We start from the raw sequence: 288358 nt of genomic DNA, 5'->3' as shown, positions 1-288358 counted from the left end.
GTTTGGAGCTTCATTAGAGAGCCATTAAAGAGGAAGTGATAGAATGAGGCTGTACTTAGATTTTCCTAGGAAGCAGTGGAGGGTGGGCTGCTGGAGGCAAGGCGGCCACTCGGGTTGCTGTTAAGTGATTGTAGGGCAAAATGATATGGGGCTGATCAAGTTGGTGGCGGTGAGAAGATTCAAGGATATGAAGGTAGGTAGAATTATCAGATAATGGAAGCTGATTAGGAAGGATGGAAGAGGGACAGGGAGAGGGAGGTGGGAGGTCCTGGAATAACTGTCAGGTTTCTGGCTTCAGCAACAAGGTGGATACAGGTGCCATTTCCTTAGGAAGAAATAAGGGGTGTGGACATGGGGTTGAAGAGCCTTTCTCAACTGGGGTTGCACTAGAGAAGTAAGCCCTAATGCCATAAAGCCTCCATTGTCTGGAACAATTAACACTTCTCCCCTGCACTTAGAATGGTATTAGTAGTTATGTCCTAGGGAGAATTGAGGAAAATAGGCACTTGTGTCATTCTCTGCATTGTGTGGTTCAGGCAAAGAACCCCAGTGGAGAAAGGTTACATGTAGGTCTACCTATGCTAAGGCCATGGGAGGGGGTGAAACTGCCTTGAGAAAATGTATACAATTGAACCTATAAATGAGAGAATCAAGAGATGAGGAGCCTGAGAAAGAGAATCTAGAGACGCAATGGGAAAACCAGGAGTCAGGGACTACCGTACATTCTCATGGAAGCCAAGGAGATCCTTTTTAAAAAGAGAATGGGTTAATGCTGTTTCCCTGTGGTTATTGTGCTCCTGGGGATGCTAGAGGTGATTATTGGAGCAACCCTTTTTAATTTTAGTAGTTACATATTAAATCTATCTATTGCAAGTAATACAGCAACTGTACAGTAATATAAACAATCACAGCTAACAGTTATTTGTGGACAGTTACTCTTTGCCAGCCATTGTTCTACATGCTTTATATGTATTGACGTCTTACCTAATCCTCACACACAGCCCTACAAGGTACACACTGTTATCGCCCATTCAATGATGAAGAAATCGAGGTACAGAGAGATCAAATAATTGCCCAAGGTCATAGAACTAGTAAGAGGCAGAGCTGGAATTTGAACCCAAGTGGTTTGTTTCAAGGAATCCTGCTTTTTTTTTTAAGTATTTATTTTTTGCTCTAACAAATTTAAGTTAAAAAAAGAATAAATTTAAAGAATAGGAGAAGTAGACTCAAATTTCATAAAAATTGTGGAGGAGGCATAGGAATGACTGACAGTTGGGAAAGAATGCCCTGGCTGGAGAGTTCCACTGAGAAATAATGAGAGCAGAGACATACTGATAGTGGGGTATCCATAATCTACACATGCCTGAGAAGGTAGGGCAAAAGGAAACATCTGGATCATACTCTTCCCTGCCTAGGGGAAGGCTAAACTGCATCCTTTCAAATCCGGGCCCCTATCATAGGGACAGACAACAACAGCAAATACTGTACTAATTATGAACCAGCAAAACGTATTTGTTATTGGGGGGGAGGGGGTTGGATTCTTTACCCATGTCCTTAAAGATTCACTGGGTTCTTTAAATTTGACCAAACTCTTCAACCTTATTACCATCCTTAATTGTATTAGAAAAGTGCTAAATTACCCTCCATGATTGCATTTTGAACATTTCAACAGCTGAGCACATTGTAAATACTCCAGCAGGAATTTTTATTTCTCATCCTCATTTCTTTGGGATCCCGTGAGAAATACGAGAATCTTGTTTATTGCTGAAATATATCTTGTTTAGTGTCTTTCATGACCGTCCCTGGTGTGTTCCCAGCAAAACTGGTCATAAAAATGCTCCAAAGTAAAGGAAGAAATAAAACAGGGAAACTGAAAGAAAGAAAAGGAAAAGGAAATTTATTGGGGAGGAAGATGGGTGCGCCTTCTGGGGCTCCAGGTCTTAATCCGGGCGAGGGCAAGAAAACGGAGATGGAATAGGTTGAAACCACCCGAAAAGTACTGGTCATGAGAGACCCCCTCAAGCACTTGGAAATGATGGCTGGACACCTCGGTGAGAGTGGGCGAGCACCAGGCATTTACCCTACAGCATCCCTGGCTGGTGATCGCCTGGAGGGCCTCTCTTTCGAGGTGCTACAACTTCTCGTGGAAAATATTTGTCCTCAAGGCCTACAAGGCTGTGTGCGAGCCCAGGCCCTCAGACCTCCTGGCTCAGAGCTCCAGTCTTCACAGTGCTTTGGGCAGTACTGGGTCACAGCTCAACCTGTACGTTGTAAATCCACCCCAAAGATTTCCACAGATCTACTTTCGGAATTAAAGGGAGAGAACAAAGTGTTTCCATCTGGTAGGTACAAACGAAGTCATGTTAACAGTAAGAATTCAGATTTCACTAGTTCTTGCCATGACTGCTACAACCCAGCATTGTCACCTGAGAATCTACCTTTGGTTTGATCTGGGGGGGTCTCATCTGTGTTTGTCAGGGTCAATAACCTCAGGTCCTCCCTTTCAGCTTGAAGATTCTGTGATCTATGAGACTGGTGAGGAGGGTTATGGAATCTTTACTATGGGAGCGTGTGTGTGTGTGTGTGTGTGTGTGTGTGTGTATTTTTAAATTCTGCCTCAGAAAATTTCAAACATATGCAAAAGAACAGAGCCTAGTATAACAAACTCCCACGTACCCATTGAATTGCTTTAACAGTTATCTACTCAATACCAATTTGTATCTACATCTACAGCTGCACTACTCTACCCCACTGGATTATTTTGAAGCAAATTCCTAAATATTTAGAGTACATCTTAGAAAGACATGTTCTAAAAACATGTCTTAAAAAATCTAGTGCAAGAGTTTTTAAATCTGGCTGTATGTATATAAGATGTTTCATACATATATGCATTTTCCTGAAAAATTGGTCCGTAGCTTTCATCAACTTTTTAACTGGTTCGGGAGTCTAAAAGTTCTAAAAATTATTGCTCTAAGTAGAACAATGAGAAGAGAGGAGTCAATTTGCCTGAAGGTCAATAATTGTCAATAAAATTGTCACCACCATTATCATTCGGAAGTATTTCTCAGAAATTTCTTCGGAATGTTTTAGCTGTTGTAAATATACAGCAGTACACGACTACATTAAAAGCTCTTAGGATTAATCTACTCTGCAAAAGCGGAAAAGAATAATTTAGAGAGCAGGAAAACACGAATTAGAGTCATGTACACAATGGTCCATATACAATCAGTAAGCGAGTTTTCCAAATGGGCTCTCAGCTTGCCCAGTGAATATATCCAAGTCAGAAACCTGGAGGGAGAGTCAGTCAGAACTATTTCACCAAGAGCATTAGCTCAGAAACATTAAGAATACGGGGCACGGCTGGTGTTGCTCACTGGTTAGCATCGATCCATGCACCAAGAGGCCAGTGGTTCGATTTCCCCATCAGGGCACATGCCGGAGTTGCGGGACCGATTCCCAGCAGGGGGGCGTGCAGGAGGCAGCCAACCGATGTTGAAGCATGGATGTTTCCATCTCCCTCCCTTCCCCTCCCTCTAAAAATCAATTTAAAAACACATTAAAAAGAAGAATTACGGGTATAAAACTGCTCAAGATGTCCTAACAGTTTGCAAATTACAAAGGAAAACACTGCTTCTAGGAATGTGATACTAAAATAATAAACACTCAGAAACCATACATACTGCTGATTAAGTTAAAATAACTAGGTCATTTTAATAAAACAGACATAAAATATACATTAACATTTTTTTTATTTTCAAAAATCTGAGTTAAACAGTCAAGCTGCAATGTACATAAACCGAACCAAACAATAACAACAACGTAAAAAACCCAGAACCTTGCAAATTGTTAATGGACTCAACTAGACTATCAACTACTAGAAGCTGGATTAGAGGAACAAGAAAATCCCTTCCAACTCTGACACTGTGACAGGAAACAGATGCTACACGTGCTCCCCGCTCGTGTGCTCCCAGGTCCACATGCGTGTGTGTGCATATGCGGCCTCACTGGGAGAAGAAAAAAAAAGTTGAAAATGGTACAATAAAATCATTCAAGTGACTGACCATTTCCTGTATCATTGAAAATGATGTTCCAGTGTGAAGAAATTCGGGTACCCTCCTCTACATTAAACACACACACACACACACACACACACACACACACACACACACACCACAAAACATATCCAGAACAGTGCAAACGGTAGGACAGTTTTGTTGCTATCATGTGGGATATACAGCCACATGGGAAATATTAAATACAAGCAGTGTGTTTTTTCTCTGTAGCTAAAACAAACAGACTTCTGTCAGTCACAGCCAGGGGGGGGACCTTGGGGAAGGTTCCACTTGGACTCTGTCCAGAAGAGATTCTCTCCATCCGGAGGAGTCTGCTGCACCACACAAACGCAGAGCCGCCGCTAACTCCTCTATGGCTAGCCGGAGAGCACACAGGCTGGTGGTGTTGAAAATTTTAATTTAGGGTTTAAATTGGCAAGTCCACTTGGGGCACAGATAAAACCTTTATTCTGACAGGAAGGATCTGAGCATTAAGGCCAATAATAATAAGACAGAGTGGACATTTCTCTATGTTTTCGAGCCCTTCCAGTGCACGCCCATGAAAAACAAAACAAAACAACCCAGCTTCGGTTCTAACACTAACATTGTGGACCCCGGAAGTAACTAATTGGGTATGTCGTTGTTAGTTTTTGCTGAATTTAAACACAGTTCCATAAATTTTCAAGTGCAGTAGAATTATTGCAGGGGATCACTTTGTGAATATGTAAATGTCCAGCCACTATGCTGTACACCTGAAACTAATATAAAATAATATTGAATACCAACTGTAAATTGAAAAAAAAAATTAAAAACAAAAAAAAAACACCAAAAAGATCATTCAAGTACAGCTATGGAGAGCACCTTGCTCCCCCAGGCCAGCTTCCTGCTGTTGAAACTAAGCTTTTCTTGCATTTGTATTCTAAAACAAGTATGGTTTTGCCGAAGTCTGAGCTCTTTTGAAAGCAGATATATAGTCTGCAATTTTCTAATTTTGCACTTGTCAGCTGAGTTTCAGAAGAGTGGAGAAGCACGTGGGGTGGCCGTGGCCTCAGTCAGCTCCAGTCCAGGCCATCAGACCCCAAAGCAAACGTGGGGACACCTTGCGTTTTCTCGGAAGGGACCCTCCCAGGATGGAGGGTTTTAAATAGCAGTGGGGAAAACTGAGCAATTTAAATTCTATTTGTAAAAGATGCGTCTGAATTTGCTATTGATACCAGAGTGATCATACATGGCCTCAGTAATAAAAATGAAGAAACACCAGGCTGATATATTGCTATTTTTAGGTACCTTTCCTTGTATTAGTTTAGCCTATTCATGTGAGGACCTGGGCACTTTTAGATATGTGGCTTCTAGCCACATTATCTATTCAACAGCATACATAGCCTTCTTTTAGCCGGTAATGATCTGATGTGTAATGCCCCAGGGTCCCTTGAAATGATGATATATATGTGTATATATATATATATATATATATATATATATATATATATATATAATCAAGCTTTGTAGGTTTCAGTATAATTTACCTTTAAAGAATAGTATTATATTGATGGTTTATATCCTGAATGCTTGTCATAACTAAAAATATTTTCTGTATCTTAACATATAAAATGTGTATCAAATTCCAAAGTCACAACTTTCCCCTTCAAAGTCCCCTATTATTTCCAGGCATTTGGTGCTATAGAGTAGAAGTCTGAAGCCAAAATGCTCTTTTGTTTTCTGATAGGCAACTTGTTACTTTCTGACTGGACGAGTGCAAGCGTTTTCATTCCCCATCCTTGGTAGTTTAAAATTATTGCCATGAGGTGCTTGCGTAGTGGTCTCGTTCACTTTGTTTTTGGGGGGTTTTTTTTTGGCCTGGAATGCAGTTAGTCCTTTCAACCACACACACAACTTTTCATTCTGTTCAGGAAAGATTTTATTTTTATGGTTGATGTTATTTCTTCTCAATATGGTCTTTCCCCCAGGAAAAGCAAGTATTAGTAATGTCAGCTAATGTTCTGTCTTCTCAATCCGGTTCCTTTCCCCAGGATTTTCGTCTTTCATTGCTTTGGAAGAACATTAGAAAGAAAATCTCGAGTTTGTCCTTCATAGTATTGAGTTTCGTGTGTTTTCTTTAAGCACCAGTATTATTTTCTGCTTCCAATGTAGATTTTAATGTTTTTAGCTTCCTTACAATCCTTTCTAATCAATTTTCTTTTTCATGTTATTTTATTGCCTTTTTCTCTGAACCCACTCCCATTTCAAGAGAACTATTGCTGCACTGAAGCCATTCTTCTGTTCTTTCAATTATGATAAAAAAGAAATCTAACATGTTCGTTTCTTGCAGCAGACCACTTTCATTTTCAAATGTTCTGAAAGCTGTTCATTTCCCTTGTTTCACATTTTTAAAAATATGCATTTTGCCTTTTTTCTCTATATTCATCTTTAAATGTGCTCCTTTCTTCCCAGACCCAGTGTTTCTTGGTTACACTATCTGTCCACTTGAGAGTTTGTCAAACCCTGTTTTCTAATAGAGAGACTGATGGTAAGGTCATGTGCAGATTTCCAGGTCCGTTGACTAGGAACATCCTTTTTCAAGTGGCATCCTTTTTCTTCTGATTACCAGGCTTTCTGCCTCTTTGATCCAACAGCATACATGAAGAAATCACAATATTTGCATGTTCTGCTACCTATCGTTTCTGCTCTCACCTACAGGGTGTTTATCTGAGAATGCACTACACCTCTAACAGGTCCTCACTGCCTTCTGCTCATATTTCAGCTCTAAGATGTGGAGTCTTGGACTGAATGAAGAGGAGGTGGGGTGGGGAGGATAGAGAACCTTTTTGATTGTGCTTCCAGATTCCAGAATTGAGATTTGGCCTCCCTCTGGGTCTTGACGAGTGATTTTCTGGGAAGGCAGAAGCTCACTGGGGGCTCTAATAGCCTGATGTCCTTCTGACAGATGCAGTTCCTTTCATCAACTTTTAAAAAATCCAAATCTTGGCGGTTCTCTCTATGGAGCATATCTGTACCCCTACTCCCAGGCGCCTTTCTCCTAATAAGGGCCCCTCCTTTTGCCTCTGTAACTTGTTTCCTGAGCCCACTTCTACAGCTCACTTCTACCTCTGTGACTTTCTAAATAAACTTTCTCTTATAGCTTGAATTGTAAAAAATCCAAATCTTCCCAGCTATGGTATAAAGGAAGAGAGTTCTGGATTGATTTTCTAGTTCTCATTCTACCACTTACTGTCTTGCTGACCTTGGATGGGCCCTTAAATACCTCTGGGCTTTCATTTCTTTCCTGGTAAAATGAGGGAATTTGACTACACAATCTCAGAGTTACCTATATTCTACATGTCCTGATAAAGGTAAAAATAAAAACCAAATGACTAAATATGTATTTTGCTATGAGGGTGCCTTAATCTCAAAGATTATAAAAATCCTCTGACACCAATATTAAAAAGAAGAAACTTGAGCATATAATTGTGACATAGGTTAGGAAGACCTTTATACCTAAGCAGTGATACAAGGGTCAAAACAGGCGGTTTGTAAATTATGTGACTTTTCTTAGAGTAAGTTGGCATAACCACCTGCACTTCTATGTAGATAAAGGGTAAAGAAGTATCTATTGGATAAAGACAAGGTTCTCAGTAGGTAGGAAATGTTATTCTCCTTCATAATGCTTTCCAGGAACTACTGAATTGTACCATGTGACCAATTGATTAGTAAGACAGTACATATAAGGTGTGACATGGTATGGCTTAATATTTCTCAAACAAATACAAATTGTGTTTAGTTTTTTAAAAGCTCTGTGATACATGGACTTCTGTGGGCCTGAAGAAGGTGTTTTGTCCCGTGGATTGAGCACTGGATTTGGGGTCAGAAGACCTGGGTTCAAACTTAAGTTCTCCAGCTTATTAACCTATGACGCTTTGGGAAATTTACTTAACTTCTCTGAGCCTTGGTTTCTCAATAAGTAAAATGGGGATCATTAGACCTACCTTGCATAGCAGATGTGAGAATTAAATGAGAATGTGAGGCAGCTGTAAGAGAGCATCGTGTGGGTCAAATCTGAACCTTCTAGAAACTCTTTTGAACAAATGGCAATATTAACTGTAGTTAAATACAAAGGAATCCAATCAGTTCTACTAATCTTAAAATACTTAGGAGCCCATTCTCTTCTCAGTGGGGGAAAGGGACCCACCTAGTTGCTATTAATAGTAATGGAAGCACTAATACGATGACCCATAATCCAGTGACCCTTTTTTTGGTTCTAATCAATATATCCTGAAATTCTTAACTCCCATATGAGCTGCATTTGATAAATAATAAAGCACTTTAATTGAGTATAAAAATCTGATTCTGATCAACAGCTAAACATGTGGAACTTCTCTGGATTTCTTGGACAGTAAGAACTAGAAGTTCTCAAAATCATCATAACAGGCAAACTTTGCCAGAAGGATGGGTAGCCTCCCTCAAAGGAATTGTGGGAAATCCTGTGATGTCAGAATATATAAATGCAGAGTATATAATCTCCAGAGATAAATTAGCTTATCATCCCAAAACCTCCTCTCCCCTAAGAAAGGGAGCTTGGCCTCAGGTCACCACCAACTTCTCCCTCTGCTCATGTTTTTGCTAAGGTGGTTATTCGATACGGGAAAATACAACAAAGATTTTTACCTAAGATCACGGCCTACACAGGTGAATGTTTCTCTTTTAATATAGAGCATTAGAAATCCACCCCGAAAGCAAAAGCATTTAAAGGCATATATGAATTTGAAACTTTTTTGTGTGTTTTGCTACTCCTCCCCCAAGGATAATTTTCCATTGATCTTTCTCAGACAGAGTGGGAGAGAAAGGGAAAGACAGAGAGAAACATCAACGTGAGAGAAACACATCGATCGGTTGCCTCCTGACCAGGGCCTGGGCTGGGGAGGTATGTGCCCTTGACCAGAATCGAACCCGGGACCCTTCAGTCCACAGGCTGATATTCTATCCACTGAACCAAACTGGCTAGGGCTGCCTTTGAAACTTTTAATGTATTCTTCTGTTTAGGGCTGTATGTTAACAGCTGCTAAATATGAATGGGCCTCAACTTAGACTAAATGGCAGCTCGTATGAAGAAAATGAGGTAGCCCTAACCGGTCTGGCTCAGTAGATAGAGCGTCAGCCTGCGGACTCAAGGGTCCCGGGTTTGATTCCGGTCAAGGGCATGTACCTTGGTTGCAGGCACGTCCCCAGTAGGGAGTGTGCAGGAGGCAGCTGATCGATTTTTCTGGCTCTCTATCCCTCTCCCTTCCTCTCTGTGAAAAAGCAATAAAATATATATTTTTTAAAAAAGAAAATGAGGTGATTCTTCTTGGAGGTCTTCATTTTTGCATTTATTGATGCCTAAAGTTAACTGGTTACCAGCTCGAAACTGTTTAGCAATCCAGATTTCAATAAAAGCACGGTGATGCATGTTGGATATGCATAATAAACATTGTTTACTTTATTTAAGTAGTAGCATGTGGTCAGTGTTAGCCTAAACCGAAAAATAATCAACAGTCTGCTGCCTAAAGATCGCAAAATAATTTTAGACATTGTGAAACATGAAAATTCAAGAAAACTGTTATTCCTAAAGAAAGCATTCCAGTCTAGTGAGAAGCACTCACTTAGAGATTCACTCTATGGCCTTGAGGAATTAGGAGTCTTGCTTCCTAGTTTTGCCCCTTCCTACTGATACGGTTTTGCAGGACTGCAGAAGGGGAACATTATTCACTTTGGGGATGATCCACTCCAATGAGCCGAGAGGGAGACCAGCACTCGCCAAGGGAGTAGTGAAGGGGCTTCCAGTCTAGTCATCTTCCTACTACAAGAGGCTCCCACTCCTCTGAGGGGATTATTTTGTCCAGATCCTCCCTAAGAACACGCGGAGGGAGTGGAATGGTGCATGATGCTTTTAATACGGCTGAATCAAATCAAAATCAAGGTAACAATGTCCCACATTTCTTCAAACACCATTTAATCAGTCAGGGAGAGGAACACAGCCTATGCATAATCCAAGCCAGGCGGGAAAATGCCACATGACCAAGGAGATTACTTCTTTCACAACTTTGGTTAACTTTGCAAACACACTAAACGTGGAAAATCTGTCTTATAAAAAGCCTCTTAACATTTCTCCATTCTTCGCTTACTTTTGCTCATTATCTGAGGTATCAGGGCGTGGCTGTGTTGGAGGTAGAACTGATGGGCATAAATGTGACCAGACTATAAGGCCTGGTTGCTTCTTCAAGTTCAACGGTTTGAAGGAGAGAATCTCCACAACAGAAGAAATAAGCGGCGCAATGCAGATCAGTTGAATGATAATAATAGTTATTACTATTACCAAAAGCTGTAACTAAAATAGCTAATATTTATTGCATGCTTACCATGTGCCTAGTGCTGTGCTAAACGCTTTCTATTTCATTGAATCATACCCTTCAAGCTGACGCCCTATTATCTCTGGCAGAATAAACGTCCCAGGGGAGACCTGATGGATTCTGGGAGGAGGTGCCGAGTAAGCAGGGCTCACTTTGGAGCAGATGCAGAGGTGCTGAGGGCGAGAGCTCACCCAAGGGACTCCATCGGTCTCTTGTAACACCCACAGCACCACCATCCCTGACGCAGAGCCAGAGGCAACTGGTATCTAGGTGAACTTGCAAATTCCTGACATTCATTCCCACTTTTGAGCAACAACAAACATACAAACAAAAACAACTAAAGACAAGGAGGGTGGGGGGACACTCTTAACTTCCCCCACTTCCTTCCCTTGGGATTCCCCTTGTTCCGGCTCAGGGGTAGAGCAGAAAATCACGGCGTCCCCGGTGGGTATGGTGTAGAGCGGGCTGGAAAGAGAACCACTGCCTTAGAACGAGCCACCCTGCCCCCTTCAGGGCCTCCGAGGACGGGCCCAGTCATGTAGATGGATAGGTGCTTTACCATTTTAGGAGGTTTACCAAGTGTGTGTGTGCATACACACAGTCACATCCCCACACAGTTACAAAGTAGACAAAGGACCCGGTACAATGGGTGGCACAGAACAGCACTTGATAAATGTGTTTTCTTTCTCACTCCTACTCCCCAAGGAGGCACATCATAACATAAACGGCATTCAAGATGCTCAGACACTTCTTTCATTCCATCAGCTATCACTGACGATTCCACCTCCTGATTGTTTTTTTTAAATTATAATCACTCACTTCAGAACTCGGGGATTTACACGACATCAAATGGGTAATAAGTAACAAATTTGAGGCAGAGATGGTTATTCAGCTGATGAAAAGCCACTGTCAACAGAAAGATTTCAACCTCTGGGTCAGTTATTGCTACTTCTGGGAATGTCAAATCTGACGAGATCCCAGGGATTCTAATGGCAATTTCTTCTTGAATCTATTTAAAATACAAATGGAGGTTTTACTTAATTAGGCTGCAGGCTCTGACCAATAATTCACACGGGTTCTATTTCTGTTTAAGTGCAGAACTGACAAGAAAAAAAAAAAATGACCATCTGCTTTCCACAAACAAAATATCCTTTGGGTGCTTAGCAAGCGAAAGGAAACTGTACCTAATGCTTTGTGTCTCTTTTTCATCAAAACCCTAAAATCACTATAGGAAACCATACTAGAACAGTATGCACTACCACGTCATAACACTGAGTTTTAAATGTTACCTGCTATTCAGATACAGATGGAGACATACCAAAATGAAACTATATTCAGGAGAGAGCAACTAGTTTTCACAACATCACAAATGTGCAGGAACTGAAGAGGGAACAACGTTAACCGTTAAGGCAGCATTGGTTGAGTCTTCTCTGGGAACGGAAGCATGACATATTTCAGAGACCAGTGAATGCTTTTTAAAAACAATTAATTAAAATAAATAATAAAATAATATTTTGAAAAAGAAATAGGGCTGGTTTTAGGACTCCTGCTATTCCAACTTATACTGGAATTTTAATTTTGAATTAGAAAGCAGACACAAGGAATACAATGCTACAAAGCTGTAGCAGTCTTACATCAGATACAAAATAAAGACCCCAGGAAATTATTATTATTAATTAGCACTCTTTGGGCTCCTTTTCTACTTCTCACTCGGAGTAGCTGTTAGAAAATTCTGCTGATGTTTCCATCACAAGGGGTCAGGTTGGATTTTACCTGAGTGAAATGGTTTTAAACTAAAAACCTATCCTCATGCTTGGATTTTTACAACTCGGTCCTCACTGCTGGGTTTGCTTACCTGGTCGGCTGCCTATAGCACTATGTCCCCAACACTGGTGCCAACCTAAAATGATGATACCTACTGTGGCTGAAAAAGTCATACGTTGACCAAAATATATCAAAGCGCAACACATTTCCCAATCTGTTCCCTTTGCAGCTCGTTCGGTTGGGTTTTCCTGGCTCAGCCTCAACATTACCTTTAGTTCTTGTACAGATCCAGTGCTATGTGCTGACAGAACAGCGGTGTGACACAAAGAACAGATTAAAGGGGGGGGGGGAACAACAACTCTAAAAAATATTCACGTGAAAAGAGGTTTCACGTGGTGCTGAGAAATAGGACATAGGCACTTCTGCTTCAGGAGGTTTTCACATTTTGATCACAGATTGCTTTTCCAAGCCACTTCTTTTACTACTGGCATAATAATATGGTACACACTGTCTAGTTTACTGGAAACCTTGCTCCCACAAGCAGCTTCTGGCGCATTCATCTTTTTCCACCAAACTGTCTTCGCCGGTGCAGAGGGAAGCGCCTCCCAGTGCTGAGAGCAAGGCCGAGTGCGTCTCCACCACCTTCCACCAAGCAAGGCTGCTTAATCTGCAGAGCTCGGTTATCCATCAACACAATATAAAGAGGAGTGTCAAGTGCAATTTTTCTTCTGGAAATAGTGAATGTCTGCCTCTCTTTCTGGTTCTTTTTGTGAGTGTAATTCAACAAAGCGTACGCAGTCTTCACAACATTCTAAAGCTACGAGGCTACTGGGACTTTTTTGGGGAAAAATCACTGAAGTTTTCTTCTTCTTCTTCTTCTTCTTCTTCTTCTTCTTCTTCTTTTTTTTAGAAAATCTGTGCTAAAAAGGCACTAGAAAAAATGAACGTCCTTGCTCCTGTGTATGTAGCAATTACACATTGTATTAGATTCCATAATGTAACAAAGGTGACACACATTTGGATGAAACATCCTAAGTATTCAGAATCATCTACTTTCAGTTAAAAAAAAAATCCAAAGTCAAAGAAACAGCAGGTCACACTGACAGAGGCCAGTCCAGCCATGAGGTCACGGTCATCCCCGGCTGCCTCATGGCCGTGGCCCGGACCCAGGGCAGGCTCACTGGCAGCAGCTGTGGGAGCCAAGCCTCCTGGAGACCTGAGTAAATGAGACGAAGGTGAAGTTCTCACAGTTTTCCAGCTTGACCTTCTTGGCTAAGTTTGGGACAATTCCCCGAAGAGACCGAAGTCCCATCCTCTGCTCCTCATACCACACGCTGCCCATGTCGACAGCCTCCTTCCTGGCGGTAAGGTAGAAAGGGGACTTGGCCTCCATCTGGGTGGGAGGCCGGTGGATGTACATGTACTTGTAGAGCAGGCAGTAAGGACACTGTTTGTGCCCCCTGGAATGCTCGTGGTAGATCTTCCCGTGACATATTCGAGTGGAAGCACTCCGACTCTCCCGCTTGACACTATCCGTCCGGGCAAAATAGGGCTGGTTTTGTGGATCTTTGAGCAGCTCGATGTCGCCGTACATCAGATCTGCATGCTCCTGCAGTGTCCGCATATTCAGGTATTGGCTGTTGTACTTGACCACAGTGGACAGGAGAGTGATAGGGCTGTCATCCCCTAGGCACCCCGCCTGCCACATCTCCTCCTCGTCCGAGAGGGAGAAGTAGATGATATTGCGAGAACGGGCCCCTGACATCCCTGCCTTACTCAGGACCCACAGCTTCTCCTTGAGTTTCTTGGTGGAAGAACTGAAGGTGCTGCTGGTGATGGAAAAGCCCACACCTGCATTCTTCAGGATGCGGTCCAGGCCCCGGCGGATGGCATGGAGCGAGGTGGCCAGGAAGTCCGAGCCGTCACTCTTCTTAACGGTGACGTAAAAGTTCTCAAGCAGCTCGTTCAACTTCACTGCAGGGATCTCAAATGAGACAAACACGGAGGTTACACATTTGAGGACACCCAAAGAGCCAGACCCCTCCTTCCTGCTCCTACTCCTCACTGGGGGCGGTACTGCAGACAAGACCTCTAAAGAGTTGATGCATGACATAGTGGAAAGAACAGTGAACTTCAAGCTGAAAGATCTAGGTTCCATACTTGGCTCCACTTTACCTCTTTAAACTTCAGTGTTCCAAGCTGTATAATGGGACATGATGATCAACACCTTCTCAAAGAATTACTACAATGCTTAAAGCAGTGGACTCGAAAGGGTTTATAAACAGTAATGAACACACACACATGATATCGTTACTATTGGCCTTTATAACTTTCACTATTCCTCTCTGGAAAGCCCTTTCTTCTCTTTTCTAGCAAATCCTTTCCTTCCCTCCCCTTCAATAAAACTCAACCATCCAGGGTGGGTGGGTGGGAAGAGATCAACCAAAGACCCGGTATGCGTATATGCATAACCCATGGACACAGACAATAGAGGGATGGAGGCCTGGAGTGGGGGCAGACTACAGGGGTCAATGGTAGAAAAAGGGACACATGTAATACTTTCAACAATAAAGATTTAAAACCCCCACAAACTTCTTGTTAATAGAAGCACTGGAGATTTAATAATTCATTTTTACAATAAAAGAAACATGTTAATATTGTTTTTTTAAAAAATGCAACCATCCTCTCTAAAGAATTGCTGAACTAAACTTGTCAAACTCTGAATCATTCCAACATTAATTTCCTTGATATCTGCACATAATATTTGGTACTGCTGGCCCTAAACATGGTGCTGTAGGGAGAGATGACTCATATGACCAGTTAATAATCCTTGAATTGTCACTTGAATTTATCAGGATAAGTTTGCAAGTGTCTCTGGATCAATGATCCACAGGGTTTCGATATCAATATTTGTTCCACAGATAAGAAAAATGTATTTGGTTTACATCTGATGACTTCAGGTATTCGCAAGAGATCAACTCTCATTATCAGTAGAAAAGGAAAAAACCCAAGGGAAGGTTTCTGATTGGCCCACTCTTGATCCAAACAACTGACCACAAAATGGGCCACTGTACTAACATGATGTCTTCTGCAATAACCATGGGAATTATAGGAGAGAAATGGCTCCTACATAAGAAGTTTGAGCAGAAAATCTTATTTATTACCTTCTCACTTAACAAAACAAATTCTGATCGCTTCCTGTTGCCCTTAGGATAAATTCCAAACTGTTTACCTTGTCTGCAAGTCTTCACAATCTGGCTCCACTCTGTGGTAGATTATCTGTAAAAATAGCCACAATAACTCGCCCCCTCCCTATTCCTATACCCCTTGGCAACATGACTTTGCTGTTCCTCCCATCAAGAGGTAGAATCTATTTTCCCGCCCTTGGAACCTGGGCTGGCTGTGACTTATTCTGATCAATAAAATGTAACATGTGACGATGTGTGAATTTTAAGCCTAGGCCTCGAGAGATTCTGCTTTCATCTGCTTTTGTCCTACAGGTTCTTACAAGTTCTGCTTTCATCATCTTAGTATGATGCTGCCTTGTGAGAAAGCCCTGTTAGACCATGAGAACATGTGAAGTGGAGATAAGCTGTCTGTCTTCTAATATCAGATGACTGCACCCACATGTGTACCCCAACTGAACCCAGTAGAAGAACCACCCAGCTGAGCACAACCTGTAGAATCATGAGCAAGTAAAATGAGTGTTGTGATCTAACACTAAGTTTTGGGGTGGTTTGTTATGCGGCGATAGATAGTTGGTACACACGGTATCTCTCCAGCCTCCTCATCTGTTCTCTTTGTGTTCTATTTCTAGCCTCCCTAAACTTTGCATCATTGATAGAAACCACAACACCCTTTCCTGCATCTATTTCTTTGCACATGCCATCTCCTCTACCTAGAATGCATTTTCTACTAATGTTCTCTATTTGGGAAAATTTCAATGCATTATTTCAGATCTAGCTCAAAATTCTGCTGTCTAGATAAAGGCTTCTCCAGCTTCCCCAGGCAAAGTTACTCTCTCACCTGGGATTCCACAGCAGTTAAATTTTATTATGGCTCTCTCCATATTGCACAAACTTTTATCTATTTATATGTCTATGTCTCAAAGTGGACTGAAAGTCCACTGCATCTTATACATGACTGGGTCTTCATTACATACTGGAAGGCCTGAACTATATCACTGATGCCCAATGGACATGGGTTAAATCAATGAATTAATCTTGGAGTCAGGAGAACCAAGGTGACTTATCAAATGCAGAACATTTTTCTGACTTACACAGAATACCACAAGTTTCTTTCTTTTTTTTTTAACTCTTTATTGATTACATATGTGTCCTTATCCCCCATTGCCCCACCCCCCGCTCATGCCCTCACCCCTTAGTGTCTGTGTCCATTGGTTATGCTTATATGCATGCATACAAGTCCTTTGAATACCACAAGTTTCAAAGTAAAATCACAGCAAAAGCAATTCTTGAAGAAATGTCAAATCACAAAATTTATATTATTGGCACACAAGAAACCATTCATCCTGGCCTGTGTTGGTTTCCTCCTTAGTTTTCTTGGACTGAGTTTTGGTTGGGGATTATTCTGCCAGATTACCAAGGTCTTCAATTTGTTATAAAGACATTGCAAGAACCACTGTGAACAAATTTACTATCTCAAAAAATTCACCCTGGATTATAAATTTGGCTCCCTTGATGTAAAAATGAAAAACAAAAAGAGCTCAGTCACGGGGCTGATGACTTCAGATGGTAAAGAACAAAAGAAGAAGAAAAAAACCCCCACAAAAACCTGACATGTTAGGCAAATTCCAAAATTCTGGAACTACACAGCAAACCTTGAAACTTGACAGAGTTATAAGACAAGTAAAAAGCAAGAGTTACTTTTAGGAGAATGCCTCAAACTTCCCTTTGTGATAATCTTGTCTAGGGGGATGAAGTGGAGAAATGCCTATGAACTACATCACTCCAATGGTAAACAAAATGACTTTACCAAATTTTACTTAATTCAGAAAGATAGGTACTGAGCTTCAAAGTGCTCTATTTTCTGAGTGAGTTTAAGGAATATAGAAATCAATGACATAGTAACCTTGAGGGAGATGGATCAATGAGGACTGGGTCACACCTGTATTAAAAAAATACTAAATTAAATACTCAGAGTAGATCAAAGAATGATCATAGAATGAGAATGACAGTGTATACTCAACTTATACAGATGATATTTTGAAGTCTCATTAGATTCCTTGCTTTCTTTCTTAAACAAATTTGAGGCTCACCAGCTGCCAAATCATGACTAAGAGGTGTTACCTACTTTGTCTTCTGCCAGTTACATCCATCTTTAAAGACACATCTAGACTAAAAATATCTTGCATTGAGACCAAGAAAGTGAGATTAAAGAATATGGGCCAGGATGCCTCAGTTCTTTCTTTTAAATAATTATTGGATAAATTCTCTAAGATATTGACCTCTTTCTTAAGCATTTATTGTTAAAAATATTTCAGTGACCCGTGTGAGTAGATTACAGAGGACTGAAATACATCTTCTTCTTCACCCATATTCTAGATAACACAGGGGAAATGAAGAAATACTAGTACCTAAAGAAGTGGTGGTAGGTGCACTCTACTGAGCATTTTCATCACCTGGGATGCATATGTTATCTAAGCCATGGAGGGTATGGAGAAATGAAACTCTTTCCATGGACTCCTGCATGGAAATAGAAAGTGTCCCAGAAATAGACAGCTGTCTTCATAGCACTTCACTGACCTCTGGTCTAGAAAAGGTTAAGGTAAGTGAGGATGAAGAACCAAAAATGGGGGTCTCGGAGAACAGGTGAATTTAAAGGTGAAAGTTACATTTTATTTATTTTTTAAATTGTCATAATACACATATATATGTATTATGTGTATGTTTTCAATCTTAAACATTTACAAGTGTAAAATTCAGTGGCATTAAGTACACTGACAATGTTGTATAACCGTCACCACTATTCATTTCCAGACCTTTTTTTTTTTATCATTACAAATAGAAACTGTACTTATTAAACAATAATCCCACTTTTCCTCCTCCCTCCAGCCCCTGGTAATCTCCATTCTACTTTCTGTCTCTATGAACTTACCTATTCCAGGTGCCTTACATAAATGGAATCATATATATCTGTCCTTTTGTATCTGGCTTATTTCACTTAGCATAATGTTTTCAAGGTTCATCCACATTGTAGCATGTCTCAGTACTTCATTTTTTTTTTATTGCTAAATAAAATTCCATTGTATGGATATGCCACATTTTGTTTATTCATTCATCTGACTTTTGGGTTGTTTCTACATTTTGGCTATTGTAAATAATGCTATAATGAATATTTATGTACAAGTTTTTGTATAATCTATGTTTTCCATATTTTGGGTATTTGCCTAGGAGTGGAATTGCTGGGTGACAGAGTAACTATATATTTAACTTTTGGGGAACTTCAAGACTGTTTCCAAAGAGGCTGCATTATTTTACATTCCCACCAGAAGTGTGTAAGGATTCAGTTTCTTACATCCTCATCAACACATGTTAGCTTCTGTTGCACCTTTTTAAAATTCCAGTCCTTCCTTCCTACTGGATGTGAAGTGGAATCTCATGTACTTTTGATTTGCATTTATCTCCCTGATGCCTAATGAAGCTGAGCACCTTTTCATGTGCTTCCTGGCTGTTTGCTTATCTTCTTTATAAAAACTGTTCAATGCCCTTGTCTGCTAGCTCTAAAATCCATGTCTGTATTTTGGTTGTTTCAGGCAGGAGGATAAATCTGGCTCTCCAAATGGCCAGAGTGGAAGATAGAACTGATTTCTCTCCTGGGCATGGGGTCACATGTTCCCACTTCTTCCTATGGGTGGTAATATTTGATTGGATGCTAGAAATGGTTGAATTCTGGGTTTGTCATACTTTTCAATGGTTGTTGGGACTTCTAGTATCCTCATGTCCTTGGCCTCCCTGGACCCTGATCCCTGTATCCCCTCAACTCAACAAGATTTACTCCCAGGCTCTGCTTGGGTTCCCCTCCCTTCATTGCAGCTCAGAAACTGCCTCCAGGCAGAAAGCCTGAGACCTGGTAGCACTCATCTCATTTGTTACCTTTCTTTTAGGGATCAAGTCCTGTGTTACCTGTCACGTCTGAAAAGGGTTGTTTCATACACTGGGCCCAGTTTCCTAATTGTTACAGCAGGAGGATAAATCTAGATCTTTTCATTCCCTTCTGACCGCAGTGGAAATTTCAATTTATTTTCAAATCTGCTCATTTTGATTAGTTTGTTATTGCTTGTACATTTTTATACAGTATTTAATTTTGATCCACAGTTGGGAATCCACACATGCAGATTTCAACTCTGCAGGGGTCGGCACCCATAACCCCAATGTTGTTCAAGGGTCAACTGTAACTCTCTTCATTTCTATAAACATTTCATCCATTCTTAGCCTTTAATCTATTATCTAAAATCCTGGATGTCTAAATCTGTTGTTTGTTTTCCTTGAGTGGCTTGTGATTTTTTTTTTTTTTAAAATAAGCACATATTTAGTTGGTTTTAATCTGCAAAAAACCTGAGCATCTACTTTGAAGGAACATTTCCCTTCAAAGATTATTACCATATAACTCTGTGAGGAGCCAGGGTATGCTACTCACCTAGAACTTCTCAAGCCCCTTTCAGGGTCCTCTCTTCAATCAAGGATTCTTCAGTTCACCTACCTGTCTCTTCTCTTCCTTAATAATGTTGTCAACATATGCCCTCAGGTAGAGCCCTGCCTTTCAGATGTGCTTACTGCTCACTGCTCCACTCTCAGCTGTCCTTTTTGTTGGCCTTGTGATGGTGCCCTATTTCTCTGCAGGTACAGCACGAAGGCCCCCTGCTGTGTCTAGTGCGCCGCGCTGTCAGAAGCAGAAACCTGGGTTTCCTATTCATCTCTTGTTGGTGCCCTACATCAGCGGCCGCCAACCTTTTGGACCTCACGGACCACCAGTGGTCTGCAGACCACCGGTTGGCGACCGCTGCCCTACATCACCCAAACTTGGGGATGTCACCTGCCCTTGAACTTCAATTATAACCTCTATTTGCAAGACCTTTAAATCTATCCTTCTAGATTTAACATTTCCTCCATGTTGGAAATCCCAGATTCCCAACTGCTTATTGGACATGTCCATCTGGACATCTGTCTGATGTACACTCAATAGATCCAAATAAAAATACAACATCTTTGTCTTCTGTCTCTACCTGTCCAAGGATTTTTCCTTCCATTCACTAACCGCAAACATTTCAAGTTGGAAGAGGTTTTCAGAACTCATTTTACGATTGGGGAAAAGAAAATGAGGACCAAAGATATTAACTACATTTTTGTTCATCATTTCTAATTAATTTCTCTAAAATAGCGCTTTCGTCATGTTTCTTCCCACTCAAAAACCTTCAATGGTTTCCCTTTTGCCTAAACCTTGACACTTAAAGCTCTTATGGTGAGAGCATTCTCCCTATTACAAAAGTCCCTTCCCCACTGCCCCTGTAATAATCCTTCAAATAAAATCTCTCCTTTCAAACAAAAGCAAAACAAAACTTCAGTGATTTTCCAATAGTCACAAGATTGTAGCTAGGGTTATCAAAATCTAGTTTTATAGACCAGCATTTCCATGTATGAAGCCTCCAAATCTTACTCAGAAGATATCTGTCTTTATCCAATTCTATTGAAATTCTACGTCTCTACCATTAATACAGCTTAACTATCAATGCTTTTGCTAGTGTCACCATGTTGAAATTAATTTCTCTAACTGATTTGGGGGGGCATTTCTGATCTATAAATTCATAGAACACTTACTAAATTCTGCTTTGTACTGTAGACATGTTTCTTCCTATTTTATGTTCTTTCAAAGTTTCTCCAGGCAGAAAGCAACTGTTCTGTGCTCCCCACCATGCTCAGCACAGTGCCTGGCACGTGGAAGCTCAGTGAAGTTGACTGAAAGAAGTAAATTCAAGAGTTCCTTACCTTGGTGATGTCCGTGTGATCTTTGAGCCCATTGGTCATGCACCAGTAGCGCCACACATTCAGGGCATACCGCGTGGCTTTGGTAGTGTTTGGGCTTACTGCACTGGTACACAGATCATTCAAGTCATCATTAATATTAAATACAGGAAATTTGTTGAGCTTAGTAGAATACGCTAGAAACAGAAAAAATGGAAGGTATTAAAATAATGTGCCATTCCCTTCTTTAGAAAATTATCTCTTGGGATCATGCTAAATAACAGAAAACTCCTAAGAGATAACACTTTCAAAATATGAAATTTCTATCAAGTATACATATATTAGGATAAGTATAATAGAGAACAATATTTCTAGCATGAAATCAATGCAATAACCTTGCATTTAATCCCAACAATTTTGCTATACACACTAACTGATGCACGAATGCAGGCATTCCACTAAAAAAAAAGGGGGGGGGGGAGAATGAATGCAGAGAAACAAGAATGTTCTATCTAAAAATTTCACTGGAAAAACAACAGCACTTCTATTAATCACAACAGCAAAAAGAAGACAAGTTCCTCTCTCCTTACCCTCAGCATATGAAGAACTGTCATTTCCCTGTGATATATAGTCTCAAATGTCTTATGTGCCATCCTGGGCAGCCTTGAATTAAATGGTGTCAGCATATTTCTTTAATTCTTCTCACAAATTAATAACGAGAGAGATATCTGAACCCTGACTCCACAACTCATCAGCTAGCTTAGAATCAGAATTCAAGGGCAAGGGAGAGAAATATTAGGAGAAGGTAGAGGGATATACTGGGAAAGCTCACATGGTTTCAGAAAAAGGGAGCAGATCTTAAATTGCAATCGCCAGATTACTTCAGATGAAAACTGGTTTTCTTCCATGTATCCACCTAAGTATTGGTTGCCAAAGAGATAAGACCACAACCATTAGTGGGCCCTTCCTCATACTCTGTGATCTACTAAAACCAGGATTAAACTGTTCAAATCGTGACCTTCGGCTAAAAACAAACAAACAAACAAACGAACAAGGTAGGCCACCTCACAGTAAAAACAATGCCAGCTAGTACTTTCTATCTAATGGTTCTCTTTCTCTAGAATGTTTCTATATTCAAACAAGGAACTAAAGGCTCAGAAATAGCAAAACGAAGTTAATTCAGTTAGCAAGGTGATCTGCAAACTGGCTTACTTTGCTTAACCTGCCTCAACGTTCACGGCTCCCACTGAGGCATCTGCCTCCACCCAGGACACTCACACCACACCTTCCCCACACTTAGCCTGCGACGTCTCCCATGGTCTTTGTACCAGTCAAAAGTGGTCTTTTTTTCATTTCCAATTCAAGCTCACTTCTACGTAATCCTTCCCCACACTACTGAACTTCCTTATTCTCTCCTTCAGTATGTCTTACATTTGCTCTATTCCAATGCTAGAAAAGCTATCAGTAGCAACCAAGTCAGGTAGGTATATTTCTCTCATCATCCGCATAAACCGAGATAACTTGTTTTTCTGGGACTCACTTGATATTAATGAAAGGATTCTAGTATAAAATATATTATTGTAATATCTAGCACTAACTCAATGTTTACTAGATGCCAAGAGTTATGTAAATTATCTGTAGGCTCTAAGCAACCCTAATGCTATACCTATGTTACAAATAAGGAAACGAAACCTCATACACTTAATAGCTTCATACATCACTCGTACAATATTTACTGAGATACACTCTCTGGGCCAGGCCCTGTGCTGTCCCAAGTCATGGAGTTAGCAAGTGAGAGTCGGGGTTTGGACCTGGGTCCCGCTGACTCCATGCTCTGGAATCAGATACTCCAGGGATGAAGTTCTCAGTGAAGAATGCAATCTAAATATTAGCCGCGTATAAAAAGTATATGCTGCCCCCTCCAACCCCCCCCCCCGCCCCCAATTTATTCAGATAACCTTCAGCAAGGAAAACAAAGTCTGATTTATTTGGACAAACACTATGTAGATTTTTTTTTAAACAACAAAAAATGCCATTCTCTGCAACACAGCCCAGTCCCCATCACTACAGCACAAGTATAGAAGAGACACTGCAAGATAAGATAATAAATTGAATTATTATGTAACGTGATGACGTGATCTTAAATAATCTCATTTTAATCACAGGATAGACTGCACACTGAAAATGGAAACCTCTGTTCCTATGAAGTTTTGCCAATTGGCCCATAATATTCTGTATTGGGAAAGGATGCCATTCAACATAGTATATTGTGTTTAGTTACGTCCTGTTTCTCGGTCTTTCATTGGTTTTCCTCACCTGCTTGTGCTCTGACACCTGGTGTGACCTGCCTCTCACATGCACGCAGATGTCCTTATCCACTCAACATATGGCACCCTGCACGGGGCCATGCTCCAAACATGGACACCTTTCTCCACTCACAGCCTGAGTGGGAAGCCCTTATACATGGAAGCCTGGTCACACTTCTTGAAATGACGCCTCACACACGGCCATGCCCAGGCGTGGAAGCCCTACTCGCTTCAGTAAGGCTCTTACTTCTCACATAGGGTTTCTCCCCAGTTCTCCCACTGCTGTATGGATGCCCTCCTCACCCTGCTCAGGCTATCACCCTACATACCTGGCTACCTCTCCGTGGGATGCTTTTCTCTCCCAATTCGAGCTGCTACCACTTGCCAGATTGCCCCCCCTCTGAAATACAGTTCTTGCTTTCTGCACCTGGTCAGCTTCCTGCCCCCTCACTGTGCCATTCTCCTATGCAGATGCCTTTTCAGGCTTCATGCCTCACAGTGGTTCTCAACCTTCCTCATGCCGCGACCCTTTAATACAGTTCCTCATGTTGTGGTGACCCCCAGCCATAAAATTATTTTCGTTGCTACTTCATAACTATAATTTTGCTACTGTTATCAATCATAATGTAAATATCTGCTATGCAGGATGTATTTTCAGGGGTCGCGACCCAGAGGTTGAGAACCACTGCAGCCATCATAGCTCCTTCAGTGCACACATACGCCAGGACAAATGTCTATTTTGCTCTCCCCACCAAGAGCTTTGAAACTGAATATTTCATGAAAAAAGAGGGGAAGAAGTCTATATAATACACTAAGAAAACTTTCTAAAAATCCTAAAAATATATATAAAAACCTAATAAATGAAGAGTTATACCATGTCCCTGGGTGGGATGGCTTAATATTATAATGTTTACTTTTCTCAAGTAATCTTCTATGCAATGTAACTATAATTAAAATCCTCTTTTTTGTTGCTACTTGTCAGGTTGATTCTAAAGTTTATCTAGAAGTGTAAATGCATAAGAAAATGGAGGCAATTTTGAAAATAATAACTGGGACACCGGGTGGACTCTTCAGTAGGTGCTTTGAGATAATAAGCTATTAAGTTAGATCAATGGGGGGAAAAGGAGACATATATTATACTTTACACAATAAAGAATTTAAATTTAAAAAAACAACCTCAATAAATGTTTGTTAAATGAATAAAATAATAAAAAAAATAATGCCGGGAGCCGGTCCATCCTTGCTGTTTCAAGGGACCTGGCGTATATAGCATACTGTTCTTGATATGTTTGCTCCCCTTAGCGCTGTGTGTTTTAACCAAGGTCACCTCTCCGAGAAAGGTTGTTTCCCCAGGTAGGGATTTTTCCCTGAAGTTAGGGAGGGGATGAAACCTCTTAACTAAGTGCCAGGCGGGTAATTAATCACTTTAACTACGAACAATCATGCTTAAGCTACATAATCTTTACTCCCTGGAATGGAGATAAGAAACGCCCTAACCTTTGTAATAGAGATTGATAGGATTGAATCAACTGGTATAAATACAGATGTAATAAGACAGCAAGACACAGATGTAAGGAGACAGAGAGAGAGAGAGAGACAGAACCGAGGCACAGAACCTACACAGAACGTTCTCTAGAGACAGAAGAACTTCGCTGGGGAGAACATGGCAAAAGATCCTGGACTGAACCTGACTACAGAAATTGGCAAGAGAACCTGACTAGAACCTGGTGACTGAACCTGGCTGGAGAACATGGACACAGAACCTGGCTGGAGAACCTAGCGAGGGAACATGGCTACAGAACCTGGCTGGAGATCCTGGCTAGGCTGCTGATCAACTGAACGCTGTCTCCGAATCATTCCTTCTTCGCCGACTCCGTCCACACCTTTGGGGACCCCTGGACCTGCTGGGGTTGGACCCCAGCAAAATAAATGCAAGTCTAATCTAAGGTCAACAAAAAGGAGGCAAGAGCATACAATGGAGTCAAGACAGTCTCTTCAAGAAATGGTGCTGGGAAAATTAGTCAGATACACGCAAAAAAATAAAACTAGACCACCAACTTACACACACACACACACACACAAACCACAACTCAAAATGGATAAAGGACTTAAATGTAAGACGAAAACCCTTAAAAATCTTAGAAGACTCCATAGGCAGCAAAATATCAAACATATGTCAGCAATATTTTTACTGATACAGCTCCTGGGCATTGGAGACTAAGGAGAAAATAAACAAATGGGACTACATCAAAATAAAAAGCTTCTGCACAGCAAAAGAAACCATCAACAAAACAAGAAAGCCCACTGCATGAGAGAACATATTGGCTAATAATATTTCAGATAAGAGTTTAATCTCCAAAATTTACAGAGAACTCATACAATTTAACAAAAGGAAGATAAATGACCCAATCAAAAAATGGGCAGAGGACCTAAATAGACACTTTTTGAAAGAGGATATAGCAAAGACCAAGAGACATATCAAAACACACTCAAAGTCACTAATCAAAATGCAAATCAAAACAACAATGAGGTACCATCTCACACCTATCAGAATGGCTATTATCAACAAATAAACAAACAAATGCTGGCGAGGATGTGGAGAAACAGGAACCCTCCTGCACTGCTGGTGGGAATGCAGACTGGCGCAGCCACTATGGAAGACAGTATGGAGATTCCTCAAAAAGTTGAAAATGGAACTCCCATTCAATCCAGTAATCCCACTTCTGGGACTAAATCCTAAGAAACCAGAAACTCCAATCAGAAAGGATACATGCACCCCTATGTTCATAGCAGCACAATTTATAATAGCTAAGATTTGGAAACAACCTAAGTGCCCATCAGCAGATGAGTGGATTAAAAACCAGTGGTACATCTACACAATGGAATACTACGCTGCTATAAAAAAGAAGGAACTTTTGACATTTGCGACAGCATGGATGGACCTGGAGAGCATTATGCTAAGAGAAATAAGCCAGTCGGAGAAAGATAAATATCACATGATCACACTCATATGTGGGATATAATGATCAACACAATTTAATGAACAAAAATAGATCCAGAGACTAAAAAACACTGATCAGAGTGTCCAACCTCAGAGAGAAGGTAGAGGGGTGGGGGGAGGAGGTAAGAGATCAACCAAAGGACTTGTATGCATGCATATTGGCATAACCAATGGACACGGACACTGGGGTGGTGGGGGCTTGTTCTGGGAGGTGGGAGGGTTGGGGGGTCAATTGGGGAAAAAAGAGACATATGTAATACTTTAAATAATAAAAAAGAAAATGAAAATAATAACCGGGAGGCCTTGCCCTGAAAGATCTAAATATGTACTATAACACTGCAATAATTTAAAGTGTAAATTCTGGTTAAAAAAATAAATCAATGCTACATAAGAGAGTCCAGAAAAGATGTGTAAATAGGCAAATTGAGTATATAATAAAGGCTCCAACTGAAATTGCTGGGGAAAGGGTGGACTCTTCAGTAGGTGCTTTGAGATAATAAGCTATTAAGTTAGAAAAAACAAAAGCAAATTTAGATTCCTATTTCATACCACAAGTAACACATTTCCAAATAGATAATTTTTTTAAAAAGCTGTTTCCATAAGGAAGATAATTTTCATGATTTTGGGAGTAAGAAAAGCCTTTCTCAGTATGACACACGCCAGAGATATAAAAAACAGAATAATAAATCAGATGACATAAAAATCCAAAAGTTCTGCCTTGAATACATCTCAAAAGATAATAACCAGACTCAGAGATAATACTTATAACACATAAAGTGACAAAGTACATATCAATTGAAAAAAAGATAACTCAAGAAAATGGGCCTAGGATATGAGAAGCAACTATTCACAGAAGAAATACAAATAACAAAAAGCATTAGTAATAATCAGATATTATAATCAAAATAAGATGCATTTATCAGACTGGAAAAACCACAAAAGGTCCATTTCTTTTTTTTTTTTTTTAATATATTTTATTGAGTTTTTACAGAGAGGAAAGGAGAGAGATAGAGAGTTAGAAACATCGATGAGAGAGAAACATCGACCAGCTGCCTCCTGTACACTCCCCACTGGGGATGTGCCCGCAACCAAGGTACATGCCCTTGACCGGAATCGAACCTGGGACCTTTCAGTCCGCAGGCCGACGCTCTATCCACTGAGCCAAACCGGTTTCGGCAGGTCCATTTCTTTTTTAAAAAATATATTTTATTGATTTTTTACAGAGAGGAAGGGAGAGGGACAGAGAGTTAGAAACATCGATGAGAGAGAAACATCGACCAGCTGCCTCCTGCACACTCCCCACTGGGTATGTGCCCGCAACCAAGGTACATGCCCTTGACCAGAATCGAACCTGGGACCCTTGAGTCCGCAGGCCGACACTCTATCCACTGAGACAAACCTGTCAGGACAAAAGGCCCATTTCTTAATGTTGACTAGGATATGGGGGAACTTGCACTAGTATAGAAAAAAATTTGGAAGGATACACATCACATTGGTTAGTATACCTCTGTGAGACTTATAAGTTTTACAATATGAATATATATATTACTTTTTACAAGTTATAAAAATCACTAGGACTTTGGAAATACGTAGGAAAAATAAAATGTTCTTTTTAATGAAATAGATAAAATGTTCTTTTTAATAAAAGAGGAATTCCTCTTTTAGAAATTTATCCTAAAGGCATAATCAGAAATATGTATAAAAAGATATGCTCCCTGGTGTTCTTTAGGCATATTTATAAAAGTGAAAACTGGAAGCAAATTCAATTCAAAAAAAGCATTATAAAATAGATTTTGGTACTACTATGCAATGGAAAACTATGTAGCTATATAATAATCACATTTTCAAAGGCTAAAGATCTTTTACAATGGTACAAAACAGTAAACATAGTTTGACTACAATTTTAATCCTCACCCGAGGATATGTTTTTCATTGATTCTAGAGAGAGGGGCAGGGAGAGGGAGAGAGAAACATCGATGTGAGAGAAACATTGATCAGTTGCCTCCCGCACGGACCCCAACCGGGGATAGAACCCACAACCTGGATATGTGCCCTCTCAGTGAATAGAACCAGCAACCCTTCGGTGCGTGGGACGACACTATAATCAATTGAGCCACACCGGCCACGGCAACCACAATTTTTGAAAGTATAATTGACCCTTGAACAACATGGGTTTGAACTGGGTGGATCCACAAATAAATGGATTATTTTCAAGAAATACATATAGTGTGGTAAATGTACTTTCTTTTCTTTATGATTTCCTAAGTAACAGCTTCTTTTCTGTAGCTTACTTTCTTGTAAGAACACAGCATATAATACATGTTACATACAAAATATATGTTAATTGACTGTTTATATTATCAGTAGATTAACAGTAGGCCAGAAGTAGTTAAATTTTGAGGGGAATCAAAAGCTATACGCAGATTTTCAACTGCATGGAGGGTCAGCACTCCTAACCGCTTCATTGTTCAAAGGTCAAGAGGCATTCATGCTTTAAAAATGCTGAAATAAAACACCAGAGTGTTAAAAGTTGTTATTTTTTTTTTTAATATTTTTTATTGATTAAGATATTACATATGTGTACCCTCTACACCCCCCCCCACCCCCCCGCTCATCCCCTCACCTCCCCGTTGTCCGTGTCCATTGGTTAGGCCTATATGCTTGCATATAAGTCCTTTGGTTGATCTTTCCCCCTTGCCCCCACCCTCCCCTACCTTCCCTCCAAGGCCCGACAGTCCAACCAAAGCCTCTCCGTCTCTGGATCAGTCCTTGTTCATCAGTTTATGTTGTTCATTATATTCCACAAATAAGTGAGATCTTGTGGTATTTATCCGCTCTCCAGTTCCATCCATGCTGTGGCAAATGGTAAGAGTTCCTTTTTCTTCTTCCTCTTCTTAAAGAATACCTTTCAGCATTTCATATAATGCTGGTTTGGTGGTGATGAACTCCTTTAGCTTTTTCTTATCCGTGAAGCTCTTTATCTGACCTTCCATTCTGAATGATAGCTTTGCTGGATAAAGTAATCTTGGTTGCAGGTTCTTGCTATTCATCTCTTTGAATATTTCTTGCCACTCTCTTCTGGCCTGCATGGTTTCTGTTGAGAAATCAGCTGACAGTCGGATGGGTACTCCCTTGTAGGTAACTGACTGTCTTTCTCTTGCTGCTTTTAAGATTCTCTCTTTATCTTTTGCTCTTGGCATTTTAATTATGATGTGTCTTGGTGCGGTCCTCTTTGGATTCCTTTTGTTTGGGGTTCTCTGCGCTTCCTGGACTTGTAAGTCCATTTCTTTCACCAGGTGGGGGAAGTTTTCTGTCATTATTTCTTCGAAAAGGTTTTCAATATCTTGCCCTCTCTCTCCTTCTGGTACCCCTATAATTCTGATGTTGGTACGCTTGAAGTTGTCCCAGAGGTTCCTTACACTATCTTCGTATTTTTTGAATCTCTTTTCTTTTTTGGTTGGGTATTTTTTGTTTCTTTGCATTTCAAATCTTTGACTTGATTCTTGGGATCCTCTTGTCTGCTGTTAGATCTCTGTAAATTATTCTTTATTTCGGTCAGTGTATGCTTAATTTCTAGTTGGTCCTTTTTCATGACCTCCATGGTCTCACTATACTCCTTGAGGGATTTATTAAATTTATCGGCGGTTTCCATAAAATTCTTGAAAAATCTTATAAACGTGGCCTTGAACTCTATATCCAGTCGTCTGGCCTCCTCCGTTTCTGCCAATTGTGACCTGTTTCTTTGTCTCCGCATTTTGGCTGCTTCCCTGTGTTGATAGAGTGGCCTGCGCGCCAGGTGTCCTGTAGGGCCCAGTGGCTCAGCCTCCCCAGTTACCCGGGGTGGACACTCTTGGTGCACTCTTGGTGCCTTGGTTGTTGTAGGGTCACTGGGAGGAATTGACCTCCAGTCCAATTGGCTGTGGGAAGCAGCTGTGTCTGAAGTGGGAGAATGGTCCCCCTCTGACCACTGGGTACAGTGGCTCCTGGATCTAAGGAGGTGCTAATTCAGCCCCTGCCTGAGGCCTCACAGCCGGGGCCACGAAGAGGCTCAGCTGTGAAGCAATGCAAGCCGCTGCGCCTTGGGCCTTCTCTTGGAAGTTCCCGGTCTGCTTGGCTGGGCAATAGTTAGGTACATTCACATGCAAAAGCCTCTGCCACAGCCTGGGTGGGGCGGGGTCTCAGGGAGTCAAAAGGGGCGGAGAAAGAAGCTATGGCTGATTCTCCGCGCCCGGAGTCGCGCATCTCAGTGTCCCGGTAACGGCTACAAGCACCTCTGAGGGAAATCCGCCCTCAAGTTCGCCCGCTGCCGCCTGACAGAGCAGCCTCTCCCCGTATGAGACCTGGGTCCCCAGAGACTTCCCGGAACCAGAGTTCAGAGCAGTCGGGAGCTTGTGATTCAAAAAGACAGCCGCGTCCTCAGGTGCCACCCCCTTTCCGCGTGCGCGAGCCGCCGCCGTACCTCTGCACTGAGCCTCCGCAGCTCCTCTGGCTCTCAGCGTGCTTTTCTTTTCTTCTAGTTGTAGAAATTACACTCAGCCAGCCTTCCTGTTGTTCAGGACGATGTTTGCTCCGTCCTTTGGGATAATTTTCAATTGTTGTGTGGGGCGACTATTTCCCGGTGTTTATCTATGCCGCCATCTTGGTTTCTTGCCTAAAAGTTGTTATTTATGGGTAGTAAGATTCCTGTGACTTTAATTTACTATTTTATTATATTTATTATTTGCTGAATTATTCATATGAACTTATTGCCTTAACATTTTAAAAACATTATAAATTTTAATTAAAGATACTTAAAAAACCCCACAATAGTTTGGTCTTATTATATGCCACCAAATTCAATGAGATAACCAACATTTTCAGGTTATATATTTTAACCAACATTACGTATGCTCCACATATTAGCCATTTTAGTCACTTGAAATCTTAGAAAAGATTATTCTGAATAAATAAATTTAAAATAAATAAAACTTCAAAATAGAAAACATTTCCTGACTTGTACGTTAAATATTACTGAACTTGAATTCTAATATTCTTCCCCTATCAGGGAAATAAAATTTGTCACATTTTAAATGTATTACTTGTTTCTTAAAGTACTAGGAAAACATTAAAAATTAAATTACAACTATTTATAAGTATTTTTTTATTGTCTAAAGTTTTACATATGTCTCCTTTTTCCCCAATTGACTCCCTCCCTCCCACCCAGCCATTCCCACCCCAGGCAAGCCTCCACTGCCCCAGTGTCTGTGTCCATTGGTTACGCATGCATGTAAGTCCTTTGGTTGCTCTCCAACCTCCCTTCCTGCCATTTGTCTCTGGATCTATTCTTGTTCATCAAATTATGTTGATCATTATATCCCACATATGAGTGAGATCATGTGATATTTTCTCTGACTGGCTTATTTCGCTTAGCATAATGCTCTCCAGGTCCATCCATGCTGTTGCAAATGGCAAAAGTTCCTTCTTTTTTTATAGCAGTGTAGTATTCCATTGTGTAGATGTACCACAGTTTTCTAATCCACTCATCTGCTGATGGGCACTTAGGTTGTTTCCAAATCTTAGCTGTTGTAAATTGTGCTGCTATGAACATAGGGGTACATATATCCTTTCTGATTGGTGTTTCTGGTTTCTTGGGATACAGTCCTAGAAGTGGGATTACTGGGTCAAATGGGAGTTCCATTTTTAATTTGAGAAAACTCCATACTGTTCTCCACAGTGGCTGCACCAGTCTGCATTCCCATCAGCAGTTCATGACGGTTCCTTTTTCTCCACATCCTTGCCAGCACTTGTTGTTTGTTGATGATAGCCATTCTGACAGGTGTGAGATGGTATCTAATTGTTGTTTTGATTTGCATCTCTCAGATTAGTGACTTTGAGCATGTTTTCATGTCTCTAGGCCTTCTGTATGTCCTCTTTCAAAAAGTATCTATTTAGGTCCTCTGCCCATTTTTTGATTGGATCATTTATCTTCCTTTTGTTAAGTTGTATGAGTTCTCTGTAAATTTTGGAGATTAAACCTTTATCTGAAATATCATTGGCCAATATGTTCTCCTATGCAGTGGGCTTGTTTTGTTGATGGTTTCTTTTGCTGTGCAGAAGTTATTTTGAAGTAGTCCCATTTGTTTATTTACTCCTTAGTTTCCATTGTCCTAGGAGCTTTGTCAGTAAAGATATTGCTATGACAAGTCTATTTTGCTGCCTATGGAGTCTTGTAGGATTTTTATGGTTTCTCGTCTTACATTTAAGTCTTTTAGCCATTTTGAGTGTTTTTGTGTATAGTGTAAGTTGGTGATCTATAAAGTAATTTTAATATCATTAAAAATACTATCACACATAAGAATAGTCATTTCTATTTGTAATATTCAGCTTTCTGAGTAAAGACTTTGGTGGATTATTCATATATATGAAAGAACTACACTTGCATTTCTGTGAGAACATAGTATTTTCTGGTCTTTTAATATTCTTTCCTCAATTAAATAATTTTAGTGACACAATCAAGAAGTCTGAAGTTAACAGTTATGATCATTTTGAATAACCATTCCTATTCTGTTCAAAGAACATTGTCAAATGCGCTAAATGCAACAAACAGCATATACAGAATTCTATCCGACCAAAGATTTTTCCTAAAGATGAGGAAGTCTGGAAGCTGACATCTACTTAGCTTGGTGTAACTCTGCACAGTTGGCTGACAAAGATCCACAGATAGAAAGAGAGAGTGAGTTTGAGTAGAACCTTTTGCTCCAAAACAGGATTTGGGGGACTGGGGTTCCGGGAAGCATATGGTTAATTCAGTTGCAGATGCCTTCCTGAAGTGTCTTCCCTAACCCATGGGCTGTTTCCAAGCACTCGCATATGGAAACGCTTCTCCTTCCACAATTCTCCCTCCTCAGTGGTTAGAAACACTTGACATGGAATGCTTGGCTTAGTGTGCATGGACTATCTGAGCTAATGCATAGTGACCAGGACAATTTTGTTTTTCATAATATGGTTTAAGTTGTTTTTAAACGGTTATAGCTACAAAAGTCAGCCAGCATTGCAAAAAAAAACATTAAATAAAGACTAGTCATACCCAAATACAGACAAAATACTATGATTAAAAACATGCTCTCGTTATAGAGACATTAGCTGATTTTATTGGATTGTTTTTCTTATTTCCATAAGTTTAGGCTGTACCGACAAATACTGAAAACAACAGAATATTACGCTATTACATTAGAGGCAAACATTATACACACAATGGAATAAGCCACTGGGACATAAAACTAGAATTTTATTTAGCACGCAAGTACACAGACAAATATGAAGCAAAAACAGTGAGCTGATAAAGATGAAAACATCTTAGTGTAAAAGATCAGTGAGCAGCAAAATAAAAATGAAACCAAGAGTATACACTTATTAACAAAAAAGTTTTATCATATTACAAATGCCAACTGGCAGAATATTAACCATAAGTATCACAGTCACACATTTTAACATATTAACAGAAATTTCTCTCCATTTCAATTCACCTTTCTCCTCTTTCACAAATTGTAACTGTAGCTGCTTAAGAAGATAATTTTTAAATATTAGAGTGAGTAGGCACACATGTGCTTTCTTTTCATGTAATATGTTAAAAGCCAACTGGCCAGAAAATATATAAAAAATGATAATCTATCTAATAGGGCAGAAAGTAAATGCATCTTCTAAGAATAGATCTATTGTTCATAAAAAATTCCAAGTATTAATTGTGTGGTTGTATTTCTAAACAGATGCCTGGTATTAAATTATACTAAACTGATGTCTACCTTTATTCCAATTAACTTTTAAGGGGTAGAGTGAAAGGAATCTTAAAATCATTCTTGTAATTTGTAAGAAAGATGGAAGACCTTATTTAAGTTGAATACAGCATTCATTCTACTAAACCACCAAAGTTCATCATTTCAACAGATAAATGAGTCATATACAGTGATTCTGTTGAATCCAAAATGCTTCCAGTCATTCTCTCACCAGGTGTCAGCCTACAAGGTTAGAGTTACATTTTCAGATGATAAATGAAAGAGGGACAAGATATTGCTCACCATGGGGCAAATCTATGTCCAACATTAGCAGTAAAAAAAGTTTAATCATGTGGAAACATAGCGCCATAAATTAGAAACTTAATAAATATGTATGTATTATTTGATTTAAAATTTGCCCTAGGCATAAGGGCCTCAGGACAGACATACAAAATGTACAGAAGACCCAAAGGGGGTAAATAAATCCAAGAGCAGGATTCAAATAAATGTGCCCACTGCTATCTACCGTTAATTGTCAGGATATATCATGCCATAATCTTTGGTGTCCAAAATATAAAAGGAAATCTAAGAACAAAGGTCTTGCCTAAAAATCCCCAATGCAGAAATCAAGGAACTTCTTTCGGGCAGAATCTAGAATTTAGAATATGCAGGATTGAATTTTCTTTTATTGCTTTTACTACCTCCCTTGAAGGGCAAATGTTTAAAGCATATTCTGGAGAAAAGGCTCACTATTAAAATCTACCTTTCTTTTCCTTTAAGCAAATAATTCATTGTTAAATTCTCAGAATTTAAATCAGCAATTTCAGCGGCAATGTTTCCAAATACAGCATTGGCTGTCACCAAGTATCTGACAATCATACAAAAAGCCTCTGTACATTCAGGGGATTACCCCTTTAGTAAAGGAATCTTGTAATAAAAAGGCATTGAGCAAACAGAATGACACGCTGCACTGACAGGAATTTTGGTAAGCTGGTGTGAAAAGGGTCTTAAGGAACTAGCCTTCTTTCCTTACTAACATTTTACGACAGTTTCCCTTCCATTTTAAGAGTATAAATATATGAAAAAGTATAATGATATTTCCTTGACTTTCAATAAGTAGTACAGTAGAAATAAACCATTTGCAATATTTTTCTTTTTACTGTCAGTTTGTATGGAATCGCTGATAGAAAATGGAACTATTAGGAACCAACCAACAACAAGTGGGCACGAATGTGAGGCAATAAATATGTCAAAAAGTCCATGCAAATGCTGATTATAAAAGTTAATATTTGGGAACTCTGAGGTTTCCATGGTCACTTATAAATAAAACTGAAAAAACAAATATTCTCATTAAATGCAATTTAAACAATAAGCTATGATACCCAACAAAAATAATGTACACACCTTAGAGTCCTCAGTTATTATATTGTTCAACCAAAAAAATCCAGATCAAGAGAAACTGTCATCCTAATGATTGTCAATAGAATACTGTCAATCTACTGGATTTCTCTGTAAGGGACTCAAGTATCAGAAAGAAAAAGAAAAGATTTAAGTTGGGGGTGGGGGAGTACTGAAAAAGTTCAGAATTCTCGCTTTCTCTTTTTGCAAACATTCCCCTTTCAAAGAGTCGGGAACACTGTGGAAGAAAAGCTGACCTGGAATTACACACACAAAACATTCTGAAGTTGGCACCACTTGACAACTACAATATATCCTTCTGTAGAGGCCACTAAGTGCTGGCTCAAAATATTAAACAGTTAAGTACGTACGTTCACAAGTCACACACACAATGTCGACTGGCACAGCCTGTTAGCACAGTTTTCCAGATTAACTACAATAAGTGATAGCAGCAATGGTTAACAATTCCACATAAACACCACAAACACACATGTGAAAGAGCACCCTACTACAACATGCAAAATCTCAACAAAGACGGCACTGAATATTACACAATGCATAGAAATTGTAACGGTTTTTTGGCAAGATTTTTTTTTGTAACAAATATTTTATAAAACAAAAATTATTTTGTTATAAACGCTATTTAAAAAGTTGTAATATAATGGATTATAGTTATAAAAGTTCAGTTTGATAAAGTTACTCTGAGTGGATTAATACTAAAATGGACCTACCTACTACTTCATCCAGTATAAATAATCATTATAAATTAATCCTAGTGGAAGTATACTAAGGTATTTGATTTATAAAATATAAGAATTACAGAAAGTAAACAGGCATAAAAATCATTTAAATACAGTATGCACAATTACTGTTCAGATTCTATATTGCTGATGTCTTCTTAATTCTACTAACCACAAATAAATAAATTATGCCAAACATTTTCAGAGCTCTTTGAAATGAATATATAATGATAAAAAATGCTCTCTAATTCCAGTGTAATACAAAGAACATTAGAAGTCTAGCAAAATTCAACATTGCATTCAAAAGACAAAAATTTCATTGTACTTTTTTTTAATATCCCCAAATTTCATCTTTTTTCTTCAACTATGATTTAGTAAATATTAGTAAAAATTTGTAAAATGTTTTTTTAAATTTATGCTTGAATTTCCTTTTTGAAGAGTAAGCAGGTTAATATGAGAATTTACAAATACTTTGTATTTTCTACATCTTCCTGCTGTAAAGTTTCTTTCACAATTCCCATTCCCCCTCTTCCTACCTCTAAATAAATTCTAGTTATGTTGATTAGAAACATTCTAATTATGTTGATAGAAATTTGATCATTTTGATTGAAGATATGTCCCAAACTTTCAAGATGATTTTTTAAACTTTTCATAGACTAAAAAAGGATATAGTAGACTGCCTTCCAAATCAGTAATATCAATGCTATATAGTTGGATATTCAAATGAATACCAAGTTTTTTAAAAAGTTACTTTTTAGTTTATAATTGTTATAGATTATAATCATTATAGAAGTCTTGTTACTAAAAATTATCATGTTTCCCCTCCATAAATGAAAGCTAATTATAAATGGGGTAGGCTAAGAGATGTTCGTTAAAAATACCAAGGCAAGTGATTACATTTAGAGATTATCACATCAAATTTCAAAAGAAGTGGCTAAAATCAAGATATAATACTACACAATGAAAAGCGAAAGTACACATGCAAAAAAAAAAAAAAAGCCTATTTGAAAACTGGCAGTTTGAAGGTACTTCTAATATAAATTTGTAGTTTTGAAAACAAGGATGTCCTTTCTTAACTCAGCGAAAATGTAGGGTTGTTTTTCTTCCCTAAACTCTATTTATGAACTGGAAGTCAGGATGCTTGGGTTCCCTTGGGTTCCAGTTGTGGCTCTGATTCTAACCAGGTGTGTGCACCTGGCATTCTGCTAATGTCTCTAGGGCTGTCTCCTTCTTCTGTAAAAGAAGAGGACTGGATTAATTTAGATGTTTCTAATACTCTGGCCTAATTAATTTTCTGATCAACTTACTACTCTGACTAATCAATACTCTTGAGTGTAATTCAACTAGATCATGGTTTACATAAAAACTCAATTTAAATGTATTAAAATGCAACCTTTTAAAAAATAATCAGGTCTTTTCCTCAGCTTTGGCAGACCCAATTGGTCAGTTAACAAGTAGGATGGACCATAAGAAATTTTTATTATCTTTCTTTTCTCGTTTAGAAAAGTGAAATCAGAGTTGTTGGCAGTTTACCAATATCATCCCCTTTTCTGTTTTTATATCGTTAGAAATACACCAACAGGATGACATAAGCAGTGTATTTCTTCATCCCAGTTATATTCTCTGGCAAGGATCTCTTAAAATCATACTAAGTTTCATCACTTTACAAAAGCTACACATTCGTATCATCTCAGTCAGATCCCAGTGGGGAGAAGCAATGTTTGAATACCATGAATTAAGGAAAAAAACACACAACCGAAGATGTCCTCGCAAGTGGTGTGTTTCTTAATAAGTAACTATCTGTATCACACCATATGGTGAATGTGCACAGATACGTCTTGCATATTTAAAAATGCATTAAAATAATTAAGAACTGGTTAATTCTTTAGTATTCGTAACAATTTTTTTCATGATTGAAAACTTTAAAAATATTTTACTGCAATAAATTATCATGCACTCCCCATGATATTTCCCCTAGGCCTGGAAAATTATTTCCTTTATTACATGATAGGGAGTTTTTATTTATAGATGATAAGTAGTATAGCTTTTATTTTGGCTAGAAAAATAAAGAAAACCAGTCAGAAAAAGGCTGATTAAAATTAATTAACATATATTGTCTCTAGTATATTAAACTGTGGAGATAGTCAACCTAGAAAAAAATATGAATGGTTTCACAATCTCTAATTCTGAGAAACAAGATAGTATTCCCCCCCCCAAGCTTTGTTTTATAAACAATCATGATTGATTAAAAAACAATAAGAACAACAAAACATTTTACTGAGTATTTTTAATTTTCTGTCACCAAATTTATAGGCGAGACCAAACTCCCTGGCAGACTGGCAACCAATGTTCAATATCTTGAGGATGGCAATATCACTTTTGGGCTTAAGAGAGGTGCTCTTTATGTGTAGGTCAGCCGTGGGCAAACTATGGCCCGTTTGAAATGAATAAAACTAAAAAAAAAAAGGACCATACCCTTTTATGTAATGATGTTTACTTTGAATTTATATTAGTTCACACAAACACTCCATCCATGCTTTTGTTCCGGCCCTCCGGTCCAGTTTAAGAACCCATTGTGGCCCTCGAGTCAAAAAGTTTGCCCACCCCTGGTCTAGAACCTCCCCACTCCTCGTCTGAATTATAAGGAACTCTCTTGAAGTTGGATTTCTGGTTTATTTGAGAAAAAAACAAATAGTCACTTTTAAAGATGTAGTTACTTGTGCACGTACACACCCATCTCCATGACAAAGTTAAGTGTTCTATAGAGAGCGGCACCAATTTTTGCTCTCTACTTATGGCCAGGGCAAACAAACTCTGTTGAATGTCCAACCTCACACAAACTCCCGTGATGGGGCCTAAACCATGTGCTACAAACATGCCACGTGATGGCACTGTTCTCAACCATTCGGAGTTGAGTGAATATTGATGACTTTATCATACAGAAATTTCATTTATAATTTATCGCTTCAGAGGGTCTACAGAAGCACAGCAAATCACTGTGCGAACAAGCGGCTACAGCAGAAAAGGATTTTGTTTCAGATCCTGATGGTCTTAAGTATTCACTGTTAACATGAGCAAACAGCTTGACTTCTCTCATTTCCTCATTGGAGACATGATACCTAGCCTCACAGGACCATCGTGAAAATTAAGCGGACCAACTTACATTTTAAGAACTCAATCAATGGTAGTCATTGACAACAATCTACAATACTTCCCTATACATGTGTGCAACTATGTGAACACATGGATGTGCACCTATGTAAACGGCTTGGCCTTATTATTGATTTTAAAACAGGCTCTACGGAAGATTCTCCAAAAAATACTCAAAGCAACATTATGTCTTTTATAGCAAATCAACATATTCAATGGCTAAATAACGTTGAGTACAAAGTTTGGGAAGCTATGCAAAACAGTACTGGCATAGAGTTTGTATTTTTAAATTTTTGTTGGCTCTCAAAAATGAAATGACACTTATTACAGTATCTTTTATGAATTCTTTGAGAGCAGGGACTACTTATACATCTTCGTACCTGTGTGTCTAGATATTAGGTGCTCAAATTTTTGTTGGTAGGACTGTAAATTTTCATCTCAGTGAGGTCATTTGATTTAATGGCATTTGAAATCTCAGCTTCAGGACATAGACAAATAAATGCTAACAATGATCTAACTGAAACACCAGAGAACCAATCTATGCTAGAAATTTTGCATATTATTCCTTTGTAGATCAGGAAGTGATTTAACATAGGGAAAGGTGAATTAACATAGGGAAAGTTTAAATTGGAAAAAAACAATATAACAAATAGTTTAAATAGCTGAAGTGTATTTATGAATCACATTCAGACCGGCCATAATAACCAAGAATCTTAAGGATAAGCTCTGTTGGATAAACATCCTGAATACTGTTAACCTCTTCAAATGTTATGGCTTCTAAAAAAAATTGCTACAGCCCTGACCGATGTGGCTCAGTTGGTTGGAGCACCATCCCGTGCATCATAAGGTCTTGGGTTCGATTCCCAGTCGGGGAACATACCCAGGTTGCAGATTCAATCCCCTATCGGGGCATGTACAGAAGGGAACAGATCAATGTTTCTTTCTCAAATCAATGTCCCTCCCTCGCTGAGACTTATAATTTAAAAAAACAACAACAAAACTGCTACCATCTATTGTTTTTAATAGCCCGTCACTCACATGAATATAGAAAATTGAATTATGCAGCTATGTCATCCAAACTGACAGGTGGGCTTGGTATATTTGTTAGAATCACGTGAGGAGGACTGGAAAATTTCTTACATGACATTACACTGACCTTAAAATGTATACGTTGCAAACAAAGTTTTAGTGTTTTTATATGAACCATGGGATCACCTGCAAAGGCAGCATGCTCTAGTGTAGTGAATACCTGCTGGACAGTTGCACTTTTGCTAAAGCACATAAATGATTTTGGCTGAAATGTCACAGTATGGATATAATTTTTTTTTTAAGTAACAGTAACAATAAAAACGGCACCTGGCAGTGCTATGTCCTCAGTATTATTTACACGAAAGAATAAAATGTAGAGGTAGTTGCAGATAATTTTTCACAATTTAACTCAGATTATGATGTGGATTTATGACTCGTATTCAGACCAGCCCTATAACCAAGATACTAATTCGGCTCTATGTCTACTAAGCCATTCTTCTGAAAACAGTCTTCTAAATCTGCCACAATGTTCCTATTTGGTTTCAGTTATCAAAGCAAAAATAAATTTAAAAAAACAAACTGACATTCTCCATTTAACTGTGTTCTTCTAAATGCAAACACAATAGGATTAAACAGGAGAGAGGTTTTAATATTAATACCTCAATCAACACAAACAGAAATTTGAAAATTCCTAGTTCTGTTTTCTCAGTGCATACTGACCACCCCTTCTTCTCATGACAAACTTACTTTGCTGCTGTCTAAAACAGATCAAGAATTTTTTAAAAAATATGTCAATGCAAAAATAAGATGTGCAATCACATTTTAACTGTTCTTTACAGAAAGCATTTCCTTAAATATGAGAAGCACCCTATGTAAAAATATCCATATTTTTTAAAAAGCTATTTTACAGTAGGCTGTCCTGTTGTATTTGTGGACCAGTTATAAAGTAACTGTTTTTGTAAGGGGAACTGGGAGAAGGAGACTCACGGTTCAAAATGAACAGAAGAGGGACTAGGGGACGGAGCATGCCACCGGGAAAGGTAATTCAGCACCCCTGGAGGCTGGGAAGACACTGTCCCCACATCTGACTCAAATCACTGGAAACTATGAGTTGGAACTAAGAAAGGTAAATAGAAAAACTCTGGCGTCAGATGGCAGACAGTACCATTTCCTTAGCTATAATCTAACTGATTTGTCTTGATTGTAACATAAAATGAAGCTAACTCACCTACCTTTCAAAGTTGTTGCAAGGATTAAGATAATAAACATACAAATAAATATGTATATGTTGAAAGGTCTGAGGGAATATTTACCAAAAATGTTAAGTGATTATTTTTGGCTAGCAGACATACAGATATATATAAAATGCATATCTGTATTTCCTAACTTTCATACAATGAGTAACTATTTCTTGTGTAACTGATGCACACAAGTCACTCAGCACAGTGCTGGCACACATATTGGATTAAAATTGGTACCTATCAGCATTATTAATACAAAAAATAAAGCAAGGTATCATCTGCCCTTCCTTCTTGCTTTTGGATGCCTTTCTACAGAGGAAAAGAAGTTGATTCTACCACACAAAGTCCATGACAGACTTCCCACTCCTGAGTCCATGGAAAGGTCACAGTTTAGAGGAATGGATGGGTCTTTATGTGCTTGTGACTTAGTGCTGGAAAGAGCTGCCCAGCCATGGGAAAGCTCAGCAAAGCAAATCAAAACAAAATTTGTCCTGGTCATATAATAAATTAATGCATAAAATACCACCTATCTTCCCAGCTAACTGAATTTAGGAGGTTGCCTCAAAGAACAAACATTCCCAGATCCAACAAAGCAATTAAGATTTGGATTTTTTTTTGTTATTAATTATATAGGATAGAAACCTAGTTCAACTTTATTGTCTGAATGGATTTTATTTTTGAAGTACCTAAACTAATTATTCACCATAGGCTTCAAGACTTGAAAATAAAGATCTTGGAAAAACTACCACAAAGAGCTGTTTAACCAAAATTATTATTATTATAATTGCAGGATATTGCAGATAAATACATTTGTATTTACTGTAGAAGAAATTTTGCACATTTTCAAGAATGCTTTGAATTCAGCTAAATCTGCTACCTAAAATGAGTGTCGATATTCCTTTGATCTCAGCTACAGAGTCCAATAATCCCGTAGGGAAAAGATAGTGAAGTTAATGCTTATAAATAAATAATTCAAGAGGGATTTGAGCTTTGAAGAGAATGAGTTTTTTTGTTGTCTTAACTAGTGCTTCTAGATCTTTAGTAAGACTTTCCTACTCTCTACCTTCTCTTTATGCTTGATATAAAATATAATGCTTGGGAACATTTTCAAAGCTTCGGTAGTTTTAAATTGCTTCTAAATCTGATCATCAAATTTCATTTACACTGATTTCCTAGGGAACAAAAGAATTCTATCCAGGTTTAAGCATAATAGTAAAAATGAGCCATGTAACGTCTTTTTTGCTGCAATATGGGACTTTGCATATTATTTTAAAGTTATATATGTTCCAAAAAGAATGGCACCTTTATTCTCTCCTTCTACTCCCCTTGCCCCCTCAAAGGAAAAAAATGTTAGCTAAGCTTCTAAGTTTTCATACATTGCAAAAAACGAGGCACAGAAACTAAAATTCTAATTAAGCAAAAAAAAAAAAAAATATATATATATATATATATAATTTAATGTTGAGTTTATTATCAACACTTTCATATTCTGGATCTGACTGAATGTAATTTTGTGTAAGCAGTAAAGTTAGTGTTATCTCCCCCTGATTAATAAAGAATATTAAAAATTAAATAAAGTCATTTATTAAGAAGACTAACAATGAGCCGTGAGGTGAGGAGGAAAAGCAGTAGTTGAGGACACAAGCGTCTAAGGATGACTGTTTCCTTTTTGACAGTTTTTTTGAGAAACGTAATCCCTTCTCTACTTTGTGTTGCCTGAGAGCCACTATGGTTTTATAAAATTCTGTAACAGTAATTACATGTAATCACCCACAGGGACATTTGTTTGAAGCCTATAAATACTAAGTTCATAATACTAAACTATCTCCCTTGCTTATTTGTAAAAAGAAAAATATATTATATATTTTTATAAAGTTAACACTGAGGGCAGAGGAAAAGGAATGAGAAGCAGTGTAGAGTCACAGTTTCTCCGAACACAGTAACCACACCGGGGTCTGGCTCAAGCCAGCTGGTCAAGCAGTGTCTGAGGAAGAGTCGTAGGAGGCAGAGACGATGAAATTGCTGCTGTTGGAGTGGCCGGCCACTGACTGGGCAGCCTGCTGGCTCAGATTGTTACAGATCAGCACCAGCTGGTTGCTCTGGGCCTCGGACAAGGTGCTGCAGCTCTGATACACACTGAAGTTGGTTTTCCTGCCGGGAATGTTGCCCTTCTCACACATGGTCTTCACCATCTTGGCCAGCTTGTTCTTGCCGAGCGCCTGGCAGTTGTACCAATGCAGAGCCGCCAAGTTCACGACTGGCTTGATGGACAAATAGAAAGGGGCATCCTCGTAGCGCATGGCTGGAGGCCGCCGCTGGGCATACTCCTTGTAGTCCTGGATGGGGCACGTCTGTGGGGCGTGCTGGGTGGCATACACACGGGAGTCCGTCCCCCCTCTCTTGGTTTTGGCATTCAGGTCGCCGGTGTCTTGACCCATCCACTCTAAGTATTCCAGCCCCGTTTCTGTGACCCGGAGCCGGATATCACCCCACTTCAAGGTAGATCCATGGAAGCCTGTGCAATGCCCAAAAGCCTTTGTGTTGTTGAGCCAGACGAGGTTGAGCAGGCCTTCGGGGTTATAGCGGCTTAGCAGTCCCCTTTTCCGCAGAATGAGCTCATCGGCAAAGGTGAGCTTCATGGACTTGTGTGGCTTATTTCCCTTTCCTTTGCAGCGGAGTTCAATCTGCTTCTGCTTCAGGGCCTCCTGGGAACGCTTGAATTCCTTATCCCTGGTGATACTGTAGCCATACCTGTGCTCTTTTAGGTACCGTTCGAGTCCACACTGGTAATTGGCCAAGCTGTTGGGTTCATATTCGGACCCATCCTTCTGCCTGGCATCTACAAAGAAAGAGGCAAGGTAGGCATCCAGCTCCTTGCAAGGGATGACATAGATCTCTCTTGTTTCCGAAGGGTACTTGGAGATGAGGAACTCGCGGAAATTGCGGAGCGCAGTCTGCGTGCTCCGGATGGTTTTCTCATTCTGCTCTCTGCTGAGCTCAGCTGCTCTTTCATCCTGGTCTGCAACAAATTGGGGAGGGGAGGGATAGAGAGGGTGTTGATGAGTTCAGACAATGCACTTTCTACTCTGAAATAAAGTTTCCTTTTATAATGAAAAGGGAAAGAAGGGATCAATTTTACAGAGGTCACTGGTAAATGTGACTTATATACCTGTTGCATTGTAATAGCCAACTGTTATATTCACAAGTGATGTACCAGACAAAAGTATGGCCCTTTGCAATCAAAATGAGCATCTTGTATCATTAGCACATAGTTTAGTGCGTGAAGGTTTGTGGAAAGAGTGAGATCAGAGGCTGCCTTTGTTTTAGGAAACATGTGAGACATTTAGGAGAACTTGAATTGGTAAGGCTGCTCAGCGAAAGGAAGTCTTTGTAATAACCACATACAACAGTAAAAATAAATTTTCTAATAAATAAAATTTTATTCATAAAACACACTCCTTTTAGTGTTACTGTACACATTTATAAATGATAATGTTATTTTAAAATGACAGTCCTAAGGTATAATTGCCAAAATCCTCATAACTTTATAAAATGAATTAAAATTCACTAAACTAGCAAATTAGACTTTTTATAGGCACATTTTTGAGATCATATTTCCAAAATTCAAATATACAAAGTATATTTTATGCTTCATTGGACTAAACTTTCAGTTATGCTAATTCCATTTGAAATTGTTTCTATATCAACAGTAAAGATGTGTATAAAAACGTGTCTCTTTCCATCAAAAAGATGGAAGCCACAGGTTACATGTAACCTTTATCATGCTGGCTTCCTTTACTGTTTACATGTAAAGCCAAAGGGGCCAGCACATCTGTTTATTTTGGCTACCTTGTTCAAATATCTATCACAGCGGTCTTCAAACTTCAAATAAAGACTTTCTTTCTAAGAAATAAACATTCACAGAAAACTTTGGGGAATAAAAGATCCAGTTCCTCAACTTTCCCATGGAATCTTTTCTAAAACGTATCTGTCTGAAATGAAGGCTGAGTTTGCACATGTTGCTATCTCAAATCTACCATGGTACATACACTGGGGTGTAAAAGACTTTGGGAGGCCAAACACAATTTATAAATCGGTGATTAAATTCGTAATGTTGCTTGTCCTCTGTCTTATCCATATCCTAAATAGGTGAAATATACCATGAGAAACAGGGTAATTGGGCCTAAATTGTGTTCTGAATTCAGGACTTTTGAAAGGGGCTATTTATAGGCCAGTGAGGTTGACTCTTTTAATCCTATGAAATACTGATCCTATTTGTGGTCAATCTCATCTTCATTTTATATAATATTCAATATTTTCTACCTCCTTTTTACAAAAATACTCGAATTAAAACTAACATTGAAAACCTTAGGGTGTCCATTTAAGAATGAGTGAGTAGTATTCAGTTTCTCAAAGTTCTTTTCAAGGGTATGCAAATAAAATAAAATATTTTTAAAAAATATATATTTTATTGATTTTTTAGAGAGGAAGGGAGAGGGACAGAGAGTTAGAAACATCGATGAGAGAGAAACATCGATCAGCTGCCTCCTGCACACCCACTACTGGGGATGTGCCCGGAACCACGGTACATGCCCTTGACTGAAATCGAACCTGGGACCCTTCAGTCCGCAGGCCAATGCACTATCCACTGAGCCAAACCGGTTAGGGCCGAATAAAAGAATTTAAGTCTGTTGAACTAAAGCATCATTAGTTGGTATCCTCTAAGTAGAAGGGGTGAGTGACCTTGGTTCTTTGAATGAGTGATCACTTATTTCTTGCTGTACCATCCACAAGAACCTTAATATTTATTAAATCTTACTCCAGGCTTTTCAAAAGGAGAAGCCATCCATAAAATCTAGTACAGGTATCCCCCCTTTTTGAAAGTCTGCATGATGCCACTTCACTTTTGCGAAAGACCTAGCACCTGTTTTTTGCTAATGAAATCTGAAGAGGATTTTCAGTTGGAAAAGTAGCATTCAGTGTTGGTTTTGCAATGAGCTGTTACAGAAGCAGCACAAACTCTGAACAGCTAGCGTAATCCCACCAAGCTTCTTCCCGGGGAACTATACTCAGCATCTCAGCATCCAGCTGCCACAGCACTGAACTGTGTCTGAGCACCTGCGCTATGTATCTCGATTGATTTTGTGCATCCTTTAGCAAGATGTGTCCTAAGGTATAAGAAAGGCCAAGAGAGCTTGTCGGGCTGAAATGATGAGCATGAAACTGGGCACAAATTAAGATCTTCAATCATGGTGAATGAAATAAGGTCATATAAGTCAATGGTAAGTGTTTATTCACTCTACGCCATTTCGGGTTAAGACAATTTTTATTGGAATGCTCTATGGGAGAAACATGCACAGGGAAATGGGTCTGAAAAAACCCAAGGGTCTGTGACTCGAAGGGGGGCCTCAGGAGGAGCCCCAACACTGGCTCAGGAACTCTTATGGAGACCCTGGGTAAGGTTTTTACAGACCAACTTCCTGTACTTATTTACATAGTCTTCATGGCCCATTAATCTAATTATTATCTCCCTTGTTAGGAGATGGGATGGGAAAACATAATTAGAGCAGTATCTTGTCTTCTCACTTAATTTGAGATTTAGGTTACATTTTTTTTTTTTTTAGATTTATGTTAGATTTAAATTCAGATCCATTTGCTTCTATTGCTATAGCACGCAACAGAAAATAAACTCAGCTATCACATTCCTTTTATGATTTTATGAAAGTAATACATCTGAAGCAATAAAACACATTTCTCGATATTTAACTTATTTATTATTTTCATTTAAGAGTATTTGGTATTCTCACTAGCTAGAGAAAACAAATGATATTCAAATTCTCCTTATAAATCACTAAATGATAAATCCATCAGCTTACTAAATAAAAATATATTTTAAATTTGGAAAGTAAAAGAAAAGGTAAAAAGAAATCTGGTGAGTAGATTTACATTTATGAAGCTGCAGCTGGAATGAATATTTAATCCACATGTGTGGGTACCCACGGTGCCCCCTAGCATTTCAAGAAGACCTGTGGGGTGTAGTCAAAGGTAAGTCCCTGATGGTTCTGTAGATTCCATCATAACTAGACGAGATGACTATTACACATAAAACTAATTTTAAAAAGACCATACATGGCTGTGTAATTAGGAATAGAGTTTGTGGCTCTAGTCTAGATCCTATAGGAATTCAGAAAGAAAAAAGAGAGAAGTCAAATAGAGCTTGAGCAAGGTATTAAAGGATGGGTACCGTTTGGCTAATTAGGATAGGAAGGTAGGGCATTCCAGGAAGAAACTGCATGAGCAAAGGGAAAGAGATGAGAAGGAATCTGGCTTATGCTTATGAGGACTGTAAAACCTCTATCCTGGTTTGGGGATGGGAGAAGGGTTGGAGCGGGGAATAAAGCTAGACCAGTAGGATGACCACATGGAGAGTTGTACATAGTCATTATAAATGTAGCACCAAAGAGAGGAGACTGGATATTTTAAGTGCAAAGAACCTCTAAATGCCATGAAAAAGCTGATTTTGGGGAGAAAAAAAATCAATACCCCAATTCTCTACCTCGAGATTCTTTATTCCCCTTATTTTGTTATTTTCTTCCACATACCTACCGCCATCTGACATACTTTACATGTTTACTTGATAACCTGCTTAGCATATGTCTCTCCCGAGTGGGCTGTGAGCTCCGTAGGAGCCAGGACTACACAGCTTTATTCAAGGTCTGGAAAAGCACTCGAGAATGTAGCATTCGTTAAAAATGTGTCGACTGAATTAACACAGAAGCTGACAAGAAAGTTACTGGGATAACTCTGTGTGTGTAATTACACAATTCACTTTAGACCGTTTAGAAAGGATTAAACAACAATCAGTGGCATAAAATTAAACTTTGGGACTCACAAGCATGATCTCAGTCACTTTGTTAAGGCTCTTCAGAGAGTTGCCTTGGTCAGGGCAGGTGATGTGGACACCTGTAATAATGGTACAGAATGGCTTATGAGGCCCCTGGAAGCTTTTCGCTGGGCTAATTCTCCAGGAAATAAAGACTTATCAGTCATCGCACAAATTGCTCCAAGACAGTATCTTTATCTCACTCTTAGGATGAGGAAAAAAATAATAATACTTTAATAAAAGTCCATACTAGAATTAATATATCCATAAAATCAAGTGTAGCTCCCTCCCCTCCAATCCTGACCTCCACTTTAAAAAGAGACTATACTGCCTGGCTGGTGTGGCTCAGTGGTTGAGCACTGACCCATGAACAAGGAGGTCAGGGTTTGATTCTTGGTCGGGGCACATGCTGGACAGTGGGCGCCATCCTCAGTAGGGGGCCTGCAGGAGGCAGCCGATCAACGATTCTCATCATCATTGATGTGTCTCTCTATCCTTCTCCCTTCCTCTCTCTGAAATCAATAATAATATTTTTTAAACTATTCAAACAATAAATAAATAAAAAGAGATTATACTGACATTATGGTGTCACCTATTAGGTACTTAACTTCTTCCATACATATATTCATTTGAAAGATGTTTTCTTATGACTCTTTCTAGGTTCAAAGAAAATAATCTTGGTATTAAAACAAAACAAAACACAACAACCCTGGTTGGTCATCTCAGGAAATAGGCCAACTTCAATTTTATTTGTCTGGGGTTACAAAAATCGTATTTGCCAACATTCTTATTTCATTTTTTAGATCAGCAATAGTTCCTAACCTCTACCATTTATTAAAAAAAATAATGAGCTAGATTTACTTTAAAAGTGAAAAACCAATTTATATATAAACCTTATAACGACCATAAAATACATTTAAAAATCAGTGTCTTCTTTCTCCTTTAAACACACAACTCCTTGCACATTCTTATGTTTTCTCCTAAACTTTAAAACACAGGCCAGCTTTCTAGGATTGTTAAGGTCGCTAATTGAAGCCAGGCTTGCATGCTACTATAGCTATCTGACCAGCAAATTATTTTTATGCTCGATTAATCTTTTCCAACAGTGGGCATAAAATACATTTCCTACATAAACATTCAGGAGCATGAAAATTCAGAACAACAGTACCAGTTAGTGCAGTATGATTCTTGATAGTGCTTTTCACTGAAGCAGAAATCACTTAAACAAACATTAGTCATCTGCTCATTTCTCCTGGTTGTATGTTATGTGACTCTACAGCACCTGGAAAATTTTCTCCTTAATAGAAATTTAGCAATCAAATACAGCACAAAAATTACCAGTAATATTAAACAAATAAAGAATAGGTGAACAACCACCACCACCACCTTTCTCTGCCCTGGCTGGTGTGGCTCAGTTGGTTGGGCTTCATCGTAGGCACCAAAAGGTTGCCAGTTGGATTCCTAGTCAGGGCACATGCCTGGATTGTGGGTTCAATCCCCGTGTAGGGGACATGCAGGAGGCAGCCAACTGATGTTTCCCAAGCTTGCTCTCTTTAAAAAAAATCAATTAAAAATAAACCCTTCTCCTCCCCATGCATATTCAGTTATCTCTATTTATGAACTGAATCAGGTCAAGGAGCTGTGTTAGAAGGTGGAGTAAGATACTGCATGGGTAAAGGAGACTAGATACCAGACCTTGCAGATCCTCACAAGGAATTAATTTATGGCCTAGGCAGTGATGGCGAACCTATGACACACAAACTCATTTTTTTGGTTGATTTTTCTTTGTTAAATGGCATTTAAATATATAAAATAAATATCAAAAATATAAGTCTTTGTTTTACTATTGGTTGCAAATATCAAAAAATGTCTATATGTGATACGGCACCAGAGTTAAGTTAGGGTTTTTCAAAATGCTGGCACGCCGAGCTCAAAAGGTTCGCCGTCACTGGCCTACAGGGTGCAGAAAGGAATGTTTTTTTTTTGTTTTTGTTTTTTTCTTCCAGTTGATTTCAGAGAGAGAAGAGTCTGCATTTTAAAAAAACACACAACTGATTTCGGCCTAGCTGCCCTAGCCGGTTTGGCTCAGTGGATAGAGCGTCGGCCTGAGGACCGAAGGGTCCCGGGTTCGATTCCAGTCAAGGGCACGTACCTCGGTTACAGGCTCCTCTCTGGCCCGGGCCCTGGTCTGGGCTCATGCAGGAGGCAACCAATTAACGTATTTCTCTCACATCAGTATTACTCTCTGTCTTTCCCTCTTTCTAAAAATCAGTGGAAAAATATCCTCGGGTGAGGATTAAAAAGAAAAGAAAAAAACTGATTTCAGAGAGGAGAGAGTCAGACCGATACATCCATCAGCTGCCTCCCTCCCGCACATGCCCAGATGGGGGATAGAATCCGAAACCTAGGTATGTGCCCTGACAAGGAATCGAACCCACCACCTTTTTTCGTGTATGGGACACAACAATGCTCCTACCAACCGAACCACACCTGCCAGGGCAGGAGTTTGCATTTTTAACAAGTTCTCAGAGGATTCTAATGTAGGTGTGGTCCAATAGTGTCGCACCTCCCCCTCCCCCTAGAATGCCTGGAAAATGACTCCTTCAAAGGAGCCTCAGCCCCAGCGTCTGTTACAGCACTTGCCATCCCGAGGGAACAGCAGATTTTCTGATCTGAAAAAAATGTTTCCCCTGGCAGGACCGTTGTTTCATAAATAAATAAATAAATAGTAAGTGCTTAAGTGATTTCTGCTTCAGTGACAAATACTATAAAAAATCATACTGGACTAAGTGGTATTATTATTTGACAAAATAACGAATGACTTAAACAATTACTTCCCTCGGAGACCCACTGGATTCGTACATTTGTTTTTGCAACTTTTCTGAAATTACTAAATTCAACACTGTTTCCCTAGTTGCCAAAAACAGTTTTTCAAATCTAATCTTACTTCGTCCCTTTCAGGGCATTTGACATAGGTAGTATAGCAAATGGTTAATGGCTCTAGCTTTGCCAGGAAGAATGCAGTTCAAATCCCAGCTCTGCTGCTTAGCCAGCTATGTGAATCTGTATGAGTTTTTTAACTTATGCCTGTTTCTTCAACTGTAAAATGGGTATATGAAGTAATAATTGTACTCATAAGCACTGTATGAGTATGGCATAAGGAAAGCAAATCACTTAGCTCAGCATTGGGCACAAAAAGCATCTAGTTCAACTCTTTAAACATCCCACTGCTTAGAAATATGTTCCAGCTAGGCCGGTGTGGCTCAGTGGTTGAGCAATGGCCCATGAACCAGGAGGTCATGGTTCAATTCCTAGTCAGGGCATATGCCCGGGTTGTGGGCTTGATCTCCAGTGTAGGGCATGCAGGAGGCAGCCGATCAATGATTCTCTCTCATCATTGATGTTTCTCTCTCTCCCTCTCTGAAATAAATTTAAATATATGTAAAGAAATGTGTTTCAACCCAGGAAACCAAAGTCTTTCCACTTCAACTGAGTTCCTCCTCTATTGATGCTTTAATGTGTAGCAAATATATACTAAGTCTTCCAATCTATAGAAGTCATCAATGTTAGGCATATCCTGCCACAGACATATATAAACAGCTGGAATTAATATCTGTATCTAAAACAACTGTCAGGAGACCTTCCATTCCACATGACCTAGAATCCTGTGATTGGACAAGCTTACTGTGTCACTATAAGAAGAGACATGATGTGACTATATGAATGCAGTACGGGACTAAATAAGGGCAAAATCATGCAATTCCCTCCTCTAAGAATGCTGTGTTTTTTAAATTAAGTTAAGAAAAGGAGGGTTTCTCCCCAATTGCACCCTCTCCTCAAAAAAGAGCTGAAGCATCTCAGGTGGGGCTTAATGAGCCTTGTGGTCAATTCTGCTAGCCAGGGACAGCTGTAGCCTAGCCTACATTTGCACAGTGGTTTTCGACCTTGGCTGCACATTAGAATCACCTGGGAATCTTTTTAAAATCCTGATTTCTGGGCCCCATCCTCCAGAAATTCGGTTTCTTTGTTACTAACGTTGTGGCCCCACCCCATAACAAAGAAACAGAATTTCCGGAGGATGAGGCCCAGAAATCAGGATTTTAAAAAGATGCCCAGGTGATTCTAATGTGCAGCCAAGGTTGAGAACCACTGGAAAAGGAAAGAATTCAAACGGGCTTCACACATAAAGGAGATGCTTCATTCAGTGACAACTAAAAAGACACAAAAAGGCAAAAAGGAGGCCAGATGACAGGAGTGAATAAAAGCTAGATGAAGCTCCTTAAATCTCAAACTTAATTTCAAGTCATAGAAAAGAAATTAAGCATTCCAAAGGCAAAAAGAATAGAACAAGAGAGTAAATATTGTACTCCATTAATCACAATAAGAAGCACTTTCATCTTGGCCAAAATGTATTTTAAATCAACTTTTGAATGTGGCTGCATTTTCAGGCTTAGCGGCATGAAACCCACATGACTGTAATTAATGTAATAAATCATGCTGTGGAATTTTCTACACAATCTGACAGTACTCATTGACACACTGCTTATTCAAGACTGTAGAGAGGTTTCTCCCTCACTTTATTATACAGCCAGAGACACTGAATCAAAAGTACCTTCTAGTATGTCTGAAATATCTGCTGCTGATATAATACATAAAATACATAGAGAACTGCTGCCATCAGACTTTGATATACAAAAACCTCACATACAATTTCCAAAAAGAAACTTGGTTTTTAATTCTCGCTTTTCTGCTTAGGGCAGTTGTTTAAGATACATGGATTCATTACAGATGTGACATTTACATTTTCCAGTTTCAGTCATGAGGCCATAGAATTACACACATGGCTCACTTTTCAAGTTAATTCTATGATGATTCCATTACTATATAGCACAGGATGCTGTTAAACAGGCATTATTTCTTCGGCCTATATGTGTTCTTTCACTGTTTTCCAACATCTAGACCCTTTCAGCAAAATTTTATTGAATAGTAAATCATTTTCAAAAGTAAAAATTAATTTTAAAGAAGTAAAAATTAGCCCTTGTACAGTTCAGGAATTCAGCAATAACCACATTTCACCTCAGTGAGTTTACATATCTTTAACTATGCTTTGCATAAATATCTTCTAATTTAGAAATGTCTGAAGTTTTAATAAACAGATGGTTGAAGGGTAACTATTCACAAGAGGAATATATATATTTCCCCTGATAAATAATTGTATTCATTTTATCATAAAGTACATGTTTATTATAAAAATTTTCCCCAAATAAGGGTATAAAGAAGAAAGCAAAACTGCCTAAAAATCCATCATCCGTAGATAGCCTTTGGCTACATTTTGCTGTATAAATGATTTAAAATTTTATTTTAAAATATGACTCTTTAATCACCACAAGTCTAGTCTATTCCATCTTAACTATACACTTCAGTTTGGGGAATTTTTTTTCTTCTTCAAATTTGCTTTGTCTTATGTCCAAGAGGAAAATTATTGGTAACACAGTAATGCCTGGCTAAGTTACTATTTCTGACATATTCCTTTTGATCATCTAAAATTATAGATTTTAAGACTTGAATAAGAACTTGGCATTGGATTTACTATCTATTGGCGACACAGAAGTTCCTTTCTTAGCTACTGACAATTCCCTATGTCCACTCTTGCTCCCATTCAAACTGTTCTCCACACAGCAGCCTGAGTTTTCCCAAACGAAGCAGAGGAAATGAGTTATCCTTTTCTTTCTACGAAGATTCCTATTTGCATAGTTGTTTCAACATTCAACAGAAATATATTCAGCACATCAGCTTGGTAGACACTGTTTTAGGCACATCTGTACAAGTCTCCGCAACTGTTAAACACTTTCATTCTCTCCTTGGGGAGACAATTAGTCAATAAAAGCAGGTGGAGACTGGGACTAGAAAAGGAAGAATAAAAACTGTAAGTTTTGGCAATGACGTTTTTGGAGAAATAAAGAAAGTTGAGGGACTTTTAAGCGCTAGGCGGGAGGACGCTGAAACGTGTAAGACAGCGTCACCACAGCAAGTGAGCCAATTGGTTAAGGCTTGAACCTGGAAACCAGACTGCCTGGGTCAGAGTCGCAGCTCTCCCACGCTCTCACTGTGTGACCTCCAGCAAGGTCAACCATCTGAGCTATAGTTCTGTACCTGTAAAATGGAGCTAATTATAGCCCTAACTTCACAGAGTTGTGGGAACTCAGTTCCATAAGTAATTAAGTGAAATAATAAGCACTCTGCAAATATTGACTATTTTACTGCTGTTTGGCATGAAGCAATCGAAGAGCGCCAGCAGCATAGGACCTGGCCTGCTGAAGAGGAGTTTGGAAGTGAAATGATCATCAGCCTTTGTTAGCAGTTCATCAGTATGTCAGTCAGAACTGGGCATCTGAGAAGCACTTCTCATGAGTCTGCCAAAATTCTACGGCTTCTATGACAGAACAAACTCAAGCACAGTACATGAACTTAAGAGATGAAATGCTCTACCACAACAGCAATAGCTATAACAAACTTTCAGTAAGAAACCATTTCGTCCCTTAAATTCAATTCGATGTACACAACTGCACATCTTAATTAGCGAGGATCAAAATGTGAAGGCATCTTTTACTGAAAATGCATAGTATGGTAAAAAAAACACAAAGGAATTCTTAATCAACTTGAAACAAAAGATGTATGGCACATAAAGCAAAGAAAAGCAGATAACATAAAAATGGAAATGCACAAAACTCTAATAAATTACCTCCTTCTTTTCTCAGTTAGGCTATTAATATTCATTAAATTCCACCCACGAAGAAGTAGCCTAATGGATAGAAGGATGTTGACTTCAGTGGGTAATAAACCATATTTTTTAAAAGTTCACACTAAAATAAAAACTAAGGTATCTTTCTATATAGATTAGCTTTGTATTCCTCATTTATAAGTATAGGCAAAACAGGAAAATAAGGCTCTTTCCTTAATAATAAGATGGCTGCTTTCCATTATACAGAATAATAATTTAGCAGCAGTAATTATAACTGGACAAAGGTGCAGAAGAAACCAACACCAGGTTTCTGCCCTGTGTTCTTAAATGTGAACCAACAATTAGACTAGGCATCAGGGGAAAACTGGCAACTTTAAAGAGAAGGATAAAGATAAAGGAACAGGAAAACCAAGGAAAAGACAGTTCAAGGACAAAAGATATATATTTTTTTAATTCTCAAAGATTTGAGGGATTATTTAATGCATATAATCCTTTTAAAGCAGCGGTTTTCAACCTTCCTAATGCCTTGACCCTTTAATACAGTTCCTCATGTTGTGCTGACCCCCAATTTCATTGTTACAAATTGATCAAAGCATAGTGATTAATCACAAAAACAATATGTAATTATGTATGTGTTTTCCGACGGTCTTAGGTGACCCCTGTGAAAGGGTCGTTCGACCCCCCAAAGGGGTCGCGACCCACAGGTTGAGAACCGCTGTTTTAAAGGAACAAGTAGTAAAGGAAAACTTTTTTAAAAATCACATTATAGGCAAATAATTTTTAGCAATTTAAAGATTCAAAGTTTTTAAAAAAAAATTTTTTTTTTATTACTTTTTAGAGAGAGAGGAAGGGAGAAGGAGAAAGAGAAACATCGATGTGAGAGCAGAGCATTGATCGGTTGCCTCCTGCAGGCCCCAGACTGGGGATAAAGTTTCAAAGTTTTCTTTCCACATATCCATTCTTGGGAAATTGTCAGATGGACTCCAGCAAAATGAGGAATAAACAGAGGAATACATAAAGTCTTGGGAACAGTGGATACAACCCAGAGGAAACCTTAGGGTGGAGAGTTACCAAACTGAAGCAGGAAGACTTAAGACTCCAAATGGTAATTTGGGGAGGACCACTCTGATATTCTGTCAAGAAATGCCACCAAAAATTTTTGGAAAACATACACAAAAACACTAAAAACAGAACAGTAGCATGTTTCATTGATTGTAAGGTGTACTTCTTCACATTTTAACATCTCTGAAATTTGCCTCAAAATCCTTGGGGATTATAGTTTAATTGGTCAGTTTGCTTTTTTTTTTTCTTCGTGGAACATAAAATAATAGTACGTCTTACAATCGATGACATTTCAGATGCAATGAAATACAGTAACAGTAATAATAATGCCGGGACATACTTATTGGGGACTCTGCACCAGAAACTGCTGTAAAGCCCTTTACATGGATTAAGTCATTTATCCCCAGAGGCTGTGAAATTCATCAGGATGGAAAGAAATTCCATCTTAGAACACTAAAAGCTACGAACAATATTTATACTGTCTAAATAATATACATGATGTTTTCAGCTTTTAACGTTCAGAGTCAACCTAAGGATAAAGTAAGAAAAGACAGTTATAGCCACAAAACAGAATGAAAATAATGATGATTGTGTGAAGACAAGATGGTAAGAAAAAGGGAGGGAAGAACAGTAGAAGGATAGGAACCCTGATATCTTCACCCTGGGGTTGAGAAAGCATATTTATTTCCCCTTTCGTTATTTTCAAATTTTCTGTTTCTAGTAGTTGCTTGTATGTTTTAATAGCATAAAAATCAAATATTGGAAGGGTAATAAAAATGAGTTAAATCTTCATAATTTGTAACAAGGACTGTAGTTATTTCTGAAATTGATAAATCAAGAAAAAAATCAAGAAACAGAATTTGTTTCAATTCTTCCACAATTTACTTAGAATTGTGGGAGAATTGACTAGAAAGGCTCAAAAGAGGTTTCCTCTGAAGAGTGGGATTATGAGATGATGAGACTGAGGTGAGACTATTATTGTTCAGCAATATTATTTTATTGATTGCCACATACATGTATTACCTTGATAAAAATAAAGAAAATTGAAAAAAGGCAGTAAATATTATTGTTGTCTAAAAAAAAGCTACCCTATAGTTGTAAGGCAGCACTGAAGAATCAGGCTGATGTGTGTATAACTCAAGTCCATAAACCAACTAAGGTACATCAATAACTAAATCAGGTTTGTAAATCTGATCACTGTTCTCACCTAAAATAAAGCTTGAAATCATCTCGTGGCCACAGAAGCATCATTTATCACTTTTGCCATGTTACATAAATACTTCTTCTGGGTCTAACACACTCTTGGGAACACATGCCATTTGTTACAGAAATGAGATGTGGACTGCAAGAGGTTATTGCTGGGCCCGAAATACAGCAGATCACCTGTATTCTGCCCATCTCTGCCGAGACCCAAGATGGTCAGGCAGCTCCGTCTGTGAAAAGAGAAACAGGGATGTGGGACATGGAAGCTAAGACCTCAGTGCTTTGACACCAACCTATCTGCCCTGAGTCATACATTATTTCATCTTTTCAGACCACAGGGAATGAAGACCAAGGCTAGAAAATCAAAGTCAATGCCTCTTCAATTCTGAACGGCTTCCTGACTTCCTAGCAGTCTCAGTCAAACCCAATTTCACTGAAGGAAAATTACATTCTGAGGTTCATAGCTATTTGTTAGTCTGCTGTATTTAGGTACATTTTTCATATTTGGAAATCTCAATTGTATTTAGGTGAATTTCTAAACGTATAAATAACAGAGCTTTTACTTCATTTGTGTAATAGAAAAATGCCTTTATTTTAAAGAAATAAACAGTTAATCAGGAAGACTTTCTTGTGAAATATTAAAACAAGTGACACTAAGAAAGGATGTGCAAGCAAGCATTGGAAGAAAAGCTGAAAAAACTGATAATTTCTCAGAAAAGTATGCAATTGTACAACAGAGAGCAATTAGCTTGATTTTCTATTTTGCCCTTAAGAAAACTAGCAAACACCTTATTTTTAATTCTTAAAGATAGGTCACTAGTTGTTTGCAAAAACAAGCAATATTATAATTTTAATATAACGAGGCTCCTGTTATTTTTAGCTGAGTAGAAAGTTGTTTCAAATAAATTATGATGTAGAATGGGTTGCCTGTAGCCTCTGCATATTTAATTTTCAGCTAAGAAAGACTTGCCTTTCATTTATCATACTGGCTTAATTATTTATTTAACCACTTTCAGTCATTTATCACCCTTGAAACAGCCTTAATAAATGTATTATCTAAAGGCAACCAATTTAGTCTTACAGTCGTTCACAGTTGAATAGCATCTTGGTTCCGTTTTTTTGATGATGTTGTTTTAATCAGGGATGTTTTGAAAGGGTAAGTGTTAGGATCTCTCTATCCCATTAGAGTAGGCAGTATGAAAACAGGAACTATGTTTATGCCCTTACATTGCTTTACTCCGATAGCCAACTTGAGCTTGGCAATTTCCAGTCTTCCAATCGATATTTGTTGAATGACTGAATGGTCATGACATGCTTCAGCACTCTTAACACTGTTTTGTCCTACACACAGAGAACTGTGACTTCATTGTAGATATCTGTGTCCTGAAGACCTTTCAGTATTGCCTACAACAGTGCTGTGCTTTTTGACAGGGACTACAAGGTGGCAACAGAGATCCCACGAGGCCAAATACGCAGAGGTCATCCAGGTCTGTACTCTCTAACTTCTGAATCAACCTGTCTCCTCCTCTTCAGTGCCTCTATTGTTGCCTCAGTTGAGCACTTACTGCCACCTCCCATTTATTTGTTTGTTTGTTTGTTTATTTATTTAATTTTTTGTTCATCCTCATTCGAGGATATTTTTCCAATGATTTTTGGGGAGAGTGGGAGAGGGAAAGACGGAGAGAAACACTGATGTGAGAGAAACACATGGATTGGTTGCCTCCTGCACAAGCCCTGACCAGGGCCCAGGCCGGGGAGGAGCCTGCAACCAAGGTATGTGCCCTTGACGGGAATCAAACCTGGAACCCTTTGGTCCACTGGCCAATGCTCTATCCACTGAGCCAAACCAGCTAGGGCATCTCCCATCTAGATTACAGTCATACCCTATTAAATGGCTCTTGTGTCCCAGTCTCTACTTTCCCACTGCTCTCCGTGTGATGACCTAAGATAACGAACTGTGTCTGTCCCTTAGCTCCCTCTGGGGCATTTGTGACATCACACACATAGCCTTTGTGAAAGGCTGTGCGTGTGATGTCACCAATGCCCCCAGCCTGACTTTCCAGCCACTCTCCTAACTCCTTTGAAATCTACTCAAAGCCTCGCTTCCCTAAGTAGTCTGCACATGTTCATGCCAATGTCTTTGCTCAAGTTTTCCATCTATCTGAAATACCATTCCCTGTGTCCCGTAACACTGAGTCAACTGCTCCTCAGAGAGAGAAATCTAGCTATACAGAATTAAAATGGCTATAAACAAGTACCTCTTAATAATAACCCTAAATGTAAATGGATTAAATGCTCTAATCAAAAGGTGTAGGGGAGCTAAATGGATACAAAAACATGACCCAACTATATGCTGTCTCCAAGAGATTGACCTCAAAACAAAAGACACACACAGGATGAAAGTGAAGGGGTGGAAAAAAATTTTCTAAGCAAATGGAAAAGAAAAAAAAAAGCTGGAGTAGCAATACTCATATCAGACAAAATAGACTTTAAAAGCATCATGCTAAGCAAAATAAGCAAGTTGGAGAAAGATAAATATCATATGATCTCACTAATTTGTGGAATATAATGAACAACATAAACTGATGAAGAAAAATAGAGCAGAGGGGGGCAAATATTCTAGAATATAATAGAAGTAATCCTGTTATTTGCAGATTTTTAATATTTCCTACAACATTTGTGCTATCATACTATGTTAGTACAGTTTTGGTAATATTATTATACTTAAAATCCTTTTATTCTTGAAATATTCATGTTTATTGCAGGTAATATTATTATATGTAAGATCACTTTTCTTGAATAATTGGTATCTATTGCATATAACATTATCATACTTAAAATCGTTTTTCTTGAGATATTAACATTTATTGCATGTAACATTACTATATTTAAAATCATTTTTCTTGAAATATTAAGGTTCATTGCATGTAACATTATATTTAAAATCGTTTTTCTTGAAATAAAAAAACAAAAAAAGAAATAAAAGTAATCACATTTTAAAATACACAGAAAAGCATACAGAACAATATTAAAGCATGCTTACTATAGATCTGAAAGCTTTTTAAAAATTAATTTAATCCCATGCCAACCCTGTAACATAGATACATTGTTTTCTTCATTTAAACATGAGGAAGCTAAGCTACAGGAGGTTCAGTAACTTGCCAAAGTTACCCACAAAACGAGTAGCAGAGCTGGGATTTGAATCCAGACAATCGTGTGTCCGGATTTCCATAATCAAGCCCTGTGCTTACATTGCCTCTTGTATAACACGAACTCATATTCCTGTCATTCAGATTTAACACATTACTATTTTGTCATATTTATTTTACATGTTTTTAAAAGAAAATGTTATAGCCCAGCCAGTGTGGCTCAGTGGTTGAGCATCAACCTATGAACTAAGAGGTCCCTGGTTTGATTCCTGGTCAGAGCACATGCCCAGGATGCAGGCTCTATCCCAGTATGGGGTGTGCAGGAGGTGGCCAATCAATGTCTCTCTCTCATCAATATTTCTATCTTTCTACATCCTCTCCCTTCTTCTCTAAAAAAAAAAATAATAAATCAAAAAAATTTTTTAAAAGAAAATGTTACAGATACAGTTCAAGTTTCCTATGCACCCATTCTTATACCACCTCCTCCCAAGGGTAATCATTATCACGTATCTGGGGTATTACTTTTCACTCTGTTTCCTAATTAATTATGTGTTGTGTGTGTGTGTGTGTGCGTGTGTGTGTGTGTGTTAACACACAGCAATATCTAATAATTTTTTTAAAAAAGATAGGATGTTTTAAATATTATCCTGCAGCTTTGTTTTCAAGATTTATCTACATTAATAAATGCAGATCTGGCTAATGCATATATTCCATTGAAAACAATATCACAATATCTACTGGTAGAGGTTGAGTAGATATCACAAAGTTGCAAGGTACACAATAGTACATTTTTCTTTTTGAGTACATCTCTAGAAATTGAATTCCTAGGTTGTATGATATGCACATCTTTAACTTCATTAGAAATTGTTAATTGCTCTCCAAAGTGACTGTACCAATTTATAAGCCCACCAGCATGTCCTTATTTTCCCATACTTTCAACACTTAGGATAGTTAAAATTAATAAGTTTTGCCTTTCTGTCAGTTCTTCACTGTTGTTTTAATTTGCATCCCCCTGATTACAATTGAGGTTGAGCATTTTTCATATATTAACTATATAGGTTTCCTCTTATTAGAAATGCTTCTTCATTTCCCTACTGGATTATTTGACCTTTTTCTTGCTTATTTGCAGCAGTTCTTTATATATTCTGTATTAGAATATTTTTGGTTATGCACACTGAAATAATCTCACAGACTGTTGCTTGTCTTTTAGTTTGTTTATGATACCCCTGTTTCAGCTGAGATTTTTATTTTAAGACTGCTAGCATTTTCAATTTTTTCCTTTATGGTTTGTGCTTTTTGTGTCATGTTTTAAAAAACTCATCCTGACGCCAAAGCCATTTTGCAAGATTTCCATCAAACAGTTTTAGGTTTTATATATCCACATTTAGATCTTCTGATGAGATCTATTTCATGTCTCACGTGAGGTAAGGGTCTAATTTGATCTTGTTCCACATGGGTGACCAACTGTCCAAAACCATTCACTGACTGGTCCACCCCTTTCCCTGATTTGTGATGACATCTCTTTCACACAAAGTTCCCATATATGCGTAGGTGTGTTTCTGGGTTATCAGTCTGTCCCGTTCCTATTAGTCTAGCTTTGTGTCAGACCATCCCACTTAAATGGCTACAGTTTTATATAAGGTGTGTATAAGTTATCTATTATATGTTATATAAGTTATAATGGGTTTTCAATTTTGGTAAAACTACCTTTGTAAAAACCTAAGTACTTTGAAAATACATGACAATACAATAAATTCTTTTTCTTTTTAAAAAAAATTTTTAGTCAATTCTTTTTCAATAGAATGACTGCATTTAGCCACATATTCCCTTTCCATATCTCTCCCCCAGAGTAGAAAACAGGCTGAAAACTGCTAATTTTAAAGCTATTTTCTAAGAACTGCATTGCAGGAAGGAAGGAAGAAAGTGCTCAGAAGTCAGGGGCTGGAGATGATCACCCAGCTCCTTACATGCATCATGGTTACCAGCTTTCTACTATATCTGGTAAAACCTAACATAACTCCCACCACCACTCTAAGAATTGCCCTTCTATGTATTGAGGAGGAAGGGATTTGCGATACTTCGGGGCTCAAGTAAGAGGGTCACAAATGACCGGTGATCTTCAAGTAGAGAAATAATGAGACCTTGTGATACTCAACAGAGGGGTGGGAGGAAGCCTGGGAAGGCTATGGAAAGGCGTGCGGATCTGAAAAGGTTCGCAGTGTTCAGCAACATATTAGGGATCCAAAACCTCATCAAGGTGTTCACTGACTGTCGCTTCCCATGGACATGCAGTCCCATATCTCAATGGGGAGAAGGACTGATTTCTTCACTGCCATGCAGGTGCGTGAGGGAATGAAACAAGGTTATTGCTTTTAGGTCCCAGAAATCCTAGGATCCGGTACATAACTTTCCCCAGGATATGTTCTCGTCGTCAATTATTTATCGTCACAATGGCCACATATGTACTCTGTGGAAGACACTGGATTGAAGAGGAGAGTACTGTGTAGTTACATTAAGGCTTCCGGTTCCATTAAAGCCTCGTTGGTATTAACATAGACATGAATAAATCAGGTAAGCATCTAGTCCATTCACTCCCTTCTAAGAGGCCTAATGAAATAAAGCTCACTGCCCTTCACCAGACCTTACCAAACTTCCCACATTTACCACCTCTCCCGCTGGCAATGCAAGGAAATAATGCGAGGAGAAAATGAAGTGGGAGGTAAAGAAAAAGGAGGAAAAGAAATGAAATATATGAGGCAATACAAAATATCGATGTCCAGATTCCTAATTTCCTCCTTATTTGGGCTCCCTCCCGGTGATTTTGCTGTCCAATCCCTCTTGGCAATATAATATCATTCCACAAGGGATGGAATGAAAAAATGGTAAAGAAATAAAATAGATCAGCTCAGGAAATAGTAGTATCATGGGAATTGACATGAAAAAAAGGTATACCTAAGGGAAAACTAATAATTCAAAATTGACCTTTAATAAATATTCAAGATGGGATTTCTCCTATTTCCCATTATGCCCTTGGAGCCCTGTTCTTAACGCAAAGGCACTAAGTACCTCCTCCTCTCATTCTAGGTTCAGAGAATACGTTACAAGGAACGGTCCTCTCAAAGGACACATTTCAGTAGAAACTCCCACTGGGAAAGGAGGGATGGTTTATGTGAGAAGAAGTTCTCTCCTCCATCCCATGGGTCGCCTGCACGATGTGTACAGCAAGATAACACCCGATAAGGGGCATCATGGTACCAGTGATTACTTTCCAAGGGGATGGCATATGTTTTAGATGACTACAAACCTGGTGGCAAAAGGAAAATTATTTTCTTTTTCATGCAACTCTTAGGAGAGGTTAATATCGTTCCTAGGTTTCCAGGTGGTATTCCTCCAGATGCTTTGTTTAAGACAATGGAAGCCCCGTCTAGCTAGCTTTAGGCAGAAAAATAATTTAATGAAGGCCATACAAAGCATTTCCTGGACCACCACTAAATCAGGCTTGGAGGTGTCTACGAATCAAGCCCTGACCACACCACAGAGGTGCCTTGGTGGAGACGACCTAGCCACCAACACTCCAGCATGGGCCTCACACACTGGAACTGTTGCTGGAATGCTGCTCCCACTGCCTCTACAAAGTGACTGTATTTGCCAAAACAGCCTCTTCCAGGTCCTTCTGCTTAGTCTGATGTGCCTAAGGCCACAGGACAGCCCTCACTGAAATATGAGCTTGGAAAGCAAGTTCCTGCCCCGCCCCCGCCCCCCAAATTGGGAAGTGCAAATGCATAAAGGTGGGAATTCTCACACACAGGACGTGTTCAAATTTACGGGGTACCCACATGAAATAACAATGTGCCCCGGAGTGTGGACCCTGCATTCCCCGGAGCACTGCTTCTCAACTCATGATGCAATAGAGATTTAAATTTATGACGGATGTCCCCGATTAAAAACCTCCAAAATGAACAGAATCTAAGCTAATGGGAGATAGCCAATAATTCTTCTAATGATGTACGTCTTCTTTACTCATTACAATTTGCTAATATTTGGGTTGAGCAGCATGATAGAACTGATGTGAAAAATTAATGTTTATCCACAACCTGGTTAAAATATTGTAACTTTGTGAGTTTAGTTCCGGACAAAAATAAGAATGGTTTTCCAATAGGGGAAATGAATTTGAATGGCATCTGAGAAACTAAACAAAGTGGGACAATTTATCTTTGTTTCTGACGGACTCAAATTATTTATTTAAAAAGTATTATTCAAAGATACACAGTATTTCTACAGTGACTTAATAAAGACTCAAGCATATACAACATCCACTTTAAAAGCAACTGATTCTGCTCTCCGAAAAGATCCCTCTTGCTGTTTGCAGTAACATTCCCACCCTCAGGAAATCACTAATCTGCTTTCTGTCTCTATAGATTTACCTTTTCTGAACACTGCATTTAGATGGAATCATATGATATGTGGCTTTTTTAAGTCTGGCTTCTTTCACCCAATATAATGTTTTCAGGATTCCACCACATTGTAGCATGTATTCACACTTCATTCCTTTATATTGCTGAATAGTAGTCCATGGTATAGATATATGCTTTTGTTCATCAATTCATCAGCTGACAGATATTTGGATTGTTTCCAGTTTTTTACTATTATGAACACTGCTGCTGAGAAAATAAACATGCAAGTCTTTGTGAACACACACACACACACACACAAAATAAAAGTACCTGATTCTGCTTTCAGCTAGTTCTTTTAGAACCTCTCCTCCTTGCTTAGTCCCAAGTAATGTTTTACATATTAACCTTGTAAGGTCCATCTGTACATATTTATTCACATATATTTGGATGCGCTGGATTCTAATTTTTTTAAAAAACCTATGTTTAGAATGAAGACTACTTACAAATAAATATATAAAAACAAATAAATAAAACATTTATAATACAACCATTTACTCTAAATATACAAAAACAATTAAGTAAAACTTTTATAGCACCAAGAACAATTTGGGCTCTGTGGAACAAGATAAATTATAAGTTAACTTTCTATCTCTTTTCCAATAGAAAAATGCCAGATATTTATCTGTCCCATTGATGTTTCCAATCCAAACAGTATTTCTCTAAAGCTAATAACATCTTAGCAATATAATATCCTTCCACAGAACAATGGATCAAAATATCAGGATCGTTCCTTAGGAAATTCCCATCACGTTCTTCATACCGTTTTTTCTTGAAGGTTCAATTCCAAGCTAAACTAATCTTTCCTGTGAGAGTAGAGCCAAACCATAGTTTATGATTATATATGTTATGTGCTATCCTTGGCCCTGTTTGCCTTTTATAGCTCTCATAAGATTACATTTTCTTAGTTGTTGTTTTTTTTTCTGACAATTTCATTGTTTGGGGACACTGACCCACTTTGTAAAAGACAATTCTACTCTCCAATATAAATAGAGAACTCGGAAAATTCTGTCAGGCTGTCTCCTATTTTACAAAGGAGGAGGAGGAGGAAGAGGAGGAGGAGGAGGAGGAGGAGGAGGAGGAGGAGGAGGAGGAGGAGGAGGAGGAAATAAGGTGGTGGTGGTGAGAAATAAATAAATCAGACTCACAACTATCTAAGTGAAAAAGTACTACTTATATCCTATATCTATCAAGAGTCAGATTTCCTACTACTAAGACTTTCTCAACCTATTAAGATAACATTGTGTCTAATGATATGAAGATCAGCAAAAAACCATATTGTTATTACATGAATGAAGTAAAACAAACAAACAAAAAGAAGGGAGGGACGGAGGAAGCGACAACTCATGGAATTGGGAGAAAATATTTACAAATCATCTATCTGATGAGGGACTTATAATCAGAATGTATAAGCAGCTCTTACAACTCACCAATAAAAAGACAATCTAATTAGAAAATGGGCAAAGAATCTGAATTTCTCAAAAGAAGATATACAAATGGCCAATAACCACATGAAAAAAAGTTTAGCAGCACTAGTCATTAGGGCAGTGCAAAGCAACACAGCAATGAGAAACTACTTAACACACCAAACAGAACAACTATAATATTTTTTAAATAGAACATAACCAGTATTAGGGAACATGTGGAGAAACAGGAACCTTTTAGATTGCTGGTGAGACTGTAAAATGTTGTAGTCACTTTGGGAAACACTTTGGCAGATCCTCAGAAACACAGAGTCACCATATAACCCAGCAATTCCACTTCTAGGTAGTTGCCCACATGAGATGAAAATATATGTCCACACAAAATCTTGTACACAAATGTTATTAACAGCATTATTCACAATAGCCAAAAAATGTAAACAACCTAAATGTCCATCAACTGATAAAGAAAAAAAATATGGTATCCATACAATAAAATACTATTTGGCAATAAAAAGAAAATAAATGCTGACGTATGCTACAACACAGATTAATCTTTTAAAAAATTATGCTAAGTGCACATAAGCATAACCAATGGACACAGACACCAGGGGGGTGAGGGCATGAGCGGGGGGGGGGGGGGGGGCGGAAGGGGCAGGCAATGGGGGGATAAGGACACATATGTAATACCTTAATCAATAAAGAAAAAAAGGGGAAAAATATGCTACGTGCAAGAAGGCCATCTCAAGAGATTACATAATATGACTCCATTTATATGAAATGTGCAAAATAGGCAAATCCATAGAGACAGAAAAGCTGGTGGTTGACAGTAGCTTGGAGGAAAGAAACATTGTCTGCTAGTGGGTACGGGATTAGTTAGTGGTGATGGGTGCACAAGTCTGTGAATATACCAAAAACCACTAAATTATATACTTTAAAAGAGTGAATTTTATAGTGAATTTTATATGTAAATTATAGTTCAATTATAGTTCAAGAAAGCTATTATTTTAAAATGAAAGAAAAATACATGGAAAAGCATAATTTTGAATCAAGATACAAATATTTTCAATGGTATATTTTATTATACCATGATTGTGTTAAAAAAAATCAAACATCAAAGGTTCCCTTTGGGGATCTTAAGGTTGACACTAACATTGGGAAAGCAACTTAATTCTAGGAAGTTATAGGATAAAGGCACAGGTACCTCAGGCTGCTAGGAAGCTTTTCACAAAATACATGACTTTCTTGAGAGGGACTAAAATAAAACCAAAATGTGGCACAAATTTCTGCTCTCTATCCTTTGCATGTCTGTCCATCCTTCTCCGTGTTTCTAATTCTGGTCTATTAGATTTGAATCATGAACCTCAAAGCATGACATCCAAACCCCCTTTATATAATAATAACCCAGATTAAGTAAGTACTGAATGTTAAAATTACAGAAATGAGATGTTCGAATTACAGATAATTATTTCCCTCTCCTCTCAATCCATTCCTGTTAGACCCCACGTACTGCAGAAATGCAAGCTATCTGATTTTTTTAGATTTTGAGAAGAGAGCAAATACTTGAGAAATGCTTGTTGTTGTTGTTGTTTTGTTTCTTTAAAAAAAACAACTTGTTTTAAACTGCCACATCAACTAAAATAAATAGAAATGCCCAGTTGGTTCAGACAAATAAATAATAATGGTAAAGCATTAGGTCTATTGTCATTATATGCCTAACCCAACATCATTTTGGCTTCAAACAGCAACCAAATACCTTGGTACTAATAGGACAGCTTACATTAAAAATATATATATAACTACATAAAAATTCAACTTAAGATCAGATACAAACCTTAAGTCTAGCCACGAGTTTTCAACAGCACAATCCTACAGCTCTCCTCTCAGTCCTGAGGTACATCAACTGGGTGGATGGCCTTAATTCAGACTTTCCTTTATAGCATCACCTATGTATAACACATTTCACTATTGCTATCTTTCTGAGACTATTAAAGGCCTGAATTCTACCTAACGGGGCCTCTGCTTTAGAAGTGCTGACGGCGCAGAATTCTCTGATGTGCGTGGATGAGGGACGCACTGTCGCCTCACATGCCATACCTGGTATGCACTGGGCCATGGCCTCGGTGGTTATGGCTGGAGCGACTGGGGGCTGCTGCTGACTGGAGCTCACTTCTGGCTCTGTGTTCACGGAAGGAGAAAGGGCTACCTCGCCGGAGGAGCCCTGGCTGGGCAGATGGGGCAGGAACTCTTCGGAAGCCACTTGCTCATCCTGTCCAGGCAGCTGCAGGGCAGACAAGGGGATGCTGATCTGTTTGTTAGGATGGGATGTGCTCACAGGCATCTGCATGGCCACCTGCTGGTTGGTGCCGTGGGTACCGGAGGGTCCTCTGCTTGGTGAAGCCAGAGATGCCCTGCTGGTCTTCTGGACGACTGGTCTGGACATCACAGAGGGGGATGCAGACACACAATGTGGCTCTAGTTCTGTGCTGATGGCAGAAGAGACATGGGGAATTAGCTTAGCAGACCCTACACAAGAGGGGCCAGCGTGAGTCTGAGGCTTGGGTTTTGCCATCTGTGTCAACGACAGGGCTGGTCCATCCACTCCTCCGGTCAGCTCTGCATTTGCCACAATGTAATAATCTTCGGGAATCTCTTGCTTGATCTTCTTGATGATGACATCACTGCTGCATTCATCAACCATCTGAGCCTGGGAGCTTGAATGGAGGGAAGACGGGAGCATTCCAGGCCTTTTTCGAGCAATGCTTTGAGGCCGTTGGGTTTGGGGTTCAAAGTCACTATCCTCATCTGTAACAGACGACTCGCACACCATGTCAAACAGGGTGTTTTCATCTTCATATTCTTCGACAGCGTCATCCAGTTCAGAGGGCTCACTGCAGTAAGAGAAGTCACAAGAGTCTCTGGTCCGATTACAGTCTAGTTTCGCTTTCACTGGTCTCCCTGGGTACCTTTCAACGGGGCTAGTTTGTGTCTCAGAGGGCACTCCAATTATGCTGGGACTATCCGAGTTAAAGCTTCTGTTATCCTGGAAACAGACCCTCTCTTGGGAGCCAGCTCTGCAAGTAGCGGTCAGTGGCCAGTGATAAGCATGGCCAGCACTGCAGCCCCACATTGCTGTCAGGTTCCCGTGAGAACCTTCCGAGAGCAAGTGTTTCAGGTTAGGGATGAGGCTGCAAATAGTCCCATGGCTGTGGGCCCAGCTGACCAATTTGGACAGATTCTCAGAAGAGGTATGAAGGCAATCCTCCATGTTACAGGATCAGCAGTGTCTTTCCTAAAGGGAAATAATCAAAACGAGAAGCCATTATTACCCAAGATATTCCCATATGTCAATTACTTCAATTGCCTTGAACTATGGTCATCGTGTAGCACAAAAAAGAAATGCACTTCAAAACGGTGTCTAGTTGACCCTGGCTGATGTGGCTCAGTTGGCTGGAGCATCGTTCTGTACACCAAAAGGTGTTGGGTCCAATTCCCAGTCAGGGCACATGCACAGGTTTCAGGTTCAATCTCCAGTTGGGGCGCATACAGGAGGCAACGCATAGATCTTTCTTTTCTTTTCTCTTTCTCTCTTTCTTTTTTCTTTCTTTCTTTCTTTCTTTCTTTCTTTCTTTCTTTCTTTCTTTCTTTTCTTTCCTTCCTTCCTTCCTTCCTTCCATCCTTCCCTCTCTCTCTCTCTCCCTCTCTCTCCCTCCCCCCCTCCCTTTCTCTCTCTAAAATCAATTTAAAAAGAAAAAAACTATTATCTAGTTAATATCACTGCATAGGGACAGTAAAATGGTGATGATCCACAACCCCTAGAGTACCTATCTAGGTGCTGGAGAAGGAAGGAAGGAAGGAAGGAAGGAAGGAAGGAAGGAAGGAAGGAAGGGAGGGAGGGAGGGAGGGAGGGAGCGAGGGAGGGAGGGAGGGAGGAGGGAAGGAGGGAAGGAGGGAGGGAGGGAGGGAGGCTTTCCGTATTTTTAAATTAGTAACCCCCAAATCACCCATGCTGATAGCTTCTTGGCAATCATCTCTGTATTATATTTGAACATTAAGCACTACTGTTTCATGAAGACGTGTGTGTGTGTGTGTGTGTGTGTGTGTGTGTCATCAATTTCTGATTTCTAAACCTCTCATGCTAAAAGTGATTGCCTCTTATAATGACCTGCCTGACACCAGCCTGGTTCCCATGGGCTGGCGATCTATTTTTACACTTGCATGTACATTAAGCCTGTAACACTGAGGATGGATTACTTTGAACACGGTGAAAGCAGGCTAGGCATTAGAAACAAGGGAACTATAAAGGCTTAAGCCCAAAGATCCTTAATCCTCTGTCAGGGTGCCAAACTTTTTGAAAGTTCAAAGTATGACAACTTAAAGAAGCACGTTCCAGGGGTTTAATGAGAAAGATTCACTCACTTGAGGACCTGAGTGGTGAGCTAAATTCTCTAACAGATTACTGAGCAAACACGCTCTGCTCACACAAATAAAGTACAAAAGTCCTCATTACCCAGATGCTCATTAACTACGACCCTATAATCATGAAATTGTGAAGGGAAATAAAAGCTGTCATATTAAAAAATATTCACCAATGAGCTGACCAGTCTCCACTCAAACTCTCGATCCCTCCCCCTCCCCCCCCAGATACAAGTGTTTATTCCTGGGAACCTGTTTATGTAACTCTCTCATTCTGATTTTTGGACGCTGGAAACACCTGAGCACATAAAAGCAGGATGAATGTAAATTGAAACTAAAAGTGCTTCCAAAAATGCAGGATTTAAAGAAATTGCTTAAAAATGCTAGAGAACTACGTTAATCATGTGTAAAAGCCATTTTAACAAATTAATGTCTGACAGACTTAGACTAGTAAGCAAATGTGAAGGATTCTCAAAGATGAATGAGGCTTCAATAAATACTTGTGGCCCGGCCAATGTGGCTCAGTGGTTGAGTGCCAACCTATGAACCAGGAGGTCACGGTTCAATTCCAGGTCAGAGCATATGCCTGGGTTGTGGGCTTGATCCCCAGTGTGGGGTGTGCAGGAGGCAGCCAATCAATGATTCTTATCATTGATGTTCCCCCCCCCTCCTGCTTCCTCTCTGAAATCAAAAAAATATATATTTTAAAAATAATAAATATTTGTGGACTGACTGAATTAGTAGAATCAGGATATACAGAGTAATGAGGAAAAACAATGTTGAGTAAAGCAAGAAAGTTGGGAAGTTCTGAGTGTACAGAGAACAGCAAACACTTTCATTTGCTTGAAAATAGAGGTTAAGGAAAGTAGCCAGATACGAGTTATGAAAAACAGGTTGGAAGAGCATGGAAGGTTACAAAGGTCAAGCTAAAGAACTGAACTGGGAAGGAGAAATCAGGGGAAGGAAACAGATGATGTTTGTTACAGTCCCATCCACAACCACCATTCATGAGGTTGTATATTATCAAGCAGGAAATTACATATTAGCCGGGCAAAAATGAGGCAGCACATCCTTTGATGTTTCTTTGGTCAACTGCTGTCCTGCCTAACTGTCCTCTGCATATTGAAAGCCAGTGTGCAGGGGGAAAAAGCCAGTGTGCAGTGTCTGGAAATGTGTAAGTTGCAGAGCTTGCCATGCACATAAAGAAATTAATCATTTCCATAAACCATGACTCTCTACACTGGTGGAATATGTGTCCAAATTTAAATATGCTAAACTGGGACTCACCAGCTATGAGCTACAAGGCCCTTCACCAATATTCATTTATGTATTTATGTATTCATTCATTCATTCAACACCAATAACTGAACGTCAGTCCTCACTGAATATCATTAATAGGTTCTGCAAGTTTAAGCAAAATGATGTATAATGAAACAAATTTTACTTTAGGCTAATTGATAGAAATAAGAGTTAAGTTCCTACAGCATCTCATTGTCATAATGAAACAGTATTCAGTACAACCTGCTCTATTCTGTTCCAAGCACTGCACTCAGTGCCAGAGATACAGCATTAAATAAGACAGATGTGATCCCCATTCCCACCGAGTTTAAAGTCCAGCTGGAAATGCCTACAATTAAACAAGCAATTGTAAAATCGTGTGGCATGACTGACAAAGTAATTGGGGCTTCAGGTTCTTGATCTATAAAATAAAGGGGTTGGATGGTGGTCTCTGAGGATTCTCTAAGATCTAACATTTACTCAAGTCTAATAGTATAGAAAAAATTTAAAACTTTACAGGTTGCTAGACATTTTCCTCCACTTTATAGTAAAGAAGGCCACAGATAAGGAACCAAGAAATAAATGTAGTATACTATGGAAATGTGGGAAGGAGGATTTTAGTGCACAAAAATTGGGTACACAGAGGAAAATAAAACATCTTTATTAAGACAATAGAGGCACAGATAAGGATTCACATCTACCACCTTTAACTAGTTAATAGGCAAAATAGCAACACAAACATTGGGAAAGAAATCTACATTCCAATGACTTGATATATCAGCTGGAATCTCTTACAAATATTATGATAATCATCCATTGTGAGAATAAGCAAGTCATCTTTTCTGTCAAAGAACAGGTTAGACAGTCGCCATTTGGGGCTGTGTGACCTGGCAGCCGCCATGATGGCCACATGGCTTGCAGCTCCCCTGGGGGCCGCCATCTTGAAACAGCAAAGGCCAGCCCCTCCCTTTGAGTTAGCCAATCGGGAAAGACTGTGCGCCTGAGCTCCAATCAAGAGCAAAGGACGGGTCACATGCGTCAGGGATTATAAAGCCCAGCAGCCCACCTACTAGGTGTACGTGCGCTTCCGACCATGTGTGCGCGCCCTTCTATGCAGAAGTAAAGATGTTTGCCTTGCTCCCTGGCTCCCGAGTATGTTTTATATTCTACCAAAATCCCTGACTTGGGTGGCTCACCTTATTTCTAACAATCCATAATAAGGTACTTTCATGATAGACATTTCATACACTTATTCATTAAAAAAGATTAAGTATCTTCTATGTACAATAAATTGTACTGGGTGCTGTAGCATAGTAACTATAAGTCAGAAATGGGTACTGATTTTGAGACGTTCACAGTTTAGTGGTAAAATTAACAAAGGAGTGAAGCATTTTACAGAATTCTTTGTGCAAACATAAGAAAATTAGTATCACATGCAAAACATCATATAACCAAGGTGTTCACAAGATATGACCCACTCAGTGCCTATTTACATTTAATAATTGTTTACTCAGACTTGTATGTGTCGATGGCTCTTTCTTTTTAAAATTTTTACTGATTTATTGGGGTGACATTAGTTAATAAAGTTATATAGGTTTCGGGTGAACAATTCCATAATTCATTACCCGAACATCGTATTGTGTGGTCACCACCCAAAGCCAAGTGTCCTTCATTTACCATTCACCTCCCCTTTTCCCTCTTCTATGTTCTCCCACCCCTTTTCCCTCTGGTAATCACCATACTATTGTTTGTCTATGAGTTGTTGTTGTTTTGCTTAGTCCCTTCACTTTTTTTACACAACCTTCTAACACCTCTCCCCTCTAACAGCTGTCAGTCTGTATCTATGAGTCTGTTTCTATTTTGTTTGCTAGCTTATTTTGTGCATTAGATTCTGTATATAAGTGAAATCACATGGTATTTGTCTCTCTCTGACTGGCTTATTTCACTTAGCATGATACTTTCCAGGTCCATTTATGCTTTTTTTACAGCCAAGTAGAATTCTATTGTGTAAATGTACCACCGCTTTTTTATCCACTCATCTACTGATAGAAAAAAAGACCCAGATCCCTCCAAGGCCTGGAAAGCCTATTCTGAACGGACCCCATTCCAACTTTTCCCTTCTGTATCTAAACTAAAAGCTATTAATAAATATTACACAGCAGTCTTTTAGTTGTATTCATATATAGTTATTTTGTATTTTACTGCTAAAACTTCCTTTTTAATCAGTATATTTGTCTTAAAGCAGAGCAGATGTGCTGTCTAATACCCACTAGGTAGGTAATATACTACAACTGATAATCCTTTCATCAAGTAAGTCTTTGAAGAAATGAGTGTGTGTGTCCACAAAAAGCACAAAAATATAAATAGAAGTCTTATTCCTAATAGCCCCAAACTGGAACCAACCCAAAATCAGAAGAATGGATTAAACATTTGCTGTATAGTCATACCATGGCCAGCAATAAAAAAGAATATACTACTGATACATACGACAATGAATAAACTTCAGAAATATTATGCTCAGTGAAAGAAGCCAGGCACATCAGAATATTTTTTTGTATATTCCATGTATATGAATTTAAAGTCCAGGCAAAACAATCTATAGTGATACTAGTCAGAATAGTGGTTATTCATAGAGGGTTAAGGAGCACAAGGGTGATGAAACTGATTTACATTTTACTTGGTGTTCATATGGTGTATACATAGGTAAGAATTTATCAATCTATATACTTTATAGATGTGTGCATTTTACTGCATGTAAATTATATATTTAAAAAAAACACACACAACACTCAAGGTAGAGAGGCAGTAAAGTGGAGTCTGGTTTCCAGATGTAGGTGGTCCAACCCCAGAAATCACTCTTTTACTACACTATACAGTCTCAAGAATGAAAACCCAAGGGAGATGAACAGGAACTTGAACTAACAATGTCTGGCTGAATCCACTGCCTGACATACTAGTCTGATTTACTTGAGTATTTCGCTCCTTGGATGTCATGCAGTGTCATCATGTCTAACAGGTACTATCATTTCCTTAGTGTCATTAATCGATCCTCTCTGGGTATTCAGAAAGCCCAGCAGTTTCAATATCCTCTCTTTCTTGTCTTGGTTTTCCCAGAATAGATGCTGTAATAACGGTTCATCTCATGTTGAGAGAGTGGACTTCAAATTAATTTGCCAAAATTTATTCACTAGGAGACAATTTGTAAATAGATCAATTCACTGATTATACCAAATTTATACTTTTTCATGTATTGAAGATTTCAATAAAATTTTAGTATTTGCTTCATAGCAGCATTTCAAGAACTATTTAATTTGTAAAAAGCAAAGATTTGTAGTTTAAATTTTCTTATGAATATATTCGTCATGAATATATTCAATAAATGTGAATATATTCTTTATGATGATTATATTCATGAATATATCCTCCTTATGAATATATTCATGAATATATTCTTCTCTGCCCTACAGGGAAAACATTTTAATGCAGTTTTAAATTAATGAATATCAATATATTCATGAACATTTTCATAAGTTTATATTCATATTCATGAGCCAAGTTCTTCACATTGGGTCATTTTTGAACCTGGTTTAAAATTTAATGAATATCAATATATTCATTAAGACTATATTCATATTTTCAACAGCAGATATTCATATTCATGCCCTGTACTATTGATCATATTTTGAACTCAATTTACATGCAGGAAATTCTGAGCTCAATTTAAAACGTAATGAATATCAATAGATTCATTAAGAATATGTTCATAAGAATACAATCATATTCATTGTGTATATTCAAGAATATATGCACAAGGCAACTAACCCATCCAATAATTTGAATCTCTGACAAAATGACCATTCCTTAAAATAGTGTTAAGAAGAATGTATTTGCTTTCACAGGGGAATTGGCATACTTTCTTCTAGGTGGGCTTTTATCTACAAGCTCACATGAGCCCCAGGGTTTACCCAGTGAGACTCATTTGGGCATGCACCAGTGCTGTCCCAGTATTTCAGATCTCACAGGCTCCGTTAACATCTCTCTGTTCTTATTTTACTCTTAACACAAAGATGTGGAACATATACAGAACTAACAGGTTTTTTTGCCCGAATTTAAGGACTTCTAGCAATCCCATCAGCTGATTATTACTCTACCTTTAGGTATCATTTTGGTTCTACATTTTAGATTTGTTTTTCATCTAACTTTTTTTTTCATTTAATTATCTGATTTGACTGTTCTGTTGTTACTTAACTACTAGAGGCAGGGGGATTCCCTCAGCCCAGCCTGCGCCCTCTCGCAGTCCGGGACCCCTTGCTCCTTACTGCCCGCCTGCCTGCTGCTCCTTAGCACTGCCTCGGAGGCAGGAGAGGCTCCTGCCAACGTTGCTGCACTCGCCCAGATTCTGGCTGAGCGGTGCTCCTCCTGAGGGAGCACACTGACCACCAGGGGGCAGCTCCTGCGTTGAGCGTCTGCCCCCTGGTGGTCAGTGTGCATCATAGTGACCAGTCGTTCCACTGTTTGGTCGATTTGCATATTACTCTTGCATATTCCTCATATAGGATTTTAATGTTAGAAGGAAACACCCTTAATGCAATAAATACTTATAAAAATCATAAAATCTTAAAACTGGAACAAAAGATTGCCATTAAAAAGGATGCCTACTAATCATGAGCATTCAAAACGGTTCTAGTAAACGTGCTGTCCTATGCAATAAGGCAAGATGACAGACAAAAATATTAGAAAGGAGTCACAAAACCAGCATTATTTCCCGATGACAGGCCTATCTACCTAGAAAAAAGAGTAATATTTTAAAAATGTAATAAACATAACATGAAAATTCCAAATAGCTTAGAAACTTAATTTAAACAAAAACCAAAAGTAGAATATTTTCAGAAATTTGAATTAAGGCATTTTTCTCATTAAGAGTGATTTTAAAATTTAATATGTAGCCCTGCCAATGTGGCTCAGTAGTTGAGCATCGACCTATGAACCAGGAGGTCACAGTTCCATTCCAGGTCAGGGCACATGGTCAGGTTGTGAGCTTGATCACCAGTGGGGAGAGTACAGGAGGCAGCCCCTCGATGATTCTCATCATGGAAGTTTCTATCTCTCTCTCCCTCTCCTTTCTTCTCTGAAATCATAAAAATGTATTTTTTTAAAAATAATAAAAATTTAATATGTAAGTATTACAATAATGCAATCACAGAAAACATTCTGATGGACTTTTCCTACTTTTTTATTAGTATCAAACACAGATAAAAGTTTCAGGGGTGGGGGACATCTGGCCCAAGATAAGACCCATGAAATCATTTGGTCTGGCCCTGCCAAGGCATTAGGGGCGAGTTAATTAGATGTTTGACCAAAAGTAACAGCTTAATTTTTAAGTTGATAATTTTGAATGGCTCACAAATGATGTTATAAATATCTAAATGGTCTTTGACAGGAAAAAGGTTCCCCACCCCTGAACTAGTAAAATGATCACCTATATAACTTCCACAGTTAATTATTGTTAATAAAATAAAACATTATAACATAAATTTTAAATATTTTTGTTTTTTCCTAATACCTTATCGTTGTAAAATATTCAGATAATACAGTAAAAGCTACAACATGGATGGACCTTGAAAATATTATTCTAAGAGAAATAATCAAGTGGTAAAGGACCACACATTCCATTTATGTAAAATGGGTAGAACAAGCAAATCTATAGAGACAGAATGTATATTAGTGGTTGCTAACAACTGGGAGTGACGTTAGGGGAAAATTAGAAGTAAATGCTAATAAATACCAGGTTTCTTTTTAGGGTGATGAAAATGTTCTCAAATTGATTATGGTGGTCAGGTTGCAAAGCTCTGTAAATATGCTGAAACCACTAAATTGTATAGTTTTAGTGTATTTTTGGTATGTGAAATACACTTCAAGTTGACATTAAAAACAGTTGGCTTTAAAGGAGTTCTAAGGTAATTTTGAATAAGGAAATCAAGATGCAGAAAAATGTACATACTATCCCATATTTTTGTAAAACAATGACAAAACTGCACACATAAGTATATATGTGCATGTAATTAATGAGCAGGGAATAAATACGGAAGGACACATTCTTGATTATCAACATGGGTTACCAAGTTGATAGGGGGTGCTAATATGGGGAGAGGGTGACTAGAGGGGGAGGAAGTGGTAGCAATGTAAGATGGGGACTGTTTAGACAAACTGCACTTACAAAGAAACCCAAGATTGTCATGTCTGCAACTTATTTCCAGATGGTTCAGTAAGAAAGTGTGTATGTGTAGACATGCATAATTTCATATATGCATATATGTATATATACACACATATAGATTGATAAATATAATCAAATGTTAATAGTTCAATTATATAATACAGTTATTTCTCCATTTTGAAACAGTGTTATGAACAGACAGCCAAGTTTTCTTACAATGATTTTTAAGGGCTATTTTGAGGGCCAATATTAAGAAAAGAGGCCTTACAGTTTTGCACAGTTCTTTTTCTATAAATAATATATTTTTATTGATTTTAGAGAGGAAGGAAGAGGGAGGGAAAGATAGAAACATCCATGATGAGAGAGAATCATTGATCGGCTGCCTCCTGCAAGTCCCCCACTGGGGTTCGAGCCCACAACCCGGGCATGTACCCTTGACCGGAATCGAATCTGGGACCATTCAGTTCGCAGGCCGAGGCACTATCCACTGAGCCAAACTGGCTAGGGCTGCACAGTTCTTAATTATCATTTTAGTGTGCTGATGAATCCCATTATGAAGAATTCATGGGCAGCCTACTGAAAGCTACACTAACTTACTTATCAAGGCACACAGTGGCACACAGCAGACTGAAGGAACTGATCCCACTAACACCATGAAATGAGACTACTAGAATGGAGGCCCAGTTTTGTGTTTGTGTGTGTTTGTGTGTGTGTGTGTGTGTGTGTTTCAATCTTTATTGTTCAAAGTATTATATATGTGCCCCTTTCCCCGCCATTGACCCCTTCTATCCCTACCCCACCTCCCACCCCAGGCCTCCACCACCCTATTGTATGTATCCATGGGTTATGCATATATGCATACAAGTTCTTTGATTGATCACTTCCCACCCCCCACCTATGCTTCTATGTCTCTGGATCTATTTTGTTCATTAGTTTATTTTGTTCATTACATTCCACACATGAGTGAGATCATGTGATACTTGTCTTTCTCTGACTTCGCTTAGCATAATACTTGGAGGAGCCCTAGTTTTTGATGTTGCTTTCCTGATTCCAGAGCTGGGCTACCGAACACTGTGGTAATCCTGCCACTGTTTTATACACACATCAGAACCTTCTAAAAACAGACTAACCCTCAGGAGGCAACCAGGGGAATGACCACTCCCATCCCTATTCCTCTGCATATATTTCCCAACGACAGAAAGAACAGGAGGCTGGGCACTGGCCATTAGGGACAGGGCCATATTACAAACAAGGTCATTTTCCTCTGGCTTAAGAACAAAAAGTCCCTTTGAATGTATTTCTAAATGTTAAGTTAGAAAGAAAAGCATAGTTTTTACTTTTTTAAAAAAGGGCTTTACCAAAAGAAAATCAATTTAAATGCACCTGCCTTTAATTATGGTACCTTTGCAAATTTTGTGAAGACTGGAACATATAATCTATAAAATCTATAAACTATCATCTATAATCTATAAAATCTATAAACTATAATCTTCTGTCTAAGCCCCATCCTGAGGATATCCAGAGACAGTAGCTAAAGCTACTCTGCCACTTCCAAGCCTCAATTCACACCTACACCTCACCGCTAAAAAAAAAAAAATTCAAAGCAGCCAGATAATGCTAGGTATTTTTAATCCAAGGAGGCTCCCCAAGGCATCTATTTAGGCCATCAGTCTCCTATGAGAGGAACTGAGGCTGTCCCACAAAATGTGGTCTGTTAGCAGCCCTGGCAAAGGCCAGGCTTTGCTCTGCAGCCTTCAGGGCCCTTGGTCTCCAACTCTGCTCCACAGAGCAGACATTAATGAAGTTACGGTTTCAACACATAACACTGAGTGTTAACCTTTGCACTTTCATCCATTTGTGCATATAAATGAAGTAAAAATCCATCTGATGAAGATTTTTTAGAATGAAAGAATGTATTAAAATTTTTATAAACTGTAAAGTGTTAATGTTATAAAAACATTATAACGTCTCACCAAATCACCGGTAGAGAAAAACAATCTGAGTTATGAAATAGTTTTTTAAAAGCTTTTTAATTCTCAGTATCTAGAATGGAATAAATAAGCACTCAATAGAAATCCTTGCAGAATGATTTTTTTCCTAAGTTAAAAAAAAGTTCCCTCATTTCCTCATTAAACAAGTAATGCATACCAATTTTTTTTTTTAATTGGAAAATTACAGAAAAGCTATGTCACACTAAGTAACAGATATTCACTGTTAACATTTTGGTCTTTCCCTTCTGGTCTTTTATTTGTACTTGGAATCAGTTAGTTCCCTTTTACTTTTCTTTTTTTGTTAATCCTCACCCAAGGATATTTTTTCCATTGATTAGTTGCCTCCCGACCAGGTATATGCCCTTGACTGGGAATCAAACCAGAGACCCTTCAGTGCACAGGCTGACCCTCTAACCACTGGGCAACACCAGCCAGGGCCAGTTGTAATCAAAGTATTACTATTTACATCCTGTTATCTTGACCATTCCCCATGTTGTACAATTACTTGCTATATGTTATTCCATCAGCTCTAAAAGAATAAGCTGAACATATAATATATATTGGAATTACTAACAGTTTCACAACAGTCTCTGAAATATTTAAAGATAAACATATGAAGAATTCCAGGCTTCTAAAAGCTAAACTTAATTTCTGGTAAACATACTGCTAATTATAACCAAAACCAAATATTATGGAGTCCTTTTTTTAGAATAAGCAATCTTACCACTCAGCATATATAATCACTGAAATACTTCCAGCATAATGGTATCTGTTCAGCTACTGGCAACCATAAATGTCCCTGAAAGCCAGAGAAATGTAAAACGTCTCTAATATGAATTGCAAAGTGAAATCTATATCTGAACAAATTGAAGTATAAAAACTGGCCATAAACACAATATTTATCCTGAGAAAAGTCATACTCATATACATTTTCCCTATGAGAAGTAGCAATATAAATCATCACAAAAATAAAACTAATCAATACTGAAAATATTTTAATCTACTTAATAGCCTGAGTTCATATAAACACACATCAAATTATTTTCAAAATCACTGACAGGAAATTCTTAAATTTCCAAAAAAGACATTTGAGCACTCCTACAGAACCAGGAATTAAGGAAATGCTCAAAAGCAAACTGATGGCGTATGCCAAAGGAACCAAGGAGCCAACTCATAGAGCTCCCAATGGCCAAGGCCAGAACAATTTGAGCAACAAAATAAATAGAATAGTACTGGATTTTAAACTAAAGTATAAAATAAATATCCAAAATCCAGCTGGTGTGGCCCATTGGTTGAGCAGCAATTGATGAACCAGGAGGTCACAGTAGGATTCTTGGTAAGGGCACATGCCCAGTGGGGCGTGCAGGAGGCAGCTGACCAATGATTCTCTCTCATCACTGATGTTTCTATCTCTCCCTCTCCCGTCCCCTCTCTGAAATCAACAAAAACATACTTTAAAAAATAAATATAATATCCATAAATCCATATTGATATCCATATTGAAATAAACGACTGACTAAATAAAAGTATAAGTGTCCAACAGGTAGGGTAGATACATAAACCTGAAGGTCAATCAGAGGAGAAGCTTTAGATTAAAAAGATACGCTAAATAACCAGAGATGTGGCAAATGCTGGAAAAGAATTCTAATAATATGCTATGACAGAGAATTATAGGGGAGACCTAATGAAGGTGGTCAGGGAAGGCCTTTCTGGACAGGTGATTGTTAAGCCAAGAACTGAGAGATTTGAAGGAGCGAGTCATGGAAGGAGCTGGAGGGGGGAGGGCGGAGAGAAATTGCAGGCAAAGAGAACACTAAGTGTAAAGGTGCTGAAGCAGAAAAGTGTCTTAATGCCTCGACAATACCATTTATACAAAAGTTGAGATGAAAAGGTTGGTAGGTAAACGTCAGTGCCTGAGTGAGATGATCGCAAACACCTCCCAGGCTTACAGAAGCACTGACCTCAACCTGTTTAGCACCTCCCAGAGATATACCAAGGGGATTCCATCCTTTAAACTTTGCAGAACAACGTAGACATATATGGACTCCAAGGCCCCTGATAATCAATGATTCGGATGGCACTGGGAGAATTCACAGATGGGGACACATCAGAACAAAAAACTTAAAAGCTTTCCAACTTCTCCCACTCCCAAGGTCCCTAATAACACCCATGAATCCCTTTGTCCTATTCCTTCTCTTCTGTGCTCACCCAGATTCAGTAAGTTGAGGGTCTATTTGTTTGTATTTTAGTTATGCAAGTGTAATAAGATTGCAAAACAAAGCAATAATAATGAAGGACACGATGTGGCTTGTCTCAGAAGAGGAGGTAAAACTGTGGAATCCTATGAGGACTCGAAAATTACATAAAAAAGAAATATGTAATAAATTCCCCTTCATATAATAGGTACTCGGCAAAATTACTTTTACATATGAGTAATTGCAGCAATAAACACAAATAAAGCAGGAGTAATGGCATCATTAACAACAGCCAAATATTTCAGGCAATGAACAGACCACTGGTGGTGCCCAGAATAGGTCTACTTCAACATTACTGGGAACATACCATTATGAATAAATGAAAACCACAGGAAATGCTCATTTTCTCAAGATTTGTATGCTTATAAGGAGGTCAACTGCTGTGGATTCCAGGAGAGAATGTATTTCTAGCGTCTATAGTCCTGAGAGGATGGGCAATGAGTAACTGATTGGAACTGAGCAAAGGAGAAAAGGAAATGTGTCAAATGTCAACTCACAGCCGGCACAGCAAAATGTTCTCTAATTATTCAGTATATAGAACACCTACCCAAATGCCTTCATTGATGAAACCAACTCCTGACACACCAGTTAAAGAGTCAACATGTATTGAGCCTTATATACAATGTGCTATAATCCTCTGTGGAGAGAATTCTGGGGAAATAAAATGTAAAACACACGCAAGTCTCTTTACATAAAAAGACTGAGGTCCAAAGATGGTAAATAAATTGGTTTAGAATACAAATGCGGATGTTATCATAAAAACAATTCTATACATGAAGTAATTAGGCTCTCAGGCCACCCACACAAATCCCATTCTGCTAACCAGAAGTAAAGAATTAATACTGCTACATAACACAGACAATAGAATTATTATCTATAATAATAAAAGCATAATATGCTAATTAGACCGGACAGCCCAATGACCTTCTGGACAACGTTCCGGACGAAGCCGGGGCTGTGAGGGCTGAGCCCCTTGCACGAATTTTGTGCATTGGGCCTCTAGTCTATATAATAAAAGGCTAATATGCAAATAGACTGGTTGTTATGATGCACACTAATCACCAGGGGGCAGACACTCAATGCAGGATGCCCCTGGTGGTCAGTGTGCTCCCACAGAGGGAGTGCTGCTCAGCCAGAAGCCCAGAAGCCTGGCTCATGCTAGCAAGCGCAGTGGTGGCAGGACATCCACAGCAGTGCTCACGATGTCCAACTGACAGCTTAGGCCCAGTTGGACAAACTCCCAAGGGCTCTTGGACTGCGAGAGGACACAGGCCAGCCTGAGGGACGCCCCCTTCCTCGAGTGCACGATTTTCGTTCACCAGGCCTCTTGTTATTTCTATAAGAAAAGGCAATCCTAATTACCCAGATGCAAGCCCTGGTTCCTTTACAACCCTAAGGTGCCAGAGTAGCATCAGGGTCATTAAAGGCTTACTAATCCTTTTCTACTGTGGCAATTTAAACTTAAAATAATTAAAATTAAATATAATCGCCTGACCAGCGTGGCTTAGTGGTTGAGCATTGACCTATGAAGCAGGAGGTTGCGGTTCAATTCTAGTCAGGGCACATGCCCGGCTTGTGGGCTCGATCCCCAGTAGGGGGCGTGCAGGAGGCAGCCAATCAACGATGGCTTTACATAAAAAGACTGAGGTCCAAAGATGGTAAATAAATTGGTTTAGAATACAAATGCGGATGTTATCATAAAAACAATTCTATACATGAAGTAATTAGGCTCTCAGGCCACCCACACAAATCCCATTCTGCTAACCTCTCTCATCATTGATGTTTCTCTCTCTCCCTCTCCTTTCCTCTCTGAAATCAATACAAATATGTTAAATAAATTAAAAAAAGAAACTCCTCTCTGCTGAGTTGCTGCTGCCCAGTTCAGCTAACTGTCTCCCTGGTTTTGCTGTATATTCAGCTCTCAACTCAGCTCACAGTCTGTTCTCTGTAAATGGTAGCTATTATTGATTAGAAGTAGTACACTCCTCATCCACATCAGCTCTATCACTTGACCTCACCTCTGCTAATTTGCAGATTCACTAGCCCCATTCACTCACTAATTATGACATCTCAGAGCATATGATACAGCTAGCCGATGCCCCCACCCCTCTCCAGTTGGTAGCTGGGCCCTCCTATAGCTGATATATCGGTGCCTGGTAATACTGAGACCAGTTCCATATAAGTCTAGACTAGAAGTTATAGAACTACCTAAGCTAAAATGACACTAGAGTACATGGCTCATACACATACCTTCCAGAAAGATTTGTGCAAAGGTTTACTTTTGTTCACTTCTAATCATTTTCAGGAAAATATTTCACTATGAAATTCTAAACTATCTTCCCCAGAACTTTCAAAAAGCCTCTACAACAAGGTGAAGAAATTCCAGGCCAGAGAGCAGATCTGAAAAATAGCCTAAATTTCATGTCATCCAGGGCAAAGCTTTTAAAACCACTTATCTACTGCTGCTTTAAAATCAACACATACAACTATGCAGGTATCTGAAAAGTCTCGGCATCCTGCCAGGCCCACTCTCCATCCTTAGCATCTGATTCTCATGTCACTTCTCAAATTAGAAGTCATGAGGACAAAGAAAAAAAAATCAATTTCTAATGGGCAGCTGTGATGAAGGTGGCTACAATGCTAGGTGGCTGTGTTGTGGATAGAAAAGATATTACCCAATTGTTATCACATAACCCTGTACCTTGCTAGTTCAGGCCACCCACACCTGTTAAGTTGGAGGTAGTCCCACCATCCACCTGACTCTCCAAGCAATTTGTACCACATGGTTTCAAATTTCCATTCTACCTGTTGTGACCAAGAGGCAGATGCAGGATGCTAGAACCATACAATGAAAATAAGCTCCTGGCTGGTCCCCTTGGCAGCTGTTCAACTCCAGGCGGAGCCCAGTTGTTCAGAATTACTATATGCATCTTGCCCAGCTTTAGACTCACACGGTTGGGTAAGGGGGATATTTGTTCCTGCAGTAACCAAGGATTAAGCCACATAAAAAGATCTGACAAGTGGAAATGAGGAAACTGGCCCCAACCTGGTCAAGCAGGGTTAGGGTCCAAGATCAAAACCAGCAATGTGAACGATTGCACGGGTCAAGCCAATCATATTCATGGTGTGGAACCAAGAAGGAAGGAATCCTGGCTCTTTCAAAGATACCAGAAGCTAAGATGGGTGTATGAAAAACATGGAATACATAGATATCAAATGTGATTCAAGTGAAAGGAAAGTAGACTTAGAGCTACTTTGAGGCAGTAGAGATACTATACCAGTGGTTCTCAACCTTCCTAATGCCGAGACCCTTTAATACAGTTCTTGATGTTGTGGTGACCCCCAACCATAAAATTATTTTCGTTGCTACTTCATAACTGTAATTTTGCTACTGTTATGAATCGTAATGTAAATATCTGATATGCAGAATGTATTTTCATTGTTACAAATTGAACATAATTAAAGCATAGTGATTAATCACAAAAAAATATGTAATTACATATGTGTTTTCCGATGGTCTTAGGTGACCCCTGTGAAAGAGTCGTTCGACCTCCAAAGGGGTTGCGACCCACAGGTTGAGAACCGCTGTACTATACTAAACAAACAGGATAAGGTTAAGACTTGGGTGGCTGTATTTGGGGAGCAAAATTAGGGATACAGCACTAAAAGAGAATAGCTTATCTGCAACATGAAATACTAGAAGACAACAAAGATGGTCTATAGTTTCTTAGGGAAAAACTCTTTAAAACCAGAAATCTATGTCCAGCAGTGATCATTCAAGTGTGCAGACAAAACAAAACAAAACAAAACACCCAACTTCATTTAAGGGCATGGAAGGTAAAAGCATCAGGCATATGCTGTTGCTTTATCAGACATGATAAATAATGCACAACTAATGCAAAATATCAATTTCATTCTGTCTCTAGTTACTTGAGACTATACCAAATGCATTATCTTATCTGCAAATGAAGGTAGTACTTTTACTCAAAGCCATTGCTAAAGACTGAATTAAATTTCCTTGGAAGTAATACACATGTAGTATGTTTATCTACCTGTCTTTTCTGTTTTCCATCATAAGTACTTTAAAAATATAAAACCAATTTAATTTGCTGCTTCCTTTCTACTTACCAATCTAATCAATCAAGCCAAGTGTAAAATGGCAAAAATTGTTTGCACTTGCCATTTGCCCAAACACACAAAACTTAAGAACTCCTTGATCTTAAGATGACATAGCACTGAGGGGACTGAACCACCTCTCTTCTATTATACTGGTCCACTTCCTGCAATATTGTGTAATTAGGAACAAGAGACAGGTGATGTATGTATATCAGCACTTATTAAAATACTAATTAAATGCTTTAATAATCCAACAACTACGTGAACATAATCCAATGGGATCATATTATTCCCATGTAATTATTGTTTTACCAGAAACAAGTTAGTACAAAAATGTCTTTGAACTCCAAAAGGTACATGAGCATTTCTCACTGTTATTTCTTGTAGCAATAATATATATCTGCTGGAAATGCCTCAAAGAACAGAAGGATTTGGAATTTATTTTCATGATCACTACACCCTACACAATATTTACTCATTCAACAAATGATCTCTGAGCAGCTATGGAAATGTTCAGAAGAGTCACAAGGATAATTCAGAACAAAAAGTGGCTGCCCAGGCCCCAGACAAGTGGCATGGTTGGTTGGAACATCGTCCCATATACCAAAAATGTTGCAGGTTCAATTCCTGGTCAGGGCACATACCTAGGTTGTGGGTTCGATGCCTGGTCAGGGTCCACGCAGGAGGCAACCGATGGATGTTTCTCACTCACATCAATGTTTTCCTCCCTTCCTCTCCCCTTTCTTCTCTATAAACATACCCTCGGGGAGGATTAAAAAAGAATCCTTAAAAGCCTAAAAGTCACCAATATTGGTCTTTGGTAAAGCTTTTGCTATTGTGAAATTACATTTAAATACCAGAATGTGATATCCTCGTGATAATCAACACTTGAAAACTAGATCATGAAACTTACAAATGGGTCCTGAACAGTTTGGGATGCTATGAGCACAAATTCGGACATCATAAAGAAACATCTAATGTGTGTTAAATCTCAAGTTAGTAATGGTAATAGCATAGATTAGTAAAAGGCACATGTTTTATAGAGCAATCAACAGAGAAATCACAAACTACAATCAGCAAAGAATGATGTATCTTCTGCTTTCTTTGGCTGTCCATATTTTATTCTAAGAGTTTTATGGTTTTAACTCTTCTTATATGTTGTTGTTGTTGATCCATTTTGAGTTGATTTTCCTATATATGGTATGAGGCAAGAGTCCAGCTTCATTCCTTTGTGTATAGAAATACAGTTTCGCCCTGGCTGGTTTGGCTCAGTGGATAGAGCGTCAGCCTATGGACTGAAGGGTCCCAGTTCGATTGCAGTCAAGGGCATGTACCTGGGTTGTGGGCACATCCCCGGTGGGGGGTGTGCAGGAGGCAGCTGATCGGTGTTTCTCTCTCGTCGATGTTTCTAACTCTCTATCCCTCTCCCTTCCTCTCTGTAAAAAATCAATAAAATATATTTAAAAAAAAAGAAATACAGTCGTCCCATCTGTTGAAGAGACTATTCTTTTCCCATTGAATGAACTGGGCACCCTTGCCAAAAATCAATTAGCCACAGGCATATGGACGTGTTTCTGGACCACTGGTCTAGATTTCTAGTCTTATGACAATATCACACTGTTCTGATTCCCACAGCTTTGTAATAATTTCTGAAATCAGGAAGTGTGAGTTCTCCAACTTGGTTGTTTTTCGAAGTTGTTTTGGCTTCTCAGCGCCTCTGTTAATTTCAAACGAATTTAAGGTTCAGCTTCTTCATTTCTGTAAAAAAAAGTCTGTTGGAATTTTGATAGGAATAGCTCTGGGTGATACTGACATATTAACAATATTAAGTCTTCCTACCCATGAACCTGGGATAGATTTACTTAAGTTGTCTTGAATTTCCTTCAGCACGGTTTTATAATTTTTAGTATACCAGTCTTTTGCCTCCTTGGTTAAATTTATTGCTAGTTATTTTATTCTTTTAGATGCTATTGTAAATGGAACTGCTTTCTCAATTTCATTTGCAAATTAATCATTGCTTATGTGTAGAAATACAACTGACTTTTGTATCTTGCAAGTTTACTGAATTAGTTTATTAGCTCTAGAAGCTTTCTTGTAGATTCCTTGGGATTTTCTACACATAGGAGCATGTTACCCGTGAAGAGAGACAGTTTTACTTTTTCCTATGAAGTCTAGTCACCTTGGCCTCCTCAGACTCCCAGCCCCATCTTCTCAACTCAGGGAGCCTGGCAGCCTCCACCCCTTGCACTACAGCCTGGAAACCCTTTTCAGGGGGTAAACTGGGGCAATCATAGGGTTCATGTTATTTCTTTCGCATCTCTCAGAGATCACTGTACTTTCATTGCCTTAAAAGTCACTGTTTAATATATTTTTGTCTTGTTTACTCCTTGTTTCAGGTGTTGTGATGGTTAATTTTATTTGTCAACTTGACTGGGCCACTGGGTACCCAGACAATTCGTCGACATTATTCTGGGTGAGTCTATGAGGGTGTTTCTGGATAAGATTAATACTTGAATCAGTAGACTGAGTAGAGCAGACTACCCTCACTAATGTGGCCTCATCCAATCAATTGAACACCTTAAGACAGCGGTTTTCAACCTGTGGGTCGCGACCCCTTTGGCGGTCGAACGACCCTTTCACAGGGGTCGCCTAAGACCATCCTGCCTATCAGATATTTACATTACAATTCATAACAGTAGCAACATTACAGTTATGAAGTAGCAACGAAAATAATTCTATGGTTGGGTCACAACATGAGGAACTGTATTTAAAGGGCCAGAAGGTTGAGAACCACTGCCTTAAGAGAAAAAAAGGCTGAGTAAGTAGGAACTCCTCCTGCCCAACTGCTGAACTGAGTCATCAGTCTTCGGACTCACACTGAAACATCGGCTCCTCCTGGGTCTTGAGGCTGCTGGCCTTGACTAGAATTTACACCAGTGGCTCTCCTGGTTCTCAGGCCTTCAGACTCTGGAACTATATACATTGGCTCACCTAGGTCTCCAACTTATTGGCTGCAGAACTGGGGAGTTCTCAGCCTCCATACTTGGGTGACCCAATTCCTTATAATAAGTCTCTTTATATGTATGTGTGTGTGTGTGTGTGTGTGTGTGTATGTGTGTATAGATGTAGAATTGGTTCTGTTTCTCTGGAGAACCCCTAATCCAGGTGGAATGATAAATCAGTTCCCAGTTACTCCACAGTGACCAGAAATATAAATTTAATGCATTAAGACAATATTTTATTACAAGGCAAGTAATTACAACAACAGTCATGAATACTTCTTTTATTACTTTTCTACAAGATTCATACTTTCGTCATAGCCATGAGGCAAGGTTCTTTGCACTATGGGAACAAAATGTAGGATACAGAAGGGGAGGAAGCCTGTTGAAAAGAATGGAGGGACAGACTAGGAAACGGGACTCCCTATTTTATAAAAACATTTTCATACGTTTGTCTCTCATTTCATAATCTGAACAACTGTGAAGCTAAGCTAGTAGGTACTTTTCGTTCCACTGCACAGATATTGGAACTGGTTCAGAGAAATTAAGTGACTTAACCAAGGCAAGCCAACAATAAAGGCAGGACTTCAATTCAAAACTTTTGACTCAAAATTATTTGCTCTGACATACAATTCTAAAGTCAGGAAACACTTATTATAAAGACATGTGGCTGAGGTAAAGATACCTGAAATTTGGGATCAATCAGATCTGTATCAGAAATTCTTTCACTGACCTAGTCTTTAACCCACTGGGACCTAAGGATCAATTGATCCTTTCATGTTTTCACTATCCCAATGCCCTTTCTTTTCTTCTTTTCTTTTCTTTCTTTCTTTCTCTCTTTCTTTCTCTCTTTCTTTCCCTTTCTTTCTTTCTTTCTTTCTTTCTTTCTTTTTCTTTCGGCTCTCCCATTTTAAGGTCATTTTCGAAAGTCAGAAAGAGTACATGAACAATTTTTATATTCTGCCATTGACATATTTTGTAATCTTCCCTAATCCTAACATTGACCTTAGCAAGTAACTGCACACTTGGCTGCTAGTACTTTTATTGTTCCTCTTTGCCCTTCTTTCTGCCCCATGGGTAACAGTGTGTCCCAGCAATACAGGACATTTGTGCACAAAGCAGCTTTATGTCCGGAGAAATGAAACATTCCAAAGGCTTTTCTTACCAAGTCCAGACACAGAGTGACCTGACCCCCTGGCATCTCATCTGCAGGCACATAGCTGGAGATGGTGGATAGATAACCTTCAATAGAAGCAAAACTCAGCCCTGGAGTTCAGGCTCCATTCTGAGTTTAAGAATTAAACATTTAGAACATTTATGATCTATAAAATGAATCTTCTAAAGGCTGAGCTCACAATTTTTGGCCAATAAGGTACGAGAGTAAAATACAAAGAACACCTGATAAAAGCAGTATTCTTAGGGGCAGAAAGAGAATTTTGGGGACCAGCTATAATTTTAAGAAATACTAATCATGCTCTGTGTAACCGTGACTGTTTCGTTCTGATCAAAGCAAGCACATTCTAACCTGGCTGGGAGTTGCACGCAGGTCCTGGGAGCTTGCCTGGAAATGAGGCCCATCCTCCACGAGGCGGGGGGGGGGGGGGGGGGGGGGGGGATGCCTATTATCATGGACAGATTAACATCGTTCCTTGCTTCTTTCTTTATGCAGCTTAGATTTCACGGTTTATCATTTAAAACAATCTCTTGTACACACTTGATTCACTCACCCCTTTCTTTCTTCAATATAACCTAGACTATTTTCACATTAAACTTACGACTGTTACTAGTAAACTCAAGTGGGCCCTCAGAACTACCTATTTACATCCCTATTCCAGTAGTTCTCAAACTTTTTGCACATTAGAATAACCCAGAGGGCTTGTTAAAAATCCAGATTGTTTGCCCTCACCTCCAGAGTTTCTGATTCAGCAGATCTGGGATGAGGCCCCAAAATTTGCATTTTTAACACATTCCCAGATGATATTGATGCTGTTGGTCCAGGGATCACAATTTGCTCGAATCCATTGACTGTCCATTGTCTTAACTGAACATCTCTTCAAATCCCCGATTCCTTCTGCTCCATCCTCACTCTCACTGAGGAAATAGAAGCAATCAGAAGATCATTTCCACATGCTCCCAAAGTCATATCTACATACTTCCTTTCTGACATCCCCTTCTTGGCCCTTCTGCCCCATCTGCAAATCCTCCTTATTCTTCCTCAAATGCATCAACATTGCACTCACTGCAGAAATTTTGCACTGGCTACTTGGAATGCTCTTCTCCCCAGGTATCTGTGTGGTTGGCTCTTTCACTTCCTTCAGGTCCGGCTTAAGTGTCCTCTCATGAGCGAGGCCCTACCAGACCATCCCACAAACCTCCTCACGTGTGCCTGGTGCGCCCTATCCCCGCACCTTGAAATTACTTTTCTCCATGGCATCTATTCCCACCTGACAGTTTACTTACTTGTTTGTCTGTTCATCATCTATGCTGAGACTGTAAGTGGATAGTTTACTTAGTTGTTTATCATCTATTCTGAGACTATGAGTGGAAGAGCAATAGAGGCAGCCACATTTTCTGGGATTAAGAAAGTTAGTGATAGGAGAATAGATAGCACTGTAATCCACTTAACTAAGAAATCTAGCTGTTGAAGAAAGAGAAACGTGAAGCAGCAGGCTCAAGCAGAGGTTTCTAAGGATGCAAAGGAAAGGCTAAAGGAATAGAGGCCAGATTGGGAGACAAGATTGCTTAAATAGTTGGACATAATAGGTTCACTCAGCACAGAATTTTTGCTTTTGTTTGTAAAACAAATATCTACTAACAGTGGTTCTCAATCTTCCTAATGCCGCGACCCTTTAATATAGTTCCTCGTGTTGTGGTGACCCCCAATTTCATTGTTACAAATTTGCCGGGGTCCAACCCCAGCGGGTCCAGGGGTCCCCAAAGATGTGGACGGAGTCGGCGAAGAAGGAATGACATGGAGACAGTGTTCAGTTGATCAGCAGCCTAGCCAGGATCTCCAGCTAAGTTCTGGTCTCGATCTCCAGAGAGGTTCTGCTTAGGATCTCCAGCCAGGTTCTGTGTCCATGGTCTCTTGCTAGGTTTTCCAGCCAGGTTCTCCAGCCAGGTTCTGTAGCCATGTTCCCTCGCTAGGTTCTCCAGCCAGGTTCTGTCCAGGTTCTCCAGCCAGGTTCAGTCACCAGGTTCTAGTCAGGTTCTCTTGCCAATTTCTGTAGTCAGGTTCAGTCCAGGATCTTTTGCCATGTTCTCTCCAGCGAAGTTCTTCTGTCTGTAGGTTCTGTGTAGGTGCTGTCTTCTTTCTGTCTCCTAAGTTCTGTCTGCTGTTGTCTTGTTTCAACAGTATTTATACCAGTTGATTCCAATCCTATCAATCTCTATTACAAAGGTTAGGGCGTTTCTTATCTCCATTCCAGGGAGTAAAGATTATGTAGCTTAAGCATGATTGTTCGTAGTTAAAGTGATTAACTACCCGCCTGGCACTTAGTTAAGGGATTTCATCCCCTCCCTGACTTCAGGGAAAAATTCCTACCTGGGGAAACAACCTTTCTAGGAGAGGCATCCCCTCCCTGACTTCAGGGAAAAATTCCTACCTGGGGAAACAACCTTTCTCGGAGAGGTGACCTTGGTTAAAACACACAGCGCTAAGAAGGTGAGCAAACATATTAAGAACAGTAGGCCATATATGCCAGGTCCCTTGAAACAGCAAGCATGGACCGGCTCCCGGCACAAATTGAACATAATTAAAGCATAGTGATTAATCACAAAAACAGTATGTAATTATATATGTGTTTTCCGATGGTCTTAGGCGACCCCTGTGAAAGGGTCGTTCGACCTCCAAAGGGGTCGTGACCCACAGATTGAGAACCACTGTACTCAGAGCTTATTATATGCAGGGCACTGTGGGATACAGGTCATATCCACTGCCACATCTAATTTAGTGAATCTCCACAACAACCCTAGGAAGTAGGAATTATTATCCAGGGCTTTCTGTACATAATCAGTGACCACCTACTGACAGAACTGTCCACTACAAAAATAAAATACAGGCTTTTCCTCCCAGTTCCATCCTTCCTTTCTCCCTTGCCTTACCTATAATTGATCCTACAAGATCTCCAACTTCAGGGTTTCATGCAATCAAATATCAGATCTCAGGAGCAAATTTCTGTGAAAGGGACTGAACCACCTATTTACCACCTCAGGTGGTTAGGAAGCTGCCCACACAGGTAATCAATTGCTTATGCTTGGAGCATCCAGAGGTCATCCTGACCCACAGCAACCAACTGCTGTTGACGGACTCCATAGTGTTTCATAGCAATTCGCCCCCAGTTGAAATCTTAAAGCTATTCCAAATATTTTTTCATCAGACCTGCTACTCCACATCCTTTCTTCCCATTCTTTTTAGTTACCCAATTTTATCCTCAGCCTCTCCACGTTTAGCAGAAAGCCTCCATTCACCAAAACCATAGAAGGTACCCAATAGAAAATGTTTCAGTTCCCCATCCCACCATTTTGAACTTTTATCTCCTTCTCAGAAATGTTATTTTCCTCTATCCCATCACTATTCCTGCAAATAACTGTAGGGCTTCCTTTATAACATGTGTATCCCCTTTTCTTGCCTTATCTTACTACAGTGACTGGGACCTCCAAAACAATGGTGGTAACAGATATCCTTAACCTGCAGGCCTTCAGTGTTTTCCTCATTTGACGTACTTTCAGTGTTCCCCATTAAGAATGGGTTTGTCTTCTCACATTGCTTATTTTAAACTAGAGGCCCGGTGCATGAAATTTGTGCAGGGGGAGTAGGGGGTCCCCTCAGCCCAGCCTGCACCCTCTCCAATCCGGGACCCTTTAGGGGATGTCTGACTGCTGGCAATTGGATATCCCTCTCACAATCCTGGAATGCTGGCTCCTAATCGCTCACCTGCCTGCCTGCCCGGTTGCCCCTAACTGCCCCCTCCCCGCCTGGCTGGCCTGATCACCTCTCACTGCCTCTGCATGCCAGCCTGATCACACCTAACTGCACCCCCCCGCTGGTCTGGTCGCCCTCAACTGCCCCCACTGCTGGCCTAGTTGCCCCTCACTGCCCCCCGCCAGCCTAATCACCCCCAATTGCCCCCCCTGCTGGCCTGGTTGCCCCCAACTGCATAACCTCTGCCAGCCTGGTCGCCCCTAACTGCCCGCCCCCGCCAGCCTGGTCGCCCCTTGCAGCCTACTGTTTGGTTGTTTGGTCGTCCCTCACTAACCCTCCTGCCGGCCTGGTCACCCCACGCAGCCTGCTTGTTCAGTCGTTTGGTCGTCCTCACGAATCCCCCTTCGGCCTGGTTGTAGGCAGCCATCTTGTGAGGATATGAGGGTTAATTTGCATATTACCTGTTTCTTATATAGGATGTCTCAGTAATGGAACATCCCCAAGGAGTCAGTCCCAAGCTCATCCCAAATGCCTTCTCTGTGATAAAGTTTATCCATACACTATACTACACTATTCTGCTAATACAGAGAAGACCTTAGACATACCTACATTATCTTTTTTTAAAACCATATATTATCTTTCTAGGCATTTTAATCACAAGTCAGCTTTTGTTGAAATGCTTATTTTAGTGTCTTCTTTATCATCAAATAATTTTCCTTCTATAATGACTATAAATGCAGGCTATTGCTCATTTTGTAAAAGTACCATATAGGTGAATGGCCTATAAAGGTGAAAGATTTTTAAACTGAACAATATGGTTTAATTCGTGGCCAGCAGGGCCAAATAATTTTATACAAATCTTACTAGAAAAAAAATTAGACAATCAGCTTTATGGTACAAACCAGCCAACAGAAAAACGATTTCAAAAACAATTCTCAAATGTTTAATAATGTATGTTTTTATGACATGACTTTCAGCTGTCGTTTCACCTTCCAGCTAGACTGAATCAGATTTTAACCACCCTTATGGCATTGTACATATGCAGGGAGCAAATGCAAACTACTGAAGCGAAGCAGTGTGTGTAAAAGGGTTCAATTAAATGGTGAAATGTTTCTTGTAAATTAAAGTCGTATTAAATAATCATCTTCCATGCAAATTATCTTTCATGGGGTGTTCCAACAATGTGCTTCATCATATGTAGCTGCTTTAATACATGCTTATTTGTAATGCTTGACATAATGAATTCTCTTTTTATTCCTGTAGAAATGAGAATGAAAATTTAAACATTTTAATTTTTCCTTACTAGACTGACTTTGTAAATGCACCAGTAATGAGACACTATTTCTGCATAACCTATAGTGCAGAGAAGGATTTAACCAGATGCACACTACTAGTACTGAGAAGGCTAACCCCTATTTTGTGAAACTACTGCTTGTAATTCTCTGTTATTTTTAGATAGTCCCTTGTTCTATAGGTCAATTCTGTTATTTTTAGACGGTCTCTTATTCTGTAAAATAACTTTATTTTTGTGGGTTTTTTTAAAACGTATTTTGATTTTTTACAGAGAAGAAAAGAGAGTGATAGAGAGTTAGAAACATCGATGAGAGAGAAACATCGATCAGCTGCTTTCTGCACACCTCCAACTGAAGATGCACTCGCAACCAAGGTACATGTCCTTGACTGGAATCGAACCTGGGACCTATCAGTCCGCAGGCCGACACTCTATCCACTGAGCCAAACCAGTTAGGGCAGTGGTTCTCAACCTTCTGGCCCTTTAAATACAGTTCCTCATGTTGTGACCCAACCATAGAATTATTTTCGTTGCTACTTCATAACTGTAATGTTGCTACTGTTATGAATCGTAATGTAAACATCTGATATGCAGGATGGTCTTAGGCGACCCCTGTGAAAGGGTCATTCAACCGCCAAAGGGGTCGCGACCCACAGGTTGAGAACCGCTGAGTTAGGGCAATAACTTTGTTTTTTTAGCTTAAATAATAGAAAAGATAAACTTAACTGTCTGACTGTGCAAGCTAGCCATCTAATGTAAGGGGCTGATACGCTGATACTGATAATATTTTCATGCCAGGTGTTTGTTAGCTATGATATGTACTCAAGATTACAAGTTGTCTGTATAGATATGATATGTACTCAAGGTTGCAAGCTGTCTGCAAAAATAATTTACACAAAGACCTAGAAGGATACAAAAAGGGAATACTCCTTCGTTTGCTCAGAATTTGAAAGACATCTTTCTCTGAGCCCACCGGTGTATAATAAAGTGGAACTCCATCACTGTTAAGTGTTGCTTGGTTTTTCTCCAGTCTTCTGTAACAGTACGACAGTTTATATGAATTTCTTTTGGAAAAATACCATATTATCCTCCCCTCATAAAAAAGATAAATTTTCCCTAGAGGTCCATAAGCTCACTCACCTAAATTCTTACCTCAAACTTTTAAGGTTTCTAGTTTTAGAAGAATATCACATGCTAAAATGTAACTACACAAAATAGAGATTGTTAGCACAATGCACGGGGATCCACATATTTCCTAAAATGTATACAAAACTGTATGTTGTATGTGCAAATGTGCATTTTATGAGAATCCAAAAATTTTATCTGATTCTCTCAGGGGCCAAAAATCCACAAAAAAAGATTAAAAATTACCAAACAAAGACAAAAGATACACTATCTCAGTCATACTTTCATCTTATAGGTACAGAAAATTTGATTGATGTCCCAGTCTATATAAATTTAGTTCTCTTGGTGCTAATACTGAACATTTATCACACAGAACAAAAATTCCTACTCAAAAAAATCAAACTAAAACATTCAATCATAGTCATTTCTTAAAATCTAAGAGAAATTCTGCAAATCCTCCTTGAGCATTCCAGATTATGTGCATATGATGTATCAACCTAAGTCCTGAAAAGAGTAACTGTCAAAGGTGTTAAGGGGGAATCGAGTCATGCTACTCCTTGGACCAGAGCCTGGTGTATCAGCCCGGAGCTGGGAAAAACAGGCTAATTCAGTGTCACAATTTCATGTTTCATGAATATTTCTGTAAACACAGTTTCCTTCCCTTACACCCCCAAATGACATATACAGACTTTCAACAGTACATTTGTTGAACTCAACTTTCTCTGGTATCTAGCATTCAAATAACTTTCCCTTCTAGATAGTTAACCTTAATAATCATTTCTCTTATGTCCTCATTTCATCTTCATAGCCCTACGAAGTTTATACAGTCGTCCCCTGGTATCCACAGGAGACTGGGTCCAGGATGCACGACAGATACCAAAATCTGCAGATGTTCAAGTCCTTTTACTTCCTGTTCCCTCTGCCTCAAATGCTCTTCATTCAGCTACCTATACAGCAAGCACTTTTATGTATTTTCAGTCCTTACCCAAAATTCATTTTCTTGGTAAGGCCTCTTTGCCTATGTAAATTGTCAAGCCCTGACCCTGAGATATTTCATATAACCCTTCCCTGCTTTTTCTCTTTTTATAATCTCAGCACTTACCCCTTTCATGTTATTTTATGTATTTGTCTTGTTTAGTCTCCATCTCTTCTACTAAAATTAAAGTTCTATGAGGGTCGATTTTTTTGTCTATTGTTTTCCCAGCAACTAGAAAAGTATTTAATGCATATCAAATGCCCAATAAATATTGGCTGGATGAATAATCTCTATAATCATTTTAAATGGCTATATCCTATTCCATCAGGTGCTTATACCAGGGTTTATGTAATAATTCCCTGCTGTGGGTATATTAGTTATTGCCAATCTTTCACTATTCCATAGAATGCTCTAATGCAGGGTCAACAAGCATTTTCTGATAAGGGTCAGATAGTAAATACTTCCTGCTTTGCAAGGCTTCTGTAACAAATAAACTCTGCCATTGTAGCACAAAAGAGCTACAAAGAATGGCTGTACCTAGATTTGGGTTGCAACAGGCTAGATTTAGCCTGTGGGCCCTGCTATCTACTTTGTTGAATATTTTTGTGTACCTTTTTCTACCTTTTCAATTAGCAGAATTACTGGATAAATGGGTTTTATTTATGGCTCTTGGTAAGTTGTCAAATTGCTTGGGTTCATCCAGATACCAGAAAAGGTTTCCTTTGGCAGATTTCCAAAAGTAGCTGAATTGCCACCTTTACTTTAATATTAAACTACATGAGGGGAACATTTTCTCCCAAAAGATTAAAATATTGAGAAACTAAGATGGCGGCATAGATAAACACCGGGAAATAGTCGCCTCCCACAACAATTGAAAATTAGCCCAAAGGACGGAGCAAACATCGTCCAAAACAACAGGAAGGCTGGCTGAATGTAATTTCTACAACTAGAAGAAAAGAAAAGCACGCTGAGAGCCAGAGGAGCTGCGGAGGCTGAGTGCAGAGGTACGGCGGCGGCTCGCGCGCGCGGAAAGGGGGTGGCACCTGAGGCCGCAGCTGTCTTTTTGAATCACAAGCTCCCGACTGCTCTGAACTCCGGCTCCGGGAAGTCTCTGGGGACCCAGGTCTCATACGGGGAGAGGCTGCTCTCTCAGGCGGCAGCGGGCGAACTTGGGGGCAGATTTCCCTCGGAGGTGCTTGCAGCCATTGCCGGGACACTGAGACACGCGACTCCGGGCGCGGAGAATCAGCCATTGCTTCTTTCTACAACCTTTGACTCCTTGAGACCCCGCCCCACCCGGGCTGCGGCAGAGGCTTTTGCATGTGAATGCCCCAGAACTTTGCAACCTAATAATTACCTAACTGCAGCCAGGCCAGCCAGACCCGGAACTTCCAAGAGAAGGCCCAAGGCCCCGCAGCGGCTTGCATTGCTTCACAGCTGAGCCTCTTCATAGCCCCGGCTGTGAGGCCTCAGGCAGGGGCTGAATTAGCACCTCCTTAGATCCAGGAGCCACTGTACCCAGTGGTCAGAGGGGGTCCATTCTCCCACTTCAGACACAGCTGCTTCCCACAGCCATTTGGCCTGGAGGTCAATTCCTCCCAGTGATCCTACAACAAGCGAGGCACCAAGAGTGCACCAAGAGTGTCCACCCCAGGTAACTGGGGAGGCTGAGCCACTGGGCCCTACAGGACACCTGGCGCGCAGGCCACTCTATCAACACAGGGAAGCAGCCAAAATGCGGAGACAAAGAAACAGGTCACAATTGGCAGAAACGGAGGAGGCCAGACGACTGGATATAGAGTTCAAGGCCACGTTTATAAGATTTGTCAAGAATTTTATGGAAACCGCCGATAAATTTAATGAATCCCTCAAGGAGTATGGTGAGACCATGGAGGTCATGAAAAAGGACCAATTAGAAATTATGCATACACTGACTGAAATAAAGAATACTTTACAGAGCTCCAACAGCAGACAAGAGGATCCCAAGAATCAAGTCAAAGATTTGAAATGCAAAGAAACAAAAAATACCCAACCGAAAAAGAAAAAAGAAAAGAGATTCAAAAAATATGAAGATAGTGTAAGGAACCTCTGGGACAACTTCAAGCGTACCAACATCAGAATTATAGGGGTACCAGAAGGAGAGAGAGGGCAAGATATTGAAAACCTTTTTGAAGAAATAATGACAGAAAACTTCCCCCACCTGGTGAAAGAAATGGACTTACAAGTCCAGGAAGCGCAGAGAACCCCAAACAAAAGGAATCCAAAGAGGACCACACCAAGACACATCATAATTAAAATGCCAAGAGCAAAAGATAAAGAGAGAATCTTAAAAGCAGCAAGAGAAAGACAGTCAGTTACCTACAAGGGAGTACCCATCCGACTGTCAGCTGATTTCTCAACAGAAACCATGCAGGCCAGAAGAGAGTGGCAAGAAATATTCAAAGAGATGAATAGCAAGAACCTGCAACCAAGATTACTTTATCCAGCAAAGCTATCATTCAGAATGGAAGGTCAGATAAAGAGCTTCACGGATAAGAAAAAGCTAAAGGAGTTCATCACCACCAAACCAGCATTATATGAAATGCTGAAAGGTATTCTTTAAGAAGAGGAAGAAGAAAAAGGAACTCTTACCATTTGCCACAGCATGGATGGAACTGGAGAGCGGATAAATACCACAAGATCTCACTTATTTGTGGAATATAATGAACAACATAAACTGATGAACAAGGACTGATCCAGAGACGGAGAGGCTTTGATTGGACTGTCGGGCCTTGGAGGGAAGGTAGGGGAGGGTGGGGGCAAGGGGGAAAGATCAACCAAAGGACTTATATGCAAGCATATAGGCCTAACCAATGGACACGGACAACGGGGGGGTGAGGGGGTGAGCGGGGAGAGGGGGGGTAGAGGGTACACATATGTAATATCTTAATCAATAAAAAATATTAAAAAAAAAAAAGATTAAAATATTAAGTTTTTCCCAGGAGATAAACTTTAGTTATAAAGAAATTCATTAATGTAGAGCTCTTTGTCTTCTAAAAGTAACAGATAAATGAAATGTATTATTGAACCAGAATTGCTATGGAAATGTTCACAACCTGAGGAATTTAGAAAAGAAGTAAACTCTCTGCAACAAATATACAGGGTGGGCAAAAGTAGGTCTACAATTGTTCATATGGAAAATAATATAATCATTAATAAATAATACAAGAATAAACTCTGCTTCGTGTACTCACAACTGTGAACCTACTTTTGCCCCACCCTCAATGTTGGCTTATAACTGTATTATGGAGCAGATAAACAAGAGAAGCTGTTAATAATCAAATTATTGCATCTCTTACCTTTTTTTAACCTACACAGATATATGTATGTATGTATGTATATATATATGTATATATGTGTGTGTGTGTGTGTGTGTGTGTGTATATATATATATATATATATATATTCCCATATCCTATCTAATAAAAGAGAAATATGGTAATTAGCGTACAACCACTACCCTTCCCACTGGCTAATCAGGGCGATATGCAAATTAACTGCCAGCCAAGATGGCAGTCGGCAGCCAGGCAGCTTGAAACTAACATGAGGCTTGCTTGCTTCAGTGACGGAGGACTCCAACGTTCCCCGCCTGCCTTGCCGGCCTCTGAACTTGCAGTTTGAAACATAGTTACAAATATAGAAGCGAAACAAAACCCCAGAAACCTGCTTTCAGCCCGCCGGGATCTCAGAGCTGGAGTTGATAGAGTTTCGATTATAGAACCCAAACAAACCAGATACCTGCTTTCAGCAGCAGAGGCCTCAGAGCTAGAGCCAGAGCTAAAGCTGGCCCAGAATAAAAAAAAGAAAAAGAAAAAAAGGAGCAGTTGGGAGCTTCAGTCACCCGCCAGCCTGAAAACAGCCCTTAGCCCCTCACCCAGACTGGCCAGGCACCCCAGTGGGGACCCCCACCCTGAAGGGTGTGTGACCAGCAGCAAACAGCCATCATCCCCTCACCCAGGCTGGCCAGGCACCCTAGTGGGGACCCCCACCCTGATCCAGGACACCCTTCAGGGCAAACCAGCCGGCCCCCACCCGTGCATCAGGCCTCTATGCTATATAGTAAAAAGGTAATATGCCTCCCAGCACCGGGATCAGCAGAGCCGTGAGGCCTCCCAGCACCGGGATCAGCGGAGCTGAGAGGCCTCCCGGCACCGGATCAGTGTGACAGGGGGCAGCGCCCAAACCCCCTGATCGCCCTACGGCTCTGTGTGTGACAGGGGGCAGGGCCACAACCTCCCTATCCACCCTGCTCTGTTCCTGACAGGGGAAGGCGCCCCAACCCCCTGATCAGCCCTGCTCTGCCGGGAGCCAGTCCATCCTTGCTGTTTCAAGGGGCCTGGCATATATGGCATACTGTTCTTAATATGTTTGCTCACCTTCTTGGTGTGTTTTAACCAAGGTCTCTGACAAAGGTTGTTTCCCCAGGTAGGGATTTTCCCCTGAAGTTAGGGAGAGAATAAAACCTCTTAACTAAGTGCCAGGCGGGTAATTAATCACTTTAACTACGAACAATCATGCTTAAGTTACATAATCTTTACTCCCTGGAATGGAGATAAGAAACACCCTAACCTTGGAAGACAGAACCTACACAGAACCTAGAGACAGAAGAACTTCGCTGGAGAGAACATGGCAAAAGATCCTGGACTGAACCTGACTACAGAAATTGGCAAGAGAACCTGACTAGAACATGGTGACAGAACCTGGCTGGAGAGCCTAGCAAGAGAACATGGACACAGAACCTGGCTGGAGAGCCTAGCAAGAGAACATGGACACAGAACCTGGCTAGAGATCCTGGCTAGGCTGCCGATCAACTGAACGCTATCTCCGTGTCATTCCTTCTTCGCCAACTCCGTTCACACCTTTGGGGACCCCTGGACTTGCTGGGGTTGGACCCCAGCACTGCTCTGTGCCTGATAGGGGGGAGCTCCCCAACCCCTTGATCGCCCTGCGGCTCTGTGTGTGACAGGGTGCGGCGCCCCAACCCCCGCCCCCTGCGGCGCCCCAACCCCCGCCCCCCCCCCGTCCCTGCTCTGTGTGTGATGGGATAGAGCCATAACCTCCCCATCGGCCCTGCCCTGAGTGTGTGAGTGGCGGCGCCCCAAACCCCTGATCCGCCCTGCTCTGTGCGTGACAGGGGGGAGCTCCCCAACCCCCTGATGGGCCCTGCTCTGTGTGTGACAGAGTACAGAGCCCCAACCTCCCTGATGGGCCCTGCTCTGTGAGTGACAGGGGGCAGCGCCCCAACCCCCTGATTGGCCCTGCTCTGTGCGTGACAGGGGGTGGCGCCGCAACCTCCCCATCGACCCTGCCTTGAGTGTGACAGGGGGCAGTTCCCCAACCCCCCAATTGGCCCTACCCTGAGCGTGACTGAGGGTGGCATCGCAACCTCCCAATCCTCCCTGCTGTGCATGACAGGGGGCGGCGCCCCAACTCCCCAATCGGCCCTGCTCTGAGCCCGACCAGGGGCTGCACCTAGGGGTTGGGCCTGCCCTCTGCCACCCTGGAGCAGGCCTAAGCCAGCAGGTCATTATCTCCTGAGGGGTCCCAGACTGCAAGAGGGCACAGGCCGGGCTGAGGGACCCTCCCTCCCCCCCAAGTGCACAAATTTTTGTGCACCGGGCCTCTAGTATATATATATATGAAAAAATAGTTTTCCAAGATAACAAAAAATCATACTTAAAAATAAACAAGGGCTTCTCAGCAAGCAGGACAGTAGCCTTGAATAATGCAATGATAAAAAAAAATATTAAATAGTAAATATTTACCAGGGAAAACTGAAGGGACAGAATATTTGCAATTAGAAAAGGTTAAGCAAGTGCTAGTTTTGCAGGAAACCAAGAGAGGATCCAAAGAAGACATGTTCTATTCCTAAAATTAAAATTACTATTAAAAGGGTAAATAATCAGTGTGGCTGGTGTAGCTCAATGGTTGAGCGTGGATCCATGAACCAGGTCACGGTTTGATTCCTGGTCAGGGCACATGCCAGGGTTGTGGGATCGATTTCCCCAGTGGGGGGCATGCAGGAGGCAGCCGATTGATGATTCTCTCTAATCACTGATGTTTCTATTTCTCTCTCCCTCTCTCTTTCTGAAATTAATAAAAACACATTTTTTTTTTTAAAAAAGGGTAAATAATAAAAAAAACAATCCATTTAAGCAAAGAAAAGTAACGGAGACAACTTTGGATAAGTCTCTAGAATTCAAGAAAAAAATTTTTTAAAATACTTCAGCTAACAGAGTCTTTGTGATTAATAAACAGGAAACATTTTCAGGTATCAAGTGAAAAGATATTTGCAATGGGTATTAATGAAATTCTGATTCACGCTGGCTGTAGGTTCATCTCCATTCAGGGTGGGTACAGGAGGCAGCCAATCTATGTTTCTCTCATACTGATGTCTGTCTGTCTGTCTGTCTCCCTCCTTCCTCCCTCCCTCTCTCCGCATCCCTCTTTCTCTAAAATCAATAAAAACATTTTTAAAAAAGAAATTCTGATTCTTTGCAAGTTTTTTTTTTGTTTTGTTTTTTGTTTTTTTTTGTGTTTTTTTTTTAATATATTTTATTGATTTTTTACAGAGAGGAAGGGAGAGAGATAGAGAGTTAGAAACATCGATGAGAGAGAAACATTGATCAGCTGCCTCCTGCACATCTCCTACTAGGGATATGCCCGCAACCCAGGTACATGCCCTTGACCGGAATCGAACCTGGGACCCTTCAGTCCGCAGGCCGACGCTCTATCCACTGAGCCAAACAGGTTTCGGCTTTTCTTTTTTTTTTTGCAAGTTTTTTTTAAAACAGGTAATAATTACTAGCAACTGTACACATATTACTTCTTGCCCTGCATATGGAGTTACAGAGACCATAGTTCAAGAGAAGAGTAAAGTGACAGGGAAAGCTACTCTCTAAGAAAGACCTACTCCTTGGTACTGAGACCAAGTTGCCAGAACAGAAGGAAAAGTGCTAGAGTAAAATGTGTAATTTTATGATAAGACTTTTAATGTGTTTAAAAGTTTATTGAATGTTTTAATGTCTTCTTAAAGTTTTTTAAAGATACATTTCACACCAAGTTGCAGTTTATCTTTTGAGACATATATGATGATGTTTTTCTCTCAGTACAAAAGGACCAATTACTGCTGTCCTAGACCCCATCCCTTTGCTTCCTATATTAAGTGTGATAAAGTGTTTCTGAAATACATCTTCTTTGTCACTAAAGCCACTGGTATTACCAATATGAAAAAGTCAAAAAGCTTTCCAACTATTTAAAACTTTGCAAAACAAGCTTGAATACTGTTGCATAATATGCCTTTCTCCAGGAAAGTATTTTAAACTTTGTTGACCTTAAATACAAGATAAAATTCAAAAATTTGCGTTTTCAGTACTTTTGGATTCTTGACCTTTATTTGAATTTGAGACTAAGCATTACCAAACAACAGAATTTACACTGTAACTAGCCAACCACAGTCCTCATTATGGAATCTATGCAATGCACTTGTTACCTAGGAAACAGACCAGAGCACAGGCAGAGGGCAATTTCAGGATAGCAAAAGAATTCTCCCATCATGCTGGTAAATAAAGTCCATAAATCAACTAATCAAAAGCAAAGTCAAAAAGTATCATGTAAGAGTTAAACTTGACGGAACTTTTTTTAAAGAAAAAAAAAAGAAACCTGTGGGGTTTCTTCTCGCAACTATGTAGACAGATCTCTTAAGCAAATTTTATGAACAGGTTTCTTTACAAACACAAACTGTCAGAAAATAAACTGTTCAAAATAAATGGCTTCTCTCCAATCTTCAGCTTCTCTATTTTTGACAGTATTAAGAGCAAAAGCTTCTTTAGAGCCAGCCTCATACATCTGGTAGCAGAATATTAATCCAAGAATAAATTCTACATTTTCTACAAGCAGTAAGAGTTTGCACTATTCTTAAACAACGCAGGACCATAAAGGCTGGAATAAAAGGTCACTGCCCACACCTCTCAGTCAGACCTGCTTCCCGACGAGGCTACAAAAAACTGCATGAAAAATGATTTGAAAGTCATAAATCTATTTTAAAAAATAAAATTGTTACTTTTTAGTTTTCCATTTGATTATTACTAATGATAATACTAGTCATTTGAGGGTTCCAGTTAACATAAAGTGGCCATTTTGAGTTTCTTTTAAAGGTCCTACATGAGAACTAACAAACAGGAAAAGGCTAGAGAAGTCTATGGAATTTTAAAGCCTATCAAATTTAACTATGGGCAGCTTAGTGTTGTTTTGAAAGAGAATCTGGTAAACGTCAGTTTATGCTGCTCAGTTACATTTGAAATCCAACTTTATACAAATTTAAAATTTCTTTAAGTAGCATTGATTTGTCACAGTATCAAAAGCAGCAAGGGAAAAAGTCAACCATGAAAAGTGAAAAATAATTTATATGCCTTCCTAAACAACAACATTCCAGAAGAAAATCAGTTGACAACATGTAACATTCTCTGGAATGCGTGTGATTACAGTAGAATATTATTGTAAAAATAAAAAAATTAACATCTACAAATTATAGTCTAAAAACAAAACAACAACAAAAAATAGCCAGCCACATAAAGATTCTGCCAATCCCATAGAACTATTAAGCACAACTACAACTTTGCCAAGCAATTCTCAACACAGGCCACACTCTCTTACTGTTTAGCTTACACAGTGACTCTTTGTTAAACCTTATTGCTAAGACGGACAGCCCTGTAAATAAACGCATAAACAAGCAATTCAATTTGTTGGCTTATCCTTTTTAAAACTTCTAAGAGCTGATGAAGAGTGTCTATCTATGAGCTGAAACTCTGGGCGTGTTTTAGAACTCTATTCCACCATTCAGGACACACCTGAACAAATTTTAATACCTATCCTCTTTGGGCCACCCTTAGTGGAAAAGGAAGAACCTTGCTCAAGGGCCTACCTGCAACTTTAACACTGAGCTCTGTGCCTTTGTGTAGACTTTAAATTCATTTTATCTAATCTAGACCGGAAGTCGGAGCAGGAACTAGTAAAATTTGATCAACTCACTGGCGTGACTGTTGTTAGATGTCGCCTCTTCTAGGTTTTAAGTGTACAAAAATATACACTCCAGACATTTACAAAATTAGGCATGTAATGATATTCATCTGTTAATGTTAAGTAGGGCAAGAATCTAGGGTAAATTTGTCTTCTAGGCATCATTTTAGGTACACCTACCTGTCTCTTCTTTATAATGACAAAAATCAGCTTGCCTAATTAAAACTGAATTAAATTGTATATTGTTCTCTGATGAATTTCTACATCTTGATGAAAATTTAAATATTTTTTCCACCATGATTCCTTCAAATCTAGATAATGCTTTTTTTAAAAATCATTTTTTAAGAAAGCTTCCATTTTCTACATAAAGTTGTACATATAACTGTCTGAGTGCCCTCAAACAGTTTTTATAATATGCTTGGTAAGTGAAGATTGTCAATACGGATTCTCACACAACAGGCAAAAGTAAGTAGAAGTCTCCAGAAGTGAGCAGCAGATTGCAGTTAATACAAAGATATCACCTGCATTAAAAATCTGAATCTGTAAAAATTAATTTTCTGGGTGCTTATTCAACTTCATTTATTATTTGAGTATCCGAATACATAGCAACTGTTTATAAGAAACATAGCCAGAAAAATAATACAAATCAGAAATATCACAGTTTTCTCAAAACACTGTATCCACTAAGTACAGGCAAAAGTAGGCTAACAGATGTGAATACAGGAAGCAGTTAATAAAGCTATTGTAATAATCATAACCTGCATGTATTTTTCCATACCAACAACTGTAAACCTACTTTTGTCTGCCCCTGTATATAACCCAACTGATGGGTTATATTCAAAGAATACACAAATACATATAATGAAGCATAGTAATGATCTCTCCTTTGGGAAAACTGCTGTTTGAAACTGCTGTTTTGAAGTTCTCTGCTATTTCTTGCTAGTCCCTTGTTCCATAAGTCAACTCTGTTATTTTTAGATGGTCTCTTATTCTGTAAAAATAACTCTGCTTTTTAGCTTAAATAATAGAAAAGATAAATTTAACTGTCTGACCTTGCAAGCTAGCCATCTAAAGGGGCTGATAGGCTAATACTGATAATAATTCCCATATTCTCATGCCAAGTGTTTGTTCATTATGTATCCAAGATTACAGGTGTCTGTATAGATATAACAGGTGTTTGTTAGATATGATATATACTCAAGATTACAAGGTATCTACAAAAATATCTTACACAAAGACCTAGAAGGATATAAAAAGGGAATACTCCTTCCTGTGTTTGTTCAGAATTTGACAGAGGTATTCTGCTCTGAACCCCTGTGCAATAAAGATGACTCCTAACTAATTGCTCATTAAGGGTCTTGTCTAGCTCACTGATTGACAATACAACAATAAAATGGGGAAAACAATCGCAGGGGAGGGGGAAGAAATCAGTGGTAACATTCACGCTCTCTCTCCATATATTGTAAAAGATCTCCTGTCTCCAATGAGAAAAAATTAAAGGTTATAGCTTGAATGGAAAGACAGATATTTACTGCACTCTAATTTAACCTCCACCATGGAAGCTGTCCCTGCCTGACTCGCTTGTTAACTGTTAATTTAATAGGTCGAAGATCCTGTCATGCTAATCCCAAGGAGTCTGGGAAACAACAAAACTTTACCCCAAAACTGTACCATACACAGATATAAAAAACTGTAAAAATCACAGTCACGTTCATCTTTTATTTCTTTTTTTAAAAACATATTTTATTATTTTTTTTTTTACCTAGAGGAAGGGAGAGGGATAGAGAGTTAGAAACATTGATGAGAGAGAAACATCGATCTTCTGCCTCCTGCACACCCAGTACTGGGGATGTGCCCGCAACCAAGATACATGCCCTTGGCCGGAATCGAATCTGGAACCCTTGAGTCCACAGGCCGATGCTCCATCTACTTGAGCCAAACCAGTTAGGGCCATCTTTTATTTCTTGCCTTTAAGTGCCTATCTTAACAAGGAAGGAAGGGGGGGCGGGGGGGGGGAGAAAGGAGGAAGGAAAGAAGGAAAGGAAGGAAAATAAAGAAGAAAAAAAGAAAGGAAAGGACAGGAAAGGGAAAGAAATAAAAGAAAAATAAAGAAAAGGAAAGAAAAACAAGAAAAAAGAAAAAGAAAAAGAAAAGAAGAAAAGAAAAGAAAAGAGAAAAGCAAGCTAGCAAGCCACCCGAAAACCACAACCATTCTCTGATTTGGGTTTGTTTTGGACAGCCCAACCTCCTCCCATCCAGGGCAATACATTCTGGATGTATTTGATAACAAACACCAATCACTGTGCGCAGCCTCAGATGGGGGGGGGGGGGCTTTCGGAGAAAGCTCTCCTCCGTTAGAAACAATAAATAAGGGACCGGGCGCAGCACGTTCCTTCACACACGCCCCCAACGCACCTCAGCGCGCCTCCGGGGGGACACGCGAGTCGGGCAAAGCCCCTCTCCTCGGTCCAGCACCACCTCGAGACTTGGAAACTACGAGGGCAGCTCTGATCTTCCCTTCCCGCCCTCCTCTCCCGCAAAGAGACCCAGCACCGCGACTAGGCGAGCTAGACCCACGCAGCGCGCCCGCTGCCGCCGCGGCCACAGGAGATGCTGGGCGGCGGGCCGGTGCCCGGGAGGCGGACCCGAGCGGCAGCCGCCGCGCTCGCTCCCGGAGCGTCCTCGGCCGCCGGGGGTCTCCGCCCCTCACGCCCCCCAGCCCGTCGCGGGCGACGTCCGGCCGCCGGGTTCCCGGCCCTGACTCTCGACCTCCCCCACCTCCCCCCGGAGAGGAGACAAAAGGAGGGTTCAGCCGGGTCACCGCGCGGCCGCCGAGGGTGGAGGCAGAGGAGACCCCGGGCGGCCGCCCCCTACACAAAGGGACTCCCGGCCCGGGTCGGCGCGCTCGTCCCCGCCCCACGCGCGGGCTCTCACCCACCTGCAGGTGTCTGTGCGTCTGTCCATAGGAACGCGGGCGGCGGGGGGGCCTGCGGGAGCCGGACTGCCCGGGCGGGACGGGTCGGAGGGGAGGGAGGGAGAGCGGCCGGAGCGCCGGGGAGCGCTGGCAAGTGGCGCGGGGAAGGCGCCGGGCGGGCGGCGGGCGAGCGCGGGGCGGGGTGCGGGGGCGCCAGCCTGGCTCCACCGACCAGCGCGCGCCGCTCCGTGCGCCCCGGGCTCCGCGCGCCAGGCTAGGAGCGCGGCGGGCGGGCGGGGGGCGGGGCGCGGGCGGGGCGGGGCCGGCGAGCAGGGCGGGGGCTCGGACCCCGGGCTCCAGCCGGCACCGGAAACGCGCCGTGGTCCGCGAGACCCACAGGAAGTGTGTAACGACACCTCCCACGACGCGCGCCGAGCTCGCCGCTATCGCTGCCCCGGGGGTGGTGGCCAGACCTTCCGACTCCACACGCGCCCGCGGTCTCGGTCTCCGCACCCCGACTGGTGTGCAATCCATATCCCTGATCTGTTCCGAGGTGGGCAGCACCCCCTCTTGCCTCACGCCTCTCCTTACAACTCCACCTAAACGCTGGGAGCAGACCTCATTACGAGACCGTGCTCCGTGAGTGGCAGGTGTGTGGCACCTGTTTTAACGCACTAAATAGTCATCTTTTACATCCTGACGTGTAAGAACACCTCTGACCAACAGACGTACAACCCACAGTCACCGATGCTCCGTGGAATTTCCTAATCCAACTGCAATACACGCATCCTTCCCATGGAGTGGGGCTGCTTAAAAACACCTAAAAACGCACTAAGACCGGCGTACAATAACACCACGGATAGCGCTCCGCTCATGCTAATGCGTTACCAGGCACCCTCCACTCTTAGTTTACCCAGCAAACACTTTCAGGGCATTTACTGTATGCCCAGGGTTTACATTAAGTGCTTAGCGAGTATTAATTTAACCCTAAGAACTCTATGAAGTAGGTGTTAGCATTGCCATACAGGTGGGGCACATAAAAATTAAGAAATCTGCCCAAGATGACATGGTAGCTGGAGGAACCGAGATTCATACCAGACAGTCTGACTGCAGAGTACATGCTCTGAACTCTGTCTATTTACAGCATTGAGCATCTAAAAAATAATAATGTTAACAACATTTAGAGCCTATCTGATTAGCCATAGGTGGGGCTCACATCTTGGCCTCATCCCAACTATGACAGAGAAACAAACCTCAGTCCCTCTACCCTTGAGGTAGGTAGGGGAGAGAAGAATATGATTGAGGCAGAGAAAGAGACTACTGAGCAAAGGAGAAAGAATTCTTAACACCTGACTCTATCAACATTCCTCCTGGTCTAGGCTGAATTAAAAAAAAAAATCTATGCAAACATTTTTGACAAGATGATGTCTGTTTAAAAAACACACCAGTTATTTACTACATATTTCAAACATGTAATCCTGTGGAGAAATTAGAACCAAAAGAATTTAAAGCAGGAACTTGAAGAGACATTTGCACACCCATGTTCACTGCAGCAGCATTCTCAATAGCCAAGAAGTGGAAGCAGCCCAAATGTCCATGTTTGGATGGATGGATGGATGGATAAACAAAATGTGGTATGTATATACAATAGCAAATGATTCAGCCTTAAGAAAAGAAATGAAGTCACCTGCTAAAATGTAAATGAATCTTGAAGCTTTTCCACTAAGATCATGATCAAAGATGTACCCTCTCATTACTCCTTTTCAGTATCATACTAGAAGTTCTAGCCAATGCAATAACACAAGAAAAGGAAATAAAAATTATAAAGATTGGGAAGGAAAAAATAAAAGTGTGTTCATAGATAACATAATTGTCTCTGTAGAAAATTTGAAACAATTGACAGAAAAAAAAAAACCCCTCCTGGAACTAATAAGTGATTGTAGCAAAGTGGTAGGATACAAGGTTAATATACAAAAGTCAATCACTTTCCTATATACCAGCAACAAACAAGTGAAATTTGAAATTTAGGACACATTACCATTTACATTATCAGCCAAAAAATGAAATTCTTAAATACAAATCTAACATGTACATGTTCTATACAAGGAAACCTATGAAGTTCAAATGAAAGATCAAAGAACAAGTTAATAAATGAAGAGATATTTCACGTTAATGGATATGAAGACTCAATATTGTCAAGACATCTATTTGTCCCAAACTGTTATACAGATTCAGTACAATGCCAATAAAAACCCAAGCAAGTTATTTTGTGCGGATCAACAAAATGATTCTAAAGTTTATATGAAGAGGCAAAAAAACCAAAATAGCTAACTCAATATTGAAGGAAAAGAGCAAAGTTGGAGGACTGACACTGCCTGACTTCAAGACTTAACTATAAAGCTATACTAACCAAGTAATGTGATATTGGTGAACAGATAAACAATAGATCAATGGGGCAGAAGAGAAAGCCCAGAAGTAGACTGATATAGTCAACTGATCTTTGAAAAAGGAGCAAAAATTTAGTCTTTTCAACAAATGATACTGGAACAACTAGGTAGTCACATTAAAAAGAAGAAGAATCTAAGCAAAGACTTTTCTCCTTTCACAAGAATTAATTTACTCAAAATGGATTACAGATCTAAATGAAAAACTATAAAACACCTACAAAATAAGATAAAAGCTAGATGACCTTGGGTATGGCAATGACTTTTTAGATACAAAACAAGGCATGATTCATGAAAGAAATGATTGATAAGCTGAACATCATTACAGTGAAAAACTTCTGCTCTGCAAAAGACAATGTCAAAAGAATGAGAAAACAAGTCATGGGCTAGGAGAAAAATATTTGCAAAAGCTATATGTATATCTGACAAACAACTGTTTTACAAAATATACAAAGAATTCTTAAAAAAACAAAATCAACCTAATTATTTAAAATGGGCCAAATCCCTGAACAGATACTTCACCAAAGAATATGGAAAGGCAAGTCATTATGTGAAAAGATGTTCAACGTTTTATGTCATAAAGAAATTACAAATTAACAAGATACCACTACACACCTGTTCTTTAGGGTGGCCAAAATCCACAAGACTGACAATGCCAAATGCTGACAAGGATGTGGAGCAACAGGAACACTCATTCATTGGTGGTGGGAATGCAAAATGGTACAGCGACTTTGGAAGACAGTTTGGCAATTTCTTACAAAACTGAACATGCTATTACCATACAGTGCATATATTTTCCTTTACACAATTTGCCACATTAGAAACTCAAAGTCCTTTTTGTGTTACTTCTTTAAAAATTTATTGTTCTTTTGTTAAGATGATATGTAAGCTCAAGTTCTAATTATCCCTTTGACTAACTCATGTCTGAATGTATGTGTGTGTATGCAGTTCATGTTAATAGATCCAACTTTTTTTCTCTTATCTTTTGTTAGTCTAAGAACTTAAGATAGGTAAAGGGGAAAAACTTTTTTTTTTCCTTCTACTTAAGGGGATTACGTGGTATTATGTAAGAGGATTTGTTGAAATACAGGATTACTAGCAACCAACTATCTTCAAAATAATGTCTAAATAATAATAAAGAATGGTATGGAGGGAAATTTCCCTCCATACCGTTGTTATTATATATTTTTAAAATATTTTTTATTGATTTTATTTTTTTTTTATTAAATCTTTATTGTTCAGATTATTACATTTGTTCCCCTTTTTCCCCCCCCATAACTCCCCTCCTCCCAGTTCCCGCCCCACCCTCCGCCCTCACTCCCCACCCACTGTCTTCATCCATAGGTGCACGATTTTTGTCCAGTCTCTTCCCGCATCTCCCACACCCCTTTCCCCCCCAAGAATAGTCAGTCCATTCCCTTTCTATGTCCCTGATTCTATTATAATCACCAGTTCATTCTGTTCATCAGATTATTTATTCACTTGATTCTTAGATTCACTTGTTGATAGATGCATATTTGTTGTTCATAATTTGTATCTTTACCTTTTTCTTCCTCGTCCTCTTCTTAAAGGATACCTTTCAGCATTTCATATAATCCTGGTTTGGTGGTGATGAACTCCTTTAGCTTTTCCTTATCTGTGAAGCTCTTTATCTGACCTTCAATTCTGAATGATAGCTTTGCTGGATAAAGTAATCTTGGTTGTAGGTTCTTGGTATTCATCACTTTGAATATTTCTTGCCACTCCCTTCTGGCCTGCAAAGTTTCTGTTGAGAAATCAGCTGACAGTCGTATGGGTATTCCCTTGTAGGTAACTGAGTTTCTTTCTCTTGCTGTTTTTAAGATTCTCTCTTTATCTTTTGTTCTTGGCATTTTAATGATGATGTGTCTTGGTGTGGTCCTCTTTGGATTCCTTTTGTTTGGGGTTCTCCGCGCTTCTTGGACCTGTAAGTCCATTTCTTTCACCAGGTGGGGGAAGTTTTCTGTCATTATTTCTTCAAATAGGTTTTCAATATCTTGCTCTCTCTCATCTTCTGGCACCCCTATAATTCTGATGTTGGTACGCTTGAAGCTGTCCCAGAGGCTCCTTACACTATCCTCGCATTTTTGGATTCTTTTTTCATTTTGCTTTTCCGGTTGGGTGTTTTTTGCTTCCTCGCATTTCAAATCATTGACTTGATTCTTGCGCTTCTCTGGTCTGCTGTCGGGAGTCTGTATAATATTCGTTATTTCAGTCCGTGTATGCTTAATTTCTAGTTGGTTCCCCAATATAAGATCGAGGGTCTCATTAGTTTTCTTGTAGATCTCATTAAGTTTATCGGCGGCTTCTAAACAGTTCTTGAGAGACCTTAAAAGTGTGGTTCTGAACTCTATATCTTCCATTGACAATTTTGTCCTGTTTCTTTGTCTCCGCATTTTGTTATGCTTCCTTGGTGCACCCCCTAGTGGTCTTTGTGCGCAGACTTATAAACCTTGATTGTTGTAGCTAATACCAGGGAGGGTTTGACCTCCAGGCCAAGTGGCTATGAGAATCAGCTGTGTCTGCAGTGAGAGAACTTCTGTCCTCTAGGGAGGTGCTAATCTAGCCTTTGCCTGAGGCTATCCGGCAAATGCCTCTGTGCAGGGCTTGGGCGGGGCGGGTCGCACAGTATCAATAGGGTGGGCCGGAGAGAGCAGTGATGGCGGCTCTCAGTCCTGTCCCCAGGGGCTTCCTCTCTGAGTCCCAGCAATGGCTGCAAACCTCGGAGAGAAAGCTGCACTCGCTCTGACCAAAGCCAGACAGTCCCGCTTCTCCCGTTTGCATCTGGGTCCCTAAAGACTCGCCTGTATCTGGAGCTCAGAGTCTGCGACTCCCTCCCGATTGAAAACGCCAGCCGCGCCCTCCACCGCCAGTCCGCTCCTCGCACTCCGCACCTCAGAATTTGACTTCAGCACTGCGCCTCCTCTGAGTGTCCGTATGCGTTTCTCTTTCCTCCTAGTTGTAGGACTTCCACTCAGCCAGCGTTCCTGTGGTTCTGGGTGATGTCCCTTCCGTTTTCTGGTTTCACTTTTGAAGTAGTTGTTCAAAGCAGCAAACTCCGGCATTAACCTATGCCGCCATCTTGGTTCTCTCCAAAAAATATTTTTTTATTGATTTTAGAGAGGGAGAGGGAAAGAAACATCAACGTGAGAAACATGGATCAGCTGCCTCCTGCACACTCCCTACTAGGGTTAGGCCCCACAACCCGGGTATGTGCCCTAACCAGGAATTGAACCAGTGACCTTTTGGTTCATGGGATGACGCACAGATTGATTAGTACTTCCTAATAATGAGCACAAAGGGGCTACAGATGACCTCATCCAACTCCCTGTTACTAAGGTGAAAACTAGGATCCTGTGGAAAGAACTTTTTTCCCCCAAGTTCATGTGTTTTATCGACCAGAATCCAGATATTTTGCCTCACAATAGTTTTTACTTTTATAAAACAGTATTTCCTACTTTTTATTTCTCAAAGCTTTGAGACCATTTGGAGAATGCAGAGAAAGGGGAGAAGTCTTAAGAAAACGTCAGTAGAAAAGGAGCCAGATGGCAACATCTCACATGACCAGGCTCCTCCTGGGGCTAGAAATGACTGGGAGATGTCAATGGTGTTGTAAGGCTACTACTCAAAGTCAATCCATCTGGGCTCCAGGGATGGGGAGAGGGAGCCTTCAAGTTCTATTCAAGGCCAATGACTGGGAAGTTTTTGTTGGATAGGGCTTGTTAATTTTGGCCTTGGGCCAGTCCTTTCCCATTTCTGATCCTGTTTCCCCATTTAAAAATACACATTAAACCCCTTAACATTATGATTCTATATGAAATGTCAGAATTAGCTAAGTTGCTTAATAGCACAATAATATTAGAGAGCTGAATGTGAGAAAGTAAAAGTATTACACTCACCAAGTATTTTTAACTGATTAAAATGAAAGGTAAGGGCTTTTTTAAAGTTTAGCTTAAAAAAAAAAAAAAAAAAAAGACAAACCAACCATTGTATTAGTTTGCTAGAGCTGCCGGGATAAAATACCACAGGCTGGGTGGCTAAACCAACAAAAATTTCTTACAGTTCTGGAGAAGTCTAAGATTAAGGTGTCAGTAGATGTGGTTTCTTCTGAGGCCTCTCTCCTTGACTTGCAGATGACCACCTTGTCACTATGTTCTCACATGGTCTTTCCTCTCTGTGTGCATCCCTGGTCTCTCTTTTGTGCCCAAATTTCCCTTCTTATAAGGACCTCAGATTGGTTTAGGGCCCATCCTAAAAGCCTCATTTTTATTTAATCACCTTTTAAAGGCATTATCTCCAATAACGGTCACATTCTGAGATACTAGAAGTTAGTACTTCAACACAAAAATTTTGGGGGCAGACATTTAAGCCTGTAACAACCATCTATTCTAATGTTCTCATTTCAAAACATTGTTAGCAAGTACATATTTCTGGGGAGAAATTATTTTATTTTAGCTCACTTTTACATAATTTAAAATAGGATATATATTAGTTGAATTACATTAATATTTTCCTATAGATGACTTATACCTGAAAAGTTAGTTAACAAAATGAAAAACTCCATTTTTGTTTCATTAGTCTTCAAAATAGTATTTATTAGTTTATTATGTGATTCCTGTGAAAATGTATTATAGACTATCTTCCTTAAAGTAAGCATATAAAAATCTAAAATATCATTACGATTTTCATTGGTATACAACCCTCAATTAAAAATTTTAGAAGTGACAGGCCATATTTTCCATGGGAAAAAGCTTTGAAAAGAGCTAATGTTACTTTACTGCTTGACCTAGATTGGTTGCTCATAATACTTTTCCTAGAAGAAGATGGTAAATGGTTTATAGCTCAGAGGGCAAAACTCACAAAATATAAAAAAAGAATGTCTTAGAATTTACTTAATGAAGCTTATGTTTTTGCTAACTGTTTTAATTATAATTTCAAGTCTTATAGATACAGAAATTATATTTCTTCCAGGGCAGACACGCATATCCTTATAATACAATAGGGAAGAAAACAAACATTAGATTTTAACTATTGAGCCCGTTTACTTTTCTGAGTTTGGACATGGACATATTTTTTTCTTTTCCTTCACAGCTTGGCCTGCATCTGACTCATTAGCTTCTCCAATTTGATTGCTAGTGCCATGTTTCCTTTAATCTTCAATTTTCCTGACATGAATGCCATTGTTGGTTTCAGTTTCCCTAAAACAAGAAATTGAGAGAGGAAAAAGCATCAATTAGTACCCTTAGGAAATACTGCTTCAAGAACATGCATTATGAAAAGAATATTCTGGAGTTCTGTAAGTCTGTGAAACAAAACTATTACAGCATTTTTAAAATTAGTATCCTGGGAATCCCAATTCATAGAGTTAGATGTTAACAATATCTTTTAATATAAGATAATATAAAAACAACAATCAGTAAAAGATTATAGCAAAAAGCTGAAGATGCAGCATTTATAAACTTGTTACAGTACTCCCAAGGATACATGGCCCTCAAATGAATTGAGGCAAACAAATATTATCTATTTTATGTTCTAATCTATTATAGTTCAATAAACTCTTAACATTTTAAGTTTAGATTTTTTAAAAAAAAATCTAAATACATATACAGTAGGTCCTCAGGTTACATCGGAGATCCGTTCCTATGGACCCAACGTAACATGATTTTCGCCGTAAGTCGGAACCCACCTACATAAGCACCTATGTCACTCACATGGAGCACACACACAGCAGTAATGAAGTGAAACAGTAAAAAAAAAAATTAAAAGAAAGATAACAATTCCTGACCTTTACTTGTGGTAAATAAATAATAAAAAACATAAAGGACTGCCCAGCCGGGTGTAGCTCAGCGGTTGAGCGTCGACCCAGGAACCGAGAGGTCACGGTTCGATTCCCGGTCAGGGCACATGCCCAGGTTGCGGGCTCGATCGCCAGTTGGGGGCGTGCAGGAGGCAGCCGATCAGTGATTCTCTCTCATCATTGATGTTTCTATCTCTCTCTCCCTCTCCCTTCCTCTCTGAAATCAATAAAAAATATATAAAAAAAACCATGAAGGACATAAGTACATACGTCAAAACGACGGAACTTTTTTTTAATAAATAAATGGGAGATGGAAACGTAACGACGAAACGACGTACGTCAAGTCCGACATAACCTGAGGACTGCCTGTACTAGTAATATTCTTTAAAAAAATATATTTTATTGACATAAGACACTGGGGGATAGGTGAGGCTAGGGGACTGTCTAGGGCGGGGGGGGGGGAATGGACACATATGTAATACCCTTTGTATTACTTTAAGCAATAATAAAAATAAATAAATAAAAATAAAAAAAATATATATATATATATATTTTATTGATTTTTTTACAGAGAGGAAGGGAGAGAGATAGAGAGCCAGAAACATCGATGAGAGAGAAACATCGATCAGCTGCCTCCTGCACACCCACCACCGGGGATGTGCCCGCAACCAAGGTACATGCCCTTGACCGGAATCGAACTTGGGACCTTCAGTCTGCAGGACGATGCTCTATCCACCGAGCCAAACTGGTTAGGGCAATATTCTTAAGAAAAGATCATTAAAAGTATAGGTATGGCCACAAAAGTGTATGTTAGCATGATTTTAACTACAGAAATGCCGGGATATAAAGTGTGAGCTTAAAAACATAATTATAGCCAATAACAACATATAATAAATAGAAGCTCACCAAGGGAGGAAACTTTGTTTTTATTTGGGACTCTCATTGCAGTGCTAGTATAGAGTCTGACACAGAGGAATTCATGAGGAAACTGAGGCTCAGAGAGGATTTGGACTTTCTGTTTGTCACACTACTTGTATATGATGATGCTGCATTTCAAAGTCCTATGTAACTTATTCTCATTTATAGTTTCTGGGCTATATTATGCCAAATTATATATAGGTCATATCTCTAGAGGGCACAATATGTATCTGGTGCATAAGTAAACTTTCACTGGGCCATGTACAGGCTGTTTGTAGAAAAATGTGTGGGTTAATATTGTATACCTACTGAGTTACTAGATACCTTTAAATTATTCTGAAACGGAGTTGTAGCAAAGCATTTATAGATTGGTTATAGATAGAAAGGGTCAAATCTAATTCTTTCATTTTAATGAATAAACTGTGCTGAGCACTAGTCCAAGGAAATGTGATGCTAAAATACCTGCATTCACAAATAACAGATTAAGGGATAATTTTTAATTTACATGGAAGATACTGGAAGATCTTTATTCTTTGAAGGATCAGAACAACCCCTCCAAGAATTTACAAACACTAATATTCAGATACCCTTCAGCCACAAAACTGGCTCCCTGCTCTTGTCACTCTACAGTGGAACTCACCAGTCCATAAGCCCACCAGTCTACTCATGCATACAGAGGTTCCAATCAGCTCTATAGAGCTTTGCCCATAAAGATGAATGGACATCAAAAGGAGACAAAAAACAAAATACCCCCAGAACAAAAAACAGATAACAGCAATTTGGAGGAAACAGAGAATGTAGCACAGAAGAAAACTGAAACAAAGTAAATGAATAACAAGTAAATTCTGTAATTCATGTCCTCATAAGAGAAGATATAACACCAGTACAGCAAGAACAGGATTCTGGAGGAGAAAGGGGGAAGAAAGCATAGGGAAGAGGGAGAAAAAAAGAACAGAATGAAAAGGGGTGGGGGAGGGAGAGGAAGGAGAAGAATGGGGAGGAACTAAAGAAGGGGAATGAAACTGGGTAGAGTGAAGAGGAAGAAGGGGGAAGTAAGAGAAGAAAGAAAGAGAAAACAAGAGTGAGCTCTTGGAAATTAAAAATTTGATAGGCAACATTAAAATACAGCCCTGCTGATGTGACTCCATTCGTTGGGCATTATCCTGTGCATTGAAAGTTGCATTCCATTCTAGGTCTGGGGAGGGGGGTTTGTGAGCTCAAACCCTGGTAGGGGGTCATGCAGGAGGCAGCCAATTGATGTTTTGCCCTCTCTCTTTATCTCTCTCTCTCTCTATCTAAAAATCAGTAAAAAAATATAATAGAAAGGAGACACTTGCACATCTCTGGTCACAGAACTTACAGACACTAATGTTTGTCTTTCTATTGTAACAGTCTCGAGACTCACTATTGGAAAAGCCTCTCTCTGGCCCTTACCCCAATAATCTTTTCAAATAAAGTCTCTCCTTACTATTAAAAAAAAGTAATAGAAGAAAAAAACTAAAGAAAAAAATACAACTCAAAAAAAAGAATAAGGCCCTGGCTGGTTTGGCTCAGTGGATAGAGTGTCGGCCTGCGGACCAAAGGTCCCGGGTTCGATTCCGGTCAATGGCACTTACCTTGGATGCAAGATCCTCCTAGGCATGGGCTCTGGTTGGGGCTCCTGCGGAGGCAACCGATTGATGTGTTTCTCTCACATTGATGTTCCTCCCTGTCTTTCCCTCTCTCTTTCCCTCTCCCTAAAAATCAGTGGAAAAATATCCTCGGGTGAGGATTAGCAAAACAAAACAAAACAAAATAAATTAATAAGGTGAGCCAATCTCTTAAAAATAAAATGACTAAACCAGAGAGCTAATGTTTTCTCCAAAATGTGAGAACTAAGAAAACCAAGAGAACTATCAAAGAAATAACGTAAGATACATTCCCAAGAGGCCCATCAAATACCCAGGAAAATGAAAGAAAAAAAGACCACACCACCTTATATCATTGTGAAATTTCAGAACACTACAGAGAAAGATCATTTTGATTCTAAAGCTTTCAGAAAGGGAGGAGTAGAAACAAAAGATTAAAAAGAAGAATAGTATCAAATTCTCAATGGTAATCTAAGCAGATGAAGCAATGCTTTCAAAATTCTGAAAGTTAATTTCGACCCAGAAATCTCTACCCAGACAAACAATGAATTGGTAGAATACAAGTTGTTTTAGACACTTATTAAAATGACCTCTTTTGTATCCTTTCTCATGAAGCTACTGGAGAATCTGTGACACCAAAATGAGGATGCAAACCAAGAGAGAAGACATGGGATACAGAAATAGGAGATTCAATGCAGGAGAGAGTTAAAGAAACTTCTAGCTAGAATCACAGCTGTGTAGCAGGCTATTATAATGAGTTACCTGTTCAGAATTTAACAAGAAGACAAAGGGTTCCAGGAAAAAAAGTAGACTGACAGGTAATTTGACACTTTTGGCAGAGTAGAAATTGTATCAAGAGGTTGTGAGAAAAGTATAGGAGAATTTTGCTTAGTTTCTTTATCGGTATTTTAATGGGGAAGAAATAGGGCAATTATTTATGACCAGGAAAAATAAAAGTTATTTCTTAGGGGAAACATAATAATAATATACTATTTGACTCAGCAGCAAACTATGCCAGAATAATCATTATTTAAACACAGAGTATTAATTTAATCAAAAGTTATAAAATAATTAAATTGGGAGAATAAGAGGGAGGTGAAGCAGAATCAAGGTGCTATAAAAGAATTTAAATCTTACCTATCACTCTTTAGTGAATCTAAAGAAAATAGTATAAATACTATAAATAGAACATTGAGAAATATGAAAACATTGAAAAATGTGGTTAAATATAGAAAGGAATACCAAAAAGACCTGAAGACAAATTACCTCTCAAGAGTGGAAGGGGGAAAGGCCCAAAACACTTTTTATATATATACACCTTTTAAAATTGAGGTGTTATTTGCATGACATAAAATAAGCCATTTTATTTATTTTTTATAAAATTAACCATTTTAAAGTGAACAATTCAGTATCATTTAAGTATAGCTACAATGTTGTATAACCACCACCTCTATCTAGTCCCCAAGCACTTTATTACTCCAAAAGGAAACCCTGTACCCTTTATGCATTAGCAGCTCCCCCTCCCTTTAGGCCCTGGCAACCACCAATCAGCTTTCTATGGATTTACATACTCTAATTTTTCATGTAAATGGATTTATACAATATGTGATCTTTTGTGTCTGGCTTCTTTCACTTAACATGTTTTTAAGGTTCACCCAAATTGTACTATGAAATAGTACTTCATTTATTTTTATGGCTGAATAGTTCATCTCTCTATATAAAAGCCTAAGTGACCAAACGATCAGTCAACTGGTCACTATGATGCACACTGACCACTAGGGGGCAGATGCTCAATGCAGGAGCTGCCCCTGGTGGTCAGTGCGGTCCCACAGTGGGAGCACCGCTCAGCTGACCAACGGGCGCCAGATGCCAGGCTCACGGCTGGCGAGCGCAGCTGCAGTGGCGGAAGCCTCTCCCACCTCCGCAGCAGTGCTATTGAGCAGTGGCAGCAGAGGTGGCAGCAGGCGCAGCGGGACCCGGATGAGCTGGAGTGGCACAGCGCCCAGCTCAGGCTCTGGCTCCTCCTTGGCTACTTTGCCCACTGGCCAGGCTTGGGATTGGGCCAAAACTGGCAGTCCGACATCCCCCAAGGGTCCCGGATTATGAGAGGGCGCAGGCAAGGCTGGGGGACCCCACCAGTGCACAAATCTGTGTACCGGGCCTCTAGTTTTATACAATAATTTATTTATATATTATAATTCATTTATCCATTCATCTGTTGGTGGGCACTTGAGTTATTTTCACCTTTTGGCTATTGCGCAGTGCTGCTATGAACATATGTATATGTGTATTTGTTTGAGTATCTGTTTTCATTTCTTCTGAGTATATACCTAGAAGGGGAAATGTTGGATCCTATGGTAATTTTATGTTTAACTATACCCTTATATATATGGGTTTAATTAAATCCATATATCTATGGTCAACTGCTCTTTAACAAGGTTGCCAAGACCATTCAATGGAGAAAGAATAACCTATTAAACAAATGGTACTGGGACAAATGAATAGCCACATGCGAACAAATGAAGGTGGACTCCTACCTTACACCATATACAAAATTAACTCAAAATTGGTCAAAGGCCTAATTATAAGAGCTAAAATTAAATATTCATAGGGTGAAACATAAGGGTAAATTATCAAAACTTGGATTTGATAAAGGATTCTTAGATCTGATAGCAGAAGCACAAGTATCAAAAGATAAAAAAAACCGATAAAGTGGTCTTCATCAAAATGAAAAACTTTTGTGTTTCAAAATATATCATCAAAAAAGTGAAAAAGAGCCCTAGCCTGTTTGGCTCAGTGTATAGAGCATCCTGGATTAGAATTGGAAGGCAAGACCTACAGAATGCACTATGATCTTTAATTTATGAAGATTAAAACGGAAGAATTAATAATTTATTAAATGAAAGAATCTTTAGATTAGACTGTTATAATGTTAATGCTGCTTCTAATAAATACAGAAATAAATGACTTAACCATTTGGAGTAGTGTTCTAAGAGTAGAAAAAAATTTAAAAATTACCCTAAAAATGTTTCTGGCTCATGGGCAGAACAGGAAACTACGCAAAAGGTTCTCTTGGTTAGGGATGCCACAGAAAGCAGGGTCCCTGAGCCACGGGAGAGGGTGGCTATTTTCTTCAATAATAGCTGGCAAGATTGAGGCATGACTTTACTTTCAATAAATGAGCTGCAGCTGAGTCCTGCATCTCTGGTGACACAGGTGTTATTGGAAATGATATCTTAGTCCAACTAGTAGAAATAAAGCCCACCTAGGAGTCCTTTTGAACTCACTCTCTGTCCCCAACATTATCTTATTATCAGTCATACAAAAAGGAAATTCTGGCATCTACTCCCCATTTGTTGCTTCAAGTAGAAGGGGCAGTAGAAGTAACAGTAGTTACTTCCCAAGATGTGCTCTTTTTTGTTTTTAAATTACAGTTGACATTCAATATTACTTTATATTAGTTTCAGATATACAACATAGTAGTTAGACATTTATATAATTTATGAAGTGGTCCCCTCAATAAGTCTAGTACCCATTTGGAACCATACAAAGTTATTATAATATTATCTTCCCTATGTTGTGTTTTACACCCCCATGACTATTTTGTAACTATGTAATTTGTATTTCTTAATCCCTCCACCTTTTTCACCCTGCCCTCTAACCCCCCACCCCAATCTGGCAACCATCAGTTTTTTTCTCTGTATCTATGAGTCAGTTTCTGTTTTGTTTGTTCATTTATTTTGTTCTTTAGATCCCACATATAAGTGAAATAATACAGTATTTGTCTTTCTCTGACTTATTTCACTTAGCATAATATTCTAGTTCCATCCATCTTGTTGCAAATGGTAAGATTTCATTCTTTCTGACCCAGTAATATTCCATTATACATATACATATACATATACATATACATATACATATACATATACATATACGTGTGTGTGTGTGTGTGTATATATATATATACATATATATATATGTGTGTGTATATATATATATATGTATATATATATATATATATATATATATATACATATACATATCTTCTTTCTCTACTTGTCCGGTGATGGACACTCAGGTTGCTTTCATATCTTGACTACTGTAAATAATGCTGCAATGACATACCAGTGCATATATCTTTTCGAATGTGTGTTTTAGATTTCTTCTGATAAATATCCAGAAACAAAATTGTTGGGTCATAGGTAGTTCTATTTTTAATTTTTTTTAGGAACCTCTGTACTGTTTTCCATAGCAGCTGCACCAATCTGCAATCCCACTAACAATGTACTTGTTGTTTGTTGATTTATTGATAAATTTATTGATAAATTGAGGAAATTAAAAACTCACCTGAAAACATTTTTACAAAATCATCAGTAGACATATTCATCACCACATCTGCCTGATCAGATGGCTCTCCATATCCGGCATTCCCACCCTTGTTTTTAAGATCAAGAAACCATGTTCCACCATCTTCACCTACACGGAAGGTAAAGATATAGAAATAAATGCCAAAGAAGCCCTGTTCTTCTTCAACTTAATAACATTACACTTACAATAATCTTATATACTGCTTCTTCCCAGGCTAAAATCCCAAGGACTCTTATCATTTTCAGCAAATATTTATTAAATACTTATTTTGTACCTGGCATTAGGCTAGGCTTTGAAGACTCTGCATAAGCCAGTTCTTACAAAAGAGGAATTGGATGGTGATGTGGAGCCAGGAAATCCAACTGGAACTGAGATTTTTAAAGGTAAGTAAGAACTAGCTAGGTAAGAAACTAGAAAAAAATATAGTAGGATCAGAAGATAGAGAGTGGATATTGGCATTGGGAATGGTGAGTTGCTTTGGATATTTTCAAACTGAGGCACCTTTGTGCTAGCCAAGTGAATATGTCAAATAAAGTCTTACTAGATTGGAAATATAGATATATAAGTAGTCTATTCATATGGTCATTGAAGTCTTGTGAGTCGTTGGAGGTTCCTAGTGAAAATCTGTGGAGTGCTAAGACAGTGATCTGAAGAACATCCTTGAAGGACAAAGGAGAAGCATCTGACACAGGATACTGAGAAGGCATGATTACAGATAGAGAAGGAAAGGTCTTGTCAAAGAAGCCAAGAAAAGGGAGGATTTCCAGAAGGAAACAGTGGCCAACACCATCAAATACTCCAGAGTTATGACAAGGTAAGAATGACAAATGCCCACTGGTGACACAGAAGCCACCAAGGACCCTGGTGAAAACAAATTCAGGGAATGAAGAAAAATGATACCACCGCAGAATGAATCGCAGATGAAAATAAGTTTTACTTATTGTGTTTAAAATAATAGAACAGACTGAGAACGTTAAAATACATTTGGGAAGGAGGCTGCAGGATGAACAGGTGGAAGAGAGGGCACAATTAATAGCACAAAGTCTCTGAGGAAGCCAGAGGAAACGGAATCTAGAACTTTGTTACTCAAAGTGGGATCCATGGACTGAATACTGTCATCAACTGTCAGAAATGCAGAATTCAGATCCCACCTCAGACCTGCCTACTGCATTGTAGCCTGAAACCAGGTAATTAGCATGAATTTTAAAGCTTGAGATGCACTGATCTAGAGTTGAGCTCTATTCCATTGGGAGGAGAAGAGAGGATGATGCCTATAATGGTTAATTTAATATCAGATGAAAGGAAGCTGAAGCAATTTATCTGTAGGCTTATATTATCTCTGTAAAAGAGGAGATGGAATTATCCATTGAAACTGGCAGGGAAGTGGTGAAGGGAGAGATGGAAGATTTGAGGGACACTGAGGTTTAAAATAGTCACTGTGGAAAATGAGGTAGTAAGCTATCACAGAAACACAGAATTCTGAGGTGCTGCTTAGACCCCAGTAGAAGAGGGACAATGATGAATCTCTACTAGTACAGATCCACTGGTGGTATGATTTTTTATTTTTATTTTTTTTGTTTCTCCAGCAGATTTAGCAGTCTAGATGCAACTATGGGGCAGCCAGATAGTTTGATTCAGTCAGGACTAAGTTTTTGGCAGATTGTGACATAAGTAAAGAGGTCCAGAAGTTTAGGATATAGGCAAGAGAGTGACTGAATCAATGGACGTGGGTTCTAAGGACAGAAAAAGAAGGAAAGCTCGGCTGGTGTGGCTCAGTGGTTGAATGTCAACCAATGAATCAGTAGGTCACGGTTCAATTCCCAGTCAGGGCACATGCCCGGGTTGCAGGCTCAATCGATCAATGATTCTCTCTCATCATTAATATTTTTATCTCTCTCTCCCTTCCTTTCTGAAATCAATAGAAATATATTTTTAAAAAACAAAAACAAAGAAAAGCAAGTAAAAACAGGAAGGTACAGATTAATTAAGATAAAATAGAGGAGAGAAAAAAAATAAAAGAACTGATAATGTCAGTTTCCATACAGTAGGAATGAAGTAGCTAGTCTTAAAACTGTCATTACCATGTTAATACTATATTGAGAAGAAAAATATTGAGGTTTTAAAAAGCTGACTACATTCAGACTGACGAATCATCTCAAAAATACAAATGGCAAGCGCTCACGGTGGATAATAAATTATTGTACTACACCACCTGTCTTGATCCACATGCCCTTCTAAGTAGGATTCCTCTCAATTACTTAACAGTGAAAGTATTTGTAACAACATTTTATTTTATATATGCCCATATACACTGACGTTAACTTAAAAATACATATCAGTAGTTATTGGTTATTTTGAAATGGCTACATTCTAGGGTAAGGGTTCTCCATACAGTCAGCTAGATAGGGGATTCCTGGAGGCTGATTTTTGTCCAAGGGAAATATCCTCCTTTGTTTCCTGAAACACTCAGACAACCAGCGTAATCCTTACCTGAGAGTTCAAACTGATAAACTGCTTGAGTGGCTTTGACAAGGTCATCGCTGAGAGAGGCCTTAACGATTCTAAACGTTTCTTTCACAGCTCCAGAAGGTGGTTTTGATGGTGGCTGCTGCTCTTCTTTCAACTTTGTACCAGCACCTGCAAAATAATTGTTGATGAAAATGGCTATAAAGGCTAGGCAAGATAAGGCCACACACACAATTAATTAACAGAATAAACTTGCTACCAATTATACCTGTTTGACCAAAGTGACCTTAAACATATTCAGTGGCATCTGAAAGCATAAATCAAAATAACGGAATAACAGCCAAACACATCAATTTTTACTCTCCAAGTAAAAGACTGATTCTCAGGTTAGATTTAAAAAGAGCAAAAGTATACGGCACTTATAATAAATGGGCCTAAACAAACTATTGGAATTTTAGGGGGTATTAATTAATCACTCCTTTATTATCCACTCTGAATTCTAAAACCAAATGAAAAAAGAACACACCAGAGTCAGAAAGATGGAGATATCAACTGTGTACTTAGTGGAGCTGAATTGGAGATCATAGTCAGTAGAGTCAGTAGATACAACTACGTAAGCTTTAATGGAAAGATATATTTAGAGCATCTCAATTACTTAAAACAAACAAACATACAGCTAGCAGCCCCAACACAGCTTCTCCTAATTTCACACTAAATAAATATAAAAATGTACAAGCTCGGCTGCGGCAGCTCAGTGGTTGAGTGTCAACCTATGAACCAGGAGGTCACAGTTAAGGACTCCCGGTCAGGGCATATGCCCACGTCTTGCAGGCTAGATCCTGGATCATGCAGGAGGCAGTCAATCAATGATTCTCTTTCTGTTTCTCTCTCTCTCTCTCTCTCTCTCTCTCTCTCTCTCTCTCTCTCTCTCTCATCTCTCTCTCCCTCTCCCTTCCTCTCTGAAATAATATATATATATATATATATTTTTTTTTTTTTAATGTACCCCCCCCCCCAAAAAAAAGACAAATACTAAACATCACCTAGACTGACACACCATTTACTGTCAGGATCTAGGAAGAAAGGTCAATAACTCTAAGGTAGATGAAGTCAGCCTCAGAAACACAGGACTGCCTGTGCTTCACACCTCATAAAAGATATCAATGGAAGAATAGCTCTGCTCACCTGAACAAAGAAGAAAGGTTCTCATCAGACTCTGATCTTATACTAAAATCTATCCCTCTGTTTTATAATACTGATTTCAAGAAATCCCCACATTTCTTCTTCTTTTTAAAGTGGCTATCTTTTTAATTTTTAAAAGTTATTTATTGAGTTTGAGAGGGAGAGAACGAAAGAGTGAGAGAAACATCTATTGGTCGCCTCCCACACACACCCCAACTGGGGATGGAACCTGAAACCTGGGGATGTGCCCTGGCCAGGAATCAAACACACTGCCTTTTGGTGTATGAGACTATGTTCCAATCAACTGAGCCACACAGGCCAGGGTGCCCCCATATTTCAATCCAATTTCACAGCTCCCAAATACCAGAGAAGCAGACAGAAGGTGAGGTCCTATTGGTGGTTCATCCTGGGAAGAACACCCACCCAAAGCACGACTGATAAAGACGGGGAAGGGAAGGACCTTGGCATCTCAGCATGCTGAAAAGTGTAGTTTTTAAGCAGAGGAGGTAACAGAAGGCCCCATGTCAGCCCTGTACACAGCACCAGAAGACAGAAATGTCCAATTCTCTATTTTGGAAAAAATATGTAAGTATCTTTATTTTCCTACATAAAATATGGTCTATATCTTACCATGTGATTCCATTTTCTTGGTAACTGTATCCGGGTATTCATCTAAGAAGAAATCTGGTAACAAAGGATGGCCTGAAAAAATGACCCCCAAAATAATCAGGTTACTGTAAGAACTTCAATAAATTAAGATTTTAACACCTGTTTAATATACATTGTATCTGTTTTTATTTAAATGGTGCAATGCAAAGACCCCCATGAGAACTGTTAAACTACCTCACCACTAAGCTAAAATACTTTCCCCATAACCAAGTTATCCTCCTTTCCTATGGAAAATTTCATCCCTAAGATCTAACCGAAGAGTCACATATTAAGCCCTTAACTGCTCTCCCAGGAGCCTTTGCCCCCTTCTCACCTATCCATGAAACCCTTATGGCTACATCCCTCCAAGGTGCTTAAGACTCATTTCCTACCTGGCCCCCTAAGAGAAGGGAATTCCTCAGTAAAAAAGGACTTGTCCCCATCTTTGTCTCTGTATGTCTGCTCCTCCCTCTCAGAAGATCAAAAGCAAAGCAAAACTGGATGGCAGGAATGCATTGGGTTTGTTATATCCTAACACTTACCACAGTACCTAATCATATTAAGTTCTCAACACTCTCAAATCTAAAATAGGGTTTTTAATTTAAATCAAATTTAAAATGTTGTGTATAAAGACACTATATCTTTAATACCTGAAGTGATAATTACACTATACCAGGCCCCAGAAGACCTGGATCAGATTCAGGTTCTGCCATTTACTAGCTGATACTCCTAGACAAAGGCTTAATAATCTCTTTGGACCTGTTTTTCTACTGTAAATATTAACTCCTGAATACAGTGATTGCAGCATATGCCAGGCACTGTGCCAAGCACATTATATACATTATTGCATTTTGTTCTTACCAAAACCCTGTATGGAAGGTATCATTACAGTATTTTACCAGTAAGGAAAGTGAAGCTCAGAGAAAGTGGTGACTCACCTAAAGTGCAGCTGAATTGGGATCTGAACCTGAGTTGTCTTTTCCCAAACTCCATGTTCTTACCCCCTAAACGATATTGCCTCCTTCCCAGGATTGCTATGAGATTAGCTAGACAATGTATATAAAAGTGCTTTGTAAAACTGTGAAGAGCTATTTAATTAGATTCTGTTCAAACTGAAGAAACAGGGATGATACAAATATAAACATTCAACCTAATGAATAATATTTAAAATATACTTTAGCACAAATAAGCTAAATATAACATGTATTAAACGTCTATTATTTAGTGTGCGTTATAATTTATACATAAAGTAAAATGCATTATCATTACGATCATCATCTGCAATTTCAGAGAGGAAGAATGACTTGTGAACAAGGGGACTGCTGAGAACTTCTCACATCACACCCTTGTACATGGCACAGACTCTGCTCACTCCCCTTCACCATTTACCACTAAGCTACTCTAAGAGACTGCACCTCAGAGATAAACTTTTAGAAAAAGCCCATAATCTTAAGAAGTTTTTGTGAAAAAAAAAAACACACTGCTGTATCTTCTGTTACCGTATCCTTGAATAAAATCTTTACTCTGTGATTTTAAGATCAACTTTAAAACTAATTTTCTATTTGGTTTCAAAATTTGGAAATGATTAATAGTTGATGTGACCTTCTGCATCTGTATATCCCTTAACTCACTTCTATTTTTCCTTTCTTCTTTAAGATGTGTTGGTATGGGGTTTTCCTTTTATTGGGAAGACAGCTTTTAAAAGAGCATATTAATTTTATAATCACAAAACCACACACACAAAAGAGAAGTGTATTCCTTGCAGAAAATGTGGGGAAATGCATCACTATATTTAAAAATAATAAGCATTACCTGGTTTAATTGCATAGACATCAAAATCTTTTATTCCTTCTTCTTTTAAGATATTTTCATCAATAATAAAGTTGCCAGTAAAACTTTTAGGCTTTTTGAAAATGGAATACGCAGCATCTGCAATGATGTCAACTTTTCTACATTGGCTTTCAATACCGGATCCTCCCAGCATATCCATAGCAGCCGTGTGTATGGCTGCAGAGAAAACATACGCATCCATAACTCCAAATCAAACAGTAGGACTATGGAAGCGACAGCAAGACAGTTAATTTATCAGGTGATGAAAACAAGGTCCAGAGAGCTTGAAGCATTTGCTAAATGGCATAACTGAATAGAAAACATATGTTCCTTGCTGTTCACAACACTGCCTTATATAGAACTTCTTCATGAGACTCACAGCAAAAGTCAATTAGATTTTTCTGATTCAGAATACTTAAGAATTTGCATACCATTCTTGAGATTCAAGAAGCCAGTAAGGTATAATAGAAAGAGCACTGAGCTGTAAGGTGGGATTTTTATGCCAACTATGCTATTTTTTGGCAAGCCACCACCATCTTTGGGCCTCAGTTTCTTGTTTCTAAATATGGAGCTCCTTTCTTAAGTTGGTTGTCTCTCTTTCCTCTCTACTAGAATATGGCGACTTTGTTTTTATTTTTCATCACTGTATGCCCAATGCCTAAAACAATGACAAGCATACCATAAGCACTTAATAAGTACAAGTTAACGATAAGATCCACCACATAAAATTCAGTGATGATTTTGGAAAGGAAAATAAGCAATATCTGTTATGAAAGCTGATAAACCTTGGATCACAAGATTCCTAAAGGTGACCCTACAATTTGAATCTAATTAAGGAATAACTGGGAAAGTATCTAGTAGCTTCGGATTGATTCTTCTGGTTACAGCTTGCTCAAAACAGACAGTAACAAGAGTCTTAAAATCAATGGAAGATTTCCTTTCACATAAATATATGCTGCACATATCAGGTTTAAAACATCAGCATTGCCTTTGAGTCCTCCTTCTCTGGGGAAAGAGCTTCTCTCACCTCTTTAACACCTACTGGCCCCTACCAAGCACACACATATATTCTTGGGCGTATTCAATGAAGCAAAGATATGACTTATAAAGTGTACCACTAAGAAAAAAACCCCTCCCAATTAAACTATGATATATCATCAATTGTAAGAGCATTCCGATATCAAAGATGTAAAAATGTCAAAGCCTGGACATCTCAGAATCAATGAAATATGGTAAAAACTGCCATGAGAACAAGTTGGAAAGTAGGTCCTTGTGAAAAAAAGACACCTAGTTTTGGTTTCTAGCACCAGAGAAGCCAGTTGCCACCTTGTCACCTTGGCCTCCCTGGTTAGCTGAGTTCCCACGTCCATCTGCAATGTGGTCCGGGTGATAGAGGGCTGCAGCTGCTGTGATACTTTTATCTTCCTCTCTGTGGTCAGCACCAAGATCAGTAGCTGCATTCCCAGACTCCTCACCCAACCCACATGAATCTATCCCAGGTGGAACTTCTTCTTCTACCACAGTTGTTCTGGCCAGTCAAGAGGTAAGAAGCAGTAAACACTTTGAATAGCAGCCCTCATAACTCCTCTCCTCCCACCTTTCATTTCAGCAGAAACTATGAAGTGGATGTTATAAAAAGAAAAAAGTTGTATTTTTAAAGGTGACCTCGTTGGGGGCCTGCTCACTGATCTCTGGATGTGTTGAATCTGGTGTGGTCAAAGATCTAGACCCAGAAGGGCTCATGTAGCTGGTGTAGAGAAGGCACACCGAGCCAGAGAGGACAAACAGCGAGTGGACCAGGACACTGCTTTGATTATTGATAATAAATGTTACACTGTATCCATTTCATTAAGTGCAGTAAATCTCCTTTTCCTTAAAGGGCAGTAATGTTGGGAGATTATTCAGCTTCTAGCAGACATAGAAAGAGAGCCACTCTATACAGTCTAGGATGAGGAATCATTTTTTTATTTTTTAAATCCTCACCTGAGGATATTTTTTCCATTGATTTTTAAAGAGAATGGAAGGGAGAGGGAGAGACAGAGAGAAACACCGATGTGAGAGAGACACATTGATTGGTTGCCTCCTGCATGCCCCTGACCAGGGCGGGGAGCTTGCAACCGAGGTACGTGCCTTTGACCGTAATCGAACCTGGGGCCCTTCAGTCCCCAGGCTGACACTCTATCCACTGAGTCAAACTGGCTAGGGCTTTTTTTTAATTATTTTTAATAGAGACCTAAGAAGTAGCCAGCACCTTGGACACCCTCTAAAATCCATTTTCATTGCCTCAATTATAGATAATGCTGTATTCTAGCTAGCTTTCCTGGCTCCTCTCTCCATTCTTACAAGCCATTCTATATTCAAATGCCAAATTAAACTTCTTCAACCTCAACAACCATATCAGTCCACTGCTCCTGTTTTCCCACTGCTTATTATATCTCTCCTGCTTCTAAAATTCTAAAGTGGTTTTCTACTTAATATAGATTAAAATTCAAGCTCCTAAACTTGGCAATCAAGACCTGGGACCTAGTTCATTCACCTTCCCCCACCACCTCATACCCACTCAACATTCCAATCAATCTGAGCATTACAGTTGCTCAAGGTCTGTGGGAAATAAAAAGCCTACACCCTATCACACAGACACCAGATCAAACTACTTGTAGTTCCACCAACACATTATTTTCCCACTCTACAGCCTTTCTTGTTCCCTGCTGGAATGGGTCCCCTCTGTCAGGAACACCTTGCCTCATTCTCCTTACTAACTCCAACAGATTCTTGTCTGTTTTGTCCTATAATACATCTTAAGCAACTAGAATAGATGCTCAATCAATATATGATGGATAAATAAAATATAAAATTTTTACAGTCAGACAAGGCCTTTTCTAACTTTGTTACCCCTGGATCCAAAAAAAACTAAAGATTCGGAGAGTGGAGGCAGTGAAGGAAGAACAAAGTGCAATGGCAACAAAATCTTTCATCTTTCACAATAAATAGTAACACTTTTTGAAGGTAAGGACTGCATCATATTCATCTTAGTACCTCCTAATGCCTTGTACAGAGTAGACACTTAATAAATTATATGAGTAATGAATAAATAGTATGGAGCACTGTGCCTGGAATATAAAAATGTTTGGAAGATTAATGAATAGAAAGTTACATGCCAGGAGTACAAAGAGGGAAAATATGATGTTAGGACTTCTGTTATCTTGGAGCTCTTCCTTTCTAACTAACTGCCTGAATCTCACTATCTTTTAACTTTAGTAATAGCAATGTTTGATGTGGGAGGAGGAGGTTGAGAAGAAAAGGAAGTAGAAAAAGAGTCACAGTAAACTGTAAACTTTTAAAGTCTTTGACTGATCCACAATAAGTAACACTTTTTACTGACATAACTAAGAATATAAATACGCCCTGACCGGTTTGGCTCAGTGGATAGAGCGGTGGCCTGCGGACTGAAGGGTCCCAGGTTCGATTCCGGTCAAGGGCATGTACCTTGGTTGCAGGCACATTCCCGGTGGTGGGTGTGCAGGAGGCAGCTGATCGATGTTTCTCTCTCATCGATGTTTCTGGCTCTCTTTCTCCCTTCCTCTCTGTAAAAAAATCAATAAAATATATTTTTTTAAAAAGAATATAAATACATACACATACACACTAACATATTTTATTCATATATGACATTTATATAGAAAACAAAAGTTTATGAAATAATACTGACCCTTACTATATGCAGTACTCTCTAATATTTTCTATTTGATTCCATTAGAAATAAAACAAAACAACAAAAAATGTTGGCTGCTGCTTACTATATCAATTTCACAATTCACTAAATTGATTTTATGCCTCACTAAATAGATTTCATGACTCACCAATGAGTCTTGACATGTAGTTTGAAAATGTTGTAGAAGCACTTTTTTTCACTTTCACCTTTTACCCCATTGCAAAGAATATTACTCTCCAGAAAATCTTAAAAGAACTGTGTCTGACACAGAAACGTAAGAGATACAAAGAAGCACTAAAACATAGTTCTGATCCCACAATGGGCTAGTAAGAAAAGGAGTCCTGGTCAAATTACAAAACAAAGAAATTTTTAACAATTGATTCTTGGAATCCTTAGAACAGCAGTTCTCAATCTGTGGGTCTCGACCCCTTTGGGGGTCGAACAACCCTTTCACAGGGTCATCTAAGACCATCGGAAAACACATATATAATTACATATTGTTTTCGTGATTAATCACTATGCTTTAATTATGTTCAATTTGTAACAATGAAACTGGGGGTCACCACAACATGAGGAACTGTATTAAAGGGTAGTGGCATTAGGAATGTTGAGAACCAGTGCCTTAGAAGAAAGATGGTGACTAGAGAGCTGGCTGCGAAAGCTTTCTTTTCCTAAGTTACATCAGCTACATGCCCCTGTGTTTCATAAGTTCCTACCCACAGTCCCTTGTTTCCTCAGCTTCAATACCATTAGACCTCTCCCAACGGGTTGGAGTTGAGGAAATCCCTTCACCCACTGCACAGCAGATGGGAAGCAAAGATGAAAAGAAACCCTTCATCTGTTCCTAAGCTAGAATTCTGCTATGTTTCACACTGCCATATGTGGTGGTTCAGTGCAAGAGTAGCTGAACGGCTACAGTACTTCATAAAAATACTAGATTAAATGTGCTTTTAACAGTCAATTCCTACCAACTAAGTCATCTACTAGATGAAAAGGCCAAAAAAGTATCCCAGTACCCTACACAGTGTGCACTCCATGGTAACCGTCCAATAGGTATTTGTGGAGTGATGAAAATAAATAAAACAATGCCGTACCTGAATTCTAAAGCTTCATACAAAGTCCAGCCATATGTAGGTTCTTGTCACCTCAAGGGGATCTAGGGACACTGTGAGCTCAGAATTCATGTGAAAGTAACAGATAGGTCAGCTTATTATAGTGGAAAAAGACAAAGGTAGTAAGAATATAAGAAACTAACGAGGATTAAAAATATTTTAGAGAAACCAAGATGGCAGCATAGGTAAACACCTGAAATTGCTGCCTCGCACAACCACTTCAAAACTACAACTAAAAGACAAAACAGACATCATCCAGAACCACAGGAAGGCTGGCTGAGTGGAAATTCTACAACTAGAAGGAAAGAGAAAAGCACACTGAGACTCAGAGGAGGTGCGAAAGTAAAGTGCAGAGGTACGGAGGCGCATGTGGAAAAGGCTGGCAACTGAGGACGCAGGTGTCTTTTTCAATCGGGAGGGAGTCACAAGCTCCTGATGGCTCTGAACTCCAGTTCTGGGCGAGTCTCTGGGGACCCAGACTCATACGGGGAGAAACTGGACTGTCTGGCAGCGGGCGGAACTCGAGGGCAGCTTTCTCTCAGAGGTGCTTACAGCAATTACCGCGGGACACTGACACCCGGGGACCTCTTAGGGCAAGGCTGAGGATCAGCCATAGCTGTTTGTTCCGCTCAGAGGCTTTTGCATATGAATGGGCTGGCCCTCTGAGATCTAAAATTACCTAACAAACTGCAGCTGGGTCAGAGAGACCCAGAACATCCAAAAGAAGACTCAAGGCCCCACAGCAGCTTGCATTGCTTCACAGCTGGGCCTCATCTGGGCACCTCCAAACCCCAAACAAGGAAGAGGAATCTGCAGATCTCTCTGTACCTCCTGCTGGGTAGCCTCAGGCAGAGGCTAGATTAGCACCTCCTTAGAGATCCAAGTGCCAGTGTACCCAGTGGTCAGAGTGGGACCATCCAGATTACAACTCCTCAGATCCATAAGGGACACACTCAGGGGGCAGACTCAATAAGCACCAAAGCCCCACTGAAGCAAGTCTTGCCACATAAGGGTGTCTCCAGCACAGAAGTGCTCCCACTGTAGACACAGCTGATTCTCACAGCCAATTAGCCTGGAGGTCAATTTCTCCCAGTGATACCAACAACAATCAAGGCTTAACTAAAACAAGACTGTGCACACAGCCCACAAAGGGGTGCACCAAGAGTGTCCACTTCAGGTAATTGGGGAGGCTGAGCCACTGGGCCCTATAGGACACCTAGCACACAAAGACACTCTATCAACACAGGGAAGCAGCCAAAATGCGGAGACAAAGAAACAGATCACAAATGGCAGAAATGGAGGAAAGCAAACTACTGGATATAGAGTTCAAAACCACGGTTATAAGGTTTTTCAAGAACTTTCTAGAAATCGCCGATAAATTTAGTGAGACCCTGGAGGTTATGAACAAGGACCAACTAGAAATTAAGCATACACTGACTGAAATAAAGAATAATATACAGAGATCCAACAGCAGACTAGAGGATCCCAAGAATCAAGTCAAAGATTTGAAATACGAAGAAGCAAAAATCACCCAACCGGAAAAACAAAAAGAAAAAAGAATCCAAAAATATGAAGATAGTGTAAGGAGCCTCTGGGACAACTTCAAGTGTACCAACATCAGAATTATAGGGGTTTCAGAAGAAAAGAGAGAGCAAGATATTGAAAACCTATTTGAAGAAATAATGACAGGAAAGTTCCCCTACCTGGTGAAAGAAATAGACTTCTAAGTCCAGGAAGCGCATAGAACCCCAAACAAAAGGAATCTAAAGAGGACCACACCAAGACACATCATAATTAAAATGCCAAGGGCAAAAGACAAAGAGAGAATCTTAAAAGCAGTAAGAGAAAGACAGTCAGTTACCTACAAGGGAGTACCCATATGACTGTCAGGGGATTTCTCAACAGAAACTATGCAGGCCAGAAGGGAGTGGCAAGAAATATTCAAAGTGATGAATAGCAAGAACCTACAACCAAAATTACTTTATCCAGCAAAGCTAACATTCAGAATTGAAGGTCAGATAAAGAGCTTCACAGACAAGAAAAAGCTAAAGGAGTTCATCACCACCAAACCAGTATTATATGAAATGCTGAAGGGTATTCTTTAAGAAGAGGAAGAAGAAGAAAAAGGTAAAGATACAAATTATGAACAATTACATATCTATCAACAAGTGAATCTAAAAATCAAGTGAATAAAAAATCTGATGAACAGAGTAAACTGGTTAATATAATAGAATTAGGGGCATAGAAAGGGAGTGGACTGACAATTCTCGGGGGGGGGTTAGGGGGGAGTGTGGGAAGAGACTGGACAAAAATCGTACACCTATGGATGAGGACAGTGTGGGGTGGGTAAGGGCAGAGGGTGGGATGGGAACTGGGTGAAGGGGAGCAATGGGGGGAAAAAAGAGAAACAACTGTAATAATCTGAACAATAAAGATTTATTTTAAAAAAAAAAGAAAGAAACTAATGAAACATTTGTTTGGATATATGAGGATAAAACAATAGCATGAGAATCTGCAGAATTTAGTAAGGTACCAAACATGAGGATGGAGAAAAGGTTAGGGAAGCACAGCTGGCTTCCTGTCGGCTTTAATGAAACTCTTTAAGTGTTCCAATGTTCAATGTTTCCAGTATAGCGATCTGCTTAAGAGTCAGTTATTTAGTCCAAGTGAAAGCTGTAAAATGTCTTATATATACAAGAAAGAGTTTAACTTGTTTCCCGACAGACTGAGGTTACCTTTGACAGTCTACTCTCTCCTACCCGACCCTGCTCACCCAAGATGCATCTCAAGAGTGTCAAGAACAATAAATGAGTCCTAACTGGGTAGCTCAGTTGGTTAAAGCATTGTCCCAATATACCAAGGTTATGGGTTCAATCCCCAGTCAGGGTACAGACAAAAGCAACTAATGAATGCATAAATAAGTGGAACAACAAATCGATGTTTCTTTTGCTCTTTCTCCCCATTCCTCTCTTTCTCTGAAATCAATCAATAATTTTTTTATTTTTTATTTTTTAAATATATTTTATTGATTTTTTACAGACAGGAAGGGAGAGGGTCAGCGAGTTAGAAACATCAATGAGAGAGAAACATCGATCAGCTGCCTCCTGCACACCCCCTACTGGGGATGTGCCCACAACCAAGGTACATGCCCTTGAATGGAATCGAACCTGGGACCCTGCAGTCCGCAGACCAACGCTCTATCCACTGAGCCAAACTGGTTAGGGCAATCAATAATTTTTTTAAAAGAACAATAAATGAGAATTAAAAAATATTTTTTTTAAGTACATACCTGTTTTAGGCCATAATGCATTAACTGCAATTTCACCTTTAAATTCTTCTGCCATTCCAAGCACACACATAGACATACCATACTTAGCAATGGTATAAGCTGAAAGGAACCACAAGAAATAATAGTTAATTAAGAAATAAATTAGTTTCTTTCTATTACTATTTTTTCCTGATACATTTTTTTAGAATTCTTTAATAATATAATATATACAAAGCATACTTTTTAAAACATACTCTTTAAAAAAAACAGTTTTTATGGAGGTATCTGAACAGGGGTGAGCTTCTTTATATATTTCCATCCTAACATTTTATTAAAAGAAAAGACACGGTAATAAACTTTAATTTCCCTTAATATTATTGGAATAAGTTACACTACTGTTTTTCTTTTTCTTTTTTAAAAAAGAGCTGTTTTTTTTAAAAAAAAAAAAATATTTTATTGATTTTTTACAGAGAGGAAGGGAGAGAGACAGAGAGTTAGAAACATCGATGAGAGAGAAACATCGATCAGCTGCCTCCTGCACATCTCCCACTGGGGATGTGCCCGCAACCCAGGCACATGCCCCTGACCGGAATCGAACCCGGGACCCCTCAGTCCGCAGGCCGACGCTCCATCCACTGAGCCAAACCGGTTTCGGCTACACTACTGTTTCTTAATCTGTTTTTTTTCTTTGTAAAGAATGAAAGTGATCATTTAAAGGGAAGCTACTGCTAGTAAAATAACAACTAAAGGCTACAAACTTCTTTATTAACCTTGTCAATGAAAATAGAACTTCTTTTAGTTTGCTTTGTGAAATAAGAACTAAGTCTCTGATACAACTATTTTAAAGGAGGTACTTACACATGAATCTTGTTATTTAACATACCTTGAATCATTAGTTTGCTGTGGAAGGTAAAGTATTTCATGGATAGTTTTTAATCAACATTATTGAAGAACTAGAGGCCTGATGCACGAAATTCATGCCATGGCGGCTGCCTCTGCCTCAGCCCCTGCCTCCACGGCTTCGTCTGGAAGGTCGTCCGGAAGGTTAGTCCGGTCTAATTAGCATATTACACTTTTATTATTATAGACTAGAGGCCCGGTGCACAAAAATTTGTGCACTTGGGGGGGAGGGGGGCCCCTCAATCCGGCCTGTGCCCTCTCGCAGTCTGGGACCCCTCAGGAGATAACGACCTGCTGGCTTAGGCCTGCTCCCGGGTGGCAGAGGGCAGGCCCAACCCCTAGGTGCAGCCCCTGGTCGGGCTCACAGCAGGGCCGATTGGGGAGTTGGGGCGCCGCCCCGTCAGACACAGAGCAGGGCGATCAGGAGGTTGTGATTCCACCCTCAGTCACATTCAGGGTAGGGCCAATTGGGGGGTTGGGGAACTGCCCCCTGTCATACTCAAGGCAGGGTCGATGGGGAGGTTGCGGCGCTACCCCGTCACGCACAGAGCAGGGCCAATCAGGGGGTTGGGGCATTTCCCCCTGTCACTCACAGAGCAGGGCCCATCAGGGGGTTGGGGCATTTCCCCCTGTCACTCACAGAGCAGAGCCCAACAGGGGGGTTGGGGCTCTGTACCCTGTCACACACAGAGCAGGGCCCATCAGGGGGTTGGGGCACCGCCCTCTATCACCCACAGAGCAGGGGGCTGATCAGGGGGTTGGGGTGCCGCCACTCTCACACTCAGGGCAGGGCCGATGGGGAGATTATGGCTCTACCCCGTCACACACAGAGCAGGGACCGTGGGGGGGGGGGGGGTTGGGGCGCCGCACCCTGTCACCCACAGAGCAGGGCCGATCAGGGGGTTGGGGCGCTGCCCCCTGTCACGCTGATCCCAGGGCCGGGAGGCCTCGCGGCTCCACTGATCCCGGTGCTGGGAGGCATATTACCCTTTTACTATATAGGGTAGAGGCCTGGTGCATGGGTGGGTGCCAGCTGGTTTGCCCTGAAGGGTGTCCTGGATCAGGGTGGGGGTCCTCACTGGGGTGCCTGGCCAGCCTGGGTGAGGGGATGATGGCTGTTTGCAGCTGGTCACACACCCTTCAGGGTGGGGGTCCCCACTGTGATGCCTGGCCAGTCTGGGTGAGGAGCTGAGGGCTGTTTTCAGGCTGGGGGTGACTGAAGCTCCCAACCGCTCCTTTTTTTCTTTTTTCTTTTTTTATTCTGGGCCAGCTTTAGCTTTGAGGCTTGGCTCCAGCTCTTAGGCCTCCGCTGCTGAAAGCAGGTTTCTGGCCTTTGCTTACAATGTTGCGATCCTGCTGGCTGAAGCCCGGCAGGTTTCTGGGGTTTTGTTTAGTTTCTATGTTGGTTACATAGTTGCTTGCAGCTCAGAGGCCTGCAGCGGCAGGCGGGGAACGTTGGAGTCCTCCGTCACTGAAGAAAGCAAGCCTCATGTTAGTTTCAAGCTGCCTGGCTGCCGGCCGCCATCTTGGCTGACAGTTTATTTGCATATCGCCCTGATTAGCCAATAGGAAGGGTAGCGGTCGTACGCCAATTGCCATGTTTCTCTTTTATTAGATAGGATAAGTTACATTCAATAAAACACACTCATTGGGACTTGAGGGAGCTTTCTGGGATGATGGAAATGCATATCTTGATTTGGATGTTGGCTTTATAGGTGTATACATTTGTCAAAACTCGTCAAACTAAACCCTTAAGATCTGCGCATTTTAATGAATACATATTATACCTAAATTCTATAATTACAGACAAAAGTTTAAGAATCTACTTTCCAAAATGCTACTGATTCTGCATAGAAAATGTAATGCTAAAAGTATATGTAAATTGTGATTACATAATAGATGCACTGATTTAATGCAAAACAAATAAACAAACCACCTACCACAGTGCTGTTTGAACCACAGTGGATTTAGGTTCAGTGGTGGGCTGAGATTGAGGATATGAGCAATTTTACTCTTTTTCAAATGAGGAATACATGCTTTAGATCTGAAAGTGAAAGCAAACACAAGCCAAATGAATAGTTTTCTAATAACCACCCCACTTTTTAAAGTTTTATTTTAATCTACTTCTACAGAGGAACTGAATTTGTTTAGTAATCTATAGAGTACTTTTGTTTATTTTTACTCTTCTAGAATGAAAATGGGAAAAGCAACTAATTTTTCAACCTTGAAACTTTGCTTAAATGGCCTGACGAAATAATCTACTTGATGATAATAATAAAATCCTTGGCATATTAGCCTTAAATCTAACTGAGGTTATCCTCAACTACATCCTTTAAAATTCTCCCTCCCCAACACACACACTTTTCAGTAACAGTTAATGTAATTGTCAGCCAGCACAGCTTGTATTGTGCAAAGAACATGGATATTCCAGTCAGACACACCTCGGTTCAAATTATCCTTCTGCCCCTTCCTTGTGTGATCCTGGGGAAAATAGATAGCATTCTACTTCTCAGTTTTCTCATTGGTAAGTGTTGGTAATACCTGCTAAAATCTAGGATTGACCAAGGGATTAAAATGAGATGATATATGAGATATTTGAAACAGTTCATAATGCTAAACATGAAATAAACTACTGCTATTATTACTATTATATAGGTTGGCTTATTTCATCTTAGTAGATGTGGTATTCCTACTATGCTGGAATTGTAATTTAATAATGTAACTCCCCATACATTTCCGAAGTTAATTTGCACCAGTATGCAATGCAATATGCCTTTGGGAACAATATTAAGTTTTTGGGTTTTTTTGGGTTTTTTTAAATATATTTTATTGATTTTTTTTTTTTTTCACAGAGAGGAAGGGAGAGGGATAGAGAGTTAGAAACTTCGATGAGAGAGGAACATCGATCAGCTGCCTCCTGCACACCCCCTACTGGGGATGTGCCAGCAACCAAGGTACATGCCCTTGACCAGAATCGAACCTGGGACACTTTAGTCCGCAGGCCAATGCTCTATCCACTGAGCCAAACCGGTTAGGGCAAGTTTTGGGTTTTTTAAAATACTGTTTATAAAGGTAGGCAATTTATTTTACAGGAGACTCAGGTCCAATATTTAAAAATTTTTCATTATTAGGTTATAACATGTTAAATATTTTAGCTCAATAATTTTGTAGCTTTTAATTTTATTTCATATTCAATAACTTCTAGAAGTTTGAACTTGTCCTCTCTTCTTTCAAGTCAATTTTCTTATTACAATATTCTTGGAACCATCAGCAATGTTTTTTCAAGTTTATAAACCAATTACAATCAATATCACTAATGAATTTTTATATGTATTATTCCTTTCCAAAGGTGCTTCACTTTTATGGGGGTGAGGTTGGGAGAGACAACCAATATTAGAACTGACAGTGATTAAAACAGTGAACTGCACCTCAAAACATCAATAGGAAACAAACTAAATCTATTCCAGACATAAGACCATATTTCACATTCAAAGGAATGTCGTTTAGGCCATCATTTTCATTTTTGGAAAATGACCTCAGAATAGATATGGGTCCAAATTGTTCTTGCCAAATGGGTTTTCCAAAGACATAATTTCACAAGGAATTAGCAGTGAAAACCATGCATTTGTGTTTACATAAGTCATAATGTCAACTAAAAAAGCCAAGCTTTTGACCCATTCTTTGTTTGGGAACTGATCTGGGAATTCTCTCTTGAGTGGCAAAGAGAGTCAATTTCCTTAACAATACACTGGCCACACAATCTTGCCATACAGTAGATGATCATGTTTGTATTCAACATGAGTAAAGCACTGATCTGTCTGTGTTTCAAATCATGGAGGTGTATTTAGTACTTAGAATTCATAACATAGTCCATTTTTTTACTTTTTAGCCAGACACTTTTTGTGTCTTTGTAGCTAGTGAACAATACAATGAACAAAATTAATTTCTGCACTGCTGTGAAACATTTCTACAGTAGGTAAGTTTTTAAAAAAATATATTTTTATTGATTTCAGAGAGGGAGAGGGAGAGAGAGATAGAAACATCAATGATGGGAGAGAATCATCAATTGGCTGCCTCCTGCATGCCCCACACTGGGGATCGAGCCCATAACCTGGGCATGTGCCCTGACCAGGAATCGAACCGTGACCTCCTCCGGTTCATAGGTCTACACTCAATCACTGAACCATGCCAGCTGGGCATCATTGATGTTTTTTCTCTCTCTTCCTCTCTGAAATCAATAAAAATATATTTGAAAATAAATAAATAGGTTCATAATGAGCTTCCTGTTATTTATATAACTAAAACCCAAGTGTTTTCAAAGGAAGGAGAGACTATTGCTGGCTTAATTAGACGACTTGGTATGCATATATAGGGTGTCCCCATAAAATATATACACACACTTTGAATAATTATAAAGGCAATGTTTATTGAAATATATTTCATTTTCAAAATTGAGCTAACAGCTGTTAAAGTGTGTATGTATATTTAGGGGATACCCTGTATGTATTTCTTCATACAAATGTTTGAAAATACATGAGCTATACTGTAGTATTAATTAGATTTATGGGGGGGGGGGAGATCTCTGAATAAAAAATTTATTTGAAATACTATCTACTAACTTGGAGCACTTTTAGGCCGTTTGGCTGGATTTTAAACTGTATTGCCAATCTGTTTCAAATCTGTTTACTAACTAGTCTTCTGAGAAAACATTACAACATTTTCCCTGACAATTCTTTTTTTTTCCTTTCTAAACAAAGTATTTTTGTAAATTGAGACAAGTCTCTCTTTTTTTAAACTTATTTTTATTGATTTCAGAGAGGAAGGGAGAAGGGGAGAGAGAGATAGAAACATCAATGATGAGAGAGAATCATTAATTGGCTGCCTTCTGCACACCCCCTATTGGGGATCAAGCCCAAAACCCAGGCATGTGCCCTTGACCCGAATCAAACTTGGGACCCTTCAGTCCACAGGCTGACACTCTATCCACTGAGCTAAATCGGCTAGGGCTCTCCCTGACAATTCTTTAACTTACGTAAGGTAGGTGCCTCTGGTGTTGACACTCATCATCAAATCCACCCTCTTCGTAGGTGTCTCCAATGTGTTGGTCAAGCTAATAGCACTGGCATTATTCACCAACACATCAATTCCTGTTTTCAAATAATCAATTCCTATTAATGTAATTTAAAGTTTATAACAAAAAGAAATAAAAACGTTTACTCTGTGTAGTTGAATCTAAGTTAGTTCACAAATACTTCTTTTAGATAAATTGACTAACCAATACACCAATATAAAACTAAGTAGCTGTGTCAAAATACCCAAATGATTTTCAGTAGCACAATGGAGACAGACCATCATCAGAGCTCCATGTGAAACTACAAGGAGGCTTAGTCCTTGGTGTTTTGTAGCTTCCATTCTTACCTGTTCTCTTACGTCCTGGTCATCCCTCCTTGTCTCTAAGAACTTAAGATTAACTTCTTTAAAATTTTCCCTCTACTCTAGCATCTTTCCAAAGCCTGTCCTCCTTCCAAGCACACAGATCTCCCTCCCTTCTAAGGCCCTTTCTGGTGTTGGGAACTGAGAAGAGAGAAAAGACTCAGAGTTTCAATTCCAGGCAAATTAACAAAGATCAAGTGTGTTTTGGTAACTCATTTATAAAATAAAATGAATCTAGAATAATGACTATTGCTGCACCTTGTATCCAGTCTTCCATCCCCAGCCACTGCATATGTAACATATGGTTATAGTAACTGAAGAGAGGCAAGAGAATGGGATCTAAGGAACTACTTTTGGTTACATGTATGTTATTGTCAAGATCCTAACCTTATATCGGGTGGTAAAAGTGTTATATTATTCAAAATAATTTTTGCCAAATAAAAAAAAAAACCCTCATCAGATGCTTTTGAACTACATTTCTATATGAACAAATCTCATTTTTGGTTATACTCCAAAGACTCAGGAAAAAAAATTAATTAAAGTTATAGTTACACCTATATTTTATCAATATTCAGTAATTATTTCAGAATTACGGCACTACCTCCAAATTTCTCAACTGCTTTCTCCACTGCATTACTGATTTGTTGTTCATCTCTGACATCAACAATACATGGCAAGGCCTTTCCTCCAGCGGCTTCAACTATGAAGAATAAAGAAACAAAAAGAGCATTAAAGCATGTAAATATTAAACCTTTCATTCTGATATGAGTCAAAAGAAACAAGTACCCTATTTTCAGAAAATCAATATAAATAACTATGTCTTATAACCACTAGTGACTCTACCCATACAGTAGGACAGATTGTCTAACCCATATTCAGCCTCAAACTAGATAAACTAGTTCCATTAAAAAACAAAGAGGAATTTTAAAATTCTATTAAAAAGCTAAAAAAGGAAGGTAATCTTAAAAACCTACTATGAGCACTGGCCAGTTTGGCTCAATGGTTGAACATCAGCCCGAGGACTAAATGGTCGTGGGCTCCATTCCCTGTCAAGGGCACCAAGGGCACCAAGGGCACGTACCTCGGCTATGAGTTTGATCCCCATCCCTGGTCAAGGCTCATGCGGGAGGCAACCAATCGATGTGTCTCTCTCAATGTTTCTCTTTCTCTCCCTCCCTTCTACTCTCTCTCTAGGGATCAATGGAGAAAATATCCTTGAGTGAGGATTTTTTTTTAAACTATTATGAAAAATTTCAAAAAATATAAAGAACAAGATAATAAACTACCATGAATCTATCACCTATCTTCAATGATTGTTAATGTTTAGCCAGTATAATTTATCTACATCCAACCTCATTTTGTTTTTTGCTGGTGTCTTTTTTTTTTTTTTTTATCCCCACCCGAAGATATTTTTCCATTGATTTTTAGGGAGAGTGGGAGAAAGAGGGAAAGACAGAGAAACATCGATTGGTTGCCTTCTACACATGCCCTGACAAGGGCCTAGGCTGGGGAGGAGCCTGCAACTGAGGTACGTGCCCTTGACCTTGATATGAACCCAGGATCTTTTGGGTCCATAGGCCAAGACTTCATGCACTGAGCCAAACTAGCTAGGGCTGCTGGTGTATTTTAAAACAAATCCTAGACATCACTTCATTCATCAATATTTGATACGTATTCTCTTTACATAACCACAGTGCTATTAAAATAACAAAACCAACAACCTCAGATGAAGTTGAATTTTTAAGCTCTCCCTCCTGGCACTGTGCCTAGCACAATGCCTTGAATATAAGCACTCGGTAATTATTTGTGGACTGAAAGTGTTAAAATAATGACTTGAAAATGGTGCAGAAAATAAATAACATAGAGAGCTTTTTCAAAGTGTTCACATCATCCACCTCGCAAATTCTCTATTTCCACTCTCCCATTCTCCACTCAGATTCAAGAACCACTGCCCTCATGAGACACAATTTTTAATGGGAGTCTCTCATATCACTCAAAAGTGCTGGAGGAGAAAAACAGTTCCTAATCACTGCTCTAAGGTGACAAAATTCTTTAAGCAGATAAACTTATTTTTAGGGTAGCTTTCAAAAAGCTATAATTAAACTCTCCAGTAAATTATCTATGTATTGCAACCATGGTGAGGATAGTTCATGAAATGGCATTGTCACACTCACTCACTTTCTTCAGCAGCAGTATAGATTGTGCCTGGAAGTTTGGGGTGTGCTTGAGTGGTCTTCGCAGCAATGACAATGTTTGCTCCGTCCTTTGCTGCTTTCAATGCAATAGCTTTGCCAATACCACGGCTTGCACCTGTGATAAAAACTGTACATCCTGCCAGCTTCCTACAACAGAACAAATGGATTTTATTAGAAACCTCAATGCTTTATTTACTTGCCAGTATAAAGAACGTCTATCTATCTATCTATCTATCTATCTATCTATCTATATTTGTAATGTTTCCTCCTTTGTGAAACTTCCTCTAAACCTTCCTCCCTTCCCATCTGATTAGTTAATAACTCTACTGTTCTCGCATTGCATGATGATTTATAAATTATTTATTACAACTTCAGTTGGCCAGTCTTGCAGTGATTTGGCAAACAAAATCTACTCAAATGAAAAATAAATCTTAAAGAGAAACAAGGAGTTAATAAACTATATAAATATGTATTTTTCTCCCACAGAGAAGTGTTAACAAAACTTATACCTGGTAGGTGAATGGTGGGGTTATGAATAAATTTTATTGTATTCTTTATATTCTTTGGAATTTTTCATATTTTCTACATACCACTTAAAAGAAATGACCTAAAACCAAATAAGTGTTCAATGGATGCCCATCTTTGTTCATAGTGGCCAGAATGGAAACATTGTAAATGTCCATCAACTAATGAATGGATAAATAAAATGTGGTATATCTGTACAGTGGAATATATTCAGCAATAAAAATGAATGAGGTACTGATCCAAGCTGCAACATGGAAGAACCTTGAAAACATTATGCTAACTGAAAAAAAGCCATTTATGAAGGACCACGTGTTAGGTGATTCCATTTATATGACATATCCAGAATCAACAAATCTACAGAGACATAAAAATTAATGGTTGCCTAGATCTGGAGGTGGGGTTGTTGGGGATTGATAGCTGAGAGGTGTGGGTTTTCTTTTAGGGGTGATAAAAAGATTTTAAAATTGATTATGCTGATGGCTACACAACTCGGTGAATATACTAAAAGTCACTGAATTGTGTGTGTTTTTTTAATATGTTTATTGATTTCAGAGAGGAAGGGAGAGGAGAGAGAGAAACAGCAATGATGAGAGAGAATCATTGATTGGCTGCCTCCTGCATGCCCCACACTGGGGGGATCAAGCCAGCAACCCTGACATGTGCCCTGACCAGGAATCGAATCGTGACCTCCTGGTTCATGGGTCAATGCTCAACCACTGAGCCACGCTGGCTGGGCTGAACTGTGTACAGTGAGGCCTTGACTTACGAGTGTCCCGACTAACGAGTTTTTTGAGATACCAGCTGTCTCTCGGCTGATTTTTTGCATTGAGTTGATAGAGTAATTTGAGTTAACAAGTTCCTTAATGAGCTCCTTAACAAGCTCGGTCTCGGAACGAATTAAACTCGTTAGCCAAGGCCCCACTGTACTTTAAGTGAGTAAATTGTGTGGTATGCGAATTGCATCTCAATAAAGCTGTTAAACATATAAACCTAGAAGGCTGGCAAAGAGCTCAAGGTATTGATCAAAAGATTCTCTAATCCAAATGTACCGAAGTAAGTTACCTATTCACTTTTTACATCCATCCCCCTTAACTTTAAACACTGTACTTACTTAGTTGTTAGATGGGAAGAAAATATCTAAAATAAAGTCAGAAAACAGGGAGGGAAACCCACTTTCTTGTTTACTCTCTAAAGGCAAATAAGAAAGCATTTTTAACAAAAATAGAGGACAGCAAAAGTGACAACAATGACAAAGAGAAAAGGAGACAGTAACCAGAGACATGAGTAATATATAAGCAGGCTTGTTAACAAAAGAACGCAAGGCTCTTGCCAAGATCTGGAGGAGTGACCAGAGATGGTGTGAGGAGGGTTAACCAGGAAGGCGAGTGGAGAAGTGAGGAAGAAACAGAGAGGTGGCAACTATTTTTAGTGAAGTATAGTAAACATACAAAAAAGTATATAAACCAAAGTATATGGTTTAAAGAACAAAATAAAATGAATACCAAGAAACAAAAACAGAACATTACTAATCCCCCAGAAATCGCCTGTCTATTTTTAACTCTATCCTCCTTCTTCCTCCCCACCTATTAAAATAGTAACAACTATTTTGTTTTTTATATTTTTAAAGAATGGTTGACATACAATATTATATTAGTTTCAGGTGTACAACATAATAATTTGACATTTATATAGCTTATGACCATGGTAAGTCTGGTAACCATCTGTCATCGTATAAAGTAATGATGTTATTGACTACATCTCCTATGCTGTACATTACATCCCTATGATTTACTTACAAGTTTGTACTTCTTATTCCCCTTCATCTTTTTTGCCCATGCCCCATACCCCTCCTCTCTGGCAACCTCAGTTTGTTCTACGTATCTGTAAGTCTGTTTCTTTTTTGTTGTGTTCGTTTCTCGGATTCCACATATAAATTAAGTCAGGCAGTATTTTTCTTTCTCTGGGTTACTGCACTTAGCACACTTAGCATCATACTCCCTAGGCCCAGCCATGCTGTCACAAATGTTAAGATTTCATTATTTTTGTGGCTGAATAATATTCCATTGTGTATTTTCTTTATTCATCTTTTGGTGGACACCTAAGGTGTTTCCATACCTTACCTATTGTAAATAATGCTGCAATAAACACAGGGATGTAGACATCTTTTTTAACTTAGTGTTTTCATTTTCTTTGAATATATACCCAGAAGTGGAATTGCTGGACCCTATGGTAATTCTATTTTCAATTTTTTGAGGAACCTCCATACTGTTTTTCATAGAGACTGCACCAACTTACAACCCCACCAACAGTGCACAAGGGTTCTCTTTTCTCTACATACTTGTTATATGTTGCTTTTGGATAACAGCCATTCTGACAGGTGTGAGGTGATATTTCATTGTGGTTTTGATTTGCATTTCCATTTGTATGTCTTCTTTGAACAAATATCTATTCAGGTGCTCTGCCCATTTTTTAATTGAGTTTTTAAAATAAATCTTTATTGTTCAGATTATCAGAGTTGTTCCTCTCCCCCCCCCCCCCATAGCTCCCCTCCACCTGGTTCCCACCCCACCCCATGCCCTTACCCCCACCACTGTCCTCATCCATAGGTGTACGATTTTTGTCCAATCTCTTCCCGCAGCCCCCGCACCCCCTTCTCCCCGAGAATTGTCAGTCCACTCCCTTTCTGTGCCCCTGCTTCTATTATATTCACCAGTTTATTCTGACTTAATTTTTAGATTCACTTGTTGATAGATATTTATTTGTTGTCACTTTGTTGTTCATAATTTTTATCTTTACCTTTTTCTTCTTCTTCCTCTTCTTAAAGAATATCCTTCAGCATTTCATACAATCCTGGTTTGGTGGTGATGAACTCCTTTAGCTTTTTCTTATCTGTGAAGCTCTTTATCTGACCTTCAATTCTACATGATAGCTTTGCAAGGTAGAGTAATCTTGGTTGTAGGTTCTTGCTATTCATCACTTTGAATATTTCTTGCCACTCCCTTCTGGCCTGCATGGTTTCTGTTGAGAAATCAGCTGACAGTCGTATGGGTACTCCCGTGTAGGTAACTAGCTGTTTTTCTCTTGCTGCTTTTAAGATTCTCTCTTTGTCTTTAGCCCTTGGCATTTTAATTATGATGTGTCTTGGTGTGGTCCTCTGTGGATTACTCTTATTTGGGGTTCCCTTCTCTTCCTGGGCCTGTAAGTCTATTTCTTTCATCAGGTAGGAGAAGTTTTCTGTCATGATTTCTTCTAATAGGCTTTCAGTATCTTGCTCTCTCTCCTCTTCTGGCACCACCATAATTTGGATGTTGGTACATTTGAAGTTGTCCCAGAGGCTCCTTACACTATCTTCATATTTTTGGATTCTTTTTTCTTTTCAGGATGGGTGTTTTTTGCTTCTTCATATTCAAATCTTTGACTTGATTCTTGGGATCCTCTAGTCTGCTGTTGGATCTCTGTATATTATTCTTAATTTCAATCAGTGTATGTTTAATTTCTGACTGGTCCTTTTCCATTTTTTTGGCATTCTCATTAAGATCCTTGAAGGTCTCACTAAGTTCCTTGGAGGTTCATAGAAGATTCTTGAATAATCTTATAACTGTGGTTTTGAACTCTATGTAGAGTAGTTTGCTTTCCTCCATTTCTTTCATTTGTGACATGTTTCTCTGTCCCTGCATTTTGGCTGACTGCGAGGACCTGCTGTGTCTATAGTGGAAGAACTGCTGTGCTGGAGACACCCTTATGGGGTAGGACTTGCTTCAGTGGGACTTCGGTGCTCACTGAGTCTGCCTCTTGAGTGTGTTCCTTATGGATGTGAGGAGTTGAAATCTGGTATCTGACCACTGGGTACCCTGGCTCCTGGATCTCCAAGTCAACCACTGTGTGAGTCCACCCAGCAAGAGCTACAGTGATATCAGCAGATTTCTCCTCTTTGTTTGGGGTTTGGAAGTTTTGGAGCTCTCTGGCCCAGCTGCAGTTTGTTAGGTTAGGCTGCAAAAGGGCAGGCGGTTCCTTTGCCCTGCTTGGGTGGGGATGTAAATTGAGTGGGGCGGGGTCTCAGAGAATCACCAGGGCAGAGCAATCAGCAATGGCTGTCGTCAGCTGTCTCTGTGACTCCTCACATCTCCGCATCTCCGCATCTCCGCATCCCCGAGTCCTGTGCCCCCACAGTAATAATGATCCCTGCAATCAGCTCTGCGAGAAAGCCACCCTCGCTCTCCAACCCGCTGCAAGACAGTCCAGTTTCTCCCCATAGGAATCTGGGTCCCCAGAGTCTCGCCGTAAACGAGTTCAGTGCATTCGAGAGCTTGTATCCCTTTCCGATTGAAAAAAACTGCGCACCCAGGAGTAGCCTGCCTTGTGTGTGCCTCCGTACCTCTGTTCTTGGCGCCTCTGCACCTCCTACCCAGTCTCAATGTGCTTTTTTCTTTCCTTCTAGTTGTAGAACTTCCACTCGGCCAGCTTTCCCATGGTTCTGGATAATAGCTGTTTTGTCTTTTAGTTGTAGTTTTAATGTGGTTGTGGGGGGCAGCACATACAGGTTTATATCTTCTGCCGCCATCTTGGTTCTCCTTAATTGAGTTTTTGGTGTGTTTTTTTATGTTTGTTGAGTTGTATGAGTTCTTTATATATTTTGAATATTAACCCCTTATTGAGTATATCATTTGCAAATATATTCTCCCATTTGGTAGGCTGCCTTTTTGGTTTTTTGTTGGTTTCAAAGCAAAAATAAACAAATGGAACAACATCAAATTAAAAAGGTTTTGCACAGCAAAGTAACAACTACTTTAAGTATTACTCATTCCCATGAAGCCGGTGTGGATCAGTGCTTGAGCATTGGCCTATGAACCAGGAGGTCATGGTTCAATTCCTGGTTAGGCCACATGCCCGGGTTTTGGGCTCAACCTCCACTCGGGGGCGTGGAGGAGGCAGATGATCAATGATTCTCTGTCATCATTGATGTTTCTATCTCTCTCTCCCTTTCTCTTCCTCTCTCTAAAAATCAATAAAATGTAATTTAAAAAATAGATAAATATTACTCATTCCCTTGGTTTCTTTATTATTCCTAACTAATGGCCCAGTGCACAAAATTCGTGTGTGGGGGGGTGTCCCTTAGCCTGGTCTGCACCCTCTTCAATCTGGGACCCCTTGGGGGATGTCCAACTGCCCCCCTCCTGCTGGCTTGCTTGCCACCAACTGCCCCCCCCTGCAGGCCTGCTTGCCCCCAACTGCTCCCCTCCTGCCAGCCTGATTGCCCCCAACTGCCCCACCAGCCAGTCTGCTCACCCCCAACTGTCTCTCACTGCTGACCTGCTTTCCCCCAACAGCTCCTCACTGCCGGCCTGACTGCCCCCAACTGCCCCCCTGCTGGCCTGCTCACTCCCAAGTGCCCCTCTTCTGGCCTGATGCCAACTACCCCTCACTGCCGGCCTGCTCACCCCCAACTGCCCCCCCCACCGGCCTGATTGCCCCCAACTGCCCTCCCTGCCAGCCTGATCACCCCCAACTGCCCTACCCTCCTGGCCTGATCGCTCCTAATCGCCTCTGCCTGGGGCCTGCCACCATGGCTTTGTCCCAAAGTACGTCCAGAAGGTCGTACCCTTTTATTAGTATAGATACCTACATACCCATGTCTAAGCTAGGGCCAAATCTGTCCATTCATCTGTTAGTGTTTTTACAAATGAGCATTTATGCTCAATTTGATGCTAGAGAACACGTAATTGGAGTTCAAATTAAGTATTCTCTAGCATCAAATTGAGCATAAATGCTCATCTGTAAAACATTATCTCTCTGTTATGGATTGAATTGTATCTATCAAAAGGATATGTTCAAGTACTAAACTCCAATATGTCAGAATTATTTGATGTAATACATTTGTATCCTTTAAAGAATACACATATATCCTTTGCCCAGATATAATCCTTTGTAGATGTAATTAGTATGGATGAGATCATATTAAATTAGGGTAGTCCCTTCGTCCAATATGACTGGTGCCTTTTTTTTTAATCCTCACCTGAGGATATTTTTTTAGAGAGAGTGAAAGTGAAGGAGGGTGGAGGGAGGCAAGGAGAGAAAGAGAGAAAGAGAGAGAGAAACATCGATGTGAGAGAGACATATTGATTGGTTGCCTCCCACATGTGCTTCAACTGGGGATGGGGACTAAACCTGCAACCCAGGTATGTGCCCTTGATTGGGAATCAAATTCATGACCCTTCTGTGTGCGGACCGACATTTTAACCACTTAGCCACACCAGCCAGGGCATGACTGGTGTCTTTAAAAGAGGAGGGGAAATTATGTAGATAGACACAGGAAGAGTATCATGTGATGACAGCTGCAAGCTAAGAATGCCAAGGACTGCCAGCAGCTAGGAAAAGGCAAGGAAGGATTCTATCCAAAATTTCAGAGGATTCAGGGCCCTGCTGATTCTTTGATTTCAGACTTCTGGCCTCCAGAATTGTGAGTGAATTCATGTCTGTTTTAAACTACTCAAAGTACTTGGTTATGGCTGTCCTAGGAACCTACTACACTCTCTTCTTCTCTCCAAAAAGAGTTTTATTCCTCTCATTAGTAGAATCTGTATTACAAAAAAAAGTACTCAATTATTTTGAATTTCACCAATAAAAAATATTATGGAAATTGGTTTTCTCATGATGTATTATACATCTTATACCTACATAATGGCTCCAATTTTGCCTCTTTCCCACAAAGCCTAAAATATTTACTACATGGCCTTTACAGAAAAAGTTTTGCCTAACCAGTCTAGACAATACACTATTTATTTTTTGCCTAACTTTGAATTTTATATAATAGATTCATATAATAAATGTTATTCTAAGATTTGCTTCTTTCCAAGAATAATTAATTTTTTATTTGTTTTTTTTAAAAAAACGCCACTTTCTTTTTAATTTTTGTTTGTTTGTTTTTTGTTAATCCTCAGCTGAGGATATTTTTCCATTGATTTTTAGGGAGAGTGGAAGAGAGAGGGAAAGACAGAGAGAAACATCAATGTGAGAAACATATCAATTGGTTACCTCCTGCACAAGCCCTGAGCAGGGCTCAGGCCAGGGAGGAGCCTGCAACCAAGGTACGTGCCCTTGACTGGAATAAAACCTGGGACCCTTTGGTCTGCAGGCTGATGCTCTATCCACTGAGCCAAACCAGCTAGGGCAGCCGTGGGCAAACTATGGCCCGCGGGCCGGATCCGGCCCGTTTGAAATGAATAAAACTAATGAAAAAAAAAAAGACGGTACCCTTTTATGTAATGATGTTTACTTTGAATTTATATTAGTTCACACAAACACTCCATCCATGCTTTTGTTCTGGCCCTCTGGTCCAATTTAAGAACCATTGTGGCCCTCGAGTCAAAAAGTTTGCCCACCCCTGAGCTAGGGCCAAAATAATTTTTAAAATGAATATATAATATTCCATATATGAATATACTATAAAGTATTTATTCATTCTACTGTTTATGGATGTTGGGGGTGGTTTCCAGGTGTTCTGGTGTTTCCTTTTTGTATTATGAACAATGCTGCTATAAATATTCTTGTACATTTCTTCCAGTCAAATGTGCAAGAGTTTGTCTAGGGCATATATATTTACTGGTGAAACGGCTAGATTATAGGGCATTGTTGTAGATTAAACATGGCTACAATTCCTTTGGCATTCCTCCCATCAAAAGGAGCATATTTTCCCCCTTCCCTTGAGTCTGGGTTGGCCTAATAATCTTTTTAAGCTTAGGCCAGTGGTCAGCAAACTCATTAGTCAACAGAGCCAAATATCAACAGTACAACGATTGAAATTTCTTTTGAGAGCCAAATTTTTTAAACTTAAACTATATAGGTAGGTACATTGTTATTAACTTAATTAGGGTACTCCTAAGCTGGCCTTTGCTAAAAATGTCCTCAATCTGATTGAGGTACGGTCATTGAGGTCGACCCCTTTCAACTCTCCCATCCACACTCAGCTTGTATACATGTTTTGTCTATCTCCTTCCCGAAAACCGACTACTGCACATGGGCCACAAAGTTTCAATTGCACTGTACATGCGCGCCCGCATGTGGTATTTTGTGGAAGAGCCACACTCAAGGGGCCAAAGAGTCGCATGTGGCTCGAGAGCCGCGGTTTGCCGACCACTGGCCTAGGCTATAGATGACTGGCAGCTTCCACTTTCTCTCTCTAAAAAGCCAAATGTCATGCTGCAAAGAACAAGGACAGATTACTAAATAATGAGACCATTTGAGGATCTGCAGGGTGAGGCCATTTAGGACATTTCAGCCTCAGCCAAGGACCCAGCTACATGCAACCATATGAATGATCTCAACTTCCAGTATGGAGAGCAGAAGAAACACTCAACCCAAAGATCTGTGAATAATAAATCACTGGTTTATCTTTTAATTGTTCTCTTTAATCTATCCAGAATTTGTGTATATGAATTGAGGTAGGGATCCAATTATACTTCTTCCCATATGAATAACCAACTGCCAAAGTCTGAAAAGCCCATCTTCCCCACAGATATTTGATGCCAGCCTTGTTCAAGCCTGAGTCTCCTGCCCTCGCCAGTTTGGGTCAGTGGATAGAGCATCTGCCCTTGGACTGAAGGGTCCTGGGTTTGATTCCAGTCAAGGGCACGTACCTCTGTTGGGGTTGCAGGCTCGATCCGGGCACTAGTCAGGGCAAGTGTGAGACACAACGAACCAATGTGTCTCTCTCACATAGATGTTTCTTTCTCTCCCCCTCCCTTCCACTCTCTCTAAAAAAAAGTCGATTGAAAAAATCCTCACGTGAGGCTTAATAACAACAACAAAATAAAGATCAAGTCTCCATAAATAAGTAGATCTCTTTCTAGGAGTTCTTTTCTGTTCCAATGGCCTACAAAAATTGCAGTGTCTTAACTATAATAGCTTATCAGTCCTGATAACTGATAATGCTAATACTTCCAATTTGTTCTTCTTAAAGAGTTTCTTGGCTATACTTGAACCTTCGGCTTTTCCACATATATTTCAGAATCAGCTTAGCTAACTGCATAAGTAAAATCAGTTGGCATTTTGATAGAAATTGTACTAAGTCTAAAATTAAATTTGGAAGGAACAGACATCTTTATGATACTGAGTGCTCCAATCCATGAACATGGTATCACTCTCTATTTAAGACTTATTTAGTATTTTTCAATAAATTGTATCATTTTCTACAAAAAGGTATTATAAATCTTCCGTTGGCTTTATTCCCAGGTACATCACTGTTTTTAACTTTTTATTTGTAAATAATTTCTAAGAAAAATTGCAAGAAAAAGAACTGTACAAAGAATACACATATATCCTTTGCCCAGATTCATATATTGTTAACATTTTGCCCTACTGCTTTAGCATTTATACTCATCTCTTTCTTCCTTTCTCTTTCCGTGTATCTACTTAAATGCAAGTTGAATATGTCATGGCCTGTTATTTTACATAACCACTGTAGAGTTATTAACTTCAGTAAATATTACATTGATACAATAACTACTTTTATCTAATATACTGCCAATATTTTAATTTTGTCAATTGATGCAATAATATCCTTTTAAAAAAATATGTATTTCTATTGATTTCAGAAAGAGGAAGAGAGAGGGAGAGAGAAACATCAATGATGATGAGAATCATCGATCAGCTGCCTCCTGCAGCCCCCTACTGGGGATCAAGCCCACAACCCAGGCATGTGCCCTGACAGGGAATTGAACCGTGACCTCCTGGTTTATAGGTCAACATTCAACCACTGAGCCATGCTGGCCGGACCAATAATACCGTTTAGAGCAGCGGTCACCAACCTTTCGGACCTCATGGACCACTGTTTGGCGACCGCTGCTTTAGAGTAACTTTTGCCCTCCAGTACGTAATCTAGTTTAAGATCAGATAGTGCATTTAGTTGTCATATCTCTTTAGTCTTCTTTAAACTAGAACATTTTTGCAACCTCTCTTGTCTTTTATGATATTGACTTTTTGAAGAATATAATGCCACATTTTTAAAAATGAACGCTTCTTACTTTGGATTCAACTGATGTGTCCTTATGATTAGATTCAGGTTATTTCCAGCTAGAATATAAAATATTATGTCCACAGTGTATCACACCTGGAGGCACATGATGTCCATCTGTAGTTACTGGAAATATTAATTTTGATCATCCAATTATGATATTATCAGATTTATCCACTGTATAATTACATTTCTTTCCCTTGCAACTAATATACAATCAGTACAAAGACACTTAAGGACCATTATTATATTTTTACTATGGAACTTTCAAATATATTCAAAAATAAAGAAAATAGTATAAGCTCCCTTGTTTATTTAACAATTCAATAATTATCAACATTTTGAGTATCAGAAAGCACATATCAGAGGTCATAAAATTTCACATGTAAATATGCATCTTTAACTTTTACATAGCAATGTCATAATTACAACTAAGAATATTCATAATAATTCCTCTATATTATTCAGTATCTACTCATATTCAAAGTTTTATAACTACTTCATGTCCTATATTGCTTCAGAAAGCCTTATTTCTTTGCCTCCAGTCTAGCTGGCTTGATTCCCAGTAGGATAAAGGACATCTTTCTCCTCATTCAGAGTCTCAGGCATGGCTGAAAGAAAGGCAAAGGCAGCCGCTCCTCTTAACCTGAACCCTGGGTCTGTACTGCTAAGGAACTCCTCCATCTCTAAAACATTAGAACTGGGAGGAGGGAGAGATCCTCAGTACATAGATAGATGGACAAAAAGAAGAAAGGAAGGAAGGAAAGACCCCAAATTCCTCAGTACATAGTTGGCTAAAACTTACTAATGTAGAGATAACCTATACCACAATTTACCAAAATTCTCTGGTACCTGAAAATGAGAATAAAGGTGATAAATTTTTAAACTACTTTATTATGTTTTTAAAACATATTTTTATTGATTTGAGAGAGGAAGGGGGAGGGAGAGAGAGATAGAAACATCATGATGAGAGAGAAGCATCGATTGGCTGCTCCCTGCACGCCTCACACTGGAGATTGAACCCACAACCCGGGCATGTGCTATGTCTGGGAATCAAACCCTGACCTCCTGGTTTATAGGTCGAGATCCAACCACTCAGCCACGCCAGCCAGGCTATTTTAAAAAAGAAAATCACTTTAAAAAACTATACAAACTATTTTAAAGTTCATTTGGAAAAATAAGCATTCAAGAATAACCAGGAAAATTCTGAAAAAGAATCCAAATGAAGCAGGAACTAGCCTTCCCAATATTAAAACATTTTAGAAAACTAGAGTATTTAAAATAGCTTGTACTGGTACTTGAAAAGACAGACTAAGTAATAGAATTAAAAAGTCAAGAATCAACCCCTCTACATACAAGAATCCTATATCATAAAGGCTTAATATGCTAATTGTCCAGTTGTCAGGTCAACCAATCAAAGTGTAATATGCTAATGATATGCTAAGGCCACTCAACCGCTCGCTATGATGTTCACCGACCACCAGGGGACAGATGCTCTAACTGGTAGGTTAGCTTGCTGCTGGGGTCTGGCCTATTGGGACTGAGCCAGACAGGCCGGACACACCCTGGAGCCCTCCCGCAGTCCCTCCTGGCTGGCCAACCTCCCATGTCCTTCCCTGACCCCGATCGTGCACCAGTGGGGTCCCTCGGCCTGGCCTGTGCCGTCTCACAATCCGGGACCCCTCAGGGGATATCGTAGAGCCAGTTTTGGCCCAGTCTCGCAGGCCAGGCCGAGGGATCCCACTGGTGCACGAATTTGTGCACTGGGCCTCTAGTTCAATATATGATAGAGGTGGGATTTCTAACAGGAAGGAAAAGATCACTAGTCAGTCAACGGTGCTGGGACAACTATAAAACCAACCAACTGAACCAAAATGAAGTGGGTTTCCTAACTCAATTCCTATGCCAAAATAGTGTGCAAAATAGTATTTCATCTCAAAAGGATGAAAAAATCTGAGATTCAAAGAAAATCCCAAAACAAAAATACTAGGTGAATACTTACCAATGAAAAAAATCTTTTTTAAAAGATGTTTTTATTGATTTGAGAGACAGAGAAGGGAGAGAGAGAAACATTGATAAAAGAGAAACATCAATTGGCTGCCTCCTGCATAAGCCCCACTGGGGATCAAGTCCCCAACCTGGGCATGTGCCCTTACCAGAATTGAACCAGCAACCTCTCTGATGCATGGGTCAATACTCAACCAACTGAGCCAAACTAGCCAGGGCCCAATTTTAAAAAATCTTGGCCCTGGCAGGTTTGCTTAGTGGTTAGAGTGAAGACCGAAGGGTCTCGGGTTCAATTCCTGGTCAAGGGCACACCTCAGTTGCAGTTTTGGGGCGTGTGTGAGAGGCAACCCGTTGATGTGCCTCTCTCACATAGATGTTTCTCTCTGTCTGTCTCTCTTTCTCTCTTACGCCCCCTCCCTTCCACTCTCTCTCTAAAGATCAATGGGAAAAATATCCTTGGGTGGGGATTAAAAAATAAAAATACAAATCTTGGTTTAAGATGGCCTTATAGGTTTGCACAAAAACACAAAAGCCTTAAAAGAAAAGACTGATAACTATGACACAATAAAAACACATTCTACATGATAAATTACATAATCAAAGTCAAGATACAGTTAACTGAGAAAAATATTTGTGATACATAACATAGAACAATTTTTTTTTAAATAGAGCTCTCAGAGATCAATCAAAAACTTTATTGTGTAAGCCAGGCAAAGAAAAAGATACAAAGATGGCTTTAAACCAGAATTTCTCAATTTCTGAACTACTGGCATTTTGAACTAGATAATTCTTTGTTATAGGGGGCTACCTTGCCCATTATAGGGTATTTACCAGCTTCCTGGACTCCAACTATTAGACTCCAGCCTCTTAATTTTGGCAATCAAAAATGTTCCCAGCCCTGGCCGGTGTGGCTCAGTTGTTTGGGGATTGTCCTTTGCACCTAGAGGTAACCAGACTGGTTCCTGATCAGGATACATGCCCAAGTTGTAGGCTCAATCCCCAGGGGGAGACATACAGGAGGCAGCTGATCAATATTTCTTTCTCTCCCTTCCTCTCTCTCTAAAATAAATAAATAAATAAATAAATAAATAAATAAATAAATGTTCCTAGATATTTTCAAATGTCCTATGGGATTCAAAAGTGCTCTTTTGAGGACTACTGCTTTAAACATATCAAAGATCCTCATCCTCACTCATGATTCAAATTTTTACTATAATGAGGTTCCATTTTTTCTCTAGATTTTTATGATCAAAACAAACATTTTTATTATCAAGCATTTTGCTGTTTGCCAATGTGTTGGATTAGGACATCTCATTCATCCTTTTGTGGCGGCGTGAAACCTTTTTAGAGGGCTATTAGTATTAGCTACCAAAATTTAACGTGCATATATTTTTTGATCCAGCAACCTTACTTCCAGGAACTTCTCATGTGGATATACTCAAATATGTGCAAAGAGGTGAATATGTGGATAATCATTATAACAAAGATGGTGTAACAAAAAACTAGAAATGATCTGATATCCAATGATGGATCTAGTTAAATATATTATGGTACATCAATAGAATACTATGTAACCATGAAAAGGAAAGAAGAGTCTGGCTGGTGTTGCTCAGTGGTTGAGCATCGGTCTATAAACCAGATCATGGTCCGATTCCTAGTCAGGGCACATACCCAGGTTGTGGACTCAATCCCCAGTGGGGGGCCTGCAGAAGGCAACCAATTGACAATTCTCTCTCATCATTGATGTTTATATCTCTCTCTCCCTCTCCATTCCTCTCTCTAAAATCAATAAAAATATATTTTTTTTAAAAAAGGAAAGAAGAGTTATATGTATTGAAAATGTGTGTCTAAGACATATAGGTACAAATAGCAAGGCCCAGAAGAGAGTTTGCTACCATTAAAAGTTGTGTATGCAATGCAATCTACAGAGGATGCATTATAGAACAGTACACTTAAAACTTATCCTATATAATAAAAGGCTAATGTGCAAATTGACCAAACAGTGGAGTGACTGGTTGCTATGATGCATACTGACCACCAGGGGGCAATCGCTCAACACAGGAGTTGCCCCCTGGTGGTCAGTGCACTCCCACAGGGGGAGCACCACTCAGCCAGAAGCCTGGCTCAAAGCTGGCGAGCGCAGCGGCGGTGGCAGGACCCTCTCCCGCCTCCACGGCAGTCAGACATCCCCCAGGGGTCCCAGACCGGGCTGAGGGACACCTCCCCCCGCAGTGCACGAATTTCATGCACTGGGCCTCTAGTATAATCTTATTAACCAATGTCAACCCAATAAATTTAATAATTTTAAAAAATGTAGTGTGTGTGTTTAGGGTAATATACAAAATCCTATCCTACCCTATATAATACAAGGGTAATATGCAAATCGACTGAACGGCAGAACGACCAATCGCTATGACGCACACTGACCACCAGGGGGTAGATGCTCAAAGCAGGAGTTGCCCAGCCAGAAGCTGGACTGATGGCTGGTGAGCACAGCGGTGGTGGGAGCTTCTCCTGCCTCCGGGGCAGCGCTGAATGTCCAATAGCTGATTAAAGCGGGTGGTGGGGTGGGGAGCGGGCCTAAGCTGTCAGATGGGACATCCCCCCAGGGCTCCTGGATGCAAAAGGGCACAGGCGGGGCTGAGGGACATCCCCCCTTCCCCCATGCACCAGGTCTCTAGTATATTTATAAATGCACAGAATATTTTTGGGAAAATACCAGAGAGTAACAGAATTGTTAGTTAAGGATGACAAAAACTCACTTTTGAGCTGTTTAAATCTTTTGGCCATGTGTTTGCATGTTTCAAGCAAATTACATAATGGACATGCTACGTAGCTCAATACACCCATACTTTATAGAAATAAAGCAGAATGGTGGGTTGCCAGGCGCTGGGGAAGGGGGGAAGTTGTTTAAATGGGTATTGAGTTATCTAAGTTGAAAAAGTTCTAAAGATTGGTTGCACAACACTATGAATATACTTTTTGTATATGATGTTGTTAATCCTCACCCGAGATATTTTTCCATTGATTTTTAGAGAGAGTGGAAGGGAGTAGAGACAGAGAGAAAGGAGCAGATTGGTTGCCTCCTCTACGAGCCCCTACAAGGTCAGGGGTCCCAACTTGCAACTGAAGTACAAGCCCTTAACTGAAATCGAAAACGGGATCCTTCAGTCCACGGTGGGACGATCAATCCACTGAGACAAACCGGCTAGGGCTGAATATACTTACTACTGAACTACACACTTAAAAATGGTTAAGATGGCAAATTTTATTGTGTATTTTACCACAATTAAAATATTTTTAAAGCGAAAAAAAAATCCCCGGACAAAAATATCTATAAGATTAGTTTTATTTGTTACTAATTTGAAAATCACTTTTTAAATATTCCATTATTTTATTATTCCAGAATTGAGCGTTCTGCCCAAGAGAACAACGCATTGGGTGCACAAGTGTGCCAGTGACCTTTCACCTAGAACTTTCATGCCTTCAGCTATAGCTCAAGCCAAGATGGGGCCGGCCCTAAGGGCGGCGGGTACCCCACTCAGGACCCTGAACCTGCGGAAGAAGTTTATATATGGCTGCCACCCTGAAGTATACAACTTTCGGTTACTTTTCAAGCGTTATCGCAATTCTAGGAACACTGCGTCCAGCGCGATCCAGCATTCCGGAGCGCGACGGGCAGCTTCATAAACCCTCCCACCGCCGCGGCCGCCGCCGGGCCCTCGGGCCATCCACTCAGGCGCACTCCGCGCGGCCCGGTCTTTCCCCGGGGCTCCCCATCCCCTTACCCGGTATTGGGTAACATGACTTTCGCCGTTCGGAATCGGGGGCGACAGCAAAGGCAGCGAGTGTGTAGTGACAGGCTGTCCTTTCCTCCGCATTTAGTCCCGCCCCAGACCCCGCCCCGAGGCCCCGCCCCGAGGTCTGCGAGGACGGGGTACTGGAAGCCGGACGTTGCTGAGTGCGCTTGCGCACGCAGTGGGCCCTCCCGGCGCTCGGCGCTGGTTACCACTTCCCCTTACCTGGCCCTGGAAACCCGCTCTCTGCGCAAGCGCCGTGGGAGACCACTCTGCCCCGCCCCTCTCGCGGGCTCTATAGTGACAATCGGTCTCCAGCCGCGCGCGTAGATCGCTGGGCGCGTCACCTGCTGCGTACGCCTTTTCACGGGCCATTATGGATTCCTGGTCACGGGGCTGCGTTCCTTTGCCAGCGGGGTCTCCGTTTGAGTCGTGCTTTAGGACCTTGACTCTGCCCTGGGAATGCTTTGCCTCTCGGACTTATCTCCTGCCATGTGCAAACCTGGGCGTCTGTCCGGCTGCCCATCCTCCCTCGGAGGCTGCCCTCAGGAACGCTTTTCCTTGCAGATACTTTAGGCCCGAAGCCGGCGAGTGTCGCATGTGGACTCCCACGGAATCTGGACTAAAGCCCGTCTGACCTCGCGGGGCTGTAGATGGCACTGGTGGGGGGCAGCTTCTGGACCAGAGCTCTTTGCAATAGTCACACCAAAGAATTCAGTTAACTCTGACTTTTTTACTCTTAGCCGATATCTAATCGAGGCAATCTCCAAACTCAGTGACGTAATAAGGTTAATTCTGTGACCCAATATTGCTTTTGTTAGTACATCTTGGACATGACTCAGCTACCCTAATGAACTAAAGACTGGCATATATTTAGGTAGACATGAAGAAATTGCTTTGTATTGTGAAATGGTAGAACAGGATGATCAAGTTCTTTCTGGGACTAGTTAGAGAAACCAGCCTGGAGACTCCCTGAAGAGCTCTATTTACTCATTTATATCACATGCCAGTCCCCTATAGACATTTGAATTTACAATCCATGATATGGTGTTTAGATGCTTGGGAGGAATTTTCTTATTCAACAGATATTAGCTCCTGCTATGTGCTGGTCACTAGAGCTACAGGCAGGGCAAAAAAGACAAAGGTCTCTGTCTATGTGGGAGGAATGAGGAGTAGCCAATGTGTACTTTAGACTATCCTATATCCTATATAATAAAAGCCTAATATGCAAATTGACCAAATGGTGAAACAACTGTCAAACCACCGGTCGCTATGACACGCACTGACCACCAGGGGGAAGATGCTCAATGCAGGAGCTGCCCCCAGCCTGCAGGCCCCAGGCCAGCCAATGCAGGTGCAAGCAGACCCCCCCCCACACCCCCTACCATCGCCCCCCAGAGGGAGGAGACTGGGCGGCACCAGGCTGGCCAAGGCAAGTGCCAGCAGGGGACCCCAATCACCCACCAGTCTCCCCACAGATTAGCCCTGATCACTGGCCAGGCCTAGGGACCCTACCTGTGCACGAATTTCATGCACCGGGCCTATAGTTGTAAATATGAAGTGTTTTAGAAAGATTATTGATAGGGACTGTCATTAAAAAAAACTATACTCAAGAAAGTGAGTATAGAATGGAGAAAATATTTTCAAATCAAATATCTGATAAAGTCTAGTATCCAGAATATATAAAGAACTCTTAACTCAGCAACAAAAAGATGAACCCAATCGAAAAATGAGCAAAGGATCTGAGTAGACCTTTCTCCAAAGAAGTCATACAAATGGCCAGCAAGTACATTAAAAGATGCTCAACATCATTAATTATTAGGGAAATTCAAATCAAATTCAAAATGAGATTTCACTTTACACCCAGTATGATAGTTATAATAGAAAAAAAAAAAAAAGGAAAATAAGTGTTGGCCAGGATGTAGAGAAATTGTAACCTTCTTACATGGCTGATGGGGATGTAAAATGGCACAGCCACTTTGGAAAACAGCTTTGCAATTCCTCAAAAAGTTAAACATCTGTTACCAGCTACTGGATATTCTACATGCAATTACATTTTTAAATGCACACCCGAGAAATGAAAACATTCAAAATAACCACCAGATGGCACTGTTATTTAAATATTCAAAATATAATACCACAAAATGTTAACAAAATTGTGATAAATTATAACCTGATTTGGATTAAGGCAAAAATAGCATGAGGTCTCTGTAGGACTCCCATAAAGGGGAAATAAAAAGAGGTATACATTTGAAATTCCTTAAAACTGCATCATTAAAATAGTACATGATACTCTACTTCATTTTTATATTATTTAAATTATCATAAAATAGTCAAGCTTGTCTTCACTTTGTGACTCCTAAAGTCTATTAAGTTTAACTCTCCAATATTAAAAAGTAATTCTCAGATACATAGGAAATTGAAAATGCCAGCTTAAATTGAAATATCAAAAGTTAAAACATTGAAAACTTTAATATTAAATTATCACAAAAGGACTCTTGTAGAAGAAAAAGACTCTTTTTACCCTGGCCCCTTGTATAAAAATATACTTTTTAAGTGTATAATGAAGTAACATTCACATTTGTTGACCATAACCCACGTAAGAAAATACATTTTTATCCAGACCCAAAATCCAGTTTTCTATTCTATTTTAATCTCTTATATCTTATCCTGTTCTTTTTAAATTGATCATAACCTAGTAAATTATTTTGATGACTCATTAATGGATCGTAACCTACCCTTTGGAAAGTATTGCTTTAGCCCAGCTGGCTTGGCTCAATAGTTAAGCATCCACCTATGAACCAGGAGGGGGCATGCAGGAGGCAGCCAAACAGTGATTCTCATCATCGATGTTTCTCTCCTCTCTGAAATCAATAAAATTATATTTCAAACAAATAAACATTGCTTCAGTGTGTTGTAATTTTTGAACTTGTCTTTTAAGATATCTTAGCCCTCTCCAGTCAAATATAAAATTACTAATTAATGGTCAGAGGCCAATAGGATGTGACTAAGAGCAGGTGGAGGCTTTCAATGGCTTTGAATGTCAGGGATCTCAAAACTTTCCATTTCCTTCATCCACAAAACAGCCCACCCTAATTCAGAAGCTTAAATGGGGAAATCCTCGGGATTTAGAAGGTATGACAGTTGTTTCTGATAATGTACCAAATCTTCCTCATAGGACTCCTAGTTTGCCTTTTGTTGCTCAATGAATTATTGCCAGTCATTATTTAATAACTATTGGATATGAACCTCACTGCTGTATTTTAATGTCTACATATATCTGGTAATACATCATTCCAACAATCTAGAGTTAATCATTGTTAACAGTTTGGCATATATCCTTTAAGATTTTGACATTTTTATATAAATGTTGATCATTTTTAAAGCATAGGGGAGATATCTATAATAATAAAAGCATAATATGCTAGACTGGACATCCTTCCGGACAACCTTCTGGATGAAGTCAGGGCTGCGAGGGAAGCCTGGGTCCCGGGTGCCTACCAGCAGCCAGAGGAAAGCCCGGATTCCAGGTGCCTGCCGGTGGCCGTAGGGAAGCCCAGGTCCTGGGTGCCAGAGAGAAGTGGGTGCTGGCAACCGGGGAAAGGCCTACTCTTGCACGAATGTTGTGCACTGGGCCTCTAGTCTATATAATAAAAGCCTAAGCAACTCTTATGCCGGAATGACCAGAACTGGTCGCTATGATGTGCACTGACCACCAGGGGGCAGACACTCAATGCAGGAGCTGCCCCCTGGTCGTCAATGCGCTCCCACAGGGGGAGCACTACTCAGCCAGAAGCCTGACTCACGGCTGTTGAGTGCAGCAGCAGTGGCAGGAGCCTCTCCCACCTCCGCAGCAGCACTAAGGAGCAGGGAGCCGAGCGGTAAGGAGCGAGGGGTCCTGGACCGCGAGAGGGATGTCCAACTGCCAGCTTAGGCCCGCTCCCCGCATGGAGTGGGCCTAAGTTGCAGGCAGACATCCCTCAAGGGGTCCCGGACTGTGAGAGGGCACAGGCCAGACTGGGGGGGGGGGGGACTTCAGTGCACAAATTTCATGCACTGGGCCTCTAGTATACTATGTTGTTTTGGAACTGCTTTTATTTTACTCTGCTTCATAGACATCTTCCCAAGTTTACACCTAAAAGTTTATCTTAACGATAGGTGCATAATTTTCTTTTATAGGAATGTACTCCATATTAATTTTACCATTGTCATATGTGATGGACATTTAAGGTATTTTAAAATTATCTTTATGATAAACAACATTGCAATAAAAGTGTTTGTGCATATATCACTCTTTGCTAATCATATTACATTTCCTTAGAATATGTTCCGGGTTTGCTCAGTAGATATACACATTTAATACTCTTTACCTAAAGATTGTGCTAATTTACACCAAGATTTCTCAACCTGGCCATTATTGACCTTTTGGTTGGATAATCCTTTGTTGTAGGAGTCTAAAAGTGTACTGTAGTGTGTTTAGCAGCATTCCTGGACTGTATCCACTATATGCTATTATTTTATTTATTTATTTATTTATTTATTTATTTATTTATTTATTTGCCTTGTTAATCCTCATCCAAGGATATTTTTTCATTGATTTTTAGGGAGAGTGGGAGAGAAAGGAAAAGACAGATAGAAACATTAATGTGAGAGAAACACATGGAATGGTTGCCTCCTGCACGTGCCCTGACCAGGGCTGGGGCCGGGGAGGAGCCGGCAACTAAGTTATGTGCCCTTGACCGGAACAGAACCCTTTGGTCTGCAGGTCGACACTCTATCCACCAACCCAAACCAACTAGGGCTCCACTATATGATATTATTCCCCTCTCCTAGTTTTCTTTGTTCAGTGTGGTAAAATATACATAACATAAAATTTACCATTTTAATTATTTGTAAGGGTATATTTCAGTAGCATTGAGTACATTCACACTGTTGTGTAACCAACACTATCATCTATCTCCATGCCTTCCAGTTTTAACAACTAAAAATGTCTCCAAAAATACTAAATGTTTCCCGAAACCGGTTTGGCTCAGTGGATAGAGCGTCGGTCTGCGGACTCAAAGGTCCCAGGTTCGATTCCGGTCAAGGGCATGTACCTGGGTTGCGGGCACATCCCCAGTAGGAGGTGTGCAGGAGGCAGCTGATCGATGTTTCTCTCTCATCGATGTTTCTAACTCTCTATCTCTCTCCCTTCCTCTCTGTAAAAAATCAATAAAATATATATTTAAAAAACAAAATACTAAATGTTCCCTGGAGGGCAAAATTGTCCTGGTTGTTTACACCATCACAGAGTTGAATGAGAAAGCCAAAATGTCAATATCATTAAAAAAGGAGGAGGAGGAGAAGGAGCAGGAGGAGGAGGAGGAGGCAGAGAGGAGGGGCTAAGGATCTGCAATAGATTAAAGGAGACTAAAAAGACATTACAATTAAATGCAACACATGATCTTGTACTGGATCCTGTATATAAAAAAAAAATTGGTATGTTAACACAATCAACAAATTGGAATATTTACTAAATTAAAATATTGTGTCAATGATAAATTTCCTGAATTTGATAACTGTAATGTGGTTATGTAAAAGAATGTCTGGGTTCTTAGTATGAATATTAAAGGATAAAAGGAAGTGAATATGTACCAACTCTCAAAAGTGTGTGTGTGTGTGTGTGTGTAGAGGGAGAGAGGGTGCTAAAACAGGTGCTTTGGGGTAAAGATATACAAAATCTTTAACTATTACAATTCTTCTGTAAACTTGAATTCAAACTAAAAAGTTTTGTTTTAAGTGAATGAGAATGCTTATTGCTGAGACTATAGATTGTCTGCTCATGCTTTTCAACTCTGGTTCCCTGCTAATTTTGTTCATCAATGCTTCAGAAAAGGTAACCATAACTACGGCTCCAGATAACATATTAATTAGTCTAGGTCAGTGGATCTCAAACTTCAGTGTCATCTGAAGAGCTTTGCAAAAAATGGATTAATGGGCCTGACCTCTGGAGTTTCTGGTTCACTAGGTCCTGGACAATACAGTTGAAGAATCTGTATTTCCAACAAGTTTCCAGGTATTGTGAATGCTGTTGGTTGGGGCACAAAAAGGTGTTGGCCGGAAGTACCCAGCCTTGCTTGCAAATTGGAATCACTTAGGGATCTTTAAAAAATTCTGATGCCTGGATCTTACTTCCAGGCATTCTAATTAAATAGGAAGTAAACTCCCAGGTATTTCTAATACTCAGCCAAGATGGAGAATCACTGATCTTGGTCAATGTCATCTCATTCCCCTAGTCAATGCCTTGTTCAGAAGTGGGTGTATTATCCAGTGTGACAAATGCTGGGAAAAGTTTTCTTACTTCTAAGAAAGACCACAGAATTGTCACTTGTAGATGTTATTTCTGTATATGATGCTTGGAACTGCTGCATCTATTCTGCAACTATAAGAGGAAGTAGCTTTCCCCTTTCCTATAGCTCTTTCAAAGGTAAACTTTCTCCTAGAATATACATGAAGGAAAGGTTGGGGTTGGGGGCAGTTGTCTCAGAACCCTCCTGCTAGTTTTCTAATACACTCACTGCTCCAAGGTACACTGTGGGTTTTCCTCACTTTGAGGCTGGCCATATCTTAGAATTCCAGGAAACATTTCCCTCAGTAGACAAACCAATCCCTTGCATGAGGGCTCGCTGGAGAGTGGGTGTGTGGATCATGCTACGTTTCCCTTTTTTGCTCTGTTGGTTCATTTACTGCACCATTCCCACGCAACTCTTTGCCAATGAGATGAGTTGAAGCTTACAAAAGTGAATTAGTATACAGCACTGATTTTTTTTATAATTAAATCTTTATTGTTCAGATTATTACATTTGTTCCTCTTTTTTCCCCCCATAACTCCCCTCCTTCCAGTTCCCGCCCCACCCTCTGCCCTCACTCCCCACCCACTGTCATCATCCATAGGTGCACGATTTTTGTCCAGTCTCTTCCCGCATCTCCGACACCGCTTTCCCCCCCAAGAATAGTCAGTCCATTCCCTTTCTATGTCCCTGATTCTATTATAATCAACAGTTCATTCTGTTCATCAGATTATTCATTCACTTGATTCTTAGATTCACTTGTTGATAGATGCATATTTGTTGTTCATAATTTGTATCTTTACCTTTTTCTTCTTCTTCCTCTTCTTAAAGGATACCTTTCAGCATTTCATATAATACTGGTTTGGTGGTGATGAACTCCTTTAGCTTTTCCTTATCTGTGAAGCTCTTTATCTGGCCTTCAATTCTGAATGATAGCTTTGCTGGATAAAGTAATCTTGGTTGTAGGTTCTTGGCATTCATCACTTTGAATATTTCTTGCCACTCCCTTCTGGCATGCAAAGTTTCTGTTGAGAAATCAGCTGACAGTCGTATGGGTATTCCCTTGTAGGTAACTGAGTTTCTTTCTCTTGCTGCTTTTAAGATTCTCTCTTTGTCTTTTGCCCTTGGCATTTTAATTATGATGTGTCTTGGTGTGGTCCTCTTTGGATTCCTTTTGTTTGGGGTTCTCTGCGCTTCCTGGACCTGTAAGTCTATTTCTTTCACCAGGTGGGGGAAGTTTTCTGTCATGATTTCTTCAAATAGGTTTTCAATATCTTGCTCTCTCTCTTCTTCTGGCACCCCTATAATTCTGATGTTGGTACTCTTGAAGCTGTCCCAGAGGCTCCTCACACTATCTTCGTATTTTCGGGTTCTTTTTTCATTTTGCTTTTCCGGTTGGATGTTTTTTGCTTCTTCGCATTTCAGATCTTTGACTTGATTCTTGCACTCCTCTTGTCTGCTGTTGGGAGTCTGTATAATATTCTTTATTTCAGTCGGTGTATGCTTAGTTTCTAGTTGGTTCTTTATCATAACATTGAGGGTCTCATTAGATTTCTTGTAGATCTCATTAAGTTTATCAGCGGCTTCTAGACAGTTCTTGAGAGCCCTTAAAAGTGTGGTTCTGAACTCTATATCCTCCATGGACAATTTTGTCCTGTTTCTTTGTCTCCGCATTTTTTATGCTTTCTTGGTGCACACCTTAGTGGTCTTTGTGCACAGTCTTGTTGTAGTTAAGCCTTGATTGTTGTAGTTGATACTAGGGGGATTTGACCTCCAGGCCAACTGGCTGTGAGAATCAGCTGTGTCTGCAGTGGGAAAACTTGTCCTCTGGGGAGGTGCTAATCTAGCCTTTGCCTGAGGCTATCTGGCAAATGGCTCTGTGCAGGGCTTGGGCGGGGCGGGTCGCACAGGATCAAACAGGGCGGGTGGAGGGAGCAGTTATGGCTGCTCTCAGGCCCGTCCCCAGAGGCTCTGCCTCTCAGAGTCCCAGCAACCGCTGCAAACCTCGGAGAGAAAGCTGCCCTCAAGTTCCGACCGATGCCAGACAGTCCCGCTTCTCCCGTTTGAGTCTGGGTCCCTGGAGACTCGCCCAGAACTGGAGCTCAGAGCCTGAGCCTCCCTCCCAATTGAAAACGACAACCGCGCCCTCAGCCACCAGCCCGCTCCGCGTGCACCTCCGCACCTTTGTATTTTCCACACTGCGCCTCCTCTGAGCCTCAGTATGCTGTTCTCTTTCCTTCTAGTTGAAGAATTTCCCCTCAGCCAGCTTTCCTGTGGTTCTGGGTGATGTCCATTTCGTCTTTTAGTTGTATTTTGAAGTGGTTGTTCGAGGCAGCAAACTCCGGTGTTTACCTATGCCGCCATCTTGGTCTCCCTCCATATGTCCTTTCAGCACTGATTTTTAATCATTGTGCTGCAAGAACTTTTAAAACATACAATACCTGACTATTTAGTTAGGGGCACTGACCTCTTTTCCCTTAGATTGTCAAATAAAAAAATGACGTCAACACAATAGCTGCCTGGTGTGAATTAATCAAAATTATACCTCTTTTTGTTGTTGGATGGACAAAAATATATTTCTGTTATGCCACAGAGTTTTAATTATTAGTTTATGTGTGCCATGGGATGAAAAAGGTTGAAAATCGCTGCTATAGCTATAAAAAATTAACTTTATATGACAACTGCTATGTGAGAGACTACTATTTGCCTAGTACATTACACATTCTTCACTTCTTACCAACATCTATTATTAGAGGTGGCACTATGCCCAGTAAAAACACTGCATCTCCCAGCCTTTCTTGCAACTAGGAGTGACCATGTGACCAAATTATGGCTCTTGAGACATAAGTGGAAGATTTTGGACTTCTAGGGAAGCTTCTTTAGAAAAGCTTCTAACCATTTTGTGAGCTTAAGAATTAAAGCCATAAAAAAAAAAAAATGAAAGCCATATGCTCACATAATGGAACAAAAAGCAATTGGCATCTTTGATGAACATGGAATGTCATAACAACCCTGAAACCACTACTTCTAGAATTTTGCATGAAATAAAATTTTACCTAATTTAAGGCACTATTATTTTTAGTTTTCTGTTATATGTATCACAATCTAACTCTTAATGATACTCAAGGCAAAAGTATAAAAAATTATATAAACCATTGCAGGGGTCCCTCCTGAACATAATACCCAAATCTCTACTTTGCTCTGGTTTCATCTGCTTTCATCTCTGCTTTCATGCCTGAGAGCTTGAATTTTGTTCAAATTTCCTTCTTTAAAATGCGCTTTACTTTCTCCACCCCTTTTAGGAGATCCCATGCTCCACTCACACATCGATTGGTTGCCTCCTACATGAGTCCCAACTAGGGCCCAGGCTGGGGAGGAGCCTACAATGAAGGTAAGTGCCCTTGACCCAAAATGAACCTGGAATGCTTTGGTCCGAAGGCCACATGCTCTTTTCACTGAGCCAGATCAGCTAAGGCTGAATTATTCATTCATTTAGACTATGGCTTTAGCAAGAGAGTCCAAGGTGGGTGTGGTTGCTAAGCCCAGTGCCCTTGGACATATTTCCACCTAATTCTTCCTGGTGTCCTCACTTAATAGTAACTTTTATGTCAAATACACCCACATCGCCCAAAGTCAGGCATTAATTCTGAAACACAGTAGTCCACTCTGAGTACATGAACTCTTTCCATGCTAAGAAAGAAACATTTGACTCTTCTATCATCAACGTAGCTTCCTCTGCTCACTATAAAAATAGCATTTTAGCCCTAGCTGGTTTGGCTCAGTGGATAGAGCATTGGCCTGTGGACTGAAGGATCCCGGGTTCGATTCCAGTCAAGGGCATATGCTGGGTGTGGGCTGGATCCCCAGTAGGGGGCGTGCAGAAAGCCAGCCAATCAATGATTCTCTCTCATCAATGTTTCTATCTCTCCCTCTCCCTTCCCCTCTGAAATCAATAAAAATATATTTAAATAAATAAATAACTAATTAAAATAAGTAAAAGTAGCATTTTATTTTGCAGGACAATGTCAGTCTTCTTTTATCTTCTAGCTTTCAAACTGTTCCTACCACCAGGCATTTTTAAAAAAGAATTTAAAAAAGGGCATTCAAAGTTAGCTTAAGAATCAGGTCCATGATTGAGCCATCTCTTAATGGCCACTACTTTGCTATACAAAGATCAAGCTTTGGAATTACCCCCATGTCTTTACTCTGTGCCAAATTATTCTTGAAGGTGTCATCCTCCTACTAACCTCTCCTAAATTAAATTTTATTGTTGAAAGTATTACAGATGTCCCCTGTCTTTCCCCACTAAATTAAATTTTTGATTAAGGTTTCAGACTCCCACTGCTCTCGTTGGAGAGGCTACATAAAGACTTAGGATCCTCTGACACAGTAATCCTCTACCTCCACAAGTGAGGAATGAGGTAGGAATGGGGAGGAGATGTGCTTTTCTAGTTAAATTAATAACATATTCTCACAGAGAAATGTTCCAGATTGTTCTTTAGCTTTGTTTTTCTGTGACTGACCTTTTGCTTATTTGCCTGTTCAAGGTTAGATATTTGCCTTCCCTGTGGGCTCATCAGTTATGGTAAACATTTTTTAGAACCATATTGGGGAGGGATAATAGCTCTATCCATTTGTCTGTCATCGCTGGAACCTTTCTACTGACTTTGTAGACTGTGATCTGCTTTTGGCGTAAGGCTATTGTTTCAACAAAGGACAAATAAGGAAAAAGAAAATAAATATACTCTAACCAATATATTTGGCTCCTTGTTAAGTACTTATGTCAAAAAATTTAGAGGGAAGGTTTGAATTAGTGACCACAGTGAAGGCTTTGTTCTAACTGTAAAATAAAATTTATAAAAATAAATAAATAAGTACATAAAAATAAAATATATATTTTTAAAATCCCCACTTAATTAGAGTAATGAGTTTCAATCTCTTCCAATCTAGTTTTTAAATGCTATAGAGGAGTAGTGCTATAGCCACAGAGCTTTCTGGGGAAAGATTTTTAATTCATTGAAGTTTCATTTAGAAAAATAACAGAATATATAAAGACTCAGGAAACAGATAACCCATTATCCTTTCTAAAAAGAAAATCTTAAGGATATAAGTTTGCCTACTGGAAGGTGAATTTTAAAAACAACAATATTGTCAATGAGAACTCCCCTAAACCAATATGAATATTTATAAAATTTATAATATTTATAAAATTTAATGTGATAGCTATAATTTTTGATAGAAAATTTACATAATGTGAAACTAATACTCTGACAAAATTGATAATAAAGGAGAGAGTCATCAGAGTTGTTGTGAGGGCTAATTTTTTATTTCTCAGAGTGGAGTCAATAAATATCTTGTACATTTTTACTCCTGAAGTTGATGATTTATGTATGTTATTTAACACTTAAAGATAATTATTACTGGAATCAACACTAGATCTTCTAATTTACCAGAGAAAGTTGCTATAATTCTGATACTAAACTTTAAAAAGTAGAAAGGAGTTCTGCTGAGCTGTAAAGAAAGGAAAAGTTTTAAAGGAGGAAAAGGGGCAAAAAAAGGTAATTATTAGTAAAAGATGCATTGTCTCAGGCTGGGTCACTCTCTTAAGGGGAACGGAAAGGTTTTATCTGGTAACTAGAGGCCTGGTGGACGAAATTTATGCATGGGTAGGATCCCTAGGTCTGGCCGGCGATCAGAGCTGATCAGGGCCTTCAGGCTGCCAGCTGGAGCCTTCCTTCATTCCACACCACCCCCTGGTGGTCAGCGCACATAATAGCAAGCGATTGAACTCCTGGTCTCCTGGTTGAACTCCCAAGGGGACACTTGCATATTAGCCTTTTATATATATATAGACTAGAGGCCCGGTGCACAAACATTTGTGCACTCGCGGGGGGGGGGGGGGTGTCCCTCAGCCCAGCCTGTGCCCTCTCGCAGTCTGGGACCCCTCAGGGGATGACCACCTGCTGGCTTAGGCCCGCTCCCCGGGGGCTTGGGCCTAAGATGGCAATCAGACATCCCTCTGGCAGCCCGGCAGCCCTCGGGGGATGTCCATTTACCAGCGGGGAGCAGGCCTAAGCTGCAGTCGGACATCCTTAGCGCTGCTGAGGAGGCAGGAGAGGCTCCCACCACCACCGCTATACTGGAAGCCATCAGCCTGGCTTGTGGCTGAACAGAGCTCCTCCCATGTGAGAGCACCCTGACCACCAGAGGACAGCTCCTGCATTGAGTGTCTGCCCCCTGGTGGTCAGTGTGTGTCATAGTGACCAGTCATTCCCAGTCCTTCTGCTGTTAGGGTCAGTTTGCATATTACCCTTTTACTATATAGGATAGAGGCCTGGTGCACGGGTGGGGGCTCGCTGGTTTGCCCTGAGGGGTGTCCCGGATCAGGGTGGGGGTCCCACTTGGGTGCCTGGCCAGCCTGGATGAGGGGATGATGGCTGTTTGCAGCTGGTCACACCCCCTTCAGGGTGGGGGTCCCCACTGGGGTGCCTGGCCAGCCTGGATGAGGGGATGATGGCTGTTTGCAGCTGGTCACACCCCCTTCAGGGTGGGGGTCCCCACTGGGGTGCCAGTCTGCGTAAGGGGCTGAGGGCTGTTTTCAGGCTGGCGGGTGACTGAAACTCCCAACCTCTCCTTTTTTTCTTTTTTCTTCTGTGATTTATTTACCTTCTATTGCTGTCACTGGAGCTGAGAGCCGGCTTTAGCTCTGAGGATTGGCTCCAGCTCTGAGACCTCGGTTTGTTTGGCTTCTATAATTGAAACACTGTTGCAACTCCAGCTCTGAGGCCCAGCTGGCTGAAAGCAGGTTTCTGGGGTTTGTTTAGCTTCTATAATTGCAACATTGTTTCTTAGACTGCAGCTGAGAGGCTGGCAGCAGCAGGAGGGGAACCTTGGCTTTCTCCATCACTAGAGCAAGCAAGCCTCCTGTTTACTTCAGCTGCCTGGCTGCCGGCTGCCATCTTGGTTGGCAGTTAATTTGCATATCGCCCTGATTAGCCAATGGGAAGAATGTCGGAGGTATGGTTAATTACCATGTTTGTCTATTATTAGATAGGATTACCTCACTAGTGCTGACTAGGTAATTCCAGGTTAACTGCTTAAAGATTAAATTCCTAGGAGTGGTTGAAACTGCAATTAGATTAGGATTAAGTCTTGGTTTGCTAATGTGGGGCTTAGCATAAGTGACTCCATTTTAGGCCTGTTGTCTCTTTTTTTAACACTGGAAATAGAAAAAAAGTTTCCATTTGGTGTTAGTATGCCTTTTACACCCACACTTGGTAATCTCCCTTTTTATAAAAAGGAGAAATAGGTCTCCGGTCCAGAGTCTTCAAGAGATAATAGTATCTAGCTAGAATTTTTAAAAAATATATATTTCATTGATTTTTTACAGAGAGGAAGGGAGAAGGAGAGGGATAGAGAGTTAGAAACATCCCATTCGGCTGCTTCCTGCACACTCCCTACTGGTGTTGTGCCTGCAATCAAGGTGCATGCCCTTAACCGGAATCGAACCTGGGATCCTTTAGTCCGCAGGCCGACGCTCTATCCACTGAGCCAAACTGGTCAGGGCTCTAGCTAGAATTTAATATTGTTTACATTGTATTCACTGACAGCTCTTATGGCAAATGATACTGGTTTTCCATTTATGATAGTGATATAAAATTTCCTTTTAAAATAAAATAATTGCTCTGGCCAGGCAGCTCAGTTGATTAGAGCATTGTCCTGATATGCCAAGGTTTCGGGTTTGACCTCTAGTCAGGGCACTAACAAGAATCAACCAATGAATACATAAATAACTGCAACAACAAATCTATGTTTCTCTCTAAAATCAATTTTAAAAAGTGAAAAAGTGATGTTATAAAAAATATTTGAAAAAAAAGTAAAGTGATTTAGAGAAAAATGTTGAACAAACAAGAGTAAAGATGATACATGGATAGAACAAGAATCATGGAAATGGTATTGGAATGACCCAAGTTTGAGAAACTGCTCCAGGCAGATGTTTCTTAAGTGGGCCTGTTATTACATTTATGGTGGTCTGAGGGTTTTCTGCAAAACTGTTTCACATTTGTGTTTATAATGTTATATAATTATATTCTAGATCATGTGGATAACTATCTTACAATAAAGTGAGGCCATGTAAATTTAGCGCCTACCTTTGTATATACATTTGCTTCCTCACACATTAGTGCCACTTTGTCATGGGCTAATGAGAAAAAAACAGAGAGCTTGATAGGTAAATGATGCATCTGATTCACATAGAAGGCAAGTGATATAACATTCTAAGAAATGCAGGTATATAGAAAATTTTTAATACAATTGAGTTATTGTCCCCATTATAATGAAGTTATATCCATGCAGATATTCAGCTAATACTAGTATACAAAGGTTGGCCCTACTAATCATGGACAACATCTATTTTGAATGGTTGGTGTACATTTAGTACCAGTTATTAATTAAAAATGTTGAGTATCACCTGTATCACCTGGTCAAAGAACCTTTTCTGTAGGAATCAGCACTATATTCATGTGTGAGCAAGGACTTTTTGTTTTAGCCAGACAATTTTACCTTTTAAAATTAACAACTGTTAATTTAGATTTCTATTGATTTAAAATTTTTACATTTAATTTAAAAATCTATTTCAGTTTATTATTTATAAAATCTAGTCTTGTTTCTAAATATTTAACAGCCATTATAAGAAAACTAAGTCAATGCTGAAGAGTATCTTCTTTTTCTTAAAAGTCGAGGTTACATGGGGTATATTCTTTTTTTTTTTTAATCCTTATCCTACGGTATGTTTAGAGAGAGAGAAACATATATTTGAAAGAGAAACATCGATGGGTTGCCTCCCTTAAGTGCCCCAACCGGGATGGAATCCGCAACCTAGGTATGTGCCCTGACCAGGAATCAACCCACAATCTTTTTTTTTTTTAAATGTTTTATTGATTTTTTACAGAGAGGAAGGGTTAGGGATAGAGAGTTATAAACATCAATGAGAAAGAAACATCAATCAGCTGCCTCCTGCACTCACCACTGGGTACGTGCCTGCAACCAAGATACATGCCCTTGACTGGAATCAAACCCGGGACCCTTGAGTCCGCAGGCCAACGCTCTATCCACTGAGCCAAACCAGTTAGGGCAAACCCACAATCTTTTAGTATATGGGATGATGCTCCAACCAACCCAGCCACCTGGCCAGGGCTGGGTGTATTCTTTAAAAACAAAACTATAGTTAAAATCTGTAGGAGAGTAGGGCTATAGCTTAAGTTTGTTTTCAAAAATATTTTTTTTATTGATTTCAGAGAGGAAGGGTAAAGCAAGACAGATAGAAACATCAATAATGAGAGAGAATCATTGATCAACTGCCTCCTGCATGCCCCACACTGGGACAGAGCCACAACCCCCGTATGCACTCTGACCAGGAATCGAACCGTGACCTCCTGGTTCATAGGTCGACGCTCAACCACTGAATAGCTTGAGTTTTTATCCTATATAAATTTCAACATGTGCATTTCAACATATCTAAATTGTACCTAAAAACAAAAATGAGTGGTGGAGAAGAGTAAAGATATAGATGAAACAAGAATGTCAGAATATTGAGGTAGACAGTCCTGAAGTAAGACTATCAGAAAACAAGTGAGAAGAAAGAAATTGTTGTAGACACTTAGGTTGCCATTGAGAAAAAGTAAAAAAAAAAAAACAACAATGTAAAGGGGCAAAGCAAAAATTCCATTATCAGTTCTCAAGAAGTAGATGGCCTAAAGATAAATCTGGAAAAGCACATTCTGTGGGCTCAGGTGGCAAAAAAAAAAAAAAAAAAAGAAAGGAAGGAAGAAAGAAAGAAAGAAAGAAGAAAAGCTAATGGGAATATATTCTACCTTGGATTTAGAAATAAACATATACTAAGGGGTCCAACTCTTGGTGCAGGGGCTGCAGAAAAATCTTAACCCTTTACATCAATGATTCTCAAAATTTGGTTCCAATACTATCATCAGTAGCAGCCTCTTCTGGGAATCTGCTAGAAATGCAAATTATTGGGCCCCATCCCTGGGTCAGAAATAATCAATTTCTGTTTAACAAGCCCTCCAAGTGATTCTGATGCATATTAAAGTTTAACTACTGCTCTACATTGACAATTTATCAGTGATTTTAAATGATCAGTGATTGGTAGTTGGGAGTCATTAAACTATTCCATTTTTTATGTTTGAAATAATAATTCCTTAATAAAAGGTCATAAAATAGAGGACAGTCACATATTACTTGTAAGATAAAAAAGAAAAACAGATCCATATATTTGAGAAATGGTAGAGTAATGCTTCTCAAATTGTGGTGAAGGACCATTTTTTAAAAAATTCCAATCTTCTGTGTCCTAATACTTTTGCAAAAAAACAATAAAAATAAATAACTAAAATAAAAACAAATACAGAATATTAATCCTACATTTTTATTAGTAGATTCAATAGAAATATTTCTCTGTCAAGTTGCTATGAAAGTTTCTAGACACTTATTCTCATACTAGAAGCCCGTTGCATGAAGATTCGTGCAATAGGCCTTCCTTCCCCTGGCTGCCGGCACTGGTTATCCTCCGACACCCGGGACCCAGGCCTTTGGTCTGGCCGCAGCGGAGAAGCCAAGCCTCTTCAGTCTTCAGTCTTCACTCTGGCTTTACTCCGGCCGGAGCCTTCAGTCTTCGCTCCGTGCCTGCGTATGCAAATTAACTGCCATCTTTGTTGGGTTAATTTGCATACTCATCCTGATTGGCTGGTGGGTATAGCAGAGTGATACCAATTTGCATGTTTCTCTTTTGTTAGTGTCAATTCCATTCTTTTGGTAGGGACTAGTAGCACTTTACTACTATAGATCAGTTGGTGCTGATTCATGATCTACACTAAATACATGATTCTTGAGTGATGTTCTGCTTTGTAAGCTCATAATAGTAATACAAAATGACAAATATAAACATATTGCATGTGCTACTGTTTTAAGTACTTTTTATGTATCAATTCCTTTAAACTTTCCCAAAAAACTATCAGATAAATACTACTTATCCCCTCTTTATACTTCAGGAAACTGCCGCCCAGACAGGTTAAGTAACTTGCCTTAGTTCACTTTTAACTAGTGATGGTCTATAAACTTTTTATTTTTTGTTTTGCTAAAAAATTCTGACAAATCAGGAAATGGGGTTTTAGGAGGGGTGGTGATGCAAAGGAAGGAAGCCATGGGGTAGATAACAGTAGTGTCTCCATCCCATGCCTGATATCATCTACTGAAGCAGACAGACTGGCATATTCAAAATGGGTGGGTGATCCCTCTACCAGGTCTGTTCAATGTAGATGTTTATTTCATCAAGCAGCTCACTAATACTGACCTCAAAGTGATCCTCCATATCACTGAGGATCTTAGCATCACTCTCACCTGACACAATTATGATGGCCAAGCCTTTGGTGCCAAATTGGCCTGCTCTGGCCACATGATGTGGGTAGGTCTCACAATACTCACGTATGTCGTTTTTAATGGCAGTATTCAACAGCTTCATGTCCATGCCTCAGCCAAATAGGTTGGTAGCCACAGGAATTCATCACCGAAAATCTTTCAACTGCTGATACTGAGAAAGCCTCTCTTCCTGGGGCAACCCATAGCGGATGGCAATGGCTGGTTAGTTCTCCTCCACCAGGAGCAGGGCCAGGGCAGTGTAATGCTGCATACTGCTTCACAATATTTTAAGATTCTAACTGGCAAATCTGGTTCTAGCTCACACTCTTCACCACCATACAGTACTATTCATTTTATTGCCTAGGCAGAGGTGTTGCTCTACTTAACTCAAATTATTCCCTTTGTCTAGTTCTTTGATAAATAAAGTTAGTGAATAGGATTCTCTTTTTGTGGGAGTGGTGGGTGCGGGGTGGGTGTCTCAGCTTGAAATTAAGCAGAATCAAATATACTCAAGCATATCTGAAGAGGTGTGACGACCTTTATTTCCAGGAGATCTACTTGTAAGTGGGACCCAGGAAACACCTTGATAAGAACCCACTGCCAGAGCAGAGAGTGGGATGTGCCAGTTTTAAGGACAGAAGCCCAGTAGTTAAGGGGACTGATGTAGTGATAATCGCTCTGATTGTTCTCTGGCCTAGCCCCACAGACTCATGCCTAAATATTAAAGGATTTCCTGTGAATAAAAATGGAAAGGGCTGTTTTATTAAAAACTTGGAGGCATTGGGACGTAGGTGGTATAGTATGACAAAAGGACAGAAAAGAAATTCTCCTCTCTTCAGAAAAGTGCTCCAGAAAATTGGCATGGGCTTCCATTTCCTACTATGGACAGTGACAGGAGACAGCACCTTCAGTGCAACATGGGGACCCTCTGAACCAGGCGTTGGACATGTTAGGAGCTTCACAGAAAGATGACTGTGTTAGAGCCACACACAGGATGAGGAAAATGGGCATGACTCTTAGTGGTGGGAGGTCAGTGAGTATATGTAGGAGAGGCTTTCAAGCCTTCTCCCCACATAGCGGGGAAGGGCGTGGCAGGAAGAAGACTCATAATTCAACAGATTGGGCAAGGTCTGTCAGACTCAGTGTCTGTCAGCTATTATAACTAGTTTGATTTACCACGATGCTACAGCGTGAAAAATGTGACTTATAATCCCACACAGTTTCCTTAAACCTTTAAAGTCTGTTATTCCTTAACTACTGAACAACCAGTATTAAGAAAACTCTCTGCAAGATTTCTTATTATTGTTATATTTTGTCTTACTTATAGATTCACAGGAAGTTTAAAAAGTAGCACAAAGAGGTCTGCGTACTCTTCACCTAGTTTCCTCCAACCCAGTTTCCTCCAGTAGTTAGCATCTTGACATTGGTATGATCCACAAATCTTAATGAGATTTTTCCAGTTTTATATGCACTTGTGTGAATCTAAAATTCCATGCAATTTTATCATGTGTAGAATGTATAATCAAGATATAGAACTGTTCCATTACCACAAACATCCCCCTTGCTACTCCACTGTAGTCACACCCAACCCCTTTTCCCCCCATACCCTCCCACTCCTGGCAACTACTAACCTATTATCCCTCTCTATAATTTTGTCATTTTGAGAATCCTATCTAATAATGAGGGAATATGCTAATTGACCCTTACACCATCGCAAAGATGGCAGCGCCCACAGCCAATAAGGAGGGAATATGCTAATTGACTACCATGCCCTCAAAGATGGCAGTGCTCACAGCCGATAAGAAGGGAATATGCTAATTGACTGCCATGCCCTCAAAGATGGCAGCGCCCACAGCCAATAAGGAGGGGATATGCTAATTGACTGCCCTGCCCTCAAAGATGGAGGTGCCCACAGCCACCAGATGGTGGAGCCCAGTCCCCTCAGACCCGCCAGGGCACCTGCCTCCGGAGTCCCCCAGTCCCCTCAGCACCCCAGCCACCCAGGGCTGCCCAAGGCTCAGGTAACCATGGCCGGCCAAGGCTTGCGCTGCCGGCAGTGGCAACAGCAGAGGTGTGATGGGGCGTTGCCTTCCCTGATCGCCAGGTCACCTCCCGCCCCTGAGGGCTCCTGGACTGTGAGAGAGGGCAGGCTGGGCTGAGAGGTCCCCCCCCACCCCCCCACTCCCGCTCCTGTGCATGAATTTTCATGCACCGGGCCTCTAGTCTACACTAATAAAAGAGAAACATGGTAATTGGCGTACGACCACTACCCTTCCCATTGGCTAATCAGTGAGATATGCAAATTAACTGTCAGCCAAGATGGCGGCCGGCAGCCAGGCAACTTGAAACTAACATGAGGCTTGCTTGCTTCAGTGACGGAGGACTCCAACGTTCCCGCCTGACTTGCCAGCCTCTCAGCTGCAACTCTAAGCAACTATGTTGCAAATGTAGAAGGTAAACAAAACCCCAGAAACCTGCTTTACTAAGCGGGGCCTTAGCCAGCTGGACCACAACATTGTATCAAATACAGACAGTAAACAAAGGCCAGAAACCTGTTTTCAGCAGCCGAGGCCTCAGAGCTAAAGCTGGCCCAGAATAAAAAAAAGAAAAAAAAAAAAGGAGCGGTTGGGAGCTTCAGTCACCCGTCAGCCTGAAAACGGCCCTCAGTCCCTCAGCCAGACTGGCCAGGCACCCCAGTAGGGACACCCACCCTGATCCAGGACACTCTTCAGGGCAAACCAGCCAGCCCCCACCCGTGCACCAGGCCTCTATTCTATATAGTAAAAGGGTAATATGCCTCCCGGCACCGGGATCAGCGTGACAGGGGGCAGCACCCAAACCCCCTGATCGCCCTGCGGCTCTGTGTGTGACAGGGTGCAGCGCCCTAACCCCCTGATCGGCTCTGCTCTGTGTGTGACAGGGGGCGGCGCCCCAACCCCCCTCCACCCCTCCACGGGCCCTGCTCTGTGTGTGATGGGGTAGAGCCATAACCTCCCCATCAGCCCTGCCCTGAGTGTGACAGTGGCGGCGCCCCAACCCCCTGATTGGCCCTGCTCTGTGGGTGATAGAGGTCGGCGCCCCAACCCCCTAATCCGCCCTGCTCTGTGTGTGACGGGGGGCACTGCCCCAACCCCCCTGATGGGCCCTGCTCTGTGAGTGACAGTGGGGAGCTCCTCAACTCCCTGATCGGCCCTGCTCTGTGTGTGACAGGGTACGGAGCCCCAACCCCCCTGATGGCCCTGCTCTGTGCATGACAGGGGGTGGCGCCGCAACTCCCCTATTGACCCTACTCTGTGCATGATAGGGGGGAGCTCCTCAACCCCCTGATCGGCCCTGCTCTGTGTGTGACAGGGGGCGGTGCCCCAACTCCCCTATTGACCCTACTCTGTGCATGACAGGGGGGAGCTCCTCAACCCCCTGATCAGCCCTGCTCTGTGTGTGACAGGGTACGGAGCCCCAACCCCCCTGATGGGCCCTGCTCTGTGCATGACAGGGGGCAGCGCCCCAACCCCCTGATCCACCCTGCTCTGTGTGTGACAGGGGGTGGCGCCGCAACTTCCCTATCGACCCTGCCTTGAGTGTGACAGGGGCAGTGCCTCAACCCCTCAATCGGCCGTACCCTGAGCATGACTGAGGGTGGCATTGCAACCTCCCAATCCGCCCTGCTTTGTGCATGACAGGGGGCGGCGCCCCAACTCCCCAATCGGCCCTGCTCTGAGCCTGACCAGGGGCTGCACCTAGGGATTGGGCCTTCCCTCTGCCACCTGGGAGCAGGCCTAAGCCAGCAGGTCGTTATCTCCCGAGGGGTCCCAGACTGCGAGAGGGCACAGGCCGGGCTGAGGGACCCCCTCTCCCCCCCCCCTCCCCAGTGCACAAATTTTTGTGCACCAGGCCTCTAGTGTTATATAAATGGGATCATGTAGTATGGAATCTTTTGAGGTTAGCTTTTTCACTCAGTATAATTTCAGAAGTTTCTATTTTAGGGAATACAGGTTAATGATTATGACTTTATATTTGTCTTGGATAAAATGATATAAAAATGTCTACCTCACAGATTTACCTAATAAATGGTCTTATTTCTGACCTATACTGGCATTTTTACATTGCTTTTTTGTCTCAAGGAGTCCTAACTGTAAATATAAATAGGGTAATGTTTGTTAAATATTAACTACCACTGCATACTGGAATACCTTAAGGTAAATGTTCAAAGTTGTATTTTGTCCAAACATCATAAATGTGGGGGGCATCGTTTATCAGATAAAGGTGTTTCAGAGGAATTTCTTAGACAAATTAAAATAAAAACACAAGGAAGGCAAAATGTTAGACAATTTATAAACTACATTATTATGACTGTTTTTATTGATTTCAGAGAGGAAGGGAGTGGGGGAGAGATAGAAATATCAATGATGAGAGAGAATCATTGATCGGCTGCCTCCTGCACACCCCACACTGGGGGTCAATGGAGCCCAAAACCTGGGCATGTGCCTTGACCGGGAATTGAACCAAAAGCCTCTTGGTTCCTGGATCGATGCTCAACTGCTGAGCTACACCGGCCAGGCTAACTGTCTTACATTTCAAAAATATAGAGCAATTAACAATACGGAATGCTACCTTCTTCACCATTAAGAAACAAGCAGTATACAGAACAGAAAGCTTCCATGCCACGCCAGGTCATATGAGTGATATGTGATCACTCAGAAACTCAGAAACTTTTACTGAGGACATGGTTTTTCCATGCCTTCTGAATTCTGGAATAGCCAGGATTCTAAAAGTAGTCCTAGAAGACCTAAATTCCATTCTTTCCCCTGTTTTTGAATCACAGGGACTCACAAACCTATGGAGCTCAGTCCATGAGAAGTCTTGAATTTATGATAAAAAATTAGGGAAGAGAAAGGTTTTACCTTTTTGTTTTCTTTGTGAACTGTTTTTTTGTATCTAGGCTTCTGTTATTAAAACTACATGCTAAGTGGTTAGGAAATGTCATACAGTTTTGTTCACTTTAGTCAGGTACATTGTCTTCACAGTGGAGAGTTTTCAGAGTTATTGTTAATAATAAGGACAATGAATTTCAGACAGACTTTCACATTTATCTTTTTTATTTTTGTTAATTCTCATACGAGGATATTTTTCCATAGATTCTTAAAGAGAGTAGAAGGGAGGGGGAGAGACAGAGAGAAAGAAACATCAATGTGAGGCACATCAATTGATTGCCTCCCGCATGTGCCCCAAGCAGGCTGGGGATTGAGCCTGCAGCCAAGGTATGCCCTTGACAGGAATTGAACACGGGACCCTCAGTCAGTGGGTCGACACTTTATCCACTGAGGCAAACCAGCTAGGGCAACATTTATTTTTTAATATTGAAATTTGTTAGCTATCTTAAGGAGTAGGGCTAAGAGAAAGACAAATCTTGTTTTTTAAGTAAAGTATAAATTGACACAGCCTTTTGGGAATCATTTTGGCAATATTTATCATATTTGAAAATGCTTATACTCTGTTCTGCAATTCTACTTCTAGGAATCTATTTTTTCAAATATAATCATATGTATGCAAAGATGTTCAGACATATGTGATATTCTTTGCAATATTGTTAGTTATTTTAAATAATTAGAAGCAATGAAAATTTCCACCATTTTGTAAAATGTTAAATCATGGTACATGGAACTATGAAATACCATGCAAGATTAAAAAAGAATGAAGTGTATGAAAAATATTGATGTGAAAAAAAAATCTCCAAAATTATCAAATGAAAAGAGCAAATGAAAAATGGTGAGGGTTTGGTTTGGAAGGATGCATAGAGAATTGTTATACTGGTTATCATGGGCAAGGGGTGGCTTGTGAAGAAAAATAATTATAACTTTTTAATATTTAATACTTTGAAATTTTCAAAATGAGCATGATTATATATATATTTAAATATATTTTTATTGCCTGTAGAGAGAGAGGGAGAAGAGAGAGAGAGAAATATCGATGTGAAAGAAAAACATCAATCAGTTGCCCCCTACAGGGATGGGGTCGGAGACCTGGGCATGTGCCCTGATCTGAATGGAATCTGGGACATTTTTGTGTACAGGAGGATGCTCAAACAACTGAGCCACACCAGCCAGGGTTATCATTATATTTTTTGTATAATCAACAGAATATATCCCCCAAACAACAACAGCAAAACTGTTATCAGCTACTTATCCTGCTGATATTTTTAATATCCATCTGGCAATTTACAAACTGCAACCTAATATTTGGCTTAACATACAAAACAAAATATATTCGACCTTTTGGAAAGAGGGACTGAGATCAGATACAGTACCTTAAAGGTAGCTGAGATATCTGAAAATTGTTATTGACCAATAAATAAATAAATAAACTGAACCACAGAATCCATTCAACCATGAAGGCTGGAACCTGATTTTCTGGGTACCCCTGCAGTGCTTGACACATAGTAAACAATAAATATTGGCTGAATGATGGATAAATAGCTCAAATCTTTTTAGTAGCACCTACTTATTTAAAAGCATACCTGTGTGACATTTCTCTCATCTTTACAGTTCAATCTGTATTTCTATTTCCCTTCTTCTCTAAAATCAATTTAAAAAATTTAAATAAATAAAAGCATACCTGTTACTTGCGCTTCTTGTCACTTGCTTTTCAAATTGGGGGGCAGAGAGGGAGCAGCCCTTTCTTTCTGCTTAGGAGGCTAGGAATTTGGTCCAGGACAGAGTTTAGTGGCTCACGTTTTGGTGACCTGTGACTTGAAAGCATCATTCAATTTCAGAACAAGACAGAAGAGGGAAATTATATATATGTATATATAATATATTACGTAAATTTATGTATAATATACATAAAATTATAGATATACATAATTTTGCTCAAACCAGAGGAAAAGGCTCTAGTAGTGGCTGTGAATATGGGCCAATCACCGCACTCACGTCTAAATCTTTATGTGAAAAACGGGAATCACTCCCTCATAGATTTGTTGCTTGTTTTTTTTTTTTTTTACATGGAGAATAAAGGAAAACTTTTATAAAATGCTGGCATTAGGGTGGTCATTCCATATTGTGCAACGAATGTTTCAAGATAAATTAAATCTCAGACTGTGGGGTCGAAAAGCCCCCGGAGACTAAAACTACAAAAAAAAAAAAAAATCAAATGTTCCCCAATTCGGTGAAGTCTCTTTCATCTCATTCGCCGTCATCGCCACCACACCTAGCGGGCAGGTGCGGGTCCCACCGTCCACCCCTAGCGCGCAGCCGGCGGGCCCCGCACCGGCTGGAGTTCGCCCCCGCGGGGGTCCCGAGCCCGGGCTTCCTCGAACGGCAGTGCCCGGGACGCGGAGGACGACAGCGCACGCCTGGCCTCCGTGCTTGGCCAGGGCCAAGCCGCCGACAGTCTCGCCCACCCGGGATAATTACGCCGCGGTTCGGAGGCTCTCGCGGGACGTCCTTACCTAGTCTCCGGAGTCGGGTTCCCAGGTTTTCCCAGCCAGTAGAGGGAGGTACCGAAGCCAGACGGCCGAACGCGGGCGGGAGGGCGGGGCGGCGCCGCGGGAAGCACAAGGCGCGCGCTCCCGCGGAAGCCGGAGGGAGACGGCGGGCGGGGCGCACGCGCGCGCCGGGGAGAGGGGCGGGGGGCGGGGTCTTAGGAAGCCCGCCGGCAGAGGGCGCGCTGGAGCCGGGCTGGAGGCTGGCAGGGGGCGTGGCCAGGGGAGGGCGTCAACGCCAGGGGGCGGGGCGGGGCGAGGCGGGGACGCGCTTGCGGGGTGGGGAAGGCGGGGGCGCGGCGGTGGCGGGAGCGTCCCTGGTTTCCGCCCCTGTTTCCCACTCTCCTTCCACCTCCGACCCGCCGGGGCTGTGGACAGGCTCCGCTGGCCCGTCCCCCGGAGCCGCCCCGCTGCTGCCGCTTCCTCCCTCCGCTCGCGGTGAGCCCGGCAGTCTCCGCACTGTGCGCTCCCCCGTCTGGGCCATGGATGGGTAAGTGCTCGGCGGTGCGGCGGTCGTGCGGGGCTGCGCTTGTCCCGCTTCCTTTCGGCTCAGGTCCGGACGCGCCGAGGCCGGGGAGCTGGGTGCGGCACCGGCGGTCGGAGGAGCGGCCCCGGCCGAGCCCGACGGCCGGGCTTCCGGGCGCCTCCTAGGGGAGCTCGGATTGCGGAGGGGCGGTCCGCCACCGCCTCGCCTTCCCCCCGGTAGGGCGCCCCCGTAACATCCGCCCCTCACACCGGGAAGTGGAGGAGAGCCCGGTGGAGCCGCCCGGGGGTTGGGGGCCGGCCTCCGCGCCGAGGGTCGGGGAGCCCTGCCCGGCCTCTCGACACTTCCTCTCTGAAAATGGTGCGCGGCGCTGGGGGAGGCGGAGGCGGCGCTCGGGGCGGGCGTCCTCCCGCTTGGGGAGTTGCTGTTTACCGGCGAGGTGGGGCGAGCGCCGGAGCTGCCCCTGGCGGGGAGGCGAGCGGCCGCGGGGAGGCGGACGGCGAAGTGCACGCGTCGGTACACGTCTGGGCGGCGACCCGCTGCCGGAGCCAGGGCCCCACGCGGGTTTCGGCGTGCGGGGGCACCGGCCGAGGTCCCCGGGCTTGTGCCGGGAGCTGAGTTAACGATCGCTGCACACCAGGCGTTTGGAGAACCGTGGCCGCCTCCCCCCGCCCCCAGGAAACTTCGTGAATCCCCCTGCCATGTATGCAAAATATTTTATAAGGTCCATTTCCGGGGAGCCTTCAAACGCTCTAAAAGTTAATGAGGTCTGTGATCAAAGTCAAGAGATTTAGAATAACCGACATAAATATTTCTCTTGGGGATTCAGCGATATGGGGTGGGACCCGACAGATATTTTCATATTTATTTAAGGAAACAACTGGATGAGGATCTTCGTGAATTGAAGGTCGTAGTATATGTACATCAAGAATTTTAAAAAATGTCCAGCTCTTGTTAGCACCTGCAGATCACTTATGTAGGCATTCGAAGCTTCGTTGGGACTTTGACGTGCTTTTGATGATACGATTTCTGTAAACCCCTCGGTTGTAGAATATGCAGAACTTGTTTGAAACAGTAAAAGCCGTGTACTTGTTGCCAGATAGTCGATGATTGCTGTCATGCTGTGTAAAGACCGTGGAATCTTACAACAGCTTTTACCTTCATTGGATTTCATTTATCCTACTTTCGTAATATTAAGTCTAAATGCTATATTGGATTAACTCATTTGAATGCATATTGTGCGCTGCTAAGAGACATTAGACAAAGTTCAGTTTTACATTTCATTTATGGTTGGATGTTCTTTCAAGTGTTTATTATTTAATTGAAACTTTATTGTTTAATTGAAGCTTCTCTGGGAGATTTGTTGAGAACTCATTATGTAAAATTTGCTATTTTGTGTAATTATGCCACTGGTTTTAGTTAGGAAGGCTGTGAAATTAGTATTTCATTATGTATAGTGAATTGTAAAGCGGTTTGACTTGAGATATGAAAGTAGGTTAGGTTTTTGCATTGGAAAATTTAAAATAGAGGGTAATATAGAGGACTCTTGGGTTATGCATTTTGGCTGTTAAGTTCTTGGACAACATGAAGTGCAAGCTTACTGTTTTGGACAGTGTTTTAAGTTTTGTTCATTCTATATGCGATTTTATAGCTAAGAATGAGTTTAATGATTTAAATAAGGGCAATAAGGTCCTGGAAGGTAAGTTCATTTGGGAGATCCAGTAGGTGCATGATTTACTTTGTAGCAAGACCTATACCACAGTCTTTTTTTTAATGCACAAACATCAGTTATTTATCACATTTAAAATTTAGACAAATGAATTTCAATTTTCAAAAGTCTATAAGGAAAAATAAATCTACATGGTTACTGTTTAAAACAATTGAATTTGCATCATTAAACAGTCCAAAGTCATAACTTTGTTTACTTTTATTAAGTAATGATATTGTGTGTTATCAACAATATATAGAACTTAACAGTTTTCTTTTAAAAGCTGTGTAGACAAACTTAAGGGAAGACAGTTTCTTTGGAGTTAGAAGAGATGGATTTTTGTTCAGCAGAACTTTATAGTGGTTTTTACACCTTGGTATTAAGGAATGTGGTTTTGACACAGTGAATTTTGGCTTTCAGGAGGCTAATTAAATTTCTACATTTTCCCACAGCCTGAAAAAGGTCCCTTTTCATTATTTTGAATAGTTAGAAAACAACAAACCACCAGTCAACATCTTTCTAGTTCCCCCTCAAATCCCACTGTCTTGTGTGTGTGTGTCTGTGTGTGTGTTCATTTCCTCTTGAGGTAATTTATATTTAAAGTTTTTTCCTAGTTAACTTTTATTTAAATATACAATTTATTTTAAGTTAAATTAAGTGTTACTATTATTAAAGTTTTATATTTGTTTCAGATGTATATCATAGTGGTTAGACAATTATATAATTTACCAAGTGATCCTCCAACACAGATTTGATGTGGTAGATCTTATTTAAAAGCCAGTCTTTGAAAATTTTGATATCTGAAATTTGATGTGTTCTGAGAGACTATGTTAGCTGAATTTTGGTGAGCTCTTTGGGTGGTATATGCAAATTTGCAAAATAGCTACTATTTCTGTAAATCCACTCACTGGTTTTGTTTCATTTAAAATTTTAGACTGGTCATTTATACCAGTGATTTAAGAGAATGAACTTTGGTGATTTTGAGTTTTGGTTTGGATTTGTTAAAAAGAGGTAAATGGATAAACATAATCATTTTATTAAAGCACAACTATACTCTCCTAAATACTAAAGGAGAATTTGATTTATTAGTAGTTTCTTACATTTCTATTGAAGCTTTGCTTTTACATCATGCTTTTGCTAGGCTGTCCCATCACTTTTCTTTGTATTAACATTTCACAACTCATTGCATTCTTATTTTTATTATTTTTATTATAATGCTTTTTCTTTTTTTTTCTTTAATCTTATTATCTGTCTTTTAAAAACTTGTTCTCTAACTTTGTTTTCCATTTTCTCTTTTACTTTTTCCATACAGTGTTGTTACAGATCTTATAGCAGTCGGTTTAAAGGTAGGAATCTTTTACTATCCTTTAATAAGCATTTTTAAATTTTAGTTTTGGCATTTTTTTTCCAATGGTGAAATCATCTCACCTGTTCATAAATGATATGTTTTATTGTCTGATAATAATCTCTTATTTTCACTTAGCTCCATACTACATGCTCTTATAGCAATTTTTGGATTTTACATATTTATTAAGAGAGGCCACAATATTATCTTGTGTATCTAAAATGTGAGCAAAAGGTTTAGCCCAAAGTTTCACTTGAACTATCATAGTGTGTGTTTATTTTGTTTTGTTTTAGCAAATGTAACCTAGGTTCACATTTATTTTGCTATCGTGTCCTTTTTTTATATCTTCTCTTGGGTATGCTTTATAAGTAATACAATTATAACAGCAGCCGAAGTTTCTTCAATTTCTACTATGTGCCAGCTGCTTTACATATATTTTCACTAATTATTATAACAGTTCTTCAAGGTAGGTATTAATATTCCCATTTTAGAGATGAAAAAATAGGTTCAGAAAATTTGTATTCAAGGCATAGTGCACCAGAGTTTACCCATGTCTTCCTGGCTCCAGAGCCTGGCTCTCCACCCCACCCCCACCCCCTATTATACCTAGCTGCCAGTAATGAGGATTCTGTCTTAAAGGAGGAGAGCTGGATAATTAATATTTCTCAGTAACACTCCTAAGTTATAAGTCATTTTAGTTTTATCAAAGTCTTCTCATTTATTGGATTCTAAAGTATAAATCAAGTCAGCGGTGTTCAACAACATGAGGCTTTTACAATATAAATGGGCGTTTTAAGGTTCCCTTTAGCTGGTGTTTGGTATAGCTGAGTTGAGAACTTGGTTCTAGAAGCCACTTACAGTTCAGATCAGTGTAGAAAATAGAAATAATTCATAGTTTTATTATATGTATTTTATATAACATTGTTACATTGCTTTTTATCTATCATCTCTCTCGCTAGCAGTTTCCACACTTCCCCCATTTGCATTTATTGGGTCTGTTGGTGACATTTATATTCTTAAAACACCTTAAAAAATAAGCATAAGTACAGCATACAGCATTTGAGATTAACAATGGTATGTCCAAGATTATAATTGGGAACTGTTGCTTATATTATCCAAGTTGGTGGAATTACTTGCTTTGGCAAATTTTGAGCATATTTTATAACTTGAAAATAAATGGAGGAGCCTCTTTTGGTGGGATGTTTCCTCCTAGCCCCCCTTTGTTTTTTTCTGATACACTTAAGTCATTTTCTCATTTTGGGGTGATAGAGATTAGAAACTGCAGGAAGGAATATTTAAAGTGAATGTTGTTTTGGTCTTATCAGAAATGTAATTTATGATTCTAGAGTTTGGTAAAAAATGAATACATGAGGCATTTTAAAAACAATCATTTGGATTGAGGAATTATGCTTGAAGGATTGTCATGCCTGTTTTCTTGTGGAGAAAAATATATTTTGATGATAACTAAAAGAAAAATTTGAAGCCAGCTCAGGGCTTCTGGCTGAGCAGCACTCTACCTGTGGGAATGCACTGACCACCAGGGGGCAGCTCTTGCGTTGAGCCTCTGCCCCCTGGTGGTCGGTGCACGTCATAGCAACCTGTCGTTCGGCTGTTCGATCTGCATATTAGCCTTTTATTAGATAGGATATAAACCAAAATTAGTGAATTTAAAGAAGTCTTTTAAAAAGTCAGTTATTTTTCTTCCTCTATTTGCTGTCTGAATATAATGACTAAACAAATAGTTGTAGCCAGTGCCAAGAGTGGATTCCATATGTTGCTTTTCAGGGGTCAAGAGTTTGGGATCCTTGCTCATACTTTATATTGCCAGTCTTTACATTAGCCATTTTAGTGGGTTTAACTAGAATTTGCATTAACCTTTTGTACTTGCACCCTTTCATGTGATCTTTAGCCATTCACTTATCATTTTTTTGTGAATGTTGTCTTTTGCCTATTCATTTCAAGTAGGTTTCTTATAGATAACATATAGTTAGGTCTTTTTTAAGCCACTTTGACAATCTCTGTCTTTTAGTTGATATGTGTAGACCACACTTCAGGGTATGATTAATTTAGTTGGATTAATACTTACCTTTTACATAACTGTTTTCTATTTATTGACTTGTTTTTATTTTCTTCCCCTTATTATTTTTTTGCCTTCTGGTTTTCATTGAATATATGATTTTTTTATCATCTCTTAGCATATTAATTATACTTCCTTTAAGCATTTTTTAGTGGTGGTTGCAATATACATTTACAACTCACTTAAGTCCACTTTCAAGAAATAACAGTATATTGCTTTGTGTGTAGTGTAGGTACAATACTTTTTTTTTTTAGAAATGTCAGTCATTTTTTTTTAATTGGTACAATACTTTAGAGCATTCCCAATGCCTTCTTCTTGTCCTTTATGACATTGTTATTCTTCATTTCACTTAATCATATGTAATCATATGCAATAATCACCAAATACATTGTTAATATTATTGCATTAAATGAAGTTATCTATTAGATCATTTAGGAATAAGTATAAAATAATTTTATTTTACCTTCATTTATTTCTTCTCTAACAGTCTTTCTTATGTAGATCCAAGTTTTTGATTTATATAATTTTGCTTCTCCCCAAGGAATTTTTTAAAACATGTCTTGCAGAATCTACTGACAATAAATTCCTTTGGTTTTTGTCTGAGATAGTCTTTATTCCTCCTTTACTTTTTTTTTAAAAAAATATATTTTATTGATTTTTTACAGAGAGGAAGGGAGAGGGATAGAGTGTTAGAAACATCGATGAGAGAGAAGCATTGACCAGCTGCCTCCTGCACACCCCCCACGGGGGATGTGCCCGCAACCGAGGTATATGCCCTTGACCGGAATCGAACCTGGGACCCCTTAGTCCCCAGGCCGACGCTCCATCCAGTGAGCCAAACCAGCTAGGTCTCCTCCTTTACGTTTGAAGGACACTTTTTATATAGATTCTAGGTCGGTGGGGTGTTTTTTTTTCCTCCCTTAACATTAACTTTAAATATTTCACTGCACTTTCTTACTGCTTGTATGGTTTCTGATGAGAAAGAAACATTTATAATTCTTATCTATATTCCTCTATAGATAAGGTGGGTTTTTTCCCCAAGACTTTTCTCTTTGGTTTTGGTTTCCTGAAATTTGAATAATATGCTAAGGTATTTAAAATTTATTGTGGTGACAGTGGTTAATAGGATCATATGTTTCAAGTTTACATCTCAATACAAGATCTGTATATTGCACTCTGTGCCCGGTGGGCACACAAATGCATCCCATTCTTCACTAATGTAACTGGTATTTTATTGTCAATATGTAAAATACATTGTATATTGACTTTGTAACTTATGATATTGCTATGTTACTAGTTGTTGTTTTTTGTTTTTTGTTGTTTTTTTTATCAGCACAGAAGTCTTTTTTATTTTCCCCACTTATCATGCCATGAATTCATAGGGAATGGTTTCCAGCAGCTCAGGCTCCTTTCCATTGGTTCTCACAAAGTGTGCTTCTCTGGGTGGAGCGGGCTGAACCCAGGTACCTTTTTCTTTGGCTTCCTTCTTTTTCTGATCATTTTCTTTCACACGTTTCAGGAAGCTATCTCGGCTCTTAGAGTGCTTAATATGCTCAGTACATACATTAATTCTCTTGGCAAGAATCTTGCCCTTAACTTGCTTGTTCACAATAATGCCCACTGCATGCTGGGTGACATTGTGGACTCTTCCAGTTTTGCCCTGGTAACACGTGTGGGGCATTCCTTTCCAACAGTGTCCATTCCCTTGATGTCCACAATATCACCTTTCTTGTAGATTCGCATGTGTGTGGCCACAGGAACAACTCCATGTTTTCTAAAAGGCCTAGAGAACATATAGCGGGTGCCCCTCCTCTTTCCCTTTGTGTTAGTCATTTTGGCGAATTACTGGAAGATGGCGGTTCCGGCCGAAAGGCTGTTACTAGTTTTTTTAATTCCTTAGAATTGTTATGTACATGATCATGCATCTATGAATATTATTTTATTTATTCCTTACCAATCTGAATGAGTTATTTTATTTCTTGTCTTAATGTGATGTTTCGGACCTCCAGTATAATGCTGATAGAGATGATAACATCCTTAATCTCATTCCTGCTTTGAAGGGAAAGTAGTCAGTCTTTGTTAGTTGTACATTTTTCTTAGATGCCTTTTTTCAGGTTCAGAAAATTCTTTTCTATATCTCATTTGCTATTTTTGGGTATCATGAATAGATGTTGAATTTGGATCTTTCAAGATTTGTATATTTTAGCTAAGATTTGTATATTTTAGCATAAAGTTGTTCACAATATTTCCTTATCCTTTTAATTGGATCTGGAATGATTCTATATTTTTAGTCCTGATATTAGTAATGTGTGTGGTTCCCTCCCCCCCACCACCCATTGGTCTAGTTAGAGGCTTTTCAATATTACTGATCTTTTTAAAAGCCAATTTTTGGTTTTACTTCTGTATTGGTTGATTCTTCTGTTTAATCGGTTTTACTCCTTATTATTTCCTTCCTATTTATGTTGGGCTTAATTTGTTTTTCTTTTTTTTTTAAATATATTTTATTGATTTTTTACAGAGAGGAAGGGAGAGAGATAGAGAGTTAGAAACATCGATGAGAGAGAAACATCGATCAGCTGCCTCCTGCACATCTCCTACTGGGGATGTGCCCGCAACCCAGGTACATGCCCTTGACCGGAATCGAACCTGGGACCTTTCAGTCCACAGGCTGACGCTCTATCCACTGAGCCAAACCGGTTTCGGCAGTTTGTTTTTCTTGACTTGAGTTTTGTTTGTTTGTTTGTTTGTTTGTTTTATAGCCTAAAACAACATTTATTATTGTTAAGATTTATCTAATGTTTTCTGTGAGTCTGGAATATGGGCCTGCCATAGCTGGGTCCTCTGGCTCTGGGGCTAACCAAGGTATTAGTAGATGAGATGTTGCAGTCATCTTCTGGGGACGAAATCTACTTCCAAGCTCACTCAGATGGTTGATGGCAGAATTATTTACTAAGTCAAATGATTAATTATGAAGGTAAATTATGAAGATAGAATTTTTAGACATGCATAGCCCTAGAACGTTTACTTTCTGTTTACCTTCATTTAGGTAGTTGTTTTAAGGATGTACTCCTGTAAACTAAGAACAAGGAAGACAGAACTTAAAAAAAAAAAAATTGAGCCAATCCAGAATAATAATGAAAAGAAGACTCAAGTTAACAGCTGTTCTGAAGGCCTACAAAGCATTCCAGATTGACACAGGAGGAAAGAGGGTTTTAGGAAGGAGATCTTGGGAAGAAAAATAGGGACTAGGTAGAATGAATGGTGTCATGAAGATTTTGGGTAAAATTTGATGACATAATAAAGGACAATGATGTGAGGAAAATAAAGGCAGTTAAAAATCTCATGGAAAGCAAAACTGAAAAAAAGAAAATCATGGTCTAACTAGGAACCAAATTAGAATGTGGCATAATGTTAAGAAATTGATAAGAGTATAGCCCTGGCCAGGGTGGCTCAGTTTGTTGAGCATCATCTCATTCACCCGAAAGGTCACTCACTGGTTTGATTTCTATCCAGGTGATGGGTTCAGTCCTCAATTGGGGTATGTACAAGAGGCAACTGATCAATGTTTCTCACTCTCCCTCTCTCTAAAAATCAATACAAAGAATTCATTTGATCTTGATTCTAGGAACAATCTTTCAAGTGATCTTAAGGTTGTAACAGACCATAGAGTAAAAAATGAAGTATGTCAGGGTTACATTTCCTTACATAGTGATAACAATGTAAATGTTTATTAGTTTTCCACTTTGAGTCAACCTTTGGACAGGACACGAATGGACAAAGCTCAGAATACTGCTGTTGCAGGGCAGAATGTAATAACCATAAAAAAATAAAATAACAGAGGGACAGAAGGAGAGAACAGATTACTAGCACTAATAGCTTTGTCTTTCAAAATGGAGAATCAAGAAATAATTTCATATTGACAAAATAAGCAATAAACTGTAAGTATAGTATTTAAAGTTCAAAGATCTGTAGTAATAATAGCATAATATGCAAATTGACCGAACAGCAGAACGACTGTCTGGACGACCTTCTGGATGACCATGCTGTGACATGCACAGGCTCCAGGCCAGCTAAGGCGGGTGCAATGTGATTGGTCAGGGGGCCCTGCCATCACTCCATGACTGCCCCGCAGAGGGAGGCCCAGGCCACCCTTTGCGGGGTGATTGATTTGGGGGCTCTGCAATCGATTGCCCCAAAGAGGGAGGCCCAGGCCATTCTCTGAATGGTGATCGATTGTGGAGCCCTGGCCAGGTGGGCAGGGCCTCCCTCTACCGGGCGATTGATCGCGGAGCCCCCCCATCAGTTGCCCCAAAGAGGGAGGCCCAGGCTACCCAGCCTGCAGCACTGTGGTGAGTGGGCGGGGCCTCCTGGCTGGTGGCCACAGAGGGAGGCCCATGCCACCCGGCTGGCGGCACTGTGGCAGGTGGGCGGGGCCTCCCTCTGTGGGGTGATCTATCTGGGGGCCCCACAATCGATTGCCCCACAGAGGGAGGCCCAGGCCAGTGATGCTGTGGCGGGTGGGGGGGCCGCCAGCGATCGCCCCTCAGAGGGTGGCCCAGGCCAGGCAAGGGATTGCTCTCCACACCTGTGGCCCACAGAGGTGTCAGGGGGGTGGGGCCAGCTGCCGGCAGCCTGGGGAAGGAAAGCCCTGATAGGCCCTGATCACCGGCCAGGCCTAGGGACCCTACCCGAGGGGTCGTGGATTGGGAGAGGACACAGGCCGGGGTTAGGAACACCCCCCCTACACACACGAATTTCATGCATCGAGCCTCTAGTAGTTACGTAAGAAATAAAATTGCTAGCACATATTTCAAACAGGACAGAAAAAAGGAAGTGTAAGTGATAAATTTTAAAGTTTTCACACTAGAGGTTAGTTTATTTTTAAAGTTGATAAGTCAGAAATAGTGTTATAAGCATATATTTGGGTTATGGAGATGACCATTGGATAATTAAATTGTGTAAAGATTTGGATATGAGTGGAGAGACTTGCTTTTATCATATAAACTCCTTTGTAACATTTGATGTGTTATAGTATGTGTATTTGATAAAAATAAAATTAATAAGTTAAAAGAACAGAAGTAATTCAACAAAAAGTAAATTTAACTACGTGTATATAGGGAACTTTTGTTTCTAGTGTTATTCCCCCACAGGTAGCAATTTTATTAGTTTTTTTGCTTACCTGTCTAGTACCTTTTTAATGCAAATAAAGGCAAATATACATATTTTTTCTTTCAATTCTAATACAAAAGGTAGCATATTTATACTGGTCTGTGGTTCTGCTGTGTGGTCAATTTGCATATTATGCTTTTATTATTACAGATCTTTGAACTTTAAATACTACACTTACAGTTTGTTGCTTATTTTGTCAATATGAAATTATTTCTTGATTCTCCATTTTGAAAGACAAAGCAGTAATCTGTTCTCTTCTTCTGGCCCTCCTTGTATACTGGTCTACGTTTGGATTTTTTTTCACTAAAACATAAGGAATCTTCCTCAACCCCCCCACCCCCCCCAACCCCCCATTCTAATTTTTAACAGCTGTAAAATATTTTGTGGCTATAGAAGTTATTTATTAGTTCCTCTATTGATGGACTCATGTTAATGTCCAGTATTCTAATAAAGTTTCTTATGAATAATTGTGTTCATCTGTCATTTTACATATATGCTGTTGTATTTGGGAAGTGGAGTCCCAGCATGGGATTGCTATATCAAAGGTTAAAGGTGTCTCTAGGTAAATAATGACAGATATACCTCCACTAGGCTAGTACTATTTTGCGCAGTACAATTCTTGCCAAGATTATCCTTTTGAACTTTTGTTTTTCTTCCGGGCTTATTGATGATAAATGTTATCTCATTTTAGTTGCATTTTTTTATGGGTGACATAGAGAATATTTTTATATCTTTAAGGGATATTTTAAATTCCTTGTCTTTGGGATGCAGGTTCTTATTTTTAATTTTTCTGTCGGCTGTCTTTTTCTTTTCAACTTTTAGAAACTTTTTATAAATTAGGGAGGGAAAGTTGGCCTCTGTAATGAATTGCAGATATTTTCCCCAGTATGTCATTTGACTTGCTTATGAAACGTTCTGCCATGAAGGTGTTTGATTTTTGGATTATTGAAGTTAGTGGTAGTAGTAGTAGTAGTAGTAGTAGTAGTAGTAGTATAGCTCTAGATTTAGAGTCATATGCTCTCCCATTCAAGGTTATGAAGGAACTCACTGATGTTTTCTTAATACTTGTATGATTGTTTTTCACATTTAGATCTTTTGTTTTTAATCTTTATTGTTGAAGGTATTACATAGGTCCCCATTTTCTCCCACCGGCCCCTTATTGCTCGCCGCCATCCCCTACCCCAGCCTTCCACCCCCCTATTGTCTGTGTCCATGGGATATGCATATATGCATACAAGTTCTTTGGTTGATCTGTTCCCACCCACCCACTCCCGCCTTCCCTCTTAAGATTTCAGTCTTATTTAGATCTTGATTTATTTAGGTTTTATTCTAGTGTGTGGCATGAGAAATAGAGTCAACTTTATATTTTTCCAAATGGCTACCTAGTCCAAGTAACAGTTAATTATAAAGTCCATTTTCTCCACTGTTAATTGACGATATACTCTGGTACTTTACCTTTTGCTAATGTAGCATCATGACCTTGGGTATAAAACTGGTTATTCTAATTGTCAGTTCACCTGAGATAGAACACTAAGACAGAGGAGGGAAACTTCCTTTTAAATAATATATGTTAAATTCTTTATGTATATTTTTGCCTGGAATCCTCAAACAACACTATGAGAAGATGTTTGTATTTTTCCCATTTCAGATGTGGAAACTGTGATACAAAGATAGCAAGTAACTTAGTCATCACATAGTAAGAAGTAGAGCCAGGATTTGAATCCTGAAGGTGTGACTCCTTAATTAAGCTGTGCCCTATCTCTGGTCTTATGGAGGCAGCAGGGAGCCTCAAGTTTTTTACTCTTTCAAATCCTTTGCTAATGCAGCAGCAACAGCATGACTTTGGAAATAGAATCTTAACTAAAGAAGTGTGTCTAGGTTCTAATCTTACCAGAGAGCTGCTTATTTTTAAAAAAATAAGTAAATAAAGACTAGCTTAGCCATTTGAGCTTGGCAAGTGCAGAAAATAGTTTATGTATCAGGCTAGAGACTGTTCTTAGAAAGGCTGCTTATAACTTTACAAGGTTGGCCCTTGGTTGGAATACAGTTTTACAATGGTAAGTAAGATAATCATTGTGCCTAGACTGTGTAAATAGTGTGGTTTATACTTTCTTTCTAGGAGTCTGGAAATTTGGTACAAGCTTGGCAGGGAGTGTCTATGTGACCAGCCCCCCAATAAAAACCCTGGGCAGTGAGTCTCTAATGACCTTTTCTAGTAGATACCGTTTCCACCTGTGTTATCACAAATCATTGCTGGAGGAGTTAAGTGTAACCCATGTTCTCTGGGAGAGAACTCTTAGAAGCTTACACCTGGTTTCCTCTGACTTCCCCCATATGCCTTTCTCTTTTGCTGATTTTGCTTTTTATCCTTGCACTGTAATAAGTCTTAGAACACAACTATATGCTAGATTCCGAGAGTGCTTTTTAGAGAATTATTGAACCTGATGGTGGTCTTTAGACTAATTCTAGTCACTGACACTAAATGTTTGTTGTGATTTGAGCAGTAGGGGATGTGTCTGTGCATGTGAAGCAGTGGAGAGAGGGAGAGAATGAATGAATGTGCACAGAATATGAGAGCTCTATAACTTTGGGAGGTTAGGAGCCACAGTAGCTGGGACTAACAGCAGAGGAGAGTTTTCTTCTTTACATGCAGAGGAAATACTGGCAGAGTAACTGGTTTCTGCTCAGTCGCTATTGCAGATCAGAACTTCATTCAGCAGCTATACTGCTAGTGATGACATGTTGGAGCAATAGCATCAACAGCCAAGGAGCAGTAGTAGTTGAAGAGAATCCACCTTTTAGACTAATTTAGCACTCTTGAGATTTCAGAATTTGTCATTCAAGAAAGGGTTCTTGCTTAAGAAAATAAGACATTTTTTCTGACAAGTTGTATACAGTCTTGGGTGAAAGAAGAAATAGCCAAATAAATAATTAGTCATAGGTTTTAACACCTTTCTCAGTTATTCATAGAATAAGTAGACAGAACATCAACATTCTGTTCACCAGCTCCCCCTCCAGATTTAAAAAAAAAAAAAAGGGATTTTATCCCTATCCTGCTAGGTATCAGTATACAAGAAGTTATTTTAAATGGAAACTCTGCATATCTCTTATAATATTAGACCAATTTTGGTGAAACTCTATGTAGTATCACTTTTATTTCTGTTTATGGAAAAACATAGTAACAGCAGGATGAACATGTTTTCTGTTCTGGGAAGTGTTCACAAAGGTTCACTAGACTATCTGCTAGAATTATAGAGGAGGCAAACTATCTTGGTTTCAATTTCAGTATTTAAGATACTTTTCTTTAAAAAAAAAATGATAGTTATAGGATCATGGAAAATTGTGAAGTATTGCCCTAGCTGGTTGACCCTGCAGAATGAAGGGTCCCTGTTTCGATTCCAGTCAAAGGCACATGCCCAGGTTGCGGGCTTGACCCCCAGTAGGGGACGTGCAGGAGGCAGCCAATCAGTGATTCTCTCTCATCATTGATGTTTCTATCTCTCTGTCCCTCTACCTTCCTCTCTGAACTCAATAAAAATCTATTTGAAAAAAAATTGTGAAGTATTTTTGATAATCTCTTTTTTATACTTACAGTATCTTGATAGACTAAGACAAATGATCTTATTCTTGAGTTTCATATCCATTTTAGGTATGATCTGAAATTTAACTGTGAGTTAATGGTTTATTTTCAGAATCTTTCTTACATGTTATTTTAGTGGCTATTTCTCAATTGTGTGGATTGCCTTTTATCATATTAATAATCTCACTTTAATGTTAAATAAAACCACTTCACATCAAATTTGATAATGAAACACTTTATTTGTGCTGCTTAATTACAGTATTCTTTTGCTTTGTTGGCCCTGTGTATTTAATTATTCTTCAGCAGGAGAGAGCTTCAATAATTGATACTTGAGGCAGTGAAGCTGATTGGTGTGTTGACTTAGCCAGAGAGCTAACATGTCCACAGAACAACTGCTGTACTTGTGTAAATTTAAGACCTGTTTCTAAGGAGACTGTTGATCTAGCATTGTTCATGCACTTTCCCTCTCACCCCCACCCCCATGTCGTCTTTATTATTTGGCTTGTTAAAGCCTTTTATATGATGGTAATTTGTTGACCTGTGGTACAATCTTTTTTCTCTCTCTTTTTAACAATTTCCTTCTCTTGGTCATCTATAGTCACTCATCCAACAAGCTTTTCTTTCTTTTTTTTTCTTTTTTTTAATGCTTTCGTTCTGCTTATCTTCCATCTCTTAAACCATGATCTCTTATAGCAGACTTAGGAGAGAGGTACTTAACTTTACGTAGGTCTGCATTGCACTTCCTATACTATAATGGAAATTACCTTTCAGACACTTTTTGCTTATCTATGAAGGGATGCCTTCTGGACCACCATTGTATAGAAGGACAGTGAGAGGTGATGGTATAAGATAGGGATAAGCTCTGAGAATGAGCTTTGATATTTGACAGCTTGATCAATCTTTTCTGCTCTTGAGAGTTGAACATAGGTGATGGTAATGACTGTTCTAGGCTAGCAAGAAATCTCTCAAGGAATCCTCTGGCTCAGAATGATATATCCCATCATAGTTGTGTGTGTGTGTGTGTGTGTGTGTGTGTGTGTGTGTGTTTAACTTTTATTTTAAAAAAATAAGAGTTTCACAGCAAGTTGTAAAGCTACTATATAGGGAGGTATTGTGTACTGTTCACCATTTCCCCTGATTAAGATGGTTACATCCTATACAATAAAAGCCTAATATGCAAATCGACTGAATGGCAGAATGACCAGTGGAACAACCAGTTGCTGTGATGCGCACTGACAACCAGGGGGCAGACGCTTAACACAGGAGCTGCCCCCAGCCCGCAGGCCCCAGGCCAGCCAAGGCGGATGCCAGTGGGGGCCCCCCAATCGCCTTGCCAGTCACCCCACAGATCCACCCTGATTGCCAGCCAGGCCTAGGGACCCGAATTTCGTGCATCGGGCCTCTAGTCTTAATTGTAACACACTATCAAAACAAGCATATTGACATTGATTCAGTGCCTTTGCATAATTCTGTTTCATCTCATTGCTTGTGTAGATTCATGTAACTGTCACCACAATTAAGATATAGAATTAATTCATCACCACAAATATCTCCCTAATGGTACCTTTTTATAATCATATGCCCATTCTCCCCACAACCATCTCTGCCCTCTGGCAACCATTGGTCTGTTTTTTATCTATAATTTTATCATTTTGAGAATGTTATATAAATACAATCATATAACATGTTTTTGTTTTGAGCATATGAGCTTTTGATATTGATATGTACAATTAGGTGTTTTTTTTTAAATTTCAGTTGCAGTTTACATTTAATATTATTTTGTATTAGTTTCAGTTGTACAGCATACTGTAGTTTAGTTTTTTAAAAACCATGAAACTGTTTCCAGTGTTAATTTTACATTCCTATCAGTAATACATGAGAGATCCAGTTTCTTGCACATCCTTGCCTACATTTGATAGTCATTTTTAATTTTAATTGATTAAGTATGTGGTGATATGGTGCTATCGTGATCTTAATTTTCACTTGAAGTGATCTTTTTGTGGTTTTAATTTGCATATCCTTTTTAAAAAATATATATTTTATTGATTTTTTTACAGAGAGGAAGGGAGAAAGAGAGGGATAGAGAGTTAGAAACATCGATGAAAGAGAAACATCGATTCAGCTGCCTCCTGCACACTCCCCACTGGGGATGTGCCCGCAACCAAGGTACATGCCCTTGACCGGAATTGAACCTGGGACCCTTCAGTTCTCAGGCCACTAAACCAGTCAGGGCTGCATATCCTTTTTTTTTTTTTTTTTTAATTTTAATTAAATCTTTATTGTTAAGATTATTACAGTTGTTTCTCTTTTTTCCACCCGGTTCCCACCCCACACTCTGCTCTTACCCCCTCCTCCCCAACTGTCCTCGTCCATAGGTGTACGATTTTTTTCCAGTCTCTTCCCGCACCCCCAACACCCCTTTCCCCCAAGAATTGTCAGTCCACTCCCTTTCTATGCCCCTGATTCTATTATAATCACCAGTTTATTCTATTCATCAGATTGTTTATTCACTTGATTTTTAGATTCACTTGTTGATAGATTATGTATTTGTTGTTCATAATTTTTATCTTTACCTTTTTCTTCTTCTTCCTCTTCTTAAAGAATACCTTTCAGCATTTCATATAATACTGGTTCGGTGGTGATGAACTCCTTTAGCTTTTTCTTGTCTGTGAAGCTCTTTCTTTGACCTTCAATTCTGAATGATAGCTTTGCTGGGTAAAGTAATCTTGGTTGTAGGTTCTTGCTATTCATTACTTTGAATATTTCTTGCCACTCCCTTCTGGCCTGCATAGTTTCTATTGAGAAATCAGCTGACAGTTGTATGGGTACTCCCTTGTAGGTAACTGTTTTTCTCTTGCTGCTTTTAAGATTCTCTCTTTGTATTTTGCTCTTGGCATTTTAATTATGATGTGTCTTGGTGTGGTGCTCTTTGGATTCCTTTTGTTTCAGGTTCTCTGCGCTTCCTGGACTTGTAAGTCTATTTCTTTCACCAGGTAGGGGAAGTTTTCTGTCATTATTTCTTCAAATAGGTTTTCAATATCTTGCTCTCTCTCTTCTTCTGGCACCCCCATAATTCGGATGTTGGTACACTTGAAGTTGTCCTAGAGGCTCCTTACACTACCTTCATATTTTTGGATTCTTTTTTCTTTTTGTTTTTCCGGTTGGGTGTTTTTTGCTTCTTCATATTTCAAATCTTTGACTTTATTCTTGGGATCCTCTAGTCTGCTGTTGGATCTCTGTATAATATTCTTTATTTCAGTCAGTATATGCTTAATTTCTAGTTGGTCCTTTTTCATATCCTTGAGGGTCTCACTAGATTTATGGAGGGTCTCAGTAAATTTAAAGGTGGTTTCTAGAACATTCTTGAAAAACCTTAAAAGTGTGGTTTTGAACTCTATATCCAATAGTTTGCTTTCCTCCATTTCTGTCACTTGTGATCTGTTTCTTTGTCTCTGCATTTTGCCAGCTTCCCTGTGTTGATAGAGTGGCTTTGTGTGCTAGGTGTCCTATAGGGCCCAGTGGCTCAGCCTCCCCAATTACCTGAGGTGGACACTCTTGGTGCATCCCTTTGTGGGCTTTGTGCAAAGTCTTGTTGTAGTTAAGCCTTGATTGTTGTAGGTATCACTGGGAGGAATTGACCTCCAGGCCAATTGGCAGTGAGAATCAGCTGTGTCTGCAGTGGGAGAACTGTGCTGGAGACACCCTTCTGTGGCAAGACTTGCTTTAGTGGGGCTTTGGTGCTCACTGAGTCTGCCCCCTGAGTGTGTCCCTTATGGATCTGAGGAGTTGTAATCTGGATAGACCCACTCTGACCACTGGGTACACTGGCTCTAGGATCTCTAAGGAGGTGCTAATTTAGCCTCTGCTTGAGGCTACTTAACACATTGTGTGCAGGAAACGTATTTATACGTTTTATGTATTTATACGTTCTACCAGTTTAGTAGAGCACAGGACATGTATTAATACGTTTTTTATAGACTAGCGGTAGAATGCGGGTAACGTATAAATACGTAAACTAAAGGTATCATAATTTTACTGAATGTTGCCATTTGCGCAAAAAATTAGCCACCTGTTAGCGCGCGATAAAAACTACCCGCAAACAATGTTTTAACAGGAGCTATAGAGAGATATGCAGATTCCTCTTCTTTGTTTGGGGTTTGGAGGTGCCCAGATGAGGCCCAGCTGTGAAGCAGTGCAAGCTGCTGTGGGGCCTTGGGCCTTCTTTTGGATGTTCTGTGTCTCTCTGACACAGCTGCAGTTTGTTAGGTAATTTTAGATTGCAAAGGGCCAGGCCATTCATATAAAGAAGCCTCTGCTCACAGTTTGGGTGGGGTGGGGTCTCAGGGAATCAACAGGGCGCAGCAAACAGCTATGGCTGATCCTCAGCCCTGCCCAAGAGGCCCCGGGTTTCAATGTCCTGCCGTAATGGCTGCAAGCACCTCTGAGAGAAAGCCGCCCTTGAGTTCCACCCAATGCCAGACAGTCCAGTTTCTCCCTGTTGAGTCTGGGTCCCCAGAGACTCCCCCGGAACTGGAGTTCAGAGCCATCAGGAGCTTGAGACTCCTTCCCGATTGAAAAAGACAACCTTGTCCTCAGTTGCCAGCCTTTTCCGTGTGTGCCTCCATACCTCTGCACTTTATTTCCACACCTCCTCTGAGTCTCAGTGTGCTTTTCTCTTTCCTTCTAGTTGTAGAATTTCCACTCAGCCAGCCTTCCTGTGGTTCTGGATGATGTCCGTTTTGTCTTTTAGTTGTATTTTTGAAGTGGTTGTTGCGAGGCAGCAATTTCAGGTATTTACCTATGCTGCCATCTTGGTTTCTCCTGCATATCCTTTAATGATTAATAATGCTAAGCATCTTTTAATATGCTTATTGGCTATTTGTACATCTTATTTTGCAGAAATACCTGTTCAAATCATTGCCTTCTTAAAAATTGGGCTATTTGTCTTTAATTATTGAGTTGTAAGAATTTGTGTGTTCTGAATACTAGTCCCTTGTAAGTTACAAGATTTTCAAGTATCTTCTCTAATTCTCTGGCTTATCTTTTCATTTTCGTGATTGTGTCCTTTGAAGTACTATAGATTTCATTTTTTATGAAGTATAATTTATCTGTTTATCTTTTTTTCTTTTGTCACTTGTGCTTTTGGTGTTAAAAAACCACTTTTGTAACCCAAATCCATGAACATTTACCTCTATGTTTCCTTCTGAGAGTTTTATAGTTTTACGTTTAGGTATACACTCTTTTTGAGTCAATTTTTGTATATGGTGTGAGAAAGGTATACAACTTCCATCTTTTGCATTTAGATATATAGTTTTGATGTATAATTTAGTTTTGACTATATTTTTGAACTCTTTAAATGCAATAATAGTATGCATTCCTTTTTTAAAAACATTTTTATTCATTTCAGAGAGGGAGGAAGAAGGAGAGGGAGAGGGGGAGAGAAACATCAATGATGAGAGCAAATCATTGATCGGCTGCCTCCTGCATGCCCCCTACTGGGGATAGAGCCCACAACCTGAGCATGTGCCGTGACCTCCTGGGCCGATGCTCAATCACTGAGCCATGCTGGCTGGACATTCTTTTGTGACTTTTTATGTTTGTGAAATACATTTATGTTATTGTGTGGAGCAACAGTAGTTCATTCTCATTGCTATAAATTGTTGAATACATTTATAAAAGTTTATTCACCTATTTTATACTTAATGCCATTAGGATGTTTCCAGTTGACTAGTAGAAATAATGCTGCTGAGAACATTCTCAGATGTTTAGGTGCACATAAGCAGGCAATCTCTTGTGTGTATCCATAGGAGTGCAATAAATACATAGGGATCCTAGGATATTCCATATAATAAAATTTAGTAGATTGGGTCATTTTTCCAAAGTTGTCCCAATTTACACTCCCTCTACCAATATGTAATAGTTCTGTCACTTTACATTCTTATCAACACTTGATATTTCAGTCTTTTTAATATTCTAGTATTTCATTGTGGTTTAAAGTTGCATTTCCCTGATGACCAAAGTGGTTAGGCATTTTTTTGGTATATGTTTATTGGATATGGTATTAGTCATTTCAATGTGGCTGAGAAAAATACATTTATTTACTTACCATGTTGGTGGTCCTTACGTAGCTATACATGTTTTTGTTCTAGGAATCATGCTGAAAGAGCAGCCCCTGTTTAGGATATATTCTTGTTTCAGAGGTAAAGGGGGAAAAATAGTAGAAAACTACTATCTTTTGAAGATTCTGTTTGGATTTAGTGTAGGTCATGTCCATTCATATTCCATAGGCCAAGGCATATCTTAAAACCATACTCAGGGTCAGTAGACCAGGGAGGTGTCCTCCTTTCGCAGGAGGCATTAAAAGTCACATGGCCATTGGTGGGGATGAATAATTTTTTCACAGAGAAAGCAGAGGGCACAAATACTCTGGAATAGTAATAAAGTCTACCATCTTATTTCTGAGGTGCTTGTTCAATTCTCTTGTCATGTTCTGTTATTCTTGACTGTTTCTTATTAATTCCTTGTGGGGAGTTTTTCCTCCTTTTTTCTTAGTAAGTTGTGGATATAAATATTTTGTTGGGTATAGATAGTGAAGATATTTACTCTCATTCTTTGACTTGTCTTTTTAATCCGCTAATGATGTCTTTTGTTAAATAAAATTTTTTAAAGTTGAGATATATTTGACATATTTTAGTTTCAGATTAAGTATACAACATAATGATTCAGTATTTGTATATTATTGTAAATGAAATTCTGAATTTCATTGTCTAGTTTATTGATATTTTCCTTTATAATTGTTTTTGTTTCTTGTTTAATAAATGTTTCCCTACTCCAATATTATAAAGATAGCTATTTTCATTATTTTCTAGAGTCTTTATTATTTTGCTTTTTACATTTCAATCTGTAAACCACATAGAATTAATGTTTAGTTGACATTTTAACATAATCCTTCAAGTCTAGAAAAGAGCTAAAATGATCTCTAAGTGGTTTCTAAGATCAGATTAACTCAATTTACATAAAGAAACATTGATACTAAATTCACGTATGTATAGAAGGTATAATCTGTTTTCTAATATAAAAATATGTTGGGCATATTTAAAATTTATTTTATCTTAGAGCTTACTTAATTTCTTCCTCTTGTCCCAAGCTGTCTTTATAAACTTATAGTGAAAGAACCAAAGAGGCCGAAACCGGTTTGGCTCAGTGGATGGAGCATCGACCTGCGGACTCAAGGGTCCCAGGTTCGATTCCGGTCAAGGGCACGTACCTGGGTTGCGGGCACATCCCCAGTGGGGGATGTGCGGGAGGCAGCTGATCGATGTTTCTCTCTCATCGATGTTTCTAGCTCTCTATCTCTCTCCCTTCCTCTCTGTAAAAAATCAATAAAATATATTTAAAAAAAAAAAAAGAACCAAAGAGGATAATTTCTAGATGTGTAGTACAGAAATTGTTTAAATAATTGTGTTTCTATTAAGCAAACACATTAGTAGTTTGCCTTTCTTCAGCAAAGACTGAAGTTGTTCCTTGCAGAAGAGGTACTAACATCTAAACATTAAATATATGTTGTGGCACTTTTGCTTCTCTAATATTTGTAGGATAGTTTGGGGATTAAGTTTTATCATCTAGTAGACCAAAATATTTGTTCTTAAAAATTGACCAAGTTAAGCAAATAGTAACATTTTAAATAGGTTAGTTTTAACACTGTGCACAGTATTTTTGTTGTTGTTAATCCTCACCTAAGGATATTTTTCCATTGATTTTTAGAGAGAAGGGAAGGGAGATGGAAAGATAGAGAGAAACATCAATGTGAGAGACACATCGATTGGTTGCCGCCTGCAACCGAGGTACATGCCCTTGACCGGAATTGAACCCTGGACCCTTCAGTCCGTGGACCAGTGTTCTATCCATCGAACAAAACTGGCTAGGGCTGTGCATAGTATTTATTATCCTTCTTAAATGTAAACTTAAATCTTGGTAATAGATATTAGGGTTATAATGAAAAGTCTATGTGACTTTTCCTTTGGCATTGACCATTCAGGTTTGGAATTGGTCAGAACACTTACCTGAAAAATAGAGTAAGTGTTTACTTAAATGGTAGTTTAAGAAATAGTACACATTAAAGATCATTTTGAAGATTAATGGATGGAAAAAATAATCAGTGAATAAAAGAATTTGGCCAATATAGAAATAAATTACATCTTTGTGTTCAACCTAAAAAAGAAGGTATCAAAAAAACAGAATTCTTAGGGAGTGCTGCACAAAATATTTGCATTCACATATATTACAAAAACTTAACATACTTAATATACTAAATATTCTTAATGTACTAAGTGCAATTAAAAATATACTACAGCCCTAGCCGGCTTGGCTCAGTGGATAGAGCATCGGCCTGTGGACTGAAGGGTCCCAGGTTCGATTCCGGCCAAGGGCACATGCCTGGGTTGCGGGCGCCATCCCCAGTGTGGGGTGTGCAGGAGGCAGCCAATCAATGATTCTCTCTCATCACATCATTGATGTTTCTATCTCTCTCCTCCCTTCCTCTCTGAAATCAATAAAGAAATATATTTTATTTATAAAATATATTAAAAAAAATACACACACACACACACACACACACACACTACAGAAGCAATGTCAGGATGGAAATCCTAAATATGGTTTCTGGTACTTCACATGTAGCATGTCAGAGGATTGGGTTTAATCAAAAAAGTTTCAGGATTATGCCTCCAGTTATGTGATGGCCATTCTGTTTCTAAATAACTGTCATGTACATATTCAGTAATTTTTCTTTTCTGTAAAGTTCACTTCCAACCTTTAGCCTTTGTGATTCTTGAGTACTTCCCCTTAAATGCCTTGATATTCAGGTGAAGTAATTTACTGACTTTTATGTTTTTAGTAGTAAATATGGATTGTTATTTGAGATTTGTTTTATTAACAGACTATTACTCTTGCTTTTCAGCGGGGATCTGATGAGCTTCTTTCTTCTGGCATCATTAACGGACCTTTTACCATGAACAATTCTAGTCCTTCTATAGGTGTGTATGGTGAGTTTTCTTTTTTTTTTTCTTTTCAAAATCTGAAATGTCTTTTTCTCCATGGGTTTCCCCCCAATTTTTTACAGTGTTCTTGTTTTTCTCATCTTATAAACATGTTGAAGTTCCACTACCTATATATATAAAAGGCTAATATGCAAAGCATCCCCTCAGGAGTTTGACAGGGAGACCGGGAGTTTGATCGCTCGCTAAGATGTGCGCTGACCACCAGGGGGTGGTGGGAATGAAGGAAGGCCCCAGCCGGCAGCTGGGGAAGGGAGTTCCCGGCTGGCAACCGGAAGGCCCCAATCGGCCCTGATTGCTGACCAGGCCTAGGCACCCTACCTGTGCACAAATTTCGTGCACCTGGCCTCTAGTTTATGGATAACAAAAACTAAAATTTATTGCAGTAAAGTTCATATATGTGAAATTAAGAGTTATAGTTCTCATAAATTTTAAAGATTAATTTGGGTTTAATTTGATAATTCCTTTTTAGTTTGAGGTTCTGTGTGCTACACAGTTGTGATAAGGCTATCAATAAGTTGGTGACTCTCCACAATTGAGTAAAAGAACTAGGTGCAAACTCTTGTAGTATTGAATGATGATGGATTTAGAAGTGTTAAAATTTTAATATGCCAACATGATTTTTAAAAATTGAAACATACCTTGGGAGGGGGAAGGGTGGGAGGAAGGGAGTAAAGGGAAGGAAAATGGGAGATATCTATAATATTATCAATAAAAATATATATATTTTTAAAAAATTGAAATGTAATTCACATCCCATAAGGTACCACTTGATTTAAAAATATTTTTGAAATTTGGAGACTGGAGACTGTAAAACAAGTTGGGAAAGTGTAACACTGGAGGGAGAGTGAGCCGTTAAGAGACTGTTTATACAGTAGCAGTAACAGTTATGACGGAGAGAATTAGAGAACTTACAGAAGGTGAAATTGATAGTTATTCGTGATTACTGTTGGTGATTAATGTTTGAGTAAGAGATTCCATTGATGATTTCCAGGTTTTGGTCTTGGAAAATTGAATAGATGGTGATGCCACTCTTTATATTAGAAAATGTAGGAAGACCAGAATTGGACAGCATAGCAGGTTCGGATTTTTATTATTGAATTTGACTTTCTCTGGAACATCCAGATGGAAGTGTCAGGTGGATAGTGGGTTCTTCTGGTCTCAGCATTGTGAGAGACATTTGTAAGTGAATATCATACACATTGGCAGCTGAAGCCATGAGAATGGAGAGTCTCAGAAAAGGTGAGGTTTTTATCTAGATGTTTTTGGAGTTATAGGGAGTTAGGGAACAAGTGGACCTCAATTTCCAGTCCCTGAGGTACATGGGGTTTGGGAAAGTGAACAGCCTTTATGTGAGGACACACTGAGAGAGGTGGACCAGGTTTAGTTAAGGCAAAAGATGAAAAGAAAACTGAATGAAGAAATTAAAAATATATGGAAATTGGTCAGCCATGATACATTGCTCTGAAGGAAGCATGTCAGACTCACAGCGAGTTTGACATGCTTGCTCTAGAGGACTAAATGGAAAGATTTTGTAGGCAGAGCAACAGTATAGGATTTGTTCATGTACAAGTATGGACCATGTAATACGGGCATGAGACTAAATCAGCTTTCTCAAACTTGAGCTGGCATCCAAATCACCTAGAGGGCTAGTTCAATAAAGCCTGATTGCTGAGTTCATCCCTAGAATTTCTAATTTATTAGATTAAGGGTTGGTCCTGATAATTTGCATTTCTGCAAGTTCCCAGGTAAAGGTGATGCTGCCATTTGAGGAACCATACTCAGAACTACTGGATAAAGGAAAAGCTAGAATATGAAGTTCTTAAACCTTTTGATCTGGTGGGCTTAAAAAAAAATTCTGCCCTTATTCCCCAGAGTTATAGTATATCGAGGGTAGGGCCTATATGTTTGTTCTTATTTTAAAGATTGAGGTCAGGTAGTCTTTTTGATCTTGGTTGATTGATTACTTAAGAAAGAAGTATGAGATCTAGCGTTAGCAGGCGGCAGTTTTTGTTTTTGTATTTTGAATTTCTTCTTGTATCCCATTTCCTAAGTTCATTGTTTCTTTTCCTGAAGCACATGTCCTCTTTAATAGCTGTTTCAGCAGAGCTCTGTAAATGGTAACCTCTCACACTGACTAAAAATGTCCACTTCACTATCGCTATTGAATGATAGCTATTTAGAATTCTAGGTTGATAGTTATTTTCTCTCAGCACTTTGAATGTACTATTTTACTCTTTTGGCTTCTGTTGTTGAAAAGTCTATTGTCAGTTTATGTTATTACTTTGTAGATAGTTTTCTCTGTAGTTATTCTTAATATTTTCTCTTTATTTTTGTTCTGTGGTTTCACTATGCCTAGGTATGCATCACAAGTTCTCAACCCTGGATGTTCAATAAAATAGCTTAGGAAGCTTTGAAGAAAATACAGATGCCTTGACTTACCCCACACCAATTTTAAAATCTCTGTTGGGGCTGGGGCTGGGGTGGGTCTAGATACTGTTTTTTATTTGTTTTTAAAGCTTCTTAGGTGATTTTATATATATATATATGGTTTGTGCAGCTGGAGTTGAGGACCATTGCTGGAGACTAATTGCCTCCTTCTGGATTTCTGTTTTATGAAATGGTAAAGGAAATCCTTCAGACTTGAGGAAAATGATACCAGGTGGAAACTTGTGTACAGTGGTAATTATTTGGACACATGACTTTCTCCTTTTTTTTTTTTTTTAGTTAATTTAAAAGATAATTGAGGGAGGATTCTGGGAAGATGGCATAATAAGAAGCATCAGGAATCATAACTGCCTACCTAGACAACAATTGCACCGCCTGAATCTGTAACTAATTTAGAACTCTTGAGTCTGTTGAAGGCTTACAAGTTTCAGGGGGAAATTATGGTTAATTTTTAGATCTTAGCACAGTAGCTGCTACCCGTCCCTGAACCCCCCCCAGTCACATGGAGGCAGCTGTATCCCTGTTTCAGGAGTAGCTTACAACAGCTTGTGGGAGCTAGGATGGTCAAAAAAAGACCTTGTCCTTTAACTTTTGGGGATCTGTGCTCTGATAGATAATTGCTTCATCTGATACACACTTGCAAACAAAGAGGCAGGCACAAAACAACAATGAGGTACCATCACACCTGTCAGACTGGCTATCATCAACAAATCAATAAACGACAAGTGCTGGAGAGGATGTGGAGAAAAAGGAACACTTGTGCACTGCTGGTGGGAATGCAGACTGGTGCAGCCACTATGGAAGACAGTATGGAGTTTCCTCAAAAAACTAAAAATGGAACTCCCATTTGACCCTGTGATCCCTCTTCTAGGAATATATCCCAAGAAACCAGAAACACCAATCAGAAAGGATATATGCACCCCTACGTTCATAGCAGCACAATTCACCATAGCTAAGATCTGGAAATAGCCTAAGTGCCCATCAGTAGATGAATGGGTTAGAAAACTGTGGTACATCTACATGATGGAATACTATGCTGCTGTAAAAAAGAAGGAACTCTTACCATTTGCAACGGCATGGATGGAACTGGAGAGCATTATGCTAAGTGAAATAAGCCAGTCCATGAAGGAAAAATACCACATGATCTCATTCATAGATAATAAAGACCATTATAAACTTATGAACAACAATAGATACAGAGGCAGAGCTGCCTCAAACAGATTGTCAAACTGCAGAGGGAAGGCCGGGAAGGGTTGGGGGGCAGGAGGGAAGGGGGTAAGAGATCAACCGAAGGACTTGTATGCATGCATATAAGCATAACCAATGGACATTAGACACTGGGGCGTAGGGGAGGCCAGGGGACTGTCAAGGGCGGGGGGGGGGGGGGGGAAAGGACACATATGTAATACCCTTTGTAATACTTTAAACAATAAAAAAAAAAACAAGAGGCAGGCAACCATTGTTCTTGCCTCTCCTGCTTTGTTGCAAGCAAGGCCTCACTCCCCCCAAGTGACTACCATGAGATTTAAAGAGCCAGTGCTCTTCTCCTTCCCCCACTTCATTTTTCCTGTTCATTTCCTTTTGGGGACCAAACATTAAAAAAAAAACTGCATCTACAGGGAAAATTAGAAAGTGGTCATACAGGAAAAGGCTCCCGTGAAACCTGAAAAGACCTTAGTTTACACAGCAGGCTCATTGTTGGCCCAGAGACAGCCTATAATAATAAAAAAAAGAAAAACAATAAATAAAAATAATTCAGAACCTGGAAAGCCTTGCAGAAGGGGAAGAATCTGATTTCCAGAGTTACCACATTCCCAAATTTGATGGAAAACGTGAATATAAATATCCAAGAAGTTTAATGAACTCAGGTAAGATTAACTCAATGAGACCCACACTGAGACACATTATAGTCAAACTTTCAAAAGACAAAGAATCTTGAAACAGCAAGAGAGAATAAACTCGTCACATACAAGGGATCCTCAGTAAGAATAAGGGCAGATTTCTCATGAAGAACTTTGGAGGCCATGAGGCAGTGAGCCAATGTATTAAAAGCGTTAAAATAATAAAACTGTCAACCTGTAAAAGAATCCTCCTATATTTGTCATAACTGTCAGTCAAAGGTGTTTTTTGTTTTTTATGTTTGTTTTTTAGTTTAAATAAATTTCTTTCTGCTACAGAAAGAAAAAATTATAGATTAATATCCCTCATGAATGTGGACACAAACATATTCAGCAGGATAGTAAATCAAATACATAATCCTAGAGGGCCCGTGCACAAAAATTTGTGCACGGGGGGGGGGGGGGGGGGGAGGGAGCAGGTGTCCCTCAGCCCGGCCTGTGCCCTCTCACAGTCTGGGACCCCTTGGTGGATGACCACCTGCTGGTTTAGGGCTGCTCCCCGGGGGGTTGGGCCTAAGCTGGCAATCAGACTCAGACATCCCTCTGGTAGCCCAGGAGCCCTCGGGGGATGTCCATTTGCCAGTGGAGAGCAGGCCTAAGCTGCAGTCTGACATCCTTAGCGCTGCTGAGGAGGTGGGAGAGGCTCCCACCACCACCGCTGTACTGGCAGCCATCAGCCTGGCTTGTGGCTGAGCAGAACTCCCCCTCTGGGAGCGCACTGACCACCAGGGGGCAGCTCCTGCATTGAGCATCTGCCCCCTGGTGATCAGTGTATGTCACACTGACCAGTCATTCCCAGTCATTCTGCTGTTAGGGTCAGTTTGCATATTACCCTTTTATTGTATAGGATAGAGGCCTGGTGCTTGGGTGGGGACCGGCTGGTTTGCCCTTCAGGGTGGGGGTCCCTACTGGGGTGCCACTGGGGTGCCTGGCCAGCCTGGGTGAGGGGTTGATGGCTGTTTTCAGGATGGCCACACCCACTTTAGGGTGAGGGGTGCCCCACTGGGTGAAGGGCTGAGGGCCATTTTCAGGCTGGCCAAGCCTCCCCAGCGACAGAAGCTCCCAGCCTCTCCTTTTTTTCTTTATTTTTTTCTGGATTTATTTACCTTCTATAATTGAAACTTTGTAGCCTGGAGTGGAGCTCAGAGCCAGCCAGGGCTTGGCTTCCTCCATCGCCAGGGGCAACCCAAGGCTCCAGCTCAGTGGCCGCGGCCTGCTGAAAGCAGGTATCTGGGGTTTATTTACCTTCTATAATTGAAACTTTGTTGCTTTGAGTGTAGCTTAGAGCTGGCCGTGGCAGGCAGGGAACCTTGGCTTCCTCCATCACTGGAGCAAGCAAGCCTCCTGCTCATTCCAGCTCTGTGGCTGCCGGCCGCCATCTTGGTTGGGTTAATTTGCATATCTTGCTGATTAGCCAATGGGAGACATAGCGAAGGCATGGTCAGTTACCATGTTTGTCTATTATTAGGTAAGATAAGCCTAATATGCTAAGTGTCCGGTCATCCAGTTGGCTGTTCAACCAATCAAAGCGTAATATGCTAATGATATGCTAAGGCCGCTCAACTGCTTGCTATGACATGCACTGACCACCAGGGGGCAGATGCTCCAACCAGTAGGTTAGCTTCCTGCTGGGGCCCAGCTGATCGGGACTGAGCAAGATGGGCTGGACACACCTTGGAGCCCTCTGTGGCCCCTCCCCAGCTGGCCGACCTCCCACATCCTTTCCCGGCCCCGACCGTGCACCACTTGGGTCCCTCAGCCTGGCCTGCGCCCTCTCACAATTGGGGACGCCTTGGGGGATGTCTGAGAGCCGGTTTCAGCCTGACGGCAGAACAATCAGTCACTATGACACACACTGACCACCAGGGGTTAGACGCTCAATGCAGGAGCTGCCAGAAGCCGGGCTTACAGCTGGCAAGTGCAGCAGTGGTGGCAGGAGCCTCTCCCGCCTCTGCAACAGCACTAAGGATGTCCAACTGATGACTTTGGAGAATGGGCCTAAGCTGTCTGTCGGACATCCCCCAAGGGCTCCCGGAATGAGAGAGGGCGCAGGCCGGGCTGAGGGACCCCCCTCTCCTGAGTGCACGAATTCTGTGCACTGGGCCTCTAGTATACATATAATATGGAAAAAGAGGGGAGATAATATATCATGATCAAGGAGGGTTTATATCTGGAAAAGGCATTTTAAAAAATTCAATTCCCATTTATGTTAAAAGCCTTAGCTAATGAGGAGTAGAAGGGAACTTTTTCAACCTGATAAAGGTATCAAACTACAATAAACATTATACTTAGTGGTGTAAGACAGTGCTTTACCTCTGAAATTAGGAATGATGCAAGGATGTACAATACAAGGTCAACATACCAAAATTGTACTTCTGCATACTATCAATGATTAATTGCTACATAATTTTAAAGTGTTATTTACAAGTCCATTAAAAATTATGAAGTATGTATGGCTAAATGCATCAAAATATGTGCATGACCATTCCACTGAAAACCATAGAACGTTGCTGAGAGAAAGTAAAGAAGGCCTACATAAATGCAGAGATATCATGATGTGTATAGTTTGGATGACTCAATTATTAAGAAGAGAACTCTTCTTAGTAAGTACCTGATTTCAAGAATTCCTGTAAAGCTATAGTAATCAAGACAGTGTAGGAATGGCACCCTATGGTTTAATTGAGGAGCTGGTGATTTTGGAAGGAGGACTGACTAAAAGGGGGACTAGGGACCTTGTGGGGATGGTGAAATTTTCCTCTCTCTTGATTATTGTGTTCATATGGGTGTGTATGCGAGAAGTTATAAAACTGTAAAATGTGGGTAGATTTTATTTTATCTAAAGTATACCCTAATGTTGAATTTTTAAAAAAATCCATATTTACAGGGTAGTTTACCTCATAGATTCCTCCAGTTTTGAGATGGGAATATATAATTTTTAAAAAGCCTCTTCCATTTATCTCTTTGGAACATGACTAGTAGGCATTCAGTAGTTTTCAGTATATTGTTCAATAAAATACAAGGTTGATGTAAGCTAAGTATTTTGAATACTTATTTTCATAATACAAATTTTGGAAAGTGTGATGTATCCTTTTATACAAAGAACTAGAGGCCCGGTGCCCAAATTCATGCACAGGTGGGGTCTGGCTGGCCTGCCTGGATCGGGCCTATCGGGCCAGGCCGGCCTCGGGGAGGGGCCGCATGTGGTTGGTGGGCTGGGCTCACCCCTGATTGGGGTTAGGGGGGCTTATTGGGAGTGGGGCCAGTTGGCCCCTTCCCCTGGTTGAACTCCCGGGGGCAGGGACAATTTGTATATTAGCCTTTTATTATATAGGGTAATTCTTCAAAGTTATGTATTCAGTGTAATAGAATTTCCTCATTTCCTGTTGACTTTTATTGAATTATGGCTATATGGTTGCTAATATATATTTCCCACTTTCAGATTATTATACTTATCAAATATTTAGATACAGCCATTTTTGGGTCATAAAGTAACCCAAAATTGATTTTTTTATTTCATAAAGTAACTTTTTTGATTTCAGAAAGTAACTTGCCAAGACTGGATATCTGGGCATAGCCTATGCTCATAATATAGCTATGGCACTTTCATAATGATATAGAACAATTAATCTACAGTGGTGATTTATAATTGCACATTTTTTAAAATAAAAATGTGTTACCACGGGTCTTTATTTGATAGTGCAGCACAAGCCCAAATAGTTGTAGTATTCATCTTTATTCTCACACATAGTTTTACAGAGATTATGTATACCTCTGTAAAAGAAACGACCTTCTTAATGTTCTTTCATTTATTTTAGAATAGTCTGGGTAAACTGATATAAACCTCTTGCCTTTAAAATGTTTTTTCCAGTATTTAACATTTTCTGGTTAAGAAAACACAAGGCGGTGGTATTTTAGTCTCGCCATTTAGATCTACAGGGAGCACGCAGAAGGCACCCTGCTCTTACTCCTATCCAGGGTGTGATGTTTGGTATTCTTAACTAGTGACAAAATTATAAGCCACATAAATGTGCACATACATTGAAAATTTATAATGTAAATTTGCTTGCTTATTTCTAGGAATGATAAGACAAACGCTTTGAGATTTAGCCCTAGTTGGGTGGCGCAGTATACACCAAAAGGTAGCAGGTTCGACGTCCAGTAAGGCAGTGCTTCTCAACCTTCCTAATGCCGCGACCCTTTAATACAGTTCCTCATGTTGTGGTGACCCCCAACCATAAAATTATTTTCGTTGCTACTTCATAACTGTAATTTTGCTACTGTTATGAATCGTAATGTAAATATCTGATATGTAGGATGTATTTTCATTGTTACAAATTGAACATAATTAAAGCATAGTTATTAATCACAAAAACAGTATGTAATTATATATGTGTTTTCCGATGGTCTTAGGCGACCCCTGTGAAAGGGTCGTTCGACCCCCAAAGGGGTCATGACCCACAGGTTGAGAACTGCTGCTGTAAGGGCACATACTAGGTTGTGACTTTGACCTTGGTCGGAGGCAACTGATGGATGTTTCTTTATTCCTCTCGAAGGAAAAAAACAAACAAACTTGATTATAAAACCACACGTATATCCTTGGGTGAAGATTTTTACAAGGTTACATTTAAATTTTAGTTTGAATTTTTCACCTGTTAGCCATTTACAAAAATCATCTCTGAACCTCCATCTCTGCATGTGCTGAAATTAAGATTTAACTGAGTATATTTCTATATGTCAACTAAAATAGGGCAGTGTAAATGAAAACAGTGTGAAAACTAGAAATGAATGGACAGTCTTTAGAGCCAGAAAATGACATGGTACACTATTTTAGGTTGATAATGTAGGATCTGAGACCAGGCAAAAGAGGAGTGAGACTAGAGAAGTAGAAGGGGATAAGATCGTAGATGAGGTTGGTGACGTTAAGAGTGGAGATGAAAAATATAATTAGTCATTTTGGAGGGAAAACTTACTTCATGGTGATTGATGAGAAAGAAGAGGGAAAAGAAGGAATCTCTTGCCTACCAGATTATCAATATCTGACTGCCATTTATTTTTCACAGTCTGGCTAACCATTTACTATACACAGACACAGAATTGTAAGGACTTCTAAGAATTGATAGTCTTTTGGCTCTGTGTAGGATGCTGCCTGCATTCATGAACATAGAGAATTTGGGAGAAAATGCTAGTTTGGTTAATAAGTCAACTTATTCACCTGTAAGCAAGTAGAGTTCCATGCCACAGATACGGGTATAAAATAGTATTACCATAATTTTTATGTGGTACTCAATGAAATTTTATTTAGGAGCACAGACATCTGATTGTAAAGTTCTATTAATATTTGGGAAAATGATAATTTTAGGCCTTTTGAAAGATAATATTTTCTTCCTAATAGTGCTAAGTATGGTATTTAGTATTTAAGAAAAAAACACACATAACTGTAGTGAAACCTTTGGCTTTCAGATAATTTGCATTCAGTTTTATACAGTGCTATATCTGGAGGAGAGGGACATTTCTGGATCTTACATATATAAATTTGAATATTTGTTACAGAAATGTCAGTCTAGTTATTGTCAATGTTAAAATAGTAGGATTAAGATGAAATTTGTCCGTGAACTGGGATAATTATTTTACAGCAGTGGTTTTCAAACTTTAAGGTTGCATCAGAATCATCTGGAGAACTTGTTAAAGCACAGGTTGCTGGGTCCTGCCTATAGTAGATCTAGGGTAGAGCTGGAAATTTGCATTTTTAGCAAGGTGATCATGCTTAGGTTAAGAACTACTATTATATAATAAGGACTAAGATTATCCTCAGAAACCACAATTTAGCCTCAAAAAATAACTTTAAAAAATAATCTCTAAGAAATAGACTTAATTTTCATAAACATATAGCTCAAATCCAAAGCCCCTTCGGGTATGATAAATACAAGATTTTTGTTATAGTGTTCCCTAAAAGCTATTGTTCGTACTTATTTAGCAACAGAATAAATTAGAAAAATATATTTTAAAATACTGTAAGGACATTATAAATGTTCTCTATTCACAACAAATAGTTGACTATTTAGAGGTATTTGGTGCTTCTAAATATGTAATTAATTTACCCAGTAATTTCCTTGAAATTAAACATGCTTACATTTTTAAAGATTTTAATACCTGTGTGAAAAAACCAAAAACCTCTTCACTCAAAGATGAATGGTCCTTTTCTCCTCTTACCCCATGTATCCCATTATCCCCAAAATTTCAAAACCTGAAACTCTTGGAGGATCAGTATTGTCACAATACATATGATTAATATAGTATGTCAACCCAAATTAGTTTCAGTAATTTTTTTAAAATCTTATTTTTTTAGCTAATGGGAATGACAACAAGAAATTTAAAGGAGATAGACCTCCCTGTTCGCCTTCCCGTGTTCTCCATCTTCGCAAAATTCCAAGTGATGTCACCGAAGCAGAGGTCATATCATTAGGTCTACCATTTGGCAAAGTAACTAATCTTTTGATGTTGAAAGGAAAAAGCCAGGTATGTAATATTTAAAGATTGACCCATCATTATATCTGTGGGTATTAGTGTTAAAGATGATTTTTATTTTTTTGAACTTTTCTAAATTGCATTTTCTAAATTTCATTCTATTTACATAAAGTAGTTTTTAAATTATAATTTTTTGTGTATGACAAGAAACAACAAATAAAAATATTAACATTGGTCTTTTTCCCTTAATAAAGAAAATTGTATTTTTAATTACAAAATGGCTTATGAAAATATCCTGTGATTACCAAAAGACCCCAACAGAAAAAGAGAGAAAATATAAATTATACCTCATTTGGCAAATTATAGGACATAGAAGTTTTCCAAAATCTATATAGAAATATTTATACTATTTTAGTTATAGAATTAATAAGTAGCTTCTTTGATAATTTCAGAAGTTAATAGGTTTTTCTTTTTTTTTTTTTAAATATATTTTATTGATTTTTTACAGAGAGGAAGGGAGAGAGAGAGAGAGAGTTAGAAACATCGATGAGAGAGAAACATCGATCAGCTGCCTCCTGCACATCTCCTACTGGGAATATGCCCGCAACCCAGGTACATGCCCTTGACCGGAATCGAACCTGGGACCTTTCAGTTCACAGGCCGACGCTCTATCCACTGAGCCAAACCGGTTTCGGCTAATAGGTTTTTCTTAAGATGAATATGTTTCTGTGGTGATCATTTCAAAAATATAGTACATGTCATATTGATATAATCGCATGCTTTCTTGTTCCATTTCAGACCTCACTGGGATGAATATTTTAGTTCTCTCCTAGTTCTCTTTTACATTGAGAATTGTTGCAAAGAAGCGGACAACAAATTGAGCTAGGCCCTAGACATTGTGTAGTACATTGGGATATGTCCCTATGTTTCTTACACTTCTCATGAATAAGTTTAAGAAACACATTTTAAATGTATTTATAAATAAGTTGCTTGATTAGCAATAGACTTGCTAGAGGCTGGATGATGATGTCTAAATTATGCCCAGACCTTTAGTAAACTATAGACTAACATCCCTGTTTAATTCGGACGAGATTATTAAGATCTGTAGAAGTTAAATAAGGTGTTAGTCCTTGTTTTGTCTGCATACTTAATCTTCCATCTCTTGGAGATAGTACATGTACCTAGATCTTTATTTTAACACAGTTGCCTTTGTTGAGAATACTAGGCTTGCATGGTTTGAAAAGAGCCAACATGGCCATGTCTAATGGTTGTGGTATGTGTAACAGCCATGTATCATGTATATTATCATATTTCAATAGTATATCTGCAGTGATGGCGAACCTATGACAGGCGTGTCAGAGGTGACACGCGAACTCATTTTTTTGGTTGATTTTTCTTTGTTAAATGGCATTTAAATATATAAAATAAATATCAAAAATATGTCTTTGTTTTACTATGGTTGCAAATACCAAAAAATTTCTATATGTGACACGGCACCAGAGTTAAGTTAGGGTTTTTCAAAATGCTGACACGCCAAGCTCAAAAGGTTCGCCATCACCGCTATACATTATGTCAAATGGCTGTGAGAGGCAGCAGGCTACATCATACTTTCCTCTGTTGCTACTGTTGGTTCTGGGGTTATATTTATCGGTAGTGCTAATTGACTTATGTTGATTGCTTGTCTTTTGTTTATAAATACTATTTGAAAAATATCTTGTCAGTGATATACTTTAGCAGGAGATTCAGATGTGAGTCACTAGAACTACTTTTAGGCGTAATCTTTCCCATGGTACTTGGAAGTAGAGTGTTGAGGGCATAATGGGGATTATTTTCACCAGTCTTTCTGTGGGTAGTAATTTGATTTTCTTTCCACCCACATTATGAAAATTGATCCTTTTGACTGGATACTTTAGAAAAACAGAAATAAAACCTTTACTGGACAATTCATTAAATATGAATTCTTAGGTTTTATATGATTTCAGGAAAAAACTTCTTATGACAAGAATCATGTACTATTCCAAATACATTGTTTAGTTTTTCCTTTGTGTGACTGATGTTAAACATTGAGTTAATTCTTAATGTGTAGTAAAGAGTTTGTAGGAAAAGACCCTCTCCTCATATAGTGAATATAATTAAAATATTACAGTTGTTCAATTTTTTTTGTTGAAAAGATGATTACAAACAAGGTAGGAAATACTGCCATAACTATTTTTACCTTGATCATTTTTATCCTTTTTTACAAATACTAGAAAGAGTATATTACTGATACAACTGGATAGTGGACTTAAAGTGTATTGTGGGTTTTTATACCTTTTAGATAGTATAAATGACTCAAAGTCTGTTTTATTTCTTGAAGATGAAGGAATTTTATTTGTTTATTGTGGATCAGTTAATTAATGGTATTTGATCCACTGTTGTTGGCTAGCATCACTATTTAGTAGAATGTTTTTAGTTCATTTAATTCAGTTGTGACATTTGATTAATTCAGTTAAGCATCATATTTAACATTTATTAAGTTAATAGCCTAGAATATTTGCCAAATGGAAACACTTGCCAAGTAAGTAACAAAGAAAGTTAAATTTATAGATACGTGCCATTTCCTGTGTTGAATAAATTTTGTTGTTAAGTACATACTTTTACAAATAAATTATAAATGTTTTATATATCATTTGAATTGCTAACTAAATGCTTTATTGTAGTAAAAATTAATTGAGTTGTCTAGAAATTTGCATTGATTTAAAATGCATTTTAAATTCAAGATGAATGAACCATTAAGATAGGTGGCAAAACCTGCCGCCTTAAAGCTTTGTAAGTATCTTATTCCTGTCAGATAAGTTACAGGAGTCCTGATAGCCAGAAGAAGCCATATATAGAATAAGATATAAATACCAAGGTTTGTCTTCCATCTTAACTCATCCTATGTTACTCTGCAAATATTTATTAGTAGTACAATGATTACAGATAAAAAAAATTTTGCTTGAATGATTTGACTTATTATGGGAAGTTCTTCTGTTTCCCTGATTTGAACAGTTGAGCCTCTGCTCCTGAATGCTCTATTTAATTGTATTCATAAACTGTTTAATAAAAGGATAAAGAAGAACAGATGGCCATGCCCCATCTCTGAGACTGTTTTAACAAAGAATGTTTTAACAAAGAACTGTTAAATCTCAACTCCTGAAAGCATCCATTCATAGTGGTGATGCACACATTTTTAAAATATATATATACTTATTGATTTCAGAGAGGGCGAGAAAGGTAGAAACATCAGTGATGCGAATGAATCATTGATCAGCTGCCTCCTGCACGCCCCCTACTGGGGAGTGAGACAATCTGGGCATGTGCCCTGACCAGGAATCAAACCATGACCTCCTGGTACAGAGGCCAATGCTCAACCACTGAGCCACACTCGCCAGGCCACACATTTACTTTTGCCTTTTTAATTCTAGATTTAGGAGAAACAAAAATAAGAGAAAAATCAAAAACTACATAAATCATCGAATCAACTGGCAATTTTCAATACCAAATTCTTTACTGAACTCAGCTTTTCAAGTATGTTCCCAGTTAATATCAGCAATACACATTGAAGCAAAAGTCTTTTCATTCTCTTCATCACATTGAAGCAAAAAAATCTTTCCATCCCCTTCTTTCATGAGAACAAATATACAAGTACTATATATATGCACAGATATATGTGTGTGTGTGTGTGTGTGTGTGTGTGTATGATTTATTTATTTACTTTTATTTTTTTGGCCTGGTCCTTGCCTTGTGGTGAGTGGCTTGAGTTGGTACAAGGTGGGGGCTGCATGTGTGTAAGGGGCAGAGATGGATTGGTAACCACAGGATACCTAGTCTGTGTGTAGAACAAAAATCAATTTAGTTATCCAGAGATAGCTAACGAACATTTTGCTAATATTTTGGTGTGTACCCCTTCTTTATTCAGATGTATTATTGTCTATGTATATAATTTTTTTAAAAAATATTTAAAAAATATTTTTAAAATGATTTTTTTACAGAAGGAAGGGAGAGGGATAGAGAGTTAGAAACATCGATGAGAGAGAAACATCGATCAGCTGTCTCCCACACACCCCCTGTTGGGGATGTGCCCACAACTGAGGTACATGCTCTTGACCAGAATCGAACCTGGGACCTTTCAGTCCGCAGGCCGATGCTCTATCCACTGAGCCAAAACGGTTAGGGGATATGTATATAATTTTATTTAGGTTGACAATGCATGAGTTTAGAGCAACCTAGAATGACAAAATAGTTCTTAGCTGTCTTTCAAAAACCATGAGTTTTCACTTTACCTTCTTGTATTTATTGCAGGCTTTCTTAGAAATGGCTTCTGAGGAAGCTGCTATTACTATGGTGAATTATTACACTCCTGTTACTCCTCACCTTCGAAGCCAGCCTATTTTTATTCAGTATTCCAATCACAGAGAACTTAAGACTGACAATCTACCTAATCAAGCTGTAAGTATTAAAGGCATTTTTAAAAATAGCTATAAGCACCTATGGTATAATAGCTTAAGATTAATTTTCTGTTTCAGAGGAAAAACAAAAACGTGGTTTTTTTTTTAATCCATCTTAGCATGACTTATTAGTAAAGATTGTGTATGTAAATTTTTTTCCTGAAAGCTTAAACATAAGAAAGTGAAGCCATGTTTGAAGTTTAAAGTTATGGTGTTAAAAATGGCAGATATTTAGTTTTCTCATGAAACTGTTTACATGAGAAAAAAAATTTAAATTGTTATGTATCTCTTAAAATCTCAGATCTAAAGGAATTTTAGAAGTCAATCCTTTCTTTTACAGAATATATAACAAAGGCATTGAAAAGTTGAGTGATGTTTCTATTGTGATGTTACGTAACTGAATTTAAGATGTTAATAAGAATTTGTATAGATATATTTAGTAAATGATTTATAACTTCAAGATGAATGTGCAATGTAGAGTATCAACATTTCTTAGCTATTTTCCAGTTTTTATTTTGGTATAGTTCATGTTGAATCTTTTGTGTCTTTTCAGGTTGATTTAAGTAATTAAAATAGTAATTTGAAGATTGTTTATTATGTTAAGTGCATAATGTTTGGCCCCTATGTTCTTGCTCTAGGCAAAAGAACTCCTCCAGCTCTTGATTCTGTGTTGAAAGTTATTTATAATGTAAGCTGTTGAATTTAAATTATAGTTTTCCATATTATTAAAAATGGACATTTCCTGTATACAATCTTTAATTTGTTCTAAGAGATACTAATCTATATATATAAAAGCCTAAACGACCTTTATGACTGAACGACCGGTCGCTATGATGTGCACTGACCACCAGGGGGCAGACACTCAACGCAGGAGCTGCCTCCTGGTGGTCAGTGTGCTCCCACAGCCAACCTCCCCCATCTGGCCAACCTCCTGTGGTCCCTTTCCCCGGCCGGGCCCCGGGCTTAGATGGGGAGCCAGGGGTGCGTGGCAGTGGACGCGGCCTCTTTTCCAGGGGGCCAAGGGCCTGCTCCCTCCTTGCGGCTGGCGGCCAACCTCCCGTGCCCTGTCCCTCCCCCAGGCCAGCAGGCCCCTATCGGCCCGCTGCCCACCCTCTGCAGTGGCGGCGCAGTGGCAAGGGAAGGAGGAGGGGGCAGGTGGGCAACCATGGCGGGGCTCCGGTGATGGCAGTGTCAATATTTCGCATCTGTTCCTTCTATACCCAGCCCGGTGACTGTTGCCTCCTCTCCCGACCCTGCCGGGGCCTTTGGGCCCCAATTGGCCTGGCCCTGATCACCGGCCAGGCCTTGGGACCCCACCCATGCATGCATTGCATGCACCGGGCCTCTAGTGTCATATAAAAACTATATAAGCTTAAGAGTAAATTAAATATTAGATATTTTTAAATAGTGTAGACTTTTTTAAATGAAAAATTGCCTTATAAATTATAAATAAGATACATGGTCATAGTAAGACATTAAAACAACATAGAAAAGTTTTTTTAAAAAAGCAATTTAGTTACTTAGAGATAACTAGAATTTTGCTAACATTTTTGTGTGTACCCCATGTTTATTCAGGTATGTTATTGTCTCTGTGTGTGATTTTACAAAAATGGGACTCTAATGTTTTGAAAGCTATTATTTTCTACTATAATATGTCAGACATTGTTTCATGAGAACAATTATAGAATTTCTTTATAATTTTTAAATGACTGCATAGTATTTCCTTCTATAGGACAAATATAATTTATCCTACTTCTTTTTTACCCCCAATGTTTTTATTGATTTTTAGAGAGAGAGAGGAAGGGAAGGGAAAGGGAGAGAGAGAAGCATTGATTGATCGGCTGCCTTCTTTATGCCCCCTACTGGGGATTGAGCCCTCAACCCAGGAAGTGTCCTGACCAGGTATTGCTTCCTGGGTCTACGCTCAACCATTGAGCCATACTGACTGGGCTATCCAGTTTCTTTATTACAGACATTGAGATTTTTTCCAATTTTATGCTTTTACAAATAATACTCTAGTAACATTCTTACAATATATATCTTAGCACACTTGCAGCATTATCTTATTTGCATTTCTGGCAATGAAATTGCTGGGACTGAGCATATGCATATTTTATATTTTGATATCTGTTGTATTATTGCTTGCTGTAAAGATTATGTCCCCACTTTGGATGTCACTGATCATGTATGAGCAATTTTCCTGTCTTTGTTAACATGATAGATGAGAAATTGTATCTTATTGTTTGCTGATTTTTATTTGATTACTCATAAAGTATTTATAGCATTTTCTGTTAATGTGGGTTTCCAAAACCCCCATTTAAAAAATTGCGGTAAAATGTATATAATATAAAATTTACAATTTTAACCATTTTTAAGTATGCAGTTCAGTGGTTATTAAGTACATTCACATCCTGCAACCCATCACCAACATCCATCTCCAGAACATATTCATCTTCCCAAACTGAAACTCCGCACATTAAACACTAACTTCCATTTTCCTCTCCCCTTAAACCCTGGCAACCGCCATTTTACTCTCTGTCTCTTGTAAGTTTTGTCTGCTTTAGTAATACAGTTTTTAAAATATTTTAGTACAACAATCATATCTCTTAAGATTGTATTAAAGTATCTAATTTTGATACCATACTCACACAGACCTAGCTAAGCAAAATTTAAAAAAAAAATTTTTGCCTGTATTCTCCTACTTTTACATTTTAGTTGTTTGTATTTTAATATGTAAATCTTTATTTTATTAAATATTTTTGGAGTAGAGAGTAAGGGTTAGGTTTTGGTCTTTATTTTACTCCCAGTGAGCAGTTTCACCTTTGTTATTTAACTTAATATGTTTTATTTCTCCAGGTATATTAGAATTACTTTGGTAACTTCTATCCCCAAAAACACAATTGGACTTGAATTTATTTTATAGATTAATTTAAAGATAATTAACGTATTTTTATTGCTCACTGATCTTTTAAAGAGGAAATTATATTTTGTTTCCTGTCTTTTAATTTTCCTTTATGTAAGTTTTTTCATTAGTGTGATTCCTAAATATATTAGTATGTCTTGAAGAAGAAATAAACAATTTAATAAAACTCTTAAAGATAGGATTATTCTAAAGGGAAACAGTGAGAAATCCCAGTTGCTTGGCAACCAAAGCCAGCCCAAATGACCTAGTTTATTCTTCGATAGCCTTGATTTCTTCCCAATATCCTTTCTATTTTGTTACTTTTGTGCAGTTTTTATGCATTGATGTTTCATAAACTATAATAATTTGTCTTTTATTCAAAGTTCTACGCCAAAGCTGAATTTAAAATTGAAGGTAACTGTTTTCATATGCAAAATGTATTAGATAACTTTTATTTTGACAGTTCTGGAAAGCTGATAAATTAACTGTTTCATTCTCTTTTGTTCTCTGAATCAAGATATCCCAAAACATGCACATAAATTCTTTTCCAGCTTATGGACATACTTGCCAAAGGGTCAGGTGAATATCAAGTATTTTTGTCCCTTGAGTTAAATTAAAATTATAGCTAAAAATTTTATATTTTAAGGTACATCATCTGAGAAATGGTTGTGTAATAGCAGTCAATTATTGTATTGACAGTTCTTCTTGAACTTGTGCGTGGAAGTTTATAAATCCACAAAGAGATGATGATGGGAAGATTTTTCTCTAAAAAGTCATCAAACTGAACACTTAAAATCTCTGCATTTTTTTTAAAATATATTTTATTGATTTTTTTACAGAGAGGAAGGGAGAGAGATAGAGAGCTAGAAACATCGATGAGAGAGAAACATCGATCAGCTGCCTTCTGCACACCTCCCACTGGGGATATGCCCGCAACCCAGGTACATGCCCTTGACTGGAATCGAACCCGGGACCCTTCAGTCCGCAGGCCGACGCTCTATCCACTGAGCCAAACCGGTTTCGGCATCTCTGCATTTTTATGTATACTCATTTCCCTCTCAATTTTAGAAATGCGTTCACAGAATCTAGGCATGTTTTAATTTTACATGAAGTACATTTCTCTCCCATGCCTCAATAAAAATTTGTTCGTTTCATACTGCTGCTATTTCCTTTATTTATAGTTATCTAGAGGGTTTGTTGTGGAACATTTAAATAGGATCTCTTATAATAGGAATTCTGTGTCATAATTTTTATCATCAGATTCACAGAATCTCTTCATATTAAGAAGACATTTCTCATTTCCCCCCAACTTTTCAGTAGTTCTCAGTAAAGAGTATGCCTCAATTTCGTTTTTTTAACTAAAATGTGTGGTATTTTTTTCAGGTGTTATTTTCTCAGATATTTGTTGTCAAAAGCATTTCTTGCATCTACTACTCTGAGACCTTTGCACTCAGTGCTCAATAATACAGGGTATATTGAAAACTCCAGAATGATTAGGACAATTTATACCATGGCTTTTTATATTTCTCCACTATGATATCCTGTATGCCAAAGAGGAAGGAGTGAAGAGTAATACTAGTAACCAGAAGCATATATGTAGAATTGCTTAATATAAAGGATAAATAGAATTTTTGGAGAGATAATGAAGTAAAGTCAGTGAGGTTAAGTTTACTTTTGTATGTGCAGGCTTAATTTTGATAGATTTAATCATCTTAATCTAAGAAGAAAAGGAACCATACTTAGAACTTCACTGTGATGATATCTTCCTAGACAAATAAATTTCAAAATAAAAAATTCAGTTCTTCAAGTTGCACTAGGCACATTTCAAGTGCTCACTAACCATATGTGGCTAGTGGCTATCATATTGGACAGTGTAGATAGTGAACATTTTCATCATCACAGGAAATTCTGTTGGACAGCACTGTATTTTATCTTCCATGCCTCTACTTTTGTATGTGTGTGCGTGTGGTACAATTGTAGTAACTGCTTTAATCCCTTGTCTGCTAATTCTAGCCCTATGTCAATTCTGGGTCTTTTTTGATTGATTGACACCACCACCACCCTCTTTCATTTAATTATGGGCTCAAAATGGTGGAAGTCTGAATCAGTTTTCAAAGTTGAAAGAAGTAGAACCCTGTTTTCTTACATAAAATCTTACTGGGGAGCCCAGTGTATTAGATGGCATAAACCACCATGTTGAAATGGAATTGTAGTACTCAGTGTCCACATGTAATTGGCTTTCCAAGAGCATAGTTTTAAAAACCAATGTCATAAAATATTCAAATAATTATTTATATATTATTCTCAAAGATGATGATGCTTTGGAAATTGAATGTTTGACAGTTGTTTTTTACCTGATACATAAAAATTTGTATATGGCATAAAAATGCTACTAAAAGGTATAAATAAAAGGTTTATACAGTCATGTGCCACTTAAAACAGCAGGGATATGTTGTGAGGAATGCTCATTAGGTGATTGTATCATGTGAATATTATAGGGTGCATTTACACAAACCTGGATGGTATAGCCCAGCCGTGGGCAAACTGGCCCGCGGGCCGGATCCGGCCCATTTGAAATGAATAAAACTAAAAAAAAAAAAAAAAAAAGACCGTACCCTTTTATGTAATGATGTTTACTTTGAATTTATGTTAGTTCACACAAACACTCAATCCATGCTTTTGTTCCTGCCTCCGGTCCAGTTTAAGAACCCATTGGGCCCTCGAGTCAAAAAGTTTGCCCACCCCTGGTATAGCCTATTACACACATAGACTATATTGTATAGCCAGTTGTTCCTAAGTTATAAGCCTGTTTAGCATATTAATGTACTGAATACTATAAGTAATTGTAATACAGTTGTTAGTATTTGTGCTTGTAAACATATCTAAAAATAGAAAAGGTACATTAAAAATACTATATAAAAGCCCTGGCTGGTTTTGCTTAGTGGTTAGAGTGTTGGCCAGAGGACCAAAGGGCCACAGGTTTGATTCCTGGTCAGGGGCACATATCTGGGTTGCAGGTTTGATCCCCGGCCCCAGTTGGAGCATGTGTGGAAGGCAACCAGTTGATGTGTCTTTCTCACATCAATGTCTCTCTTTCTCTCTCTCCCCTCCCACTCTCTGTAGGAATCAATGGGAAAAATATCCTCAGGTGAGGATTAATACACACAAAAAAATACTAAGTAAATAAATAAAATATATAAAAGGTAAAAAAAAAATGCTACACCTGTTTAGGGTACTTATCATGAATGGAGCTTGCAGGCCTGAAAGTTGCTCTGGATGAGTGAGGGAGTGGTGAGTGGATGTGAAGTCCTAGGACATTATTGTATGCCACTGTAGGCTTTATAAACACTATACACTTAGGCTACACTAAATTCATAAAGCAACATAAAGTTAAATAAAGCACAAGAGAACATGATGCAGTAAATATGAGGTATTTGAGACTGTTGCCAGCATAATATGGCATACTGTTTTTATAGCAAACTTTTTTTTAAATAAGTAGAAAGAGTACCCTCTAAAATATTAAAAATTGTAATACATAGATAAGCCAGTAACATAGTTGTTTATTATCATTGCCCAGTATTATGTACTGGCAGTTAACTTCATGTGCTATAGTTTTATACTAATGGCAGAACAGAATGTTTGTTTACTCCAGCATTTCCACAGACACGAGAGTAACATTGTGCTATGACATTATGACATTCAAGATGTCACTAGGCAATAGAAATTTTTCAGCTTCATTAAAATCTTATGTGACCACCATCGTATGTGCAATATTTCCTTAATGTTGTTATGCAGAGCAAAATAAATGTCCAACTATTAAGCATACAGAAAGTAAAAGACAGTCTTTCACAAAGGTACTTATTTTAAATATAAATGTTATTTATCATAGCAAAATGTTGGAAAGCTACTTACTTCACAAAGTGATGGTATAGTAAATAGTAAAGTAAATATTCAAATCGTGAAAACAAAACAGAAGTGCTAATATTATTTATTTTAATTCTTACCTGAGGATATGTTTTTATTGCTTTTTTGAGAGAGAGAGAGAGAGAGAGAGAGAAACATTAATGGGGAAGAAACATTGATTGGTTACCTCCCATATGTGCCCAACCAGGGATCAAATCCACAACCTGTTGGTGTATAGGATATTGCTCCAACCAACTGAGCCACCTTGCCAGGGCAAGAAATGTTAATTTAAAACAACATACAAAGTACTGTGATCTTTAAATTTTCAAGTAACATTATGTGAAAATGAAAGTAACTGGGGGTTTTCATTTTGTTGTACAAACATTTTATCCAAATTCTTAAGCAGTGATAAGCATGGAACAAAAGATTGATGAAAGCTTGCATTTAATTTCAATAATCATTAACTGTGCCTTTTTTCTTTCAATTTTCCCTTCGCCTACTTCATTTTTTTAAATAATGATTTTAAAATTTGAGACAATGGCAAAATTAGAAAAGTGTTGAACTTTTGATTTCTTGAGGCATTTGGGAATAAATTGCTAATCTGGTCTGTCTTCATTTTCTAACACTTTTATCGTGTTTTGCCTACAAACAGGTATTCTACACAACCAGAATACAGTGGTTAAAATTAGTAAATTAGTCTCCTTTAATCTGAAACAGTTCCTCAGTTTTTCTTTGACTGTCATGACCTTGATACTTGAAAATTAATAGGCAATTTATCTTTTAGGATGCCCCTCAAATTGTGTTTTTCTGATGTTTCCTTGTGATTAGATGTAATGGATACTATATATCTTTGATAGGAATATCACAGAAAGTATGTTCTTTTTTCCTCATTGCTTTGTATCACGTGGGACATAATTTAAATTTGCTGCATTACTGATGATGTGCTCTTTGATCACTTGATTAGGCTGGTGTTTGCCTGACTTCTCCACTGTAAAGTTAGTATTTACAAAGCGGGGAGGGGGGGAGGAGAGTATTTGAAGAAAGGTATTTTAAGGCAATGTAAATATATTCTTCCTTATCATCTGTCAGTCTATATCAGTATGGACTAAAGGTTTCCTGTTTTATGTGATGGGCTATTATTTGTTATAATTATTATTATTTCATTTTCAAATTGTCCTATATTTGGCAAGTGGGACACCCTTAGAGTTGTCTTCTGTGTCCTTTGGCATCTCTCTATAATTTGTGTGTGTATATATATCTATAATAATAAAAGCATAATATGCAAATCGACTGAACGACTGAACAGCAGAATGACTGTCCGGACGACCTTCCGGATGACCATGCTATGACACGCACTGGCGCCAGGCCGGCCAAAGCAGATGCGATGTGATTAGTTGGGGGGCCCCGCCATTGCCCCACGATGGTCCCGCAGAGGGAGGCTCAGGCCACCAGCTGGCAGGGCAATCGATCAGGGGTTGGAAGGGCCTCTGTGATCATGCAGCCCCTTCCAGGTGAGCAGGGCCTCCCTCTGTGGGATGATCAATCACAGAGCCTCATGATCGATTGACCGCCCCCCCCACCCCCACTTCCCACAGAGGGAGAGGCCCAGGCTATCTGGCCGGCAGCACTGCAGCAGGTGGGGGGCCTCCCTCTGCAGGGTGATCAATTGTGGGCTCCTGAACTGCGAGAGGGTGCAAGCTGGGCTGAGGGACCCCCAGACCCCCCGAGTGCATGAATTTCGTGCACTGGGCCTCTAGTGTGTGTGTGTGTTTAATTTTTTTCTTTTTAATTAATGAATTTTTTTATTGATTTCAGAGAGGACAGGTGAGAGAGATAGAAACATCAATGATGAGCAAAAATCATTGATTAGCTACCTCCTGTACACCCTAACTGGGGATCAAGCCTGCAACCCAGGCATGTGCCCTGACCAGGAATAAAAAAACAACGCACCAAACAATAAAAACAAAAGGCCATGCATTCATTTTTTGCTTTCTGTACTCCACATTGGGAACTTGACTTGGTTTCTTTTAGTGGAGTATGATATTTAGAAACTTGTCTACCTAAACCTGCTTGGACTCTAACATCCCATGCCCGGTTATCTCTCCATTGTTAACATTCTTATGCCATTGAGGCCTTCATAAACCTCTTGTTCACCATACTCAGACTGTCTTTACCACATTGGCTACTCACTCCATGTGGACCCCTGCCTGGCTCTCCTTGGGCTCTGACATTCCTGGCCAGTTTACTCTCTTCTGGATGCCTTTCTTACCCTTTTCATGCTCTTCAGGTTCTGATATCCCCCAGTGAGCCACCCCCACATAGAGAAACCTTCCTTACCTTGTTTGGGCTCAGGTTCCCCTTGCTAGGCAACCCTACCACATGGATGCTCTCCTAATATTGCTCAGGTTCTGATGCTTCATGCCAGGATGCCTTCCTGTAGGGATGCCCTCCTTACCTCACTGAACCACAGCTCCTTTCCTCCATATTTACATTTATTATTTGCCACTCAAAGGCTTTAGAATGTAATTGTTCAGGAAGAGTTAAGGCTACTTGAATGGTTTTTAAGTGGTCTTTAATATTATTTTCACATTGCCTTTTTTTCCTATTTAAATATTTTGAATAAAAGTCAAATATATTACTTTACATTAATTAATTTTTTAGGATTCATGTATTGCTTCTATGTAATTAAAGTACTCATTTTGGATTGTTTTGTAGCGAGCCCAAGCTGCACTGCAGGCTGTCAGTGCTGTCCAGTCAGGAAATCTGGCCCTTCCTGGAGCTCCCACCAATGAAGGCACAATGCTACCTGGGCAGAGCCCTGTGCTCCGGATAATTATTGAAAACCTCTTTTACCCTGTTACTCTGGAAGTTCTTCATCAGGTAAGGAGGGGTCTTCTTAAGAAAGTAGAGTCAAATGTGCCTCTAACTTTAGATGTTTTATATCTTTAGTTTTTTGGGTTGTTGATTTTGTTTGATGTATTTGTTTAAATTTTTTAAAAATTTACCATATTTCATGCAAGAAGCAGTATCAATTAGAGATCATTTTGATACCCCCTGTTTTCTAACTTAAATACTTGATTTTAAACGATGTGTAAGACCTTCTTTTTTTTTTTTAATTCCTAGACATGAAAATGAATAAAGTATAGAATCTATAAAAAGCACTGGTGATAGTTATTCCTGACAAAGTAAGATCAGTATAGAAAAGAACTAATTTATTCCTGTTGACTCTTTATATTTGAGTATTTTTATTTTAAAAACTCTGAAAGGAAGGTATACAACAATTCTTTACATGTAACATGGAAATATGTTAGTGCTGACTGATGCCCAATGTAGCTTTCATTGACTACCCGTAATATGCCTAACCTGTCTTGATAAAAGACATTCTACCATATTTTGGCCTGCTATGTGTATATAGAATTTAAGGATTGGGAGGTCACCTCGTTGTAATTTTAGAGTGAATAAAACTGAAATTCAGATAATTGATGCATTGTAGAGAGTAATTGAAGAGCCAGTTAGAACTCAAGCCTCCTAATGTGAAGTCCCATGCTTGTTATATTTTTAATACTCCATATGTACATACCTTCAAAGTTTAACATGTAGTTATTTGTTAATCTGTATACATAAATATTTGGCATCTAGCCCAACAACTTCAGTTAATTTTGTCCCTTTTAGCTGCATAATGATTTCATTTCATTATACTTGTCAATCCATGTATTAAAATACTAAAACATGTTATTTGCTTATTTTCATATCTGTATCTCAATATATATTACCAGTATAAAACCAGGTCAGTCCATGATTATTTAACTGCTTTTCTGATCTTTGTATTTGTACTAAAAGTGAAGAGTCATTGAAGTATGTATGTGCATATGTATTTAAGAATTGAAATGCTCTTAACTCTATTCTCACATTTTACAAGTAAGGAAACAGGCCTTCTTTAGAAGTTACACTAGGTTTCCACAGCCACTGTGCTAACTGGTGATAGAGCTTGGATACATTCCTAATGCAACTCCTGTGCCATGCATATAAATATCAAAACATACCATTTATTAGGCCCACTGTGATCCCTGTGATAGTTTTCTGAGTACCATTTTCTTAAATATGCATTTGTAAAGCATGTCCCAGGGAAGGCTTTAACAGAGGTATCCATAGCCACTTTTGTTCCCTGAAAGGGTTCAGGAATTGCTCAGGTGATTGCTTTCTTTTTTCTGGTGGATTTTCTTCTCTTCTGTTTATCCCACAAAATGGCACTGAGCACGCTGTGATCCAGCAGCAGTGTTTGTTTGTTTTTGGTACTGTAACCCTGTAGCTACTGCTAACGTACGCTGTGTTACAAAGGACATTCTTGGTCCTGTGGCTCAACGTTGCCATCTGTCACGGTGAGTTTAGCCAGGGTCATGTGGTGCGGTCCTGTCGTTCCATTTATTATCTTCATGACAGCAGTAACAAACCTTGTTTCTCTCCCAAAAGATCATGGGGTCCTTCCGGTGAAGAGTAGTAATTCTGAGGATCCTCAATAGTAACTTTGGGGGTGGGACTCTCGGCCTTCAGTTATAGCACTCTCTTGTTTCATGCTCCTTCCCATTGTTGTTGAAATCAAACCAAATTCTTTACCAAGGCCCTTAAGGCCCCCACATGCAGACCTCTCCCCATCTCTTTAACCCCATTTCCTAATACTTCTCTGCTTATTTAGCACCCTGACTTTTTTGGTTCATTGATCTTCTCCCCTTCCCTCCGGCTTATTCCTGTCTTAGTCCATTTTTATTTTCTATTATTTAAGCTTAGAACACTCTTCACTGAGATAGTCACTTAACTGGATTTTACATAATTAGGTTTTCACTTTATTCACCTCCTCAGAGAGTCTTTCTCTAATTACATTAACTAAGCCCTCTCCCTCTAGTATCCTATCTCATTAACCAGCTAAAGTGTAGTGTAGCCTAAGCATTAAGGATACAGGGTTTGGAGCTGGTTTGAATCCTGGCTCTACCACTTACTACCTCTGTAATCTGGGGCAAGTAACTTAGCTCATCTGTGCCTTTTATTTACTTACTGGTACATAATGGAGATGAATTAAGATGGTCTCTAATACCTTCATTGTGAGGTTTATGAGTTAATGCACTTAAAGCACTTAGAACAGTGCCTGCTACATATTAAGTGCTCAAGAAATTTTATCTTTAATTATCAGATACCAGTAAATTTCACTGTAAGGAAATGAGATTTAATTTCATAAGTAATCGCATAAAATGCAATGAATATTGAGATGGGATCATACATGGAAATGTGGAGTTGCTTGCACCTGTTACAATTAGAGGATTGTTTTATATTCTTTGCTGAAGAGTTGGCATTAGCTAAACTTCTCTTTAACATCTGTAGAAGCTTGTGGTTGTTCCTTTAGCTCAGGGTAAAGGCGTTGAGATGGGAATGGTGCTATTTCAGATGATGGACGTTAAGAGAGATGTTTTTAATATGTCATTTGAGCAAAAGCTTGAAGGATGTTAGGGTGTAAGTTGTGTGTACGTGGTAGAATGATGGTCCAGTCAGAAAAAGCAGCAAGTGCAAAGTCCTGAACATGAGGGTGTGCTTAATGTGTTCAAATATCAGAAATAAGGCTCTGTCGGTGGAATATAAGTAGGAACGTAGTAAATAAGAGGGTCAGAGAAGCAGTTAGGAACCATATTATGTAAATAAAGATTTTATTATCTTACATGTAAGTAAGATGGGAAACCATTGGAGGATTTTGGGAAGAGGGGCACGTTTATGTTTTAACAGAGTCACTCTCGTTGCTGTTATAAGACTACAGACAATAGTACAGTGAAGGCCTGGGGATGGGGAGGGAGCTGGGTGGAAGGGGTCAATGAACAAAAAGGGACATCTGTAATACTTTCAACAGTAAAGATAAATTTTTTAAAAAAAGAATAAGCTGTAGGCATAAGTGAAGGCTCTTGTCATAATCATGTAAGAGAGGGTGGAGACTGGGGTAAGGACGTGGGCACTGGAAGTAGTGGTTACGGATATATTTGGAAGGATTTGCTGATGGGTTGAGTAGGTGTAGGTTATGAAGAGGAAGAGAGTAATCAATATTGTCTTCCAGATTTTACCTGTGAAATGGTAAAGTAGAGCTATCTTATACTAAAATAGTAAAGACTGAGGGGAATAAAGATTTGGGGCAGGGGTGGAAGGTAGGGCAGGAATCAAGAGTGTGTTTTGGACATGTTTGATAGATCTATTACACATCCTAAGCAGGAGATGTTGAATAGACAATTGGCAGATAAACCTACATTGGCATAAGAATTCTGGGCTAGAGATTTGGTAATCATCATCTTATGGGTGGTAATTTAAGACCATTGGATTGTATGGCATCACCTAGGATAAAGGACTGATCTTTTTGAATTACAGAATAAAGATAAATAGCTTGCAAAATCTATTATGGTATTAAATAAAAAATTAAAACTAGTAATATAAAATTCTGGTTCTTAAGTCTTACTATTTTGTTGGCTACAAAAACTATTACAAACAAATTGTGTTCGGTGTGCCTGATATTTTTTAAAGTTCTAAGATGAATATACTTTTTACAAGTGAATACCAGTGAGCATTTTTAGTTTCTGGCAAGTTCTACCTATATAAATATCACCTTGAAAATTAATTTTACCAGAATTTGAGCTTCAGTATTTCTTTAGTCCCATTTTAAAGTCCAAAAGAATACAACGTACAGGAGATATCGAGTTGAGTCTATGCGTTTATATTTATGACATCAAAATAAATATATTAGGAAAATAAAGTCAGAGATGTTATAGTCAATATATTAGGAAAATAAAGCCAGAGACCTTATAATCAATAAAAATAAATCTGAATATATTGAACTTTCCTGAATGTTAATCTTTTGAAACCAAATCGTTTAAAATTTAGTATTTTGATAATTATGAAATAATGTTAAAAATCACACTTTAGACATTCCTAGATTCTTAGTTATTGGTGCTCTTAATTTACTTTATTCAAAAGTATCAGATTGATTGATTTTTGCAGCTATTCTCTCAGTACGTAAATACAATCCAGGGGACTCTAGAGAGCTATCTGTGGTTAGCCAGTTAAGTCAATTTATATCCTCTTAGCATTTTCAGATAAAAATCACATACCTGTCAGTGAGGATATCTGTAGGTTGTTTTCCAGATTAAATGAGAGAATGAATCTAATTAGCATATTATACTTTTATTATTATAGATTTAAAATTCTATTGCTACTCATTTATTTGGTGATAAAAACACATAGTTGACACACTTATACAGATTGATGGTGCATGGTGTGTGTGTGCACACAACTTCACAATATTACCAAGGATGAAAATTAAGAAAATATAAGTAAGACCTTTTACCAAGAATGCTTATACCTATATCTTAAAGAAAGATGCAAAATAAAATTCAAACTGAGAAGGTAAATTTAGTGTTTTATGAATTTCAAGAGTATTATCTAGGTGGGGTGGATGGGAGTCAGTGAGGTTTGAAAAGGGGGAACATCTGTAATACTTTCAACAATAGAGATAAATTTAAAAAATACTAAAGTAATGACATTTTGGGGGGGGGGCATAGGGGACGCAGAATATTATCTAGGACACAGGTTGTACTGAGAAGATACCTGTGACAGGACAAAAATTTTCATTAAAAGAAAAAAGCAAACTAATTTCCTTAAGTTTTACAAAACCCAATTAAATGAGGAATTAAGGTACCAAAGTTCTAAACCCTGAAATAAGACCGTAATGAAATTAACTACAGTTTTTTAAAAGTTTTTAATTTCAATAAAGAGCTCTCAGACTATCTAATTTTAAGGAATGGCATTTTCTGGTAAGCCCCTTCCAAGACATTGGTTTCACAAATCTTGAATGATGTTATTTCCTGTAAGAAGTGTTTGACTCTAAGCTAATTATATGTTAAGAATGTCTTGTCAAAAATGACCATTTGGACTTTAGAATACTTTATTTTGGGCATGGTAAAATACACATAAATAAATTTTACCATTTTAAGACATTTTTCATCTTTCCATACTACAACTCCTGTACCTATCCTATCTAATACAGAGGGAATATTCTAGTTGACCCTCACACCATCACAAAGATGGAAGCACCCACAACCAATAAGGAGGGAATATGCTAATTGAGTGCCCGACCTCAAAGATGGCAGCACCCACAGCCAGTAAGGAGGGAATATGCTAATGGAGTGTCCCAACCTCAAAGATGGTGGTGCCCACAACCAATAAGGAGTGAATATGCTGATTGACTGCCACACTCTCAAATATGGCAGTGCCCACAGCCACAAGATGGTGGCGCCCAGTCCCCTCAGCCCCCTAGCCCCCCAGCCGCCCAGGGCCGGCCGAGGCGCAGGCAAGTCTCGGATGTCGGCTGCCCAGCCGCCCAGGGCCGCCCAAGGCTCAGGTAACCCGGGCTGCTTGAGGCTTGCACTGCTGGCAGTGGCAGCAGCATAGGTGTGATGGGGCATCGCCTTCCCCTGATCGCTGGGTCACCTGCCCCTGGGGGCTTTCAGACTGTGAGATGGGGCAGGCCAGGCTGAAGACCCCCCCCCCCCACCCAGTGCATGAATTTTTATGCACCAGGCCTCTAGTCCTATATAATAAAAGGCTAATATGCAAATAGACCAAATGGCGGAATGACTGGTCACTATGACGCGCACTGACCACCAGGGTGCAGATGCTCAACACAGGAGCTGCCCCTTGGTCAGTGCACTCCCACAGGGGGAGCGCCGCTCAGCCAGAAGCCAGACTTATGGTTGGCAAGCGCAGCGGCAGTTGTGGGAGCCTCTCCTGCCTCCGCGGCAGCACTAAGGATATCCGACTGCTGGCTTAGGCCCACTCTTTGAGTCCCTGCCTTTAATCTTTTTGGGTAACTTTCCAGAAGTGGAATTGTTGGTTCATATGGTAATTCTGTTTTTAAGTTTTTGAAGAACCATCATGAATATTTTCCGTAGTGCACAGGGTTCTATTTTCTCCACATCATCTCCAACACTCAGTATTTTCCTTTTCTTTGTTTTGCTAATAGCTATCCTGTTGGGTTTGAGGTGGTATCTCATAGTTTTTATTTGCATTGCTTTAATGATTAGTGATGCTAAGAATTTTTTCATGTTTTTATTGGCTATACAGTCATCTTTTTTTGTAGAAATGCCCATTCACGTTTTTTGTTCATTTTTAAATTGGGTTTTTGTTGTTGAATTGTAATTATTTATATTCTGGATATTAACCCCTTATCAGATATATGATTTGTAAATATTGTCTTTCATTTTGTGGGTTGCCTTTTCACACTGTTCATAGTATTTTTAATGTACAAAAGTTTTTAATTGTGATGTAGTCGAATTTATCTACTTTTCTTTTGTTGCCTCTGCTTTAGGATATTCTTTCTGATAATTAGAAAGCAGAGCCATTTGCCCTATTAACAATACTCAGACATAATCTTTGATAATAGGAAATTTTTACCAGCTTAGGGAATACTTATCTTTTTATTCTTAGAAGTAGAGGACAAGTTTCTGGGTCATTAAGATCCAAATTTAAAACGGGATGTCAGAGGAAAACAAAATACATTGTAGTAACCCTGGCCATGAACCTTTGTTTTGGTGAAGTAGAACAGTATTGTAAGAGCATTGATAACCAGAGATCTGTCAGGAAACCTTCCCCGAACCTTTGTTTATTCCTCTTCTCCAATACCACTTGGACGTCTCCAACTTCAATTCTGGTTTTCTCTCATCCCTTTTTCTTTTTTAAATTCATAACCTTTTTTACAACTGAACATTGTTATTTATTTGCTTAGTTACCATATGTCTTTTCTCATAAGGGCAGAGACTCTTGTCTCTGTTTTGTTCACTGCTGACTTTCCAGTGCTTAGAACAGTACTCTGTGAGTCTTTGAATTAATAGAGCAGTCTCTATTGAACATCTGTAGTTTGTCTGTCTCTAAAATCTCAAAAAGTTAGAGGCAATTCTCAGAGGGAAATAGTTGATCAATGTGACTCTTCCACTTCCATTCATATACTTCTCACCCCATTATCTTATAATATTAATTATTTTCTATTGTAGACTCCCGTTTTAGTATTGTGCCACTTATGGCATACTATAAAGTAGGTTAAATATTTGAGTGCCTAAGGTTAGGCACTGTTTTAAGCCATGCATGGGTGTTGAAACTTTAACATCTTAGGTTTGATTTAAATTATTTTGGTACCAGCAATTTTAACAGAGGAAATTATTTTCATTTAAAGATGGGATTCATGAGTCAAGCTGTATTTATAAAGATATGTGAGTTTAAGTTTTTCCTTAGATTTAACCTAATGTGAACTTTTTTTCAGATATTTTCTAAATTTGGCACAGTCTTGAAAATTATCACCTTTACAAAGAATAATCAGTTTCAAGCCTTGCTTCAGTATGCTGACCCATTGAATGCACAGTATGCCAAAATGGTAATTATTAACATTTTTTCATTTTTCAGTTGTTAATCAGTCACTTCAGTGATACCAAAGGAAGCCTTTATGTCTTCTCTCTTCCTCCCATTTACCATGTGTTTTTTAATTGTAGTAAGATAAACGTAATATAAAAATTATCATTTTCAAATATACTGTTTCATATGGTCTTTTTTATAACAAGCTAAAAATTACTTTGTTCATATGAAATAGTTTCAAAGCACCTATTATAGCTCAAGATCTCTGGGACTCATTTCTGTTTGTCATATTTGAAATCTAACATTGAGCACAGTGCTCCTGATATAATCTAACTAATAAAGTAAAATTATCCTTGCCCTTATGCTTTCATTTACTTCTATTAAATTATCCAAAGATTGATTTCACTGTTTTTACAACTGTATTTCTTGTTGAATCTTATGAGCTCTGAGTTGGTGAATACATTCAATCTTAGGAAACCTGCTGTGTCAACTCATAGTCTTTTTTTTTAGTTCATGAGTGCTTGATTGTTGACAAGATATAAAATTTCACAGTTTGGTTATATTTGACCCCTCTCCTATTGAGATCTTACATCTCTAACCAGAATTCTATCTTACATCAGTGTCTGAATTGTTTCTGAATTCTTTTCAAAGATAGGGATAAAGTTAGTTGTACTTTTTTGTACCACACAGTGTCTACCTCTTGATTAGGAATATAGCCTTTATATTTGTACCCTCTACCTCCACATACATATAATTTTGTGCTTTTATAGTGGCATATTCATCAATAAACTATTACAAGTCAGGGTTTTTTTGTATATTTTTGTCTTGGTTTCTGATATTTATTTTGATAAATTTCGGCATTTGTGGAAGTCAGAAGTGACTACAAATATTCCTTTGGTAAATTTTTATTATTATGAAGGGGGGGGATTACTGATTTTTAGTCTTGTTCCAGAACTGACTTCAAATTTCCCTCAGTTTATTATTTATTTATTTTTATTTATTTACTTATTTTGTTAACCCTCATCCAGGGATATTTTTTCCCACTGATTTTTATTTTATTTATTTTTAATATATATTTTTATTGGTTTCAGAGAGGAAGGGAGAGGGAGAGAGAGATAGAAACATCAGTGATGAGAGAGAATCATTGATTGGCTGCCTCCTGCACGCCCCCTACTGGGGATCGAGCCCACAACCCAGGCATGTGCCTTTGACCCGAATCAAACCCAGGACCCTTCAGTCCGCAGACCGACTCTCTATCCACTGAGCAAAACCGGCTAGGGCCCATTGATTTTTAGAAGAGTGGAAGGAAGGGGGAGAGACAGAGAGAAGCGTCTCTGTGAGAGAGAGACATCCATTGCTTGCCTCATGCTCGCTCCTTGCCTGGGGTGGGGGTGTCTAGCCTGCAATTGAGGTACATACCCTTAATCTGGAATGGAACCCGAGACCCTTCAGTCCTTGGGTGGATGCTCTAACCTCTGAGCCAAATCGACTAGGGCCCTCAGCTTGTTACTCAAAGTGCTAAAAAAATAAAGTTATAAGAGAAGAAAATATGATAGATATTTCATGTATTGCTTTTCTAATAAGTACCATTTAGAAAGGCTTTATTTTATCGTAACCTGTATAAACTATATTAAACTATACTCATTCTTTAAAAAGAATTAAAATGAAATGTAAAAATATCTGTAAACACTTTTTGTGGACAAAATAATCATAATATCAGCTAATACAATGTACAGGAATGCGTAATAGTTTTCCAAGCCTTTACATTCCCTCTCTAATTTGATCTTTACCAGAGACAAGATAGGGATTATTATCCTTATTTTACAGATGGAAAAACTACAGTTAGACATTTACTTTTTCTCTCTTAGGTGCACATAGTGACAGAGGTAAAAGTAAATAAAGGTCTTTGGCTTTTAATCCAGTGCTCTCTGCTTTATACCTGATAGCCATTCTTTGTCAAAGTAGAGACTACTTGATTTATCAGTGTTGTTGTCTTGCAAAACATCAGTCCCTTTCTTACATGCTTTAGGCACTGGATGGCCAGAATATCTATAATGCATGCTGCACTCTGCGTATTGACTTCTCCAAGCTTACCAGCCTTAATGTGAAATATAATAATGACAAAAGCAGAGACTTCACTCGCTTAGACCTTCCTACTGGTGATGGCCATCCATCCCTTGAATCCCCTATGGCTGCTGCTTTTGGTGAGTAGTTCTGTTTTGGGTCACATAGCAAGTTTTACGAAGTTACACATTTCATTTATTAATCCATGTTATGTCAGTTAGCCTTTTTCTTCTTACATTCTCCCAGGTTTTCTAAGGGATAGCAAGGATCGTAGAACAAAATTTGTCGATTAATTAAATTTTAATATTTGTAGATTCTATTAGTTGGCAAAACAAGTAAATATCTGACATTGAGAATTACAGATTTATTTTCTAACGTAAATATATTCATTCGTTATCAGCCATTCAACAGTGTACTTCAAATTAATAGTCTTTTACACATTAACATTAGTTTAAATATGTTGGTTTATAGCCAAGAGAATATTGGCTTAAGTGCTCCTGAGAGAAATCCTTTTTTAAGTAGTGATATATTAAAATAAGGATCTAAATTAGTGGTATGTTCTTCCTTTATTCAAACAAAAGTATTTGTTTTGTTTTGTTTTTTAAACATCAGAACTTCCATCTTTACCTTAAGTTTGTGGGAAGTTGCATTTTTACATTAATAAAAATAGTCTTCTGAATTGTCTCTGTAAATGTTGCTCTGAAGGGCTTCCTTCTTGTATTTAAAACTAGTTCTCAATACATTTATACGTACTTTTAAAATAAAGCTTTATGTTAAGGGAAAAGCAGTGGATGGCCCGGTTGGATATATCGCTAGGTTAATGTGTGCTACTTTTTGGATTTGCAACTTTTGAAAGTGTGGTTTATATTTAGATAAAGTAATAATTGTATTACCCTTTGTGGTTTTCCCAAATGACACCATAAAATATTGTTTATTGAGACCGTAAGTGATATTTATTCTATCTTCATTTCACAGATGAGAACAAAAACAACCCTTATTAGCCAAATGGTTGTCTAAAATTCTCGAGAAAATACTTGTAACTTTTATTTTTCTTTTCTTTTTTTAATATATTTTATTGATTTTTTACAGAGAGGAAGGGAGAGAGGGATAGAGAGTTAGAAACATCAATGAGAGAGAAACATTGATCAGCTGTCTACTGCACACCTCCTACTGGGGATGTGCCCGCAACCAAGGTACATGCCCTTGACCGGAATTGAACCTGGGACCTTTCAGTCTGCAGGCTGATGCTCTGTCCACTGAGCCAAACCGGTTAGGGCTGTAACTTTAATTTTCAAGTATAAAAGCCTTTTGTTCTTTATAACTGAAAAAAAGTCAAGTGAACTGTTAAGTTCATGTTCCTAAAGTTGTTGAAGTTTCTGTTTTGGTCTGACCAATTTTTGTGTTTTATTTGTTACCAGCCTTTACTTACATGTCTGATTCTGCAGAGCCAAAGGTCTTTGTAATTACTGTTTCAATAACACATGATAGAAATTGAGGCTATCATTCAAGTTTGCCAAAACTGGCTGTCAAGTGCAGAACTACACTTACTCCAATAACAGAATATATACTGCTAGTGTAATTAATGTTCTGCATTGTGAAAAGAGGACATTTAAAAAATACAATTAAGAATTTTGGTTTCGCCCAGATGGGTTTGGCTCAGTGGATAGAGCGTTGGCCTGCGACTCAAGGGTCCCAGGTTCAATTCCGGTCAGGGGCATGTGCCTTGGTTGCGGGCACGTTCCCAGTAGGGAGTGTGCAGGAGGCAGCTGATCGATGTTTCTCTCTCATCGATGTTTCTAACTCTCTATCCCTCTCCTTTCCTTTCTGTAAAAAATCAATAAAATATATTTAAAAAAAAGAAAAGAAGAATTTTGGTTTCTGAATATAAAGTGTCAGAATGTTAACATCCTTTTTCATTGTGTTAATAAATTCATAGTTGTTGCAAAGTGATGCCTACATCCTAAGATAAGTGATTCATCAGAGAACAATGCTTTTTTATGTATTGTGTGGAAGTTTACTATTCCCTCTTCTGAAACACCACACTCTTGACCTTTTTCCTACCTCAGTGTATTCTTTCTCTTTTTTAAAGGTTGACATTTAAAATTTCTAGGGTTACGTCTTAAGCACTTTGTCCCAGTTTTTAGTGATACTTACAGGGTCGTACAAAGGTGGGTTTACAGTTGTTCATATGGAAAAATAATACAATAATTAATAAATAGTGATATAGGAATAAACTGTTTTGTGTACTCACAACTGTAAACCTACCTTTGCCCCACCCTGTATTTTATCAATAGAAAAGCTTATGAGACATGTAAATATATTTTAATACTTATGTAATTGTTGCCTAGGTTAAAAAATCAAATATTTATACATACCGAAGAAGCACTCTTTGTACCCTTCTCATTAATTGTGCTCCCACTCTAAAGATAATCAGTCTCAAATTTTATGATAATCATTCTTTTGCTTCTTAGCTTTTTGTTTTTACTTTGTTGTTGTTTTTACTATTTATTATGCAGCCCTAAGTGCTAATTTAAAAAATGTCTTTTTCTATATTTAGAACCTTACATAAATGGAATTATGCTATTCGTTTTTTGTGTGTGTGATTTGTGAGTCATTCATATTTATATATGTGACTGTTGCTTATTCATTCTCAATACTGTCAAGTGTATAGATTCCCATTGTGTGATATACCACAGTTGTGTTTATCCATTCTATTGTGGATAGACATTTGGGTTATTTTAGTTTGAGGCCATTATGGCCAATGCTGCTCTTGATTAAAGAGGTTGAACATATTTTTATTTGTTTATTGGTCATTCTCCCTTATGAATTTGTCTATCTCTTTTGCCTAATTTTATGTTCGGTTTATTGCTTTTTCTTGTTTATTTGCAGGATTTTTTTTATCTCTCAAACACTTTTTTGGTTATATGTGTTAGTTATATGCATTTCTTTTATTTTTGGCTTTATGGTATTTTTATGTAGTCAGATTTATTTGCCAGTTTCTTTTTTTTTTTTTTTTAAATATATTTTATTGATTTTTTACAGAGAGGAAGGGAGAGAGATAGAGAGCTAGAAACATCGATGAGAGAGAAACATCGATCAGCTGCCTCCTGCACATCTCCCACTGGGTATATGCCCGCAACCCAGGTACATGCCCTTGACCGGAATCGAACCCAGAACCTTTCAGTCCGCAGGCCGACGCTCTATCCACTGAGCCAAACCGGTTTCGGCGCCAGTTTCTTTATGTTTGTGTTTTTTGTGTCTTGTATAAGAAATCTTTTGTTGCCCTGACATCATAAAGCTATATACTTCTATTCTAAAATTTATAGTATTTTAGTAACTTTGTTTTGAAATAATTTACATTGCAAAAATAGTACAAAGAATTGCCTTATATCATTCATTCATATTCCTCAATTATTAACATGCCACATGTGCTTTATCATCTCTCTGAGTGTGAGAGTGTATGTAAGTAGGTAGGTAGGTTTTTTTTACCCGCCTGAGTCACTGGAGAGTAAGTTGCAGGCATAATGCCCCTTTACTTCTAAATACTCATTGTGTATTTTCTAAGAACAAGGTCATTCTTACCTAAATAGAGTTAAGTTATCAAAACCAGGAAATTAACATTCATACACTACTATTATCTAATCCAGCCGTGGGCAAACTACAGCCCGCGGGCCGGATTCGGCCCGTTTGAAATGAATAAAACTAAAAAAAAAAAAAAAAGACCATACCCTTTTATGTAATGATGTTTACTTTGAATTTATATTAGTTCACACAAACACTCCATCCATGCTTTTGTTCCGGCCCTCCGGTCCAGTTTAAGAACCCATTGTGGCCCTTGAGTCAAAAAGTTTGCCCACCTCTGATCCATAAACCTTTTAAATTTTTCACAGTTGTGAAAATAATGTTCTTTTATAAGAGAATTTTTTCTGGTAAAGATCCAAACCAGTATCAGGCCTAATTTATTTGTCATATCTTTTAGAGTCCTTTAATTTGGAACACTTCTTTGTCTTTCATGACCTTTTCATTTTTTAAGAGTTCAAGTCGGGTTTTGTGTAGAATGTCTCTCAATATGAGTTTGTGGTGTTTTTTGCTGAAATAATGTGTCTTTCTCAGTTTATTATGTCAAGAGACACATGATGCCAGTTTATTCTATTCTTGGTGATAGTACCTTTGGTCATACGGGTGAGGAAGAAACTTCCCTTTTCCCTCAAAGTCCTTCCAGCTGGTCTGATAATCAAATCTACGTGAGGCAAATTAGCAAGAAATAATAGCCAGACATAAGTGCATACGTACACAGGGCAGCCCCACATTCATGAGAGACCCCACATACCTGAGTGGTTCAAAGACAGAAAGAGGAAATGAGGTATATATGAACAAATGAGGCAATATGACATTCTGCATTGGGGCTTCAGAAGGGAGGAAGGTCATCGAAGGGCAATAGAGCAGATGTGAATTCAGTAACTAGTAGTTTGCCCTGCCATATAGATAGATCATAAAATGTTATTTCTGGTGATAATTCTTATTATATGCAAGGCCTCTAATTTAAATTTTTCTAGGGAGTTCAATGGTGGCAGAAGTTTCTCTTGAATCTGCAGGGTCTCTGTTGCCTTGATCTCAGAATAATCTGCATACCATAGAGGCATGTCTTGAACCCCTATAAGCACTTATTAAAGTGGTTTCTGACAGGTTTCTTTTGGGGTTTGTTATTATAAATAACAATGCTAAACTGATTTCAATGCTGTCTATTAATTTATCTGGCCTTAATTGCTATTTTGGGTCTACATTTTCCAAATGCAAAATATCTATTCTTAATCATCCAAATCTTAGAACTTTTCCTTAAAGGTTTGTATAAACTTTTCATAAATATATTAACATATTGCCCAACAGGTTACTTTGCTAAAATGTTTTTTGTTTCTGCTTATTTGAGGAGCACATTTATGGAAACGTAATAAATAATTCTTTTTTCAAATTTTAACATATCCTTATTAATCATTATATTCTACTGGGAAACAATTATTTAAATTTTGACCCTGATAATTGGTTGCCAGTTCTTATATTTATCACTATTTTATGTTCTGTGATAGTTATCTCAAAATTTTCCTCATTTTTCTAAAACCTGCTGGTCTGACTCAGACCCCTCTCAGTAGGCATCTGTACTGGTAACTTTGTTGTGTTTAAAAAGAATCTCTCTTGTCCCCCCAAATCTCTGGATTTACAGCAATTAACATTTATTTCTCTCATAGCATCAACACTTAGGCACCTGTGAATCTGCTTTTGCAACCTTCATTCATATACCTTTGTGATCCAGGGCTTGGGCTGAAGATGTCACTCCATTGGAGACATGCATTCTTATGGCAGAAAGTAAAAATAAGAGAGCTGTTTACACTATAATGCCTCTTAAAACTTCTATACAGAGGCAGCATGTCTGTGTGTTCCTATGACATGATCAAATGCAGTGGGAATTGCATAGAAATGCATGCTCCTTCAACAGGAGGCACTGCAAGTCACATGGAAGGGGCAAGTGAATATTTGGCAACAGTAATAAAATGTACCATATTTCTTCTTTTTTAAAAAAATATATTTTATTGATTTTTTACAGAGAGGAAGGGAGAGGGAGAGAGAGTTAGAAACATCAATGAGAGAGAAACATCGATCAGCTGCCTCCTGCACACTCCCTACTGGGGATGTGCCCACAACCAAGGTACATGCCCTTGCCCGGAATTGAACCTGGGACCCTTGAGTCCACAGGCTGACGCTCTATCCATTGAGCCAAACGGTTAGGGCTGTCATATTTCTTCTTATGTTTAACTTTGTATTGTAAATTTTTATAATTACTCATATCCATATTGAAGTCCCTTTGTTGTCTTTCTTTATGCCTTTACTATAGTTATTCTATTGTAAAGATGAATCATTTTACCTATGATCTTCCGTTGACTGGAATGTAAGTTTAGCAAGGACAGAGATTCTTATCTGCTTTGTTCAGTGCTTCCTTAGTGCTAAATAGGCTTGGCTCATAATATGCTTTCAATAAATATGCTTCCCTTCTAATTACATCAGTTATTCTGTCATTTATTTTGTGTTTTCAGTTCTCTCTGCTAGCTCTACCTCTGAAGTCTCAATAACTATATTTTCTTGAATTATTTTAATAAATCACAGCTATATATTCAACTAATTCTGTTAAATCTCTTTTATGAAGAGAATAAACTTACATAAGCTTTTAACTCCTCTGGAAAATACAGCCTATATTCTTCTATAAATATATTCATCACCCTATTATTAAAAAACAAAACCCTCCCTTTGGCTCTCACAATCTAACTTTTCACTGCTGCTCTAAAACTGTTCTTTATCTTTCACATTTCTCATTCTTTTTAACCTCTGTTGAACCCCTTCTCCAAAATAACTTTGATTCTCTAGATCCCAAAGAACTAGAAATCACTTTTTTTCCTAGTTTGAAGGCTGTTTTTTTTTTTTCTCTTTTAGAATGTCCCTCTTCTTTCCTCTGCTATTTAAGTGCACCAATTGATATTCCCAGGTTTTGTTTTTAGCTCTCTTAGTTTTTTGTCGTGTGCCCTTTTCAGTGGGGCTCTCATTCATTCGGCTCATTTATTTCTACACAGATGATTTATAAATCTCTGTTTATTGTTATTCCGAGTTTGCCCCCTCGTTTCCACTATTGGACATTACCATTTGAAGGTTTTTACCTCCACCTTGACATGTCCAAAACCAAATTGTTTTCCTATTAATACTGACTCCTCCATTGGAACTAAGTCCTGTTTTTGTTGATGATGCATAGTCACCAGGTTTCTGAAAGGAAAGGTACCAGCATTTGTTTAGCATCTAGTGCACACTAAACACTTTGCTTTTCAATGCATAACACCTAGCTCAAGTTTCACCTCCTGAGAAACCTTCTCCAAAAAATCACTGAATCCTCTGTGATCCTTTCTTCTTAGACCACTTGTAATGCATTTGTATTTAAACCACTAGATCCTCAGCATATGAATCTCCTCAAATTATATGTTTAGTTTGTAAACCTCTCAGAGGCAAGGATTTATATTTCATATTTCCTTTTTATCAATTCAGTACCCCATAGGTATACAACCTAATAAGTTTTTATTGACTTTTACATAGAAACAATCCTTTAAATAAGGGCAAGAATTTCAACCTAAATAACAAACTAATAACTCAAAACTAAATAACAGCTAAGCTGTACTCTACACCTTGAACTCAGTTGAAAGGGGTTCGCCTCTGGAAGTGGCAGAGACTCTACATTAGCGATCACCTATTGAATAAATTTTTACTTCACAACAGAATTCTTTATCAATAATATGCCCTTATATAGCCATTTTATATTGCTTTGATAACCATATTTATAGAAGGTAATATATTTATTTTAGTTTCTCTTTTCCATTAGGTGCACCAGGTATAATTTCCTCACCATATGCAGGGGCTGCTGGATTTGCCCCAGCCATTGGATTTCCTCAAGCTACAGGTGATTTTTTTCAAAGTTCAGTTTGAAATGATTTTTTTCTGATGTCCTATATTTTTGATAGAGTGGAAGGGAATGGGCGGAGGAGGGTGTCGAAGAGGAGGGAGAGGGAGAGAAACATTGATAGGTTACCTCCTGCACACGCCCTGACACATTTTCTTCTTTATTTATTTTGCTTTTGTCTTAATTTATTTATTTATCAAGTGTTGTAATCTTCAGATAACTAAAATATGAAATGCTTTTGATGTTTTGAAAAGGTCTGTCAGTCCCAGGTGTTCCTGGAGCTCTTGGTCCTCTCGCACTCACCTCCTCTGCTGTCACTGGAAGGATGGCCATTCCTGGGGCTGGTGGTATACCAGGAAATTCTGTTCTGCTTGTCACCAATCTCAATCCTGATGTGAGTTGGAAAGCACTGTAACATAGTCTTTCAGAAGAGGTCTGTAGTCGCTTCTGATCTAGAGTTGTATTCAAATAAATTTTAAGTTTATTTTAAGAATATTTATTAAAATTCATCACTAGTATATATAGAGGAAGTATATAAAATAAATGCTTTAAACAAAGTCACCTGTTATTATTACAAGTAAACTTATTTTAAAGTTTTACGTAAATTAGTCAGACACCTGTATTTTGTATTATCCTTTCAGCTTATCACACCACATGGGCTGTTTATCCTATTTGGTAAGTTTCTTTTTTTTTCTATTTTTAGTATTATCTATGATATGGATTGAATACATTTCATCATTCAGTAATATTTATTGACTGTCTCTGTGTGCCAAGTAGTGTGTTTGACACTGAAGATAGAGTATTAGTAAGTAATTACAATAAAATTTTATTTAAAAAGGGAATGTATAGCTGGGAGTCCTAACCTAGCTGAGGTAATCAGAGATGGTATGCCAAGAGAAATTATAGTTAAAACTGACTTGTGAAAAATCATAAGCATTAACCAGGCAGAAAAAGGAGGGCAAATATCCTTTCACAGGCATTAGCAGTGAGAGAGCTTCTGGAGCAGGGAAGTGAAGGAAGTCAAATGGAGAGTATAAGGGACAGACATGTTGAAGCTGTACACGTGGGTGGGACACATCATGAAAAGCTTGTAAGCTAAATTATGGAGCTTGGTTTTAACCTAAGAACCATGGGAAACCATTGAGTAGTTTTAAGCAGGAGAGAGGAATTATGAGCTTCAGGTTTTATACCAATTTCCAAACTTTCTAATAGTGTTTTTCTCAGTTAAAAAAATCTAGCACAGCCCTAGCCGGTTTGGCTCAGTAGATAGAGCATCGGCCTGAGGCCTGAGGACTGAAGGGTTTCGGGTTTGATTCCGGTCAAGGGCACGTGCCTGGCTTTCAGGCTCAGTCCCCAGTGGGGGCCATGCAGGAGGAGCTGATTAATGATCCTCATCATTGATGTTTTATCTCTCTCTCCCTCACCCTTCCTCTCTGAAATCAATAAAAATATATTAAAAAAAAATTTAGTACATACTCCTAATTTATATATGACTCATTATTCATACACTTCATCCATATTCAGTGTAATCATTATATATATTGTAATATATACAAATATATGAGCAATTCCATAAGCAGTATTTAATATCTTAAAGATTTTTATTAATGGTGAAACTTTTTCATAAAAACTTTTTCATTAACGTTTAGTGAGAAATATGATATAATATGCTTCATTATTTTCAGAAATCTTTTTTATTTTCATTCAATATTCTAAGGTCTGATTCTAAATTCACTTTATTTTAGTACTTAATCTGAATGGTTGTCAAACTGAAAAAGAAACCTCATAAATATATGTGGTATAAATGGAAGTGTTTCATTGTTGCTACACCTAATTATGATACTAATTTTTCAGTTTAATTCACTAATTTTTGTTGTACTTTGAAAAATTCCATTTTTCCTCTCGTTAAATTAGTTGATCTTGAAACTATTGCGTGAGAATATTTTTAACAAATGGAGTTAAAACTCACTTCCATTTAGAAGAATTTTTAATACAATAAAAAATTGTAAATTTTTGAGTGGATAATAGGTGTTTTAAGCTGTGTTTTTGGGGTGTCATTTATAGGTACACAACAGTACGGAATTGTACAGTCATTATTATCAAAGCCCAGTTTTAGAACATTTTGATCATCCCACAGAGATCTTCCATGCTCATTTGCAGTAAAAGTTTTTATTGATGACACATTTCTGTTTTCAGTAATGAAATTATATATTAATGATACATTTTTATATCTCTTTACTAGTCCAAGCACATTTCTTTCTAAAAGTAGTTAATTTCTCACTCACTTAAAAAAATATCACCCTCAGCTTGAAGAACAAATTGTGTGTGGGGGGTTGTTTTTAAAAAAGTAATAGCTATTTCAGCCACTTGTCATTTCTGAAAAGAACAGAAAATTGGAATAATCTTTTTGTTTTAAACTTTAAAAGTACCACTCATCTCTAAGTTCAGTTGCTCTTAGGTGCTTGCCCACAAGATAATCAGCACTCCTTTGTGTGCCTTGAAAATTTCCATAGTTGTTTTCATCACATTACAAAGTATGGTAATGATGCAACTACTTAAGGGTCTTATTTTTGTAACATTGGTGATACCTATTAGCACATAAACTGCAGTATATTTTAATATGCTGAATGACAAAAATGAGAGAATGTCCTTTATATTACAGAAACCTCTGCCTATAATTTTATATATGTTAAAAATTAGTAAAATGTAGTGTTCCATATTGGTTTTATATATAAACAAACCAGTGTTTAAAAACGTTTATTTCCTTCCACACCCCAATGAATCATTTTGCCTGTTCTTTGGGATGTAGGACCCACTATGGGGAACACCAGTGTAGAAAACTTGGATGTAAAAGATCAATTAGGAGGCTGTTGTGATGATAGCTTTGATGGTAATGAGGATGGGAGGAAGTAGGCAAATGTGAGAGATATTTAGACCATAAAACCAATCAGTGCTGGTGATGGATTGAATGTAAGAATTTAAGAAAAAGCCTGGCCGGCATGGTACGGTGGTTGAGCATCGACCTATAAACCGGGAGACCACGGTTCAATTCCTGGTTAGGGCAAAGGCCCAGGTGTGGGCTTGATCCCCAGTGTGGGGCATGCAAGAGGCAGCCAATCAGTGATTCTCTCTCATCATTGATGTTTCTATCTCTCTCCCTCTCCCTTCCTCTCTGAAATCAATAAAAATATATTTTTAAAAAAAGAATTTAGGAAAAGGAAGTCAAAAGCTGAATCCCAAGTGTCTGAGTAGAGAAGTATTTGGATGATGGTAATAACTATGAACAGAGTTTGTGAACACTGAAGTAGGAAGAGGAAAGGGGAGATCTGGAACATAGAAGGGATACAAATTTGGGAGCATGTGTATGAAATAGCTCAGGGAATATATACAGGGTCGGGCAAAAGTAGGTTTATAATTGTTCATATGAAAAATAATACAATAATCCTATATAATAAAAGGCTAATGTGCAAATTGTCCCCTCCACTGGGAGTTTGGCCAGGGAGTGGGGCCGGCCTGCCAACTGCCCGCAGCCCCTCCCCCTGGCCTGCCCTGCCCCCGATTGGCTCCCCTCACCCTGATCGGGGCTGGCCGACCAGCCAATCTCCCTTGTGCCCTCCCCCCAGCCAGCCTGACCCGATGGGCCCCCATCAGGGCTGGCCAGCCAGACCCCACCCTGCATGAATTCGTGCACTGGGCCTCTAGTTAATAAATAATAATACAATAATAAACTGTGTTTCATGTACTCACAATTATGAACCTACTTTTGCCCCACCCTGTATAATAAGGGAAAAGAAAACTTCTTTAAATGTATTTGTAAATACTACACAGACATTAAAAATTGTTTTGTTTTGTCTTTTTAATTAGGAGTATATGGTGATGTACATCGAGTGAAGATTATGTTTAATAAGAAAGAAAATGCTTTGGTTCAGATGGCAGATGCAAATCAAGCTCAGCTAGGTACTGATGATTAATAGTAGTAACAGTGGTGACCTCCCCCTTTTTATGTGAATTTTTCTATAAAATGAGCAAACTTACAGCTAGTAGAAATATACTTTACCAAAGAGTATTTCTTTGTGGTAGTATCTTCATTATTTGTATCTGCTTATGTTTTATAAAGATTAAAAATAGCCGAAACCGGTTTGGCTCAGTGGATAGAGCGTCGGCCTGTGGACTGAAGGGTCCCAGGTTCGATTCCGGTCAAGGGCATGTACCTTGGTTGCGGGCACATCCCCAGTGGGAGATGTGCAGGAGGCAGCTGGTCGATGTTTCTCTCTCATCGATGTTTCTAACTCTCTATCTTTCTCCCTTCCTCTCTGTAAAAAATCAATAAAATATATTTAAAAAAAAAAATATTTATTACTCTTTGAAGTTCGTTTTCTACTTGTTGCTATTTAGAACTTTGACTCTAGGGTTTTTCTCTAAGTTTAAACTATTAAACATCACTTGCTTTGTTTAATTTTATTATATTTTATTATTTATTTGTTTTTGTTCCAAATTAAGTTTTCTAGAACTGTTGCATGGCATAAAAGTTTGGGCAAATTTCATAATGATGGCACACGACAGTGTCATTCTATGGCCTCTCTGTTCAGTGTTATAGTGGCTATTTAAAATGTTACTACTTGGAACTTTTGTAAAAAATACTTTGCTTGAGATTAAACTAATTTATTCAGTAACCGTTTCCTGAACACTTGTTATGTTCCAGGCACTCTGGAACTTCCTAGGAAGAGAGTTGTTTTTTGTTTGACTGCTTTTCTTTTGTTATTGTAAAATAAATTATCTAACACATTTCTATATGTAAGAGTTTTAAAGTTTAAAACCATTTTAACCCACAAACTGACAATATAATTTTAAATGACTAAATAAAAAGATTTTATGATAATTTAGACAAATTTTATAGAGGCTCTATCTTAATACCCAAACTTACCTTATTTTCTTCCTATGCATCAGCAATGAACCATCTGAATGGTCAGAGACTTTATGGAAAAGTGCTCCGTGCTACACTGTCCAAACATCAGGCCGTTCAGCTTCCTCGAGAGGGACAAGAAGACCAAGGTCTGACTAAGGATTTTAGTAATAGTCCTTTGCATCGCTTTAAAAAGCCTGGCTCTAAAAATTTCCAGAATATTTTTCCACCGTCAGCCACTCTGCATCTTTCCAACATCCCGTATGTACCTAATTACTTATTATCCTTCTGTTGGTTAATAATTAACAATTATTATTATAAACAATATGTTTTAGGGGAGGTAAAAACTCTGAAATTAGCCCTAGCTGGTTTGGCTCAGTAGATAGAGCGCCGGCCTGGTGACTGAAGGGTACCAGGTTCAGTTCCAGTCAAGGGCACATGCCCAGGTTGCGAACTCAGTCCCCAGTGCGGGGTGTGCAGGAGGCAGCTGATCAATGATTCTCTCATCATTGATGTTTCTCTCTCTCTCTCTCTCTCTCTCTCTCTCTCTCTCTCTTTCTCTCTCTCTCTCTCTTTCCCCCTCTCCCTCTCTCTCCCTCCCGCTCTCTCTCTCTTCCCCTTCCTCTCTGAAATCAATAAAAGTATATTAAAAAAACAACAACAACTCAAATTATTCTAATGCAGCAGTTGTCCTACTGACGAATTTCTTGTGAGAGGATTAATTTATTATTATGTCTTAAGAAGGTTATATCTTCAGTCGTACACTGCAAAAGTAAGGATAGCAGTATTTTAAAAAAATTTTTTACAAGTAGAAAATTAGCAACTAGTTACCTTTCAGTTATAAAAGGGCATAAAAATAAGTTTATGCAGAAATATTCCATTGGCACATATTTGTTCATTCCTTTGCATAGATATAAAGACTTAAGTAACCAACATAGCAAAGTCAAATAATTTATGGTTTTTTGTTTTTTTTAAATCCTTTCATGGGTATGTTTAGAGACAGAGACAGACAGACAGACAGACAGAAAGTCAGAGAGACATTGATCAGTTGCTCTCGTACGTGTACCGAGGGGTTAGAACTTCTGCAAAAGTTAGGTATGTGCCTTGACTGGGAATTGAATCCCAACCAACTGAACCTCCCAACCAGGGCAAATAATTTATGTATTTAAGAATTTGAAGAATTTTTAATTTTTTTATCTATAAGCTGCAAAGCCATATATAATGATTAATTTTAACTAATATGTTAATTATTCTTTTTGTGTGTGATCACTCTATTAACTGGCGTTGTAGCAGACTTGTTCTTTTTTAAAAAATATGTATATATTTTTATTGATTTCATAGTGGAAGGGAGAGGGAGAGAGAGATAGAAACATCAATGATGAGAGAGAATCATTGATCGGCTGCCTCCTGCATGCCCTCTAGTGGGGATCAACCTGCAACCCAGGCATGTGTCCCTGACCAGAATCAAACCTGAACACTTCAGTCCACAGGCCGACACTCTATCCACTAAGCCAAACCAGCTAGAGCCAGACTTGTTCTTTAGTTGTCTTCTGAGTCTGGGATTAATAGACTACCCATGGTCCAAAACCATCTGTTTTGGTATGGCCCATGAGCTAAGACTGACTTTTATATTTTCAAATTGGGGGTGGGGTGGGGAGGAGGGGCAAAAGGGAAATAATTTGTGATTTGAGAAAATTATATAAAATTTAAATTTCACATTGCATAAATAACGTTTCATGGAGCACAACCACACTTGCTCATTTATATACAATCTATGGCTGCTTTTGAGCTATAACATCAGAGGTGGAGTGTTGCAACAGAGACTGTATGGCCATCAAAACCTAAGGTATTTACTATGTGGCCCTGTATAGAAAACATCTGAGCCCGGCCTTGGTGGCTCAGTGGTTGAGCATTGACCTATGAACCAGGAGATGATGGTTTGATTCCTGGTCAGGGCACATGTCCGGGTTGCCAACTCGATCTCCAGTGTAGGGGACGTGCAGGAGGCAGCCAGCCAATCAATGATTCTCTCTCATCGATGTTTCTATCTCTCCCTCTCCCTTGTGCTCTGAAATCATATCCTGATTTAAAAAACAACAAAAAAACCCTGTTTTATTTGTTTGTTTTAATGGTAGCAACTCCTGTTCTAATTCTTGAATTCCTTGACCAACAAAGATGGCAGTTTTGTATAATTTAATCAAATACATGAAGGGGGATAAGCTTTGGAAAGAGGGAGGTAAAAGCTGTGGGAAGTGGTTGTATGTGTGCATGTGTGTGGAAATTTAAAGACTCAGGGAATGAAGAATGGTGAGATTTTGGATTGTTATTAAAAATGAGAAAAGGAGATGAATAAGAATAGAAAATAATTACTCAAAATAGTATTGAATATTCAGGCTCCAAGCTAGTCTCCAGTTAGCCTAGTTAGAGAAACCTTGAATCTGAATTGGGCAGGACTCTAACCTCAGGCCCACTTGGAAGCTAGAGGAGCCACTTAAGAAAAAAACAAACTAGATTTGTGGATCTAGAAATTTAGCAGCTCATCACTGTAAAGTCTGTAGAGTGGCAACATATTTAGATACTGAGGCAGGCTCCTGTCGTTACCTTTCCCGTTACCTTCAAGCTGGTCTCAAGTAACTACTGTAATAAAAGTTATGTGACTGCCGTCTCTCTTACTAAGTCAAGAACTTTCACCTTTTTTCTTAAAAGAAGCACTTTATGGCTTCTCTTTGGCATATCTGAATTGCCAGCATCACTGCTTTTGCACTTTGGCGCCATTAATAAGTAAAACAAGGGTGACTTGAACACAAGCACTGGAATACTGTGATCGGCGATCTGAACACCAAGAAGGGTACTAGTGACTAACAGGCATGTACCGTACACTGTTTGGAAACACTGGACAAAGGGACGATTCATGTCTTAGGCACAGTGGAGCACGATGGCAGATTTCATCACACCACTCAGAATGGCACCCAATTTAAAACTTCTGAATTGTTTATTTCTGGAATTTTCCATTTAATGTTTTTAAACTGCTGGTAGCTGAAACTGTAGAAAGTGAAACTGGGGGGGGGGGGGCTACTGTATTCTACTTTTTGTCTCTATCAATTTATCCATAATAACCTTTGAGATAAGGTCATGAGTTTCATTTTATCAATGAAACTGAGAGGCTCGGGTTAAGTAACTTACTTCAAGTGACATACCAAGTGAATGAGAAACAGAATGGGAAGACAGACCTGTCTCCCTGCAGAGCCAGCTGTTTTTCTGCAATACCGGCCTTGCTGACAGTTGTGAAGTGAGTCTACTTTTAGTCAGTTGACTCTGGAGCGATAGGCCACTCACTGTATTAGTCATCTGCTTCATAACAGATCACCCCAAAACGGAACACAGTAATTAACGTTCATTATCTCATACTGTAGCTGTGAGTCAAGAATCCAGAAGTTGCTTAGCTGGATTGTTTTGGCTGAGAGTCTATCATAAGGTTGCATCTGAAGATTTAACTGGGCTAGAGGACTGACTTCCAAAGTGGCTCATTCATGTGCCTAGTTATTGACAGGAGACCCTCAGTTGCTTGTCACAAGGTCCTCTCCATGTGGCGGCTGTAGTGTCCTCATGAAATAGCTGGTTTCCTCCAAAGCTAATGATTCAACAGAAGGTGAGATGGGAACTGCAGTTACATGTAATTTCTATTGTACCTTTAAAGATTACAGAGGGCATCCCTATTCAGTGTGGCAAGGGTATATTTGAGGGCGTGAATTCCAGGAAGTGAGAGTAATTGGGGGCCATCCTGGAGCCTGGTTATTAACACATACTCATAATTATCCTGAAAGCAGTTTAAAATGTAGAACGCTGGCCAGCTGGAGTGACTCGGTTGAGTGTTGTCTGGTGCACTGAAAGGTTGCCAGTTCCATTTCCAGACAGGGCACCTCTGGGGTGCAGGTTTGATCCCCATTTGGCAACCCATCTCTCTCTCTCTCTCTCTCTCTCTCTCTCTCTCTCTCTCTCTCTCTCTCTCCCTCTCCTCTCTTCTCTCTTCTCTCCTTTTTCTCCTCTCTCTTCCTCTCTCTCTCTCTCTCTCTCTCTCTCTCTCTCTCTCTCTCTCTCTCTCTCTCTCTCTCTCTCCCCCCTCCCCCCCCTCCTAAGCATGTCCTTGGGTGTGAATTAAAAAAAACAAAACTAAAGTACAGAACTCTGGACTACAGTGGACTACAGTCGATAAGTTAGAACTAGCTTTGGAAGTACTAGAGTTAATTACTGAAGTCTGTGGTATGAGTACTAATTCCTTTGAAAGAATAAATACAGGGGTGGGCAAAAGTAGGTTTATAGTTGTAATACAAATAAATAGTACAATAGTTAATAAATAATAAAACAAGAATAAACTTTCTATCCCTTTGTACGCCATAAGCGTCTGTAGACACAAGGATGGTTTCCATTTTGAACACGTGGCAGTTAACTGGCTAGTACTCACAACTGTAAACCTACGTTTGCCCACCCCTGTATAGAAAGATATTCTTGGTATTCATGTACCTGTCCACATTGTTTGCAAAAGATTTAAGACAAAATTCTGTTTTTTGAGGACATGTATGTGGTATGTGTCAACCTCGAACATCTTCAGGGACAGTTCCAAATCATGTCTTCATTGCATGGCTTTAGTTAGTCTCTATGAAATGTGAGGTACTCTGGAGATTTAACAATTGCAAGTTAATCTGCTTCATTTGAGAATTAGGGCGCTAAGATACTTGGTTGACTCTGATGTTTTCACAGACCTTCTGTTACGATGGATGATCTGAAGAACCTTTTCACAGAAGCTGGGTGTTCAGTGAAGGCTTTTAAATTCTTTCAGTAAGTCCTTGCTTTTAAGAAACACATTAACTTTATTTAATATGGTATGCAAATTTTAGGGTCATTTCAAGAAGTCTTCTAGGGTGGGGGAGAGAAAGTTTATAGACAAAATTAATTCCATACCCTTTTTAAATTTCTTATCCCATTTTTAGGAAAGATCGCAAAATGGCCCTTATTCAGTTGGGATCTGTGGAAGAAGCGATCCAGGCCCTCATTGAGCTTCATAACCATGACCTTGGAGAAAATCACCACCTCAGAGTTTCCTTCTCAAAATCTACAATCTGACTTTCTGTGAATTTTTCTTCTAAGACTGGACCATAATAGCAGTAAAATGTTCAGACATAGACTGAAGCAATTCAAGACCAATTCTGCCTCTTTTACAAAAATGATTTTTTTCTGAGTTTGCTGTTTAAGTATATTCAAAAAATTAAGGAATGTTTTCCCCCCTGCCAATATGTGCTCAAAGGGGTGTTTTTCTTTTATATCTTAATTTCTATGAAAATAATCTTCAGGAAAAAAAAATTTTTTCAGTAATTCACTTCCCCATATTAAATTGGATTTCAAAAGGACAGACTCTTTTAGTTTGGGACCAGATCAGCCTTATACATTTCTAAATTCCTTTGTACTTTAAAAAATTAAATATAACAACTTTTAAAATTACTTGATATAAGTAATTTCAATTTCTTACAACCAAGTTTTTAACTTTATGATTCAGAATTTGTTCATGTATAAATTACATCAATTATTTGGCATATATTGATGGTTATACATAAACAAATTGGTTTGTGTTGGAAGCAGATTTATAAACTTCATGTTTTCTTTCAGTTTTTTTTTTCCCCACTGGTAAGACACTCCTATGAATATTGCATATCTTTAATTTTTTAAAAGTATTTGGAGAAATGAAGCATCTCAGCTGTCCCAAGGAAATTAAGTGGAATCCAACCAGGATCAATTAAGGTGTCAGAAAAATCAGTAACTTTCTTTGGAAAAATCATGTTTTAAATTTCAAAATGATACATTTGCTGAGTAATATAATATGATCTTAGAAAACTAAAAAACAATTCTACTTATAAACTACTTTTTTATAATTGTTTTCAGAAAAAAGTTTACAGTCTTAAGGAAAATATTCAGGTCTATCATGGTTTGACAGATTTTTAAAAGTTATTTTTGGTAAGGTCTTCTTTTAGAAAAAAATTAAATCTCAAGGGTTTTTTGTACCACTATAATCTGTAATACTTATTCAGAATTACTGTGTATTTACTTAATTTCTAATTATGTGCCTTATTATGTGCTTATGATACAATAGGTTAGAGTTTTATGTAAGTATCTTGAAAGCTATATTGTGGGCTTGGTGAGTGTTTCCCTTTTCTTTCCCTGTTTTGGTAAGGATTTTAAAGGATTTTTCATTGCTATTTTAAGTAGTTTTCAATAAGTGATCATTTTTATCCAAATTTATGGTGCTTTGGTGCAGAGATGGGGTGGGGAAGGATAAATGGTTTAGACAATAATTCACTGTACACCTGTAGGCCTCTTCACATTTGACCAATAGCAGTCATTGCCGTTATGGCATACTGATTTGGAGCTATGAAATGCAATCTCAGTTTCTGGATCTTGTCAAATCTTTATCATTCATCAGATTTTGTCTCAGGATTACTTGATTTTTCTCAGTACTCAAGCAGAACTTGCTTTTCTTTGTTAATGTAGCTTCATTACTGAGTGCCCACATATGTGGAGTATGGCAGAATGGGTTCCTTCTCATTCTCGGGCCCATTCCCTTTTTTGGTTGAATGTAAGAGTGCATTTTAATGTGGCTTCAGTGATTGTATCATGTAAAATTGTTTCTTTTTAATGAGAAACTTAGCTTTTGTTAATTTCTCCTTCAATGCTTGATCAGATTTTTTAAAAGCGGGATTTGTCAAAAGGGACATTTTTGTCCACCACTTTTACACTTCTCAGATTCTCAGAGTGGCTCATCTCACCTTTAAGAGGAATATCTCAATCTCTTTGCTATATTCCAGCCATTTATTTGAACACAGGAAGGGTTCTACAAAAGAAATTTTACAAAAAATTGGAGACACAGGAGATATTATAGGTTGTTAAAAAGCAGAATTCACTCAACACTGAGCAATAGAAGGTAGGTAGAATTGGAAGGAGACTACTAAATTGAGACCTTTTGGGTGCATCAATTTAGCATTGGCTGAATAGATAGGTATAATCACTTATCAGATTTTTTATTTTTTTCACTTACGAGATATATTTTTAGCTAAACACTGAGTAAAGGGGAAGGGGAAAATGTCTTTGAGACAGCTCCCAAAATTTACTTCCTTTTTCCCTCCATACAGGCACGAATAAAGTTTTTAGTGACAGGTTAAATTGGATTCTTTCATTTGCTTTGAGTTACGAATTTCTGTGTAGTTTAAAGTCATGATTCTCATAATCAGCGTGTAAGTGTAGCAAAAGTGTAGCAGAAGGGAGATCATAAGGGTGTTGAATGTAATTTTGAAATAGAGCATGGCCTTTAAATCTGAGAGAACGTTTGAATCCTTTTCAGGGATTTGTGATGTGTGTTTATATAAGTGTGTGTGTGTATATATATATATATATATATATATATATATATATACACACACACACACACGCACATACACTCTTCTGATGTTGTACATACATATACACATTACATACCTTTTAATTTATTGACAAAGAAAATCAAATTAAGATTTGGAAAAGTGAGATATTCTTATTTAAAGTAGTGTGTTTGAAACCATCAATTTGTGTCTAAAATTAGCTGTAGCACATGGATGTTATCTATACTGGGCTATTTGCTGTTTGACTTCTAGAAGTCTACAGTGTTTGTGTTGGCATAGTTTATGTAAAAAGATTTTAAAATATCAGGGTAGTGGAAAAATTAGATCTTTGTATTTTTGTTTTTGGCATGCATGTATTAGATATCTTCTAAGTCATGTTTTCACTGTTCAGCTGACATAGTATTCTATTTTTAAGCTTATTTACTTTATTTTAAGGAGTATGTCTTATCACTTTTGGAAGTGTCTTCACTTTTACACAAAGTATATATATTCAGGACTTTTAAAAAAATAGCAGTACATGTTTAACAAGTAGCAATTTATGCCAAAAAGTTTTTCTTTGAGATTTAAGTAAGTTGCAGAGCAGTAAAATGTGTTGTATGAACTACAAATAGAAAAATGACCCAGTAACTAAATTGTTAACTTATCAATTAAGAACATCAGCATTTTACCCAATAGCTCCTACAGAATGCCATAAATCCTTTAAGACTAAATATTGTAATCTTTTATTTGTAGTAATAATATTTCTGATTTTTTTTTTGTCAAAAGATGCAGATATCATCATTTTTAGGGACGTATTTCTTTCTGCTTGCCTAATTCCTTATAGGAGCAGGGCAATGCCTACAATAGTAATCTAGGTTCTGCCTCAGTTGGTTAGAAGTAATGCTAATGAATGTCTCTGTTCGGTTTCATGTAAACATTTCAAAGCTTCCCTGTCCTTTGGCAGCAAAGTTTATATATACACTAGAGGCCTGGTGCACAAATTTGTGCACCAGTGGGGTCCCTCGGCCTGGCATGAGGGATCAGGTGAAACCGGCTCTCTGACATACCCTGAGGGGTCCCAGATTGCGAGAGGGCGCAGCCAGGCCCAGGGACTCCACTGGTGCATGATTGGGGCCGGGGAGGACTCCAGGGCGTGTCTGGCACGTCTCACTCAGTCCCAATCCGCTGGACCCCATCAGCAAGCTAACCTACCAGTAGGAGCATCTGCCCCCTGGTGGTCAGTGCACATAATAGCGACTGGTTGATCAGTCTACTATCTGCCCCCTGGTGGTCAGTGCACATCATAGAGAGTGGTTGAGCAACCTTAGCATATCATTAGCATATTACTCTTTGATTGGTTGAACAGACAACCAGACACTTAGCATATTAGGCTTTTATTATATACGATTGAGTAAATTATCATGTAATTTCTGTTCCCACTAAATATTTTTGGACAAAAGATAACAAGCTCAAAAGTATGTGCCCTCCACCCCCAATGAGTCACTTAAAAAACCTGAAGTTTGCCAAACTATTAACCTATCTCTTAGAAAACTTAATGTGTACTGCTATTTTTAAAACCAAAAAGACAGCATGACTATGCGTAAAAGCATTTTTTCTTAGCCTTTCCTTTGTCTTGATCTGTTGTTATCAAGAATACTGCCAGACTTAAAATATTCTACTATTGTCCTCAAAGAAATACAGTTTAGATTGCACAAAACTTTTCCTTTAAAGACAATATAACTCAGCTGTCTTTTAAAAGAGCTGTGTTGTTATCTAACTATTTGCAGTCTTTTTTCAGAGCAAATTCTAACAGTTAGTTGTGAATTGTTTAAAAAAATAGAAAATAACTAAAATATTAGTTTTAGGGGTTTTATAGAGGGAGAAAAACTAAACGGGACCAAAGTTTATGTGCCTTCTTCAGTAGTCTTAATTGACCTTTTCTTTCTATTCGAGACTAAGGTAGTATCAGTGTTCTGGTTTTCAGGAAGGATGTACTATGTAATTTTAAAAGAATGTTATCCCGCAGACTATTCATACAAGGGAAGAATTGTAACTGTGTAAATGCAGCCTCAGTTACACTTTTGCCTTTGTTGCATAATATTTATTATATTGCATTGTGCAGGTTCAGGAACAGAACTGCTCGCTTTCGATCTTTGTGGTAGTTATCTTCGTTTCTGTAACCTGAGGCATGTGTTCCAGAGAACAGGGGTATTTGTCTGGCCCAGTGACCTTGGTGATACTAGTCACAACTGAAAGCTGCTTATGGCAAGCTCGATTCAGCACTGTAAACAGATTTTTGTTCTTGTATTATTTTCAATTTTTGAATCTATGTAGTAGTTGTAATAACAGATATTTAAATAGCTATTTTTGATGTCAGACTCTGGCCTTTTCCCCCATTTCCATTGTTACCCAGGTATTTGAAAAATTCATCCCACATCCAGAAAGTACTAATTGTAAAGATCGCTGACCAAGCAAAGTTTTGCATCAAAATGTCACCTCATTGCTCTGACCAAAGACTGACTTCTGGTTGTAACTCCTTTCTATTAAGCATTTTTTCCCAAGCTCCCTTCTGAAAGAAGACCCAGCGCAGAGCGGCCTTTACTTTCTATTTCCTGTTGGTGAATAGACTACTTGATATTACTTAGAGAAAATGGGAGTTTAAATGTGAGCAGAGTGGGTTAGGATGACAAGGGTTGGATGGGCGTTTTCAGTACTGTACTTAAGAAAAAAAAAATAGCACAGCTAAGGAGCCTATGACATTGTCTCGTGTTTTGTGTGGTCTGTTCATAAGATTCCCTTTTTCAGTTTATAAGAATGTTCATCTAACAGAAGAAGATGCTGTAAATATTTGTAACAACATTTTTTTTAACCAGGCCAAAAAAGAAAAAAAGGGGGGTTTGGGGAACAAGTTAACATATAAAGTGGTTTTATATAAAACATCGATTATCTTGTATATTTTGATAAGCAGCAGTACCAGCTTCATTTGTAACACAGTTTGTGGCATTGGGAAAAAAGGATTCTGTTATTGTTGATGTGAACTATGTTATAAATGCACAGAGATGATAAAATATTAAAAAAACATATTTTCTAAATGCGTCGTGCATGGTTAATTCAAGCTTCTGTACACTACAGTGTATTCCATTCTCGTTCAGTTTGTATGTTTGCCAACTATTACTTGATATCTCTAATCTCTTTTCCTAACAAGTATAGCATTGTAGCATGCCTTTTAATAAATGTCATGACATCTGTACGCTCTTAAAATTTTTTCTGTGTTCTTGTCTGTACTTTGGGTTTCCCCTTGTCTTACCTGTAATTCTAATGATGTTATATTCTTTAAAAATTTTCATAGCCATACATCTAAACTTGTCATATTTAGAGAATAGCGAGCACATATCTATATAACTTCAAAAACTGAAAAACCTTAAGTCTGCTAACCACCTTTTAGAATTAAAGAACAATGCCCTAGTGGGTTTGGCTCAGTGGATAGAGAGTTGGCCTGCAGACCAAAGGGTCCGAGGTTCGATTCCCGTCAAGGGCATGTACCTCGGTTACAGGCTCCTTCCTGGCCCAGGCCCTGGTCAGGGCTTGTGCAGGAGGCAACCAATCAATGTGTTTCTCTTACATTGATGTTTCTCTCTGTCTTTCCCTCTCTCTTCCACTCTCTCTAAAAAAAAAGGCAATGGAAAAATATCCCCGGGTGAGGATAAAAAATAAAATTAAGGAACAATTCTCATTTGCGGAGCAAACTGCTTTTCTAATTGTCCTGTAATGCAACTTTCTGTATGGCACCCCCACCCCCACCCCTTTAGTAAAGTGCACGTTGGCACACTTGCATGAGTTCACTCCATCTCTCTTCACCTCTCTCTCTCTCTCTCTCTCTCTCTCTCTCTCTCTCTCTCTCTCACACACACACACACACACACACTTGATATGTGTGCAATGCCAAACAAGAGTTGGAACACTTTTTCTAGTCTAGTTCAGTTTTGGGCTCTCCTAAGGGATTAGTGTCCATAAATTTTGAGACAGGAGATGTGATCTCAAACCATGTTTGTGTCCTTTTTAATTAAAGAGTAATACAGTTATCAGCTGCCTACATACTGCTTGTCCGTAGATAAATGTTTTGTGTCTGGGTTCTCTTAAAGAAATATTGGATTGTAGGAGTCTCGGATCTTTGGAAGAAAATTTATTTTTAATGGATTGGAAAATTAGGTAAACCTTGATCTTTGCTGGCTCACCTGTAAGCTCTATTATCTCCATAAATGTAACTAGATCAAAATTTTTTTTTAAAGCATAAGAGGCATTTTTGTCAGGAAAAGATAAAGTAACCCTATGGCCAAGGGAGGTTTTACAAACTTGACCATGAATGCTTATTTACACATCACATTGCTTATAACCATCACCAAGAATCATGCATTTTTTAGGATAAATGGATCTAAGCTCGCCTAGTTCAGTTCACCCTTTTACAGGTAAGTGGCACAGAGCAGGAGGCGACTTGCCCAAGGCCACGTGCCAGTTCGTTGCGGAGTCCGGACTAGAACCCAGATCTCCTTGAGATGACCCACTGCCCTCCATCACACCCAGGGATTGTGCTGTGAGGGTTACGACCTGGAAGGTCTGTACGTGGAATTGGGATGTGTATACGACCATACCCAGTTGAAAGACTGCACAAGTGGTGGTGGTGTTTCTGCTGAAGGGTAAAAATGCCTACCTGCTTCTGAACATTTTAAATGAAAAATGTAACTTCAAGTTGTAAATCTGAGAAAACTAACTTTAAGAAATGTAGTTACTATTTGTCTGAGTTTGCTAGGGCTGACGTAACAAAGTATTCCAGACGAGGCAGTTGAAATAACCGGAATTTATTTTCTTAACAGTTCTAGAGACTAGAAGTTAAAGGCAGGTGCCAGCAAGGCTGGTTTCTTCTGAGGCCTCTTTCCTTGGCTGAGCGATGGCCCTCCCGTCCCCGTGCCTTCACATGGCCCTTTCTTCTCTTGGTGCCTGTGCCCTGATAAGATACACCAGTCATACTGGATTAGGGCCCACCCATCTGACCTCATCTTATCGTAATTACCTCTTTAAAGACGCTATCCCCAAATATAGTCATATTCTGAGATACTGGATTTTCGGACTTCAATAATTTTTTGAGGGGTTGGGGGAGAGACACGATTTAGCCCATAACACTAATAAAAATTATTCAGCTCCCCTCGTACTGATTGTACCAGCAATTGAGCTAGGTGCTGGGCAAGAAATAAAGAGTTAAGAATATGTTGACTTACCTCCTAGAAATATGCTATACAGTGGAAATGTCAACCTAAATCCATAAATCAAATAGTGTTGAACTCTTGCCTTTGATAGGAAGCCCCCAGAATGTATCATGAGGTCTCTAGGCAATTTGAGTCAGAATATACTAGTATATGGTTAGCGCTAACATATAGCTAATTAATGTAGGAATACACACTGTTCAATAATTTTCTACTCCACTCTTAGAAATAAGCTATTTCAGCAATGATCACTTCTAAGACATATTCTGTAACTTGAACAGTGCAGGAATCATCAAGAAGGCACCATCAAACAAGCTGTGCCCAATTTTTAATGCTCAACATTTGTTGATAAGTGAACTGTGGTGCTGGCTCAGGAATATTTAAGTGTTAAATCCAGTGTGCTTACAAGTTGCATGGTTGTTCCTACATCAATGATTTTTTTTCTGTTGTCCTATTTCAACTTCTAATGAAAAGTTGTCACTGTGTGTTTCTATCCAAACAATTTATGCTGAGCTGATAGGAATCTAATAACAATTTTGTTGGAATCACTGCATTCATAAACTATTGGGTTTGGATGTAGATCTTCCAATTTTGCTAGAATAAAGAAAGTATAATTAACCAGGAAAAGTTGATACTAATGTTTCATGAAGATTTGTATTTCTGTTTTATTCCTATGTTCCAAAGATATACTAGTAGACAGGGTAATGGGAAAAATTCAATGGTCCTGTTGGGATAAATTGCCCTTGGATTAAATAAACTATGCTCCAGGTTAATTATCTGCTAAATCCTTGATCCTAGAGAATACAAATATCAGATTCTGACCTGTTAAGCAATTACCTTTAACCAAATGAAAAACGGTATTATATTAGTATTAGACAAAGTACACTTTCAGGCAACAGGTACTGGTAGAGATAAAGAGATATTATAATGATATTTATAATTATGCAAGTGAACACAATAAAGCTACATAGAAGAAGCTCTCAGATGTGATGTTGAACAAAGGAAGCCATACGCAAAAGGATATATAATGTATAATTCTATTTGCATCAAATTCAAAAATAGGATAGTGGTTAACTTGGGGAAGGAAGTAGTAGTTTGAGGGTATGAGGAGAGGTTTTTACTGTGTGGTTAATGTTTTATTTCATAACCTTTGTACCAGTTACCCAGGACTGTTTACTTTCTGGTAATTCATTGAGCTTGTACATTAAGAATTTGTGCATTTATCTGTGTGTTCTACTTCATTTATGTTTCATTTTGAAAACTGGTTGTAATTGAACGAGGTGCTATAATCCATTCTCCTTTTCATTTTTAAATGTTTTGGGGTGACATTGGTTAACAATATTATACAAGTTTCTGGTGCACAATTGTACAGCACATCATCTGTACACTGAATTGTGTGTTCACTACCCCAAGTTAAGTCTCCTTTTATCATCATTTATCTCCCATACCCTCCCCCATCTCCTCTACTACCCCTCCCCCCGGCAATCACCACACTGTTGTCCACGCTTGTTAAATCAGCTGATTATTCTACCCAGTCCTTGTCACAAAGTTCTGAAGATACCATGGACTGAGTTTCACCATGAAACTCTTCGACACATGTATGTGGTATTGCATTTCTCTGGCCACAGCATACCTACAGGGAAAATGTTTCCCTAACAAAACAAAAACTATTTTCCAATAAATTCTATATTTTTGAACAGTTTTAAACCCAACTAAATTCAAATAATTTATTAATATAGGTGACCCTTGAACAACATGGGTTTTAACTGTGCGGATCCACTTATGCGTGGATGCAGACTCAACCAGCTACAGATTGGGAACAGTATTTTTTATCTATAGTTGGTAATCCATGGATATGGAGAGTCAACTACTCATTGTGGTATGCCATTTTGTTTACATACGGGGCTTGAGCATCCCTGGATGTTGGTATCTGCAAGGGGACCTGGAACCACTCCCCCCGGACATCAAGGGATGCCTGCAGATAAGCTTTGGGGGAATCAAAGCTATACTCTGGTTTTTTGTGCAGAAGGTTGGTGCCCCTAACCCTGCATTGTTCAAGGGTCAAATGTACATATTAGCTTTGTGTTTGCAGCTATAAGTCTCATCTGGTGGGCTATTTGATGTCTGGCCCCTAATATATTTTCATCAAGAGAAGCCAGAAAGCCTGGCCAGTGTGGTTTAGTGGTTGAGCATTGAACCATGAATCGGGAGGTCATGGTTTGATTCCCAGCCAGGGCACATGGCTAGGTACCCAGTGAGGGGTGTGCAGGAGGCAGCCGATCAATGATTATCATTGATGTTTCTATCTCCCTTCCTCTCTTTGAAATCAATAAAAACATATTTAAAAAGAAAACCCAGAAAAACCTACTTAGATCTCTAGCATCTTAAGAGGAGACTTAAACAAAAGGCATAGTAAAACTTCTTGTCATTAAGATTCTTAAATATATACTAATATAGTGTAATGAATTTCCAGGTACCCAATACCCAACTGCAACTAGGGGCCAATCTTTTTTCATTTGTTCTTCCTCTGTTCCCTGGATTATTTAGAAACAAATCCTCATCATAAGTTCATCTACAAACATTTCAGTATGTTTAAGTTCATAACTGCAATTGTTGATAAAGTCTTTTCATATATAGCTTCCCTTTCCATCTTTCCCCCCTGCCCCTTGCAGAAACTGAGCTTTTTGCTCTGGAAAAATTCCCCACAGCCTGGATTTCACTGATTATGCCTTCATGATGGTATTTATTTAATGTTTCCCCCACCTCAAATTTTTAAGAATTTTTAATGGCATTGGGCATTTATTTACATTACGTATCCTTTCTTGTGATGGTAGTAGCCATTGATGATCATTGTTTAGATCCATTCATTTTTAGGGATAGCAAAGTGATGAAGTTCTATCATTCCTTTTGCATGTATTACTTGGATTACCTTTATATAATAGGAGAAGCTTCTTTTTTATTGAACTTGTTGGGGGTGACATTGGTTAATAAAGTTATATAGGTTTCAAATATACAGTTCTATAACTCATCATCTGTATGTTGTATTGTGTGTTTACCACCCCAAGTCAGGTCTCTTTCCGTCACCATTTATTCCCCCTTTACCCTCTCCCACCTCCTCCACCCCTTTTCCCTCTGGTAATCACCATACTGTTGTCTGTGTCTATGAGGTTTTTTCCTTTGCTTAATGTCTTTACCTTTTTCACCCACCCCTCTTCCCCCCGACAGCTGTCAGCCTGCTCTCTGTACCTATGAGTCTTTCTGTTTTGTTTGTTAGCGTATTGTGTGCACTAGATTCCACTTATTAGTGAAACCATATGGCACTTGTCTTTCTCTGACTGGCTCACTGTTTGGTTACTCTGAGGTACAGGCATGTGCTCTGACTTTGAGAACCACGACCTGGTTCATAGGGCAACACTTAATCACTGAGCCACACCACCCTGGGAGTAAAACTACTGAGACATTAAAGATAGAACCCTGTTGCTTCCAGTGACTTTGTGGGGCAGCAAACTGGTTATTACAGAGCACCTCCTGGTCTAAACCGAGCTGCAAGCCGATCAGAGAAATACACAGCAAGCTGAGTGAGTACGCACAGAAGTAAATAGAGGCTCTGTCATAACCTGCAAAAACAACCTACTTTCTGCTCTACTTTGGGGCTTTGGGAATTTGGTGACCAATTCCAATGGCACAGCTATCCTATATTTATTTTTTTAAAATATATTTTCATTGATTTCAGAGAGGGAGAGAGAGATAGAAACATCAATGATGAGAGAGAATCATTTGATCGGCTGCCTCCTATAAGTCCCCTACTGGGGATCAAGCAAACCGGGCAATGTGCCCCAGCAGGAACAAACTGTGACCTCCTGGTTCATAGGTCTACACTCAAGCACTGAGCCATGCCAGCCTGGCCGGGCTCATTGGCACAGTTATCTTTTAGAGTGTATTCGAGATCCCTATCCTTCCTGAAACTATTGCCTCTGACCTATACATTTTGGGAGTAACTTCTTCCATGATGTCTCCAAAAGCATAGATTTCCCGGATATGGTCAATTCCAAAGAAGCCAAAATATTCCCTTGTACAATGTATTAGTTTGCTAGAACTGCATAACAAAGTACCACAAACTGGGTGGCTTAAACAGCAGAAATTTATATCCTCCAACTTCTGGAAGCTAAATGTCCAAAATCAAGGTGTTGGCAGGTTTGGTTTTTGGTTTCTTCTCCCCTTGACTTGTAGATAGATATACCTTCTGTGTCTTCACAGTCATGTGTGTGTGTGTGTGTGTGTGTGTGTGTGTGTCCTAATCTCTTCTTTAAAAAAAAAAAATCTTTATTGATTTCAGAAAGGGAGAGAGAGGGAAAGAGAGAAACATCAATGATGAGAGAGAATCATTGATCAGCTGCCTCCTGCACATCCCCCACTGGGGATCAATCCTGCAACCCAAGCATGTGCCCTTGACCAGAATCAAACCTGGGACCCTTCAGTCCGCAGGCTAATGCTTTATCCACTGAGCTAAACCAGTTAGGGCTCGTAATCTCTTCTTATAAGGACACCAGACACCAGTCATATGGCTTGGGGCCCACCTATCGGACCTCATTTTACCTTGGTTACATTTTTAAAGGTCCCCTCTCCATATACAGAAAGTGAGTTATCCCTCCCACTGAAGCAGTGAATTAAATAGGGTGTTGCCAGCATGATGGAGCCTCTATGCCCAGACAGCTCTTCGTCTCTTTACCAGCGTCTTCATTCTCAGCACTATTATTTTTCCATCTAAAGCAGTTTTGCTTAACCCTTCTTTACGGTCCTTTAATAAACTTACAAACCTCATTGCCCCCCCCCTTTGTGAGGGCCCTGGGAAGATTTCTAATAATGTAAACAATCATGGCTAAAAACAAAGCAATGGCAATGTTTGTGAACAAATGTATTTTCATCTTTTAAAAACCCATGTTTTTAACCTTCTTAAGGCATTATCTGTGTGACACCGAGCATACTAGTCGCCACAGTGGGCCTTGTGTCTTGTGCCGTGTGCAGGGCACAGCGGTTTCAAAGTCAGGGCTGCCACTGCTCCGCTTCTGAGCCAGAGGTGCAGACAGATCAGCGTAACAGTGGACGTTGATGAATGGTAGGGCTGCGTACAAAATCGGGTCTCTTCTTCGACACACGGGGGACTGCTCCATCCCTAAATTCTCCAATGTGCTTTTCTATAGAAAAAAATGTTTCCTTATGCAACCGACTCAAAATTGTGTCACTTAAACCCTTTTTGAGGCTTTTTTTTTTTTTTCCTGGCAAAGACTGAATATCAGGAAGGAAGAAGTTTCCTCCCAGAGTTTCACAATGGAAATTCGGGTCTTCCCCGCCCCCCCACCCCCACCCCCTCCGCTACTCACCGCCCCCCCCATACCCCCCACACCCCCGACATAAGAAAAGTTAGCCTGAATTCATCCTGCAGCTGGACTAGATTGGAATTGGTTTTTCTTGGAAACCAATCTCAAGATCCGTCCTTTAGAGCATCGTCAAGATGAACAAATGAAATGACATTTTAATATCAGCGTGAAGGATCTAGAAATGGATTTTTGTTACAGATGCTTAAAGGAGCAAATAAGGTTGGTATTTGCGCCAAGTGAATGTCTCTTTGGCCACCCACAAACTTCAGTATGGAACGGAAGGAACTTGTACAGTACAAATTTGGCATCAGCCTTCAGATATTCACAAAAACGGGCAAAGAACTCCGGTTTCCTAGACAGGCCCTAATGGGCTTGGTGGCCCGCAGCTCACAACCTGCCAGGGACTCTAAACTTAGCCACACGGATTCTTTCTCCTTTTCCCCTCCTTCCCTCGGGTGTTCAGGTTCTCATCCCCTCCAGAGATCTCGCTGAACACCAGCCATGATCTCTCTTGTCTGTCCTCTCCTGCTGCTTCCGCCTTGTCTATTCTACTGGATTTTCCTACCAGCCTTTTAAACATGCGCAAGTCTCTCTAATCTTAAAACAAGGAATAAAATCCCCAAGGCTTCTTTGCCTACCTTTCTATTTCTTATCTTCCCTATTCACGGCCAAACTGCCCAACGGAATTGTCTCTGCTGCCTCATCTACACTAATAAAAGAGAAAAATGGTAATTGGCATACGGCGATACCTTTTTCATTGGCTAATCAGGGCTATATGCAAATTAACTGCCAACTAAGATTGGCAGTTAACTGCCAACAAGATGGCGGCTAATTTGCATATGTAGGCACAATGCAGGGAGGCGAAAGGGAAAGCAGGAAGAAGCCCCTGCCACTGACAGTGATCGGAAACCCAGGGGGGAGCTAAGAGCTGGGGGGCAGGGCAAAGGCGGCCCTGGGGCCGCCTTTGCCCTGCCCCCCAGCCATGATCGGAGAATCAGGCGCCTTTGCCGCCCTGGCCAGTGATAGCAGGAAGTAGGGGTGGAGCCAGCGATGGGAGCTGGGCACGGTCGAAGCTGGCAGTCCCGGGAGCTAGGGGTCCCTTGCCTGGGCCTAAAGCGAAGCCCACGATTGCGGGGCCGCTGCCACTGCAGGTCCTCGCTGCCCGGGCCAGACGCCTAGGCCAGAGGCATTAGGCCTGGGCAGGGGCGGAGCCTGCAACCGCGGGGAGCTGGGGGTCCCCTGCCCAGGCCTGACACCTCTGCCAGAGGCCTCAGGCCTGGTCAAGGGGCCGATCCGTGATTGGTGATCGGAGGGTGATGAGGGTCAACTCCTCTGGCCAAGGCATCAGGCCTGGGTGGGGGGCGGAGCCGGGGATTGGGGGGATATGATGGTCCCCTTGCCCAGGTCTGAAGCCTGGGTCAGAGGCATCAGGCTTGGGCGGGGGGTGGAGCAAGCGATCAGAGGGAGATGGGGGTCCCCTGCCCAGGCATGATTCCTGGGCCAGAGGCCTCAGGCCTGGGCGGGGGCCAGAGCCAGTGATCGGGGAGAGATGGGGGTCCCCTGTCCAAGCCTGACACCTCTGGCGGAGGCGTCAGGCCTGGGCAAGGGGCCGATCAGGCGATCGGAGGGTGATGGGGGTCAACGCCTGAGGGCTCCCAGTATGTGAGAGGGGGCCGACTGGGCTGAGGGACACTCTCCCCCACACACACACCCGGTGCACGAAATTCGTGCACTGCCCCTAGTCTTCTATATTCTTCAAAGAACTCAAAATCAGCTCTGGCTGGTTTTGTTCAGTGGATAGAGCATCAGTCTGCAGACTGCAAGGTCCTGGGTTCAATTCCCAGTCAGGGCACATGTCCAGGTTGTGGGCTCGATCCCCAGTGTGGGGCTTGAGACAGCCAATCAATGATCCTCTCTCATCATTGATGTTTCTATCTCTCTCCTTCTACTTTCCTCTGTGAAATTAATAAAAAATGTATAAAAATAAAATAAAAGAACTCAAAATCAGAACTTACTTTCAAATAAAAACCTGTGCTCCCCTTAAGACAAAGAGCACTTGCTTTGTGTTTGCAGTGGGGACTGTGGCACAGATGGTGCCAAGCATGCAATACAAATAACACCCTTTGGCAAATGTGTGCTGAGCACCACGTTGGTTCGGCAGCTTGTTCTGAATGCTTTCTCGTTCCATATTCTCCACAAGCCTATCAGCCCGGCGTGTCACACTTGAATCTCTGAAACGCATTAGGAAAATGAGTTTTTAAAATAAAAAATATATATTTTCTATGCTTTCCCCCATTCTGAGATTCGATATGTGCCCTTCCCACCTTCAGTTGGGAATCACGGATCTAGCATAAACACTCGGGACATGGCCATTCCTTCTTTCCCCTAAGTAGACTGGGGGCCCAGGCTCTCAGCATCAGGGCAAGACATGGGGGAGGTCCAGTCGATTAGAAGGCAAACGCAGCCTTGCGATGAGGGCCTGCGATGCCAGGCGACCTTTTCTCTCATTGTGGAAATGCCATTGTCATGTTTTCCTTTTCATTTGTGACTAAAAATGAATGTCATCACCCACAATCTCCTGCTCTTCTGATTACCAGCCAGTACATAAATAACACAGCTACATGTAATTGAATTGCCCAAGATTGCAGACCTATTGAAAGGGAGGCTATCCTTTATTTAAGGAATAGCAGATAAAACCTGGAGGGTTGACATCCTTGGGGAGACCAAGGCAAATTTGTTTTGTAGTTTTTTAAAAATATATATATTTTATTGATTTTTTACAGAGAGGAAGGGAGAGGGATAGAGAGTTAGAAATATCGATGAGAGAAAAACATCAATCAGCTGCCTCCTGCACACTCCCTACTGGGGATGTGCCCACAACCAAGGTACATGCCCTTGACCAGAATCGAACCTGGGACCCTTCAGTCCGAAGGCTGATGCTCTGTCCACTGGGCCAAACCAGGTTAGGGCTGTTTTGTAGTTTTTTGTTTTTGTTTCAATCACCATTTATCCCCTCTCTTTCCTCTTCTAACCTCTCTCCCTTGCAATCACCACAGTGCTGTCCATGTCCATATGTTTTCTCTCCTTTTTTTTTATCTTCTTTTCTCAACCGCAGCACCCCCCTCCAGAGCCGTCTGCCTGCTCTCTATGAGTTTTTCTCTATTTTGCTTGGTAGTTAAGACAAATTTGAAGCTAACTCCTGGCCCTAAACTTGGTTAGAGAGAGAAAGATAAGCAAATAAGCATTTATAAAGCATTGTAAGAGGGATGTTTCTGAAAGCATCAGAGGAGCACAGCGGAAGGAAGGAGCCAGAGTGAAGTCTAGGCAGGTCTTGGATGACGTAATAGTCAGGAGAGTCTAGGTGATGCTGTGGCAACAGATAAACCCTAACTATCCACAGCTTCCAACAAGGAATAAAATTTCATTTCTATGGGTGGGGCAACTATTTGCATCTTTTGAAACACATGGCCTCCAAGTCTCCTCAGCAGGGAAAGAGCAATGATTCTTAAATGTCCCTGATATTAAATGCTTCGTCTGAGATGTGACACATGGGGCATATTATGCAATGTAATTGCATGATTAGTTGTAGTGAGACAGCAGTTGTTGTGCATCTGAAATTCAAATTTAATAGGGCATCTGTAATTTTATTCACCAAAGCTGGCAACAGTTAAGGAAAGCTTATCTGACATTTTGTGAACGGTTGCCACCGCCAACAGCCGAGATGGATGGGACCTGAGGTTTCGAGCTGCATGGCCACCACAGGCACTTGCTGACATTTGGGTTCCACCGGGGCGGGCCGAGCAGAGCCCAGGCAGTGGCCGGAAGACCACAGCTGCTGGAGGAAACGCAGGGCTGCTGGGGTGGCCAGGAGAGCCTGTCTCTCGGGAGCTCTTCCCAAGGCCAGAGCCTCCCACACACCTTGGCCTTCACATGGCCTTCTGGGGCCAAAGCCGGTCCCACTGGTCGGTTCCAGAAGAGGAGAGGAGTCCTTCCAGGCACTGTGTCTGTCCAGCTGTCCTTGTGGCCTCCCAGCCTGAAGCAGGGCACAGGGACCATCTCTCCAGCCCTCACCCTGGCAGGACATTGGCACATTTCAGAGCACACGCTGGCAGTCCTGCCCCCTTATTTGCAGAGCCTGGGACAAGAGTAAACATACCTCCTATCAAAAAAATACAGCTTCCTGCCCTGACCAGTTTAGCTCAGTGGATAGAGCGTTGGCCTGCGGACTCAAGGGTCCCAGGTTCGATTCTGGTCAAGGGCATGCACCCTGGTTGCGGCACATCCCCAGTGGGCAGCTAATCGATGTTTCTCTCTCATCGATGTTTCTAACTCTCTATCCCTCTCCCTTCCTCTCTGTGAAAAATCAGTAAAATATATTTAAAAAAATACGCCTTCCTAAATACAAACATAAAAACTATGTGAAGAGCTCTGAGTTTTATATGGTTGAAAGTTGATAGGCTATTAAAGATGACTGAATTGAATTTTATGCACATGTCTGGTTGTGGGCCAGAGTTGATTGTGCAGGATTAAAAAGAAAATGTATTTGTAATCACAGGGCACAACACTTGAACATATTTTTATCAAAAACAGTAAATCAAAATAAAAAATTTAATTATGTAGGTACATTTTCAAGATGTCTTCTAAAATATTCAAAACCCTCTGCTAAAATTATGAGCAAAATGCACATTATAGTTAGTTGATATTAACATTTAAAGTCAAAATCATTTCAACAAAGCTGACTTTTAATTGAATTTTGTCAAGATTAAATCTTATTAAATATTTTAATAAAAATAAATCTGTTCACAATTTTAGCCTTGAGGACTCATTTATTTTTTATTTTTTATTTTTGCTAACATCAAGAACTGGTATTCTGCTTCCTCTACATTTGATCTAGACCTATTTATTCACAAATTCAGGAGTCACATGAATTGCTAATGTAGATGTTCCTCAGCTGTCGTGAGTAATTATTGCAAAAACCGTCCAAAGTTGTAACTACCTAGAGCTAGGAGTCAGATAGAACATGAAGGAAAACAGAAAGTGGACACACTGCTCTGCTGGGAAATGTACTTCATCATCCAAGAATGTGCTACATTCGTACTATCACAGAGAAGGGGTTTCATCAACCAATCCGTCTTCTGTCTGTTTATGGGCTTTCACTTCTCAGGCCTCCCTACATTTTGAAGCGCCCACCTCTGCTGTGAGCAGTGATACAATGAGACACTCCTCGGGCATTTGGAAGCAGCCACCTCTCATTTCAAGGATATGGGTCAGAATATGGGAAGACACGTCTCCTGAGCCTGGATGGGGTTGACCCTGGGAGTGGCTGTAGAGCAGAGGGACAGGTTGCTATGCCAATGCTAAGGATAGAATTCTGCGTGACAGGGCACTTGTGTGGTTTTTAATTTTTGAATTTTTATGTTTATGCCGTCTTTTCTTCTTCACAGTGTGTCTGTATTAAAACATCCCACTTTCCCAGCCAATGCTGGAGAGGGGCAGTTCCCAGTGCTCAGTGGCCCCGCCATCTAGCTCCCTGCCCCTGGCAGCCCGTCATGGCCAAGCAGGTACTGCTGGGCCTGCAGATGGTGGTTGTGCTACTTCATGCATAAATAAAATTTATCTTTAAGAATATGTTTGTAGCCCTGGTCTTTGTGGCTCCATTGGTTGGGCGTCATCTTGTGCACTGAAAGGTTGTGGGTTCGATTCCAATCAGGGCACATGCCTAGGTTGCAGGCTGAATCCCTGATAGGGATTGTGCAGAAGGCAGCCTATCAATGTCTCACTCTCACATTGATGTTTTTCTCTCTCCCTCTCCCTTCCTTTCTTTTAAAAACAATTAAAAATATTTTTTATTAAAAAGAAAAAGAATATAATATGCAGGGCCCTCTGAAAAGTGGGGTTTGGAAGGGGCCCCTCTCGCTACAATGAAAGAGCATTCTGGCTTAGAGACATTTCCTGGGGAAGCATGGGGGCTTAGGGCTGGGCACAAGCAGAATTCTCCTTTTAACTTCTTTTTCATTTCTGACTTTCTTCTCTGAGTGTCCACCAAGAAGTAAATACCTCCGTCCATTAGCAAATTAATATATGACCATTTTTTTCAGAGAGAAGACCTTTTCTAGCTATCTTGTGTTCCCTGCTGGGTCCCCATTTTCACCTGCTGAAAACCTATCCATCTTTCAGGCTCTAGCTTGAAGGCCTCTTCCTTCATGATAACTGTCCTTATCTTGGCAGCTGGAAGGCCCTTTTCTGAGGCCTCATCGGCCTCTGTTTAAGCCAGACGGAAATGCTTCTTAAAAACCAGGTTTATCTAGATGCATAGTCCTTCCTACATCTTTGCAGAGGCTACAATGTACTGCGTGGTATACGGAAGCCATGGAGTCTCCTTGCCCGGTACTGACTTCCCCTTTCAGACCACCCTAGAGGGATCCTGGGAGCTAGCCCACGGTGACTTCAGGCTCATTATTCCTGGGGGAGGGAGAGAGGAGAGTTGCTGTCCAGAAAGCCACTTATCGTGCCTTCTGGAGTCATCATATTCTAAAAGACAGCGGGCACATGCAGTAGACTGCATTAACAGTGTAAAATGTAGTGGGTACGCACGAAGGTCCTACGCTTGAGTTAGACAAAATTTGAGTATATTGCAAGGGTTTACTATCAAGACCTGCAGGAAAAGAGCCACTTGATTCTACACTGGTCAGACTTGTTTCCAGAGTATTGTGTTTTGTTTGGAGCATAAATAAATTCTTTGGAAAAAAGGAATTTTGAAACAACAGCACAAAAAGGAGTCACCCAGAATGATGAGAGAGACGCAAAGCCTCATCCTAGGATGCCGCATGGAGAGCAGGGCCAGCCCACATGGGGTGGGATTTGTGCAAAGACGTGCCAGTTACATTGAGGAGGGAGGGCTGCTGCCCAGCCCGCATGTTCACCAGCTATCGCTGCAGCTGCTGGTCAGGCTGCCTAGCACCCTTTACCCTTCTGAGAAAACAGTACCCAGCTCGGTCCCTGGGCTTGGGGTGAGGCTGATCCCACACTGGAGGTGGGCCCCTGTGGCTCTAGGCTAGCGATTTTCAACCTTTTTCATTGCATGGCCCACATAAACTAAGCACCAAAATTCTGCAGCACACCAAAAGATACACTTTTTGCTGATCTGACAAAAAAAAAAAAGTATAATTCTGATTCATTCACACTGGATGGCTATTGTTATTTTGGCTGCTGTCATTTTTTTTTATTTGGCAATCTAAGGGAAAAGAGGTCAGTAACCCTAACTAAAGAGTTAAGCATTGCATGTTTTTAAAGTTCTTGCCCTAGTCCCTAGTCAGGTAGCTCAGTTGGTTAGAGCATTGTCCTGGAATGCCAAGGTTGTGGGTTCAATTCCCAGTCAGGGCAGACACAAGAAGCAACCAATGAATTCATGAATAATTGGAACAACAAATCGATGTTTCTCTCTCTCTCTCTCTCTCTCTCTCTCTCTCTCTCTCTCTCTCTCTCTTCCTTCCTCTCTCTCTCTCTCATCAATTAAAAAAATACCCTGCAGCAAACCAGTGTGCCTGCCACAGCACAGGCTATTATGGATTCTAGTGCAGTGGTTTAGCGGTGGGCATTTGTCCCCAGGGACAAATAGGCTCAAGGCTTTTGTGTCACTCTTGGGGGAGAGAAGCTTTCTCTGTCCTTTGAGTTTGAAGCTGAGAGGACACTGCAGCCTCTCTTCTCACCGTGAGGGGAAGTCTGAGACGGGAGCGAGCAGAGCTAAGAGAAGAAACTGGAACCCGCGCACTGTGTGTGTTAGGTCACGTCACACCCTAAGCCACATCTGTTGGGGAACCTTTTCGGTTATAGGAGCCAATACATTCCAGTTTTGCCTTCAACATTTTGGATCATTTTAAGTCACTTAGAGCCAAGTCTCCTAAATAGTACACAGCAGGGCTGTGAAGGAGGGGGACTTTGAGAGCAGCTGGTGAGTTGGTAAGGGGGAGAGCTAGTCTGTCTGGCAGGGGCAAGTGGCTTGATTTAGGTGACGTGTGACATTCTGTGTTTTCTGAGCATCTAAGGCTTGTGGCCTGTCAGTCTGCTATTGTGGCTGACATTGGTAAATTGTGTTTAAGAAGTAGCTACCGCCCAGCCAGTGTATCTCAATGGTTGAGCGTAGACCCATGAACCAAGAGGTCACAGGCGCAATTCCCGGTCAGGGCACATGTCCAGGTTTCAGGCTCCATCCTTAGTAGGGGACATGTAGGAGGCAGCCATTCGACGCTGTCTCTCTCTCTCTCTCTCACTGATGTTTCTGTCTCTCTATCCCTCTCTCCTCTTCTCTCTCTAAAATCAATAAAAACATATTTTTTAAAAAGTAGCTATGATGATGAGAAAGAATAATTTGATTTAAAAAGTACCTGTGAGTGCTTAAGGTTTATTCTACAAACCTGCCAGAGAAAATCAAAGCGTAAGAAAGCTTTTGAACTGGCTAATAATACGTGCTTCCTTTTCTATTACCCGTTTGGCACAGAGTCAAAGTCTTTCTCTCGTATTCATTTTAAAACAACTGCGTGAGCAAGTCAGGACACTGTGGAGCATCACCAGAGTCCTGGAGGCAGCGTGGGAGACAGTCATCTGGGGACATAGCACCTGGTAGCCACTGAGCCCTTAAATGAACAGGAAATGAGACAACTAGGGAGATGACTAATCTGAAGCATTTCTGCATCAGCTTGCTCCAAGGATGTGCAGCTGAACTGAATATTAACACCCACTGGTAACCTAGGACTGACAGTGACTGGCTCCGTTCCTTTCTTCCTTCCCCAAATAGGCAGAGCACTTACTAGGTTCTTGGAGTTTTGCCAGGTCTTAGTGATGGGTTGGTTAATGGGGCACTGACCATGACCTTGAGCAGCTAATAGTCTAATGGGAAAGACAGACCAGTAAGCACCAAAAGGGATATCTAGGAGGACTTTGGAAGGAGAAATGTACACTTTGTATTTCACTGTATGTAAATTATACCTCGATTTTTAAAAATGGGAAGAAAAAAAGAATTGCTTGAAGGCAGTACTGGAAATTCAGGCAGGGTCTTCTTTTCAGAGCACTAAAATAGAGATGATCTGTGGGAGATACAAAGCAAATGTAATCAGATTTCACGAAAGAGCTAAAGCACCTATAGCCCCACAAAGGCAGAGAGTATCTCCAAAAAAGTGAACTTTCTAATTAGAACTCCAGAATAACCTCAAATTCAGAGACAGCAGAAACAGGGAGAAGGTACTGGTATGATAGTGAACTGGTAATTCATTCATGAGGGGCAAACATCTGCACACATGTTCTGCTTTAGAAGTGGCTGGCTATGAATTTTTTCCCCCATCTGAAAATTTTAAGTAAGGCTTGCTGCTTATCAATTAAGATGAGAATCATGATACAAGAAGCTCCCAGAGAAGGCATTGAAGTGGAGAAGGTAGCCACTACCCAGTTCCCCACTCCCAGCCCCAAAGTGATTGGAGCTAGGACCAGTGTCACCAAATTTACTCCGAAGAAAATAGGGATTTTCATCTGGGCTGAGGAAATATATCCACACGACTAATTCTAAACATATAGGACTTTCATGTAAAAAATAAGAACAGGCAGTCAACAATCATGAAACAGCCAAGGAAAACCAGCAGAAGACTCATCAAATTCTATAAATGAATGATCAACCTCCTGATGAGCAGGAGAGGAAAGAACTTTGAAATGCAATAGTTTGGCCTACTCAGAGGAATTCAAGAATTTATCACATCTACAGAAATAAAAAGCATTCTATAAAAGAAACAGAATTCTTGGAAATTAAAAGCATGATTTCCCAAATTAAAAAAGAAAATCAACAGGTGGAAGAGCAGAGTAGGTACAGATGAAGATCACATTCGTGAACAGGAAGATCAAGTGAGGGTAGTCTCCACATTCAGTGAATAAAGGCAAAGAAGGGAATAAGATAAATATTGAATCAGGAAGACTAGAGGCAAATTTTTAGGAACTGCCACTCATAAGTTCCAGAAGTAATAAATAGAAAGAATTTAGAGGATGAAATTATCAAAGAGCCAAAAGGGGGGAAAGTCTCTGCTGAAGAAAAGCTCAAATCTACAAACTCAAAGGGACCAATGAGTGCTGGGCAAGAATAATGAAAAACTATATTCGCATGAAATTTCTGAATTCCAAGGATAAAGAGAAAATCC

General features: G+C 39.5%; 3 protein-coding genes, 1 long non-coding RNA gene and 1 pseudogene across 6 annotated transcripts; 1 reads left to right on the top strand and 4 right to left on the bottom strand.

Annotated features, from left to right (window-relative positions):
* Positions 1 to 13107: 13107 nt before the first annotated feature.
* On the bottom strand, positions 13108 to 70108 carry KIAA1958. 2 transcript variants are annotated; one of them, XM_081102999.1, is made up of 4 exons: positions 68805 to 70108; positions 44732 to 44815; positions 21205 to 21377; positions 13108 to 14183 (listed from the first exon to the last, which is right to left on the bottom strand). In XM_081102999.1, exons 1-4 carry the CDS (start codon positions 69973 to 69975, stop codon positions 13377 to 13379), a joined length of 2235 nt encoding a protein of 744 aa, XP_080959125.1. In that variant the 5' UTR covers positions 69976 to 70108; the 3' UTR covers positions 13108 to 13376. The 2 variants fall into 2 exon arrangements, with proteins under 2 accessions (XP_080959125.1, XP_080959126.1); XM_081103000.1 differs by lacking the exon at positions 44732 to 44815.
* A 47050-nt stretch (positions 70109 to 117158) lies between these two features.
* On the bottom strand, positions 117159 to 164624 carry HSDL2 (hydroxysteroid dehydrogenase like 2). Its single transcript, XM_081103276.1, has 11 exons — positions 164515 to 164624; positions 148169 to 148332; positions 146592 to 146690; positions 145590 to 145704; positions 142498 to 142601; positions 139679 to 139777; positions 131548 to 131742; positions 129718 to 129789; positions 127930 to 128076; positions 125419 to 125547; positions 117159 to 117926 (listed from the first exon to the last, which is right to left on the bottom strand). Exons 1-11 carry the CDS (start codon positions 164529 to 164531, stop codon positions 117814 to 117816), a joined length of 1254 nt encoding a protein of 417 aa, XP_080959402.1. The 5' UTR covers positions 164532 to 164624; the 3' UTR covers positions 117159 to 117813.
* Positions 164625 to 187354: 22730 nt separating this feature from the next.
* LOC308527853 lies at positions 187355 to 190593 on the bottom strand. Its single transcript, XR_013996654.1, has 3 exons — positions 189724 to 190593; positions 188892 to 189024; positions 187355 to 187417 (listed from the first exon to the last, which is right to left on the bottom strand). It is a non-coding gene; the product is annotated as an uncharacterized lncRNA (long non-coding RNA).
* PTBP3 (polypyrimidine tract binding protein 3) lies at positions 190031 to 267025 on the top strand. Its single transcript, XM_081103275.1, has 15 exons — positions 190031 to 190246; positions 193261 to 193294; positions 213079 to 213163; positions 223868 to 224037; positions 228310 to 228456; positions 237976 to 238140; positions 245597 to 245707; positions 247715 to 247889; positions 255161 to 255238; positions 255493 to 255632; positions 255880 to 255913; positions 259103 to 259195; positions 260186 to 260402; positions 264900 to 264977; positions 265130 to 267025. The coding sequence occupies exons 1-15, from the start codon at positions 190239 to 190241 to the stop codon at positions 265260 to 265262; spliced, it is 1668 nt and encodes a 555-aa protein (XP_080959401.1). The 5' UTR covers positions 190031 to 190238; the 3' UTR covers positions 265263 to 267025.
* On the bottom strand, positions 196734 to 197203 carry LOC308527852 (large ribosomal subunit protein eL21-like; annotated as a pseudogene). The gene has a single exon. The product of its transcript is annotated as a large ribosomal subunit protein eL21-like (transcript).
* Positions 267026 to 288358: the final 21333 nt, after the last annotated feature.

Source organism: Myotis nattereri (assembly GCF_964212035.1).
Source record: "Myotis nattereri genome assembly, chromosome: 12".
Taxonomy (NCBI): Eukaryota; Metazoa; Chordata; class Mammalia; order Chiroptera; family Vespertilionidae; genus Myotis; species Myotis nattereri.
This window is presented reverse-complemented; position numbering and strand designations above follow the sequence as displayed.

Bases quoted from the DNA above. Each gene is read 5' to 3' on its own strand.
- PTBP3 (XM_081103275.1), top strand. The intron at 255,239-255,492 runs GTGATTTTTTTC...TGTTTTGAAAAG, and splicing joins TGGATTTCCTCAAGCTACAG to GTCTGTCAGTCCCAGGTGTT. The intron at 255,914-259,102 runs GTAAGTTTCTTT...CTTTTTAATTAG, and splicing joins TGGGCTGTTTATCCTATTTG to GAGTATATGGTGATGTACAT.
- KIAA1958 (XM_081102999.1), bottom strand. From the start codon at position 69,975: ATGGAGGATTGCCTTCATACCTCTTCTGAGAATCTGTCCAAATTGGTC. The intron at 44,816-68,804 runs GTATGGCATGTG...AATTTGTTGCAG, and splicing joins CATGGCCCAGTGCATACCAG to ACCAGGATGAAAGAGCAGCT. The intron at 14,184-21,204 runs GTAAGGAACTCT...GTCTCATTTGAG, and splicing joins ATCACACGGACATCACCAAG to ATCCCTGCAGTGAAGTTGAA.
- HSDL2 (XM_081103276.1), bottom strand. The intron at 131,743-139,678 runs GTATGTACTTAA...TTTTCTCTGCAG, and splicing joins TGCATTATGGCCTAAAACAG to CCATACACACGGCTGCTATG. The intron at 125,548-127,929 runs GTAAGGATTACG...CCTTCCGTGTAG, and splicing joins TTATCAGTTTGAACTCTCAG to GTGAAGATGGTGGAACATGG.